Consider the following 244,135-nt stretch of genomic DNA (forward strand, 5'->3'; position numbering starts at 1 on the left):
TGCATGCATATGTGTGTATGTGATTTTTGAGGAGAAAGGGGAGGTGCTGACCTTCGAACTGTTCCTCCCGGGCCTTGGCTGCCAGCTCAGAGGAAGAGATGGTCTCCTGACAGAGAGCACAGTCCTCCAGCATGGCGCTGCGCAGCCCTGGACCTGCTGAACCACACAGAGCACAGCTGTGTCATAACCATGGTCATTCTGTCAGTATACAGTACATTACAGAATAACATGCTGGGAGAAGTACACTAAGATCCTTGGCATTACTGCAAGTCAATATAAAGATTCCCACCTTTCTGCTTGTCATTGTCCCCCTGCTCAGAGGTAGCCATGACTTCAAACAGTGTCTTCAGAATGCTTCGAAGGTCAGCCGCGTAGTTTGTCTGCAGTTGGTCAGCAACACCTGGGGGTCAAGGGGTCAAGAGGAACCAGTGAGATGCAAGGAAACTGTGGTGCAAAAGTGGTACATGTGATAAGAGCAAAGCCCAGTAGGCTAATGTATTGTGGAACACAGTGTAAAACCTTTGGATTTTAGTTTATTAGGATCCCTATTAGCTACCGCACATGCAGCAGCTACTCTTCCCGTGGTCCACATAAAATGTACAAATTCATGACAAAGTACTATATATTGGAAAGACACCAAGGGACAACAAAAATACTATTTACACACTATTCATATTCTTATATACAGTTAAATTAGATCTATAGAGAGAGGAGAGGATGTGATACAAGATGTTTTTTTATCTTTCTTTTTGCCTGAGTAACCTCTGGTGGCAGAGCATAACACGACGACATGGCTCTGTACATAACTGAGCGACGCATTCAATCTGTTTTTGGTTTGGGTACTGTGAAGAAACCCATAGTGGTGTGTCTGGTGGAGTATGGATGTCTGTTTGAAGTGTATGCAAATAGATTATACAAGTGTTTAGGCATTTCCAACACACACATGTTTCCTAGTCAATAGTAGTAGTCAATTTCTCCTCAACCATGAAAAACAATCATGCATGTTGTTGATGTGAGTTCTGTATGTACAGTGAAGGGCAAGATGTGCTGCTTTGTTTTGAGCCCGCTGCAGTTTTGCAAGGTCTTTCTATGCTGCACCTGACCATATTACCGTACAGTAATCAAGATGGGACAAGATCAGAGCCTGAACAATTAGTTGATCTGTGTCAAAAACACAGAACATCTTTTTAGAACAGACCTACTACCTCTCCCCATCATCACAGCAACTCTGTCAATATGACTTGACCATGATAACTGACTATCCAATGTTACTCCTAGGACTTCAACTTGTTCAACTTGTTCAATGGTCACACCCTTTATGTCAAACTCCAGTTGGAGGTTGAGGTCTAAGAGGAAGGTTTTAGATGTATTTAAGACCAGTTATTTGGTCATTACCCATTCTGACACTGACTGTAACTCCTAGCTAAGAGTCTCAGTGAGCTCACCCACCGATGTGTAGTCATCAGCCTACAGAGTCATTTTAGCTTCTTGTAAGACTAGCGGCAAATCATTTGTAATAAATAGAGAAGCACTATGGGGTGGAGTGAAGAGGAGTGCATACTGGTTAAGCAACAAAGGCATGATTTCATTGTCTTTCAGAGTAAAAAGAAAGAAAAACATGAGAAACAGACTGATTTACCCCATCAAACCACAGCTATACCCTTGGAGAGTAATATCCTTGGACAGATAGTCATACCCTCAGAGAGAGAGAGAGAGAGAGAGAGAGACATACCCGATATGCAGACGAAGAGGCGGTGGATGAGGTCACTGCTGCTGTGGAAGCGCGAGCGGATCTTGTTCCTGGCGGCCATCTTAGCAGCCTGCAGGGCCAGCTGGATCTCATGGTGGTCCAGATCCTCTGACGTCCCTGAGCTCGTGGTTAGACTGCTGACAGGGCTGGAGGAGAGAGGGAGAGCGCACGTGCAAGAGAGAGAGTGAGAACGGGAGAGAGAGATCCAGTGAAGGGAGAGGGAGGATGGAGGGAGAGAGGAGGTACTGTCATATTGTCATTCTTATAAACACAGAAACACTGTTCACCAGCATATTGTGTACTGTACTTCAATATGCATCGTACTATAGGGGTTTTGGTTGATTTCAATCTCAAAGTGAGTGAAATAGAGATGAGCAAGGGTTATAGTAATAACATAAGCTGTAACATGGGGATGTACGAAACAGAAACACACACGGCCAGTGGTTACCTGGCTGTGTAAGCACTGCTGGACAGACTACATGTGGTGACAGACACACTCTCACAGTCACTACTGGAGACTGAGCTGAGAGGAGAGTCCTGAAACAAACTGGGAATAAATCATTAAATCAAATAATAAACCGATAACATATGGGCAACATAAAACGGGATCTGTGAACATTATGATAGGCACAAAAGTAGCATAAAGCCAAGTGCAAATAGCAACTAGAACATAAAACAACAAGTGGATGACAAGATCTGGGTTCAATTAGCCAGAGAGACGTGGAGGAAGTTTGCTTTCCACAGATATGTAAATGACTGTTGTTGAGGCCTACCTGCTTTGAAGGGGAGCACTGATAATACATCACCCAAACACACACCTATAGTACATATGCTCATACCTAGTGTTCTTCTTGCTCTCTTCCTTGGACTCCCCGTCTGTCTCTCTGGTTCCTGTCCTGTCCCTTCCCCCGCTGGCCTGAGGCCTCCTCACTGTCCTCCACTGGTGGACACAGGGCTCTGGGGCTCCCCTTACTCCATTGGGGCTGCTGTCCTGGCCCAGGCCCTGCTGAGATCTCGGGGCCACCACCACCAGGCACTTGTCACAGCGCTGGTCCCCTTCCTCCTCCCCTGGAGGAGGCTCTAAGGAGCAGCGGGAGGAGGGGGGCGTCAGCTGGGGGGGAGAGTCCCCCTTCCTATGTAAGTTGTGTCCTGAGGCCAGGCAACAGGCAGAGGACTGGATGACAGAGCTGTGTGGCGGATGGGGCTTGCAGTGTTTGTCCAACCCCAGGTCCATCCCCAGCCCTGTGTTGTCCATGGTGAGGGCGTCATCATGGCCGTCTTCACAGCTGCCGCAGCAGACACAGGAGTTGAGCAGGCAGTGGGTGGCCACCAGGGGGCCGCAGGGCTCTGTAGCTGAGGAGGAGGGGGGGCGGGGCAGGAGCAGCTTGTCCACAGCCAGCTCAGTCAGGCTGGGGGAGCCGGGGTTGAAGATGACCGTGGCCGAGAGCTTCATCCCTCCCATACGGTGTGCAATGACTTCAGCAGTCTCGCCCCCCTCCAGACCCACCTCCCAGCCGTTAGTGTAGGGCAAGGGCTCCAGGCCGGGGGTGGGGCCGGATCGCTTGGTGTTTGGGCACTGTGTGGGTAGGTTTTGGGGCTGCTGGGACGGATCTGACTGAGCATCAGTGGACCAGCCATTCCTGGTTGAGTCTGTCAGGGGGCCAGGTCTGCGTGGCTGAGGCAAGGAGGGCTGAGGAGCTTTGGAAGGTGAGGTCAAACGGCTGCTGGTCACAATGTCCCCTCCTGCATCCAGGTCCTCCATGAAGAAGACTCTGTCCTCCTCCTCATGGTAGAGACCTGTCCTTCCCCGGCCCACCAGGAACCGGAGGGGGGAGGCCTCTGTGCTGGAGCCCCCGCTGGAGCCCCCTCTGTTGGGGCGGTGGGCCGGGGACTGGCCCTGGCTGGGAGGGGACAGCAGCGTGGACATCTCATCCCCCACACGGTACACCATCATGTTGAGCTGTTCGATCTCCTCCTCATCATATTGCATGGAGCAGGCCAGGTCTGCCTCCTCCACCTCCTCACACAGAGAACCCTGCTCCTTCGCCCGCTTCACCTCCTCCCACTCCCTGTCCTCCTCCTCCTGGATGTGGGAGATGCACAGAGACAGCACCTCCTGTTGCTGCTCTCTCTTCTCCTCGCCCCCCTCCTCACCAGTGTCGCTGGTGGGGCTGCTGGATGAAGGGAGGTCTGGGGCGATGGTGGGGGTTGGGGTGGATGTGGGGGGGCACTCAGGGACCAAGGGGAACTCCCCGTCCTGAGAGATACAAAGGCTCCGCTCCAGCGTCAACAACTCCTCCTCTGACAGGGTCTGCAGCAGGTCCCTATGGGAATAACACAACCTTAACAACATGCTTACCAGCCTAAAATGATCACTCAATGAGGATAGTAGTGGCCCATGACCTTTAGATTGTTTGCCCAGGTTCTTGAGATTGATGTTCAAAAGATTGTTGTGAAGAATGACAGAGCTATTTTCTACCTATGATTAAATACAGAGGACAATCTATATGTGTATCCTCTAAACGGTACCTGATCTTCTTCAGTAAAGTGCGAAAAGGCCGGAGGAGCTCAGACATGTCCTCTGGTTTCCTATCCAGGTTGAGTGGACCTTCACCGTACACCACCAGACCACTGAGGGAGAGACAGGGGGATTATAAAATGTTATTAGTATCAGAGAGTTCTAGGAAGAAGAGGAAGATGGAGACAGAGGAGAAAACACTTACCACACAATGGCTAGTCTGGGGATTGTAAACATCAGAGCGGGTTCATAGTCATCGATCATGTCTTGGCTGAGATAGCCCAGCTTGAGCGCCCTGAGACAAACACAACAAAGATGAGAGGATGTGAAATAATATTGGCCAACCATTTAAAAAATGTACTAAACCCTGCATCTCCTGTGACATCACTCATCTCTATTCCTCTGTTGCCCCCCCATACAACTCACCTATCCACAGTCTCACAGAAGAGCACAATCACCTCCTGCTGAACATAGTATTCTTTGGGAGACTTCACAGGCACCATGGCTGACACATAGCTGACAGAAGAGGAGAATTGGGAAAAAAAAAAAACGTAAATACAGTCAAATATGTTGTTGTTGATGATGATGTCCAAAAGCTAAAGATGTTGATGTCCTATAGCTACCTGAGCTCAAACTCAGCAAAGAGGCTGTCGAAGTGGCGCAGTGCATCCCTCATGCGGTCGGTGTAGAAGTTGAGGTCTCTGAGGGCCTGGTCTCTCGTGATGTTTCGGACTTCCTCCAGACTATGGGTCAGGTCCTTGGCTAGAGGCCTCATGGCCATGCTCTCTATCTCCCTGTTCATGATGATGGAGCCTGCAGCCAGACACTACACACAGAGATGGAGAGAGAAGGGAATGACTTGTGTTATTTAACAGTTCTCTTTCAAGTATTCATTTCTGTATTTCACTTATGGGATATGCCCTCAGCGTATTCGTCAGAAGCCTTTATTACACTACGCCAGCCATGATTGGCTGAACGTCGAGACATGTGCGTCGTGGAAGGGTGTCCCTCCTACCCTATAAAAGGTCCAACGCAGCGTCTCTGAGTCATTCAAACACCTCTTCTCGCTTTTCATCAGAAAGCTTACCTCAACACGACTGCATTTTCCAGAACTAGCTAAACTGTACACAGACGTGAGCTTACAACTCGCTCGCCAGGCGCTATTCTCGGGACTGTGCGGTGGTGACAATTTTAATTTTCCTTCACCATTGTTAGAGGAAAATTATTAAAGGGAGGAACGGGTACAGCTAACTCGTTCACGACCAAGTTAGCTGTATCCAAACAGTGACTAGTCGTTAGGAAGCTAGCCACCACGCTAGCTAGCTTTTGTGGTTTTACTTTGAAAATAAAAGTTTTTACTAGCTACACCAAGCTATCTTTTCTAACCTGTGTTTTATCCGGCCATCACACTGAGTGCCACCATCAGAGATAGCTAGCGATTATTAGGTTATCGGATTAGCCTACGACGCTAGTTTTTTTCCTGACAGCTAAAAACAGAGCAATCAAGCTACGGCGACAAAAGCATGTCCCACCCCAAACGAGGAGAAGCTCCCGGAACGAATCTGCTCCTGTGGAAACAAGATATCGGCCAAAGACACCACTCGGTGCGCTCTGCTCGCCTTGGGCTGCAACATGCCCAGGAAGCCTCCTCTGGCTCGTGTCTATACTGTGCCCTCTTCACTGTGAAGAGCCTCCATCGCAGGCTACCACGCCAAGCTAGCCTGAGTCAACAGGACCCTAACATGGGGGCCGGTGTCCACAATGGCTCACCAGTGGTGATGGATATCCCCATGGGGAATTGTGGAGTGACGGCTAGCGCTAGCTGGGGCGACCAGCTCGACGCCATTGCTCCGCTACTGGAGGACTCCAGCAACGACCTAGCGGCCTCCCTGTCGGGTTTCCTGATTGGAGACGATAATGACTCCACAGGGTTTTCCCCAACAGCCTCCTTTCGGAATCATCGGATGGAGACGAAGACTCCTTCATCCTCTCAGGCCAGGCCACCAAGCCTCCTGCCGGGGGAATCTGAAACCGGACATGCAGGACGTGTGCAAACGCGCTGCAGATAAACTGGTAATTCCCTGGCCCAATGCAGTAGCAGAGACAACCATGTCTCGCTACGAGGGTAAGAGGCTACCCAAAGCCAATCTGGCGGCCAGGGAATTAATACTAGTCTTCACAGAATGCCGGGAGTAGGTTACTCGTACCTGGAGTACACCTTTCTCCTCCAAGAACCCTGTCCAATGTGGGTCGGTGTTGGTGGCTTCCCATCTACATCCCAGCCAGAAGTCCTCCATGACCTCAACTGGCCCGACCTTACCAACCAAGTATGAGCGCTTCCAGTCCACTGTGACAGAGAAGGTCTACAGGTCGGTCGCGACAGCGGTGAGGGGTCTCTGCACCGCCTCCATGCTCTCGGCATACCAAGCTGAACTACAGGAGGAGCTAGCAGTCACACTGGACCCAGGACTGTGGGATGAGATCTGTATTGCCAAAGACCTCAACCTGCGTATACTTAAAGCCGCTGTCCAGGCGTCAGGAAGAGTGATGGGGCTCATGATATCCCAGGAGAGGGCTTGATGGCTCAATCTGTCCACGGTGTCTGGCCTAGTGATGTCCCCATCGCCAGAGAGGTGAGAACGGCCTCCCCCAAGCGCAGTTTTATCTCCTCCACCAATCCTGAGTTTGTTCCAGGGTGCAAGTTCCCAGGCACCTCAGTGTTCTTTCAGGCATACCGGGTCCAAGTCGGTGATCACAGAGTACAGCCCAAAGAGGAGAAGAGACGATGTTCAGGTGGATGCTCCTACAAGGCCCCCCTCTTGTCTCACAAACACTCCCCAATGTCAGTTCACATAAAAAAATGGAACACTTGCGCAACCAGGCTACAGGCCAAGGGCGCAGTCAGACATGTTGTTTCTCACAAAATCAAAAACAAACAGGATGCCTCCCTATAACGCCACCAGAGGGAGCTACCGCTCCTTCTGTGGTGATAGGCAACATAAGCGCTCTCCCGCTACGAACCAGCCGGACATACGCAGTGCGTCGCAGGCTGCCGTACACCCTCCCCCTGACAGAGGGTGCTGCTGCACCGTCTATGGGGGGAAGCCCGGTCAGCCCTCTCTTGGAGCGGAGAGAGAACTGGTTGGCATGCACAGTGTCAAACTGGGTACAGGGCACGATAGACAGGGGATACAGACTAGAATTCGCTGTCACCCCGCCTCAATTCAATGGAATGATATACACTCAGGAATCAGCGTGTGTTCTCAGGAATCAGCGTGTGTACTCCAGGAGGAAATCACATCGCTAATAGGGAAAAGGGCAAAAATAATTGTTCCTCCCGAGCAAAGCCACTGTGGTTTTTACTCAAGATATTTACAGGTTCCAAAAAAGGGGGGCGGCATACACCGACCCTAGATCTACGTGTTCTGAACAGGCACATGAGAAAGTACACGGTCAGAATGTTGACACACACTGCTCTGCTACGTTCTGTGCACCCAGGCGACGGGTTCGTATTCGTCGACCTGAAGGACACTTACTTTCACATCTCAATATACCCTCCTCACAAGAAATATCTCAGATTCGCTTTTCAAGGCGTAATCTACGAATTTCTGGGACTCCCTTTCGGAGTCTCACTGTCACCTCGTGTCTTTACAAAGTGTACCGAGGCAGCCATAGACCCACTCAGAGAGAGGGGCATTTGGCTGATGATGTACAGTTGAAGTTGGAAGTTTACATACACCTTAGCCAAATAAATTTCAACTCAGTTTTTCACAATTCCTGACATTTAATCCAAGTAAAAATTCCCTGTTTTAGGTCAGTTAGGATCACCACTTTATTTTAAGAATGTGAAATGTCAGAATAATAGTAGAGAGAATGATTTATTTCAGCTTTTATTTCTTTCATCACATTCCCAGTGGGTCAGAACTTTACTTACACTCAATTAGTATTTGGTAGCATTGCCTTTAAATTGTTTAACTTGGGTCAAACGTTTTGGGTAGCCTTCCACAAGCTTCCCACAATAAATTGGGTGAAATTTGTCCCATTCCTCCTGACAGAGCTAGTGTAACTGAGCCAGTTTTGTAGGCCTCCTTGCTCGCACACACTTTTTCAGTTCTGCCCACAAATTTTCTTTAGGATTGAGGTAAGGGCTTTGTGATGGCCACTCCAATACCTTGACTTTGTTGTCCTTAAGCCATCTTGACTTTGTTGTCCTTAAGTCAACTATGGAAGTATGATTGGGGTCATTGTCCATTTGGAAGACCCATTTGCGACCAAGCTTTATCTTCCTGACTGATGTCTTGAAATGTTGCTTCAATATATAAACATAATTTTCCTTTCTCATGATGTCATCTATTATGTGAAGTGCACCAGTCCCTCATGCAGCAAAGCACCCCATAACATGATGCTGCCACCCTCGTGCTTCACGGTTGGGATGGTGTTCTTCGGCTTGAAACCCTCCCCCTTTTTCCTCCAAACATAACAATGGTCATTATGGCCAAACAGTTCTATTTTTGTTTCATCAGACATTTCTCCAAAAAGTACGATCTTTGTCCCCATGTGCAGTTGCAAACCATAGTCTGGCTTTTTTATGGCGGTTTTGGAGCAGTGGCTTCATCCTTGCTGAGCGGCCTTTCAGGTTATGTCGATATAGGACTTGTTTTACTGTGGATACAGATATTTTTGTACCCGTTTCCTCCAGCATCTTCACAAGGTCCTTTGCTGTTGTTCTGGGATTGATTTGCACTTTTCGCACCAAAGTACGTTAATCTCTAGGAGACAGAACGCGTCTCCTTCCTGAGTCTATCAGAAGCTTCTAAAGCCATGACATCATTTTCTGGAATTTTCCAACCTGTTTAAAGGCACAGTCAACTTAGTGTATGTAAACTTCTGACCCACTGGAATTGTGATACAGTGAATTATAAGTGAAATAATCTGTCTGTAAACAATTGTTGGAAAAATTACTTGTGTCATGCACAAAGTAGATGTCCTAACCGACTTGCCAAAACTATAGTTTGTTAACAAGAAATTTGTGGAGTGGTTGAAAAACGAGTTTTAATGACTCCAATCTAAGTGTATGTAAACTTCCGACTTCAACTGTAGATAGACAATTGTCTGTTGTGCACACAATTGAGAGAAGAGGTCTTAGAACACAGTCAGCTACTATTGGAACACCTGGCATCGCTAGGTTTCAGAATAAACACAGTAAAGAGCGTTTTGATTCCCACGCAATCTCTTTCCTAGGTTTAACCCTAGATTCGGTATCATTCAAAGCTCGCCTTTCAGTGGAACGTATAAGTATATTCCAATTTTGCCTAGCATGGTTTCTCAGAGGGAACCTAGTCTCTTTCAAAACATGCCTGAGGCTGCTAGGTTTGATGGCATCGGCTTTAGTAGTCATCCCATTAAGAATATGAGAGGGTTTCAACGCTGGTTCTCTTCTCTAGGTCTGAGCCTAATATGTCACAAACATCACATGTACAGATCTCCATAGACTGCATGGTAGCACTGCACTTCTGGAAACACCGGACATAAACTGCCTGGAGCTCCTTACAGTGTCCCTAGCATTAAAGTTGTTCCTCCCATTTCTGGTGGGTCGCCATGTTCTAGTCAGAACAGACAATACCACTGTTGTGGCTTACATAAATAAGGGGGACTGCGATCCCCTCACTTACACACACTGATTATGTGGAGCAGTGTGCATCTCCAGTTACCGAGAGCTACTCATGTACCAGGAGTACTGAATCTTGGGGAAGATTTACTTTCCAGGGGGAACCCTCTACACGGAGAGTGGAAGCTCCACCCAGAGGTAACCAATCAGGTTTGGATGCACTTCGGCATGCCAGCAGTGGAACTTTATGCATCAATGGAGAATACTCAGTGTCCACTGTTCTTTTCCGTGAGGGATCGGGATGCAACGATGGGAGTGGACGCATTGGCGCATGAGTGCCCATGCTTCATCCTGTATACATTCCCCCACAGGCCCTGATTTCCCCTACCCTTGCCAGGGACCAGGAGAAGGGTCTATCTCGCATACTAATAGCGCCACATTGGCCAGAGAAACACTGGCTAGCAGAGATCACTCTACTCTGCGGCCATCCGTGGCCACTCCCCCTGAGTCGGGACCTACTATGCCAGGCGCGAGGGGAGATTTTCCATCCTCACCCGGAACGGTTGGCACTCTGGGCCTGGCCCGTGAACGGTTCAACTTGAACACTGCCGGGCTTCCTCCAAAATGTAATTTCAACTATTCAGAGTGCTAGAGCCTCATCCACCAGGTCCCTTGATAATTGTAAATGGCGCATGTTTGATGAATGGTGCACTAAATCACAGACAGTGCCATTCTAGTGCTCTGTCCCTGTAATCCTGTCGTTCCTACAGGAAATATTAGAAAAGGGAAATGCTTTTTCCACTGTTAAGGTATATCTAGCAGCTATTTCGGCTTGTCATGTGGGTTTTGGGAACACGACAGTGGGGTAACACCCCCTTGTCGCCCGTTTTATGAAGGGTGCCCATCGTTTGCGTCCGGTGTCCAAACAGCTTGCCCCATCATGGGATTTATCAATTGTTTTGGATGCTCTATGCCAACAGCCTTTTGAGCCCCTGGATCAGGTGGAAGTGAAGATTCTTTCATTTAAGACTGCGCTATTACTAGCATTGGCCTCCGCCATGCGAGTTAGTGTCATTCACACAATGTCAGTGCACTCGTTATGTGCACCATTTGCACCTGGTAACAATAGGGTATCATTGCGGCCTAACCCAACCTTTACCCCTAAGATTATTAACCCATCTTTGAAATGTGTCTTCTCCTTGAGCTGGTAGCTTTTTATCCCCCACTGTTTTCCTCTCCGGTACATCAACGGTTGCATATGTTGTGCCCAGTACGCGCTCTCGCATCTAGATGGACAGGACGAAGGGATTTAAAAAATGTGATCAGTTGTTTGTTTCATGGACAAAACCTCACACAGGTAAAGCGCTCACTAAACAACGCCTCTCCCACTGGATAGTGGGGGCTATCGCTTTTGCCAACACAAGTAAGGGTCTTCAGTCTCCTGCTGGCCTACGGGCTCATTCTGAAGGGCAAAGACCATGTGTGTGATATATTGCACCAGGCAGTCGGTTGTCAGGATAAGCTTGTCTGGCAATACGGGAGTCAGTATATATATATATATATATATATATATATATATATATATACACTGCTCCAACACTTAAACAACACAATGTAACTCCAAGTCACACACAATCACACTTCTGTGAAATCAAACTGTCCACTTAGGAAGCAACACTGATTGACAATAAATTTCACATGCTGTTGTGCAAATGGAATAGACCACAAGTGGAAATTATAGGTAATAAGCAAGACACCCCCAATAAATGAGTGGTTCTGCAGGTGGAGACCACAGACCACTTCTCAGTTCCTATGCTTCCTGGCTGATGTTTTGGTCACTTTTTGAATGCTGGCGGTGTTTTCACTCTAGTGGTAGCATGAGACGGAGTCTACAACCCACACAAGTGGCTCAGGTAGTGCAGCTCATCCAGGATGGCACATCAATGCGAGCTGTGGCAAGAAGGTTTGCTGTGTCTGTCAGCGTAGTGTCCAGAGCATGGAGGCGCTACCAGGAGACAGGCCAGTACATCAGGAGACGTAGAGGAGGCTGTAGGAGGGCAACAACCCAGCAGCAGGACCGCTACCTCCGCCTTTGTGCAAGGAGGAGCAGGAGGAGCACTGCCAGAGCCCTGCAAAATGACCTCCAGCAGGCCACAAATGTGCATGTGTCTGGTCAAACGGTCAGAAACAGACTCCATGAGGGTGGTATGAGGGCCCGACGTCCACAGGTGGGGGTTGTGCTTACAGCCCAACACCGTGCAGGACATTTGGCATTTGCCAGAGAACACCAAGATTGGCAAATTCGTAACTGGCGCCCTGTGCTCTTCACAGATGAAAGCAGGTTCACACTGAGCACGTGACAGACGTGACAGAGTCTGGAGACGCCGTGGAGAACGTTCTGCTGCCTGCAACATCCTCCAGCATGACCGGTTTGGCGGTGGGTCAGTCATGGTGTGGGGTGGCATTTCTTTGGGGGGCCGCACAGCCCACCATGTGCTCGCCAGAGGTAGCCTGACTGCCATTAGGTGCCGAGATGAGATCCTCAGACCCCTTGTGAGACCATATGCTGGTGCGGTTTGCCCTGGGTTCCTCCTAATGCAAGACAATGCTAGACCTCATGTGGCTGGAGTGTGTCAGCAGTTCCTGCAAGAGGAAGGCATTGATGCTATGGACTGGCCCGCCCATTCCCCAGACCTGAATCCAATTGAGCACATCTGGGACATCATGTCTCGCTCCATCCACCAACGCCACGTTGCACCACAGACTGTCCAGGAGTTGGCGGATGCTTTAGTCCAGGTCTGGGAGGAGATCCCTCAGGAGACCATCCGCCACCTCATCAGGAGCATGCCCAGGCGTTGTAGGGAGGTCATACAGGTACGTGGAGGCCACACACACTACTGAGCCTCATTTTGACTTGTTTTAAGGACATTACATCAAAGTTGGATCAGCCTGTAGTGTGGTTTTCCACTTTAATTTTGAGTGTGACTCCAAATCCAGACCTCCATGGGTTGATAAATTGGATTTCCATTGATTATTTTTGTGTGATTTTGTTGTCAGCACATTCAACTATGTAAAGAAAAAAGTATTTAATAAGATTATTTCTTTCATTCAGATCTAGGATGTGTTGTTTAAGTGTTCCCTTTATTTTTTTGAGCAGTGTATATATATATATTTTTTTTATTTAACCTTTATTTAACTAGGCAAGACAGTTAAGAACAGTGGGTTAACTGGGGAACAGTGGGTTAACTGCCTTGTTCAGAGACAAAACAACCTATTTTTTACCTTGTCAGCTCGGGGATTCAATCCAGCAACCTTTCAGTTACTGGCCCAATGCTCTAACCACTAGGCTACCTGCCGCCCCTTATATCACATAAGTGAACTACCAAAAATAATACTTAAAAGAGAACTTTAAGTTACGACCGTAACCCTGGTTCTCTGATATTATGAGTGAGGTATTTCACCAGACCACCCCCTCCTTGCATGAGCGAGGAAGAGGTGTTGCATATTTTTGAATGACTCAGAGACACTGTGTTGGACCTTTTATAGGGTAGGAGGGACACCCTTCCACGACGCACATGTCTCGACGTTCAGCCAATCATGGCTGGCGTAGTGTAATAAAGGCTTCTGACGAATACGCTGGAGGAGTATCCCATAAGTGAAATACCTCACTCATACTATCAGAGAACCAGGGTTACGGTCGTAACCTAAAGTTATTTATTCAGGTTAGTCTCATTAATACTTGTTGTCTATGTGCAACTGATTAACACAAGGAATAATGAGTTAGGCTATATAACGATACACCTTTACATAGTGAGAACAGATAGGAAAAATGACAGTAAACGGGCATGACTTCTTTAAGAGTGCCTATAGTTATTGTGATGTGAGATGATACTGGAGGACATACAGTACAGTACCTCAGCCCCAAACCACAGCTGTCCTGCCAGGTTGTCATGGCGAATCTCCTCTGGGAACTTGACACAGAAGTCTCTGTTGGCTCGGTCATCAGGGATACATTCATCCATGATCTGGTTGATAATGTTCAACACATTGTCCTGCAGACACATGGAGAGTGACAGGAAAAGTGATTGAATAAATTTGTGAATAAATGTACTGAATGAAAAAGGGCAGTCAATATATATTTTTCTGTTGGGTGAATGACTGGAAACAGAGCAAAAAAAACACACATTTTCTAATAATGTTTCACAAACTACCCCTGTAAATCCACTAACTAAATATCACCCTCTACATGTAGTGTCTTGAAGACATGTTCCGGACATTTGGCGACTAGTAATTATTTTTTAAACTTCCCACTTTGGGCTGGATGTGTCAATGTGTAGTTCATTTGCATAATCTATGAGCAGAACTACTCTTACATCAATTTGCTACGAAATTCCTAGTTTGAAAGCAACTGTTTTTCTGATATCTGTGCTGCGCCATTTTCCCTACATTTTCCCGCACGTGGGCCAGCAACCTAGCAATTCAGTTCAACCAATTAGCTTCAGCCCCTCGCCATATGAGTGACAGCTAGCAATATGCCCCCACAGCAGAGCGAGAAAGAGAGCAATGACGTGGTGCACATACTGTACGTGACGTAGTATGCCATTTTCAGGGACCACTTTTGGCTCATGAGCGCTACTTTCAAAACTACTGGCTAAAAAGGTATACAACTGTGCCGGAGAATCCCTTTAAACAGGGAACAGGCTGAAAACAATTACAGGCCCATGCCCAGAACGGTCCCATTATAGCCCTCAGTCACATCTTAATTCCCCCTCAATAAAAAACACTAAACTAAATCCCATAATTGCAGCGGTGCACACACACTGGCACACACAGTGAGAGCTAATCAACAGCTTGTGTGGCGCTGGCATGTACAACAGTTATAACAATGAGTTACAATGAGCTTTTCACGCCTAGACTCCCTCTCTCTCTCCCTGTGTGCTGCTGTAATCTGGTCAGGAACATTAGTGAGTCTCTGCTGCCCTCAAGGAGAAAGATTAAAAAGCTTAACCACCAACTCCTTTATTGCAGTGCAGTACTACATATGTCTTGGCCTGTTCCCAGTCCCCCCCACCAGCCCTGTGTTGCTCTGGCCATGTGTGGTACACTACAGCTAGGGCTAATCTTGACCACTATCAGCCCTCATCACAGAACATGACATTGGGATGATACCTACAGTAGCTGCAGAATAGAGAGCTTGCTCTCTCTACACTCCTACCCTCTAGGTTTTGCTTTGCTCAGACCACTTGCCTTCCATTCTGGGGGTCTCAGGTATACAGGGTATTATGAAAACATGCTGGTAATATTGTGTTTTGTCTTCACAAGATAGCCTACACCAAAATAATTTTCTAATCATGGGATTTAAAAGTATACCAAATATATATTACACTGCAACTTGAAAAGTGAAAGTCATGTTTCCCATAACTGAGTGTGTAAGCAAAACACTGACTGAGAGAACAGAAGGTAGCGCAGTTTCCCTGAAGCATTGTTATTTTCCTTTAGGGGGAGATATGAAAAGAGCCAAACCAGGAATTATAATTCTCAGTTGCTGAACATGTCCTGCAGTCAGCTAAAAGCCTTTCTTTCAGTTTACGAAGCACATCACAATGCAAAGCTAACATACAGACCACAGCAGAGCGTGGTCAATTTAAAGCCGCAAAATGTAACTATTTGGGTGTGAAATGTGTGTTATAGATCTGTCATTCTCATTGAAACCAAGTCTAAGAAGCGGTAGATCTGTTCTACGTGTGCCATTTCTATGCTTCCCGTTTTTAAAGTTGAGTTTTTGCACATTTTACTTTCAGTTTTGTACAACAGCTTCAAAACAGTTGAAAATACAACATTTTTGGAAATGGAAAAGATATGTCACAGCAGTTTAGATGGTACAATGATTCTCTACACTACACTTGCTTGTTTTGTCACATAAACTGAAATTAGGCGAACTATTGCGAGCGATTGCTAGCGATATCTGCATAGTGCATCTTTAAGGTGACAATGAGCGAGCGAAAAACGAAGAGAGTAGGGACAATGAGAGCATGGAATGGAGAAAGGGAGCGATGGAGAGAGAGAAAAATAGGAGAGAGGGAAAGCAGTTGGGGATCAAGCAGTGACCTTATTAGGAGCTTCCCCCCTCAGGGCCCTGGGTGCACTAGGCTCATTTATGGTGGTGGGCCTGCTAACGATCTCTCAGTCTGCCCCCCTGAACATCACACCAGCAAGCAGCAGCATGGCAGCCTTCAACTCACACAGTCCCGACCCCACACGCCTCACCTAACCCTCACCACATATATGGAGGATGAATGGTATATAAATGTCAAAGTCCCCCGACTCCAAATCGACACAATGGCCTACCATCGGTCATGTGACAGGTCTCAGACAGAGACAAATACAGTACGTTTGTGAGGCAGATAAGCTTCATCTCCTGTCAAGCAGGTTAATATCCTATAGCGGATCTACATAACATTGACATATCACGTCATACAACAGCAGCCTGACATTCAACCCTTCACTCTGACCCCACACTGCCTGAAAACATCACACCAGGTGTGTCATGATAGCCCATCTCTAGATCAAAGCCTTCCAAAGAAGTCACTCATCCAAGCCTTCAGTCCTGACCTAGATAACAGCAACACAACCTACTCACAACCTGATAAAGGCTATCAAAACAACAACAAAATGTGACATGAGAATCAACTGCTTCCACCCCGAGGGACTCCTTATCTCACCTTGTCACTGTGAGCTGGCTTGATTTAAGGGCCCGTCCAATCATACAACCGCTACCATATTAGCCAACCAATATCAGCCATTTTGCAGTTCAAACTCCACTTAAGAGGATCATTATTTTTTACTCCTAACTCAAAAGCATGTCCCTTTAACAGAATCTGCTGGCAAACTCTTGAATTCTTGTAGTAGATTTAAACATTTGAGGTCAATACTTGAACTCTCACTTTGCTTGGCATGGTGGATTATTTAAGTGCTCGCTGTCAAAAAGGGTTATAGCATTACCTCATAAAATGTCTGTGATGGATTTGTATTAATTGATGGAGTTTGAAGTCAAAGAAATTAGAAACACAGCGAAACTAAACTATAAAAGACTTGCTATTGAATTGTGGCCCTAATCCGACGGTATTCAAATCAACCAACGTCAGTCCCTTTAGATTCTTACCTGACAGGACCTGAACTGGTTGACCAGCAGAGTACACCTCTGAGGGTCCTTCCTGCCATCCAGGCTGTCCAGTTCTTTAGATTCTTACCTGACAGGACCTGAACTGGTTGACCAGCAGAGTACACCTCTGAGGGTCCTTCCTCCCATCCAGGCTGTCCAGTTCTTTAGATTCTTACCTGACAGGATCTGAACTGGTTGACCAGCAGAGTACACCTCTGAGGGTCCTTCCTGCCATCCAGGCTGTCCAGTTCTTTAGATTCTTACCTGACAGGATCTGAACTGGTTGACCAGCAGCGTACACCTCTGAGGGTCCTTCCTGCCATCCAGGCTGTCCAGTTCTTTAGATTCTTACCTGACAGGACCTGAACTGGTTGACCAGCAGAGTACACCTCTGAGGGTCCTTCCTCCCATCCAGGCTGTCCAGTTCTTTAGATTCTTACCTGACAGGATCTGAACTGGTTGACCAGCAGAGTACACCTCTGAGGGTCCTTCCTGCCATCCAGGCTGTCCAGTTCTTTAGATTCTTACCTGACAGGATCTGAACTGGTTGACCAGCAGAGTACACCTCTGAGGGTCCTTCCTGCCATCCAGGCTGTCCAGTTCTTTAGATTCTTACCTGACAGGATCTGAACTGGTTGACCAGCAGAGTACACCTCTGAGGGTCCTTCCTCCCATCCAGGCTGTCCAGTTCTTTAGATTCTTACCTGACAGGATCTGAACTGGTTGACCAGCAGAGTACACCTCTGAGGGTCCTTCCTGCCATCCAGGCTGTCCAGTTCTTTAGATTCTTACCTGACAGGATCTGAACTGGTTGACCAGCAGAGTACACCTCTGAGGGTCCTTCCTGCCATCCAGGCTGTCCAGTTCTTTAGATTCTTACCTGACAGGACCTGAACTGGTTGACCAGCAGAGTACACCTCTGAGGGTCCTTCCTCCCATCCAGGCTGTCCAGTTCTTTAGATTCTTACCTGACAGGATCTGAACTGGTTGACCAGCAGAGTACACCTCTGAGGGTCCTTCCTGCCATCCAGGCTGTCCAGTTCTTTAGATTCTTACCTGACAGGACCTGAACTGGTTGACCAGCAGAGTACACCTCTGAGGGTCCTTCCTCCCATCCAGGCTGTCCAGTTCATTAGATTCTTACCTGACAGGATCTGAACTGGTTGACCAGCAGAGTACACCTCTGAGGGTCCTTCCTCCCATCCAGGCTGTCCAGTTCTTTAGATTCTTACCTGACAGGATCTGAACTGGTTGACCAGCAGAGTACACCTCTGAGGGTCCTTCCTGCCATCCAGGCTGTCCAGTTCTTTAGATTCTTACCTGACAGGATCTGAACTGGTTGACCAGCAGAGTACACCTCTGAGGGTCCTTCCTGCCATCCAGGCTGTCCAGTTCTTTAGATTCTTACCTGACAGGATCTGAACTGGTTGACCAGCAGAGTACACCTCTGAGGGTCCTTCCTGCCATCCAGGCTGTCCAGTTCTTTAGATTCTTACCTGACAGGACCTGAACTGGTTGACCAGCAGAGTACACCTCTGAGGGTCCTTCCTCCCATCCAGGCTGTCCAGTTCTTTAGATTCTTACCTGACAGGATCTGAACTGGTTGACCAGCAGAGTACACCTCTGAGGGTCCTTCCTCCCATCCAGGCTGTCCAGTTCTTTAGATTCTTACCTGACAGGACCTGAACTGGTTGACCAGCAGAGTACACCTCTGAGGGTCCTTCCTCCCATCCAGGCTGTCCAGTTCTTTAGATTCTTACCTGACAGGATCTGAACTGGTTGACCAGCAGAGTACACCTCTGAGGGTCCTTCCTGCCATCCAGGCTGTCCAGTTCTTTAGATTCTTACCTGACAGGACCTGAACTGGTTGACCAGCAGAGTACACCTCTGAGGGTCCTTCCTCCCATCCAGGCTGTCCAGTTCTTTAGATTCTTACCTGACAGGATCTGAACTGGTTGACCAGCAGAGTACACCTCTGAGGGTCCTTCCTGCCATCCAGGCTGTCCAGTTCTGTGGCCACTTGGTTGAGTTCCTCATCAGCATAGTAGAACTGGGCCAGGAGCTGAGGGTCTGTCCTCTGCAGAGATGGAGAGGAAAGGTTAAATAAAGGACTTCACATGTAGAGAGCAGACGTAGAGGTTTTAAATAGTAGGAGATCAGCTGAATATTGATGTATCTAAAACAATAGAGCATTGCACATGGGCATTGCCTCATAGCACTCACTTCTGTCATCATGAAGTACTTTCAGAGGCTAGTTAAGGATCATATCACCTCCACCTTTTAAAAAAAATATTTTTTACTCTTTTTATTGGTATTTTCTTTCAGTTACAGTAAACAATCTTTGAAATACAGTACATTGCACATGTGGTTTAATACATTCGATATACCATGGGAACATTTTTTGAATGAGGTAGGAATGTATACGACCATAAGAAGTATTTCATATTTTAAGTAATGCTTTATTAACAAAACATACATTAGAAACAACAAAGTGCACAAAACAAAAAACATGGCTAGTCTTCAAAACTAATAGAAAAATAATAATACAGGCTAATATTAAACACTCATAAAGGTAGATCAATTAAATAAATCTTAGGTAGGCAGTTTACTGTAGAGGGAAATTGCAGTGTCTCTACATAGGTGTCACGACTTCCACCGAAGTCGGTTCCTCTCCTTGTTCGGGCGGCGTTCGGCGTCACCGGTCTTCTAGCCATCGTCGATCCACTTTTCATTTGTTTTGTCTTGTTTTCCTACACATCTGGTTCTCATTTCCCTCATTTAGTGTTGTGTATTTAACCCTCTGTCCCCCCATGTCTTTGTGTGGAATTGTTTGTTTGTAAGTGCTTGTGCACATGTTTACTGGTGTGTGTCGGGTTTTGTACCCATGTTGATTATTTCTTTATGCCGTTGGTTTTGAAATTAAACTGCTCCGGCTATTACCTAGTTCTGCTCTCCTGCGTCTGACTTCACTGCCACCAGTTACGCACCCCTTACAATAGGTAAAGAAAGATTGCCACATTCAGTAGAATTTGTCAGAAGAATCCCGTAGGGTAAATTTTATCTTCTCCAATTTACTAAAGTGTAAGACATCTTTAATCCACACAAAATGAGAGGGAGGAGAGGGCATATCCATAAAAGTAAAATCAACCTTCCTGCCAATAAACTCACAAAAGCTAGGACCAGAGCAGGACCAAAACATGTATTAATGAAGAAGCAGCTTGCCAACACCTGTCGCAAATAAGGTGGACATCCGGATAGACCTTAGAAAGCCTGCATTTAGTCCAGTGAGTGCGGTGTAAAATTTTGCATTGGATCAAACCCTGTTTGGCACAAATAGAAAAGGAGTGGACACGGTACAGAATATCTTCCCATGTGTCATCAGCAAACTCATCACCTAGATCCTGTTCCCATAAAGTTTTAATAGCTGCGAATGAAGGACTGTGAAGAGAGTAAATTTCATCATAGCTATAAGAAATAATACCTTTTACTGTTGGGAATGGTGTGAAAAATGCATCAGTGGGAAGGCCCACAGAATGATTGAGGAATTGAGTGGTCATGTCATGGACAAAGGCGCTCACTTGTAGATATCTAAAAAAAATATTATTCAGAAGGTGGAATTTAGCTGAGATTTGTTGGAACGATGCAAACGTGCCGTCAATATACAAATCATTGAATGATTTGATGCCAAGGCTGAACCACATGGAGAAGGCTCCATCTACTAGCGATGGATGGAAAACGTGATTTCTGAGTAGAGGGGCCCTTAATGAATATATTTGCAAACCAAAGTGACGTCTAAACTGGCTCCAGATCTTGAAAGTGGTTTTTACTAAAATGTTTTTGGTATAACTTGAAGCAATAGAATGAATAGGGGAATGTGCCAAAGCAGCCAGTGAGGATGGCATACATGAGGAAGATTATATCTTCAACCATTGTGGAATGATATGTGGGGTATCTGCACAGATCCAGTACTGAATTACACGTAAGTTGGCAGCCCAATAATAGAACTAGAAATTAGGTAGGGCCATGCCCCCTAAGGGTTAAGTTAGGCCTTTGCAGGAACACCTAGCGGATCCTTGGATTTTTATTATTACACATGAAGTGTGAGATTATCCCATCTAGTTTGCAAAAAAAATATTTTTGGAATACAAATAGGTATGCATTGAAAGAGGTAGGAGGTTTTAGGAAGGGTATTAATTTTAACCGAATTAATTAGACCAGCTAATGATAGGGGGAGTAGTGACCATCGTTCAAAATCTTTCTCTACCAGAGTAAGGAGAGGAGTAAAATTTGCCTTAAAAAGATTATCAGAATTGTTCGTGACATGCACCCCCAAGTATGTATATTTGTTGAGAACTACTCTGAAAGGCAATGTGTGTAATGGGTAGTTACAAGCTGCCGCATTTAAAAGTAAAAGCTCGCTCTAATTCAGATTTAACTTGTAACCAGAGACTAGGCCAAATGCATTAAGAACAGATAGCACAATGGGTAAGGATACATCAGGGTCTGAGATATAGAGAAGCAAGTCATCAGCATAAAGTGAGACCCTTTGTTTGATGTCGCCTCTCAACACTCCTGTTTTATGTGGGTTGGATCTAAATGCAATTGCGAGGGGCTCGATGGTGATGGCAAAAAGCAGGTGAGACTATTTCCCTCTCTCCAGAGACACCCCTGTCTAGTGCCTCTGGAGAGAGGGAAATAGTCTGAGTGGGTGTTATTCGTTCTGACAGATGCAAGTGTATAGTAACTTCTTATAAAAGTCTATTGGGTACCCATCTGGCCCAGGACATTTACCACCTTACATTGCACGTGTCGTCTCTGAAATCTCTTCCATGGTGATAGGTTCCTCCAATTGAAGCATGGAGACTGAATCAATTGTTGGGACAGTTAGAGTATTACATATTTTTTTTAATCAAGAGCAGAGGGGTCAGCAGACTGTTCTGAAGTGTATAAAGAGGCATAGAAGTCCTTAAACTGGATATTTATTAGCTGGGGATCCATTGTTGCACCTATAGGTGTTTGAATTTGAGACATTTGTTGAGCCGTGGAAGACTGGCAAAGTTGATGAGAAAGCAATTTACTTGCCTTTTCAGCATACTCACAGTGAGTATGTCACAACTTAATACACCTAGACGTTCCGCTAGCGGAACACCTGCTCCAATATCCAATGATAGGCGTGGCGCGAATTACAAATTCCTCAAAAATACAAAAACTTCCATTTTTCAAACATATGACTATTTTACACCATTTTAAAGACAAGACTCTCCTTTATCTAACCACACTGTCCGATTTCAAAAAGGCTTTACAGCGAAAGCAAAACATTAGATTATGTCAGCAGAGTACCCAGCCAGAAATAATCAGACACCCATTTTTCAAGCTAGCATATAATGTCACAAAAACCAACACCACAGCTAAATGCAGCACTAACCTTTGATGATCTTCATCAGATGACACGCCTAGGACATTATGTTATACAATACATGCATGTTTTGTTCAATCAAGTTCATATTTATATCAAAAACCAGCTTTTTACATTAGCATGTGACGTTCAGAACTAGCATTCCCACCGAACACTTCCGGTGAATTTACTAAATTACTCACGATAAACGTTCACAAAAAACATAATTATTTTAAGAATTATAGATACAGAACTCATTTATGCAATCGAGGTGTCCGATTTTAAAATAGCTTTTCGGTGAAAGCACATTTTGCAATATTCTGAGTAGATAGCCCAGCCATCACGGCTAGCTATTTTGACACCCACCAAGTTTGACCCTCACCAAACTCCGATTTACTATTAGAAAAGTTTGATTACCTTTCCTGTTCTTCATCAGAATGCACTCCCAGGACTTCTACTTCAATAACAAATGTTGGTTTGGTTCAAAATAATCCATAGTTATATCCAAATAGCGGCGTTTTGTTCGTGCGTTCAAGACACTATCCAAGGGTGACGAACGGTTACGCGCCCGACGCGTTTCGTGACAAATTTCTAAATATTCCATTACCGTACTTCGAAGCATGTCAACCGCTGTTTAAAATCAATTTTTATGCTATTTTTCTCGTAAAAAAACGATAATATTCCGACCGGGAGTCGTTGTTTACGTTCAAAAACGAAAGAATAAAAACATGGGGTCGCCTCGTGCACGCGCCTCCAGTCTCTGTACTCTGATCGACCACTATCAAAATGCGCTAATGTTTTTCAGCCAGGGCCTGCAAAGCCACGATTCAGCTTTTTGCCGCCTTCTGAGAGCCTATGGGAGCCGTAGGAAGTGTCACGTAACAGCAGAGATCCCTTGTTTTGGATAGAGATGATCAAGAACCCCTCTTGGGTTGTGCCATGGCGGAGATCTTTGTGGGCTATACTCGGCCTTGTCTTAGGACGGTAAGTTGGTGGTTGTAGACATCCCTCTAGTGGTGTGGGGGCTGTGCTTTGGCAAAGTGGGTGGGGTTATATCCTGCCTGTTTGGCCCTGTCCGGGGGTATCATCGGATGGGGCCACAGTGTCTTCTGATCCCTCCTGTCTGAGCCTCCAGTATTTATGCTGCAGTAGTTTATGTGTCGGGGGGCTAGGGTCAGTCTGTTACATCTGGAGTATTTCTCTTGTCTTATCCGGTGTCCTGTGTGAATTTAAATATGCTCTCTCTAATTCTCTCTTTCTTTCTTTCTCTCTGAGGACCTGAGCCCTAGGACCATGCCTCAGGACTACCTGGCATGATGACTCCTTGCTGTCCCCAGTCCACCTGGCCATGCTGCTGCTCCAGTTTCAACTGTTCTGCCTGCGGCATGCTGGTCCTTTATGAACATTTTAACATCTTGACCATGTTCTGTTATAATATCCACCCGGCACAGCCAGAAGAGGACTGGCCACCCCTCATAGCCTGGTTCCTCTCTAGGTTTCTTCCTAGGTTTTTGGCCTTTCTAGGGCGTTTTTCCTAGGGAGTTTTTCCTAGCCACCGTGCTTCTTTCACATGCATTGCTTGCTGTTTGGGGTTTTAGGCTGGGTTTCTGTACAGCACTTTGAGATTTCAGCTGATGTACGAAGGGCTATATAAATAAATTTGATTTGATTTGAAGAAGGCCAAGAAATGGTCAGACAGGGTACTTCCTGTACAGAATCTTCTCAGGTTTTGGCCTGCCAAATGAGTTCTGTTATACTCACAGACACCATTCAAACCGTTTTAGAAACTTTGGAGTGTTTTCTATCCAAAGCTAATAATTATATGCATATTCTAGTTTCTGGGCAGGAGTAATAATCAGATTAAATCGGGTACGTTTTTTATCCGGCCGTGAAAATACTGCCCCCTATCCATAACAGGTTAAGCAGCAGTTCCTCAATTTGGCCTGTTGACAAGGTATTGAATTCAGCTTGTAAAGAGAGTCAAAATCCCTGTAAACATTTGGGGATAGTGAGGTAGCGTAAGTACTGTCTAACTGTAAAATACGAGTTTTCAGTTCAGAGAGTCTCTTTTTCTTATTTTTTCTTTCAAAACTAGTGTATGAAATTATTTGACCTCTAATGTAGGCCTTAAGTTTCCCATAGAACAGATGCTAAAACGTCAGGGGTGTCATTAGTAGCTATAAAAACATAAATCTGAGTAGTCAGAAAGTTGACAAAACTTTCATCAGACAGCAATCATGTATTAAACAGCCAAGGTACACAAGGCTCAGTCCCACCACCAATTGATAGGTCTAAAGTCAGAGGGGCGTGATCAGATATGACAATGGAATTGTATGAGCATGAGCGTACAGAGGAAAGAAGTCTGTTGTCCAAGAAGTATTCAATGCGGGTATAAGTGTGATGGACAAGGGAGAAAAATGAATATTCCCTACTAGTTGGATTGAAAAAACATCAGGGGTCTGTAATGGAAAATTCTTAAAGAAAAGTTTGGATAATCTTAGCAAACTTAGAAGGTGTGCTAATTTTGTTGGAGGAATGATCCAAAGTAGGATTAAGCCAGCCTCCCAAGATTAATGTGAGGTAAAATCTGGAAGTGAAGACAAAGGCACATTTTTTTTGTCATCCCAATTTGGTGCAGATATTGGCAAGGATCAATGGTGTATTAAATATATCTGCCATTGGCATCTGAAATAACATTGGAAGAAACAAAGGGCACTGATTTGTGTATCAGAATTGCAGCTCCACTCGATTTATTTTGAAAAGTGGAGTGAAAAAGTTTGCCTACCCACTCTTTTCGCAATCTAAAGTGATGTGAAACTCTCAGATGGGTCTCTTGTAAAAAAGCAATCTGTGTCCCCAGATGTTGAAGATGAAGAAACAATACTGTGCTGCCGTATTCATTGACCTGGCCAAAGCTTTTGACTCTGTTAATCACCACATCCTCATCGGCAGACTCAGTAGCCTTGGTTTCTCAAACGATTGCGTCGCCTGGTTCACCAACTACTTCTCTGACAGAGTTCAGTGTGTCAAATCGGAGGGCCTGCTCTCCGGACCTCTGGCAGTCTCTATGGGGGTACTACAGGGTTCAATTCTTGGGCCAACTATTTTCTCTGTATACATCAATGATGTCGCTCTTGCTGCTGGTGAATCTCTGATCCACCTCCGCAGATGACACCATTCTGTATACTTCTGGCCCTTCTTTGGACACTGTGTTAACAACCCTCCAGACGAGCTTCAATGCCATTCAACTCTCCTTCCGTGGTCTCCAACTGCTCCTAAACACAAGTAAAACTAAATGCATGCTCTTCAACTGATCGCTGCCTGCACCTGCACGCCTGTCCAGCATCACTTCTCTGGACGGTTCTAACTTAGAATTTGTGGACAACTACAAATACCTAGGTGTCTGGTTAGACTGTAAACTCTCCTTCCAGACTCACATCAATCATCTCCAATCCAAAGTTAAATCTAGAATTGGCTTCCTATTTCGCAACAAAGCATCCTTCACTCATGCTGCCAAACATACCCTCGTAAAACTGACCATCCTACCAATCCTCGACTTCGGCGATGTCATTTACAAAATAGCCTCCAATACCCTACTCAACAAGCTGGATGCAGTCTATCACAGTACCATCCGTTTTGTCACCAAAGCCCCATATACTACCCACCACTGCGACCTGTACGCTCTCGTTGGCTGGCCTTCGCTTCATAATCGTCGCCAAACACATTGGCTCCAGGTCATCTACAAGACCCTGCTAGGTAAAGTCCCCCCTTATCTCCGCTCACTGGTCACCATAGCAGCACCCACCTGTAGCATGCGCTCCAGCAGGTATCTCTCTCTGGTCACCCTTAAAGCCAACTCCTCCTTTGGTCGTCTCTCCTTCCAGTTCTCTGCTGCCAATGACTGGAACGAACTACAAAAATCTCTGAAACTGGAAACACTTATCTCCCTCACTAGCTTTAAGCACCAGCTATCAGAGCAGCTCCCAGATCACTGCACCTGTACATAGCCCATCTATAATTTAGCCCAAACTACTACCTCTTCCCCTACTGTATTTATTTATTTTGCTCCTTTGCACCATATTATTTATATTTTAACTTTGAACTTTCTTCAAACTACAAATCTACCATTCCAGTGTTTTACTTGCTATACTTTATTTACTTTGCCACCATGGCCTTTTTTTAGCCTTTACCTCCCTTATCTCACATCATTTGCTCACATTGTATATAGTCTTATTTTTTTCTACTGCATCATTGATTGTATGTTGTTTTACTCCATGTGTAACTCTGTGTTTTTGGATGTTGTCGAACTGCTTTGCTTTATCTTGGCCAGGTCGCAATTGTAAATGAGAACTTGTTCTCAACTTGCCTACCTGGTTAAATAAAGGTGAAATAAATAAATAAATAAAAAAGTACTCTGTTTGACTGGCTGGTTCAAACCATTACAGTTCAAACTAGAAAAAATAAGTATACTCCCAGCAGACTACCCTATTAAATGAGGTTGTTGAGTCATCCTTTGGAAAAAGAGGAAATGAGTGAAGCCTTTTAAATGTAAGTGGTAGACTGAACCTGACATACTGTCACGACTTCCGCCGAAGTCGGTTCCTCTCCTTGTTCGGGCGGTGTTTGGCGGTCGATGTCACCGGTCTTCTAGCCATCGCCGATCCACCTTTCATTTTCCATTTGTTTTGTCTTGTTTTCCCACACACTTGGTTCACATTTCCCTCATTACTTGTCATGTATTTAACCCTCTGTTCCCCCCATGTCTGTGTGTGAAATTGTTTGTTGTAAGTGCTTGTGTTTACCTCGGTTCCTGTGCTGGCCCATCCGGATCCCTCTTTGGCATTCATAGTGGAGGTGGACGCGTCTGAGGCTGGGATAGGAGCCATACTCTCTCAGCGCTCGGGTACACCACCGAAGCTCCGCCCCTGTGCTTTCTTCTCGAGGAAGCTCAGCCCGGCGGAGCAAAACTATGACGTGGGGGACCGGGAGCTGTTGGCTGTCGTCAAGGCTCTGAAGGCGTGGAGGGGGCTAAACACCCTTTTTTCATCTGGACTGACCACCGCAATCTGGAGTACATCCGGGCGGCGAGGAGACTGAACCCTCGCCAGGCAAGGTGGACCATGTTTTTCACCCGTTTTGTTTTCAGCCTTTCTTACAGACCAGGTTCCCAGAACGTGAAGGCAGACGCACTGTCCCGGCTGTATGACACAGAGGAGCGGCCCATGGATCCCACCCCCAGAGCCCGCATCCCTCCAGTGTCCCGCTGGGCGTCTGTACGTTCCGTCTGCTGTCCGTGACCGGCTGATCGATTGGGCCCACACGTCACCCTCCTCTGGTCATCCAGGCATCGGTCGGACGGTGCGCCGTCTGAGTGGGAAGTACTGGTGGCCCACTTTGGCCAAGGACATGAGGGTTTATGTTTCCTCCTGCTCGGTGTGCACCCAGTGTAAGGCTCCTAGGCACCTGCCCAGAGGTAAGCTACACCCCTTACCCGTTCCACAACGGCCATGGTCACACCTGTCGATCGATTTCCTGACCGATCTCCCCCATCACAGGGAAACACCACGATCCTGGTTGTTGTGGATCGTTTCTCTAACTCCTGTCGTCTCCTCCCTCTGCCCGGTCTCCCTACGGCCCTACAGACTGCGGAGGCCTTGTTTACGCACATCTTCCGGCACTACTGGGTGCCCGAGGATATAGTGTCTGATTGGGGTCCCCAGTTCACGTCGAGGGTCTGGAGGGTGTTCATGGAACGTTTGGGGGTCTCGATCAGCCTTACCTCGGGTTTCCACCCCGAGAGTAACATGCAGGTGGAGAGAGTTAACCAGGATGTGGGTAGGTTTCTGAGGTCTTATTGCCAGGACCGGCCGGGGGAGTGGGCGGCATTCGTGCCCTGGGCAGAGATGGCCCAGAACTCGCTCCGCCACTCCACCACTAACCTCTCCCCCTTCCAGTGCATATTGGGGTACCAGCCGGTTCTGGCACCTTAGCATCAGAGTCAGATCGAGGCTCTTGTGGTGGATGACTGGTTCTGGCGCGTGGAGGAGACATGGGACGCTGCTCACGTTCACCTTCAGCGGGCCGTGCTGCACCAGAAAACCAGTGCAGACCGTCACCGCAGTTAGGCCCCGGTGTTCGCACCGGGGGACCAGGTCTGGATCTCGACCCGAAACCTGCCCCTCCGCCTGCCCTGCCGGAAGCTGGAGCCGCGGTTTGTGGGGCCATTTAAAGTCCCAAGGAGACTGAACGAGGTTAGTTACAGGTTACAACTTCCCCCCGATTACCGTATTAACCCCTCGTTCCATGTGTCTCTCCTCAGGCAGGTGGTGGCTGGCCCGCTCCAGGAGTCTGAGGTGCGGGAGGTTCCTCCGCCCCCTCTGGACATCGAGGGGGCCCCGGCGTATTCTGTCCACTCCATACTGGATTAGAGGCGTCGGGCGAGGGGCCTTCAGTACCTCGTGGAGTGGGAGGGGTACGGTCCGGAGGAGAGATGCTGGGTTCCGGTGGAGGCCGTGTTGGACCCTTCAATGCTGCAGGAGTTCCACCGTCTCCGTCCGGATCGCCCTGCACCTCGCCCTCCGGGTCGTCCCCGAGGCCGGTGTCGGCGCACTGCTGGAGCCATGCGTAGGTTCCTCTCCTTGTTCGGTCGGCGGTCGACGTCACCGGTCTTCTAGCCATCGCCGATCCACCTTTCATTTTCCATTTGTTTTGTGTTGGTTTCCCAAACACCTGGTTCACATTTCCCTCATTACTTGTCGTGTATTTAACCCTCTGTTCTCCCCATGTCTGTGTGTGAAATTGTTTGTTGTAAGTGCTTGTGCACATTTATGACTGGTGCGCGACGGGTTTTGTACGCATATTTTGTTATTCTGGATGCCGTTGGTTTTGATAATTAAACTGCTCCGGTTATTACCCAGTTCTGCTCTCCTGCGTCAGACTTCACTGCCATGCACCCCTTACACATACGATAAAAAATAAAACAAAAAACTGTTGAACTTCCTCCCACCCGCTGAAGCATCTTACCAAACAAGACGCACACACCCCCCCTAATATAAACTCAGCAAAAAAAAGAAAACGCCCCTTTTTCAGGACCCTGTCTTTCAAAGATAATTCGTAAAATGTCAAATAACTTCACAGATGTTCATTGTAAAGGGTTTAAACACTGTTTCCCATGCTTGTTCAATGAACCATAAACAATTAATTAACATGCACCTGTGGAACGGTTGTCAACAGCTTACAGACGGTAGGCAATTAAGGGTCACAGTTATGAAAAACACCAAAAGAAAGATGCCCAGGGTCCCTGCTCATCTGCGTGAACGTGCCTTAGGCATGCTGCAAGGAGGCATGAGGACTGCAGATGTGGCCAGGGCAATAAATTGCAATGTCCGTACCGTGAGATGCCTAAGACAGCGCTACTGGAAGACAGGACGGACAGCTGATCGTCCTTGCAGTGGCAGACCACGTGTAACAACACCTGCACAGGATTGATACATCCGAACATCATACCTGCGGGACAGGTATAGGATGGCAACAACAACTGCCTGAGTTACAACCAGGAACGCACAATCCCTCCATCAGTGCTCAGACTGTCCGCAATAGGCTGAGAGAGGCTGGACTGAGGGCTTGTAGGGCCTGTAGTAAGGCAGGTCCTCACCAGACATCACCGGCAACAATGTCACCTATGGGCACAAACCCACCATCGCTGGACCAGACAGAACTGGCAAAAAGTGCTCTTCACTGATGAGTCGCGGTTTTATCTCATCAGGGGTGATGGTCGGATTTGCGTTTATCGTCGAAAGAATGAGCGTTACACCGAGGCCTGTATTCTGGAGCGGGATCGATTTTTGCTCTACTTTCCGGCTACCCGGATAAAGCACTAAACAAACTTCAGTTAGTGCTAAATACGGCTGCTAGAATCCTGACTAGAACCAAAAAATGTGATCATATTACTCCAGTGCTAGCCTCCCTACACTGGCTTCCTGTTAAGGCAAGGGCTGATTTCAAGGTTTTACTGCTAACCTACAAAGCATTACATGGGCTTGCTCCTACCTATCTTTCCGATTTGGTCCTGCCGTACATACCTACACGTACGCTACGGTCACAAGACGCAGGCCTCCCAATTGTCCCTAGAATTTCTAAGCAAACGGCTGGAGGTAGGGCTTTCTCCTATAGAGCTCCATTTTTATGGAATGGTCTGCCTACCCATGTGAGAGACGCAGACTCAGTCTCAACCTTTAAGTCTTTACTGAAGACTTATCTCTTCAGTAGGTCCTATGATTAAGTATAGTCTGGCCCAGGAGTGTGAAGGTGAACGGAAAGGCTGGAGCAACGAACCGCCCTTGCTGTCTCTGCCTTGTCGGTTCCCCTCTTCCCACTGGGATTCTCTGCCTCTAACCCTTTTACAGGGGCTGAGTCACTGACTTACTGGTGTTCTTCCATGCCGTCCATGGGAGGGGTGCGTCACTTGAGTAGGTTGAGCCACTGACGTGGTCTTCCTGTCTGGGTTGGCGCCCCCCCCTTGGGTTGTGCCGTGGCGGAGATCTTTGTGGGCTATACTCGGCCTTGTCTTCGGACGGTAAGTTGGTGGTTGTAGACATCCCTCTAGTGGTGTGGGGGCTGTGCTTTGGCAAAGTGGGTGGGGTTATATCCTGCCTGTTTGGCCCTGTCCGGGGGTATCATCGGATGGGGCCACAGTGTCTTCTGATCCCTCCTGTCTCAGCCTCCAGTATTTATGCTGCAGTAGTTTATGTGTCGGGGGGCTAGGGTCAGTCTGTTACATCTGGAGTATTCTCTTGTCTTATTCGGTGTCCTGTGTGAATGTAAATATGCTCTCTCTAATTCTCTCTTTCTTTCTTTCTTTCTCTCGGAGGACCTGAGCCCTAGGACCATGCCTCAGGACTACCTGGCATGATGACTCCTTGCTGTCCCCAGTCCACCTGGCCATGCTGCTGCTCCAGTTTCAACTGTTCTGCCTGCGGCTACGGAACCCTGACCTGTTCACCGGACGTGCTTGTTGCACCCTCGACAACTACTATGATTATTATTATTTGACCATGCTGGTCATTTACGAACATTTTAACATCTTGACCATGTTCTGTTATAATATCCACCTGGCACAGCCAGAAGAGGACTGGCCACCCCTCATAGCCTGGTTCCTCTCTAGGTTTCTTCCTAGGTTTTTGGCCTTTCTCAGGAGTTTTTCCTAGGGAGTTTTTCCCAGCCACCGTGCTTCTTTCACATGCATTGCTTGCTGTTTGGGGTTTTAGGCTGGGTTTCTGTACAGCACTTTGAGATTTCAGCTGATGTACGAAGGGCTATATAAATAAATTTGATTTGATTTGATTTTGGAGGTGGAGGGTCCGTCATGGTCTGGGGCGGTGTGTCACAGCATCATCGGACTGAGCTTGTTGTCATTGCAGGCTTGTTGTCTCAACACTCTGCGTTACAGGGAAGACATCCTCCTCCCTCATGTGGTACCCTTCCTGCAGGCTCATCCTGACATGACCCTCCAGCATGACAATGCCACCAGCCATACTGCTCGTTCTGTGCGTGATTTCCTGCAAGACAGGAATGTCAGTGTTCTGCCATGGCCAGCGAAGAGCCCGGATCTCAATCCCATTGAGCACGTCTGGGACCTGTTGGATTGGAGGGTGAGGGCTAGGGCCATTCCCCCCAGAAATATCCGGGAACTTGCAGATGCCTTGGTGGAAGAGTGGGGTAACATCTCACAGCAAGAACTGGCAAATCTGGTGCAGTCCATGAGGAGGAGATGCACTGCACTACTTAATGCAGCTGGTGGCCACACCAGATACTGACTGTTACTTTTGATTTTGACCCCCCCCCCCCCCCTTTGTTCAGGGACACACTATTCCATTTCTGTTTGTCACATGTCTGTGGAACTTGTTCAGTTTATGTCTCAGTTGCTGAATCTTGGCTATATAAATAAATTTGATTTGATTTGATTTATGTTCATTCAAATATTTACACATTAAGTTTACTGAAAACTTGAGGACGTTTCTTTTTTGCTGAGTTTATAAGCTCTTAAATACTCTCCAGGAAATATAGTGGTTCCAGCAGCTAGGCTAAACTTTTACCAAGTGGAGCATTGTGACCATTATATTATAAAACAGAAAAACATATATATATATATATATAAACACAAGAAAAAAATGATTGAAAGCACAGTTTACCAACAGTGCCAAGTAAGGTGTTAAATCAACTAACAAAGCCAGCATGACAGCTTATGGCCTCGACAAAATAAAAGGGAACCTGCTCCACAAGCCTACATAGAAAACAATTGAAAAATAACAAAAAAATAATAAATAAATATAAATAATATATATATATATACACATACACATACATACATCACACACACACACACACAACCGTTCAAAAGCTTGGGGTCACTTAGAAATGTCCTTGTTTTGAAAGAAAAGCAATAGAATTTGTCCATTAAAATAACATCAACTTGATCAGAAATACAGTGTAGACATTGTTAATGTTGTAAATGACTATTGTATCTGGAAACGGCAGATTTTTTATGGAATATCTACATAGGCGTACCGAGGCCCATTGTCAGCAACCATCACTCCTGTGTTCCAATGGCATGTTGTGTTAGCTAATCCAAGTTGTTAATTTTAAAAGGCTAATTGATCCTTAGAAAACCCTTTTGCAATTATGTTAGCACAGCTGAAAACTGTTCTGCTTAAAGAAGCAATAAAACTGGTCTTCTTTAGAATAGTTGAGTATCTGGAGCATCAGCATTTGTGGGTTTATTACAGGCTCAAAATGGCCAGAAACAAAGAACTTTCCTCTGAAACTTGTCAGCCTATTATTGTTCTGAGAAATGAAGGCTATTCCATGTGAGAAATTGCCAAGAAACTGAAGATCTTGTACAACGCTGTGAACTACTCCCTTCACAGAACAGCGCAAACTGGCTCTAACCAGCATAGAAAGAGGAGTGGGAGGCCCCGGTGTACAACTGAGGACAAGTACATTAGAGTGTCTAGTTTGAGAAACAGACGCCTCACAAGTCCTCAACTGGCAGCTTCATTAAATAGTACCCGCAAAACACCAGTCTCAATGTCAACAGTGAAGAGGCAACTCCGGGATGGTGGCCGTCTAGGCAGAGTTCTTCTGTTCAGTGTCTGTGTTCTTCTGCCCATCTTAATCTCTTATTTTTATTGGCCCGTCTGAGATACGTCTTTTTCTTTGCAACTCTGCCTAGAAGGCCAGCATCCCGGAGTCGCCTCTTCACTGTTGACGTTGAGACTGTTGTTAAACAAATCAAAATATATTTGACATTTCAGATTCTTCAAAGTAGCCACCCTTTGCCTTGATGACATCATTTCACACTCTTGGCATGTATTTCAGATCCTTTGTTATTAGACTCGAAATTGAGCTCAGGTGCATTCTGTTTCCATTGATCATCCTTGAGATGCTTCTACAACTTGATTCCACCAGTGGTAAATCCAATTGATTGGAAATGATTTGGAAAGGCACACACCTGTCTATATAAGGTCCCACAGTTGACAGTGCATGTCAGAGCAAAAACCAAGCCATGAGGTCGAAGGAATTGTCCGTAGAGCTCCGAGACAGGATTGTGTCGAGGCACAGATCTGGGGAAGGGTACCAAAACTATTCTGCAGCATTGAAGGTCCCCAAGAACACAGTGGCCTCCATCATTCTTAAATGGAAGTTTGGAACCACCAAAACTCTTCCTAGAGCTTTCCGCCTGGCCAAACTGAGCAGTCGGGGGAGAAGGGCCTTGGTCAGGGAGGTGACCAAGAACCTGATGGTCACTCTAACAAAGCTATAGAGTTTCTCTGTGGAGATATAAGAAACTTCCAGAAGGACAACCATCTCTGCAGCACTCCACCAATCAGGCCTTTATGGTATAGTGGCCAGACGGAAGCAACTCCTCAGTAAAAGGCACATGACAGCCCACTTGGAGTTTGCCAAAAGGCACCTGAAGACTCTCAGATCATGAGAAACAAGATTCTCTGGTCTGATGAAACCAAGACTGAACTCTTTGGCCTGAATGCCAAGCGTCACGTATGGAGGAAACCTGGTGCCATCCCTACGTTGAAGCATGGTGGTGGCAGCAGCAGGGACTGGGAGACTAGTCAGGATCAAAGAAAAGATGAACGGAGCAAAGTACAGAGAAATCCTTGATGAAAACCTGCTCCAGAGCGCTCAGGACCTCAGACTGGGGCGAAGTTTCACCTTCCAACAGGACAATGACCCTAAGCACACAGCAAAGACAACGCAGGAGTGGCATTGGGACAAGTCTCAATGTCCTTGAGTGGCCCAGCCAGAACCCGGACTTGAACCCGATCGAACATCTCTGGAGAGACCTGAAAATAGCTGTGCCGCAACACTTCCCATCTAACCTGACAGAGCTTGAGAGGATCTGCAGAGAAGAATGGGAGAAACTCCCCAAATACAGGTGTGTCAAGCTTGTAGCGTCATACCCAAGAAGACTCAACGCTGTAATCGCTGCCAAAGGTGCTTCAACAAAGTACTGAGTAAAGGGTCTGAATACTTATGTAAGTGATATCATTTATTTTATTTTATAAATTAGCAAACATTTCTAAACCTGTTTTTGCTTTGTCATTATGGGGTATTGTGTGTAGATTAATGAGGAAAAAACAGAAGGCTGTAACCTAACAAAATGTGGAAAAAATCAAGGGGTCTGAATACTTTCCGAAGGCACTGTATGTATGTATGTATGTATGTATGTATGTATGTATGTATGTATGTATGTATGTATATATATATATATACACACACACTGCTCAAAAAAATAAAGGGAACACTTAAACAACACACACACATTATATATATATATATATATATACACACACATATATATATATATATACACACATATATATATATACACATATATATATATACACACATATATATATATATATATATATACACACATACATATACACACACACACATACACACATATATATATACATATATATATATATATATATATATACACATACATACATACATACATACATACATACATACTTACATACATACACACACACCGGACTCTGACATTGCTCGTCCTAATATTTCTTCATTTCATTATTTTACATTTGTGTGTATTGTTAGATATTACTACACTGTTGGCGCTAGGAACACAAGCATTTCGCTACACTCACAATAACATCTGTTAAATGTGTATTCGACCAATAAAATTTGATTTGATTTTAAATAAAGCACTTCATCTCCTCTACTCGATATCCCAGTTACAATGATAGATCATCTGTTGGTTTCCACTTAACTGACGACAACCAAGACATAATACCATAAAAACAGGATTACGGACGAGTGAACATGTATGACGTATATGAGCACAAAGACGGTGAAATGGATGAAAACAGGCTGGGTTCTAAGAGGGTAGGATGTTAACAGATGGTTAATATTGTCTGTTCTCTCCCCAGAAGAGCAGGCGTAATTAGAGAGCTTGGCCCTGGTAAAGGATTTGTGTCATTCTCTCACACTGTGTGCGGTTCTGTGGGGAAGAGCACAGCACAGCAGATCATTCCACTGCTGAGCAGAGCACATGCACAGCCACGCCACTCAGAGAGAGGTGTGCTGAAGCATAGGGACAAGGAGGGGGAAGCAGGTGGGGAACTATCTGCGGGAAAGGTGGGGAACATTAAAATGTTAACGGTAATGAAAACATAGGATTGATGCGGCATCACCAGCAGACCAAAATAAATAGTACTGTAGCTCCTCCTCGCTAAGGGAACCTGACACAGACAAAGGAATACTGTTGATATTTTTCCAAATGTCCCTTATATAAGAAATCACCCACATACAGTATGATGTTTTCTGGAGCCTCATAAGCTGTTTTCCCTAGTCAGTCTGATCCCTAATAGTGTGAGGCTCTCCTTGTGGGCTGTCTGGGACCAGGCTGAATATGATGTACTGTTCCTTTACCTCGCTCCAAATGGTGGTATTGAGGTACTGACAAAACACACACACATGCACATGTACCCATGCACACACGTAAGCACCCACGCCCTCATTATACAGTACAGATCATAAAATTGTTGAATAGTAAGCAGGAAACTGAGCTCTGCAATGGAAGGCAAATAAATGTTCGAGTGTTCTCAACAAGGTCAAGAACATCTTCTAGCTCTTTATATAAATAACGGATGAGAATAGAGGCTGCAGCGCCCAGCTGCTAAGATGGGGAGAAAGGCAGTGAGAACAAGGATAAGATTAGAAAGATTCACAAAGTACAAGAAATAGCTAGTCCTACTAATGGGAAAGGATCAATGGCCTGTCACTCGACACAATACGTTAGGGTTGGGTGTTATCCAGATTTCCATACCTTCATACTGTCCCATCCCGGGATACACGGTATTACTGGTGGTGCACACAAGGGGTGCTATTTGTTATTTTTCAAACATAAAAAAAAGCCCCAAAATGTCACTGTCACGACTTCCGCCGATGTCGGTCCCTCTCCTGGTTCGGGCAGCGGTTTTTATGTTTATTAAACGACACCGTTGTAAACCAGTTTTCGCTCTCTTGCGCCTGACTTCTCTGCCACCAGTACGCACCCCGTTACAGTCACTTATCAGAATGCTAACAAAATGCTAACAAGTACTAAGGAATTCTCATAGCAGATGCTAATGAGCGCATGCGAACATTTACTACTAACTCAGAGGGGTTGGCAGACAACCCAGCTCATAAAGTATCTCAAAACGCTGTTTGCAGCACGCACAAAACAAATATTAAGCAGCAGGAATCTTAATCCAGGAGGGAATTGTCTCGGCTGCTATTACCAAGAAGCTTGATCTTGTAAGCTAACGTCAGCCATTTAGCTAAAATTAGCAAGTTAGCAAAACCCAGCTGGAGATAATTTATTTGGCACATCTTCGATAGTTCACTTAATAGTTATAAGATATAGCTGGCAAACAGAAGTGAATTTCATACAAGTGTAACTTGATCACCTCACTTAATCCTTATAGAGAATGCTAACTAAATGCTAACGAGCGCATTGCGAACATTTTGTCCTGTTTCTGACCTAAACAATACAAGTACACAAGTAACAAAAAAATGCTACTCACATTTTGCTGCAAGCACAAAACGAATATTAAACAGCAAGGCTCTTGATCCAGAAGGGGATTCTCTACTGTTACCAAGTGAACGCTTAATTTTGGAAGAAGCTAGCTAACCACTTAACTAGATCGCTAACTAGCTACTAAATTAGCAGACCAAATGCACAACTGCAGAGCATTTAGCTCCTTTTAGACAGTTAACTTAATAGTTATAAGATATCTAGCTGGCAAACATTTAGTTATGAATTCCATACTGTAATTAGATCACCTGGCGCATGCTACCATGTTGTGTTGCTACCATGTTGTTGTCATGTTGTGTTGCTACCATGCTGTGTTGTTGTCTTAGGTCTCTCTATATGTAGTGTTGTGCTGTCTCTCTTGTCGTGATGTGTGTTTTGTCCTATATTTATATGTATTTTTCTTATTTTTTTTTTAAGAAACATTATCCCAGCCCCCGTCCCCCTAGAAGGTCTTTTGCCTTTTGGTAGGCCGTCATTGTAAATAAGAATTTGTTCTTAAATGACTTGCCTAGTTAAATAAAAGTTAAATAAAATACTGCACAACAGTGAGTGACTCAAGGCTCCATTCTCTCGTCGTTTTGTGCTTGTAAACAAACACCACGTGACACGTGACTGGGGACTACCGTAAGCTACATAATAATGTGATAGGAGATAAAGAACATTGCGTTCTTCATTTCACCTAACGTATTGCACAAGTTTACTTAAAAAGTAGCCTGAAATATTCAAATGTATTAAACTTAAATAGAAATAGTTTCAACGGTATTGAAAAACCATCCTGTGGCATTTCCACATACCCCGGTATACAGCATATACCAGGGATCAACAACTAGATTCAGCCTCGGGATGATTTTTTCTTGAGCTGATGGTCGGAACATAATTACAAATAATTTGTAGATTGCAAATTCGCCGCGAGAAGTCCAAACAGATGTAAGGTTTGACTAAAACATAATAATTTCAAACCTTGCTTACATTTGTATATGACCATGTCTCTCTATTATGCGTGAAAAAATTAGGAATAGATTTCTTACATTAAAATAGCTTGGAGCTGTCACATCTGCTCCTCCCCTCTGGCGTACGATGTCGCCAGAGTACTAACCACCGGTCCTGGGATTCATCATTACGTACACCTGGCACTCATCATTACGCGCACCTGTGAATCATTATGATTCACACCTGGACTCCATTACCTTCATAATTTCCTCCCCTTTATATGTCACTCTCCCCTGTTCCCTCACCAGTTGGTATTGTTCTTGTTTATCAGCGTACTGCCTTATATTAGTGTCGTGTTCTTGGTTTTGTTGTTTTATTAAAACGTTTCACCTGCATCTGCTTCCGACTCACCGCCCCATCATTACAGGAGCTGATTTCCTGGGGGGAGGTAAAATAAAACCACCCGCGGGCCGCCAGTTGGGGAATCCTGGTATATACGGTATACCGCCCAAGCCTACAATACATCTCAACAGGCCAAAAATCACTGAACTAACATGACATCCAATATACACATTACTGGAGGGGAGAGGAATGGCTGTACTTTGATAGACATTGGTGTTACAATTCTTGATATAGAAAGAGAGGAACTGGCAGATCGTGAGAGTGCTCCAGACAGAGGTTGATAGACAGGAGAAAAGGCAGAGGCTGATAGAGAGAAGAAAAGACAGAGGCTGATCGTGTGTGTTTGTGTATGGTCCTAAACAAAAAGCATTAGAGCAGATAGACAAACAGCTGAGGAAACAGAGGGCCTATATGGTTTTCTAAGAAATAAGTAGCTCTCAGAGAGGAGACAGTGAAAGCATAAACACACAATTAGTCTTCACACCACAGACCATCCCATCTTCAGTGTGGGTCAGTGAGCACAGATAAGAGAACACAGGTTAATAAGTGCCTGCTGCTGTAAACCACCACCACTGAGCCAGGAGAGTAGCTGAGAAGATGGTGCATCATGGGTGACAAATTCAAAGACAGAAACAACAGAAGGGTTGTGCTCAAACAACTGGGGTGCGTTCAGTTCGATTAAATGTTTGCTACATTGTGTGACGGTTTGTACTGAACGGCACGTTTCCCCAAAATGTTAATGAACAGACTTTGTACTCCCTGACGCAGTTGAAACGCATCAGAGTTTGTCCATCTTTGTTTCCCTTGAAAATGCCATACAAAAAGGCATGTTAATTAATTATATGAAGAGTGCCTTGGTCCGCGTTTCTTTTTGATGACAATTTTACCCCTTTTACCAAAGAGCACCTTCTGTCTACAAAAACCTACTATTGTGTACCATTGCAGCGCTTCCCTTCCGGCTTTTTTCTACAAGACTTTGAGGAACGTTTGGAGGGTATGGGTGGGGTGTGGCTTGAAGCAATGAGTGACGTTTTTAAAAAGGGCAGCGGTGCACAACCCAACCCCTCCCAGTTTTTCAGGACAGCACCGTTTCCGTTTAATTAAACTGCACAGTGCACACCTTTTTTTCTGCACTGAACGCAGCCCTGGAGTAGAATTCAAAGACAGAGGCAGATTCCCTTTAGCCTTTCCTCTGTCATATTCTGCTGTCATGCAAACACATATGGCATGACAACAAACATCATAGGAGTCGGCTGAAGCTTTAAACAGATCTAGATATCGCCTACCGGGCTACATTCATTTGCATGTTAGTCAAATGATTGTCTGCAGGATGACATGTAGGCCATATAAGCGGCTGGATCGGAGGCCGTACCAGGCCAGGGGTTGACCTTTAGGGGCACAACACAGCCCATAGAGAGAGGGATGGCATTCCTCTGGGAGTTACGGTAGGACACAGGCGAGGCCCACAAGACTCAGAGAAAGACAAAAAGCCATTGAGATAGCAGTAGCTCTATGGCCTCCTCCTGCGGCATTCCACACTTAAGAGGGAACATTCCAACAGCGTTTGCGTCATGGGCCGAAGTCTATAGAGGGTGATATGCGGGGCATTTTGACCCATCTTTCTTATGAGGGTAGAAACTAGAAGGGTATTTCTCATCCAACCTCCCTGATCAGTCATATGGAAACAGTCACTTACCACATGGAGGGATTTGGTATGATACTTAGGCCTACAGTGACATGAAATACAGTTACACATTACAGTGCCTGAAAATTCTACAGGTGAGTCTAAAACTTCTCCCTAGCATAAAGCCTGTCAACATTCTTTTCCACTATATCTCAACGGAACGACAGGTATGTCTTAAGTGTCCCTGTCAATTCTGGCACCTGCAAGACAACTAATCCGTTAGTAAAACACATGTCAATGTGACAACGCAACATGTCACAATGTTCAGCTCAGCCAAACATATGTCCAGTTGGTGAATAAATGAAATGTTAGGTCATTCCAGTGATAAAATGAGGGCAACCCTTTCTTCCCGTAGTCCAGGATAACAGAGGATTTATGATTAGTCACAGTGACAGATTTGAAACCTTGTTATAACTGAGTGACAACTAAACGCAAAACAAAAGTAAGAATGTCAAAAGAGAAAAGGCAAACTGTCAGTGGTAAAAGAATGACTAAACTGTAGCTATGATTCAGTGAAACAAAATGTAGTCGATAACAATAGGTGGTGTGATTGAAGGGAGCAGGACTAGCCAGAACACCAATTTCCCAACAACTTGACAGGCTACAATCCATTTTCTATAAGTGTCTGTAACCAATCAACTTTAAATCACATTTTCTTGTTGTGACTAAAATCTGTCTCTTAAGGAGAGGTCGCGAGGTTTTGGGAATCTACTGTAAAAACTGCAACTCATGTCCCCTTGCTTGAGGATTCAGCAGATTCAGCGACCAACCATCCCCTGTGGCAGGACACGGGCCTGTAATTACTACTGCTGTCAGATGTCCTTGATCCTCTCTTTCATATGACTCAAACCTGTTCATTCTCTGTGGTCAAAAACCTGTCATTACAGATGATTAACCACTCATAACCTAACCATGGATGGATTAGTGATACATATTCAAGGCTATTCTCTACACCTGCACCAATATTAGGCTTAGGCTACACTTAAAAACAGACTTAGTGAGTGTTTCCAAATGGTTGGTTTAGCTTTTGATGATATCAGTGTAATTGAAGAAAGTGGGCTGTTGTCATTGGAGGTGCGTTGTCTCGCCTGCTTGTTAAACCTCTGTGTTGTCTCAAGCAGCAGTCTCCTTCAGCCTTGTCCCTGTGGTGGTGCCGACTCCGGACTTCATTTCCATTTAAATGGTGGGGCTGGCTAATACTGCTCCATGAACCTACATCATCATCAGTACCTGCGCATCATAGATAGACTCTACGTCAGGGCGTTCATAACAAGCCTTCCTCTGCCCTTCATTCTCCAGGATCACTCACCTGCCTCCTGGCTGCCTGCCAAACACAGGCTACCTCACACACAGCACAAGCAACTGTTGTGGAGGAGAACCTGTCTCACTCACACTGTCCGCAACAGCCCATTCTGTATCTGCCAGCTACTGGCAAATAAGCAGAGCAGCTGTACACAGCGAAGGTCCTAGTCAGGCCCATTGGTCAGCATTAAACCTCTCTGCTACCCTGCAAAGACAACTTTTAGGTCCTTGGTCAATTATGTCAGTTATGTCTCGACTTTGAAGACTATCATAGTCATGATCATCTTCCCATTTGGATCTGGTTGAGGCTGTCATCATCTGATTGTGTGGGTCTTAACGGCCACTGTCATCATCTGATTGTGTGGGTCTTAACGGCCACTGGCATCATCTGATTGTGTAGGTCTTAACGGCCACTGTCATCATCTGATTGTGTGGGTCTTAATGGCCACTGGCATCATCTGATGTTTGATCTGAGAGATGGAGCTGACGGAGTATGGAACACGTGCCTGGCACAAGAGCTGGCAGGGCAGGATGGGGCAGCCGCAGCACAGAGGGGGGGCTAAGAGGATTAGGGCTGCTGCAAGCGGGTCCCCAGACCCTTGGATGGCAGCGTTGCATGTGGGGACCCTCCCACCCCACACACTTCCTTAGGACCCGTGACCACCAGGATGTTTTTATGCAAGCACTAATCCCGTTATACAATCCAGTACAGGCTGACTGCTGTGGTGGCTACAGATGGATGGGGGATTTCAAATTCCCAAAACAACAGCATAAATTAGGCCGATGGGGTGACAGGGAGGCGGAAGTGAAAGGCCAGGAGAGACAGAATGTAGTTTCTTCTTAGATGCATCATGGCATTGTTTGTCTTCATTCTGTAACATGCTATTATATCAAAAAATATATATAATAAATCAAGGCAAAATACCAAATACTTCTAGTCAATCTACTTCGACAGAGAGCTGAAATAAATAATGTACTATTCTAATGAGTCAGCTCCCTGGGCTCTGGTCAGACCTCCATAAAATAAACTCTGAACTATAACCCTTTCTACTGTTGTGGAACATAACTCAACTCAGTAAGCCTTAGCTCAGTCTGTCCACACAGAGAAACAGCCCATTGTCATGGATGGACAAAGAGTTTGACCATAGAGTTTGACCATATAGGCTAGAGAAAAGAGACATTATGATAGTCGTGGATGAAGACTGACTGCAGGGACTGCACACAAAAACACATCTTGCAGGTTTTCTTCATCCACATACACACTGTCCAGTTTCCATGGAGGAGATTTTGGTCCTTTCTGCCATGGTGCCCGCCATCTGCAGAGAAGATATTTATACACAAACCACATGCCATACTCAACTGTGGGCACATTTACAGAGTGGAAAATCACCCAATTGACGTCTCAATCCAATGGTGAACTAGTTGAAGGTTCTGAGCACGTGTTCCATCTTTAAATTTAGGCTATATCAACTTGCAAAACATGAATTACCAAAAGCCACGACTCAACATATTTTTTACAGCAAGTCTCAACAAATAATATGAAACAAATATTTATCTTTGCTGCAAATTTCAATCACAATGAACAGTAGGACTAGACTAATGTTTGTACAGCATTGGCTGTTCAATCTGCCCTTCTCAGAGACTTTGTTCTCAAAAACTCCCATGGTGTGAGACTGAATAGTCAGGAAAAACAAAAAGGAAGAAATACCAGTGTGTGAAAGCTGTGAGAGGCGCATCCTTTTATTTTATCTCCTGCCAACCGTAACCAATGCCAAGAAAAAACAAATCCCCCAAATATAGGCCTACTGTTCTCCCTCCCTGGCTCACCCCCTCCCCTTTTTTCCCGCTGGAGAGATGGTGGTGAGAGAAGGAGTGTTATTGTGCATTTCATTAGCCTGCTGCTGCAAACACAGACTCATACACTCAATGCAAAGGACACCTCAAGTGCATGGTACTGCGTCTATAAAGTGGAATCAAAGAACCTGTCCCAATCTAATCGAGGGACCACAGATTGTTATCAACATGTCGTAATGTCAAAAGAAATCCATGAAACTCTCATTATCTGCCCTCACTAGAGGCGTCTCCCTGGTGGCGTTCAATCCCAACCTCTCCACAGCTCCTTGCATTCAATCATTTTCTCCCCACACCTAGGACACAGCAGACGGTATACCAATCCTGCAATTCATTTCAAAATGCCTTCAATCGGCTGGCCTGTCTAGATGTGCACCATGGGTCAGCTCTCTAAATCCAGGCAGCTGACACCAAATCAATTATCAACCCGGCTGTTAGGTAAGCAGAATGGAGACATCCATACTGCCCAACCTAGCAAAAAGGCAGTAACTGCTCATAGCGTGGAACTGAGAAAAAAATGCTTTTATTTACCTTGGTTTCACAGTAACTTTATGCAGTTACTGCTAACATGACCCCCATTTTCTCCAAAACACAATAGAGGCAGGATACTTGTCCACATGATTAAGCATGTATTTAATGTAGCAAAAATTACCTTAACTCCTTTTCGACCAAATGAGCAGTTACTGCCTTTTTGCTTGGTAGGGCAGCATAAAGAGCTGGAGAAACCAGGCTAAATATTCAGGCATGTTGGCCGCGGCTCAGCAATTTGCTGCTCCCTCTCACTCCCTCTTGGTGCCAATTGTACAGAACCCACTCTGGACCAGAACCCACTGGTTACTTTAGCTTTTTCTGTATTTTACAGCAATATTTCCCTGACAGCTAAGGGATGCTGAATAACGAAAAGGACATGACTTTGGTTAGGTTCTTAAGAATTTAGGCAAAATGAGGCTATATGGAGTAGTATTAATCTTTCAAAACAGACAACACTTACATTTCAAACACACAATGAACAAAGCAAACAACAATAATTACTTTTATTTTAAGAAATATTCAGTAAATAATGTAAGCCTGTCTGTGGCACCTCCTTCCCATAAGCACTCGTGTTTGTTACACCTTCATGAGAAGGTGCAAGTTGCCCACTACACAGCCTAACCACCAGATAGTAGTGATGGGGTAAAATATCAATACAGGTACATATCATAATATTATTTTGGATGATATTATATCGATATTTTGACTCCAAGTATTGATTCGTAAAAATCTCTCACTCTCTATAGTACCAGTCAAAAGTTTGGATACACCTACTCACCTTGTGTTCCTTGTTCTTGTAAAGAATAAGATTTGTGTTTTCCTGTTAAGATCATCCTTGATTGTTTGAGAAGAAAGAAATACCTCAATAGAGAACTTTGTTCAATGTAAGAAAACCTGCTCCTGACTCGTTTATTCCACCTTTCTGCTTTAGAGCAACCTCAAAGTACTTGGTCCACTCACAATGGTGAGATTGTAGACTCCGAAATTGATAGTGAAGTTTGTTTAGGCGATTTTACAGCTAACTAGTTACTTTACTTACTGATTTTGTCTTTGGTGTTATTGTGTGTAGCTACGTTTGCTAGCTAGCTAGCTAGCTACCTAGCTAGCCAGCCAGCCTGCCCATAATGGGAACATTGCATTGTGGATTTTGTAGTTGACTTGAGCTGCAACAGATTTCCACAATTATTTTCCAGGTTGCTACCAACCTTATTATAACAACAAAATGAAACATTTGTTCACAAAAAATATTGTTCACATATTAGTGTCATTTAACACTGTAAATTAAAGGAATGAGTGGTTTTGGGGGGATTTTTCCTTTAAGCTGCAATCCATGACATTTCTGTCTCAAATGAAGTATATATTATCTTGTAACTAGGTGAATGGATGGGGGAGGGATTTGTTTTTTTAATAAATGCGGGTACTAATATGCTTGGCTAGTGGGTAGAGTGGCAACTGGCAAGCGAGGATTGAAGAGCATCCCAGCTCTGTTCCCATCTGCTCGGGCTATACAGACAGATGGAGGCGAGCTGAGCATGCCCGGCTGGCTCATCGCTGGTTTTGGGCCTGTCACACTGACAGATGAGGTGGTGTGTGGCTGAAGGTCAATGAATTCCTGATAGAATAACGTTAGGAAAGGGGAGGCAAATGCGCAGGTTTAGCCTGCTGACATCTCTCTTCCTATTTCTTATGAATGAGGAGGTGAGAGGCCATATTGGCTCAGTGGAAACCTTCTACTGCCATAAGACTGCTAAATAGTTAACCAAATAGCTACCCAGACTATGTGCATTGACCCTTTTTGCCTCATCATATACTCTGTTATTGTTTATTATCTATCCTGTTGTCTAGTAATTTCATCCCTACTTATATGTACTCAATTACCTCATACCCCTGCACATCGACTCGGTACTGGTACCCTGTGTTTATAGCCAAGTTATAGTTACTAATTGTGGATTTATTCCTTGTGTTATATTTTTTTTTTCTCTGCATGTTTGGGAAGGGCCTGTAAGTAAGCATTTCACCCGTTGTTTTATGAAGCATGTGACAAATCAAATTTGATTTGACCTTAGCCAGGTATTGTCTTTGTCCCTGTCTGCTGCCATGTGCCGTCAACCACGTCTCCATGAACACTGACCCCATCGTCTACATTCCGCTCACTTTATTCTTACTTTACGTATTTCATTTTTGGTATTGAGGATAAAACCGCCATCTATTATTAGTATATTAGTTCATGATTCAATGCATTTCCCCCATAATTGGATAATAGTAGAGCACTTGAACCTGTACTTGTACAGCAAGCAAACATCTGCCAAATAATGTAAAACAGAACAGGCCCAGTTTCTAAACAACCTTTTACAGAAAGAGACGATTCAGACCAAACCAGCAAGACCAGTTCAACAGAGCAAGAAGGAATGACAGCCATCTCATCTTACAACATTGTAAATGTGGGTAAATCATATAATCCTACGTTTGCCCTATAGCCGGAGCCTTTCCTCCAACAGTCCAAGGGTACAGTGTTCTGGGGGGGACAGCAGTGGGTCTTATTTTCAGGTAGTTTGCACTTTGATACCAGAGTTCTTTAAAGCACTGAAAGACGATTGTTTTGCAAGAGAGATAAATAAAAACAACTCCCTATGTGACTTATCTAGGAAGTAGCACAACTCTGAAAATATCAATAGCCTTAGCTTTTCTATCTCCAGGAGAACATAGTTAAAAAATAAACAACTTAAAGTTGATTTGTAAATGACAAAGCTATGTGGTGTTGAACAACACTGTCATAGCGGAATGCTACAGACTTAGTGGCCGGTAAAAGTAATATCACAACATTCTGTCCCTCTGCATACTCAGAAAAGGCAATGCAGAGTACTCCTCCAGGCAAAAGTACTGAGAAGCAATTATGTTAGCTGTCAATGACTGTGTTTATGTTGTTCTGATTGCAAAAATACTTTCCCTAACATCTTGACAAAATCACTGAATTGGAGGACAATCAAGAGGGAGTTAGCCTAACAGTGTTCTCTGAGCTGCAGGAGTACAATTGGACATTAAGAAATGTCTCCATCTATTATGGGGAGATAGTTGCTGAAGGCTCAAATTCAAATTTACTCTGTAGGAAAGAGGGGAACAACCTCGCAACATAACCCATGTGGCAAGGACTGTTCTCTTTCAGTCGACTCAGTTTGACATCTCACTATGGGACACGCCCTCTTTTGTGGGTCATTGGTTGAAGCCTTACTCAATCACGACTAACGGGCCAATCAGAGCTTTGTGGGTGTACGCCCCATGTGTCTATTTAATACCCTGCACTGCTCTGGTTTCCTCATTCTTTGCCTCTTCACAAGTCTATTTGGTCACTATCTGGTTAGTAGCCAGTTAAGAGGCTTTCTTTAGAAAACTCGCTCTCAACTTACTGTTCCTTTCAGTGTGGGTTACCACCACGGAGCTTTGTGTGGCTTATTTTCTATTTCAGGAATTCTGTAAACTTCAGCTTCACTTCAACGAGTGAAGTTACCTCAGCAGAGCTTTTTGTCATCAGCTAGCTACGTACACCTGTTGCCTGGCCTACATACAATAGGCGTTGTTAGCTAGCTAGCTCCAATGCTTTAGCATCCCGCTAATAGCGGGTTACCACAAATTTTAGCTACTTCTACCGGGGTCTCTAGCTCTCCGTCGGTTCCCACCGTTCGGAGTTAGCTAGCTGAACTTAAGTGTCTTGGCTAGTTAGTGGGCTAACTGCAACACTGATGTTTTAGCTAGCAACCTCTGGGCTAAACACTCTTTCAGTTTGTTTGGCTAGCACGAGTGGTGCGGTTTTTTCAGTGTGTTACCCCACCATTGAAGCACCATCTCTTTCACATTCCCCTGTGAAAGATAACCCTGCTGTCCCTTCTACCTCAAGTTACTTGGTTTACACACCGAGTTGGGACTTGGTATCACACGTGATGGCTCGGCTAGCTGGCTATCATCACTCCAGTGATGCATTACTTTTACTTTTGGCTCTACTTTCATTACACTGAAAGTATAAAGACTGCTTTCAGTGTAATGAAAGCAGCACCGTGGTAAATACACCTTGGTAAATAAAGCTTTCGGTTTCTGCTTATCTGGCTTAAGCTCACCTTACCCCGTGTCTCTCCCATCTTTGCGTCATAGTAGCAGTACATGGAGTGGCTAGCTAGCCTCCCGGTAATTCCATTGGCTTTCGTTCATCTGGTCGAAACGAGATGTCGACAGGCTTACTGGCCATGTTGTCAGAGAAGAGGGAGAAAAAGCAGCACAAGCCTAGCAAAGCTTGCCCTGGCAATTGCAGGCATTACATGTCCGGGACTGATTCCCATCCACTCTGTACTACTTGCATCGGCATTGAACACGCTATGAAGGCTCTTGTCGACCCCGCTAGTTGTGTGCATTGCGCTCAGCTGGGCTCCGGTGTCCTTAGACGTAGAGCGAAGTACATGGGAAAGAATTGTCCAGGCCTCGTCCTTGCTCGAGAATGACTCCATTGATCACGAAGTACCAGAGGGAGAAGCTACTCAGGCATCCCCTCCGTCTGCGCTTCAGGCTGATTCGGAGAACCCCCAATTTTCAAAGGGGGCAGACCTTAATTCCAACAAATCCGGAATTGAGGACTAGGGCAGTGGCAGTCACGAAACTTCGTCAGTTGGTGATTGTCAAGCAAATAACTTGGTCTCACGGTAATTGACCGTTAATTAACATAAACATATTTAGCATCTACTGGATTCCACACAGCCTACAAGCTACTGATGCTCACCTTTGGAACATCTACATTTGAAAAAGTCTAATAAATCCATGTAATATAGCCTACACCTTCACAATAAATCCATTATTTATTTTAGACAGGTCTAAAGAAGCATGATATGAAGAAAATGTAGTCTGTATCAGAAGAAAAGAATAGCATACTTTGAGATGTCCTTATATGTTAGGTCCTGATGTGGCTACGCCAAATGGCTGTGGGCTACACTAGTTCATTTAGCAGACAAGATTTGCTTATAATTCCGTGGCATTATTTTATATTATTTTATAGTATGAAGAATACAATTGAACAATGCTGAATAAAATAAATGTTTTCTCAATGATTTGAGGGAGTGCGCACATGCAGCTATTCTGTGTTGAGCGGTTAACAAAGAAATAGGTACTCCTATATGCTTAATTTAGAGTTATTAATGTAACTTTAGTTCTAAAAACGCTAGGCTATATGTTTGGATTTTTAATACATTGTAAGGCTGCATGATGAGACTAATTGTCACGTCCTGGCCAGTAAAAGGGGTTATTTGTCATTGTAGTTGGTCAGGGCGTGGCAGGGGGTGTTTGTTTTGTGTGGTTGGGTATGGTGGGTTTAGGTTCTAGTTTTCTTATTTCTATGTTTATCTAGCTTTTCTAGTTCTATGTGAGTTTTGTCAATGACCTCCAATTAGAGGCAGCTGGTTGTTGTTGTCTCTAATTGGAGGCCATATTTAGTTGTGTTTGTTTTCACTGGGTTTTGTGGGTGGTTGTTTCTAGTATAGTCTATGCACCTTACTGGACTGTTTTCGTCGTTTGTTTTGTGTTGATTAAGTGTTTTCTTTAATAAATAAGAGGATGAGCACTTTACCCGCTGCGTTTTGGTCCCCCTTCAACGACGAGCGTTACACTAATGATGATTTTAAAAAAGTTGCTTGAAAGGCATGAGCTCTGCTTTGTTTTTTGCACAGGCTGTACACACTACATCAGTCACTCATTCACAACTTGACAAGCACTTGATAATGCCTATAATTTCACTCCCTCATCCCCTTTGTGGCCGTAATGCACCCTAAAAAAAAGACATGCTTTTTACGGCCCAGGGTGCTGCGTTGTGCCCTTCTCCCTGAGTGTGCTGCGCAATCCGAAGCATCTCTCACTCACACGGCTCGCCGTCACGGGTCTTTCTCACAGGCTACAAGTTAAGACAGACACAATGGGGATGCAACTGTGCTCATCCTTCCGAGGTGTATATTGAAGATATTGGATGAACTGTCCACATTTACTTTTCGTCAGCCAACAAGATGAGTATGCCTAACGAACAGCAAAAGCACTAGCCTATGTCAATCTACTATCCCCCATAGTACAAAAGTCGACCTATTCTATTCTGTGCGAGAAATAAATATTCCAAACAGTCTGGGACAGTTGTGGGATGCGATAGATCCCAAATTAATACAACAAACCACTAGCATCAAAAACACTTTTTTACACAATGTGGCTGACGCAACAGATCAGAACGTTTAGCTTAATATGTTGATAAACTATTAAGACTATTTCTTCACATTATAAGTACAGCAATGCGCACATGATAGTAGGCTATAAGCGTGAATGTTCCATTAGCGGAAAACGCCATTATCAAAAGTGACCACAAATGGGATTATGCATGTATTGCTTTTATTATAAAGGTGCATTTTTATGATGAAAATTATCTTCCACAAATGTGAAACTCACGAGCTGCTTATCACTTGTGAATGATGCCCAGCATAAGAAACAATGCCTTTTTTTGCAACTTGTTCGAATCACCTCACGCCAGTTAGGCTCTACACCCCTTTTAACGCGGATAAATGTGCTTAATTTTAAGAAGTTATTTGGCCACTTTAGTTGTGATACAAACCTTATTAAAATATACAGGCCGATGGGCTAGGCTACATGAGGTGATTCGAACAAGTTGCAAAAAAAGGCATTGTTTCTTATGCTGGGCATCATTCACAAGTGATAGTCTGATGGATGACAAGATTAGCCTATTCCTGATTTAATCTTGTCTTTACATATACTAAATAATATATGTGACATTTGTTATGATTTACAAATGGACCATTATCATGCATCTATATCGAAACAGGGGCAGCGGGAAAAAATACATGTCATCTATGCACTTAAATAGCAAATGGAGAACACTGGTTTATTTTCATGCCAGCCAGGTAGGCTATACTTCGGTTGTAAATATAAGCAATGTGCTTAATATTAGGAAAGCAGATAAATAAATATAGTAGGCCTAGCCTATAGAAAGCTCATGGGATCCTCCTCTTTTTATAGCGCCCATCAGTATGCAATTTCTCCCGCAACTGCATAGCCTATAGAAATGTTGTGCAACATGAGCTCATGAAGTGTTTGATTAGATTTTTGAATACATTTGCATTGATGTCAGAGTGAATAGAGGGACAATAGAGTGCTGAGTACCAGGCAGTTAACTTCTTATGGGCAGGTGAGACGGTAACCGGCCAACATCCGGTGAAATTACAGAGCGCGAAATTCAAACTACAGAATTATACATATTTAACTTTCATAGAATCACAAGTGTAATACATCAAAATAAAGCTTAACTTCTTGTTAATCCAGCCGCTGTGTCAGATTTCAAAAAGGCTTTATGGCAAAAGCACACCATGCGATTATCTGAGGACAGCGCCCCGCATACAAAACCATGAAAAACATATTTCAACCAGGCAGGTGCGACACGAAAGTCAGAAACAGCGATATAATAAATGCCTTACCTTTGATGATCTTCTTCTGTTGGCACTCCAAAAGGTCCCAGTTACATCACAAATGGTCCTTTTGTTCGATAATGTCCTTCTTTATATCCATAAAAACTCAGTTTAGCTGGCGCACTTCAGTCAATAATCCAGTTTCCCTCCATGAAAATGTACACAAAATTAATTCCAAACGTTACTAATAAACTTTTCCAAACAAGTCAAACAACGTTTATAATCAAACCTTAGGTACCCTAATACGTAAATAAACGATCAAATTTAAGACAGAGAATCGTTATTGTCTTTAGCGGGAAAAAATGCCAAAGAACACGCTCTCATTCACGCGTCACCTAGAAAAACTACAATTTCTGGCTCATTTTTCCAAAAACCAGCCTGAAACTCTTTCTAAAAACTGTTGACATCTAGTGGAAGCCCTAGGAACTGCAATCTGGGAGGACTTCGCCTTATAATAAAAGTGACAGCCATTGGCATGTCACTTGTCGCATTAGACAGCACTCTGATAAGGAAATTGATTATGCCACTGAAGTATCCCACGCCTCCCCCACCTTCCAAGAATATTAGGATGGATGGAATTTCAGAGAAATTCTACATCTGTCCGACAGAGTGTACCAGCCTTCCCAGACTGTCTAGCATTGTTGGAGTCTTCCTGGGCAGAGCCACTCAAGTCACTTTCTCCTGTGACTCGCTACGCCCACTTGGATATGCACAGCATGGAGTCGTCGGGATTGGCTCAGCCTGTCTGAGCACCTCCACCTGAGGGCTTTGAGCTCCTCTTCCTCTACCCCCAAGCTCGCTCAACCTAATGAAATGCTTCACCGTGTCCGTGTAGGAGAGGATCTACCGATTTGCAGCTCAGGCGGAGCGCTCTGTGAACGCAGCTCTCCGTCTACATGGTGGTGCAGGTTAAGGACCTGAGTGATTCCCTGGCGAACGGTGGCACCATCGACCAGGAGAAGCTAATGGTGCCAAGTCGCCTTGCCAACCATACGACTCGAACCCTCAAGTGTACCGCTGAGGCTTCTTGGAGGGTCATGGTGCATGCAACCGTTGGGCAGAGAGCCCTCTGGCTGAACAATGCACGGGTATCAGAGGGAGATGGGAAAAATCCTGAATGGACAGATCGGTCCCACCAGACTGTTTGGTCCAGCCATATTGAAGATACAGGCCAGGTTCGAGTCTAAGAAAAAGGAGACTGAGGCGCTGGGCTCCCTGTTACCATGGAAACAGGACCCAAAGCCCCAGAAGCCCATGTTCGCCCAGGATGTTCCCATGAGGCCTCCCTCCCAGAACTGGAGGATCCCTAAGAAGACTTAGCAGCCTTCTCCGGTAGCTCAGACCCAGGGACAGACAGTTCGTTCACCAGCAATGCAGTGCCTCAGGGCACAGGCATTACTCCAAGCAATGAGCAGAGGAGACCCCCTCGGCTCTATCCGGAGGGAAGGGGAAGAAGCAGCACACCTAGCACAAAGCGCGAGGCTTCAAGGAGCCGGTAGAGCTCCTCTGACCTCGACGACCAGAGTCTCCTCGGGAGTCCGGCGTCAGGTCACACAAGCTTGTTTACACACAGCAGAGGTGTAGCACAGGAGTCCCCCTCCTCAAGAACCATAAGCCCTCATTGGGGCGGGTTAACACCACTGTTCCCCAAGATCAGTTCTCAAATAAAGAGTTCCAATCACATCCAGGCCCACGGGCCGAGGCTGATGTTTCAAAATGTTCACGTGCAAAACAATCAACCTCTCGAGGGCGTCCTTGTCCCGCTTACTCATACCGATACAGCAGAAAATATTGTTGGAATTGTCTCTGGACTGTAGCCTGTCAAGCATCATCATGGAGAGAGCGACGGCTTTTTGTCACTGCCTCTCAAGTGTTTTACCCGGCAACATCAGTCACATACAGGATGTGTCTGAGGCTTCTTGGGATCATGGCCTCCATGATTGTGAGACCTGGCAGTGTGGTGCCAGGAAAACAACCTCTCCCTCAATGTGAGCAAGACAAAGGAGCTGATCGTGGACTACAGGAAAAGGCGGGCCGAACAGGCCCCCATTAACATCGACAGGGTTGTAGTGGAGCGGGTTGAGAGTTAAGTTCCTTGGTGTCCACATCACCAACAAACTATCATGGTCCAAACACACCAAACCAGTCATGAAGAGGGCACGACAACATCTTTTCCCTCTCAAGAGACTGAAAAGATTTGGCATGGGTCCCCAGATCCTCAAAAAGTTCTACAGCTGCACCATCGAGAGCATCCTGACCGGCCTGGTATGGTAACTGCTCGGCATCTGACTGTAAGGCGCTACAGAGGGTAGTGCGTACGGCCTAGTACATCACTGGGGCCAAGCTTCCTGCAATCCAGGACCTATATTCTAGGCCGTGTCAGAGGAAAGCCCAAAAAATTGTCAAAGAAATTGTCAAAGACTCCAATCACCCAAGTCATAAACTGTTTTCTCTGCTACCGCACGGCAAGCGGTACCGGCGCACCAAGTCTAAGACTATAAGGCTCCTTAACAGCTTCTACCACCAAGCCATAAGACTGCTGAATAATTAACCAAATGGCCACCGGATTATTTACATTGTCCCCCCATTTGTTTTTTACACTGCTGCTACTTATTATCTATGCGGTTTATTATCTATGCATAGTCACTTCACCCCTACCTACATGTACAAATGACCTCGACTAATCTTTACCCCGGCACATTGACTCGGTATTGGTACCCCCTGTATATAGCCTCATTATTGTTATTTTATTGTGTTACTTTTTATTATTTTTGACTTTAGTTAATTTGGTAAATATTTTCTTAACTCTTTCTTGAACTGCATTGTTGGTTAAGGGCTTGTAAGTAACCACTTCATGGTAAGGTCTACACATGTTGTATTCAGCACATGTGATAAAGTTTGATTTGATTCGAGTTCCACTTGGTCTCCTCCTCATGAGAGACTTCCGCTTGGACCCGTCTCGCCACCGGCACAGGTGCGCGCTTCTCTCTGCAAAGTGTCTATCAGCACTTCAAAGCCGATAGACACTTTGATGCGGGGCTGCCCTACTGAGAATCTTCATGCGCAAAGTAGTGACAATGGACGCATCACTACATGGGTGGAGGGCAGTCCACGAAGGGCATACGGTGAACTGCATCAGACTATGAATACAGCCCATATCAACGTTCTTGAGCTCCACACTGTGTTACTAGCCCTCAGGCACTTCCGTCCATTCCTACAGGGCCAACATGTCCTGGTCAGGTTGGACAATACGTCTACAGTGGTATATATCAACCGCCAAGGAGGAACACACTCCCGTCAATTTCACTCTCTGGCGAGAGAGATCTTGCTATGGAGCAGGGAACATCTGTTATCTCTCACAGCAAACCATGTGCCAGGCAGACTAAACTCAGGTGTGGATTTACTGTCGCGAGGGAACCACCTACCAGGAGAGTGGCGACTTCATTCCGAGTCGCCGAGGAGGTGTGGGGGCATTACAGCAGGGCTGCCGTCGATTTGTATGCATCGCTGGACAATGAGCACTGTCGCTTGTTCTTGGCGATGAAAGATCACAATGCTCCTCTAGGCGTAGACGCGCTGGCCTACAAGTGGCCTGACATGCTTCTGTCCGCCTTCCCTCCAGGTGGGCCAGATCCCCCCTACTCTGGACAGAGTGAGAACGAATGGTCTATTCCTCATCCTGATAGCCCTGTATTGGCCCGGGAAGCCATGGCTGGCGGAGATTGTACCTCTCCTGTACGTGCAACCATGGTGCCTGCCACAGTGTAGAGATCTGCTATCCCAAGCACAGGGCGAAATATTCCCCCCTCATCCCGAGCTGATGGATCTCTGGGCCTGGCCCGTGAGAGATCCAACTTGGACTCGGTGGGCTTGCCTCCGAACGTGGTTGCCACAATTTAGAGTGCCAGAGCCCCTTCTACAAGAGGTCTTTACGACCTGAAGTAGTGGGCATTCGAGAGGTGGTTTGAGAGACGCGAGTTGGTCTCTTTTCAGGGTTCCATCCCTGCCGTTCTCGCCTTCCTACGGGAATTGCTCGACAAGGGCAAGGCCTTTTCCACCGTTAAGATCTACTTGGCGGCGATCTCAGCCTGCCATTTCCTACTAGGTGAGACGACAATTGAGGCTCACCCCCTGGTTTGTCATTTTATGAAGGGAGTGTGCCATCTCTAAGCCACTTGCCCCATCATGGGACTTGGGGCTGGTTCTGGATGCACTTACAGGCGATCACTTTGAACCGCTAGAGACAGTGGATCTTAAGACTGTCTTATAAGGCTCACCTTGGCTACAGCCAAGCTCGTTAGTGTCCTTCATGCGCTCTTGGTTCATCCTTCATGCAATCAGTTTGCCCCTGACTACTCCAAGGTTATGATACGTCCTAAAGCCACATTCATTGCTAAGATCATTCCCATGACTTACAGTAGTCAAGCAAAAAAATAAATGTCCTCTCACTGTCAACTGCGTTTATTTTCAGCAAACTTAACATGTGTAAATATTTGTAAGAACATAACAAGATTCAACAACTAAGACATAAACTGAACAAGTTCCACAGACATGTGACTAACAGAAATTGAATAATGTGTCCCTGAATAAATGGGGGGTCAAAATCAAAAGTAACAATCAGTATCTGGTGTGGCCACCAGCTGCATTAAGTACTGCAGTGCGGACCTCCCGGGTGGCGCTGTGGTCTAAGGCACTGCATCGCAGTGCTAGCTGTGCCAGAGATTCTGGGTTCGAGCCCAGGCTCTGTTGTAGCCGGCCGCAACCGGGAGGTTCATGGGGTGACGCACAATTGACCCAGCGTCTTCCGGGTTAGGGAGGGTTTGGCCAGCAGGAATATCCTTGTCTCATCGTGCACTAGCAACTCCTGTGGCGGGCTGGGCGCTGTGCACGCTGACCAGGTCGCCAGGTGTACGGTGTTTCCTCCGACACATTGGTGCGGCTGGCTTCTGGGTTGGATGTGCGATGTGCGTTGTGTCAAGAAGCAGTGCGTTGGGTTTCGGAGGACGCATGGCTCTCGACCTTTGCTTCTCCTGAGTCCGTACGGGAGTTGCAGCGATGAGACAAGACTGTAACTACTACCAATTGGATACAACGAAATTGGGGAGAAAAAAGGGGTAAAAAAAGTACTGCAGTGCATCTCCTCCTCATGGACTGCACCAGATTTGCCAGTTCTTGCTGTGAGATGTTACCCCACTCTTCCACCAAGGTGCAAGTTCCCGGACATTTCTGGGGGGAATGGCCCTAGCACTCACCCTCCGATCCAACAGGTCCCAGATGTGCTCAATAGGATTGAGATCGGGCTCTTCGCTGGCCATGGCAGAACACCGACATTCCTGTCTTGCAGGAAATCACGCACAGAACGAGCAGTATGGCTGGTGGCATTGTCATGGTGAAGGGTCATGTCAGGATGAGCCTGCAGGAAGGGTACCACATGAGGGAGGAGGATGTCTTCCCTGTAACACACAGCGTTGAGATTGCCTGCAATGACAACAAGCTCAGTCCGATGATGCTGTGACACACCGCCCCAGACCATGACGGACCCTCCACATCCAAATCGATCCCGCTCCAGAGTACAGGCCTCGGTGTAACGCTCATTCCTTCGACGATAAACGCATATCCGACCATCACCCCTGGTGAGACAAAACTGTGACTCGTCAGTGAAGAGCACTTTTTGCCAGTCCTGTCTGGTCCAGCGACGGTGGGTTTGTGCCCATAGGCGACAATGTTGCCGGTGATGTCTGGTGAGGACCTGCCTTACAACAGGCCTACAAGCCCTCAGTCCAGCCTCTCTCTGCCTATTGCGGACAGTCTGAGCACTGATGGAGGAATTGTGCGTTCCTGGTGTAACTTGGGCAGTTGTTGTTGCCCTCCTGTACCTGTCCCGCAGGTGTGATGTTCGGATGTACCAATCCTGTAGTGTGTCTGCCAATGCGAGGACGATCAGCTGTCCGTCCTGTCTCCTTGTAGCGCTGTCTTAGGCGTCTCACAGTATGGACATTGCAATTTATTGCCCTGGCCACATCTGCAGTCCTCATGCCTCCTTGCAGCATGCCTAAGGCACGTTCATGCAGATGAGCAGGGACCCTGGGCATCTTTCTTTTAGTGTTTTTTGAGTCAGTAGAAAGGACTCTTTAGTGTCCTAAGTTTTCATAACTGTGACCGTAATTGCCTACCGTCTGTAAGCTGTTAGTGTCTTAACAACTGTTCCACTGGTGCATGTTCATCAATTGTTTATGGTTCATTGAACATGCATGGAAAACAGTGTTTTAACCCTTTACAATGAAGATCTGTGAAGTTATTTAGATTTTTATGAATAATCTTTGAAAGACAGGGTCCTGAAAAAGGGGCATTTATTTTTTTGCTGAATTTACATGGACAGGACCAGGCCATTCCAGAGTTGTGACCAACTGTTTGTTTGCTTGCTTTATCAACCCTGCTCGGGGTAGGGCTTTGTCCAAACAACGCCTCTCCTATTGGGTAGTGGAGGCTATCGCAAAGGCGTACAGTTGTCAGGGATTGAGTATGATGGATCAGGTACATTACCATGTACCACAACAGATTGGAAAATCGGGGCGTTTTCCAAGTGTCCCATAGTGAGATGTCGAACCGAGTCGACTGAAAGATAACTTTGGGTTACGATATGTAACCCTGGTTCTCTGAGACATCTCACCAGATTGCCCCTCTTGCACGGTGCATGTTAGAGGTAGTTCTTAGAATAATAGTTTTTTTTAATTTAACCTTTATTTAACTAGGCAAGTTAGTTAATAACAAATTATTTTTTACAATGAGAGCCTACCGGGGAACAGTGGGTTAACTGGCTTGTTCAGGGGCAGAACGACAGATTTTTACCTTGTCAGCTCAGGGATTCGATCTTGCAAACTTCCGGTTACTAGTCCAACACTCTAACCACTAGGCTATAGTGGTACTCCATTGACATTTAAATTGAATTGAAATTTTAACTTCTAATTATTACCACAAAGATGGCTGCCGGTACTACCCACCGTCGAATGTCAACTTAAATGTTCATGTCTATTCTATTATCTATATTTCTATGATTTCAATAGGTTTCCTATGGAGGACAATACAATTTAAAAACAATTGACAATACAATTTAAAAACAACAGCTATTCCCATTCAAGTTAACATTCTCTGATGTGTGGACCTCCAACCATCTTTGCAGTACCATTTGAAAGTTGAAACGTCAATTTTATTCCCCTTTTATTACATTTATTAGCCAAAACATGACACCCACCCTGTATTCAAGAGCATGTTGTGTCTCAACTGATGGCGGGCACAACACAAAAACCTAAGATCTAAAATAAGGTCTGAGCTACAACATATGCGAATTTACACGCTTTTAGAATTGACGTTTAAGGTAAAATTATAATTTTAATAAAAATCATTCTCAACCATTTATCTTTTACAGTGATGAAGACACGGATGTCTCATGGTATGGTGTAATCTGATTAATCAGGCTGTAATACACAAGTAATTGCTATATACAGCCTGAAACTAAAGCCTAAAAAAATAGTGTAAATGTTACTTACAATCCAGAATGTTGAATAAAATTACATTTAAAACCTGTTGAGGACAGATGTTCCGCTAGCGGAACGCCTCGCCAATATCCAATGGAAGTGTGTGGCGCGAAATACAAAACCTCAAAAATGCAACAATTTCAATTTTTCAAACATGCGACTATTTTACACCATTTTAAAGATAAGACTCTCGTTAATCTAACCACATTGTCCGATTTCAAAAAGGCTTTACAGCGAAAGCAAAACATTAGATTATGTTAGGAGAGTACATAGCCAAAAATAATCACACAGCCATTTTCCAAGCAAGCATATATGTCACAAAAACCCAAAACACAGCTAAATGAAGCACTAGCCTTTGATGATCTTCATCAGATGACACTCCTAGGACATTATGTTATACAATACATGCATGTTTTGTTCAATCAAGTTCATATTTATATCAAAAAACAGCTTTTTACATTGGCGTGTGATGTTCAGAAAATGTATTCCCACCGAAAACTTCCGGTGAATTTACTAAATTACTCATCATAAACGTTGACAAAATACATAAATTATTTTAAGAATTATAGATACAGAACTCCTTAATGCAATCGCTATGTCAGGTTTTAAAATAGCTTTTCGGCGAAAGCACATTTTGCAATATTCGGAGTACATAGCTCAGCCATCACGGCTAGCTAATTTGACACCCACCAACTTTGGGGCACACTAAACTCAGAATTAGTATTAGTAAAATGGTATTACCTTTGCTGATCTTCGTCAGAATGCACTCCCAGGACTGCTACTTCCACAAGAAATGTTGTTTTTGATCCAAATAATCCATAGTTATGTCCAAATACCTCCGTTTTGTTTGTGCGTCCAGGTCACTATCCAAAGTGTAACGCGCGAGCGCATTTCGAGACAAAAAAATTCTAAATGTTCCATTACCGTACTTAGAAGCATGTCAAACGCTGTTTAAAATCTATTTTTATGGTATTTTTCTAGTAAAATAACGATAATATTCCAACCGGACAATAGTGTATTCATTCAAAGAGGAAAATAAAAAAATGTGTGGTTGCGTGAACACGCATATCCAATCTCTTTGTCACCAGGCAGACCACTGAGAAACTGAGCTACTATACTCTGCCCAGAGACGCCTCAATCCGCTTTCTGAAGGCTTTAGAGAGGCAATGGAAGCCTTAGAAAGTGCTACGTAACCCCACAGATACTGGAGTTTCGATAGAAAATCAAAAGAAGAACTACAAATTCTCAGACAGGCTACTTTTTTTCAGGTTTTTGCCTGCCATATGAGTTCTGTTATACTCACAGACACCATTCAGTTTTAGAAACTTCGGAGTGTTTTCTATCCAAATCTACTAATAATATGCATATTCTAGTTTCTGGGCAAGAGTAGTAACCAGATTAAATCGGTACGTTTTTTTCATCCGGCCGTGAAAATACTGCCCCCTATCCACAACAGGTTTTAAACTTACTCTACCTGTAGTGTTTGTCCTTTTGAGACAAAATAGCCACAGGAAAGTATTGTTTACCAGCCTTTTTAGAGAGCTGGTAGGTTTGGCACCAAAGTAGAGTTAGTGCTCTCGTCAATAACTATTGAACCAATCATGCCATGATAATGAACATAGTATATTCTGAATCAGAGGATGGAGTATAAATCGCCACCTTTTTTGTGTGATTTGAATAATTGTTTTTATTCAAATTAAATATTTGTAAAATTACAATAAAAGAAAAAAGGTGTGGATTGTTCTCCATCCTCCGCTGATTCAGATTATACCATTTCCACTGGCATGGCATGCTTAGTTCAATAGCTATTGATGAAAGAACTGAATACCCAATATAAAACTACATTTACCTAGGTGGCAAGCCAAACCTTATACTTACAGGCTCTCTAAAAAGTCAGGTAAACAATACATTCCTGTAGATATTATGTCTCAAATGTCGATCCACTGAAGGACCAACCACACAGACAACCGATATAAACTTACTCTATGTAACTTTATTCAACATTTTGGCTTGTGAGGAAACTTTTCAAGTTTTTGCAGTGCTTCGTTTCAAAATTGTGCATTACAGCCTAATTAATCAGACTAGGTATGGTGGGGTATGCAAAATAGGTCAACTTTGAACATCTTTATCTCTTGAATGTTTTGGCATTCAGGTCCAAAATGTCACTTTCTAAGCAAACGTGCATGGAATGTTTCATTCAACTCAAAGGGGGTGCTGTCAAAAAGTGATTGAATGCAAATAGATTTACCCTATAACAAGAATTGGTATCTAGCCTGATTTATTTATTTTGTCAGATGCATTCTCTCAGGCGGCTGAATTGCTACTGTATCAGATTTTTTTTTTTTAACTACAACAACAACAATGAAATTAATTCTGAGTCCGAGTCATATGACCGTTTGTTATAACTAGTTAGTTAACAAAAGCTGTAGGGTACAGTTCGAGATTGCAATGAAAGTTATTTCTGTATTGAGCAATCTCGACAATGCAGTTGATGACAATTTGCTTTGAGAAGCAGCCATTCGTAATGCACAGCTTCAGTTATCTAAATGCCAGACTGAAAGAAACAACTTCATAGACGATAAGATAACACTAGCAGAGACAGCACTAGCATGTGGGCTAGCTAGCTACATACAGCTAGCCAAAGACAAGAAACATGCATTGCATCAACATCATTATTGTACTGTGGGAAAATAGCAAGCTATAGCTAGCTATTTTCTACAATATATATGCTAATAACATCGATTACTGGCAGTAGCAGGATAATAAAATCACTAACTTACCTTAGGCTTGTAGAGCCACTTTCGAAACCGATTCATCGTTACCTCGCCACCTTACCCCTCCTTTGTCACCGACCGTTAACGTTATTCTACCTGTGCGAGACAGACTACTGAGACTAGCAAGCTAGCTACGTGGGAAATGTTGAATCCAATATGATATCCGAAATTGTAATTTAAAGAGTTCAAGTGTCTAACTAATTTCCTGAACATTTACGTTGTGTTTCTATGTCTACAAAATCTACGGTTGGCTAGTGCCTCACTGCCACTTTTCAAGTCCAACGGGATAAAGCACTCATCCACGGATGGCTTCCATAGCTATTCTCTCCCTCTGCTTGATGACAGTCACGTTGACAACATCGCCACCCACCTTCCCAGGGAAATGTTGCGTTCAAGACCACTGGGAACTCGGAAATGTTCGACTCCGAAACTCATTGTAGAAAGATGTGGTCTATGGAGGGAGATCAGTGCCTGTTCGAAAATGCAATGGTTACATAATAAATAGGATTGTAAAAAATATAAATGCGTTTTATTAATCAGTGTGCATGATTAATGCCACAATTCAATTGCTAAATTAAAATGAAACTAGAAAATGGTTAATTGAAAATGGTAAACAGAAAAAGACAAATGGTAAACAGAAAATCGTAAAGGTAATTAAGCTTTTTATTTTTTTTATTTACATTTACAAAGTGTATGCAAATTGCTTCTTGGAAGCACGAACCAGGAGAGTAACGCCACATCCCCATGTACTAGTACATTCTAACCATGTCGGGCTCTCTGTACATAGATTTTAGACTTGACATTGTAAATACCATTTTCTGTTAACCATTTACATTTAGAATTTCCATTTCCAATTAGCCATGGTCGATTCATTTTAACATAGCAATTTTATTGTGGCATGAATAATGGGCACTGATATGAAAATATAAATGCATTTATTTTCACATTTATTTAAGCATTGTAGTTTCGAACTGGCAGTGATAACCCCACATAGCTTCCAAGTAACTCGGACATCTATCAGAATCAACCAATATGAATCCCTAGCAAAGAAACGAAGCAACTTTTTACTTGGAGGGGCCGACTTGCCGTGAACGCGGCATTTTGGCTTGCACTACGTCACTATGGTGTACGTCATCATTGTTGATTCTGTCAAGCGAAAATATATATTTTTTCTAAAATCTTGGTACATTATTTTTATTAAGTAGTTGGAACACATCACAAAAATGAACCTTTAGTTGATGTCATAATGGTGTTTGTCACAATGTGAAAATAATCATGTTGACCGCTGTTTTGTGTTACTTGGCAACGACCAAACATCGGAACTGTTTTGAAGCTACACCTTGAGAGAAAAAAAATGGGTTTCACATTGCTAAAGACCTTCGATTTATGAAGCAACTATTCGGCAACATTTTAGTCCTGCAAGGAATGCGTTGAGTTCTTTCAATATAGCTTTGCAACATCCATGGTAAGGGTCCGAGCACGGACACATTTTGCGTGTCAGAAAATGCCTCCAGCATCACTGATACGTTTATTAATAACCAGTAGATTATCATCTGTCTGTCGTCTGTCATTGTGGTCAGGTAGCTACCTCAATCCAGCTACCCACCACATTCATTGAGACGATTTTAATTTCCCCAATGCCACTCTGTCCCTACTTTGCTTATTTATGGTCAGGTGTAGCAGAAGATGGCACAAGGCTATGCAACACTTATCAAGGAAGCCACTCTGCTCCTGGACAAGTTCAATGCAGAGAAACAGTGTGTGGAGGAATTTACAGAGGATGCTTCAAAGGCCATCGAGGTAACTGTACCTAAATGGAGTAGTGTGTCTGTATGGATGTGATGGATTAATTAATTTCATGCCCTATTATAAGGCATAAAGTTATCACGTTTCAAGGTAAGACCCAGATGCAGACAATGTCAAGTTAACAGTTTAATAAGCCAACAGGGACAGGCAAAAGACAGGTCAAGGACAATAATCCAGATAGGTGGGGCAAAGGTACTGGACGGCAGGCAGGAGTCAGTAATCCAGTTACATGGGGCTAAGGTACTGGACGGCAGGCAGAAAAGGTCAAACAGGAACAATCATGACACAGGAACAGAGGGAAAACCGCTGGTAGGCTTGACGAAACAAAACGAACTGGCAACAGACAGAACACAGGTATAAATACACAGGGGTTAATGGGGAAGATGGGTGACACCTGGAGACAATACCAAAGACAGGTGAAACAGATCAGGGTGACAGTAACCCCCCCTCTCCTACCTGGGGGCATACCTGGTTGACCCGGAAGTCGGCGTTGGAAATCTGCGATGAGGCCTGGTTCCAGGATGTACCTGGCGGGGACCCAGCACCTCTCCTCCAGGCCATAACTCTACCAGTCAACCAGGTACTGGAAATCCCTGCCCCGAGGTCAAACCTTCTGGAGACGCCTCACTGTGTATGCCAGTTGGCCGTCGATGAGACCACGGAGAGGGGTGGGCCTGGAAACAGGAGACAAAGGGCTGTGAGACATGGGTTTAACTCTGGACACATGAAAGGTTGGGTGTATGCGAAGGGTACAGGGCAACAGAAGACGAACAGCAGAGGGGCTAATCATTTTAGAGATGGAAAATGGGCCGGGGGGTGCGTGATTCCACCCGGAGGTTCTGATCCTGGGTGGATAACCATACCATCTGCCCGAGATGATACCGGGAAGCCGGGGTCCGATGGTGATCCACTTGTCGTCAATACCTGGAGGTGGTCTTGAGGAGGGCCGACCGGGCTCTCCTCCAGGTACGACAACAGCAGCGGACAAACATCTGGGCAGAAGGTATGCTGATCTCTTCTTCCTGCTCGGTGAAGAGCTGGGGCTTATACCCCAGGGAACACTCAAATGGCGATAGGCCGTGGCAGAGCAGGGAAGGGTGTTGCGGCGTATTCCACCCACACAAGCTGCTGGCTCCAGGTGGTGGGGTGGTGACCAGGCAGCGCAGAGTAGTCTCAAGGTCTTGGTTGGCTCGCTCCGACTGGCCGTTGGACTGAAACCCAGAGGACAGGCTGGCCGACGACCCAATGAGGGTGCGGAACGCCTTCCAGAACGAGAGCTGAGGCCCCCAGTCGGAGACCATGTCCACGGGCAGTCCATGGATCCGGAAGACGTGCTGCACCATGAGCTGGGCCGTCTCCTGGCCTGAGGGTAGTTTGGGGAGAGGAAGGAAGTGGGCGGCTTTGGAAAACCGGTCGACCACAGTGAGTATGGCAGTGTTGCCTCCAGACAGGGGAAACCTGTGACAAAATTCAGGGATATGTGGGACCAGGAACGGTGAGGGACATGCAGTGGTTGCATAAGACCAGCCGGAGCTTGCCTAGGAGTCTTGTTCTGAGCACAGACCGTGCAGGCAGAGACAAACGCGGCGACACCCGGAACCATAGTAGGCCACCAAAAGCGTTGTCGCACAAAGGCCAGGGTCCGACAGGAGCCCGGGTGGCAGGCAAGCCTGGAGGAATGGGCCCACTCCAAGACTGCAGAGCGGACATCAGGCACAAACATCTGGTTATCTGGGTTTGACTGGGACCGCTGCGCCTCCCGGACCTGTTTCGCTATACCCCAGCTGAGTGCCGTCACCAGGCACGAGGTGGGAAGGATGGTCTCGGACTCCGGGGGTGGTAACCGTGGGGCTATAGTGGTGAGATAGGGCATCCGGCTTGACGTTCTTGGACCCCGGCCGATAGAGGGAAAAGTTGAACCGGGTAAACAGCCCATCTCGCTTGCCTGGAGTTGAGGTGCTTGGCGATGGGGAGATACTCCAGGTTTTTGTGGTCGGTCCACACATTGACGGATGTTCTGCCCCTTCCAGCTAGTGCCTCCATTCCTCCAATGCCATCGTCACTGCAAGAAACTCCCAATTCCCCACATCGTAGTTCCTCTCCATGCTGCTGAGAGAAGAAGGCGCAGGGATGCAGCTTAAGGTCCAGTGCAGAACGTTGGGACAGGACAGCCCCCACTCCGACATCCGAAGCAGTCGCCTCCACCACAAACTGTCGGGAAGGGTCAGGATGAACCAAGATAGGAGCACTGGTAAAGTGGTGTTTGAGGTCCTGGTACGCCCGTTGAGCGGCAGAGGACCACGTGAATGGAACCTTGGTCGAGGTGAGTGCAGACAGGGGGGAAGCCAAGGTGCTGTAACTCCGGCTAAAGCGACGATAAAAGTTGGCAAACCCCAGGAAACGTTGCAGCTGCACCCTAGACGTAGGCTGAGGCCAATCCACCACCACTCTCACCTTCCCGGATCCATCTGGACACTCCCAGCAGAGATGATGTAACCCAGAAAGGGGATGGTGAAGCGATGGAACTCGCAATTTTCGGCCTTTACAAACAGTTGATTCTCCAGAAGGCGTTGAAGCACCTGCCGGACGTGGAGCACGTGTTCTTGGGGGGGAGCGGGAGAAGACGAGGATGTCATCAATGTAGACGAACCGGTTCAACATGTCACGGAGAACATAATTTACCAGAGCCTGGAACACAGCAGGGGCATTGGTGAGGCCAAAAGGCATGACCAGATACTCGTAGTGGCAGCTGGCCGTGTTGAAGGCGGTCTTCCACTCGTCTCACTCTCGTATCCGCACCAGGTGGTAGGCGTTCCATAGATCCAGCTTGGAAAACACAGTGGCCCCCTGGAGCGGCTCGAAGGCCGAGGAAATTAGTGGTAACGGTTCTTAACAATAATGTCATTCAGTCCCCGGTAGTCAAGCCACAGGGTCTTGTCCTTTTTCTCCACGAAGAAGAACCCTGCGTTGGCAGGAGGGGGAACGGATAAATCCTGCAGCTAAGGAGTCCCCAATGTCTCCATAGCCTTGGTCCCGACAGACCTCCCTAGCACCACGCCGCCCCTGGGACAAGGTCAATCCCGCAGTCATAGGGTCAGTGAGGCGGAAGCGTAGTGGCCTGGGCCTTGCTGAACACCTCTCTGTTCAGCAAGGTACTCCGCAGGGATGGCGGAGAGGTCCAGGGCAACTTCCGTGCCCCCAGGAAGACGTCCTGGGGCAGGTTGCGCTGACTTCAGACAATGGGTGTAGCAGAACGGACCCCAGCCCATGATGGCACCCGTAGACCAGTTGATGAGGAGATTGTGTGGCCGGAGCATCCCAAAACCACGGGAATCTGAGGAGAATTGATGAGCAGAAATTGAATAGTCTCGGTGTGATTCCCTGACACCTGTAGGTTGATGGGAGTGGTATGAGTGACCCGACCTATAGAGCGGCCATCTAGTGCTCTAACATCCATGGGAATGGAGAGGGGCTGAGGACAGGGAGAGATTTAGACTGGTTTCCCCACAGCAGAATGGCATGAAAAGGGGTGCGAGCAAGGGAAGCAGAAAAGTTCTCCATATGGCCCACCAGAGTACTCGCTGCTACCGGTGAGCCTGGTCTTTTTAAAGGACACAAGAGTCCCGCAATACAGACAACTCTTTGTGTTGATCCTGTATTGCCATTCCGCTGGCTACAGCCCAGCCTAGTTGACTCGGCCATCTTCTGCGACTCTCGGGGGAGGTCAGGAAGCGTCAGGTTCTCTCGGCAACGGGACCGTCGGAGACTTCCGGGATGACGCGGAGGCCAGGTGGAATCCCTGGACGTGCGAGCGAAGTCAAATTTCCTCCCCCTCCGTTGTTCATCGATGCGGATGGTCAACACGATGAGGGAATCAAGATCCATAGGTAACTCCCGAGCAGCAAGCTCGTCCTTGACCTCCTGAGATGCCGTGCAGGAACATATCGAACAGCGCTTCCTGGTTCCAAGCACTCTCCGCTGCCAACATGCGGAAATCCACTGCATTGTCTGCCACACTGCGGGAGCTCTGCCGAAGCTGGATTAGCTTCCTCGAGCTTCTCTCCCGGAGAACAGGGCATCAAAAACCGTCACCTCTCCTACGAACCCCTCCAAACTAACACATACAGCTGTTGTTCCCATACATCAGTAGCCCAGGTGAGAGCCCTCCCGGACATCAGCGTGATGAGGTAGGCCATCTTGGAGCGATCCGAGGTGAAGGAGGAGGGCTGAAGCTCGAAGACGAGGGCACACTGAGCTAGAAACGCCCGACAGGTGCTCGGCTCTCCATTGAAATGTTCCAAGGGAGGTAAGCGGGGCCCCCGAGAAGGCAGAGTGACCGATGAGATGGCACTGCTGGCAGCTGTGTGGTTACGACCGTGGTAGGCTGCCTCCCAGACAACCCGCGGAATTGCTCCAGAAAAATGTCCGCCATGATCAGGCGTTGTTCAGCCAACGTTTGGACCCCTCCATAAGGCCACGAAGTAATTCCTCGTGCCTAACGATGGTGGCTCCTTGGGAGGAGATGGCGTTGCATAGCTGGCCCGGGTCTGCTGGGTCAGTCATGGCCAGTTCGTACTATCACGTTTCAAGGTAAGACCCAGATGCAGACAACGTCAAACTAACAACAGTTTAAGAATCCAACAGGGGCAGGCAAAAGACAGGTCAAGGAAAGGCATGGGTCAATAATCCAGATAGGTGGGCAAAGGTACAGGACAGCAGGCAGGCTCAGGGCAGGCAGAAAAGGTAAAACCGGGAAAACTAGAGAACAGGAACAATCACGAGACATGACCAGAGGGAATACCGCTGGTAGGCTTGACAAAACAAAACAAACAGACAAACAGAGAACACAGGTATAAATACACAGGGGATAATGGGGAAGATGGATGACACCTGGAGGGGGGTGGAGACAATCACAAAGACAGGTGAAGCAGATCAGGGTGTGACAAAAGCATGATTTTAAAGATAGGGAAAGGAGATCATTGATCCAATTAATGGTCAGACCAGAGCCATTTACTGTATATCCATACCGTACTACCACTTTGGTATTACAAACATTTCAGATAACAGTTTGTCTTTCTTACCACCAGAACCTGGATGCCTTGGATAAGAAGTTTATACTGGATATCATTTCTGGATGCATTGAGCAAAAAAAGTTATTGGATGTTGTCATCAATGTCTTTTATGCTCAGAGTGGGAAATACTTACTGAAGGCTGATCGTAACCAGTTAGCCAGTAAGTTCATCACATCATTTCAAGCATACATTATTTTGAATAACTTCAGAATTCTAGATAATGTTGATTTTGTTGTTTTAAATTTAGGAATGAATAGGGATTCAATTGTAATGCTGGAGGGGTGGGCGGGGGGCATTGCTTTCAAAAGCATGATCTGGCCATTTGTCTCTTCTATGTTTGCTATATTTGTGTTCCACAGTAATATGTTACTTCAGCATGTTCCTCATTGATGACCTTGGACTGGAGTGCTTCAGCAAGATTGTCAACTCTTTGGACATAAAAAAAATGCACAAAGTGAGAAACGTACATTTTCTGTGATCTAATGGCACTTAGGAAGTTAGGATGCAACAACAATGCAATTATTTCATTGTTTGGTTTAATGTTATGGCTCATGAAAGAAATCAACTTTCTCTGCCAATCCAGTCACTCACCCTCATATAGAGGGGGTTATCTGTGTGGTAGTTTTTGGGTGATGAAGTTTGAGTGTCAAAAAATGTCAGCCTATTAAAGGCCCAGTGCAGTCAAAAATGTGATTTTTATATATATTTCCACACTATAAGGTTGGAATAATATTGTGAAAATGATGATAATACCCTTTTAGTGTAAGAGCTGTTTGAAAACACTGCCAGAAATATCAGTCTGTTTTGGTGGGATAAAGTTGTGGCCTGCGTGGTGACATCACCAGGCAGTAAATTAGCTAATAGAACAATAAGAAAGAGTTCCAAACCTCTCTGCCATTAACAGCTAGTTTTCCGTTTCCCCAACCCTACTCACACCACTCCCTGACAAGCCTAGCAAAATTTGGGCTTGAGAAATTGCTGAGAAGCTATTTTTGTTTCTTTTTGACCATTTTAATTTAAAACAATACAGTAAGGTACTTAATTGTTACTCAGAAATGATTTGATATTGAGATAAAAACGGCTGCATTGGACCTTTAATGTAATGAAACCGTACTTGGACTGTGAATGACGGTATAAATTATGGTTTGGCAGTTCCTGAGTTTCTTCTTCAACATCACAAACCTCAGTACCTGGATCCAGGGGGAGTGGAGTCAGATCTATGATGCTGCCTATGTGGAGAGGAACTGGATTGCCCCGCTGCTAAGGTACAGCACTGTAAAGACATTTATGTTATACCAAAATACATTGAATCACCACTTATTCTGCATTGTTTTGTTGTTGTCTTTATGATGTGTTGTTGCTGTCTTGCTCTTTGCCGCTTCTTTTTCTAATAGTTACACTTTTCACCCACTAGGAGGCGCCCTGAGATTGAGATTCTGATGGCTCAGCTTGCATCCAGAATGTCTAGAGGGAGTCAATTTAAAAAAGCCACCAAGAAAAACACTGAGCCCCACGAATTTTCACTAACCAAACCCAAAGCTCGCCCTCTCCCTGCACCTGAGCCCATCCCCCTGCAGGAGAAACACCAGCTGGTCAGTTTCAAGTTTCAGTTTTACCATTGGCTCCCACATGAAAAAATACTACAGTTTACTATAGAATACTACAGTATTTACTATAAATGTATGTATAATGTAGAATACTATACTACACACTAGTATACCTCGATCATGTGCAGTACTTACTATAGAATGCTGTACTATATTGTAGAACACTATAGTAAATACTACAGTATTATCCAGAAGAAAAAAAACTGTAGTAAATACTATAGTAATGTCCACAGAAACACTGCAGTCTGCAAAAGCACTACACTTTATTTAACTATTTATTTATATTTTTATTTAACCTTTATTTAACTAGGCAAGTCAGTTAAGAACACATTTTTATTTACAATGACGGCCTACCAAAAGGCCTCCTGCGGGGATGGGGGGCTAGGATTAAAAATTTATTAAAATATAGGACAAAACACACATCACGGCAAGAGAGACAACACAACACTACATAAAGAGAGACCTAAGACAACAACATAGCATGGCAGCAACACATGACAACACAGCATGGTAGAAACAACATGGCAGCAGCACAACATGGTAGCAGCACAAAACATGGTAGAAACATTTTTTGGCACAGACAACAGCACAAGGGTCAAGAAGGTAGAGACAACAATACATCACGCAAAGCAGCCACAACTGTCAGTAAGAGTGTCCATGATTGAGTCTTTGAATGATGAGATTGAGATAAAACTGTCCAGTTTGAGTGTTTGTTTCAGCTCGTTCCGGTCGCTAGCTGCAGCAAACTGAAAAGTTGAGTGACCCAGGGATGTGTGTGCTTTGGGGACCTTTAACAGAATGTGACTGGCAGAACAGGTGTACTGTAGTAAATACTACAGTATTTAATGTGCATATACCCTGCCCATTCCCTTCCCCCATGTCCCAATTTGTGCCACCCATAAGCGAGAAACCTACATGCCAAGTATAGACCATATATTGTGTTCAATACAGAAAATATAATTTATTTTACATTTATTTAACTAGGCAAGTCAGTTTATTAAGAACAAATTCTTATTTACAATGACGGCCTAGGAACGGTGGGTTAACTGCCTTGTTCAGGGGCGGAACGACAGATTTTTAATGTGTCAGCTCAGGGATTCGATCGAGCAACCTTTCAGTTACTGGGTCAACGCCCACCCACTAGGCTACCTGCTGCCCCAGAAGAGCTGAACTATCTGGAAAATTTGCTCTTTTAGTATTTATCCAGTAGGTTTCCTAAAGGAAAAAGCCCCCACTTCTATATTAAAGATATTAAAACAAAACCCCTATGGTAAATACTACAGTAATGTCTGCAAAAACACTACAGTAAATATTACAGTCTATTAAAGTCTGCAAAAACGCTACAGTAAAAACTACAGTATACTACAATCTGCAAAAAGACTACATTAATTACTATAGTGTACACTACAGTTTTCTTTTACTGCAGTATTTATACTATAGTTAACTGTAAATACTATAGTATACTACAGTAAATACTACAGTATTCACTCTACCACAAAAACACTACAGTGAATACTACAGTAAAGCCTGCAAAACACTACAGTGAAAACTATAGTATTTATGCCATAGTATACTACAGTATTTTTTTGTGTGCGCTACCACTGTGCTTTTTTTATTTGGAAACATTGAACTCTCAGGTCCAAAGTCAGAACCTTATTGACACAATATCATAGTAGATAGGCTATTCTATTTTTATAACCTTCATAGTGACAGTAGCTTTTTGTTTCATAGGTACCAACCAGCACCTACAGAGTTCCAAAAGAGAAGCAGGTCATGGAGGAGGTCAAACAGAGGAACCGTCAGAAGGCAGAGGTATGTTGTGTCTGGTATCTTATTTTGACACCTAGTTTTCTCCTGCACTCATACATGCAATAAACCCCGGTTTTCTTTTCCACCCACAGCAAGTTCTGTATAAGGCCAACACTCAACAGTTCAAGTGTGCAAACCCACAAAAGTCTGAACGCACCAAGGTAGGTCAATTTTCCACGTAAGAGATTTTAAAATACATTTTCTTGCTTCAAGGTTTTTTTTCTTCTATATGGGTATCCTGTTTCCATCCATAAATCAGACAGTACTGTCTGATTTACAGAGAGTCATGTCCCAGATTGTACGAAGCCATGACGCCCAGCTCAAGTTTGATTCACTCCACACCTCTGGAACCCCAGCCACCCATAAGGTAGCTCTCACATGATACAGAAAGCATATACAGTAACTGACAGACACACTTGTCTATGTGCGTGTGTGTACACCCATGTGTATTTGTATATTTCCACCAGCCTAACAACCTGCCCATCAGGCTCAACACCACGGCCATCCTGCGGGAGGGGGCTCTGTATAACCGTCAGGTGGAGGAGGAACTACGCAGGTATGACACAATATAATCCCTGCATCTGTGCCTCCTATATCAGTTGTGCCACTATACTTCAGGAATGAATCACTATGCCGACTGTATAGTTGACATATTTGACTTAGAAAACTAGCTGCGCTAGTGGGACACTAATGACGGCAGCTAGAGTGGAGAGGTTTAATCATGTGTGCTGGGTGTGTTACGGTAACACAGGATGGAGCAACTTGTGGAGGGGGCGGGCGAGCCCTCCTCGTTCCTGCAGTGGCAGAAGGAGATGCGGGAGCGTGATCTCCAGGAAGAGCTGGCCCAGGTGGAGCGTCGCCGTCTGGAGGGTCGCATCAGCTACGAGGAGGCTGCTCTCGCCCGCACCCGCATCATGGAGCGCAACCAGAAGACTGCACTGCTAAAGAAGGAAGAGGTGTGTGTTATTAGAATTAATTATTAATGTGTTCATAGTGTTATCCAGTTTTGGAATCATTGAATCGTTGAGAAAGGGTAATTGGCTATATTAAGTGTTCCTGTCTTTGTGAGTATCTTTGATGGAGCCTGTCCTGTTTATGATTGTTTGCAGACTGCCAAGCTGATGCAAAGATACGCAAACAAGCGGTTGCAGGAGGAGAAAGAGATGAGAGACCTGGTGCAACAGGTGGCAGATGGACACAAAAACTCAAAAGCAGCTAAAGTGAAGTTGCAGGAGTTCAAACAGCAAATAGGTGACTAAACTATAGCATTACATCACCCCCTGTTCCCACATTTTTATTTATTTTATTTGACCTTTATTTAACTTGGGATGAGAAATGTACCCTTTCTCAATTACACCTGCTTTGGTGTTGTGGTGCAGCAGACAGTGCTTGGCGAATTGGGGTCTCATTTCTGTGTGCTTTTGTGTACGTTTGCATTCCAGTAAAGGAAGTGTCGGAGCAGAGTGGGGAACTCCTTCGTCAGGCCCTGGAGGAAGCACAGGCAGAGCTGAGCAGGAAGTTTGAGATTATCCGTCAGATCCGGGCCATTGAGTCTGTCCCCCTCATCAGGCACAAGTTTGTGGATGAAACAGAGGTGAGCAGGGGAATGGATCTTGCCAACATAATAGAGTATAAAGTCATTTTGCTGGGTTCTGTCAGGAGAAGGTTGACTTTTATGATGAACAATATACTGTATTCTGACCTCTCCCTGTCAAAGACAGCAGGACATGACCTGCTTGGGGAGATGTCCCTGGCTGAGCTGCGGGAGCGTCTGGCCATGCTGAGGGATGCAGAGCAGAGAGAGCATCAAGACAGGAGGGGGCACATTCTGGAGGACAAGAAGAGCAGGGAGCAGCTTCTGCTGGAGCAGCTGGACACCATCGCCCTCCACAGGACAGCCCTGGGACAGGCTGCTGCACGCAGGTCAGAGCAACTAAGACACTCGCATGCCTGGCTTGCACACAGAAGGCATGTCTGAGATGTACAGTATCCTAATGTGCATATGGTGTGAGGCAGGCAGGAGGAGAAGAGAGCAAGGGAGCTGCAGCAGGGAGTAGCTGAGGATGAGAGGGTGGTGGCTTTGCAGAGAAGGCTGGAGGAGAGGCAGCAGGAGCGCCAGAGGCTGAAGCAGCGCGAGAAAACCAAAGCCAAGATTAGTGAGCAATCTGCCACTCATGCCCTCAAGAGCTGGAATCACAGGAAGGTAAGCATAAACAGAAATATAAATATTCCAAGCTGTGTTTGGATTTGCTAGAAGATGTTCAATAACCAGTTTATCACGCTCTCATCCCAATCGTGTGTGTGTGTGTGTGTGTGTGTGTGTGTGTGTGTGTGTGTGTGTGTGTGTGCGTAGCAAAAACTGGAGGAACAACACTGGGCAGATTTGGAGCAAAGATTGGAGCGTCAGGTCCAGCAGGAAGCTCCTAACACTCTCGCCCAGAAGAAAAATACTCAAGGCCTAGACATCAACCTCTGAATGTCATTCTCCTAGCATAAGGACCATATTGCATGTTTGCTCCAAGTCTTTGTGAAGCCCTAATTTCATATTACAAGTACAACATGCATTTTGTATTTACTTTTGTTAAGGCTACTACTGCTACTCTTATCAAGAGGATGTCAGCATGTAAAGTTGAAAACAAAAAATATTTTGTGCTCTTATGCCACTGTATAATTTAAAGTGAACCCAAATCTTTGAACTATGTGTTTTATTTCCTTACGTTTGATTTTATTTAGTTACATTGGAATGTAACTTGTATGTTCAAGAATACTCATGCATGGGTGAAAATGGGCGCATTCGAAATAGCAGCGAGTAGAGAGAGACTGACTGATCTACAAGTCACTCTCAATGTTATTTGTCGTCAGTCACAAATTACCCATGATACATCATTCCCGGTTTTGATGCTCTTCTACGCGGTCATGTCTAGGGATGCCGCTAATGTCGACGCAAAACTTACATAGCCATTCGAGTCGCGTTTGGGAGAATTTTTGCATTTTAGTTTACTCTAATTATTTCAACCTGCTAACGTTACGTTAATTATCCTAATCTGATATGAAAAGTCACTGCTGACAGCGAGCTACTCACATATGCACAGCAGCGACACTACTGCAGTTCATCCTGGTTTGAACCTGAAAGTACCTGTCAGAAAAGGTAACCAACCAACATATACATTAGCTTGGTATCTTTCTTTTTATGTACGAATGTTAAAATACTATTTCATACATGGCTGCTTTTTAAACGAATCAAATTAGCTAGTTAACGTTAGCTAATGGTTTGCCTGTTTTTCTTTTACTTAGCCAGCGAGGGAAAAATATAAACACGTCCGTTAGCTAGCTAGCAAACGTAGTTAGTAACAACAATTGATTAGTAAGTTAACTAGCGAGCTTCCTTATCGTACTAATCAATTGTTACTAACTACGTTGATGGAAGATACAGGTAACTGCCAAAATAATGGAAACACCGAGTAAATGAGGGATACCAAAGTATATTGATTTCTGATTTAATTAAGCAATTAACATCCCACCATGCTTAGGGGCATGTATAAAAATAACGTTTTATTGGTCGCATAACGTTACACATATTTAGCAGATGTTATTGCGGCTGTAGCAAAACACTTGCAGTAATATCTAACAATACACAAATCTACAAGTAAAATAATGGAAATAAGAAATATAGAAATATTTGCCCGAGCAATGTCGGTGCGGAGTATAAATATGTATGTGGTTGTGAGTGTATATGTGATGGGATGTAAAATGCTGGGCAAGCCATTATTTTCGCAATTTTTGGCTACCATGCATGACAATGCCCCCATCCACAGGACTAGTGGTCACTGAATGATTTGATGAGCATGAAACGATGTAAACCGTATGCCATGGCCATTTCAGTCACCAGATCTCAACCGATTTGAACTTCAATAGAGTTCCAGACACTTGTAGATATGCCACGGTGCATTGAGGCTGTTCTGGCTCGTGGTGGCCCAACGCACGTTATGTTGGTGTTTATTTTATTTTGTCAGTTACCTGTAGTTTTAGCTACTTTAGTTATGTAGCTTGTAAGTTCAAGTTCCATTATCTGCTATTATTGTTGTAGGGAGTATAGGCTGTCAATGTTGTTACATCCTCAGTGTCATTTATTTATTTTGCAGTGACAACAATACTTTCGTGACAACATGAGTGAGGTGAGTCTGTACTCCTTTCTTATTACTCAAACACCTCTTTCCTCTCCCTTTGTCTACTATTGTGTGTTTACGCTCTTCTGTTGCTTGACTGTACCCTACCCATATGCGTCCAGGCTGAGCAAGATAGAATAGAGATCCCTGATACCAGATGCTCCAACAATACAAATGAAGGCACAGCAGACGGCAGCAACACTTCACTCCTTGAGACCATAGAGGTGCTGGAGAGCAGTGAGTAAAGGCCCATATACACTCCTCTCCATATGTATTTGGACAGTGAATCTACTTTTTTTTAAATACAGTACTAGTTAAAAGTTTGCACACAACTACTCATTCCAGGGTTTTTCTTTATTTTGACTATTTTTTACGTTGTAGAATAATAGTGAAGAAATAAAAACTATGAAATAACATGGAATGGAATCATGTAGTAAGCAAAAAATATTTTAGGTTCATCAAAGTAGCCTTGATGGCAGCTTTGCACACTCTTGGCATTCTCTCAACCAGCTTCATGGGGAATGCTTTTGCAACCATCTTGCAGTTCCCACATATGCTTAGCACTTGTTGGCTGCTTTTCCTTCACTCTGCGGTCCAACTCATCCCAAACCATCTCAATTGGGTTGAGGTCAGGTGATTGTGGAGGCCAGTTCATCTGATGCAGCACCATCACTCAGCCCGGAGGTGTGTTTTGGGTCATTGTTCTATTGAAAAACAAATGATAGTCCCACTAAGCGCAAACCAGATGGGATGGTGTATCGCTGCAGAATGCTGTGGGTTAAGTGTGCCTTGAATTCTAAATAAATCATTGACAGTGTCACCAGCCAAGCACCCCCACACCACCACCTCCTCTTCCATGCTTCCCGGTGGGAACTGCACATGCAGAGATCATCTGTTCACCTACTCTGCGTCTCACAAGGACACGGCGGTTGGAACCAAAAATCTGAAGTTTTCCACTCTAATGTCCATTGCTCATGTTTCTTGGCCCAAACAAGTCTCTTCTTATTGGTGTCCTTTTAGTAGTGGTTTATTTGCAGCAATTCGACCATGAAGGCCTGATTTCACACATTCTCCTCTGAACACTTAATGTTGATGTGTCTCTTACTTGAACTCTGAAGCATTTATTTGGGCTGCAATTTCTGAGGCTGGTAACTCTAATGAACTTATCCTCTGCAGCAGAGTTAACTCTGGTTCTTCCTTTCCTGTGGCAGTCCTCATGAGAGCCAGTTTCATCATAGCGCTTGATGGTTTTTGCAACTGCACTTGAAGAAACTTCAAAAGTTCTTGACATTTTCTGGATTTACTGACCTTCATGTCTTAAAGTAACGATGGACTGTCGTTTCTCTTTGCTTATTTGAGCTGCTCTTGCTATAATATGAACTTGGTCTTTTACCAAATAGGGCTCTCTTCTGTATACCACCCCTACCTTGTTACAACACAAGTGATTGGCTCAAACGCATTAAGAAGGAAAGAAATTCCACAAATTAACTTTTAACAAGGCACACCTGTTAATTGAAATGCATTCCAGGTGACTACCTCATGAAGCTGATTGAGAGAATGCAAAACTATCATCAAGGCAAAGGGTGGCTACTTTGAAGAATCTGCTACATTATTCTATTCCATGTGTTATTTCATAGTTTTGATTTCTTCACTATTATTCTACAATATAAAAAATAAAGAGAAGCCTTGAATGAGTAGGTGTGTCCAGACTTTTGACTGATACTGTATATATTCAAGCATTTTGGATTTTGAGATCAAATGTTTCATATGAGGTGACAGTACATAATGTCACCTTTTATATTTGAGAGTATTTTCTATGGGGTGAATTTAGTGCCAACAGAGATTTGAATTCCATAATTTTGAGTTTCTGTTAGGATATTGAATTTTTGAATTCCATAAATTTTCATTTATGCTCAAATTGAATTAATAAATTAAACTTATATTTCATGATTTGAAATCGAATGAATATTATCCTGTTTTCAAATTGAATATTTATATGGTAGATATTGCATTCATTGTATGTGTCAAGTTTACAAACTGTCATTTAAGTTACTCAAAGTTTCATGTATTCAACTTCTCAGATGCATTTGAAAGTATTTCACATTCTGTTACATTACAGCCTTATTCTAAAATGGATTAAATAAAACCATTTCCTCATCAATCTACACACAATACCCCATAACGACAAAGCGAAAAACAGGTTTTTAGAAAATGTAGCATATTTATTAACTTTTCAAAATCAATACCATATTTACATAAGTTTTCAGACCCTTTGCTGGGAGACTCGAAATTGAGCTCAGGTGCATCTTGTTTCCATTGATCATCCTTGAGATTTCTTCAACTTGATTGGAGTCCACCTGGAAAGGCAAACCCCTGTCTATATAAAGGTCCCACAGTTGACAGTGCATGTCAGAGCAAAAACCAAGCCATGAAGTCGAAGGACTTGTCCGTAGAGCGCCGAGACAGGATTGTGTCGAGGCACAGATCTGGGGAAGGGTACCAAAACATGTCTGCAGCATTGAAGGTCCCCAAGAAACCAGTGGCTTCCATCATTCTGAAATGGAAGAAGTTTGGAACCACCAAGACTCTTCCTAGAGCTGGCTGCCCAGCGAAACTGAGCAATCTGGGAGAAGGGTCTTGGTCAGGCAGGTTACCAAGAACCCAAGGGTCACTCTGACAGTGCTCCGGAGTTCCTCTGTAGACATGGAGAACCTTCCAGAAGGTCAACCATCTCTGGCAGCACTCCACTAATCAGGCATTTATGGTAGAGTGGCCAGACGGAAGCCACTCCTCAGTAAAAGGCACATGACAGCCCGCTTGGAGTTTGCCTAAAGGCACCTGAAGGACTCTGACCATGAGAAACAAGATTCTCTGGTCTGATGAAACCAAGATTGAACTCTTTGGCCTGAATGCCAAGCGTCACGTATGGAGGAAACCTGGCACCATCCCTACGGTGAAGCGTGGTGGCAGCAACATACTGTGGATGTTTTTCAGCGCCAAGGACTGGGAGACTAGTTAGGATTGAGGGTTTGAGCCAGGTCTCCTGCATGTCATGACTGTGCTAGCCCACCTAGCTAAAGCCCATCGAGAGGAGCTCAGGAAGCAAACAAGTCTTCATGTCTCCAGCAAGGCTACTCATTAAAAGAGCCACGTCGGTCACATTTCCCCCCCACCCTTTGACCTTCTCATTGAAGAGACCCATCCAAGTCCCAGGACCCATGCCTAGGCTTTAGCTTAGCAGGCTAACACAGTCTTAACCTATGTAACGCCGTTTGGGTCTTTGCGTTTTCAAAAAAGATACACGTCAAATAACACTGCTTTTAATTTGACACATCAAATAACACAATTATATTATAGAATGCTGTGTGTGCTGAATTTGCACGTGAAAGCCAAGCGCCACAACTACGATCAGTAGCACTGTCAAAGCTGTACAAAAAAAAGTCTGCAAACAAGCATACACCGGCCACGAACGATATGTTTACAATACTGCGTTGGTAATAAGGCATTTTGTTCGACCGAATGGGTAAAATGTCTGAGCATTTTGAAATAAGATCAGCATACAAAAGAAATTGCAAATATCTTTGATACAGATGTTACTAGAAACTTCTGGGTAGCTAGCTAACTTTAGCTTGGTAGCTAGCTAGCACCAATGCAACCAGCCTGAAAACAATGACCAGTAGAAACTGCAGTCATTTTCACTATTCTTAGCAATGATTTCAAATTTCATTTGTCACATGCGCCGAATACAAGTGTAGACTTGTTAGGAATCCTTGTGTGTAACTAACTAAAATAACTAACCAGCTACTTAACCCTGTTGCCCAAAGCTAATGTTATAAGCAGCCAGCTAGCTTCATCTGGAGACTTGACTGGACCGGGTTATTTGTTGTGAAGCTAGCCACAATAGTGGAATTGGCAGTTCGCTGTCAAAATAAAAGTACCTACCGTAATTTCCGGACTATTAAGCGCACCTGAATATAAGCCGCACCCACTGAATAAAAAAAAAAAAATTATTTTGAACATAAATAAGCCGCAGGTGCCTACCGGTACATTGAAACAAATGAACTTTACACAGGCTTTAACGGAACACGGCTTGTAACAAAAATAAATGGGCTTTAACGAAACACGGCTTGTAACAAAAAATACAAAATTAGCAGTAAGCTTTAGTTGTCTTTTTGCACTGAGTCAATTCCTCACGCTGCTGTTTCCAACGTCTTATCGACTCATTAAGACCAAGCTGCCGTGCAGCAGCTCTATTTCCTTTTCCAACAGCCAGATCAATCGCCTTCAACTTGAAAGCTGCATCATATGCATTTCTCCGTGTCTTTGCCATGATGAGGGTGACAAAATGACTACCGTAATAAGTTTGAAAGCGCTCGATTTAATCTAAACAGTAAACAAAAAAGTTGTTTGACCTTAACCCGTTCGGCAATTTCATTGGTCTAATGAAAGCTTCATGCCGCCAAAAAACTGAGCACATCACAGAATGTGTTTTTTTGGAGAAAAAAAAATTGAAAGTGGGGGAAATCCATATATTAGCCGCGTCATTGTTTAAGCCGCGAGGTTCAAAGCGTGAGAAAGTTGCGGCTTATAGTCCGGAATTTACGGTATTTGAAAGTGACGCAGAAGGTTACAATTGGTGGAATCGTGCCATATTTAGACTAGATAATGTTGGAATGTGGAGCAATGAAATGGGGTATCGGTCTACTCGGTGACACCCACAGAACACAACTGAAGAGTTTACGCAAATATTAACATTGTAGCTGTTATCGTGGGATTGTGACTGTGTGATATCACCTCCCCAGTCAGCCTATTGTGCGTATTGACATTCATTTTGCACTGTACAATTTAACCTAAGGATTGGGGATCAGTGAAATGGAGTATCAGTCTACTCAGTACCCAAGTGCTTTTTTTCCCAACTTCCTCCTCAGTTATCAGCAGTGGTGTAAAGTATTTAAGTAAAAAATACTTTAAAGTACTACTTAAATAGTTTGTTGGTGTGTCTGTACTTTACTATTTATATTTGACAACTTTTACTTCACTACATTCCTAAAGAAAATAATGTACTTTTTACTCCATACATTTTCGCTGACACCAAAAAGTACTCGTTACATTTTGAATGCTTAGCAGGACAGGAAAATGGTCCAATTCACACACAAGCGAACATCCCTGGCCATCCCTACTGCCTTCTATCTGGCAGACTCACTAAACACAAGTGCTTCGTTTGTAAATTGTTGGAGTGTGCCCCTGGCTATCCGTAAAGAAAATGGTGCCGTCTGGTTTGCTAAATATAATGAATGAAATTATTTTTACTTTTGATACTTTAGTATATTTTTGCAATTACATTTACTTTTGATAGCTTCACACAGATGGGTCCGACCACCATTAATCAAATAACTTTTTTATAAATTAGGGGTATTTTAGATGACACCTAGCTAACTATAGCTACTGAAATAGATTGTTGTTTTGCTATGTTTTTGGGGAAGAACATTGTCTGCATACATCAGCTAGCTAGCTTTTTTTTTATGACCAGCACTGTCCAGACAGAGCTTGGGGAAGGGCAGGTGCGCGGGACACAACTTTACCAGCATCATAGCATACTTATCAATGAATCGTTGTGACATATGAAATACGAGTGATGGTGTTATCAATGTGTAATAACTACATTTAAAAAATATATGAACGTGTTATATTAAATTGTGACGTGCAGTCATATTCAAGTCATGATTGGTCAACAAGCTTATTTGATTTGTTAAAGTGTTATTTGACGTATCTTTTTTGACACGCAAAGACCCAAACGGCGTTCTATATTAACCCAGTCAGTCACGTTACCCTTATAATTACTAACTTTGCCAAAGACTTGAAACTATGCCTTCAGGTTGCTCATCACATAAGCATGGATCACCAAACCACGCTCTTTTGATGAGTAACCTTGCTGGATCGTGAAGATTTGTATTAGTGTAGCAGATAGATCTGTGAAACTCGCTTTTTAGACAAGTGTTGCCCCTTATGCAATTGAAGAAAGCCTTTTTTAATAGTGAAATAGGCTGGAATGCTTCAGGAGGGCGGTCACGTTTGTTTTCGAGGCATAAATCCTAAGTTTGAGTCTGTCCTTTACAATGGTGCCGCTGGACTCGGCTCTACAGTTGCGCTCAGCTCAACCACTGGAGTTGTTGGGGGGTGAATGTCGCAGATGGGGATCTGTGAAACTCAACCATCAGCCTGAAGTGTTGTTCCTTGCGCAATTGAATAAGGCTTTTTTCAATAGTGCGGTGGGTTAGAGTCCAGGGCATACAATACATTTTTGGTTCACCAGCCACTGTGGCAGGTAGATTTAGAAATCTACCAGCCAAAATATTTCAAAATTACACCAAAACTCAAGTCTGAGCATTTTTGTAATGTTTCTAAAACAGTACATCTATTACTATGGTATATTGAATAATTACATTTTTTGTGACCTGAGTCTTTTAACCTCTATGGGACCGGCGGGACGAATTCGTCCCACCTACGTAACAGCCAGTTGAATCCAGTGGCGCGATTTTTAAAACGTTTGAAATACTATTACTTCAATTTCTCAAACATATGACTATTTTACAGCTATTTAAAGACAAGACTCTCGTTAATCTAACCACACTGTCCGATTTCAAAAAGGCTTTACAACGAAAGCAAAACATTAGATTATGTCAGGAGAGTGCCCAGCCAGAAATAATCAGACACCCATTTTTCAAGCTAGCATATAATGGCACAAAAACCCAAACCACAGCTAAATGCAGCACTAACCTTTTATGATCTTCATCAGATGACACACCTAGGACATTATGTTATACAATACATGCATGTCTGTTCAATCAAGTTCATATTTATATCAAAAACCAGCTTTTAACATTAGCATGTGACGTTCAGAAAAAGCATACCCCCGCAAACTCCAGGTGGAATTTGCTAACAATTTGCTAAATTACTTACGATAAACGTTCACAAAAAGCACAACAATTCTTTTAAGAATTATAGATACATTACTCCTCTATGCACTCGATATGTCCGATTTTAAAATAGCTTTTCGGATGAAGCACATTTTGCAATATTCTAAGTACATAGCCCAGCCATCACGGGCTAGCTATTTAGACACCCGGCAAGTTTAGCCTTCACCAAAATCACATTTCCTATAAGAAAAATGGTCTTACCTTTCCTGTTCTTCGTCAGAATGCACTCCCAGGACTTCTACTTCAATAACAAATGTAGGTTTGGTCCCAAATAATCCATCGTTATATCCAAACAGCGGCGTTTTGTTCGTGCGTTCTAGACACTATCAGAATGCTAAATCACGGTCGTGCGCAAAACGTGACAAAAAATTTCTAAATATTCCATTACCGTACTTCGAAGCATGTCAACCGCTGTTTAAAATCAATTTTTATGCAATTTATCTCGTAGAAAAGCGATAATATTCCGACCGGGAATCTGCAATTAGCTAAACAGCCGAAGGAAAATACTCCACGGGGTCGAATCGCGCACGCGCCTAATTCTATTGTCCTCTGAGGCGACACTTGGAAAGGGGGATTCTGTGTTTCAGCCTGAGGCTGCCTCGTCATCGTTCAGGTTTTTCCCGGGTTCTGAGAGCCTATTGGAGCCCTAGGAATTGTCACGTTACAGCTAAGATCCTGACTCTTCAATAAACAGAAGCAAGAACAACACCTTGTCAGACAGGGTACTTCCTGCATGAAACCTTTTCAGGTTTTTGCCTGCCATAGGAGTTCTGTTATACTCACAGACACCATTCAAACAGTTTTAGAAACTTTAGGGTGTTTTCTATCCAAACCTGAACAATAATATGCATATTCTAGCTTCTGAGTTGGTGTAGGAGGCAGTTAAAAATGGGCACACATTTTTTCCAAAATTCTCAATGCTGCCCCCTAGCCCGTAGAGGTTAACTAAAATATCACAGATGAGACAAATGTTAATCTGCCCCTTATAAGGGCAGGAGGTTACTGTCGTTTTGCGACTCAAGTCATGTTTGTGCCTGTGAGATTGTCTGACTTGTAGAAGCGTGGTCTTCTCTTCCCTAGCTGTTTGCGTAGTTCCTTTGACTTTGCAATTAATTTACCGGCTATGAAGCACAACGGCGGAAGTACTTTGAAAACAGCTATTGCAGCATTTATCTTACTATAAATGTGATCATACTTTTTTTTTTTATTGAGAAATGCCCTGGTTGGAATCCTTAAAAGGGCGGTCACGTGTTTCCAAGGCAGAGATCCTGAATTCAATTCTCGATATGAGCTGAATGAGGAGGAAGCGGTACTCTATAAGCAAGCAGCTTGTCGTCCTTTACATAATCTTCCTGAACTTATCCCTATAGGCTTTAGCTAAGTGGGCTAACAGTCTTGTGACATGCAAGAGACCTGGTTCGAACCCAGTCAGCCACAAGATTTAAATAGGGAGTGGAAAGGTTATCCTAAGAAGGGCTGTGACAAGGCTTTTGAACTATACTGAACAAAAATCAAAATGCAACAGGTTAAGTGTTGGTCCCATGTTTCATGAGCTGAAATAAAAGATCCCAGAAATGTTCCATACGCACAAAATTTCGCTCAAATTTTGTTAACAAATTTGTTTACGTCCCTGTTAGTGAGCATTGATCCTTTGCCAAGATAATCCATCCACCTGACATGTGTGGCAAATCAAAAAGGTGATTTAAACGGCATGAAGATTACACAGGTGCACCTTGTGCTGAGGACAATAAAAGGCCACTCTTAAATGCGCAGTTAACACAATGCCACAGATCTCTTATTTTGAGGGTGTACACAATTGGCATGCTGACTGCAGGAATGTCCACCAGAGCTGTTGCCAGAGAATTGAATGTTAATTTCTCTACCATAAGCCTTCGTTTTAGAGAATTTGTCAGTATGTCCAACCGCAGACTACGTGTAACCACGCCAGTCAAGGACCTCCACACTTCACCTGCGACATCATCTGAGACGGGCCACCCGGACAGCTCATAAATCGGAGGAGTATTTCTGTCTGTAATAAAGCCCTTTTTTGGAGGAAAAACTCATTCTGATTGGCTGGGCCTGGCTCTCCAGTGGGTGGGCCTATGCCCTCCCAGGCCCACCCACGGCTGCGCCCCTGCCCAGTCATGTGAAATCGATTTAGATTAGGGCCTAATTCCTTATTTTTAATTGACTGATTTCCTTAGATTAACTGTAACTCAGTAAAATCTTTAATTGTTGCATTTCTATTTCTGTTCAGTCTATATTCTTGGAGGCCAATTATTTTTTTTGTGACACTCCCTTCTAACGTGTCCTGCACGGCCTGTGATCATCATTGAGGGAAACAGAAGGCCAATGTCCATGTTCGAGTCTTCACTTTCAGGAATGTGGTCATAATAGCTTATTGCCAAAACAGTAAAAACACTAGAGCCAAATTCATAGAAAGAAGATGAATGCAATATGCCACATTGGCTTCAGAAACCGCCAGAAGCTTCTGTTTACCACAGAGAGAGTTTGATCTGTTCTCCGCTAACTTTCCTGGCTGGCAAAGTACCAGGATGTTGTCTATGGTTTTGAATCTGTATTTATAGAACTGAATTTGAAAATCAGAATGCATCTGAGAAGTTGAATGTATTAAACTTTGATAAACTTAAATGATAGTTTGTAAACTTGGTAGACAGTGAATGCAATATCTATCATATTGAAACTTAATATATAAATATTGAATTTTAATATTAAATTCAATGCAAAATTCATTTCTGTTTCAAATCATGAAATACAAGTTCAATTTCTGAATTCAATTATTCAATTAGTGCATTACAAATTCAAACATAAATGAAATATCTTAATACAAATTCTAAACTATGGAATTCAAATACAATTTCTGTTGGCACAATTTTCATACATATGATTTACCGTTTTTAGAAATGAAAGCACTGTCCCTCCATTTGAGGAAGTCGTATATATTTGAGCAAATTCACTTAATGTATTGATGTAGTCAAAAGTTAAGTATTTGAACCCATATTCCTTGTACTCAATGACTGTCAAGCTTGTGACTCTACAAACTCTTTGTATGCATTTGCAGTTTGTTTTGGTTCTGTTTCAGATTATGCTTTGCCCAATTGGAACTGAATGGGGAATAGTTTTGGAGTCACTTTTATTGTAAATAAGACTTGAAGATGTTTCTGAACACTCCTACTTTAATATAGATGCTACTGTGATTACTCATTATTCATGATTATCCGTAATCATGGTGGCATCCACATTAATGTAGAAGTGTTCAGAAACGTATTGTTATTTACAATGCAATTTACTCAAATGACACACTACATTATTCACCATTCAATTCCTATTGAGCACAACATAATCCAAAACACACCCAAAATTAACTGCAAATTCATCCAACAAAGTGCTTTCATTTCTAAACGGTGAACAGATGCGTATGAAAATACCCTCAAATAAAAGGTGGCATTGTACCTCATATGAAATATATTATATAAATATATTGTATCATTTTTTATCTCAAATTCAGAATGCTGGCGTATAGAGACAAATTAAAAGTTTAGGTGTCACTGTTCAGATAAATACAGTGGCGTATACCAATAGGCTTTTTTGTCTGTGTATGCAGGTGTGATTGTCTCTCTGACCCTTTGACAGGTGATCCCTTGGTTGCAGAAGAGGAAATGGTTGATTTGACCTATCAGGTTTTTACATCTTTTGTGGACCTCACCAACAACAATGACTCAATAGTGGTGAGTGCAAATCTGCAAGTAGCCAATTGCATTTAATTGTCACATTTCACATGGAGTATGTGTGATTTTTAATATTCTATTTTGCTGTTTCATATTGACTTAATTTCCCTGGTCTTTGTCGTCCATTGCAGGTTGTAGATGAAGGCGAGTTTTTTTTTTCTCTGAATATCATCATCATTTAGAAATGTGATTTATGTTGAGTTGAGGCTAGTGTTGAATGCCTTTTGTGGGTCCAAAACAAGGTCCAAAGCGAAGACGTGACTGGGAAAGTTACGTGCTGAGCAGTGATGAAGAGGAGGCAGCTGTTATTGTTCCTGACAGTCCAGCGACAGCACCCCTCTCCACTGCCCCTGAGCCCATCAGCAACGCCAGGTGAGACCGATCAGACCACCCTGCTTACCTTACTATAACCTGGACAATTGTGACTGTAGCTCCACTCTAAAGGTGTGGTTAAAATGCATGGATTCTGTTGTTCACAGATCAACCCCAAAAACAATCAGTTGTCCCATCTGTATGGACACGTTTGGAGAGGTAAGTCAGACTTTCACTTTTTCCTTGATGTTAAGGCTCTGGAAATCAAAGTATAACTGGCTGTTGTGTGAAGCATTAATTGTGTGCACCTTGTAAACAAGCTTCTGCCACACCCCTCAGATAATTGATGGTGGGAGAACGCTTGTCTCCTCCCAGTGTGGTCACCTGTTCTGCAACACATGCATACATGACTCACTTGCCAAATCACAGACGTGCCCAACCTGCAGGAAGAAACTGAATCATCAGCAGTATCATCAAATTTACATCTAATCTGTGTTCCTCTTAAACATATTCCGATTGTTGGAGCTTTTTGCACATTGCTTGATGGTTTGGTTCTATGTTCTTTGTTTATTTATGGTTTAATGGTCTTGTCATTTATATCTTAAATTTGCACAAATGGGATTTTTTTTACTGGGCACATGCGGGTTTAACACATTTGAGGGAGGAGAATGTAACCAATCAATCATACACGTCATTGTACGATTGCCTCACTGTATATTGTGTACAACGTTTTCATGTACGTTTTTTTAATAGTTGTTGTAAATGTGTGTTATGCCTGTTTAGACCATCTAGACAACATTTCACTGTTGTGACCCAAAGCATTCTTGAGAGCTCAAAGAAACTCAACTATTGTTTGTTCATATGTATTGTTTATAAATAAATAATTAAAGTATGTTTTTAGCCCTTTCTGTGTGCTACAAAAAACAAACCAATTTTGTTATTATTTATTACAAAAAAAAAATTGTAATAAATATTTATTGGTTCAGATATTGGGGCGGCAGGTAGTCTAGTGGTTAGAGCGTTGGGCCTGTTCCCCGGTAGGCGTCATTATACATTTGTTCTTAACTGACTTGCCTAGTTAAATAAAATAAATGGGGCCCCAGTATAGTATAAGGAGATTTGCAACACACATTGAAGAGAATGGGGTGGGGAAAAGTCGAATTCAGGAAGTACAGTTCCACTGTTTGCCCCTAGGAAAATATTATTTCATTAAAGTATTGTGCGTGTGTGTTCATTGATTTCATTCAGTTTGTCTGGAGACATCAAGGCCAGCTTGATTTTCTGGTAAGTGTTCTGCGGTTGCGCATTCAGTTACCGAAAACTCGTAAGTAAAATCACATGATTTGTGTCTTGTCATATGACATTGATGAGGGCGACAAGCAACCAGCGACTCTGGACTTCACTAAAAGAAATAACCCTAAACTGTCAGGGATGAAGTTCGTAACTTTTTTGTGCCGATAATATGTGGAGTATGGAATGTTGGGGAGTTTTGTCTACGATTGCTGCCGCCTGTCTGTTAGGTAAGGTTTGTTGTCTTAGCTAATCAACATTAACGTTAACTTTAGCAGGCAGCACTGTTGTTAGATATCTAGATATGACTAATGGCAATTTGTCTACATGGGATTATTTGAGGTACCCACTTCTGCCAATGGCACTGTAGATACCTTTTAGTTTGTAAACTTTGTCAAGACAGCCACACCATATCACCATTCTGATTTGATTTGACATATTTTACAAAACGTGAAACTTTAATTGAATGATTCAAAACGTTCATATATGACTGAATGCAAAATTACACACTGCTTTGCAACATTGTTGCATAAATGTAGCTATAAAAGTTTAACATTCCACTTGTCACGTGAAGACATATATTTTATTCATCAAGCCCTGTACATTCAAGTGCACAGTTAACACATTTACCAAAACTGTAAATTACCCAAGCAGTCCCGAACAATGCTCTGGCAATCTAAACTCAATAGAATATAATGTACAGTACACACAGAAGGCCCTGGCCAACTCGGAGCATTTTGGAGTTTAAACCAGGAGAAATCATATGACCTGGTTTTGAATAATTGCAATTCTTGAAGAGGGTGTCTGTCTCTCAGCAAAGCAGCTCAGCTCATGGCTAATGTGATTACTGCGACAATAAGGTCTCTGTTTGCTGCTGCTCTCGCTTCTGTTTCCCCAACTCACTGACAGGTCAGACACCATGATATCTTGTGTTAACGGCATGTGATAATGAGACAAGCTATCATGGTATCTGACCTGTCCACAAATAGCTACATATCCTAAAGAAGACTTAATTTGAAATACTTGTGAAACATTGGCTACCACATTGTGAAATAGATCAGTTGGTTGTGATTCAGAATGACAGCATCATTGTAAGATATCAAAGGAATGAGGAAGTAGACATCTAAAATCTTTCATGTTGGAACTTTGTGCCATTCTTTGATTAGAAACAAGTCTTAAAAAAACATGTGCTTTACAATTTATAAGACCACAAAAACAACAAAAGGGATTTGGAGAATTTTCCTCAAACAGTAAGGGTTAGTCTGTGGATGCCTACTGAAAGATAATCTAATTACAGTGAGGGGAAGGTTAGTGCCGTGAAAAAGATGGATCGACAACCAAAACCTAATAAAAGATAAAGGGAACCTGAGTGAACAAATAACAAATGACATACTTATTTCATAAACAAAGTTATGCAACACCCAATGCTCATTTGTGAAAAACTAATTGCCCCTTTACACTCAATAACTGGTTGTGCCATCTTTAGCTGCAATGACTCCAACCAAACACTTCCTGTAGTTGTTGATCAGTCTCTCACGTCGCTATGGAGGAATTTTGGCCCACTCTTCCATGCAGAACTGCTGTAACTCAGCAACATTTGTGGGTTTCAAGCATGATTTGCTTGTTTCAAGCCCTGGCACAACATCTCAATTGGGATTAGGTCTGGACTTTGACTAGGTCATTCCAAAACTTCAAATGTGTTGCTTTTTAGCCATTTTCAGGTAGACTTGATTGTGTGTTTTGGGTCATTGTCTTGCTGCATTACCCAACTGCGCTTTAGCTTCAACTCACAGACGGATGGCCTGACATTCTTCTGTAGAATTCTCTGATACAGAGCAGAATTCATGGTTCCTTCTATTAAGGCAAGTCATTCAGGTCCTGAGGCAGGAAAGCATCCCCAAACCATCAGGCTACCACCACCATGCTTAACTGTTGGTATGAGGTTCTTAATGTGGAAAGCAGTGTTTGGTTTTTGCCAGGCATAATGGGACCCATGTCACCCAAAAAGTTATACTTTTGATATCTCTGTCCATAGAACATTCTTTCAAGAGTCTTGATGATCTTCCAGGTGCTTTTTGGCAAACTTGATTCAACTTTTGGATGACATGGGTCCTATTGTCATAGAGGAAATCAGAAAGCGGACAAATACTTTTTCATGGCACTGTAGGTGTCACACGACCTCCTGAAATGTGTTAAGCCTGCTCCCCAGCATTACTAACTCTTGCCACCATCAGTACACACACCTGCCTTTCCCCCCGTCACGTGCATCAGCGATTATTGGACTCACCTGGCCTCAATCACCTGTTTATTACCTCCCCTATAATTGTCAGTTCCCCAGCTCCGTTCGTATGTTGTTGTTACCTGTGTGCTGACACTGTTCCTGTCTTGGTACCTGTCTGGTCTGCATTAAATGTTCAACACTCTGTACCTTCTTCTCATCTCTGTCGTCAGTCTTTTCAAAGCCATCAAATACCAATTACCATTTTTCTTCTGAACCATACAAATTAGTCATTGACCCATTATGTTTCCAGAAAATCCAGCTTCCCATGTCATGATCTGCTCTATTTCCAGGCTATGCCTTTGTCTATCAACCACAGTGCTACTTAGAGGCTGGGAATATACATGTTTTCCTGTTTCTAGAACTATTTGCTCTAAAAATCTGGTTATAACAGGTGTGGTGGTGAGCCAGACGACGGCTCCCACGATGGCTCCTGCTGTGATGAGCACCACATTCATTGAGAATGTGACGGCGACCACCAGAGCCAGTGAGAATGTGACCGTGACCACACCCATGCTCCTCAGCACCACATCCCCAGGCTGCTCTGCCCTCAACACCTCCACCTGTGAGACCTGTGTCCCAGGGTCCTACTCTGACAATGGTGAGTCTAGATGTCCTGCTAGCCTTACTTACCCTGGCCTGGCAGGAAGATGCTTAGTTTCAGTGAAGGGAGTAAAGGGGCAGCAGCTAGCCTAGCGGTTAAGAGCATTGTCAGTAACCCAAATAATTACTCAGCACTGTAATGTCGTTTTTACCCATGTAACATCTATTTTTTGTGGACAGTGGACACAGGAGTTGTGTTGTTGGTATGTAGCTTTTTGCTGTATTATTTGACTCCTGAAATTTGTCCGACCTCTACAGACTAACTGAAAGTGAAAACTTCTTTGGTTCAAATGTAAAACGAAGGTGGAAAGTGTTGTAAACAGCACCACCTGTTGAATAACAGCCTTCTGATGTCTCCCCAGACACCCTGCTGTGTTCCTGCTGCCATGAGCCAGGGCTGTGTCTGTTTGCTGGGGCTTGCCTCCCATGCTCCGGAGGCTTCTTTCAGCCTCTGGCTGGACAACAGCGATGTCAGCCCTGCAGCCAGGGTTTTTACACTAAGTACGTCTCTGTCAACTGAGGGCATAGTTGATTCACAAACATTCTGTATACCACTGTTGCATTGACCCTCTTCCTGTTCTCCATCTCACCTTGCAGTTTCACCGGCAGCCGTATGTGTCAGTCCTGCTCCCCAGGCTCCTACAGCAACAACACAGGCTCTGACTCCTGCCGAAGCTGTTCTCCAGGTATTTATATCAATATTTTTCTGTTCTTGTTGTAAAATCATCGCAATAATGACTTACTTGTTACTATTACTGTTATTATATTATACTGTGTTTGTTTGTTCATCCATGCCTATATGCAGAGAAAAAGGAGTGAATAGAAATGTTGTAACAACTGACAAACAATCAGCTCTACTGTATAAGAGCTGGGCTTTAGTCATGCGCATTCAAGTAATCCAACTCGTTAGAAAAATTGAATTGGATGTATGTTTTTTTAAATGGAATGTGTTATTTTCAGGTTTCTATACATCACAACAAAATGCCACATCGTGCAGTCCATGTCAACAGGGAACGTTCTGCAAGTAAGTGGCCCTTTTGTCACCTTAGATGTGTGTTTTCTTAACTAGTGTGGTTTGCACTGCAGCGGGATCTACACAACTGGCCCTGTGGCTTGTCTGCAGATCTAACATGGATCACATGCTCTCATCTCATGCAACTGATATTACTTACCAAAACAGGACACACACACACAATTGGGTTAGTAGTAGGCATTGAAGAAATAATTTCATAGTTCAGTCATCAGACATGGGGTGGTGATAGCCAGCAGTATTAAACAGTATTTTGTAAAGTTCTTCCCTATTCATTGCACCCTTGTGGCCGTCCCTCCCACAGCTCCTCCAGTTGTGCTCTGTGTCAGATCTGTCCTGCTGGTACAGAGTCTCTGCAGCCTGCTGCCAAGGAGTGCACACCTTGTCGTCCAGGTAACTGCCAGTGCCAGCCAACAATATCAATTGTGCTATTTATAATGCATACAGTGTGTTAAAAATGTTTTTTTTAATTATTTAATATTTTTTCTGAGAATGTTCCATTCAATGTAATATAAAGTAAATATTCAACTATGACTGTATATGAAGTAGCTCTATTCACAGATGGGTTATCTGGCACGGCATTAATTACATCTATAAACACACAAAATGAAGGCATGATCTACACTGAACAAAAATATAAATGCAACAAGATACATTATAAAGTAGGTGCCTGGACCAGAAAACCAGTCAGTATCTGGTGTGACCACCATTTGCCTCATGCAGCGCAACACATCTCCTTTGCATAGAGTTGATCAGGCTGTTGATTGTGGCCTGTGGAATGTTGTCCCACTCCTCTTCAATGGCTGTGCGAAGTTGCTGGATATTGGCAGGAACTGGAACACGCTGTCGTACACATCGATCCAGAGCATCCCAAACATGCTCAATGGGTGACATGTCTGGTGAGTATGCAGGCCATTGAAGAACTGGGACATTTTCAGCTTCCAGGAATTGTGTACAGATCCTTGCGACATGGGGCTGTGCATTATCATGCTGAAACACGAGGTGACTGCGGCAGAGGAATGGCACGACAATGGGCATCAGGATCTCGTCATTCAAATTGCCCTCGATGAAATGCAATTGTGTTCGTTGTCCGTAGCTTATGCCTACCCATACCATAACCCCACCGCCACCATGGAGCACACAACGTTGGCATCAGCAAACTGTCGCCCAAAAGACGCCAAAAGTCTGCCATCTGGCCAGTACAGTTGAAACTACGATTCATCCATGAAGAGCACACTTCTCCAGCACGCCAGTTGCCATCGAATGTTAGCATTTTCCCACTGAAGCCGGGTACGATGCCGAACTGCAGTCAGTTCAAGACCCTGGTGAAGACGGCGAGCATGTAAATGAGCTTCCCTGAGACAATTTCTGACAGTTTGTGCAGAAATTCTTCGGTTGTGCAAACCCACAGTTTCATCAGCTGTCCGGCTGGCTGGTCTCAGACAATCCCACAGGCGAAGAAGCATGATGTGGAGGTCCTGGGCTGGCGTGGTTACACGTGGTTGTGAGGCCGCTTTGATGTACTGCCAATTCTCTAAAACAATGTTGGAGGTGGCTTATGGTAGTGAAATTAACATTAAATTCTCTGGCAACAGCTCTGGTGGACATTCCTGCATTCAGCATGTCAATTGCACACTCCCTCAACTTGAGACATCTGTGGCACATTTTTAGTGGCCTTTTATTGTCCCCAGCACAAGGTGCACCTACACTACCGTTCAAAAGTTTAGGCTCACTTACAAATGTCCTTGTTTTTGAAAGAAAAGCAACTTTTTTTGTCCATTTAAATAACATCAAATTAATCAGAAATAGTGTAGACATTGTTAATGTTGTAAATGACTATTGTAGCTGGAAACGGCTGATTAAAAAAAAAAAAAAAAGTATTATAAAAAAACGGAATATCTACATGGGCGTACAGAGGCCCATTATCAGCAACCATCACTCATGTGTTCCAATGGCACGTTGTGTTAGCTAATCCAAGTTTATAACTTTAAAAGTCTAATTGATCATTAGAAAACCCTTTTGCAATTATGTTAGCACAGCTGAAAACTGGTGTTCTGATGAAAGAAGCAATAAAACTGGTATTCTTTAGACTAGTTGAGTAGCTGGAGCATCAGCATTTTGTGGGTTCGATTACACCAGTCTCAAGGCCAGCATCCCGGAGTCGCCTCTTCACTGTTGACGTTGAGATTGGTGTTTTGTGGGTACCATTTAATGAAGCTGCCAGTTGAAGACTTGTGAGGCGTCTGTTTCTCAAACTAGACACTCTAATGTACTTGTCCTCTTGCTCAGTTGTGCACCGGGGCTTCCCACTGCTCTTTCTATTCTGGTTAGAGCCAGTTTGCACTGTTCTGTGAAGGCAGTAGTACACAGCGTTGTACGAGATCTTCGGTTTCTTGGCAATTTCTCACATGGAATAGCCTTAATTTCTCAGAACAAGAATACTGACGAGTTGCAGAAGAAAGGTCTTTGTTTCTGGCCATTGAGCCTGTAATCGAACCCACAAATGCTGATGCTCCAGATACTCAACTAGTTTAAAGAAGACCAGTTTTATTGCTTCTTTAATCAGTACAACAGTTTTCAGCTGTGCTAACATAATTGCAAAAGGGTTTTCTAAGGATCAATTATCCTTTTAAAATGCTAAACTTGGATTAGCTAACACAACGTGCCATTGGAACACAGGAGTGATGGTTGCTGATAATGGGCCTCTGTAGATATTCCATAAAAAAAAACAGCCGTTTCCAGCAACAACAGTCATTTACAACATTAACAATGTCTACACTGTATTTCTGATCAATTTGATGTTTTTTTAAAATGTACAAAAAATGTGCATTTCTTTCAAAAACAAGGACATTTCTAAGTGACCCCAAACTTTTGAACGGTAGTGTATGTAATGATCATGCTGTTTAATCAGCTTCTTGATATGCCACACCTGTCAGGTGGATGGATTTATTTTGACAAAGGAGTAATTTGTGCACAACATTTGAGAGAAGCTTTTTGTGCGTATGGAACATTTCTGGGATCTTTTATTTCAGCTCATGAAACATGGGACCAACACTTTACATGTTGCGTTCATATTTTTGTTCAGTATAATTCAAGGTAGTACACCGTAATAGCAGAGATTCAGTCAGTTTTAAATGGAGGACATTTTAGTGGAGTAATCTGATTTAGGATGTATTGATGAGAGGATGTTTGGTTTTGGACAGGTATGCACAAGGCTCCCCGTCAGAGTATGTGTCAAATCTGCAGCAGCGGCTTCTTCCAGATCCGCTGGGGCCAGGAGACCTGTAACCTCTGCCCTGAAAACCACTACTGCCCAGTCAGTACCACATCCCTGACTCCCAGTAAACACCTCCAATACTGAAGGTATCATTAAGGGATTTCCTGACCAACTTGAATGACCAAGGCTCACGTCATCTGTTCCACAGAGTCCAGATGTGAACCCCATCCTGTGCCCCGGTGATGCCTTCTGTCCTGAAGGCAGCACTGCTCCAGGTTACTGCATGGAGACCTTCTTTCGCAAGGCAGGGGAGGAGTGTGAGCTGGCCCCCGTCACCATTGCTTTACTTGTCATAGGAGGAGGAGGTATGTCTGAAGAAACATGTTGAAAATATTGGTGTAGTGGAAGGAAAGTGGTTTGAACTTTAGGCTACCACTTAGATGTTGAAAACCCTTGTCAAGCTGTCATAGAGGTGAGCAAAATAATTGGCTTCCCATATTTACTTCTTTTTTTGTGACCCTTTGAGAAAAGTTGTTCACTGACATGAACCTTGTTTATTTCTTCTAATTGCACAAATTGTAATGCATTTTCTGGGCACTACTAAGTACAAATATCCAAATATATGATTTAATTATCTTGTTTAGAGGTCATTTGATCAGGAGGCAATATCTTGTAGCAAAAACAAAGTGTAATAGAAATCATGCTGAAGTAATAGAGTAGTAGTAAGTGAACGTTGTAGTCTTGTTGCATACAGTCTGTTTTCTTTATTTCCTCTGGTCCAGTGGCCCTACTCTTCATCATCCTGCTGGTGTTGCGTCGAAGACGAGACACAGACGGAGAGCTTTCCCTCGCACGACAACCTCTGTTACGCAAAGAGCGGCCGCAAGGTCGATACTACGGGATCCCATGTGATGCCGAGCCAGTATACGCTGGTTGGTGAGCATGTCCCCAGCCCCATCTGATGCCTCCAATTATTGGGGTAAAATGTCTGGCTTTCAGAGCAAAATCAACTGAATTCTATGTACCTCAGCTTTGGACTAATGGACCATAAGAGAAAGCAGACTCACACCAAATCCTAGCCATGGTTTACCGAATGTCCATTTGAGTACTTTTGATAACTCACCAGCTCTTTCATGCGGTACATCTCCTAGATGTAATCTTTTATTTATTTAACTAGGCAAGTCAGTTAAGAACAAATTCTTATTTTCAATGACTGAAAACGACAGATTTTTACCTTGTCAGCTCGGGGATTCGATCTTGCAACCTTTCGGTTACTAGTCCAACGCTCTAACCACTAGGCTACCTGCTGCTGTCATTCTTGACAAGCAGAAGTGTTTTTCTTCAGTATTTTGTGCTTTAGTGAAGGCTGACCCTATTACATTTGTTAAAAAGAAGAGAAAATGTCAGCAATTGAATTCCTCTTTAGGTTCATTAGGTCAATGGTTTAAAGAGGCACGCAGGATGGTTGAGGAGGTTTGAAAACTGCTTGTTGAGCCTCTTATAAGGACTTTGTTATATGAAAAGCACTTGTTTTTGTTTGTAAATGTTACTGCATTCATTTATGGTAGATCGAAAGTTATGCTTTAAAGATTGTTTTAAGTAAATGTTCCCCTCTTTCACAGAAATAATCTTTCCTGGTTATACAGATTAATAATATTGATGTGAGGTACTATGTATTATCTTTATGTTTGAAATGCAAATCTATATTCAGCATTAGCAATGTTTTTGACCTGTTCTTTAAAAGAAAATTATATTTGTATGTTTTAAAGAAAAACACTGACTCCACTCCAGGGTATATACTGGAATAAAGCAGAACTTTGCACTACTTTCAAGTGACATTCTGTTGAAAATTACTAGCCTATAAAATAACAAGATGCAGACTGAAGTTATTTCCATGATGCACGTTTATTAACAAAATGTCTGTAAAACACGCAATAAACACAAAGGATGTTTCATGAGGTGTGCGTGTGCGAGCAAGAAAACTAACTTTTTACAGGATCTCGTACTGATTGTCCTAATGTAGTACACCGTAGTAGTTCATTGCATGCGGTGATGCCAATTTAGCAATTTTGTTGCTAGATTTAGCAACTTTATTTTTCAAACAGCACCTAGCAACAAATTTAGCTATTTTTAAAAATGTATTTGGAATTGTTAGCAACTTTTGAAAAGTGACTCAAACGCTAAAATGCACGCATTTTTCCTCTAAATGACACAAAAACGATTTTCTCTGTCACACACTCAGTCACAACACACGGGTCTGGCTGCAAAAGTGCACTGTGAGTGACGTCAGCAGCAGGCGCTCAGCTCGTGCTCAGGCAGCAGAAGGCAAGCAGCAATTTCCGTAAATTGCAAATCATTGTTGGCTGGCTGACAGCAGCAGTAGTATGGGTTCGACGAGCCAAACCCAATGAATATAGTTGGTCACAAATGTGTCTCAATCAAAACATGTCTCAATCAAAATCGTACAGAAAACAGTGGTAGTCTGTACCTGAACAAATGTCAAATCATATTTTTTGCCGAGATGGCCAGTCAATTTGAGTTACGTTATTGAATATTCTACGTAATGACGCAGTTTTACGTTATCACGCAATGACATCACAACGTAATTTAGCAACAAATCAACCTGACCTCTAGCAACTTACCCTGAAAATTAGTTGGCAACACAGATTGCATGACAAAAAAAGATGGGGGCCACCATGGCAAGGAACGTCTCTGGTATGTAAATGCTTTGCCACATTATTCAGATATTAGCTACCTGTGATCAATTCAATGTTTTCTGTAAACTCTATTGCTCTGTTTTACAATCATAATAGCTAATCTCTTGCTAACAAGGTGACTTTCATGGCTATGATTACCACATTCTAAGGTTATCAAATGCCAGCCCATACATACTCTAGTCTGATTAATCGGTAGTTTTACACTGAGTATACAATACAGAATGTTGAGTAAAATTTATTTAAACTTTCGCTACCGGCTGCTTGAAATTTGAAACAAAATATTCACAGGTAAGTATTGTTTACCCGATTTAGAGAGCTGGTAGGTATGGTTCGGTTAGGCACCAATGTAAAAATGTGTTTTTTTAAATTTGATATTCGGATTTTAATCACCCCCCCCCTCCTAAAAAAACTAAGTGTGGATTGTATCTCAGTTTTTATACACCTTTTTGATGTAGTCTGCCAATACAGGCTTCCCTGGGGGTCAGTTGGTATACCATGGTGTTTTCAACTCCAGGGTTGTGGGTTCGATTCCCACGGGGGGCCAGTACAAAAAATATAAAAAAATATAAATGAAATGTATGCATTCACTACTGTAAGTCGCTCTGGATAAGAGCGTCAGCTAAACGACAAATGTAAATACAATCTTAAAAGGGGTTTCCTCCTTGTTTAAAGCTGTGTACAGTTCGTTAAGCGCCAGCTTGTATTTTAATTGTCCTGAGGTGGAATTTATACAGCAGTAACGATAACAGCCTACAACTCCCTCGGGAAGTGGAAGGGTCATCATTTGACCATCGGGTATTCCAAGATGGGTGAACAGTGGGTCGACACTTCTACCGTGCTGGAATAAGCACACCAGTTAGAGTTGATGAAGAGGGAAACTCCCCCCCCCCCCCCCCTCAATTTGCCCCACTGTCCTGTCCCCCAGGTGAATGGCGAATCAATCGAGTTGGATAGCTGTGGGGGGGGGGGGGATCTTGTCTGAGAGCCATGTTTCTGAAAAGCAAAGAATATTTCAGTTCCGAGAGTCCCGTCGGTAGCAAATCCGCGATCGGAGGGGATCTATTTTATTATCAAGTGACTGTTTTTTTCCCTTTGCCTTAATCTCACCAGGATCCCCCCCTCTCTTGCCTCTAACGCCGGCGTTTCCTTTTGGGTAGCCCGAATTTTAGGTTGGAATTAGAGTCCAGGGCAGATGAGTCGAAGTAGAAGGCAGAATTGGGGTAAGTAACTGCCGATCTGTTGTTCAAGAGTTCTTGTCGGTTGTAAGAAATAATAGCGGATACATTTCATGAAAATAGAGTAAAAATAAATAACAAAATAATCACAAACAGCTGGGTCGGAGCTTGCAAAACGGCCATCCAGACCATCCAGTACGGCACCATTGTAGGCTAAACATTTTTTTTTAAATGCATTTACAGATGGCATACAAGTTTGGTATTAAGCCACATGGAAGTTCACATTTTCGAAAAGGCATTTCTGCCCAAAAATGCATTTTGCTAAAATAATTGTTTACATTCAAATGTCTCCTGTGAAGTAATGACGCCCGACATGCCTAGTTTCCTGAAACGAGTCACATATAACTATTGGCTTTCAAAAGTAAACAATACTTTCCTGTGGATATTTTGTCTAAAATTTAGAGCAGCAAGAAGTACAAACCGCACTAGCCCAAAGGCCGGCTGATGGCGACGTTGAGTCGTTTCATTTTACCGTCCAAACGCAATACATTCTTATCCCTTGTGGACCAATAGGTACCTAAAACATTCTCCATTCAGGCTGCATAGGCTTCAATATCATACTTAACATTTTTAAATGGCGAGAAGGCGGGGGAAAAACTGGGGAAATATGCGTGCTTTCCTTATGAAACACCATTTTCCACCACCACGCTAGTGGCTAAATGCTAATCCCGGATGTTGCCTATCATGTTCAGACAATCAGGTTGAAAAGATCAGACCAGGGGTTCTGTTTCTTTTACAACAGCGCATTATGGGAAATCAAGACTGTTCTCAGGGCAGACCTGGTTGTAGCTAGATATGTCCGAGTTGCGTCGGGGACAAATTTAGCATTTTAGTTAACCCTTTTCCTAAACTTAACATAATTCTCCTAACCTGCCAAAGTACACATTTTCCAAATGTTTTTGTTGCCTTTTAGCCATTAAATAACGTTAAGGAGGAAATCGAAACCTATGCGGCCTGAAATGATATTTTTTTGTAGGTACAAACGGGTCCATGAGGGATACAAATGTATTGCCAGCTGCATACAATGCGTTTGGATAGTAAAATTAAACAACTCAATATCGCCATCTGCTGGCCTTTGGGCTAAAACCGCCTTGACAACCGGTACGAGTAAGTTTAAATGTATTTTTATTCAACATTCTGGTTTGTAAGGAACATTTACATGATTTTGCACACAGATGTTTCAGGGTGTAGGCCTATATACCAATTAATTGTGTATTACAGCCTGATTAATCAGACAACCCATACTCATGCTAGCTTGCTAGCTATTTCTATGGTCAATGTGTTGCTAACGTGTAGTGTAATGCTAATCAATATACAAGTTAGTGCCAAAATAATGGAAAAACTTGAATAAATGAGGGATACAAAGTATATTGAAACCAGGTGCTTTCACAAAGGTGTGGTTTCCTGAGTTTAGTAAGCAATTATCATCACATCACGACAGGGCTGTAGTGGAGCAGGTTAAGAACTTCAAGTTCCTTGGCGTCCACATCACCAACAAACTAACATGGTCCAAGCACACCAATACAGTCGTGAAGAGGGCACGACAAAACCTTTTCCCCCTCAGGAGACTGAAAAGATTTCACATGGGTCCTCAGATCCTCAAAAGGTTTTACAGCTGCACCATCAAGAGCATCCTGACGGGTTGCATCACGGCCTGGTATGGCAACTGCAAGGCACTACAGAGGGTAGTGCGTACGGCCCAGTACATCACCGGGGCCAAGTTTCCTGCCATCAGGACCTCTATATCAGGTGGTTTCAAAGAAAAAGGCCCTAAAAATTGTCAAAGACTCCAGCCACCCTAGTCATAGAATGTTCTCTCTGGTACCGCACAGCAAGCGGTACCGGAGCGCCAAGTCTAGGACCAAGAGGCTTCTAAACAGCTTCTACCCCCAAGCCATAAGACTCCTGAACATCTAATCAAATGGCTACCCAAACTATTTGCATTGCCCCCCCCTTCTACGCTGCTGCTACTCTCTGTTATCTATGCATAGTCGCTTTAATAACTCTACATATATAGTCGTGGCCAAAAGTTTTGAGAATGACACATATTAGCCTGCTGCCTCAGTTGTATGATGGCAATTTGCATATACTCCAGAATGTTATGAAGACTGATCAGATGAATTGCAATTAATTGCGAAGTCCCTCTTTGCCATGCAAATGAACTGAATCCACAAAAAACATTTCCACTGCATTTCAGCCCTGCCACAAAAGGACCAGCTGACATCATGTCAGTGATTCTCTCGTTAACACAGGTGTGAGTATTGACAAGGACAAGGCTGGAGATCACTCTGTCATGCTGATTGAGTTCGAATAACAGACTGGAAGCTTCAAAAGGAGGGTGGTGCTTGGAATCATTGTTCTTCCTCTGTCAACCATGGTTACCTGCAAGGAAACACGTGCCGTCATCATGGCTTTGCACAAAAGGGCTTCACAGGTCAATCCTCAAGAGCCGGGTGGACAAAAAAAAACCCCACAAATTCTGACAAACTCCAAGCATTGATTATGCAAGAATGGTCTGCCATCAGTCAGGATGTGGCTCAGAAGTTAATTGACAGCATGCCAGGGACAGCCGGTAATTATACTTCAATATTCCATAGTAACATCTGACAAAAATATCTGAAGACACTGAAGCAGCAAACTTTGGAAATTAATATTTGTGTCATTCTCAAAACTTTTGGCCACGACTGTACATATTACCTCAATTACCTCGACACCGGTACCTCCTGTATATAGACTCGCAATTGTTATTTTACTGCTGCTCTTTATTTAAAATACTTTTTTTAGGTCTTTTCTTAAAACTGCATTGTTGGTTAAGGGCTTGTAAGTAAGGGTTTCACTGTAAGGTCTACACCTGTTGTATTCGGCGCATGTGACAAATAACATTTGATTTGGGCCACCATGGCTATGCCCCCATAGGATGATAATGCCCCCAGCTACAGGCCGAGAGTGGTCACTGAATGGTTTGATGAGAATGAAAATTATATAAACCATATGCCATGGCTGTCTCAGTTACCAGATCGCAGCCCAGTTCACACTTATGGGAGATTCTGGAGCGGCGCCGGAGACGGCGTTTTCCACCACCATCTACAGAGCTCCAATTGATGGAATTTATTTTGGAAGAATGTAAACGCATCCCTTCAGTAGCGTTTCAGACACTTGTAGAATCTATGCCAATGTGCATTGGAGCTGTTCTGTCTTGTGGTGGCCCAATACCCTATTAAGATACTTTGTTGGTGTTTCCTTTAGTTTGGCAGTTAGCTGTATATGCTACTGTTATCAGTTGTGAAAAAGTAGCTAAATGGCTTCCCTAATTTTAGGAATTTCCGTCTCTTGTATTCATAGGCTTGCAGAGGTCATTGACTGTTTGCCAGGGGGCAGCAGATATGTCGCTTCTCCACCATAATCCATCATCAAACCGTGCAGAGTTCTGTGCTTTCTACCCCTGCATGGGCTTGTCTGTCTGCTAAAGCCACCCAGACACCCCAACAGGTCATCCTGTTACGGTGGGGGCTGCAATCACATAGTACTGCTTAGCTTGATCAGATTCACCCTACCAAGTTATATTGTGCAGATTCAATTCACTAAGTGCAATTAGCTTCTTTTTTTTTACTATTCATGTTTTCCAAGCTTTTGTTTCAATTGTTAATTTGAAAGATGAATCCAAATCAATTCATAAGATTGTTGGCAGGCATATCAACTGGCTTTATCTTTGAATGGCATGAAACTGGAAAGGTTTTATTAAATTTATTTTTACTCATTTGGGTGGGGCTTGGTTATTGCGGGGTTGCACCTCTCATTCCCAGCCTGGTCCAGCAGCCAAGCAGAAACCTCACGTACATTAGCCTGAAGAAGGGAAAGAGGAAGTCTGTGAAATCAGTGGTGAAGAGGTTCATGCGGCTGCACTGTGGCCTATGGATTAGACGCAAGGTAATGTACAGTCTCTCATTCAATGTTTTCCTTAGTTTCTGAAACCATAAAGGTTGTGGAAATTACCTTATCCCAGTGTCTCCTCTGTCTTTGAATTGACACTGCTGGTTCACAACAGGCTGGATACAAGAAAAAACTGGAAGAAGTTGCCTGCAAGAAAGAAGCGTTTAAGGGAGCATGTGTTTTGTAACGAAACACCGACCAAGCTTTTGGAAAAAATGACCACAAAATTCTGGAAGAGGAGGAACTTGTTTGTCAATGATCCCTACAAGAAATACCATGAATGTGTCAACCTAAAAGTCTAACAGCCCAGTGGGTTCTTCAGCAACAAAACTGATGTGTGCGCAACTCTTGGGGCAAAACAGACGGGGTTGGCTTTGAACGAAAGGATTGTTGACAACATGTAAACTATATTTCCTCTCTCAAAATTTTTCTTGAAAATAACTGTGCACTTCTCTCAAATACAGTGACTGGCGAAAGTAGTCACTCCCCTTGGCATTTTTCCTATTTTGTTGCCTTACAACCTGGAATTAAAATAGATTTTTGGGGGGTTTGTATCATTTGATTTACATAACATGCCTACCACTTTGAAGATGCAAAATATATTTTTTTTGTGAAAAACAAGAAATAAGACAAACTGAACATGAACGTGCATAACTTCACCCCCGAAGTCAATACTTTGTAGAGCCACCTTTTGCTGCAATTACAGCTGCAAGTCTCTTGGGGTATGTCTCTATAAGCTTGACACATCTAGCTACTGGGAGTTTTGCCCATTCTTCAAGGCAAAACTGCTGCAGCTCCTTGAAGTTGGATGGGTTCCGCTGGTGTACAGCAATCTTTAAGTCATACCACAGATTCTCAATTGGATTGAGGTCTGGGCTTTGACTAGGCCATTCCAAGACATTTAAATGTTTCCCCTTAAACCACTCAAGTGTTGCTTTAGCAGTATGCTTAGGGTCATTGTCCTGCTGGAAGTGAACCTCCGCCCCAGTCTCAAATCTCTGGAAGACTGAAACAGGTTTCCCTCAAGAATTTCCCTGTATTTAGCGCCATCCATCATTCCTTCAATTCTGACCAGTTTCCCAGTCCCTGCCGATGTAAAAACATCCCCAGAGCATGATGCTGCCACCACCATACTTCACTTTGGAGATGGTGTTCTCGGGGTGATGAGAGGTGTTGGGTTTGCGCCAGACATAGTGTTTTCCTTGATGGCCAAAAAGCTTAATTTTAGTCTCATTTGACCAGAGTACCTTCTTCCATATGTTTGGGGAGTCTCCCACATGCCTTTTGGCGAACACCAAACATGTTTGCTTATTTTTTTCTTTAAGTGATGCCTTTTTTTCTGGCCACTCTTCCATAAAGCCCAGCTCTGTGGAGTGTATTGCTCAAAGTGGTCCTATGGACAGATACTCCAATCTCTGCTGTGGAGCTGTGCAGCTCCTTCAGGTTATCTTTGGTCCCTTTGTTGCCTCTCTGATTAATGCCCTCCTTGCCAGGTCCGTGCGTTTGAATGGGCGGCCCTCTCTTGGGAGGTTTGTTGTGGTGCCATATTCTTTCCATTTTTAATAATGGATTTAATGGTGCTCCGTGGGATGTTCAAAGTTTCTGATATTCTTTTATAACCCAACCCTGATCTGTACTTCTCCACAACTTTGTCCCTGACCTGTTTGGAGAGCTCCTTGGTCTTCACAGTGCCGCTTGCTTGGTGGTACCGCTTGCTTAGTGGTGTTGCAGACTCGGAGACCTTTCAGAACAGGTGTGTGTGTGTGTGTGTGTGTGTGTAGTATATATATATATATATATATATATATATATTTATTACACACACACACACACTGAGGTCATGTGACACTTAGATTGCACACAGGTGGACTTTTTTAAAACTAATTATATGACTTCTGAAGGTAATTGGTTGTACCAGATCTTATTTAGGGGCTTCATAGCAAATGGGGTGAATACATATGCGCACGCAGCACCTTTTTTTATTTATTGTTTAATAATTTTTTGAAAAAAGTTTCACTACACCAATTTGGACTATTTTGTGTACTGTCGTGGCCAAAAGTTTTCAGAATGACACACATTAATTTTCACAGTCTGCTGCCTCAGTGTCTTCAGATATATTTGTCAGATGTTACTATGGAATACTGAAGTATAATTACAAGAATTTCATAAGTGTCAAAGGCTTTAATTGACAATTACATGAAGTTGATGCAAAGAGTCAATATTTGCAGTGTTGATCCTTCTTTTTCAAGACCTCTGCAATCCGCCCTGGCATGCTGTCAATTAACTTCTGGGCCACATCCTGACTGATGGCAGCCCATTCTTGCATAATCAATGCTTGGAGTTTGTCCACCCACTTCTTGAGGATTGACCACAAGTTCGCAATGGGATTAAGGTCTGGGGAGTTTCCTGGCCATGGACCCAAAATATCGATGTTTTGTTCCCTGAGCCACTTAGTTATCACTTTTGCCTTATGGCAAGGTGCTCCATCATGCTGGAAAAGGCATTGTTCGTCACCAAACTGTTCCTGGATGGTTGGGAGAAGTTGCTCTCGGAGGATGTGTTGGTACCATTCTTTATTCATGGCTGTGTTCTTAGGCAAAATTGTGAGTGAGCCCACTCCCTTGGCGGAGAAGCAACCCCACACATGAATGGTCTCAGGATGCTTTACTGTTGGCATGACGCAGGACTGATGGTAGCGCTCACCTTGTCTTCTCCGGACAAGCTTTTTTCCGGATGCCCCAAACAATCGGAAAGGGGATTCATCAGACAAAATGACTTTACCCCAGTCCTCAGCAGTCCAATCCCTGTACCTTTTGCAGAATATCAGTCTGTCCCTGATGTTTTCCCTGGAGAGAAGTGGCTTCTTTGCTGCCGTTCTTGACACCAGACCATCCTCCAAAAGTCTTCACTTCTCTGTGCGTGCAGATGCACTCACACCTGTCTGCTGCCATTCCTGAGCAAGCTCTGTACTGGTGGTGCCCCGATCCCGCAGCTGAATCAACTTTAGGAGACGATCCTGGCGCTTGCTGGATTTTCTTGGGCGCCCTGAAGCCTTTATCACAACAATTGAACCGCTGTCCTTGAAGTTCTTGATGATCCGATAAATGGTTGATTTAGATGCAATCTTACTGGCAGCAATATCCTTGCCTGTGAAGCCCTTTTGTGCAAAGCAATGATGACGGCACGTGTTTCCTTGCAGGTAACCATGGTTGACAGAGGAAGAACAATGATTCCAAGCACCACCCTCCTTTTGAAGCTTCCAGTCTGTTATTCGAACTCAATCTGCATGACAGAGTGATCTCCAGCCTTGTCCTCGTCAATACTCACCTGTGTTAACGAGAGAATCACTGACATGTCAGCTGGTCCTTTTGTGGCAGGGCTGAAATGCAGTGGAAATGTTTTTGGGGGATTCAGTTAATTTGCATGGCAAAGATGGACTTTGCAATTACTTGCAATTCATCTGATCACTCTTTATAACATTCTGGAGTATATGCAAATTGCCATCATACAAACTGAGGCAGCAGACTTCATGAAAATTAATATTTGTGTCATTCTCAACTTTTGGCCATGACTGTATGTCCATTTCATGAAATCCAAATAAAAATCCAGTTAAATTACAGGTTGTAATGCAACAAAATAGGAAAAATGCCAAGGGGGATGAATACTTTTGCAAGGCACTGTAGTTGTTGGTTAGCTAGCGAATTTTAGCCATAGACGTGACATGAGTCAAAACACCTAAAAAAATACACTTTATCAATAACATTATACAACAAAATGAAACCAGCCACCTATTATTCGCCACATGGCAGCTCCTTGTCATTGTTGCTATCTCTCTGACTGTCCAGAATCATAACACCACACGGCCTTCTGTCTCCAGAATCATAACACCACACGGCCTTCTGTCTCCAGAATCATAACACCACACGGCCTTCTGTCTCCAGAATCATAACACCACACAGCCTCCACACCCACATAGAGGGATTTAGGTTGTGATGGTATAGCTGGAAATATTGTCTTATCGCAGGCGTTGAATCAATTGTGTAAATAAAATGCTTCTTAAAATGTGTTACCTATTAAAACATAATACAAAAAAATACATAAGCCACAGCAGCACATTGTCTCATTTATTGGCTGTTATCAGTTCACCAACAGAAATACTGATACAGAGCAGTGGAGGCTGCTGAGGGGACGACGGCTCATAATGATGGCTGGAACAGATCGAATGGAATGGCATCAAACCATGTGTTTGACGTATTTGATACATTCTACCTATTCTGCTCCAGACATTACCACGAGCCTGTACTCCCCAATTAAGGTGCCACCAACCTACTGTGATACAGAGAAAGCAATTTTCATATACAGTCATTTTAGACCATCATTCCTGTCTTTTACATCTTTTTTTCTGAAATTCACAATAAGGTTTGAGCATTGTGTGATTATGGCCTGCCAGAAGTTACCTGTTACCCCAAGGCCATCAGAGAGAAGAGAGGAATGTGGGCTTTTTAATCCATAGAGATAAGACATGTTTCTCAAACAATTTATTTGACTCTGTTGTAGAAACATGTATTTGTCCACGAGAAGAGCTTTCCTGACCTTGCCACAAAGCGTTTCAAAATAATAATGAAAAGAACATTCAGACACTTCAGAATCAATGTTATCAGCAAAGCATTCGATGAAGCAAATAACTACACATTAATCCAAACAATGCTCAGTAGTAAATCATTTTCATATTTACTAAATAACAAACATCATGCAATGATGACTTTCCTTTACAAGCTGCAATGACTCACTTTATTTTAATGTTAGTATTTGAAAAGGAGATCACATTCCAACAAACTACACAAATGTCGCAACAAGGATTTAAAATTCTACCACAGGTCAAATCTCTGTCCATAAATAACCTATATCTTAAAAAAAAAATCCCCATTAGAAGGAACCTCTTACTGATATTCCATGTGCAAACAAGTTTATACCAAAATGTTTCTACCAGAAAGTGTTTGAATTTGATGTGTAAACTGAACACGTACCTGAGGAGAAGCTTACATTTCTAATTTAAGCTACTGTATTGAAAACAGTGAACAAAAATGTATGCTACCCAAACACCAAGCATAATATTTAGTGAAGCATTATGTAATAGCCAAGTTAATTCAGATACCTACAGTGCAGAAACATTCATTTTAGACAAACGGTATGTCACTCACTACGTTTGGCAAAAACACTTCACCAAAAACACTTTACAGAAGGTTAGGAACCTGCCTATAGGAATTGCTATGCCCTCACAGAAATAGGCAACAGGCACATTGGCTGGGAAAAGACAGGTCAACAATTGTGGCTACATTGAGAAAAGTAGACTTAAGTAAGAACCATGAGTTGACAATTGCTCAGTGAAAGCAGAGTATTGCACAGTGTTTTTAGACTCTGAGAAGGGCCACTTATATAGCCCTCGCCACTGGCTATATCTTTTGTTATACAATAGCTATACACGTCAAAAGTATGTTTTGTGTGCTAAACCTGAAAATACAAACATTTATGGCGATGCCTATAAGACATGAGTAATACAAACATTTACAAAACAATTGAATGACACACTTCAATGCCAGATAATTCATAACGAGATTGTCAAGATTTCTGCTCCTTAGAGCAATTACTATTCAAATAAATTAACTAATCCCATGTAATAATCATTTTGGTAATGATCTATAACATGGTGATCGGTGAACCAAAAGAGGAAAAACTCATTGTTACGTGTCTGTTTTTTTTGTTGCCATTTCATGGTACTAGAACAGTTGTTGCACTAACTCTAAACACAGTGCATAGGGCCCATAGTCAATGACATTAGTAATCGTTATGGCCACATAGAATTGCTCATGATTTGTCAGAGTACTGATATTACTGTTTCTGTAGTACCAGACCTACTATGTTTTGTTTTTATGATTTAAGGCTTTATAAGCAAACGTAAAGAGTGAAACTTAGAACAACTTACTCATACTTTGACTCTTTTAGTTCCATTTCCAGTAGATTAATAATAATCAGCATTTTTTATTAAGTCCTACAATTGCTATTCTCTCTCATAAATAAATACCACATTTGAGGAGATATACTAACCTGACTGGACAATTAAAAATATTCTGTGTCCTGTTAAATTGTCAGTACAGATTGTATTTGCCAGCTCAAAGATCTCCCTACAAACCAATCTTTCATTACAGAGTATTTCACCCTGCTACTCTCCTGGTGACTGATTCCATCTCATACAGTGACCAAGTAGCCACAAAAAGATTTAGTGACTATACATTCTGTTTTTATGACACACCACCTGACAAATGACCAGAGACACATACATGCATTTGTCTCTAAACATAATATTAAATAAAACTAATCACACACACACACACAGTACATACATACAAAAAGTATTCAATGACCGACAAATCAATCCAAATGTCTGTACACTTTGGAATCCACTCGTGTCTGTGTGTGTGCTACCTCGATGGCACACACCCTCTGTCTCCTTTACACTACAGTATGTGCCAGAGGTCCTACAGTCGCTAGTGAAAGTCTACACACCCCTTGCACAGTAGTCACATTTTGCTGCCTTAAAATGTCATCTAAAAGGGATTAAATGTGATTGTTTTCCTATCTACACAACGTATTCCACATTTTCCAAGTGAAGGAAAAATGATAGAAACATTTCTAAATTACTCAGAAGTACAGAATGAGGATGTACTGATTGTAATGATAGAAACATTTCTAAATTACTCAGAAGTACAGAATGAGGATGTACTGATTGTAATGATAGAAACATTTCTAAATTACTCAGAAGTACAGAATGAGGATGTACTGATTGTAATGATAGAAACATTTCTAAATTACTCAGAAGTACAGAATGAGGATGTACTGATTGCGTATATCTTCACTCCCCAGAGTTAATACTTTCTGTAAGCAACTTTGGCAGCAATTACAGCTCTAAATCATTTTTTATAAGATTTGACAAACTATGCACAACTCTTAGGGCAACATATATCCATTGTTTTTGTAAAAATTGTTCAAGCTTAGTAAATTTGTTTGGGAATCATTGATGGACAGCAATATTGTCTCTGAATATTTAAGTCAGGATGGAGATTGGACTATTCATGACACTCAACACCTCTTGGAAAGCCATTCTTGTGTGTCTTTGTTATTACAATGTGTGTAATTGTCCCATGGAAAAATACAACTCCAGTCAAGGGTTAGGTATTCAGAAGACTGAGGCAGGTTTTCCTCTAACCTTTTACCTGGGCTTTGCTCCTTTCATATTTCTTTTGATCCTGACAAACTCCAGTCCCTGCCGGGGACGAGCATACCCATAACATCATGCTTCCACCACAATACCACAAATGTTTATGGCAAAGACACACCAGAATGGTGTTCCAAGAGACTGTTCCTGAGTGGTCTAGTCTCAGTCCTGAGATACATTTTCTTGAAAATCAGAGACGTTTGAATGTTTCTGTCCATCAATGATTCCTAACCAAATTTACTGAGCTTGAGCAATTCTGATAAACAATGGACATATGTTGCCCTAAGAGTTGTGCAAAGTTGGTAGAATTGTTTTCAAAATAATTCAGCTGTAATAGCTGCCTGTCGTACTTCCAAGTATTAACTCAGGTTTTTATTTTTTATTAATTAGGAAACATTTCTATATTCAAAGACCTGTTGAATTTAAAATTTCAAGCCAGCCTTGGAGAAGGCTAAGCAGGACCGCTATCGCTGGTCGACACTCCCCATATCACTCGCTGTCAGAGTCAACTCGGTCATCATGCCACGATTCCTGTAAATGTTTCAAAATATTCCTATCTTTATAGCAAAATCGTTTATTAAAGAACTGGATAGACATATCTACTTTAATTTTTGGAAAGACAGAAAGTAGAGGGGGGTCTTGCCCTACCCAATTTCCTCCATTACTACTGGGCTCCCAATATTCACAATGATGTTTGACTCATGTCAAACATCATCCCCGGTCTCCTTAGTCTGTGCCACCCTATCATTGAGCAAATAATACCACTCAAACAACACTTATGAAAAGTTACATCTGGATACGCTCTTAGCAGCTTTTTTTTCCCTATCTAGAACCTAAAAGGGTTCTTCAGTTAACCCTTTACACAGAGGGTTCTACATGGAACCCAAAATGGTTCTACCTGGAACCAAAAAGGGTTATCCTATGGGGACAGCCGAATAACCATTTTGGAACCCTTTTTTCTAAGTATATGGTCTCAGTTTAGGATCCACTTTGGATATTGACAAGCTTTCTAACACACTCTTCACAACCTACTTCATAGACACAGCCTTCCAGCTATGCTTTCAGAAAGGATTGAAGAGTGTAACAGACCTTTTCCATGACTGTGTATTTATCCCCTTTGAACATCTAGTTAGAGTGCACAGTATACCCCAGACACATTTCTTCAGGTACCTGCAGATTCGCAACTTTACAAAAAAGATTTTCCCGTCCCTCCCACCCACCAGCTGGCTTGATTATGTTTGAACCTGGATCCCTAAGTAAAGGGACACATTTCTATGCTGTATGACATTATTCAGAATATTGCATGTCCCACTCTTGACCATGTAAAGCATTCATGGGAGGAAGAGTTTGGAAGCGAGATCTCCGATATCACCTGCATTCTGCAATCCTGGGTTACTACAGTTTCAAGTATTTAATTGCCTACACTTTTGCAGGATTAGACTTTCCAGATTGTATCCAGATATAGACCCAACCTGCTCTAGATGTCATCAGCCACCCGCCACTCTGTATCACATGTATTGGTCATGCCCGACACTAGTTCCATTTTGGTCCTCCATCTTTGAGACTCTCATATATATGCAATAAGGAAATTGCCCCAGATCCCTCTGTTGCTATTTTCGGGGTAGCCCCCAAAGGGCTTATTTTCTGTAACACCCAAGCAGAGGCCATGGCCTTCTCGTTCCTTCTGGCCCGCCCACTTATTATTTTTAAGTGGAAGTCAGATACCCCGCCATCGCATGCTCACTGGATTAGGGATGTTATGGCCCATCCTAAACTGGGTAGGAATGTTATGGCCCATCCTAAACTGGGTAGGGGTGTTATGGCCCTTCCTAAACTGGGTAGGAATGTTATGGCCCTTCCTAAACTGGGTAGGAATGTTATGGCCCATCCTAAACTGGGTAGGGGTGTTATGGCCCTTCCTAAACTGGGTAGGAATGTTATGGCCCATCCTAAACTGGGTAGGGATGTTATGTAGTTATATAGTATTTTTTCTTCTTTTATTATTATTTTTTATTATCCAACAGCTGTTGCATAGGATAGTACTAATGTAACTTGTTGCTGTATTTATGTTTTGTTACTGTAGATTATCTACTTTTAAAAACAATTGCAATAATAACTTTCTTTCACTTTGAAAATGTTAAGTAAGTTTTGTAGAGCCCCAGAATTTTTAGATAAAATGTTAAGGCAGCAAAATGTGAATACTGTGCAAGGGGTGTGTAGACTTTCACAAGTCACTTTGGTTTCCTTATTCTAAAACAAGGCTGCTTTATACATTTAGCTTTAGGCCACATTTCCTTATTTACCCTCTTCCCCTCACAGCTAAAGCAGTCTTGGGAGCAGTCACAGAATATCACATGGCTTCTCTGTTTGAAGACAGCTGGGCACTCCTGAATCTTGTGAGAGGCCTTAAGACTCTAGGAGGAGGCTAGAAAGAGAGAGAGAGAGAGAGAGAGAGAGAGAGAAGTAAGAGAAATGGGGCACTGATTGACCATAACTGTTCTGAAAGCAGTAAATGCCACATTATTCCTGGTTTGTGGTCTGACAATGTTTGTCTAGCCTGTCCAATGTGGGCACAAAAATACACTAAGTATATCTCTACATTCAGTTCCTCGGACAAGATAAACACTCATTACATTATGAAAATATGATTTGACATTAAAAGAAAGCAATCCTGGAATGTTGTTTTCAGATGCCTGTTCCAGCTTGTTTTCTAGTTTGGGAAATCAATAAATGCAATCAAATCAATACTTCCATAACCATTGCAATTCACAGCAAAGTCATATCAGCAGTGAAACATTACTGCAAAAGAACACCAATTTACACACATTTGTCAATCCACTAAAACTAAAAATACATATTAGAAACAAATTTGTATCATAACAGTACAACAAATGACAGCAAAAAAAATAAAAATCTGCCGTCCTAATTTTTGCAATGATAACGTTCCACGCAACAAGGACCCAGTTAGAAGTAGCCAAGTAAGAATTAGTGACCCAGTGTGTTAGTCACCACAGACCAGCAGCAGTTAGAACCACACACCTGTAGACCAGTCAGTTTAAAAGAGTACCTCAGGCACCTTCCTCTTAATCAACCTGAGCTGTGGGGAGCTTGTGGATGTTTCTCCCCCTATCCTCTTGTCCTCAGTCTGCTCTGTTGCTGGGGGTGCAGGGGATGGAGGTGGAGAGGGTAGAGAGGGCTGGAGGGTCAGAGGGGGTGTGGGTTCAGTCATGGGTTCGGGGGGCGTAATAGGATGGGACAGTGGCTCCTTGGTGTCACACTGATCGAAGCTCAACACCTCATATTCAGTCATGTCAAAATCTTGCCCTGCACCATGAGAAGGGACCGTGGTAAAACAAATTACAGACACACATCAGAATGTATGCTGAAGGCAGCAGTGAAATGTACTATAATTAGTGAAGTGATGTAGCTCATTTCATTACAGTAAGGTTGTTATGAGTTCAGTTTACTAAGGGGCAGAGTAGGGTTGTTTTTCTCTACACAGACGACAGGAGCAGACATCTGACCATGTGTGCAGGCAGGGGCAGGGGGATACCCTCTCTCACAGGACAAACAAGCATACCTACGCCATTAGGACGAGGACTCCTCTTCAGGGCCCTTAATTTAGTCTCTTCAGAATTATGTTCAGTACACTGGATTTCTATCCTATCATTCAATTTGCCATGCAAGCAGAAAGCAAAAGGCAAACATAGCCTTTCATTATCCTGCTCTTTCAGCATAAAGGATGCTTGAGGACTTATCAGGTAATATCATGTTGTTCTGAAATCAAATAATCACATTGTAATTATTGTAAAATAAGTGTGATAAGTTGACAAAATAAATATAAATGTGTTAATTGTCCACACAGTACAGCCACTTAGTTATCCACAATATTATTGTTTCAAAAAAATGTATGTTAACAGAGCCATGGTGAAAAAGCACTCCTTTTCACCTTTGTGACACTCAATAACCTCTAGGAAAATAGACTAATCAATCCAAAGAAAGTGAATCTCAAAGAAACTTTGGACCGTACAACACATACTGTATAATGAGACATGAAACACTGAATGAGTCTGGCCACCAGAGAGCAGGCTGTGGTCATTCAAGGATAAAAGCTCAAAAAAAGCTCTAAACCCCAACAAGCTCTAAACCCCAATAAAAGCTCTAACCCCAACAATGCAGTAAGCAATAACAATGTAATACTAAAAATAACATAAGGTAGAACAAAAAGACAAATAAAAATAAGAACATGAGAAAGTAAGCATATTATATACAGGGTTAGTCAGTTCCATATTTACAATATGCAGGAATACTGGAGTGATAGAGGTAGATGTGTATAGGGTTAAGGTGACTAGGCATCAGGATATATGATAAATAGAGCAGAAGCAGCGTATATGACAATTGTATGTGAGTGGGTGTGTGTATAGAGTCAGTATAAATGTGCATATTATGTGTGTGTGAACAAATTATGAAGTGAATGTATGTGTTGGAGTGTCAGAGTGTGTGAGTGTGTAGGGCCCTGTGAGTGTGCATAGAGATATTTTGAAATAAAATAGGGTCAACTCAGCTGTTCAGGAGCCTGTTGGTGTCAGACTTAATGCACCGGTACCGGCTTGCTGTGCGGAAGCAGAGAGAACAGTCTATGGCTTGGGTGGTTGGAGTCTAACAATTTTCCGGGTCTTCCTTTCACACCGCCTGATATAGAGGGCCTGGATGCCAGGGAGCTCGGTCCCAGTGATATACTAGGCTGTCCACACCACCCTCTGTAGAGCCATGCGATCGAGGGCGGTGCTATTGCCATACCAAGCAGTGATCTAGCCATTCAAAATGCTCTCTTTTTTAAGATTAGAGGGCGCCCATGCCAAACCTTTTCAACCTCCTGAGGGGGAAGAGGTGCTGTGTGTATGTGGACCATTTTACAGTGCCTTCGGAAAGTATTCAGACCCCTTGACTTTTTCCACATTTTGTTACGTTACAGCCTTATTCTAAAATTGATTAAATTGTTTTTTCCCCTCATAAATCTACACACAATACCACATAATGACAAAGCAAAAATAGGTTTTTAGAAATGTTTGCGAATTTATTAAAAATAAAAAAAACTGATGTCACATTTACATAAGTATTCAGGCCCTTTACTCAGTACTTTGTTGAAGCACCTTTGGCGATTACAGGATCAAGTCTTCTTGGGTATGACGCTACAAGCTTGGCACACCTGTATTTGGGGAGTTTCTCCCATTCTTCTCTGCAGATCCTCTCAAGCTCTGTCAGGTTAGATGATGAGTGTTGCTGCACAACTATTTACAGGTCTCTCCAGAGATGTTTAATCAGGTTCAAGTCCAGGCTCTGGCTGGACCGCTCAAGGACATTTAGAGACTTGTCCTGAAGCCACTCCTGCGTTATCTTTGCTGTGTGCTTAAGGCTGTTGTCCTGTTGAGAGGTGAACCTTCGCCCCAGTCTGAGGTCCTGAGCAGGTTTGCATCAAGGATCTCTCTGTACTTTGCTCTGTTCATCATTCCCTCGATCCTGACTAGTCTCCCAGTCCCTACCACTGAAAAACATCTCCACAGCATAATGCTGCACCACCATGCCTCCCCGTAGGGATGGTGCCAGGTTTCCTCCAGATGTGAGGCGTGGCATTCAGGCCAAAGAGTTCAATCTTGATTTCATCAGACCAGAGAATCTTGTTTCTCAAGGTCTGAGAGTCTTTAGGTTCCTTTTGGCAAACTCCAAGCAGGCGGTCATGTGCTTTATACTGAGGAGTGGCTTCCATCTGGCCACTGTACCATAAAGGCCTGATTGGTGGAGTGCTGCAGAGATGGTTGCCCTTCTGGAAGGTTCTCCCATCTCCACAGAGGAACTCTAGAGCTCTGTCGCCACCAGTGATCAGGTCTACCACTGTTGTGTTTGCATCATCTATGGATTTGTTTGGGCGGTATGCAAATTGCAGTGTGTCTAGGGTGTCATAACCAGCCTCTCAAAGTACTTCATGATTACAGATGTGTGTTACAGGGTGATAGTCATTGTTGCATTAAGCGTTAGAGTTTTTGGGAACAGGAAGGATGGTGGTCATCATGGACTGTAGCCCCTGCCACATGTGGCAGGCAGCCTATGTAATATGATTCCACCTTATTCCTATATTGACCTTTTGCTAATTTGATGACTCTGCGGAGGTCATAGCGGGACTGCTTGTACTTGTTCCGGTCCTCAGCCATAGTCTCCGGGTTGTCTGCAATAGCCCTGTGTGTGGTAGCCCTGTCATTTAGTTTAGCACAAACTTCAGTGTTAATCCAGGCCTTTTGGTATGGGAAGCAGCGAACCTTAACTGTGGGGACAACATCGCAGATGCATTATTAATGAAGCCGGTGATGAAGGTGGTTAGCTTGTCAATGTTATTGGCGGAGTCGCAAAACATATTCCAATCAGTGCTAGCAAAGCAGTCCTGTAGCATAATCTCTGATTTTGGTGACCATTTCTCAATGGAGCATGTCACGGGTACTTCCAGTTTGAGCTTCTGCTTGTAAACAGGAAGCAGGAGTACGGAGTCATGATCTGATTTGCCGAATAGCAGACGAGGGAGGGCTTTGCATGCTTGCTTGTGGGTAGAATAACTGGTCTAGGACTTTATCGCCCCTAGTGGCAAAGGAGACATGTTGATGGAAGTTGGGCATCTTGGGTCTTAATGACGCAGAGTTAAAATCACCGGCAACCAGAAAAGCAGCCTCCGGATGTACGTTTTCCTGCTTGTTTATAGCCTTGTACAGTTCATTAAGTGCCAGCTTGTTATTAGTCTTGTCCTGAGGTGGAAAGTATACAACTGTCACGATAACAGCTGAAAAGTCCCTCAGAAGGTAAAAAGGTCGGAATTTAACCATCAGGTATTCCAAAACGCGTGAACAATTGGTCGACACTTCCACCGCGCTCGAGTCAGCACACCAGTTGTTGATGAAGAGGCAAACCCCTCCCCTTCTCAATTTCCCTGACTTCACTGTCCTGTCCGCACGTGAATGGAGAATCAATTGAGTTGGATAGCCTTGGGGGGTATCTTGTCCGAGAGCCATGTTTCAGAAAAGCAGAGAATATTGCAGTTTCGAGACTACAGTTGGTTGAAGCTGGTAGACCAAAACCGATAGTAAAAGGCTCAAGTTCGAGTCATTCAAAAAATATCTCTGCATTCCATTTCTACGTAACATGGCGGAGACTCGCACATGAGCCTTACTTTCGGTTTTGGTCCACTAGCTTCAAACAGCTGTAAAAATATATTCCACAGTGATTTAGATGGTACAATGAATCCCTACAATATTCAGTGCTTGTTCTCTCTCAAACTGAAATTAAGCGAACAGTGTAGAATTTTTGCAACCAGGAAATGGCAGAGTGATTTCCACTTGATAACACAGCCAAAGTCAGAACAGCTTTCCCATTTTGACAACAGATGCCGCTCCGGTGGGAGAAATCAATAGGTGAATATCACAGCCAATCACAACCCTGATGAGTAAGTAATACTAAGAAACACTATCTTGTCACTATTACTGCAGATATATTATGGGCAATTTCTGAAATTACAATGCAAAAATTCTACAAAAATCACGTGTAACACCTTTAAACTGTGCTCACTGTTTTCACCGGTGCTGTGGTCAACCATTATTTGCCAAATATACCATATTTGCTCTATTAGCCATTCTAGTGCACATGCTAGTGTACAAAAATTGCCAATCCAATGTGCCGTTTTCAGTGTTAACATATTGCTACTTAGCTATTACTTGGTAGTTATCTAAGAGGTCATACAAATGTCTTATAGAAAAAGTTATGACACTCCCTTCCCTGCCCTTGTTGTGGCCAATCGATCTGTCTGTATCTTGGTTAGTTATGTAAGTGTATGTGGCAGTATAATCTCACCCTTGGTGTAGCCAATCTCTGACTTGCTGCGCATCATCGTCCTGGCCCTTTGTTGTCCAGCTGCAGACTGGGTGTGGACAGATCCAGGGTCCATCTCAGTTGGGTCGGACTGGTAGGCGGACAAGTCCTGCATGCTGAAACTTCGCAGTCTATCTGACAGTACTCCTTGGCTCTGGTGTGGGAGACAAAATACATGAACACTAGGAATAATCTATATGAAAAGAGAAAAACATCACTTCACCGCACCCAGGACAAATCAGAAATTCAAAGAGTCAGCATTACCTTTGTCGCAGCCAGTACTGCAGCTGTGGCTGCCACATTCAAACCTCTCCTCCCAAAAGTCACCAGAGTATCATAGCTTTTGTCCTTTGCTTGGCAGAGATAGTCATCAATGTCCTGGACAGACAGAAATACACACACATATTACAGTAACTGTCTTTTTCTTGGCAGGTCATGTGAAAAACACATTCATTAGGTTTGATGTACTGCATGTACAGTACCAGTCAACGTTTGGACACACCTACTCATTCAAGGGTTTATCTTTATTTTTTACTATTTTCTACTGTTGGAATGTGCTAAACTTTGAACATTGAGATATGAAATGAATGATAGGAAATTAAAGAGACTGGGTTATGTTAGAAGTTAATGGTTCTCAGAGGAAAGAAGAAGGATTTGGAATGTGTTTGATGGAGGAGAGGAGAGCAATGTGTCGATACAGGGGAGACAGATGGACATCTGTGTATTAGATGAAAGAGGGGTTGAGGTCAGGAGGTGAGGACAGATTCTCTTAAGAGAGTAATACATGTTTGGAATCCTGTTACCCTCTTTATTAGCTTCCTGTAGAGCCATAAAATGTAAGGATTGGAGAGAAAGGGGAGTGTCTTAAGTAGGATGCATATAAACTGTGATGTCTGAAATGTTTAGCTGTCTGATTTTCAGCTGTACAGAATCTTTGGGAATAATTAAACTTGGTTAAAGCTTCTCTAGTGTCCGTGAGTTATTTACTCTGAAAAATAAGAACCTAACACTACATTGTAGAATAATAGCGAAGACATCAAAACTATGAAATAACACACATGGAATGATGTGGTAACCAAAAATATGAAACAAATCAAAATATATTTTATATTTGAGATTCTTCAAAGTAGCCACCCTTTGCCTTGAGGACAGCTTGCACACTCTTGGCATTATCTCAACCAGCTTCATGAGGTAGTCACCTAGAATTAATTTCAATTAACAGGTGTGCCTTGTTAAAAGTTCATTTGTGGAATTTCTTTCCTTCTTAATGCGTTTGAGCCAATCACTTGTGTTGTGACAAGGTAGGGGTGGTATACAGAAGAGAGCCCTATTTGGTAAAAGACCAAGTCCATATTATGGCAAGAACAGCTCAAATAAGCAAAGAGAAACGACAGTCCATCATTACTTTAAGACATGAAGGTCAGTCAATGCGGAAAATGTCAAGAACTTTTAAAGTTTCTTCAAGTGCAGTCACAAAAACCATCAAGCCCTATGATGAAACTGGCCGCCATAGGAAAGGAAGAACCAGAGTTACCTCTGCTGCAGAGGATAAGTTCATTAGAGTTAACTGCACCTCAGATTGCATCCCAAATAAATGCTTCACAGAGTTCAAGTAACAGACGCATCTCAACATCAACTGTTCAGAGACTGCGTGAATCAGGCCTTCATGGTCGAATAGCTGCAAAGAAACCACTACTAAAGGACACCAATAAGAAGAGACTTTCTTGGGCCAAGAAACATGAGAAATGGACATTAGACCAGTGGAAATCTATCCTTTGGTCTGATGAGTCCAAATTTGAGATTTTTGGTTCCAACCGCCGTGTCTTTGTGAGACGCAAAGTAGGTGAACGGTTGATCTCTGCATGTGTGGTTCCCACCGGGAAGCATGGAGGAGGAGGTGTGATGGTGCTTTGCTGGTGACACTGTCAGTGATTTATTTAGAATTCAAGGCACACTTAACCAGCATGGCTACCACAGCATTCTGCAGCGATACGAAATCCCATCTGGTTTGGGCTTAGTGGGACTATCATTTGTTTTTCACAGGACAATGGCCAAACACCTCCAGGCTGTGTAAGGGCTATTTGACCAAGAAGGAGAGTGATGGAGTTTAACACTTTTTTGGTTACTAAATGATTCCATGTGTGTTATTTCATTGATTTTATGTCTTCACTATTATTCTACAATGTCGAAAATAAAGAAAAACCCTGGAATGAGTAGGTGTGTCCAAACTTTTGACTGGTACTTTAATAAAATGTTTAGCCGAGCATATAAACCATTTTTAACATTGAAGACAGCTTATAGTACATTTCAAGAGGACAATGAAAACTGGACTAATGCACAGGCCTCACCTTTTCTTTTGAAGAAAGTGTTGGATGAACAAACTTCCTGTATAGAACGCTGGACCCCTTTGTGTAGGGAGACAGTAACCATACCACAAAGGCAATCTTCAGCTCATAATAGAAAGGAACCCTACAGTGAAGGGAAGAATAATACAGCGATCATTTAGAGCATTCATAAAATCTACACTTTCAATTACAATAGCATCATCAGTCTTATGACTATCTGTCACACCCTGATGTGTTTCAACTCTTTGTCCTTGTCTCCAACCCCCCACCAGGGTTCTCCCATCTTCCCTATTATCCCCTGTGTATTTATACCTGTGTTTTCTGTTTGTCTGTTGCCAGTTCGTCAAGTTCTACCAGCATGTTCCCGTGTTTTCTGTGCTCTAGTTTTTGTTTTTCCTAGTCTTCCCAGTTCTGACCTTTCTGCCTGCCCTGATCCTGTCTGCTGTCCTGTACCTGCCTGACTCTGATTTGGATTATGGCTCTTTGCCTGCCTTGACTTACCTTTTGCCTGCCACTTGTACTATAATAAACTCTGAGACTCGTACTATCCACCTCCTGTGTTTGTATCTGGGTCTTAGCCTGAGCCATGATACTATCCTGCTGTAGGCCGATGCTATGTGAATGTGTACTATTTCAGAACAATATTTAGGACTTCATAACTATATATTAAAACAAGTGATATAATACTATACATAAACAAAACATCTATTTTATAATACACCATTTACTTACCAACAGATAAATATATCTGTGATGGTTTCCATGGTGGTGAATAGGGCAAATATTATCCAGTACATCATCCATTTTACCTTTAAAAGTAGAATAACTCTCAGTCTCGCACATAATAGTTCAGAAATATTCATCTAAATTCTAATAAATCCTGTTTTAAAACTGAAATATGTCATTTTTGGGGGTACAGAAATGTGAGTTGTAGATCTGTCACTATCATTGAAAGCAAGTTTTTATCCTGTATTTAAATTTTGTTTTTTAATCTTTTACTTTCGGGTTTTGCAACACCTGCTTCAAACACCTGAAAATACAATATTTTCTGTTATGGAAAATATATTTCACTGCGATTTAGAAAATACAATGATTCTCTACACTATACTTGCTTGTTTTGTCACAAACTATTAGAATTTTATCAACCAGGAAATGGTGGAGCGATTTCTGCATAGTGCATCTTTAAGTAATTTAGTCCAATAGTTGTCTGGGTCTGTGAAACTGGCCCATAATGTGTAATCTATACAGACTGACTCAATATGGCACGTTACTGTTTGGTTTAATTTTCACTTTTTTCAGACTGCTGCTCATACTCACATATTCCTTCACATCCTTTGACTTGACAGCTTTGTATGAGTAGTATGCAGGATATAATGTGCCAAATATAAGCCTGGAAAACATCAAACATGTCACAAGTCTATGCAATAAATGTTAGTCCAGCACAGCCACACACATTATGGGGATAAAAGCAAATAAAGCGCAGTAAAGTGGAAACAGTGCAAAGTACAGCAGCTGACAGCAGTTCACAACTGAATAGTCACCTCATCAAAAAAAAAAACATCTCTGTTTTTTAACTGACACCCCAGTTCTGGGTATATTATTCATTTACTTTGTTAAAACTGTTTTAGATTTGATGTAGTGTAATTCATGCTTATATAAAAAACTCTAATAAACCAACTGGGAGTAACTATTTGCGCATTTCCTTTGCGCCATGACCCATTGACATCAATGAGGCCTCCGCGAAACTCCAATTCTGCCCATATTGTTGAATGTAACTGATATGAAAATACTCATATTTTCAACAACAATCAAAAACAAATAACTAAACTGACATCAGAGCTCATCTAAAATCTGACAGATTAAACAGGGACACGAGGACTCTTGGCCTACCCATGTGCGTCTGTATAACTCTCAAACAGGACCCCTTGAAGCAACAATTCAGCAACAGCTGGGGGTGTGACCTGCTAAAATTACTGACCTGTGACCTACATATGCATACACCGGGTTATCCTGTGGAAAACAATTCCAAATACATAAGGTCAATCAAAACTAAAATATATTCAGCGTTTCTCCTCAAGACCTCAGAACAACAAATCGAATGTGGTTGGATAGGCTATAGAGCTTTGAATGCCAAGACATCCAGAAGAAACTTGCGGACCCTCACGTCTTTAAACTGCAATGTAATATGATATTATAATCTAAATTTAATTGACGTGCTATTTTGATAATTGTTTTAGGCCTACTCCAAGCCCATATGTTGTGAAGACGTTTAATAATTTCTCCATATTACAACAATAGGAATGGGCAGTGGAGCCTAGAATTTTGCTTCCATAGTCGAATATGCTTAAATATTCGGATGACTATAATTACCAGAACATGTTGCAATAAAGTCTATAATTATATGCAACACTTGCATTGTAACCTGAAAAGGTTGACCCATTCCTTTGTTTTCCAAATAAAGAATATCAAGGATCCTAAAATAGCTCTGCTCACCCCACCGCACTGTGTTTTGGGCATTTTATTCAGTCAACTTTGCATTTAAGCCTACTGTGTGACATATCAATGGCAAAATAATTTTGGTTTTATTATTTACATACCTCTGAATGAGCAGACATATATCAATAAAAATATACATATTTCATTTGGCCAATCGTCATTCTTTGTCTGGACTGGAAATAAAACGCATGTGAATACATAATAGAGCACATATCGTCGACCCATTGAATGTGATATATGACAACGAACCCATTCTTTCAGTAAGGAATAACATTTCAGTCATAAACAGAGCACAATATTCTGTCTGTCTCGTCTCAAACCCCCGAGACACCGTCTCTGCATAGAAATAAGAGGTGTCCTAAATAGGCTATAAAGCGGCCACTGCTGACATGCACCTTGTCACTGAAAAAAAAAAAAGATTTATCGTAAACGGCATTATCTCGAGGTGGGCTATTTTAGAAATTAGAGAGAATGTGATAAAAAAAAATAACTTACACCACAAGTCTAGAGATTATCCAAGAGACCATTGTGCTGAGGCGGCGACAGAACCTGCTGTCAACAGGGAGGAGTTTCCTTCTTGAGCGTTGGCAGTTGCCATTTCACAGCAACGTCAGCGAGCGCCAACCAAGGCGTCAAACGATGTGCCGCACCCAGACGAACGTTATTCAGAGTGAACAGCTGTGACTACTGAAATGATCATGTCATTGGCCTACCTAATATTATTTATATGTATACTGAACAAAAATATAAACGCAACATGTAAAGTGTTGGTTTCATGAGCTGAAATAAAATATCCCAGAATTGTTCCATATGCACACAAAAAGCTTATTTCTCTAAAATGTTGTGCCACCAATTAGTTTACATCCCTGTTAGTGAGCATTTCTCCTTTGCCAATATAATCCATCCACCTGACAGGTGTGGCATATCAAGAAGCTGATTAAACGGCATGATCATTACACAGGTGCACCTTGTGCTGGGAAAATAAAAGGCCACTAAAATGCAACACCATGCCACAGATGTCTCAAGTTTTGAAGGAGCCTGCAATTGTCATGCTCACTACAGGAATGTCCACCAGAGCTGTTGCCAGAGAATTTAATGTTAATTTCTTGAACATAAGCCGCCTCCAACATCGTTTTAGAGAATTTGGCAGTATGTCCAGACAGCCTCACAACCGCAGACCATGTGTAACCACGCCAGCCCAGGACCTCCACATCAGTCTTTTTCACCTGCGGGATCATTTTAGACCAGCCACCTGGACAGCTGCTTAAACTGTGGGTTTGCACAACCGAAAAATGTCTGCACAAACTGTCAAAAACCGACACAGGGAAGCTCATCTGCGTGCTCATTGTCCTCACCAGGGTCTCGACCTGACTGCAGTTTGGCGTCATAACCGACTTCAGTGGGAAAATACTCACCTTCGATGGCCACTAATACGCTGGAGAAGTGTGCTCTTCATGGGTGAATCCCAGTTTCAACTGTACCGGAGAGATGGCAGACAGCGTGTATGGCGTGGTGTGGGCGAGCGGTTTGCTGATGTCAATGTTGTGAACAGAGTGCCCCGTGGTGGCCATGGGGTTATGGTATGGGCAGGCATAAGTTACGGACAACGAACACAACCGAATTGTCGATGGCAATTTAAATGCAGAGATACCGTGACGAGATCCTGAGGCCCATTGTCGTGCCATTCATCCGCTGCCATCACCTGTTTCAGCATAATGCAAGGATCTGTACACAATTCCTGGAAGCTGAAAATGTCCCAGTTCTTCAATGGCCTGCATACTCACCAGACATGCCACCCAATGAGCATGTTTGGGATGCTCTGGATCATTGTGTACGACAGCGTGTTCCAGTTCCCGCCAATATACAGCAACTTCGCACAGCCATTGAAGAGGAGTGGGACAACATTCCACAGCTTGATCAACTCTATGCGAAGGAGATGTCGTGCTGCATGAGGCAAATGGTGGTACCTTTTTTTTAAGGTATCTGTGACCAACAGATGCATCTGTATTCCTAGTCATGTGAAATCCATAGATTAGGGCCTAATGAATTTTTCAATTTACTTATTTCCTTATATGAACTGTAACTCAGTAAAATATTTGAAGTAGTTACATGTTGCATTTATATTTTTGGTCAGTGTATAATGAATGTTTTAAATGGTGATTAAGTACGAAGATTGTTAGGTTGTAATAATTAAATCACCAATATCACCTCGGTTAATAAGCCTATTGCAGAGAAACTGGAACTAAAAACAACCAGGTGAGCAGGCCAGGTAGTCTGGATTAAACATGTTGTAAGTGTATGACAAACACCTGTAACTGCTCAGTTTCAGAAACAATAAAACACTTATTATAATCATCTGCCATTAGTTGATGCTTGTAATCTTGGGAGTTTTCCCTAAAACATAATTGACAGCTACAGTCCTTTTTTTGACTGGTAACCTACATATCAACAGTCAGAGGACAGAGATAGGGTTTGGTTACATTACACAAAGGCTGCTGAGGGAGGGCTGTGGCTGGTAGAAAAATAATCCCTTTGTCCATATTAGAAACCAAGGGAAAAGCACCCAAGAGAAAACAATCTCACACCTGAATGTTTTCACAGATGTTGCTCTTCCCCATAAAATAAGCAATAAAAGTAGTGACCTACAAAACAGACACACATTACTCCTCTATTGTCCTTATCTTTCAGGTCACATTCAATTATGGAGAGGCCAGACAACAGTAAAATGGACTATGTTCATTTCCATAATTTCCTGCACACAGAAAAAACATCCCATAACACACAGGGTCTGAAACAAAACTAACCAATCATTTTTATTTTTTACTGAATAAGCACAACAAATTATTAGGACTTTGAGGCCAACAATATGCAGTTAAAGAAGCTGGATCTCAATGTAAAAAATATGTTAGTCAATTTCTGTGCATTCTTTACCCCTCCAAACAACTTTATATAAGACAACATAATATAGATACATATGTACTGTACAGAGACAAACTATGGAAATAAGTTTGCTTTTTAGTTCTAGTGTTTCTAATGCTGAAAGTGAATGAAATATCGTATTAAAATGTAATACTGTATTCAATTTGGAACTAGATCAGAGTAGTGATGGATTCAAGTTTCATGAACACTTCAATGTGATGAGTCACTCATTTCATTTCTCAATGTAGAGCAAGACGTTTCCATTACAGATTAGATATGTCAGTGACCGGCTCAGAGTAAGTCTCTAGTTAATCCACCCAATTGGAGAATGAAGCCTCGACTTCCCCAAATACAAGACCAAAAGAGTCAGACCACACTCAGCACTTAAGATACAGATGGGTCCTTCTTACTTTCAGCTATCTTGAGATTCATACATCTTTATTAAATGTTGGGTGTACAGACACACCACACATTGAGTGATTTCTGAGCTTACCCAGTTAACATGTAAAATCATAATATCCCCTTTTCATTAAGAACAGATCTGATGTGTTATTTAGCCCTAAGCATTGAAAAGTTCATAGCCAAAAGGTAATCCAAAATAACTATGTGAAAGAAAGAGACAAAATGTGGTTGAGAAAACCCTGGGTAAACCATACACCGAAATTTACCTTGTACATCCTTAGGCAGGCAAAATAACTTTAAGGGGACAAAAAGAGGTCAAGAGGTCAATCTTAGCTCCTTAAGGCTGCCAGTCTAGAATGCATCTCCTCAATGTCCTCCTCCGACTCATCCTCTGAGGCTGCAGCTGCGGCAGGAGGCTCCATTTCAGGCAGGGCGTCTGTGACTTTGCTGGGCGCTTTGCCAAGGGCACCTGATATGGAACAAACCACCAGGGGTCAGCATGTATAATAGTCTTTTTTATCCTCGCCAGACAGGCGATAATATACAGTCACAAACAACTTTGAGACAAGCTTGATTACCAGAGGGACTATCTTTACCTGCTGTGATCTCAAAGAGGATCTTATCAACTTCCGCCTCTGCTGCCTCCTCCATCTCATCGTCATCCTCCATGCTTTCAAAGGTATCCTCCAGCATCTCCTCTATGATACCAGCCTGTGGGACACTCACAACATAAGTAATCAATACTCAAACAGTATTTACTCATTTAAACATTGTTTTTCTTCAACATATATTCAAACATAGTTTATGTTTGTAGCTTTGGGGCCTCCCGAGTGGTGCAGCGGTCTAAGGCACTGCAGCGCTTGAGGCTTCGCTACAGATCCGGGTTCGGGAGACCCATGAGGCGACGCACAATTGGCCCAGCGTCATCCGGGTTCGGGGAGGTTTAGGCCGGCAGAGATGTCCTTGTCCCATCGCGCTCTAGCGACTCCTGTGGCAGGCCTGGCCCATGCACCCCGACACAGTCGGCAGTTGTACGGTGTTTCCTCCGACACATTGGTGCGGCTGGCTTCCGGGTTAAGTGAGCAGTGTGTCAAGAAGCAGTGCGGCTTGGCTGGGTCGTGTTTCGGAGGACCCATGGCTCTCGATCTTCGCCTCTCCCGAGTCTGTACAGGAGTTGCAGCGATGGGACAAGACTAACTACCAATTGGATACCACAAAATTGGGGAGAAAAAGGGATAAAAAGATTATTTAAAAAAAAATATTTGGCAGTGGTTAAAAAAACTGGACGGCTTCCCTGAGTCAGCTAGACACATAGAGAAACGGACATGAGCAGTGATAGATTTATGCTCCTAACAGACACAAAGTGGCCACAGTGAGTCAGCAGATATGCGACTGACCTTCATCATCTCCTTAGACAGCTCCCTCATGGTGCCCTGGATCTCTGGGATCTTTACTAAGCTCTGCATGGCTTTCATGACCTCTGTGCTCTTCTGAAGGGCCCCAGCTACACGCAATACGGCTGAAAAAATAACAGCAGAGTCACACACAGCCCCTTCCAATTGGGATGTGTACTGTAGCATGACATGTAAAGTACATATTCATATTACGGACATAACTTGGCCTGACCAGGAAAAACTTAGGATCCTACTAGCTTACAGAGTTACGATGCGTTTCTATTAATTTATCATCAACTGAACTTATCCTGAGTATTTTCAAGATACACATGGCCAAAAGTATGTGGACACCTGCTCGGCAAACATCTCATTACAAAATCATGGGCATTAATATGAAGTTGGTCCCCCCTTTGCTGCTATAATCTCCTCCACTCTTCTGGGAAGGATTTACAGTAGATGTTGGAACATTGCTACAGGGACTTGCTTCCAATCAGCCACAAGATAATTAGTGAGGTCGGACACTCATGTTGGCCGATTAGGCCTTGCTCGAAGTCGGCATTCCAATTCATCACAAAGGTGTTCGATGGAGTTGAGGTCAGGGCTCTGTGCAGGCCAGTCAAGTTCTTCCACACCGATCTCGACAAACCACTTCTGTATGGACCTCGCTTTGTGCATGGGGGCATTGTCATGCGGAAACAGGAAAGGGCAGTCCGCAAACTGTTGCCACAAAGTTGGAAGCACAGAATCGTCTAGAATATCATTGTATGCTGTAGCGTTAAGACTTCCCTTTACTGGAACTAAGGAACCTAGCTCAAACCATGAAAAACAGCCCCAGATCATTATTCCTCTTTCACCAAACTTTACAGTTGCACTATGCACTGGGGCAGGTAGCATTCTCCTGGCATCTGCCAAACCGAGATTAGTCCTTTGGACTGCCTGATGGTGATGCGTGACTTATTACTCCAGAGAACACGTTTCCACTGCTCCGGAGTCCAATGGTGGCGAGCTTTACAACACTCCAGCCGACACTTGGCATTGCGCATGGTGATCTTAGGCTAGTGTGCGGCTGCTCGGCCATGGAAACCCATTTCATGAAGCTCCCGACAAATAGTTATTGTGCCGACGTTGATTCCAGAGGCAGTTTGGAACTCAGTAGTGAGTGTTGCAACCAAGGACATTTTTACACCCTATGCGCTTCAGCACTCGCGGGTCCCATTCTGTGAGCTTGTGTGGCCTACCACTTTGCGGCTGAACCGTTGTTGCTCCTAGACGTTTCCACTTCACAATAACAGCACTTACAGTTGACCGGGGCAGCTCTAGCAGGGCAGAAATTTAACAAGCTGACTTGTTGGAAAGGTATAATCCTATGACAGTGCCACATCTAAAGTCACAGAGCTCTTCAGTACGGGCCATTCTACTATCAATGTTTACCTATGGAGATTGCATGTCTGTGTCCTCAATTTTATACACCAGTCAGCAATGGGTGTGGCTGAAATAGCCTAATCCACTAATTTTAAGGGGTGTCCACATACTTTTATATATATAGTGTATATTGTATCTGGTGGCACTACATCAGTTGCTTTAACACTCACAAAGCTGGTTCTTCATGCTGAGTAGTACAGAGTTCATTTGGGCTTTGGAAGCATAAAGTTTGCTGACTGCACGCTTCGACTGGATCATCTCTTTTGCAAGAACCACACACACGTCCCGGTGTCCCTTTTTAGCAGCATCTTTAATGGATCTCTTTACCTTCTCCTCCTCCCTCTGAATGTCTGAGATACAAGAGAGGAACAATGAGAAACTGCTAAATAATGTAATATAACAAACTGTAATGTATAACGTAAGTTTGACAGCAGCTTTCATTTGTGTAGGTTGTCTGCCAAACGCGCATTGGTGATGAAATTTCACTTCCTTATGTTATAAAATACATATTACCAAGACAAATATTATTATTCATGTTCTGAATCGTTCAATGGGGTCTTTGTCTCACATTTCATTAACAGTAGTATACCCAAAAACTGTTGACAGAGCGGTGCAGCTTTCTCGCAGAAACTTTTGAGGATTTTACATTGTGGTGGTCGTCTTCAAAGTCATTTCCGCAGGTGGCAAAAAGAAAAAGTAGCATGACACGAGCTGGATTAAATGTAAAAGGCTTTTCAACTTGTTTGAAAAAAAAAATGGTATGTTCAGTGTTCCATTGATATTTCACAAAAATATGCTTTTTTTGATGATAAATCTTTGAAAAAGAACAGGAAAATATCGCACTGAAAAGTGTATACTAAAATCTGAAAATACTATGTCTCAAAATCGATATCTATCTTATCTCCATATGTTTTATGTCCTGCGGATTTGAGAAGAAAAATGACGAGTTCAACCTGAAAGTGAGCCTTCATTCTTGCACAGCATCCAGCCTATAACTGACACGAAGCTGTGCACTCCGTTGATTTAGTCACCCTAATTTTGGCCATCCTACAAGGGTAAAAACTCCAATAACTTTTGAATGGATTTTGATAGACATGAGGTTTGGCCCATTGGTTTAACAGTATTTTACCCATTAGTGAAAATATGAGATTTTGATTGGACACCCTACTTTCTGTTTATGTTGTTTTAGTGTATTGAAAATGATTTGCTCTCTGACGTTCTTAGAGTAACAAATCAAAGTTGCACTGGACCTCACATAAAATAGCCTTGAAGCTCTTCTTCTCACCTCGAATTTGTCTGTCAATCACTCTCATCTCCTTCCTGATTTTGAGTGACCATTCATTTACCTTAAATGATAGAAAAAGTGAATTAAGCGTAAACAAAAAAAAAGGTAAAATATGACATTAACTGTGCTATTCACTGTAAAGGTTAAAGGAAATGTCGTGTAAACACAGTGCATTTGAGACAGAACCATGAAAACGTGCTTTAGATTGTTGGTTTGTTTACATCCGAAGATGGTGCTGACTGCTACCTGCTGCTAGCATGTACTTTAACGTTATCTGTATGGCTAGCCATAGCATTTTCGGGAATAAAGTTTGTAAAGATACGCTACACATTCTTTCAATCCAAGTAGCAAGCACTTAGCTAGCAAGTTAGCTAGCTAACAATCAAACTGAAATGCTAACGTTAGCTAGCTCAGCAACAGTTGCCTAGCTAACGTTATGGAGCCAGCTCGTTAACGTTATCTAGCTAGCTAACGTTGCATTAGCTACTTTAAAACACAACGTTATTCCATTCAAGTTGAAATACGACTGAGAAGAGTTATTCAATAAACGCAACACCGTCGCCATACCATAAATATCCAGAGCTGGCTAACTTCGAATGCATTGTTTGGCTAGCTGTCCTAAACTAGCTCGCTGATAGCTGGCTAGCTCGCATGCTCGTCGCCCCTCACCAGAAACCTTTACTTACCAGGTCTTTCGGTGGTTTATCGTGTGTTTTCCCGAACAGACCCATGTTGATTACAACGTAAACGTTAACTAATTTAGCTAAACTGATAAAAACACAGAAAAAGTGTCATACACCTTCAACCACTTCCTGATTCCAAGCTACGCCACTTCGCCTCACAGGCCACGTTCCAATACGTGCACGCAACCTTCTTTTCCTGTATTTTTTCCTTGAATCTAAATGACTGAAACTATGCAGTGCTAAATGCAAACTAATGCTAAAATGTATCGAACGCATTCAATATTTCCAAATGATAAGGTTGTCAATATACTTTAACCAATAGACCCAAAGCATGACATCAGAGATAGGCCTAGCAAATGTAATGTGTTTTGGATCCAACACAATGCAGTGGAAGGCTACCTGGCCACTTAAATTGTAGAAACCGCAGGAACACATAGCCTAATAACTAGCCTGTGGGAATGTCTACATGGCTCATAAACGTTCAGCACCATGGACAGCTAGCTACACGATGAACGTCAACCAAAACAAAGGACTGATCACAGATTCAGCACCATGGCCGCTGAACAGCGTTGAATCCAAGTAGGTCATATGAGTGAAGATTCAGCTCACCTGTGTTGTATTGTGGTTAGGTCCCCTGAAACCTAGAATTGTAGGCTATAACTAAAGGAAGACATTGAAGATATTTGGAAATACTGCACTCTGACTCTTTGGTATCAGCTCCATACCTTGAGCTGCACCTGTTCAATTCCAGTACAGTACAGGGTTCTTGAGCGTTGAGCGATTCGTTTACAGCCTCTCAGTAATACTTTTGGCTTTGGTATGTATCAACATTGAGGTATGCCTAGGCTTACATATCTGTATCATGGTGACATGACACTAGGCCTGTGATTCCTTTGTATGTGGAGTGTCAATGGGGGGTGTGCAACTCAATATTAGGAATGTGTTCATAATGTTTTGTACAGTTAGTGTATATCCAGTGGTCTGCAAAAAAGGGTATTACAGAGGTCAATATAACTTGTTGTTTTTATAGCATTTTGCCTGTCAGGATTGCTTCTCGTGGCAAATCCACTTATCCCTACACTAGCAGACCATGCCCTACACTGTCACTCATGACGTAAAGGCAGGTTCCCTTTCAAGGACTTCTAGATTTTTCTCTCATATGGTCTGTCGCACCAATCAAATACACCTTTGGTGACTTTTAACCAATAACAGATAGCAGAGGGCGGGTTTTAAAGGCATTCCAGACTGATCTTTACAATTGCGCATGTTTGCTTGGATTGCCGGATGGTACTGTAGCCATATAGAGGCTGAGAGAATCCTGTGGACATCCTGGCTCACTGGGATTAGGTTGAATGAGTTGACTATAAACAGTTTGTTTTACATAACAGGTAGTAATTCAGTGAGCACTGTGTAAACGAACGCTAAAATAGATGCTGAAAACGAAAGGCATAATTTAAAATAGCCTACAGTCAAGCATAGTGGGGTATTTTATTTTTCTCTTCGGAAAGGTGTCAAGTGGCAGTCGTTACGTAGAATAGCTCAAGCTAACAGCTACGTTCATTATGTCAGTAGTAGGTATTGATGTGGGTTTCCAAAATTGTTACATCGCTGTTGCCAGAAGCGGCGGCATTGAAACCATTGCCAATGAATACAGTGACAGATGTACGCCGTAAGTATATCATTGACACTATATAGAATGTGACTGTGCGCAATGTTTGCGACTGGATGCGCGCTGTAGCCTACCTGATGGCGTAGTGATCAAATGCTTCCACGATGGATGTTTCATGTGTAATTATGAATATCTTACATGACATTACATTGAATGACATTACATTGGATAGTATTTTTTCTTCCATGTACATGCGTATCCTATTGATTGGTATATTTTCAGCTTTGCGTATTACAACGTTATAACGACGTCTCCATGCTCAGAAGTCTTTGTTACATGTTAATTTTACCAAATTACTTAATAATTGCAGTCGTATACGTATGTGGCATTTTTGGTCTTATCTTACACTTTTCTATCCTATCCTGTTCTGAGACATGATTTTTAAGGCTTGGCGATAGCCTACGCCCAAATATGACCAAAATGTTCAGTATTAGAATGTTGTTGGTGATTTCTTTCTATATCTCATGTCATATCGTTTTTTTAATGAATATGTTCACATTACTCTATTTTTGAAATAAGATATGTTGTGGGGGGGTTTTTCAAAGCAGGCCCATGCATTGAGTGTCAACAAAATGTAGGCTATATCGCATTTTATTTCTTGCGGTCATCATTGCATTTGCTGGGACTTGACTGTTGTGGTACATTTTTGCTCTCAGACTTAGAGTACGACAAATTCCCATGTGGACAGAATCATTTGAACAAAGATAAATATAGGCTCTAGATAGGCTTACAAGCAGCCAATGTGAATGTAACTATCATACACACGTTATGACATTGAAAGAGGTGACTGTGAATACATGGGTATTCACATGGAGCCTTACGGCCTAAAGTTTAGTTGACACTAATTCCTCTCAAAACTGCAAGATTACCCCTGCTCCTCCTAACATGCTACGGTGCAAGGTGCACCAATACTCTCAGTGAGAGGGAATGTAATGACCTGGGTTTTATTTCAGCCTGCTCTTGCAAATAACTACAATTTCCAAATAACTAAAATGACATCAGAGCAACTGCAGACATCTTTTTCTATGCATAGAAAAACCTGGATCACTCGTTGTCAGCAACACAATGAGCTGATGCCGGAAGTGTATCAGTTAAATTAGTTAAGAAAGTGATATTATTAACGAGCACGAATTCTTCGGAATCCTCTTCCGAAAAGGTCTGTAGCTTCTGCGCATGTGCGGTATCCTCTACTTTACGCACGGTCTTTGCTCTACTCGTTCGGCTGCCCAGAGAACAGGCTACTATTTTAAATATTTGAAGGTGAACTGTTCTATTTTACTGCCCTAATTCATAATACTTTCACAGACTCCCTTGTGAAATTCCCTAAATAATCTGCAGATTTTCACCCTCCATCGTTCTAAACTGGTATTCTTCTTTCTATGTCAATCTATCTTGTAGCCTACCATCAACCATTAGGCCTATAGCATATTTTGTATGTATTTATTTGTTTTGGTTCCCCAGGGCTTGGGTGTCTCTGGCCTCCAAAAACCGCACCATTGGAAATGCAGCCAAGGGTCAAGTAAGATAATCAAATGAGAATAGATGTTATAGTACTGGTACTGTGCAAATGTAATTGTGCAGATAAATACTTTTGGGGAAATTATCAAATTGGTCAGGATCAAATCAACATGTAAGTAAAAAAAACAACGTTTTATTTCAGATTATAACAAACTTCAAAAACACAGTCCATGGCTTCAAGAAGTTCCATGGCAGAGTGTTCGATGACCCATATGTCCAGGGGGAGAAACCCAAGTTGCCTTACAGCTTACACAAGCTGGCCAGTGGCAACACTGGAATCAAGGTAACACCACTGTACACATTTCCACTCTGTTCCCTTTTCACTGCACTCCATTTATATTGTGTTCGCTTTAGCTCCATCACCCAATGGTCCATTATCACTATGTACAGTACCATTGTTACTTTGCTCAATTGTTTGTATTTTCTACTGTATTTGACCTACAAAGAAGATAATTTAGCAGTTTTAAAGCTACTTTTCTTGCAGTTCTATACATTTTGCCATGTGTAATGTGTATTCATGCGATATTGAGTGACTCAAACATCACCATAAAATCTATGGGCTGGAAAACGTAGCTAAGAAACATAAGCCGACATGGGCTAGTTGATCTGTACATTTCTGAGAAGTTCTAAATAGCACTCTATGGTATGTAATGACTGACATGACAAGAGGAAAACTGATGATGCACTACCCAATTTCGAAATTGCACCTTGTGAATTCTATTATTACATCTTTCAAAAGTAAGTTAAAAGCCAGACTGAGTGAATTATTATTATTATTTGGGGGGGGAGGGGGACCCCCGCACATCCCCTGCCGACCCCACAGTTTGGGAACCACTGGTCTAAATGGCCTAAATTAAAACTGTGTCCCATTCATAGGTGCGTTACCTGGATGAGGACAAAGTATTCACAATTGAGCAGGTAACAGCAATGCTGCTGACCAAGCTGAAGGAAACTTCAGAGAGCGCCCTCAAGAAGCCAGTTGTGGACTGTGTGATCTCTGTGAGTTACAACAATATATTGCAATACACTGAAAATGGAACTAGTCAACATAATAACAATATAGCTACTGCACATGTGAATATACCATGAAACTAACCAGACAAACATTTCCATCCTATTTCTTTTCTAACAAGAGTTTTGTTTCATAGGTCCCAAGTTTTTTCACCGATGCAGAGAGGAGGTCTGTGATGGATGCCACCCAAATTGCAGGGTTGAACTGTCTACGTCTGATCAATGACACCACGGCAGGTCAGTGATTCCCACAGTGTCTTTAGATTTATTGATTCTAGTTGTCTAAAGCATTAATGTGTATTTAATTGTTTCACAACTTTTATTTGATTAGGGAATATCATTATCCCAAAATAGGCTGGGATTCCCTAGAGACTGCAGTTTTGCAAGTCTTCGTTTTGTCCCCTTAATCAGCAGGCACTGATATTCACAGAGGGCATTTGAGAAGCCCCTTGTCGGATGTGTAGGTCTGTGTAGGCCTTTAAGCTACAATGTATAGGCCTTTAAGCTACACAAACATATAATCATATTTTGTGATATTAGGTTGAGGGGACCAGAATGACTTTATAACACATACATTACTTATATTCCTTTCCATCCACTAAGATGCTCTTATTCCTGCAGTGGTGTAGTGTAGTGTTATTCATTAGAGTGTCTCATATTGTTGTTTCTAAATGGCAGTGGCCCTGGCCTATGGGATCTACAAACAGGACCTGCCCACCCCAGAAGAGAAGCCACGCAACGTGGTGTTCGTGGACCTGGGACATTCATCATTCCAGGTCTCCATATCAGCCTTCAACAAAGGCAAACTCAAGGTGGATTTTTCTTCCTAAAGTACTGAAGCCTATCACTATTTTTCACCCTTCTTTTTCATTATTTCTTCCATATTTAACCCCTAACTGTCTGGCCAATTAACCAGGTCCTGGCAACAGCCTTTGACCCCTACCTGGGTGGGCGTAACTTTGATGAGGCACTTGTGGATAACTTCTGCGAGGAATTCAAGGCAAGGTACAAGCTCAACGTGAGGGAGAACCCCAGGGCTATTCTGCGGCTGTCTCAGGAATGTGAGAAACTGAAGAAGTTGATGAGCGCCAACTGCTCTGACCTTCCCATTAACATCGAGTGCTTCATGAATGACATTGATGTGACAGGAAAGATGAACAGGTACACATATCGATTTGTGACCCCTTCGTTTAGCTTCCTATAGTCTTAGAGATTTATATTCATTAATGATAATTCCACTTTTCCCCTTCCTTTTAATTTTCAGAGTCCAATTTGAAGAACTGTGTGCACCCTTTTTGATGAGAGTAGAGGCACCATTGAAAGCAGTTATGGAACAATCAAGTATGTCATTTTTATCAAATGGAATTTGATTTAGTAAACATCAGTGGTGACAGTAAATGATAATTCAACAGTAACCAGAACATGTATTATTTTACCCTCTCTGTGTGTTTGTGTTTTGTGTCAGAGCTGAGCCGGGATGAGATCTATGCCGTGGAGGTGGTAGGAGGAGCCACTAGGATCCCTTCCATTAAAGAGAGGATCTCCAAGTTCTTTGGCAAAGATGTCAGCACCACACTCAATGCAGATGAGGCTGTGGCGCGGGGCTGTGCTCTTCAGGTACTCCTCTATCCTCTTACAGAGATGGAAACTTCAGCCATCAATTGTATATGATTTTCTGTAATATTCAGTGTGTAACAAAGTGATTGTGTGTTTGCGTTTGTGTCCTTGTTTGGGTGTGTGTTTGTTTATGTATGTATGTGTGTAGTGTGCAATTATGTCCCCAGCGTTTAAGGTGCGTGAATTCTCTATCACTGATGTGGTTCCCTTTCCCATCACCCTGCGTTGGAAGTCCCCCACAGAAGATGGAGTTGGGTAAGGGCACCTACTCAGCTGGCTCTATAGAAAGAAACATGCATCTGTAGGTACAGTGTTGTTTATAGTAAGATGAGCAGACATTACAACTCAGTGTTTCCCTCTGTGTTTGTCTTGACCTCATTCAACACCACTGTCTGTTCTACAGAGAATGTGAGGTGTACAGTAAGAACCATGCAGCACCCTTCTCCAAAGTCATTACCTTCCACAAGAAGGAGCCCTTTGACTTGGAAGCATTCTACAGCCTCCCACAGGAGCTGCCTTACCCGGACATCAGGATAGGTACACCTGCTTATTCAACTCAGGCCTCTGAAGTTCTTCCATCTTTAATGTACCTGTTCAAGGAATTGGAAGGTGGTCTCACTGAACATAAAATATTTAGCTGTAACACCCGGATGGCACTTTGCTATTCTGCCTTGAGATCCCCTTACAAGACAGAGCAGTGTGCTCTATGGAATTCAGCTCCTATATGTCTGTAATGGCCATCTGCAAGTGTTCCCTGGTGGCCAGCCTGATGATGAACATTTAAACCCTATAGTGAGGGTCTCCCACCTGGCTGGTAATTAGGACTCAGGCTTAATCTCCCATGGAACACTGCGTCCCTATGAGTCACAGGAGTCATTTACAGAGCCGAGCTGTGTGTGTGAGTGTGCGCATTATAAGGGGGAGTCGCAGATGGGATTTCAGTTTGAAAGAAGTGCAATTACTAGCTAGTCAGACCTCATCCTCTTTCCCCTGTCTCTGATGGGCATGTCAATTCTCCAGTGTGTTTGTTTCATTTCCTGTGACTCCATCAGGTGTGACATTTGAACGTCTCTCTCCCTCCATCCCTTTCTCTCTTGCTTTCTCAGGGCGTTTTTCTGTTCAGAATGTGGTTCCCCAGCCTGATGGAGAGAGCTCCAAAGTGAAGGCCAAAGTGCGCATCAACGTGCATGGCATCTTCAGTGTTTCCAGTGCCTCCTTGATCGAGAAGCAGAAGGGTGAAGGAGAGGATGTTCAGATGGACATGGAACCCACTGTGCAGAATGAAGGAAGGCCAGAGGACCAGGTAAGAGAGATAGGAGTGAGAAGATTCACCTGAATTTCACATTTGTGAAGTTTGTTATTCAGCCACTTCACACTATTTTAAGATTTCAGAGCGACAAAGAAGCTGTTGTTTAATCTTCCCATTTGAATGTCTTAGGTCTAAGACTTAAAGCACTGATATGACTTCATGTCTTTCTCTCTGTGATTATTCTCACTCAAGCCCATTTTCTCTCTATTCCTGGCTCTTGAAGCTGCACCCTTTTCCTCTCATTGAAGATGACACCTTTAACTATATGGAGGAGGTTTGTGGTCACTGTGTGATTAGCCCTCACTCCAATCCCTTTTCATACTCCACTTCAACCTCTGCGAGGTGAAGTCCAATGATGGTCTCATCTGTGGAGCACTGGTCTCACTAAGGTTCATCACATTGAGCCTGAGAGAACGGGTGTGTTTGTATAACCAGGCTTGGCAGTGTGTGACGCCAGAGGATACATGAAGCCAGTGGAATAGCTATTAAGATTAATATACTTTCCACATCTTCATAGCTCTATCCTTCACAGGCTGTGCTGTACCTGTGTCTGCTATAAAAAATCATCCTCCACTCCTTTGATATTATCAATATGTCAGTGTATTTGAATGTGTTACTCATACAGATCATAACATTCTAATTGGCATCTCTGAACAGTAGATATTTTGATTAGATTAAAGCAACTGTCCAGTGAAAATCATATTCTGTTAACTCATACCCAAATAACGTTGTTGACTCGTATTTGTGGCCAAAGCATAAATTGGAGAAAAAAAACACAAACTCCACCTAAAACTTGTATCTCAAACACACCATTCCAACACAGAAAATCAGCTGTTTAACTGACTTAATTACCATATTTTGGAAGGAAAACTATTTCACTCATATTGTAATTAATTATAGGTCATTTTTCATAGAAATCTGGAAACATTGCACAGTTACTTTAACAGGAGGTGTGTGCAGCTTGAAGTAAGCTGGTTTAGATAGACATAGGTGTAACATAGTGAATTCCACTACTAAGGTGGTCCATGAGTCAAACCTACTGTAAGGAGAGCAGCCAAGCGTTGATTGTAAGATTCAGGTGATGTTGCTGTGAGAGTGTCCTACTGTCTCAGACTAAAATGCAGGTGGACCAGGAGAGTCAAGGCCAGGGGGACCAGCAGAATGAGGATGCCAGTTCCTGCAGTAAGGTGAATACATTCATAATAAGAAACTATAATTACACTTAAACTTTTATGTCTTGTGAAACACTGAGAATCAATATAAGTGTTGGAACTGATTTATTTGTTTAATCTCCCAACAAAGGAGAGAGTCACTGGTGAGAAGCAGGACCCAGCAGCAGGGGGAAGCAAGCCCAAAGTCAAAGTGAAAAGCACTGACCTTCCCGTCCTGGCCAACATCATCAGACAGCTGGACAGGGGGGTCCTCAATGACTTTGTGGAGTATGAGGTGAGTCACTCTTAAGGCCTCCCCAGCAGCTGAGTCATATTCTCGTTGTAATGCTGGTCGCTTCGACTGGGGGAAAAACTTTGACCCTAAGGAAAGCTTATTGTAAAGTAAAACTTACCTGCCTTGTTTAGTTCAAGGACATAAAACATGAGTAGGAAGGGTTTCTGTATGAAGGTTAAGAAGCTGAACCACCTTTGGAAATGTAATGGCAAGTTCTGCATTAGTTGTCTCATTCATGAGTGACCTATGTTGTACACTTCTACAAAACTGTGGCAGATGATGTACCTCACTGTGTCATAGATTTTTGTGTGGCTGGATTCCATTGAGCCGCCTGAGAGAGGGTATTAGAGGAGGCGGAAGGCTGATTTTGGCTCTCAGTGCCTCCCTCTGTCGCTCCCTCCTTTTCTCTCTCTGTACTTCAGAGCCAGATGATCATCCAGGACAAGCTGGAGAAAGAGAGGAATGATGCTAAGAATGCTGTGGAGGAATATGTGTACGACCTGCGGGACAAACTGTGTGGCATCTATGAGAAGTACACTACTGAAGAGGTAAGAACCTAGATTAACATATTCCTTTCAACTAATAAATATTGCCACATTGAACAAAGAACAAGTCTTTGCAATACATCATGTGTTTGCTGATACCTGTTTTGGCCTTTCTCACCTTCCAAAAAGGACAGTAATCGTCTGACAATGATGCTCGAAGACACAGAGAACTGGCTTTATGAGGAGGGAGAGGACCAAGACAAACAGGTCTATGTGGACAAGCTGGAAGATCTCAAGGTTAGTGTTCATTTAGCATAAAGGACTTTTATATCCAGCCTCTGCCTGCACCCATCTGCTATTATGGCAGTTCTGAAATCAGGAGCAAGATACGTGAGTAATAAACAAATGTTTTTTGGGGCATTTAGGTGAACAGTGTCATCTCCATTTGAAAACATTAACCTCTGTTTGAAGGTTTGGGTACGTGACTCAGCATTTTTTTTTGTGACTTGACTGATGTGATTTGACTGATGTCATTTTCCAGAGGTTTGGCCAGCCCATTCAGGACAGGCACAGGGAGCAGGAGGACAGGCCGAGAGCATTTGAAGAAATGGGCAAGAAGATCCAACTCTATTTGAAGGCTGTGGAGCTTTACAAACAGAAGGTAAAAACTGGAATACTTTTCAGCATCCTTTCATCCTTGAGCATCTTTGAGATTTTTTGGATTGCACTGATGTCAGAAAAGGCATTATCATGTTATTGCGTGCTTGTTATCTCCTACTTTAGAAACATTGAACCCGTTCTATTTCTATGATTGAACCACCAATCACTAAAGCTCAGTGTGAGATGCAGTGACATGATGCTGAGACCATTTACAATGCCCCTTTTCTCTGTGAACTACTACACCACTGCTCTGTTGGGATTGTGCTAATTACTTTCCCTGTATTACCTTTTCCATATTCAATACACTCCATTTTTCTTGTTTAGTTTCATCAGTCGTCTGTGGCCTGTACTCACTTTTCAAACCTGGTTAGGTCAATGTCATAGTAATTTTATGAGCAATTGTGACACTATCTGTTCTAGGACTTAATATGTAATAAACGATCTGTGAAATTTAGATGAATTCATTATTTTGTGAGGGCATAGATGAGGTAATTTACGTAATGAGATAAAGGTGTTCTAGCTCTAATTGTTTTGTTTCCTGTCTACACTCAGGATGAACGTTACCAGCATCTGAATGCTGAGGAGATGAGCAACGTGGAGAAGTGTGTAAATGAAAGCATGGGCTGGATGAACAGCAAGATGAACGCCCAGAGCCAGCTCACCATCGCCCAGGACCCAGTAGTCAAAGTAGCAGACATCATTTCCAAAATACAGGTGTGTGTGATAAGAGGGTATGATTCAACCATATGACATGCTATTGGCACATCGTCACCAGTTACTTATCGTTTTAATAATACTGCATGTTCCTATCTTCCACATATACCTATACTTTAGGAACTGGATGAAGTATGCAACCCAGTGGTCAACCGGCCGAAGCCCAAAGCAGAGGATGTGTCAGAGGAGAACTACAAGAGCAACGGGGCCCATAACGGCCCAAGGCAAGGAGCTGACGGGAAGGGAGAGGCAAAGGGAAGCAACCAGACAAAGCCTCCCTCAGGAGAGATGGAGATTGACTGAGCCCCTCTCTGCCAAACAAGCTCTGCTGCCATCACTCTAGCTCCCATCAGAGCAGGTCTACCCAAACATACATAGTATATCAAGGGACCATTTTTCCATGTCCACCACCACTCAGCAGGCTGTTTTGTGCATTTGTATTTAGAGTCCCCCTGTTTGTTTTTTACCTTTTTAGACTTTCCCTTGTATGTTACAATGGTGCGCTCCTTCTTGAGTGGTTAGACAATACCATATATAGTCATTAACTGTAAGATTAGATATAGATTAAAACAATGCAGGCTCTCCCAAAAATTGTTTTTCTAAACCATACGTGTTTGCATTTCAAAAGTCCCATAAGCAGATCTCTAAGGTGACTCTTATTGCACATAACCTTGTAGTGGAACATAAGTAGAATTACTGTCTGAACAAACGCTAAGGCTGATTAAACTATTAGTAAACTATGTATGCAATAATACATATTATATATATTTGTATTTAATATATTAATTTGAAAAGATGTCTGTATGTCTAGATTCTGTAAATATTATTTTAGTAATTTAAACTGGCCAGTGCATATAGTTGTGTACAGGATGCATTCCTAGTGTTGAAATGGGTGACACCACAACTGTCAAGTAGCAAGACAAGAGAGCAAGGTGCTGCCTATTCTTTTACTTGTTTTCATCCATTTCCATATTTGAATCATGAGATTTTAAGACGGCAAGTAATAAATGCATTATTTTTGTCTTTAAGACAAACATTGTGTTATTTCATTATTGATCGAAATGTAATTGACTAAAGTGCTAAAGATGTGTATTCAAAGTATCTTCATCTTATTTAAGACTATTATGCTACAAAACTCTAATAAGTCAAGTCTCTAGAGGATGTTACTACATAAAGAGGATGTTATTTTATTCAATGCATCTAGTGCTTTTTGTTCCTGATAGGCTCCCTTAGCTCGAGCAGCCCTCGAAGTGAATGTTTTATTATTATTTTTTGAATATATATTTTTGGGGGGAGAAAAAACAGTATACATACAAGAAGTATACAAACAGACAATGATAACATGTGCTAGGGGGTACAACAAATTACAGATTATACAAAGACCTTAAAAGATGCACACATATTGATTGTTTTAACAGCTTTCTTATTAGAAGAATGTAGAATGGTCTTAATGTACTGCTCGAATTCCTAATAGAAAACACGGAAGAGTGTTTTTTTATTAGTGAATTTACATTTATGAATATGACATTTTGCCATTAGCACAATTAGATTTGAGGTAAAATTGATTTGAGGTAAAAAAGGAAACCGAGCAGCACATTCTCCCATAAAAAAAAAAGTCATCAAGAATATTTACAATGATAAAACTATGAATATCTTTCCATAATTTCTTTACATGTAGACAATGCCAAAATAAATGCAAAACTGTTTCTGGATGCTCAACACAAAAAGTACAGTTAATGTTAATGTCTTTTTTGAGTTTCTTCAGGTAATGATTCGCAGGGTAATACTTATGGATCATTTTGAAAGAGACCTCTTTGACCTTGTTAATTAACAAGCATGTATTTGTGTGATAATAACAGTCTTTTTTCCAACAGATATTATTGACACATGTATTCCAGTAAGTTGTGACATAAGGAATGGATACAATATCCTTTTGAAATAAAGCATGTATAGATGTGTTGTTCTGAGAGAGCAAGGAGAAACAAACGTGTCCTGATGGAGAGTCTGGAGTAATCGAGGGACTTCGAAGTGAATGTGGCTACTTTTGCTTGTTGCAATATGACGTGTATAGTCACGTGACCACGAGTGTAACGGGCGGATATTTTCAAAATGGAAGAAATGCAAAAGTTTTGGAGTGGAATAAAATAGCAACATTCATTTGTTTTTATCAAAGGCCGTTTACGGCCGCGGATAATTTAACCTGGTTGAACATGTATTGAATAATACTTTTTTTATCGATTGGGAAGACATGAGAAGCAAGATGAGTGTTTCAATCGGTAATAAAATCGAGGTGAGTTGTCCTAACGTTACTGTACTACTGTGTACGTTAGCTAGCTAACGCGTGGCTAATTTATTACTGTAGCTAGCTAATTTAGCTAGTCTAGTACAAAGTATTTTAGCTCGCTGAAGTTGCAAGAACTAGCTACTCTGACGCTGTTTAGTTAGCTAAATAGCAAACTAACTTAGCTACTGTAGTTGTCTACAAACGTTACCAACTTTGCACAATTCGTAGTCGGCAATGTAGAAGAGTGACGTTAGCTGATGGCTAAAACTAGCGGTGTTGCAGCCGAGTTGTTGTTGACACTTGAGACATGCCTCCAACACAGGAGGTTGGTGGCACCTTCATTGGGGAGGACAGGCTCGTGGGAATGGCTGGAGTGGAACGCTATCAAAATGATGCCATTCCATTTACTCCGTTCCAGCCATATGAGCCGTCCTCCCTTCAGCAGCCTCGACCGGTGGTGCTTCCTCGCGACTTACGGCACCGGTTTATTGTTGCCAGGTGATTGGGACCACAACGCCTGCTTCATTAGCGGGAAGAGAGCTGGGATAATTCAAGGCCATATGGCAAAGACGGGTGCAACGTTTGTCTGGTGGTTTCACAGTTGGCAATGTTGGGTAGCCAGTCTGTAGCTTCCCTGACGACCAAATGCCTGGTACAGTTGTTGTGGTGGTGTACTACTCACTGGCTGTCTAGCCAGCTACATCATACATGTCAGAGGGAAGATGTTCGACAAAGTCATTCGTTATTTCTTTCAAAACCTGACAACTAAATGCAAAGTCAGTGAAGATGAGGAGAGAATATTATCTACAGCTGGGGAGTTTCAGATTGAGGTATCACGTCAGTCATCATATATATATATATATATATATATATATATATATAAATAAAACAGCTGACAGGCACATCTAGGACATATTTTTAGGACATAGGCCTAGCTATAGGACATATTCTAGTCATATTTGTTGTAATGTAAATATTATGTTATTGACTTTGGAATTCTGTATTTCATTTTGTGAAAACATTTGTTAATTCTCTTTATCAGGACTTCAAAGTTCTCACTCTCCTTGGTAAGGGCTCCTTTGCATGTGTTTACCGGGCGAAGTCAGTTAACACTGGCTTGGAGGTGGCGATCAAAATGGTAAGAACAATTTTTCTAAATTGCTATACAGTCTGCATCCCAGTACTTTTATGGTGTTGCTCCCCAGGGAACCACAAAACACAAACATTAATACCATAAAGTAAGCTCATCACTACAAAGTGTTTATTGTCAAGTCCAAGCAGACAAATCACAAGTGTGGAAATGTTGACAGCCTACACAGTGAAGACTCACCCACTTATCATCATCCTCTCACTACCAGGTGGTGTGCTTAGCAGAGCCTTGTATTGTCACTAAGCCTCCCTCCCACGGGTCCTATGTGGACTGTTGGGAGTCTAGACAGTCTGTTCTGTCTCTGGATAGTTCTCATCGTTTCTTTGTGGAAGTTCGATCGGCTCTTTGCCACAAGACTAAAGCAGTGCATTTTAAGGCTCACATGCACTGTATAATTATCTCTATTACTCCCCTCTCTGTGCAGATTGACAAAAAAGCCATGCACAAATCTGGTATGGTCCAGCGTGTAAGTAACGAAGTGGAGATTCAGTGTCGATTGAAGCATCCGTCAATACTAGAGGTAAGCATGGTTGAACATTTTATGTTGGACATGTTATGGCATGTGATCATTGTAGTGCTGAAATTGGTGATTCTTTAATAAGGTCTTATTTACTCATTTACATGACTGCATTTAACCCCAGGGTTCTCCCAATGATTTTTTTTAAATGTGGTGCTGCTGAGTACAGGTGGGATGTAGTGACCCATTTAGACTCAGACAGTTTTGCTTTTTTGAATACTGCCATTTCCTGCCATCTAGAGCAAAAATGACTAGAATAATAAGGTGTGGTGCCTGGCCTTAAATTATCAAACATTTTACAAAGTGGCACAGCCAGTCCACAAGGTGGTGCTGTGCCATGAACCCCGATATAACATTTTGGCCTGTCATTTTACTCTTTTGCAGCTGTACAACTACTTTGAAGACAGTAATTATGTGTACTTGGTGTTGGAGATGTGCCATAATGGAGAGATGAGTCGATACCTGAAAGATAGGAAGATGCCCTTCTCAGAGGGTGAAGGTGAGTAAAACATTTTTTTTACCAGAGTGAAACAGTGATACATTTCTTAAGATGATATGAAAGCTACATTAACATGTTTTGACACTTTGCCTTGTTTCCTTTTATAACAGTTGTTTAACTTTATTTTTCACGTTACAGCAAGGCACTTCATGCATCAAATAGTGAAAGGTATGCTGTACTTGCATACACATGGCATCATGCATCGGGACCTGACCTTGTCCAACCTGCTGCTGTCAGGCAATATGAACCTTAAAATAGCTGACTTTGGCCTGGCCACCAAGCTGAAGCTCCCCAGCGAGAAGCACTTCACCATGTGTGGCACACCCAACTACATCTCCCCAGAGGTGGCCACCCACAGTGCCCACGGCCTGGAATCTGATGTCTGGTCTCTGGGCTGCATGTTCTATGCCTTCCTGATGGGCCGGCCCCCGTTTGACACAGACACGGTGAAGCACACCCTCAACAAGGTGGTTCTGGGGGAGTATGACATGCCCAGCCATGTGTCCCAGGAGGCCCAGGACCTGATCCATCAGCTGCTGAGGAAGGACCCTGCGCAACGGCCCAGCCTGTCTGCTGTGCTGGAGCACCCCTTCATGACCCAAAGCCTGCTGGCCAGGACCAAGGAGCTGAGCCTGGGGGAGCCAGGCTCCATGGACAGCGGCATCGCCACCATCTCCACAGCCTGCACCTCGTCCATGTCCGGCAGCAGCAGCAGCCGCCATCTCCAGAGGAGAGCCAGGCATGTGATGGGACCTGCCTTGCCCAATATCATGATGCCTATCCCTACACTGCCCCGGCCGCCCAGCAACGCCTGCTTTGAGGGGGTTGAGCAGTGGCAGCAGCAGCACTCAGACAGAGTAGGCAGGAGCAGAGCTGCTCTGGGTGGGGAGAGTGGACGGCCCCACTCCAGGTACCTACGAAGGGCTCACTCCTCAGACCGGTCTAGCTCCTCTGTCACTCCAGCCCAGGGGATGGGGCAGGCAGAGCTGGAGAGGTGCCACTCTGAGGAGATGCTGACTGTGTCAGGGAGACTGGCCTTTCCCATGTCTTCCAGCTACAAGGACACTCCACAACCCTTCACAGAACATGGAAGGCTCCCATCGCCGCCTGTCAAACAGACAGCCAGGTAAGATGTGACACCAGTGTGCTGTAATTAATAGAATGTGATTTATATTAACATGTCTGTGTCTGTCTGACTAACTGATGCATGTATGTTCTCAGCTCAGGATGTTCATATTCCACACAACCACCACGTCCACTAAACCTGCAGTTAGAAGAGTCAGAAGGTGTACAAAATTGGTTCAGTAAAGAAGGTATATTACACCTACTCTTTTCTTTGCTGTATCTTAATCTTACATCCCAATGTAAAGATTTAAAACTTCTAAAATAAGATTTTCATACATGAGCTTGACTGTTTGTTCCCCCTGCCTCCCCAGGCCCGTTTCCGAGGCCCACGGATGTCAGCTCTCACAGCAGCAGTGGCAGTTTCCATAGCAGCAGGGAGCCTCTAGGTGTACACAACTACTGGAGTGACAAACCAGCAGGCAGAGGGACCAGTTCTCACCGCAACCAGAACCATCACCACCCCTCAAACACTGAGTCCTACTGGGAGAATGGGCAACGAGTACATGGGGGAGAGCTGCAGAGTCTATCCAAACCAAGTATAGCAAAGGAGAAGTCCCTGAGAAATGTGCTCCCTCCCCTGTGTGCCTCCAGACTGAAACCCATCAGACAGAAGACTAAAAACGCTGTGGTAAGACAGACAAAGCCCCTAGTTATACCCCTGTCTCTATTCACCTGATCTGCTTTCAATGACAGGGCTATGCCTGCCTGCTCTACAGCTGTGGTTTTTGTCTCTTTCTCCCCAGGTGAGTATTCTTGATACAGGAGAGGTGTGTATGGAGCTTCTCAAGGGCCAGGGCCCCCAGGAGAGGGTCAAAGAGGTCCTTAGGATATCCGGTGATGGTTCAATGGTGAGTTTCAGGAATCACAACACTTCATACCCTTCAGAGAGGATATATATATTGTGCTTCTACACCTGCATTGCTTGCTGTTTGGGGTTTTAGGCTGGGTTTATGTACAGCACTTTGAGATATCAGCTGATGTAAGAAGGGCTATATAAATAAATTTGATTTGATATATCATGGTCTCTGTCAGTAAAATAATGGCAAAACACTCATTTCAACCTTTGACCATGCACCTGTAGGTCACTATTTACCAGCCCAATGAGGGGAAGGGTTTTCCTGTACTAGAGCGCCCCCCTGCTCCTCCTGAGGATATCTTGATCTGCAGCTATGATGACTTACCAGGTACACCTCAATACCAGACAGGGAAGTCTCTGTTACGAGTCAAAATCATTTTATACGTATGTTGGAAGTCTGATTTCAATTAACCTTTGTCCTCTGCTTCTTTTCAATAGAGAAGTACTGGAGGAAATACCAGTATGCCTCCAAGTTTGTGCTCGTGGTGAAATCCAAGACTCCAAAAGTCACCCTCTACACTAAGTCTGCTAAGTGTATGCTGATGGAGAACTCCCCCAATGCAGACCTGGAGGTGTGCTTCTACGATGGTGAGGACCATTTACAAAGCCTCAGTTATATGAAACATCATGAACTTGAAGGATAAGACCTATTGTCCTTCTCTGATATTGAAATGTTATTGTTGCACACTGTTAAACTAAATCATCCTGACCTGTAGTTCCCCTCTGTGCTGTGACAGGAGCAAAGATCCACAAGACGTCGGAGCTGGTCCGGGTGGTGGAGAAGAGTGGGAAGTCATACACAGTGAAAGGGGAGGTGGGTCTGAGTGGCCTCAGCCCAGAGAGCAGGCTGTATGTGGAGCTGTCTGACGAGGGACACAGCATGTGTCTGTCTCTGGAGGCGGCAATCACTGCAGAAGAGCAGCACAGTGTCAAGAGCACTCCCTTCTTCCCCATCACCATCGGCAGGTGAGAGTGAGAGCCATGACTGTGTCTGTTGTCAGTGTTAATGCTGTAAATTGTCATGTTTGGAAGCACTTAAATCAGTGGCGGTCAGTGCCGTTTAAGATGAGGGAGGATGTTTTTCTTTCATGAGCATGGCCTTATTTCTATTACAGAATATTGGATGACTGTTATTCATATTTCATTTACCCAGTTCAATGTAACAGCATAGGTTTGGGCTACTACATGATACTCTTATTTTCCCCATACCCATCATGAGGTTGCTACAACCTAGCCTATGATTGAAAGTTTACAGTGTAGGTGCACAGGTCGAGAGACAAATTTGAGGTGACAGACAGTGACATTCAATACCGCCTTGCACACTCTTGCCTGCATCTAACTGATATAAGGTGTAATCATTAGTCCAACAGTTGCAAACGAGGTATGTTTATCCCTGTTTTGTTATGTTTGCTTCCGTTTAAGAAAAGTTAGCAGAATCGGCAGAATGAATCAAATAAACTTTATTTGTCACATGCGCCGAATACAAGAAGTGTAGACCTTAGCCTGAAATGCTTACTTACAAGCACTTTACCAACAGTGCAGTTCAAGAAGAGTTAAGAAAATATTTACCAAATAAACTAAAGTAACACAAAATAACAATAGAGGCTGTATACAGGGGATACCAGTACGCAGTCAGTGTGTGGGGGTACAGGTTAGTTGAGGTAATTTGTACATGGAGGTAGGGGTGAAGTGACTATGCATAGATAATAAACAGCGAGTAGCAGCAGTGTACAAAACAAATGGGGGGGGGGGGGGGTCGTCAATGTAAATAGTCGCTGATCATGTGTAAACAGTTCACTCTCATAACACACGTTGTATTCCTTCGCTTGTGGACTTCATTTTACATTTACATTTTAGTCATTTAGCAGACGCTCTTATCCAGAGCGACTTACAGTAGTGAATGCATACATTTCATTTCATGCATTTGTTTTTTGTACTGGCCCCCCGTGGGAATCGAACCCACAACCCTGGCGTTGCACACACCATGCTGGCGTTGCAAACACCATGCTCTACCAACTGAGCCACAGGGAAGACTTCAATGCACAATACATCAGCTGTATGTGACCAGGCGAAAAAACCTTTCCAAACCAAACCGATACACACAGCCTACATCGTTGTCACCATTTTAGCTAAAGTAACATCATAGTCAGCATAGCTAATAGAACTAACGCGTTAGTAAACCCGCTACAATCATGCAGTAATGTTATTGTACAGTCAGTAAGCATTTACACTGTCAGGCCCCGGAGGCAATAAATTAGTCAAACCAAAAGCTTACCTTGACTTGTGTCGAGTTGCGTCAATTCAATCTGGTATTGGAATAAAACAGTTAACACAGAGTAACTTCTGATTTCTTTGTACTTTAATTAATGCAAACACATTTATGGTAAATATGAAGTTCGTATATACGGGCTCACTGTGACACCTCGCAGGGCAGACAGAGAACTGAGTGACACATCCTTTGCTTTTCATTAAATACTCTGACAGAGATAGTTCCCGCTCACTGCTGGCCTGTCAGAGGGAGGATGAGCGTGGTTTAAACTTACTCATCCTATCGTTGGCGTGCAGGCTGGTCCCAGCCTCTAGACGCATCTTTGTTGCCAAGCATAGTTGTCTTCTAGCTTATCTTCATGTGTGTACCCGAGAGTCAGACACCCAAGGACAGTGCCTGTTCTTGTGCTACAGTTAGGACAGTTTCTGCTTTTGTGCTACAGCTATCTTCCATTCTACCAGCCCCTCCCGTACACCTGTCCTTGAGCGGCCCCACAACCAGGCATTGTGTGTGTGTGTGTGTGTGTCACGAGTCTACTCAGCCTACACTCCTACTAGCCAGCAACCCTCCAGTTAGTCATGTCTATTATATGTCGCTCAATCTATGTTAATACAATATAAACCTCTTATGTTTAGCATTAGTATTCATAAGTTATGCACCACAACTAATTTTATTATATAGGTTTAAATAGTTGTATTATATTGGTTATGCAAACAAATAGTTGGTTAAACCCTAACAATTGGAAGAGTTGTTGTGTTGGAAAGTCATAGCCAGCTAGCTAACATAGCATCCCTCTGAGCAGGGTGTTCCATTAGCTGCATGTGCTAACTAAGTGGAACAGAAAAAAATGACTATCCCTTGCTTCTCCTTCATTTTGGAAGAAATTCATTTGATAAACTATTGTCTTTCTCTCTCTTTGAGTCAACTACTCACCACATTTTATACACTGCAGTGATAGCTAGCCGGTACCCCCTGTATATAGCCTCGTTGTTTTGTAATTTTCTTGTTACTTTTTAATAAACATTTTAGTTTTTAACTTTAGTTTATTTTAGTAAATATTTTCTTAACTCTTATTTATTGAACTGCATTGTTGGTTAAGGGCTTGTAAGTAAGCATTTCACAGTAAGATCTACACCTCTTGTATTCAGCGCATGCGACAAATAAAAATGTATTTGATATTTGGTGATGTGATTATATTTAGTATAGTTTTATTTAAAAATTATAATTTTTACAATTTACATTTTTATGAAATTCACTGAGGATGGTCCTCCCCTGAGAAGCCTCCACTGTCTTAAATAAAGTACCATCTTGCAGAATGCTGAAAGTTACTATTTCAGTTATTTACACTGAGTGTACAAAACATTAGGAACACCTGCTCTTTCCATGACAGACTGACAGGTAAAGTTATGATCCCTTATTGATATCACCTGTTAAATCCACTTCAATCAGTGTAGATCAGTGGTTCTTAACCTGGGTTCGATCGAACCCCAGGGGTTCGGTGAGTCAGTCTCAGGGGTTCGGCGGAGGTCAAGACACACACCCGACTCATATGATTCGTGATGACACGCCCCGCTTGGCCATCATTGGCTGCAGGTGATCACGCAACATCGCTTGGCCTATCTGTGCTGCAGGGAATTTGGCGCGCTCAGTAGTCGAATTGTGACTGTCGTGATGGTACGTCGTGTGATTTCTTTCTTAATATTTTAATCCCTTCATACTATGTCGAGCAAAAAAGAAAGTGGTCGGACGAATATGTACAATATGGATTCACATGTATAACGGAACGTGATGAGAGTCAGCGTCCTAACTGCATGATTTGCAATGCTAAGTTGAGCAATTCTAGTCTAGCACCGGCAAAACTAAGAGAACACTTCCTTAAGCTGCATGGAGATGGACAATACAAGAACACAACGCTCGCTGAATTCAAGGTGAAGAGAGCCATTTTTCCAATTAAGAAGGGTTCGGTGAATGCGCATATGAAACTGGTGGGGGTCAGTACCTCCAACAAGGTTAAGAACCACTGGTGTAGATAAAGGGGAGGAGACAGGTTAAATGAGGATTTTAAAGCCTTGAGACATGGATTGTGTGCGATTGAGGGTGAATGGGCAAGACAAAAGATTAAAGTGCCTTTGAACAGGGTGGGATAGCGGGGCCAGGGACGCTGGTTTGAGTCTGTCAAGAACTGCAACGCTGCTGGGTTTTTCACAGTCAACAGATTCCTGGGTGTATCAAGAATGGTCCACCACCCAAAAAACATCCAGCCAACTTGACAACTGTGGGAAGCATTGGAGTCAACATGGGCCAACATCCCAGTGGAACGCTTTTGACACCTTGTAGAGTCCATGCCTCGACTAATAGAGCCTATTTTGTACACTTTTATTTGTCGTGTGTGTGTATACATGCATACAGTACCAGTTAAACGTTTGGACACACATACTCATTCAAAGTTTTTTCTTTATTTTTACTATTTTCTACATTGTAGAATAATAGACGACATCAAAACTATGAAGTAACACATGGAATTATGTAGTAACCAAAAAAGTGATAAACAAATCAAAACATATTTGAGATTCTTCAAAGTAGCCACCCTTTGCCTTGACAGCTTTGCACACTCTTTGCATTCTCTCAACCAGCTTCATGAGGTCTCCTGGAATGTATTTTAATTAACAGGTGTGCCTTGTTAAAAGTTAATTTGTAGAATTTCTTTCCTTAGTGCGCTTGAGCCAATCAGTTTTGTTGTGACAAGGCAGGGGTCTTGTATCTTCTATACAGCAGATGGTCTTTTACAAAATAGGACTAAGTCCATATTATGGCAAGAACCGCTCAAATAGGTAAACTGTCATTTCTCTTTATCATTACTTTAAGACATGAAGGTCAGTCAATGCGGAAAATGTCAAGAACTTTCTTGACATTTTCTTCAAGTGCAGTCGCAAAAACCAACAAGCGCTATAATGAAACTGGCTCTCACGAGGACCGCCACAGGAAAGGAAGACCCAGAGTTACATGGCTGCAGAGGATAAGTTCATTAGAGTTACCAGCCTCAGATTGCAGCCCGAATAAATGCTTTGCAGAGTTCAAGTAACAGACACATCTCACCATCAACTGTTCAGAGGAGACTGGATGAATCAGGCCTTCATAGTCAAATTGCTGCAAAGAAACCACTACTAAAGGACCCAATCAGAAATAGATTTGCTTGGGCCAAGAAACACGAGCAATGGACATTAGACAAGTGGAAATCTGTTCTTTGGTCTGATGAGTAATAATTTGAGATTTTTGGTTCCAACCGCTGTGTCTTTGTGAGACGCAGAGTAGGTGAATGGATGATCTCCGCATGTGTGGTTCCCACCGTGAAGCATGGAAGAGGTGGTGTGGGGGTGCTTTGCTGGTGACGCTGTCTGATTTGTTTAGAATTCAAGGCACACTTAACCAGCATGGCTACCACATCATTCTGCAGCGATACGCCACCTCATCTGGTTTGCGCTTAGTGGGACTATCATTTGTTTTTCAACAGGACAATGACCCAAAACACACCTGCAGGCTGTGTAAGGGCTATTTGACCAAGGAGAGTGCTGCATCAGATGACTTAGCTTCCACAATCACCCGACCTCATCCCAATTGGGATGAGTTGGACCGCAGAGTGAAGGAAAAGCATGCAACAAGTGCTCAGCATATGTGGGAACTCCTTCAAGACAGTTGGAAAAGCATTCCTCATGAAGCTGGTTGAGAGAATTCCAAGAGTGTGCAAAGCTGTCATGGCAAAGGGTGGCTACTTTGAAGAATCTCAAATACAAAATATATTTTGATTTGTTTAGCACTTTTTTGGTTACTACATGATTCCATATGTGTTATTTCATAGTTTTGATGTCTTCACTATTGTTCTACAATGTAGAAAATAGTAAAAAAAAAAAAAAAAAAAAACCTTGATTGAGTAGGTGTGTCCAAACTTTGACTGGTACTGTGTATAAACTAACATTCAAAAGTTTGGGGTCACTTAGAAATCTCCTTGTTTTTTGAAAGAAAAGCAAAAATAAAATTCCATTAAAATAACATCAAATTGATCAGAAATACAGTGTAGACATTGTTAATGTTTTAAATGACTATTGTAGCTGGAAACGGCAGATTTTTTTAAATGGAATATCTACGTAGGTGTACAGAGGCCCATTATCAGCAACCAACACTCCTGTGTTCCAATGACACTTTGTGTTAGCTAATCCAAGTTTATCATTTTAAAAAGCTAATTGATCATTAGAAAACCCTTTTGCAATTATGTTAGCACAGCTGAACTTGTCCTGATAGGAAGCAATAAAACTGGCCTCCTTTAGACTAGTTAAGTATCTGGAGCATCAGCATTTGTGGGTTTGATTACAGGCTCAAAATGTCCAGAAACAAAGAACTTTCTTCTGAAACTCATCAGTCTATTCTTGTTCTGAGAAGTGAAGGCTATTCCATGCTAGTTTCAACATCAACAGTGAAGAGGCGACTTCCGGGATGCTGGCCTTCTAGGCAGAGTTCCTCTGTCCAGTGTCTGTTCTTTTGCCCATCTTAATCTTTTATTTTTATTGGCCAGTCTGAGATATGGCTTTTTCTTTTCAACTCTGCCTAGAAGGCCAGCATCCCAGAGTTGCCTGTTGAGACTGGTTCTTTGCGGGTACTATTTAATGAAGCTGCCAGTTGAGGACTTGTGAGGCGTCTGTTTCTCAAACTAGACACTAATGTACTTGTCCTCTTGCTCAGTTGTGCACCGGGGCCTTCCACTCCTCTTTCTACTCTGGTTAGAGTCAGTTTGCTCTGTTCTGTGAAGGCAGTAGTACACAGCGTTGTAGGAGATCTTCAGTTTCTTGGTAATTTCTCACATGGAATAGCCTTCATTTCTCAGAACAAGAATACTAACGAGTTGCAGAAGAAAGGTCTTTGTTTCTGGCCATTGAGCCTGTAATCGAACCCACAAATGCTGATGCTCCAGATACTCAACTAGTCTAAAGAAGACAGTTAGTTTTATTGCTTCTTTAATTAGCACAGCTGAAAACTGTTTTTCTAACATAATTGCAAAAGGGTTTTCTAATGATCAATTATCCTTTTAAAATGCTAAACTTGGATTAGCTAACACAACGTGCCATTGGAACACAGGAGTGATGGTTGCTGATAATGGGCCTCTGTACGCATATGTAGATATTTCATAAAAAAAATCAGCTGTTTCCAGCTACAATAGTAATTTACAACATTAACAATGTCCACACTGTATTTCTGGTCAATGTACAAAAATGTGCTTTTCTTTCAAAAGCAAGGACATTTCTAAGTGACCCTAAACTTTTGAACAGTAGTGTATGTCAGCCAGTCCTTGTGTCACTAATCTTGCTACTCTGTCCCTCCCAGGAGACCTGCCAACCCAGACTCCTCCTGCCCCTCGTCCCAGCCTGCCACTGCTGATGTGGCATCACTGCCCCAGCCCCCATGTTTTACTCCCTCTGTGAGTTTCTCCCACGCAACATGTTACATTGTGTGATCTAAGCTATTTATTCCATCCATTTCTATGGAGGAATCGTAAGATATTTCTGGTGTTATTGTTTTTGAACTTTATTTTATTTATCTTGTCCAATCTTCAGAGGATCTTTTATGAAGAGTCTGACATCACCTCAGCCATTGTGAACAAAAACTGCTCTCCGCTGTCGGTCAAACAAGACCACACGGCCAACGCAGGGAAAGTCCTCAAGTCTGTCTTTGTGCCAAATATTGGTTGGGCCTCACAGCTGACCAGTGGAGAGGTGTGGGTGCAGTTCAACGATGGCTCCCAGCTGGTGGTGCAGGCAGGGGTTTCCTGTATTATTTACACGTCCCCAGTGGGACGGACCACCAGGTACTGAACACTTACACAGCACCTATATAACAAATCCAATAAATGACACACGGCTTTACCACTGTTTGATAGCACTATGTCAAAGTCCGACATTGTCATTTTGATAATTTTCAGATGTAAAAGATGGTTTTGTGTTTTTCTGTATTTGAGGAATGATTGTTGTCAAACCCTTTTTGCTGACATGTTCCTACTTTTGTTGCTCCAGGTACAAGGAGAATGAGAAGTTGCCAGAGCTTGTGAAGGAGAAGCTGCACTGTCTCTCCACCATCCTGGGTCTGTTGGCCAGTCCAGCAGCACGCCGCTGAATCAAACCTCAGCATTGCCCCCTTGCTGTTATATTGACACGTCCCTGTGCAGCAATGATGTTGCAGGGAGGAGAAACTTTCATAGGCTTTATACTGTGACATAGATACCTCTTTCAAGTGTGCTTGTAAATATGTTTATTTTCTATGTACAGATGACAAATTATGAATATATATTTTATGAAGTACCCATGTTGTACAGCATCTTGTTGAAATAGTTTGTATGTGTGTAAACTTGTATTTTCTATATTGTCAGTTGTCGAACCATCATCTCCATGAAATGTCAGATGCATAAAAGCTGAAGCAATAAACATCTGCAGGCTGGGTAGAGTTCAGGGGTCTTTTGTTCTTCATATCACCTTCACAACAGCATAAATGGGTAAAAGTAAATGTTTCCAGCAAAAACTAACATTTAAAGGATGAGGTTGTTTGGATACCTTGTGTATGGTATCAGTATACAGGACAGATATGCTCTCTCTAATTCTCTTTCTTTCTTTCTTTCTTTCTCTCGGAGGACCTGAGCCCTAGGACTACCTGGCATGATGACTCCTTGCTGTCCCCAGTCCACCTGGCCATGCTGCTGCTCCAGTTTCAACTGTTCTGCCTGCGGCTACGGAACCCTGACCTGTTCACCGGACGTGCTTGTTGCACCCTCGACAATTACTATGATTATTATTATTTGACCATGCTGGTCATTTACGAACATTTTAACATCTTGACTATGTTCTGTTATAATATCCACCCGGCACAGCCAGAAGAGGACTGGCCACCCCTCATAGCCTGGTTCCTCTCTAGGTTTCTTCCTAGGTTTTTGGCCTTTCTCAGGAGTTTTTCCTAGGGAGTTTTTCCCAGCCACCGTGCTTCTTTCACATGCATTGCTTGCTGTTTGGGGTTTTAGGCTGGGTTTCTGTACAGCACTTTGAGATTTCAGCTGATGTACGAAGGGCTATATAAATAAATTTGATTTGATTTTTTGATTTAGATGCATGAGGCCTATCGTGAGAAACACAATACACAACTTTGGGGGAATGAATTTAATTACTTTTCCCAAGAATATACATGATCTGTTCTGGACTAAAGCACTAGAACAGTAATAGCAATTTATCTCAAGGTTTTTAGAAATCACTTGACTCAAGTAATTTTTTGCCCTGTTTAGCCATTTAATAAAAAAGTCACATTGTGTATTAATTAGTTTTTTCTTTAGAGAACTTTTACAAAAATGTATGCATATGTGTATTATATATATATATACACACACACACAATGTTACTATATATAACATTTCCAAGTAAACATTCAGGTGGAAGTGGAGAGCACAATGACTGTCAGGGTTGGAGAAATGATCAAGGTAGTAAGTAGGGGTAATATTTATTTCCCATTTAGATGCAGAACACAGTATAGAAATGTAGAGATGGCAGTGTTTCCACAACATACTGGGCATGGCTTGGTTAAGTCATTTTCTCCTTGATCACTTCACCCACACAGGGTTGAGGATGTGTCCTTCAATAAGGAAGGCTTTAGGACCACTGCTACTCAACTGTTGTTCTGGAAGGTAGCAGGTTGAATGGCTACACTAGATGGTCAGTCACTGCCATCTGGCCATTGGGGCTAAGTAACCTCTGATAAGCTTGTCAATTCAGTGTGCCAGCCTACTTATTCTATATGCTGATGCTTGTTCCTCCGGAATTAAGAGCCTGAGATGAAGCAGTACTTAAAACACCCTATTCTTTTTACAATGAGTTGGCAGCCCTGCACTCTTTTCCATGCACTTCAACTGGATGCTAAGGGTGAAGACGGTGACAACTGGAAGCTTGGTCTTGAAGATCATTTAATTTGCCAAACCACCATCTCACTACTCATCTGACAAAAAACGAAATCCCTTTATTGTTCGAATCGTCACTCGCTCTTCTCCACAATATAAAAATCCCCCCCCCCCATGAACAAAATAGAAGTTTCTAAAAAAGGATCTCACCATGAACATTGGGAGCAAAATTGGAATTGTTTTTTTAACATATTGTGACCTCAAAATAACACAGCAGCTGATGCTTACAGGGAGTTAGGAGACTGTTGTTACCGGCTGTATAAGAGTGCACCGGGCTGACTAGATGGTGTTTCACTGTTCAGTAGGTGCCAGCAGTCTGCTTAAAATGATGTATTGTCAATAAGACAAAGTACAAAGAAAATAAAGAATCCTTAGCATTGTAATCAAGACATTCATTTCATGGTCACAAAAATAATTTGTGTTGATTTAGTTGGCTAAATATATATATATTCTATATCATTCAATTAGAAATTAGTGGAGTAAGAGTTCATTTTCTGAACACAATACCAATTGAAAACTTAGATGCCCAGAGGTTGAATTGAGTTTTGAATGAGTAGTAATGGAGGGAGAGGGAATGAGAGTTCAGCATGCCGATTCATTTCAATTCTAGAAAAGTCATTTTTCACTAAAGCATTGGAATGCTGGAATACTTTTTGAAAACACCCACATACAAAAAGGAATGTGATCCTCATCTTTCAGCAGTGCTGGAGCAACGCAACTCAAGTTATGAGAGGCAAGGAAATGGACTGGTTTGTAGTCACATAAAACACCTGTATAAACCTCAAACACTCAACCTTTAGAAACATTATTCCATATTAAACTTGGTCACATGATCAAAGATGTATTTTTCTGCTGACAAACATTTATGAGGTGTGATCAAAGGTTTATGCAGGAATTTTCAGCCTTTCATACTGCATCTTGATATTAATATCTATTTTGTTTCTGCTGTTGTGAAGACTATGAAATTCACATGACAAGAGCCTTGCACTAGAGAGAGCACATTGTCAATTAAATAGCACACAAAGCAACCAGCGTTCAATTTCATCTTATCTAATGTCAAACAAGGCCCCAATGACTTGCTTGTGATTTTGGAAATGATAGAGTGGGTTCTTCTGCTTTAAGTCAGTTGATCTGCGTGTCATTAGCACTGGCAGCTGCTCCAAACCTGTGGATGAGTGTTATAGTACCCAGACAACACATTTCACCGCACCTATCCAGTGTATGTGACAATAAAAAAACTTTTTATCCCTTCTCCACTATATGACAGAGCGGTAAACATCAAAATAAAGACATCACTGGTGAATTTCAATGCTGGAAACGTGTGTGCGTATGGAGCACAGGATGTTAAATTGCCTTTTTCCTTCACTGCTGTAGACTAAAGTTCAGACAAGGTCATTCCCCTAACCAGCTCATGTGGACCACTTGATTACAGAGACTTCACAGAGAGAAACTAAAATCAGCAATTAAGCAGAGATCCCAAAAGTTCACATTACAGTACTGTAAGTCTTATTAAACAAAACATCTAAAGGCAGAGAAAAACATCTACAACCAATCACCATCATCAATATCTACATCGAAAAAAGTTGGTTTTTGATTACAGATATATTATAATTAATGTCATAATTATGACCATTATTAATTATTGTCACCATTATAATCCTCATCTGTTTTTGTTCGAGGTTAGAACAGGGTGGGGGCGAAGGTGGAAGAGGAGGGCAGTCATTGGGAGGAAGCCTTGGTGGCTATCGTGGAAACACAGTGTTGCTGGAAGTTGGGGGACATGGCTGAGTTACAGCCCAGTCTCTGGCGGGGGCTCTTCAGGTTCCCATCCCCCTCCACGATCCAGGAGCTGCTGCTGGCCTCCTTCCCCAGCATGCTGCAGCAGCCTGGCGAGCCCGGGGTTGGGGTTAGGCTGGGGGCTGTGGATACCATAGCGCTGGATTCCAGGCCTTTAGGCTGCCCGCTGGCTGGGGGGCTGTCAGCGGAGTTAGCTTGGAGCACACTGGTGATGTGGGTTAGCAGGTCGTTGAAGAACTCTGGGACACCCTCGTAACCTGGAGACAGACGAGGACGAGCCATGAGACATGGCTGACTGATGCTTATATCCCATCTTCAATACAGTGGGAAACTGATGGTAACAGTCCAGGTAAATGAGTGAAAATACTTATTTCTTGTATTTTGAGTGCCTAGCTTTTGTCGTTGAGGCACTGAGGGTGAATGTTTGTGAGGGATTAGCTCACTACCATTCTCCTCACACTCCAACCGTCAGAGGTGGCAACAGAGTGCAACCCAAGAACAGTGTTACCATAGTGACAACAGCCCTAGTCAAGAGAAAGGCATGCTAGATTCGCCTCAGAACTTGCTCAATTCTCATTTAACACTGCTGATGCCTCGGCTCTGTCTCCAAGCAAGACCATGTCAATCAGCCCATTAGATTATATTGATCCCTAAAAGCAATCTCTCAAAGATTTGAAATTACAAACTGGTAGAGATTGTAAAACTGTCGTACGCCTACACAGGTGGACGGGTAGTATAAATGGCCATCCATCTTAGACTAAAGATAAACACACAAACCCATATCGACTCCTATCCCCTACGACAGAGGAACAAACCCCTCACCAGGGAATGAATTGATGTCGATGACGGCGTGTTGGCCCGTAAGGTTGTTGATGATGACGTCAATGCCAAACAAGGACACGCCCAACTCCTGTCGCAAGGACCTGGACAACTCTCTGATGACATCATCACTGGGTGGCTGGGAGACCCCCTCCACATTGTCCCTCTGTGGTAGGAAAAAAACTACGTCTGAGTATACTGTACTAAGGGCATTCAATAACACACTGAGGTTTGGCTTAACACATAGAAATACATTGCATTCGGAAAGTATTCAGACCCCTGCACTTTTTTCACATTGTTACATTACAGCCTTATTCCAAAATGGATCAAATTATTTTTTCGCCCTCAATGTACACACAATATCCCATAATGACAAAGCGAAAACTGATTTTTATAGATTTATAAAAAACAGAAATATCACATTTACATAAGTATTCAGATCCTTAGCTATGAGACTCAACACTGAGATCAGGTGCATCCTGTTTCCATTGATCATCCTTGAGATGTTTCTACAACTTGGAGTCCACCTGTAGTAAATTCAATTGATTGGCCATGATTTGGAAAGGCACACATCTGTCTATATAAAAGGTCCCACAGTTGACAGTGCATGTCAAAGCAAAGACCAAGCCATGAGGTTGAAGGAAGAGCTTCGAGACATGATTGTGTCGAGGCACAGATGTTGGGAAGGGTACTAAAAAATGTCTGCAGCATTGAAGGTCCCCAAGAACACAGTGGCCTCCATCATTCTTAAATGGAAGAAGTTTGGAACCACCAAGACTCTTCATAGAGCTGGCCGCCCTGAGCAATCAGGGGAGAAAGGCCTTGGTCAGGGAGGTGGCAAAGAACCTGATGGTCACTGACAGTGCTCCAGAGATCCTCTGTGAAGATGGTTGTCCTTCTGGAAGGTTCTCCCATCTCTGCAGCACTCCACCAATCAGGCCTTTATGGTACAGTGGCCAGATGGAAGCCACTCCTTGGTAAAAGGCACATGATCTAGCAACCGAAAGGTTGCTATGATCAAATCCACGAGCTGACAAGGTAAAAATCTGTCTTTCTACAACTGAACAAGGCAGTTAACCCACTGTTCCTAGGCCGTCATTGTAAATAAGAATTTGTTATTAACTGACTTGCCTAGTTAAATAAAGGTTCAATAAAAAATAAAAATGACAGCCTGCTTGGAGTTTGCCAAAAGGCACCTATAGGACTCTCTGACCATGAGAAACAAGATTCTCTGGTCTGATGAAACCAAGATTGAACTCTTTGGCCTGAATGCCAAGCCTAGAGGAAACCTGGCACCATCCCTATGGTTAAGCATGGTGGTGCAGCATTATGCTGTGGGGATGTTTTTCAGTGGCAGGGACTGGGAAACCAGTCAGGATCGAGGGAAAGATGAACAGAGCAAAGTACAGAGAGATCCTTGATGAAAACCTGCTCTAGAGCGCCCAGGACCTCAGACTGAGGTGGAGGTTCACATTCCAACAGGACAACAACCCTAAGCACACATCCAAGACAAGTCTCAGAATATCCTTGAGTGGTCTAGCCAGAGCCCGGACTTGAACCTGGAGACCTGAAATTGCTGCCAAAGGTGCTTCAACAAAGTACTGAGTAAAGGGTCTGAATACTTTTTAAAATACAAAAACAGGTTTTTAGACATTTTTGTAAATGTATGTCATTCTGTGGCGGCAGGGTAGCCTAGTGGTTAGAGCGTTGGGCTAGTAACCGAAAGGTTGCAAGTTCGAATCCCTGAGCTGACAAGGTACAAATCTGTCATTCTGCCCCTGAACAAGGGGCAGAATGTTCCTAGGCTCTCATTGAAAATAAGAATTTGTTTTTACATTACATTTTAGTCATTTAGCAGACGCTCTTATCTAGAGCGACTTACAGTAGTGAATGCATACATTTCATTTCATGCATTTTTTTGGTACTGACCCCCGTGGGAATCGAACCCACAACCCTGGCGTTGCAAACACCATGCTCTACCAACTGAGCCTTAACTGACTTGCCTAGTTAAATAAAGGTAAAATAAAAAATAAAAATTTGGGTATTGTGTGTAGATTTAACCCATTTTAGAATAAGGCTGTAACGTAACAATATGTGGAAAAAGTCAAGGGGACTGAATACTTTCTGAATGCCTTGTAGGTGATATGATTAAAAAGCACATTAGTGAATTGAACTTACAGATGTCAGGTCTGAAGACGACTCTGGCTTTGATACGTTGTGGCTGTTGAAGAAAATTGCTTTTCTGTCTGTAATGGAGAAAACGCAAACTTTAGTCAGTTTCATGGGCGGCAGGTAGCCTAGTGGTTAGAGGCAGGTAGCCTAGTGATTAGAGGCAGGTAGCCTAGTGGTTAGAGGCAGGTAGCCTAGTGGTTAGAGGCAGGTAGCCTGGTGGTTAGAGGCAGGTAGCCTGGTGGTTAGAGGCAGGTAGCCTAGTGGTTAGAGGCAGGTAGCCTAGTGGTTAGAGGCAGGTAGCCTGGTGGTTAGAGGCAGGTAGCCTAGTGGTTAGAGGCAGGTAGCCTGGTGGTTAGAGGCAGGTAGCCTAGTGGTTAGAGGCAGGTAGCCTAGTGGTTAGAGGCAGGTAGCCTAGTGGTTAGAGGCAGGTAGCCTAGTGGTTAGAGGCAGGTAGCCTAGTGGTTAGAGGCAGGTAGCCTAGTGGTTAGAGCGTTGGGCCAGTAACCGAAAGGTTGCTGGATTGAATCCCTGAGCTGACAAGGTAAAAATCTGTCGTTCTGCCCCTGAACAAGGCAGTTAACCCACTGTTCCCCAGGCGCCAAAGAGATAGATGTCGTTTAAGGCAGCCCCCCGCACCTCTCTGATTCAGAGGGGTTGGGTTAAATGCGGAAGACAGATTTCAGTTGAATGCATTCAGTTGTACAATTGACTAGGTATCCCCTTTTCCCTGATGACATTACATTTCTCATCTTCACCCTCAACTATTTGTTATGGATGTGCAGTTCTCATCTCTGGCACCAGGGAGCACAAGAGCACCATAAACATGGAATAATGAGATGCACAAGTATGACATTCAAGTTTTATCAGTCATATGTACGAGTTACGCATCATCTAACGAAATGCTTACTTGCAGGTTCCTTCGACAATTCAACAACAATAAGAAATAATTAATGCTAAGAATACGAACATATAAATGGCAGTAGAATAGAATAATACATTTTAGCATCAGTATAATACAGGAAGGCACAATTTATAGTCCAATATTTACACATATTGGGGAAGGGGGGAAATGGGATGCAAGTGTATAAATTGAGCATTATAATAAGTGTCTTTTAGCAGCAGTTGTGATGTGTATAGCAGGAATGTGTGTGTGTGTGTGTGTGTGTGTGTGTGTGTGTGTGTGTGAGTGAGAGTGAGTGCTAAGGTACAAAGAATCAGAGCAGGTCCAGTTCAAGTGTTCAGCAGTCTGATTGCTTGAAGATAGAAACTGTGTCTGAGCCGGTTGGTATCAGACCTCATGCTCCGATAGCGTCTGCCCCACGGTAACGGACAGCACAACTCGTGACTGTTCTCCTGGCATTCCTCAGGCACCGTTTCAAGTCCTGGATGGGTGGGAGCACGGTCCCAGTGATGTACTGGGCCGTCTTCACCACCCGCTGGAGCAATTCCAGGCCGTGATGCAAGCGGTCAGGATGCTCTTGATGGTGCAGCGGTAGTATCTGGAGAGGACACGGGGCAGCATGCCAAATTTCTTCAGTCGCTTTAGGAAGTAGAGACGCTGTTGCAACCTCTTGACAAGAGTGATGGTGTTGTTGGTCAATGTCATGTCCTCAGTGATGTGGACGCCGAGGAAGTTAAAACTCGTGACTCGCGCTACTGCAGTCCCTTTGATGTGAATCGGGGCGTTCCCTCCTCTACATTCTGAAGTCAACAATCAACTCCTTTGATTTGCTGAAGTTGTTGTCATGTACGCCACAATGCCAGTTCACTTACCTCCTCCCTATAGGCTGACTCGTTGTTGTTGGTTATTAGGCCTACAACTGTGGTGTCGTTAGCAAACTTGATGGAGTTAGTGTCATGCAAAGCCACGCAGTCGTGGGTGAACAGGGAGTACAGCAGAGGGCCGAGGAAACATCCCTAGGGGGCCCTTTAAGAGTCAGTGTGGAGGAGGTGTTGCCAATCCTCACAGCCTGTGCTCTGTTCAGGAAGTCCAGGGTCCAGTTGCAGAGGGTGGTGTCCAGACCCACAGCTTGGTGTTGAGCTTGGAGGGAACAATAGTGTTGAATGCTGTACTGTAGTCAATGAACAGTATTCTCACATAGGTGTTCCTGTTGTCCAGATGTGTATTACGGCTGTGTGAATAGCGATGGAAATGGCATCTTCCGTGGATCTGTTGGAGCGGTAGGTAAATTGGAGTGGGTCCAGTGTGATTGCTGGCCTTGATGTGGGCCATGACCAGCCTCTCGCCTCACTTCATGATCACTGTGGTGAGCGTGACGGGGCAATAGTTATATGGACGTCACCTTGTTCTTCTGGGGCACTGGGACGATGGTGGTCTCCTTAAAGCAAGTGGGGACTACAGCCTGGGACAGGTTGAAGATGTCAGAAGACGCCCACCAGCTGGTCAGCACACACCATTACATTGAAATTCAAGTGCATTAATGGAAAGACACTGTTCAATAAAACATTGGCAGGGATGTAAGCATAAGTTAAATTCTAGGCTTGAGTATATTTGCTGCCGTTGGCCTTGCGTACATATGTCCTTAGAATCCCAAGCAATTACATTTTTATGAGTGTTAAAGGAGCCATCTTTATTCTCTCCAACAAACGTGCAAGAACCATGCTTTCCTCAACTTCTTGCCGGTTGACGTTTGTCACGGGTCCTGGGGGCAGAACTGAGCGATTACTTTCTTAGGCCAGCTGCAAAGTCTAATTGGCTATATTGTAAAAATTCATGAAAACAAAACTGATGTTTTTGGTCTTAATTTCAGGTTAGAGTTAGCAGTGTGGTTCAGGGTGGTATTAAGGTTAGGTTTAAAATCAGATTTATGACAGTGGCTGTGCCAGCTAGTGACCTTGACTTCACAGAGCTGCCTCCAGAACAACATTCATGATGAAAACCTCTAACCTGCCAATTTCTTTCACATTGGTTGATAGACGGGGGCATATGTATCTACGTGCTACTCAATTATCTTAACCATCTGTAATTATTAGAAAAACAAAAACACTGAAGCCACAGCATAACCGAACACAAACTTAAGCTATTCTGTATGAAAATAAGCTCAATGTCTGACAAAAATCTAACCCCAGTTTAAGTTCAATCATCTTACATAGGCAACACACTTCCACTTGTACCATATGACCATACATCACACCATATCAATGGCCTTCATATACAGCCATTCCTAGTCATGTGGCTGAGGGACAAACCGATTCACATGATCTAATCTTTTGTCTGACTCAGCACAGGGATGTCCTTCAAGCAAAAAGAGACAGATTGATTTCCAGCCCTACTCAATGTAAAGGGAGTAATCGATTGTTCTACTTTTACAATTTCGCTACCAGTCACCCATTTTTAATCATTAACACTAAGAGAGGCCATTAAAGAATGAGAGGTGAGGAAGGATTGAAATAAAGAGGGAAAAGGATGACTTTCTATTGGTGAATTCAACCGTTGTCCAAAACGAGCCCAGGGCATTGTACTACTAGGGTGTACTAATACTGGAAGTGCTAGCTACACACAACATTCCCAGGAACGCTGAAGGGAACACTACTAAGCACATATCACCTCTGCTGGGAGCGTGGGCGGTGGGATGGGACATGATCTTCTCTTGACACCAGGCTCTCTTTCACAACACTGAGGTGCTTATAGGGGCCATCTGCAGTAGCTACATCCAGCGTTGGACTAATAAATTAATGTACCCATTGATTCTTAAAGAATATAACTTAGTTCAACTGTCGTACCCCATTAGAACTCAAAATAAGATTGTTTTACTCCAATGTTTGTAAACAAAGTAAATGTAAACAAACACTGTATAGCCTCAAAACATGGTTAAAACTTTCATTTTGATATCATGTTTATAGCTGTCTATGAATTTGAGAGTGGTTGAATTTTTCGAGACTCATCCCTCAGCTTTTTAACGAAACAGTGGTGGGGAGGACACTTATGGTTTCAATTGCCGCTTTAAACATTCAACTAACCCCTTTCTCCCTCTCCCATTCCTCCCTTCCCTACCTCCGTTTGTCTGTCTATAATCTATTTTGTCTGCTCTATACGGAGTGCTGATTTATGTTTATTAAACTCCACAATACCATGGACAAGGCTGGACAGTACTCACTACCTGTGTATATAGTAGTAGAGGTGTGTTGCTGTGGTATGTGTGTGGCAGGTTGGGGCACTTTACAGTATGTTTCACAGTGCTGGATGACACAGGAATGACCCTGGACTCTTTGCATAAGGCAAAGCAGACGATTCCACTGAAGCCCAGACTGGTTTGCATGAGGGCTTTTACTGTAGTGCATGCAAATGGACGCCAGTTCTTCTGTCAGGGCAAAGGGCCATGTTCAGATTACCTGAGCCTAACCAATGTGCTTATTGCCAAATTATGTTTCCCATCCAAAACGACTGTGTATTGTTATTCTGCATCTGACTGTTCACCTTGCTTTGTCAAAAAAAAATAGTTGACCAATATGTATAAACCAAATCCACTGCACTCGGCTCCCTTCTTTTAAAGAGAGAGGGAGTCCAGTCTCAAAGACGTTAAAAAGCCTGAGGTATTTTAGTGGGTCTGTCAGGAGGACAGGAGTGCTGTGGGCCTCCCTCAGCATGGCACGCTGCATGCCCATAAACAGACAGGGCAGGGCTTGACATGAAGGTGGACCGATTTTTTTACTTGTCCGAAAGCTCAAGTCACTTGTCCCTCTCCCAGAAATAGTCTCACACCATGGGCCAAAAAGGTGACAAAAAATGGTGTTGTATGATGCAAATAACTATTTCACAAAATAACCTTTATTATTATAACTGGTATTGACAATTGAAGGTTGCTGGTCACTTATCCCATGTATTATATCTCTTGCTGTTGTGGTCTTGGGAAAGGCACTTAACCCTCCACAAAGTAAAACACTGCATTGGATTGGCTACTGTATAAAACATATGTGGTCCGTCAACCCTCCATATGGAGAGCTACTGGGTGTGCAGGCTTTTGATCCAACCCTGTTCAAACACACCAGACTTATTCTAAGTATACTTTGTCAGAATTACATGGCCAGTATTGAAGAGGAAAAATCCTAGCCAATTTTGAGCGCTTGAGAGACGGTTTTACAATCGGTGTATTCAGCATTGAATTCATCAACTGCGCACCCGCATCAACTGCTTGTCAGCCATTTGCGAGTGCCGGTGGAAAGCTACACTACATGACCAAAAGTATGTGGACACCTGCTCATTGAACATCTCATTCCAAACTTATGGGCATTAATATGGAGTTGGTTCCCCTTTGCTGCTATAACAGCCTCCGCTCTTCTGGGAAGGCTTTCCACTAGATGTTGGAACATTGCTGTGGGGAATTGCGTCCATTCAGCCACAACAGCATTAGTGAGGTCGGGCACTGATGTTGGGCGATTAGGCCTGGCTCATAGCAGGCTTTCCATTTCATCCCAAAGGTGTTCGATGGGGTTGTCAGGGCTCTGTGCAGCCAGTCAAGTTCTTCCACACCGATCTCGACAAACCATTTCTGTATGGACCTCGCTTTGTGAATGGGGGCATTATCATGCTGAAACAGGAAAGGGCATTCCCCAAACTGTTGCCACAAAGTTGGAAGCACAGAATCGTCTAGAATGTCATTGTATGCTGTAGCGTTAAGATTTCCCTTCACCAGAACTAAGGAACCTAGCTCAAACCATGAAAAACAGCCCCAGATCATTATTCCTCCTCCACCAAACTTTACAGTTGGCCCTATGCATTAGGGCAGGTAGCATTCTCCTGGCATCCGCCAAAACCGGATTTGTCCACTGGACTGCCAGATGGTGAAGCGTGATTCATTACTCCAGAGAATGCGTTTCCACTGTACCAGAGTCCAATGGTGGCGGGCTTTATACCACTCCAGGCGACGCTTGGCATTGCGCATGGTGATCTTAGGCTTGTGTGTGGCTGCTCGACCATGGAAACCCATTTCATTAAGCTCTCGACAAACAGTTATTGTGCTGTTTCCAGAGGCAGATTGAAACGCAGTAGTGAGTGCTGGTCAACATAGGAGACGATTTTTACATACTACGCGCTTCAGCACTTGGCGATCCCATTCTATGAGTTTGTGTGGCCTACCACTTCGCGGCTGAGCCTTTGTCGCTTCTAGACGTTTCCACTTCACAAAAACAGCGCTTCCAGTTCTAGCAGGGCAGAAATTTGCCGAACTAGAAAGGTGGCGCACACACACACACAGTGTATTTTAGGACATCAAACAGGACAATGACATTAATGCAAGCTAATAAATAAATAGTTAACTAGGGAGATAGCCAACTCAAAACATTGTGTAGTTTGGCTGTTATCTGTGCAAATCTCTCTCCCCCCATCTCGCAACGGCCCACTGGCACACACACGCAGGTGATGCACACACCATGACTTTTCCAGGATTTCCATTGCTAAAATTAGCTATAACGGAGCAAATAACTCACTAGCAATGAATATCAACAAATGTGCAAACGCGGCTCGCATTGATCTCAAAAACGCATCTCGCGACTGCATGATTGAAAGACCGCTTGTGCCTGTCAATGCAGGCCTACAATAATTACACTCTGGTGCAATCTGCAGCGATTAGGAGAACAGTGACCAAAACACTGTATCCAGAGGACATTGATCCAATTCAGAACGAGTAAGCTAATTTGATAGTGATTTTTTTGTGAATGTATTTATTTGTGCATTTGGACAATTTAAATCTACAATCTGCTTGTACAACAATTGTTTTTACTGCCTAGGGCAAGCCGACAAGCTTTAAAGTCGAGCCCTGCAGGGTCTCCTCACCTGCTGGTCCAGCGGGGAAGTTCTTCAGGGAGGGTCTCTCCACCAGCGTGTAGGACTCCCCCACAACAAACACCTTGTAGAGCACCGCGTTGTGGTTGATGAAGCTCTGGATCACACATGGAGGCTTCACGCCCTTCAGGTCCTCCTCACTGAAAATGATGGCCATCTGTGGAGGGAGAAGAGGTCATCAATACATTTAGAATTTTATTTCAACCAATAACCTGCTCACATACCATGCAATCCATCCAACCAGTTTACGGCCTTGACTTGTTCAATGAGAAAAAGATGGCGCCGACAGATAGGGAAGCCGTGCTTCTAGCTCCTAAGCAAATAACCTCTCACTGACAGGAAAATAATCTCTCACTCAACGTCAACAAAAGAGCTGAACGTGGACTTCAGGAAACAGCAGAGGGAGCCCCCCCATCCACATCAATGGGACTGTAGTGGAGAATGTGGAAAGCTTCAAGTTCCTCTGCATACACATCACTGACAAACTGAAATGGTCCACCCACACAGACAGTGGAGAATGAGGAAATTTGGCTTGGCACCTAAAACCCTCAAACTTTTACAGCTGCACAATTCAGAGCATCCTGTCGGGCTGTATCACCGTCCGGTACAGCAACTTCACCGGCCGCAACCGCAGGGCTCCCCAGAGGGTGGAGCGGTCTGGCCCAACGCATCACCTGGGGCAAACTACCTGCCCCCCAGGACACCTATAGCACCCGATGTACAGGAAGGCCCAAAAAAATCAAGGACAAGAACCACTCGAGTCACTGCCTGTTCACCCCGCTATCATCCAGAAGGTGAGGTCAGTATAGGTGCATCAAAGCTGGGACAGACTGAAAAACAGCTTCTATCTCAAGGCCATCAGACTTAAATAGCCATCACTAGCACCTTAGAGGCTTCTGCCCTATATACATAGACTTGAAATCATTGGCCACTTTAATAATGGAACACTAGTCACTTTAATAATGTTTACATATTTTGCATTACTCATCTCATATGTATATTTGGGGCGGCAGGGTAGCCTAGTGGTTAGAGCATTGGGCTTCTAACCAAAAGGTTGCAAGTTCGAATCCCCGAGCTGACAAGGTACAAATCTGTCGTTCTGCCCCTGAACAAGGCAGTTAACCCACTGGCCGTCATTGAAAATAAGAATTTGTTCTTAACTGACTTGCCTAGTTAAAGGTAAAAAAACAATTTAAAAAAAAACAATACTGTATTCTATTATACTGTATTTTAGTCTATGCCGCTCAGATATTGCTCATCCAAATATTTAGATATTCTTAATTACATTCCTTTACTTTAGATGTGTGTATTATTGTGAAATTGTTAGATATTACTTGTTAGATATTACAGCACTGTTGGAGCTAGAAACACAAGCATTTCACTACAGCCACAATAACATCTGCTAAACATGTGTATGTGACCAATACATTTTGATATATGAATATTGACTAACGGACAAGCAGCTACTGATTTTGGCAGGGCTGCCACAGTCAGAGAACTCTAGTGTGTTTGATGATGTAGTTTGGTGCAGTGTTAAATGATTATCTAGTTAAAGACACTAATGGATTACAGGGATTTAGCGAATGATCGAGGGTGTGACTAATCTGTGACCCTAAGCGCTTCATGACCCTGGTGGCTCTTACCTCGTGGGAGTTGGTTCCATGGGCTACTCGTGTTTTGCAAACTGATAGACGGAGGGAGAGAAAGAAGAACAGGTTGAGAATGTTAGTGAAGAAACCACACTTCCCCAATGACCTGAGTGTTGAGAAAAAACATGACCGTCACAAGATGACAACAGGTTACTTCCACACTGACCGCAACTTTCAAAACCACCTCCATAAATGGATGTCGGCAGACATGAATTGTGTGGAAATTGGCCATACAAGATGGTTTAAAAGTAACTGAGGGTTAGAAAAAAAACAAGTCTAAAAATAAACTTCTTAGATAGCTATTGTTCATCACTGAAGAGTAATCATGATTAGAAATAAACTAATTGCTGTGTAGCTTATAAGTGTGGATACTAAAACCAGGTTTGTTTATAGAGATTTGGGCAGTTTTCTTTCACTGTTGAATTTTTTTTTTATTTAACAAAGCTAGGAAGATGGACCATGTATAATATGGGTTGAGTCAGAGATTTGGATATAATGACGAGATACCCATGTCTCCACCCTAACAATGGGATTCATTGTCCCCAGATCGGAACGGCGGGCTGTCCAGTTCCCGCCTATTCCTCTCTTTGGATTGGTGGATACATCTAATTATTTTAATACTTTTTTGAATATTCGATGAGGGGTGTTGACGTCAACTGCCTGTATTAAATGGAGAGAGATGCTGTGCTACTAGCCTCATGTCATGAATATGCATAGTCAGAGTTAACTCCGATATAAAGTGTTTTTTCTCAGTTGCCGGGATGTCACGTCCTACTTATATCAGTACACTCGTAACAACCAAAGAATTACAGAACTTATATTCGAGCAAATAAATCTTGACATTTTTTGCAAATTCGACACTCATTGACCTCCATACACAAACTCCTCGTTTGGTGAGCGAAAGAAACGAAACAATGTCACCTGCTGGAGAAGACAGATTTTTGTCCCAGTTATGCATCTCGCGCTCTGGTCGAGTGACAATTCCTCTATCAAATAAAAAAAGGGAGGGACTTACTAAAGGGGAATGTGAGTCCATGCTTCTCAATCTGCTCCAGCGTGTCTGGACCACACTCAGTGTTCAGAACCATGAACGGGGGAGAGCAGATCCTCTTATCTGGTGAGAGAAGGATGGAGAGGGAGAGAAAGGAAAGAAGATGAGTACGAGAGTCGGATGGAAAACACCATCTCAATATCAGTGAATCTGTTGAATGAAGAACATCCTTAAGTATGTCATTCAGAAGTTGACTATAGACTTTCTTTGTTACAGCATGACTAACCAAGAAGACTCAAACACAGAAACTTAAAGCACATTGACTGATGTATTCTCTCAGAGATAGCTAGGTTTTTACCTGTGACCCTACTCAGACAGCCAAAACAATAAGAGAGCGACTTGTCATCGGAGCCATATACTACATACAGTTTAAGTCGGAAGTTTACAAATACCAAAGCCAAATACATTTAAACTCAGTTTTTCACAATTCCTGACATTTAATCCTAGTAAAAATTCCCTGTTTTAGGTCAGTTAGGATCACCACTTATTTTAAGAATGTGAAATGTCAGAATAATAGTAGAGAGAATGATTTTTTTCAGCTTTTATTTATTTCATCACATCGCCAGTGGGTCAGAACTTTACATACACTCAATTAGCATTGTCTTTAAAATTGTTCAACTTGGGTCAAACGCTTTAGGTAGCCTTCCACAAGCTTCCCACAATAAGTTGGGTGAATTTTGGCCCATTCCTCCTGACAGAGCTGGTGTAACTGAGTCAGGTTTGTAGGCCTCCTTGCTCGCACACGCTTTTTCAGTTCTGCCCACAAATTTTCCACAGCATTGATGTCAGGGCTTTGTGATGGCCATTCCAATACCTTGACTTTGCTGTCCTTAAGCCATTTTGCCACAACTTTGGAGGTATGCTTGGGGTCATTGTCCATTTGGAAGACCCATTTGCGACCAAGCTTTAACTTCCTGACTGATGTCTTGAGATGTTGCTTCAATATATAAACATACTTTTCCTGCCTCATGATGCCATCTATTTTGTGAAGTGCACCAGTCCCTCCTACAGCAAAGCACCCCCACAACATGATGCTGCCACCCCTGTGCTTCACGGTTGGGATGGTGTTCTTTGGCTCGCAAGCCGCCCCCTTTGTCCTCCAAACATAACGATGGTCATTAAGGCTAAACAGTTCTGGCTTTTTTATGGCGGTTTTGAAGCAGTGGCTTCTTCCTTGCTGAGTGGCCTTTCAGGTTATGTCCATATAGGACTCGTTTTACTGTGGATATAGATACTTTTGTACCTGTTTCCTCCAGCATCTTCACAAGGTCCTTTGCTGTTGTTCTAGGATTGATTCACACTTTTAGCGCCAAAGTACATTCATCTCTAGGAGACAGAACGTGTCTCCTTCCTTAGCGGTATGACGGCTGCGTGGTCCTATGGTGTTTATACTTGCGTACTATTGTTTGTACAGATGAACGTGGTACCTTCAGGCGTTTGGAAATTGCTCCCAAGGATGAACCAGACTCAAATAATGTCAATTAGCCTATCAGAAGCTTCTAAAGCCATGACATAATTTTCTGGAATTTTCCAAGCTGTTTAAAGGCACAGTCAATTTAGTGTATGTAAACTTCTGACCCACTGGAATTGCGATACAGTGAACTATAAGTGAAATAATCTGTCTGTAAACAATTGTTGGAAAAATTACTTGTGTCATGCACAAAGTAGATGTCCTAACCGACTTGCCAAAACTATAATTTGTTAACAAAGAATTTGTGGAGTGGTTGAAAAACGAGTTTTAATGACTCCAACCTAAGTGTATGTAAACTTCCGACTTCAACTGTACGTGGTTTGAGAAGTTAGCAAGGTAAATTTGATCAACTGAGTTCAACTCAGAAATGCCAGTACCACGAAAAAAGCTCACCATTTAGCCAGGCACATTTCTATGGTAATTTAGCAGACGGTCTTATCCAGAGCGACTTACAGGAAGGTACTCCTGCATTAATAAGCACACCAAAGATGGCATCAACAATAAGTAATAAAATAAAGATGGCACTTCTAAGCCCATTTCACACCATAGCTTGTTGAATTTGCAAGGTAACTGTTCTTCCATTTTGGCACAAATTAAATTGTGGAACTGACTCGCCCATAGATTGATGCTTCAGTAATGTCTCAATCGAGAGTTCGGAGTTCGACTAGCCACCTGCGGCATGCATGTGCAGTTACAAGCCTGCTAGAGTTAGTGGCAGGCAGACGAGCAATATCCACCGTCATAGTACGGAAGAAGCCTGAGCTGGAATGTGAAGCTAACTGAAGCTTTAGAAAACCCTGAGTAGATCTAACTTACATCATAGTATACCTCTCTGATGACAGAGACAGAAGGCCATGCTATTTCAGAAAAACACACACCATTGGTGTGCATGTCAGTACACCGACATCACTCCTTTCCTTTCATCCCTACAGCTGGATTAGAGAACAAACACCAAACACACAGCCGCCACCTGAGGGAGGAGCAGAGGAGAGAGAGAGAGAGAGGAGCACAGTCTCTTGTTCAAATAAATAAACCAGGAAGCTGCCAACCCTGCTTGGTCTGGCCTGCTACACCCGGAGAACATACAACACAGAGACACCACTGCACCAGACAGACAGAACAGGAACAGACAGAGAAACAACAAAGACTACTAGACAGACAACATTATACACAAGACAAGTCCACAGTTCTTACAAAAGCAGTCAGGTGTACATGCAGTGCATGTACAGTACAGATACACAGGATGGGTGTGTTTGTCAAACACAGACGCTAGCACTTTGGGATATCAAATAAGAGCATAATTCTCATGTTTACATCATGCCCTGATGCGGTGGCTGTCTCACCATCTCCTGTGATAAGGCTTGATTTAAGAGGTTCTGACACCCCAGGAAACAACAGACAAACATCCTGCAGCTACAACACAGCAAACCTCCCCTAATGTTAAGCCTATATTTAAGTTCTGGCGCTCTGCTGCAATTTTCTGGCTATTGGAGATAAGGTGGCTTGTGAGATATTGCCACAAGAAATGGCAAACCAAACACTGGCATATTGGTGCAGATGACAAAACACAATACAAAACGCTAGTGTTTGTGTTGCGTGGGCAATGTAATATCAGTGCTTCCGGTGAGTTGTGCTGAGGTCCGTTAAATTCCACAGGCCTGTAATACACTGGCTACAGCACCCTGCATGCTGCTGAGCTGTGGTCAGAGAGACTACCCAGACACAGCTCAATGATCCCATCGTGGAAGTGTGATGTGTACACTACACACAAAGACTTGCGCATTTGACACGCCATGGAGTGAAAGTCAAGGCCACGAGCAGCTGACTCAGGAGGGGAGGAGTGACTGGAGGAAGTAGGGGGGTCACCAGGGCAACGTCTTTTGAGTGGCAGAGAGTCAAGGAACGGGTCCGCTTCCCGTTTTGCCGGCTCCGTTGTTCAGCATTTAATAGGCTACATTACATGCGGTGCCAATCACAATCCACTGATACTCCACTGTAGGTTCTTTTCAAACCAAAAACATACACAACCTGTCTTCATTTAAAAGAATCAACAAAAAAACATTATAGAATTATGAACCCAACGAATACAAGTTAAAATAAACACATACGGTTGCTTTCAGACTGATTTTATGGTTGCTAAACATAGAACAAGAAAAAAGGACCCAGTCACAAACAAACACAATTGTTAATACAAGACAATTGATTCTGCTCTGTGCTCCTTAACTTGTACGTCTGTGGTGCTCCTGTTCTGTTCTGTTCTGTTCTGTCAGTGGAGACGTAGCAGCAGCCTAGGAGTGTGATGAAGAGCCGTGAAGGGTTTACCCATCACCCCACTGAGCGGAGCTCCAAATTCACACTCACCGACTGTCACGCCGCTGTTGTTATGGGAGAGGTGGTAAGAACGTCAGACTAACGTCATTCAAAAACAACCCAAAGACCCAACAACACGTATTTGAGTTGTGAGAATAGACTAAAACACATTGTAAATCCAAAAAGGCTTCCCATACTTTGGATATCTCCTGTCCTGACTTGAGCAAACAAAAAGACTAAAAGGCACGGTTAGAAGCTTTGGGCCTAGCGAGAGGAGGGGATATGACGATGGTAGTGATGGTGAGTCTGTTATGTGTTGGTGTCATGCTTGGGCCTGGCCGTTTGCTCCCCTGCACTTCGAGCCAATCTCTTCCTCTGTCTAAACACTGTGTGCTCTCAGCAGACCCGCTGGAGCCACAGGATGTCGGTCCGACTCGGAGTAGCACGGCATACAGCACAGGCTGGCCTGGCGCCCTTGAACCATTCAGGGGGTGGGGATCCAGACTAGGACCGTACCAGACCCAATCCTACCAATTAAAATGGAGAAGTTCTCATTTTAAAGGATGTCATCACTAGGGTTTGATCCATAAGGTACAGAGCAGGACAGACTTAAGGTGGCCTGTGAGTGGACTGTTCATACCAGGCACTGGTGAAGTCTTTCCATACAGGCAAGCAGCCACCAGTGAAACTGAGCCTCACATATTCTTTGCAAAAGTTATTATCAGCATTATCAGAGGATCATGAAGTAGGCCTATACTGATACAATTCCAGTATTGACAATAGATCGAAATGTAATGTTGCTATTCAGGGCTACATTCTAGTAACACAGCATTCTGGAACATACTCCATATTCAGAATCTAGAATGTTCTATATCCTGCTGTGAGGAGCTGCTGTGACTCATTATTCATCTCTAATCACAGACAATAATGCTATTGATCTTTGTGAGAGGACAGCCCCTGACTCGACGTCGTAGAGCATCTCCGCAAACGTTTGATTACCTTCATCAAATCAGACAGACCAGATCCATAACGGAACAGTGAACTGCATTGAAGGCAGTTGTTGTGTAAGCAAGGCAATCAATCATAGTCCTTTTTATTCAGCCCATGCTGACTGTTCTGCGCTGGGTTTGGGGCCTGGATGTGTGCGGTCCTCAGCAGTCACTCCTGGCTGTTTTTCTTTAATATGCTGCGCCTTTGTTTAAATATTGATTCCTCGCATCAGCAGGACAATTGTTATTGTTGGTCGCATTTGAACCACGGCAACTAAGGCGAGGATTTATGTGAACATTAAATACTCCCCACATAACAAAGCACTCTACCATAATCCAGTTAAATACCCCGAGCCTAGTTCAGTTCGATTCCACAAAAACATATCTTAATTTAAGGGTGTCCCAGTTCCTTTCTTTTGAAGTGGAAAAGAAATACCAAGATGAAGAGCCCCAAGAATGAGATCCTTCACATTATACAACCTGACAACTGTTGCCATCTTTACAAACACCAAGTGAAATATCAAGGCAGCAAAGCTGACTTCTAAACAGAAAAGAGTGGATTCCACCACCTAAAGTAAACAACTGCCCTGCTCTGTTTCACAAGAGAAACACAAAACCGACGTAGACAATACTCTGGAATGCTGATGAGCTGAACCATGAGTCATGTGGTGGAGGAAACCAGTGGGACCAGGAGAACTAACCCGTCTAGTTATTTAGACAAACCCCTGCCTGCACAATGCTGCACAGACACTGTACAGAGCTGCCTACTGATCCCCACATTCTCCAAGTACAGTTAGGGAAGTTTCAAGGCCCAGTGCAGTCAAAAACGGGATTTTCCTGCATTTTATATATATTTCTACACTATGAGGTTGGAATAATACTGTGAAATTGTGAAAATTATAATGCAAGAGCTGTTTGAAAAGATCACCTGGAATTTCAGCTTGTTTTGGCAGGATGGAGTTTTGGCCTGCCTGGTGACATCAGGTGGTAAATTAGATAATAGACCAATCAAAAAGAGAGTTCAAAACCTCTATGTCAATAACAGCTAGTTTTTAGTTTCCCCCTCTCCACTCAGACCACTCCCAAAATTCTTGCTTGAGAAATTGCTCTTTGCTAAGAAGCCATTTTTGTTTCTTTTTTACCAATTATCGGGAGAGGCGAAGGTCGAATCATGCGTCCTCCGAAACAAGACCCGCCAAGCCGTGCTTCTTAAGACCCGCTCTTAAGACCTGCTAACCTGTAAGCCAGCTGCACCAATGTGTCGGAGGAAACACTGTTCAACTGGGGACTGAACTCAGCCTGTAGGCGCCCGGCCCGGCCCGCCCCCTCCCCCAACCCCGGACGAGGCTGGGCCAATTGTGCTCCGCCCTATGGGACTCCCGGTCACTGCCGGTAATGACACAGTCTGGGATGGAACCCCATGCTGTAGTGACGCCGTAACACGGCGATGCATAACCTTAGACCGCTGCGCCACTCGGGAGGCACTCTTTTTGACCATTTTAATTTAAAACAAACACAGTAATGTACTTAAATTGTTACCAGCTGCATTGGACCTTTATAATGTATCAGCTTAAAAGCAAACACACACACACACCTCTAGTGCTTCCTCCTATTGAGCAATACTCTCAGCCAGCCCTCTGACCATGGCAGGCTCGCCACAGCCTCTGGGACTGGGGACTGGTTGCCTTGGCAGCCAGCACTGCACTGTGGCTCCATGGTCTCCACTGATAAGGAGGAGGAAGTGGCCGTGGCAGACTGTGCGCTTTGGACTTTCCCCTCTCTACGACACCCCTCCCCCTCCATGTTCCCACCAGCAACTGTTGATGACTACTGAAACTAACCATTTTTTTCTTGTCGTGATGTGATCTAGGACTGACAGTGTCCATTCCAACATCTGAGTTGAACCTTTTTCTGAGAGTAAAAACAGCATCAGGAGTACCAAAAGGTACACCACATCAGCTCAAATAGATCTAGTCACTCAATAACAACAGGCTGCAAACAGATGCATCACATCCTAATAGCAAGCTAATTATCTTACAATGTCTAATGAGTAAGCCCCCCCTCACACGAGAGCCAGTGGGACAGACAGAGGCTCTCCTCAATTCAGGCAACTTACAGCTTACAAGCTCTGTTACATAAACATGTCTGTTTGTATAAAAACTGACATTTTTTACATTTATTTTGTGGCGTTGACACCACGAGCACTGCACAACCACACACCAAAATGTGTACACGTGCCGACACACACACACACACGCACGCACACACACACGCGCACGCTCGGCCCCTCCACCTGTGTGTGGTGCATGCAGTACGGCAGGGTCTGCATGTTGTAACGGCTACAGGTTTATGTCCCATGCCATGTTCTCAGTTAACGAACAGCGGATGAGAAAGGTCTCCTGCTGATAATGTGCTGTCAGTCCACTGCTCTGCTCCAGTCTCTGGACCCTGACCAGCATATGGCTCCTGTGACAGAAAATCTAGGTGCCGCTGGCCTGCCTTCTCTAACTAATGGAGCTTTAGTCCATCCCTGGATACAATACACACTCTGGCAGAGGCAGGAGCCAGGTTCACAGAGGGGAGAGAGGAGGCGGGATGGTGCTGTCATGGTGGGAGGAATACAATTGTGTTACGCTCCTCCACTGCCTGCGTAACACATCTGGTAGGATGCAGAAAATAATATTATTGAACTACGGGGTGACGCACGATCCATCACTGAAATACATAACACCACCTCCTCCTAGACACTTTCTCAGAAACTAAACCAAAAAGGTCTGTCATCACAACCAATCCTTGACCCAACAGATTACTGATTCACACCTCTCTGGCATTTTCTGTCGTCTAGGCCTGGCACTGGGGATGATTTTGGGAGTTAAATCATTCTCAGCCCATTTGTGATACACTGCCAGTGTTGCAGTGTGTGTGTGTGTGAGATGCTACCTTGCATACAGTCCTCTATCCGATGGATGAGCTGGTAGGACTTGCAGCGGTCCAGCAGGGTTCTGATTGCTGGGAGGGGGTCCAGCACGATGGTCTCAGGGTGGGCATCAATGTAGTCCTGAAACACACAGCGGGAAGATGAGGTAGTCTAGACACACAGCGTAATACAGACACTTCACAGTAGGCCATGGATGTGTATTTCCATCATGCCCACTGTGGTGTGTGTGTGTGTGTGTGTGTGTGTGTCATCATGCTCGCAGGCCAGTGGGTTACATCACTGTGCCCTGCATGGCAGGCTGTTAGGTCAGCGTGAGGTTTACTGATTTATATAACTACACGCCAGCCCCCACCCTCCTCTCCCCTCTCCACTATCCACTCCACCCCCCGTCTCCACCCTCCTCTCCACTCCCCTCTCCTCTCCCCACTCCCCTCCCCTCTCGTCTCCACCCTCCGTCTCCACCCTCCTCTCCACTCCCGTCTCCCCACTCCGTCTCCACTCCCCACTCCCGTCTCCACCCTCAGTCTCCACCCTCCTCTCCCCGTCTCCACCCTCCTCTCCCCGTCTCCACCCTCCTCTCCCCGTCTCCACCCCCCCCTCCCCACTCCACCCTCCTCTCTACCCTCCGTCTCCCCGTCTCCACCCTACGTCACCCCGTCTCCCCCCTACGTCTCCCCCCTACGTCTCCACACTCCCCGTCTCCACCCTCCTCTCCACTCCCGTCTCCCCACTCCACCCTCTACTCCCATCTCCACCCTCCTCTCCACACTCCCCGTCTCCACCCTCCTCGTCTCTACACTCCACCCTCCATCCCCGTCTCTACCCTCCTCTCCCCGTCTCTACCCTCCTCTCCCCGTCTCTACCCTCCTCTCCCCGTCTCTACACTCCCCATCTCCGCTCCCCGTCTCTACACTCCACCCTCCTCTCCCCGTCTCTACACTCCACCCTCCGTCTCCCCAGCTCCCCTTCTCCACCCTCCGTCTCCCCCCTCCTCTCCACCCTACACTCCCGTCTCCGTCTCCCCCCTCCACCCCCTCTCCGCCCCCCCGTCTCCGCCCTCCGCTCCCCGCCTCCACCCTCCCTCTCTCTCTCCACCCTCCACTCCCGTCTCCACCCTCCGTCTCCGCTCCCCGTCTCTACCCTCCGCTCCCCGCCTCTACACTCCGCTCCCCGCCTCTACCCTCCGCTCCCCGTCTCTACACGCCACCCTCCGCTCCCCGTGTCTACCCTCCTCTCCCCGTGTCTACCCTCCTCTCCCCGTCTCTACCCTCCTCGTCTCCGCCTCCGCTCCCCGTCTCTACACTCCACCCTCCTCTCCTCCGTCTCCACCCTTTGTCTCCCCCCCTCCGTCTCCGCTCCCCGTCTCTACACTCCACCCACCACTCCCGTCTCCGTCTCCCCCCTCCTCTCGCCGTCTCTACCCTCCTCTCCCCGTCTCTACCCGTCTCTACCCTCCTCTCCGCTCCCCACCCTCCTCTCCGCTCCCCGTCTCCGCTCCCCGTCTCTACACTCCACCCTCCTCTCCAACCTCCGCTCCCCACCCTCCTCTCCGCTCCCCGTCTCCGCTCCCCGTCTCTACACTCCACCCTCCTCTCCCCCGTCTCCACCCTTTGTCTCCCCCTCCGTCTCCGCTCCCCGTCTCTACACTCCACCCTCCTCTCCACCCTCCACTCCCGTCTCCCCCCTCCTCTCCGTCTCCCCGTCTCCGCCCTCCGCTCCTCGTCTCCGCTCCCCGTCTCCGCCTCCACACGCCGCCCTCCGCCTCCACACGCCGCCCTCCACACGCCGCCCTCCGCCTCCACACGCCGCCCTCCGCCTCCACACGCCGCCCTCCGCCTCCACACGCCGCCCTCCGCCTCCACACGCCGCCCTCCGCTCCCCGTCTCTACACTCCACCCTCCTTCCCCCTCTCCCACACTCTCCATTTTCATCTCTGCCCAGTCCTTTCCTTCTGCCAGCCTCTCATCATCTCAGTCTTTTAGTTATTCTCTAACAGATGCTTTGGCCCACACATTATGCAAACTCAACACTCCCCCACCCCACAGTGAAATCTACATTTTTCATACATTAGGCTAAATTGCCTAACATAAAAATGCATCCACACACAGGCACAAAAATGCCCACGTACGTACAGACATTTAGTCAAACCCACACGTACGTACAGACATTTAGTCAAACCCACACGTACGTACAGACATTTAGTCAAACCCACACGTACGTACAGACATTTAGTCAAACCCACACGTACGTACAGACATTTAGTCAAACCCACACGTACGTACAGACATTTAGTCAAACCCACACGTACGTACAGACATTTAGTCAAACCCACACGTACGTACAGACATTTAGTCAAACCCACACGTACGTACAGACATTTAGTCAAACCCACACGTACGTACAGACATTTAGTCAAACCCACACGTACATACAGACATTTAGTCAAACCCACACGTACGTACACACATTTAGTCAAACCCACACGTACATACAGACATTTAGTCAAACACACACGTACGTACAGACATTTAGTCAAACACACACGTACGTACAGACATTTAGTCAAACACACATGTACGTACAGACATTTTTCCTTGGGACTAAACATCCATCTGCAAAGAGACTATGACTCCTGCCAGCGCTGATCAAAACATCCGTGCGGATACATAAGACAAACGTGTTGCGGTCAAAAGCTAAAGCCAAACTTATCTTCCAGTGGTTTAGAAGAACTGACAACTCCTGTGTACTTGGCCATCAATTTGCTGCTTTCTATCTCCTACACGTGTGTGTGAGAAAAGAGGGCGGGACAGAGTTGATTCCTTGATGGGAACTTGAGTTTCGGCAGTGTGTACTAGACATGGTTACCTATATACACAAAGAGAAATGGCAAACATATTTATTACGAATAACCTAATTCATTGGCCTACACTTGCTTTAGAGAAGGCCACTCAAGTCCAAGTGTTTAGTGGTGGTAGTCACAATACACAAGCACTAGCAGTGGTTGCATGTTGTGCAATAGAAGGCTGTTATGGGATTTTCCCCTATAAATCCTCTAAGTAAAAGAAGACTAATTTCACCTTAATCCACAGGAAATTGTTGGGTGCTGTTTACGATGGAAAAACAAAGCCTTACACAGTTAGAAGACCTATAATTAAGTTATGGTCTAAAGAAAGTGTGCAAACTATCGCGCAATGTTTGCACAATGAAGTAAGTCCTCATTCCCCAAACTACAGGATAAAGTGACAGTTCTGATCATTAATGTGGTTTGTTTCCATGCAACTGAAAGCCATGTTGTGTTATATGTGACGTTCAGTGGCAGGGTCAAAGTTCAACTCTAATCTCCCTGAGAGTGGCGTTTCTGATAGCAATACTAGCCCTTCACATGGCAGGACGGGAATAGTCCACAGTCACCTGCGGCAACGACCTAGTAGTATCATTTCAAGAGGTGGGGTCACTGACTGGCTATACTGATGGGTACAATAGCCTTGAGAGAGGAGGGGGATGGAATAGATACTGTATCTAACACTTTTTCAAGCACTGCTAGATCAATTCACACAAGAACACAAAGACAACCATCACCACACACACCTACATGACCCACACCTTTCAAAACACCCATTCATTTCAAACTGTTCCCGCGGCTACGTGAGAGACACAAAATGAGTGTGCAACATTCACAGCACTGGCTCTTCCGGTGATATACGGAAATGCATTACCACTTCCCCTTCTAATGAGCAAAACCACTTTAATGGCCAGACACGTTGTAGTGGTGAAATCGGTCTGTGGTGTTGTGGAATCACAGACAGTTGTGCTTCTCCCTTCCTTTTTACCCCCCCTCTATTCCACGCCCCTCTCCCCGAGGCGCACCTGCACTCTCTGCACCAGCAGGACTGAGTGTGTCTCGTTCTGGTCGGCCTCCAGGATCAGGTCGGTCAGTTTGTGGATGATGACGTCCAGGGGACCCTGCTCCTCCAGGGGCTGGCTCAGGTCCAGCTGAGGACAGACACAGGGGAGACGTCAGGGGTTAGAGGTCAGCAAGGAAACAAACAAGGAAAGCTACTGTACCACCACTGTAGCCATAACCCGTCTTTATTTTGTATATTTGACAGATATTTTTGGTAACACTCTTGGTAACCTATGTAGGCTGATGCAGTAGAGATACAGGACTAGCTTGGCCTCAGACTGAACAGTCAGAGTTATATGATAGGTCTGGCTCCTGTGGTCAGTAGAGTACAGTAGGTCGATACTGGTGTTGTGCATCCACTGGGGGAGTTATGTGGGTCAGCATACATACCCAGAGGATGGGGACACACACAAACCCTCTCACTAGAAGAGGAGACTGAATTGTGCCCCAAAGCCTCTTCTACTAGGGTACATGCTGTGCCCAAATCACAAGGAGCCTCTATTGTGATCTAAGCTGAATGGATCCACTGTAGTGTGAGGGAGGGTTCCAGTGTGTGTGTATGAGAGCGTATTCTGATTCTCTCCATCTCTGGGTTTGTGTGCTGTAGACCGTACCCATTTCTAAGTCCCTTTTATCAGCATGTCTGATTCCGCATTATGTCTGTATGCAACTGGGCACGCGTGTGTGAGGGGCCTTCAGCTGGGTTATCTTCAGCAGAGAGGCCATGCCTGAAGAAAAAGGGCCAATAATAGACCTATTTTGGACACACACACACACACACACACACACACACACACACACACACACACACACAGCAGAAGAAAAAAAATTCAGCCTAAGGCCCGGTTTACCGATAGCAATGGAACTTGGCTTATGAGTATTTTAACAATGGATCATTCCTACAAACTGCCCAAGATGCAACATGCATTTCCCAAAAGACCACAGTGACAACATTTGCAAGTGCATCGTGGGAGCATGTGCCGATACTGATAGGTTCGAAAGAAAGGCAGCGCTGCTCCATTCAAATCTTACATTAACATTATTCCACAATACTGATGACAGATCAGATGACAGCTCCTAGAGATATCACCTATGGCTGCAAATAATGAGGAAGGCTTATTCTAATGCCTTCAATATTACTTTTGTAATACAGTATATAACCTATCTTACAAACTAATAACAGTTTTTATTCAACCGTAAAATAAGTAACAGATCCATGGCCACATTGAGGTTACTATAACTATACATTTGTTCGTATGTAACGTTAATCATATGGAGCGTGCGTGTTCAAGATAGCATGCATACTGTAGGTTGTGGCGGATCTGTGGAGATATTCACAATTGCGGTAGTCTGTGGAATCTCGAACGGCATTGATCACTTGCAGCATGTACTATTGTTGTAATCTCAACTTCAAACCAGGTAATTTGGTTCTGCTATTTGGTTCTGCTATTTCCCTGTGGCTCAGTTGGTAGAGCATGGTGTTTTCAACGCCAGCATGGTGTGTGCAACGCCAGGGTTGTGGGTTCGATTCCCACGGTGTGCCAGTACAAGAACAAAAATGCATGAAATGAAATGTATGCATTCACTACTGTAAGTCGCTCTGGATAAGAGCGTCTGCTAAATGACTGAAATGTAAATGTAAATCATATTTGGCACATCATTGCACACGTTAAACCTCATGAAATATATTGGGGCAAACATTAGACAGTAGCCGACAACTAGCAAATTAGAACTCAATGGATTGAGGTCTATGTATCCTACTGTATTTATCTTTTAATGTAGTTATCGGTTTTCATCTAATTTTATAATTTGCTTGTTTATAACATTTGCAAAGAGATTGGCAACTTTGTTCTGCAGTTATCAGCAGTCACAGAGACAGAAAAACATCTTCATTCTATGTTTAGCGGAAATCTTCTGTGTAGGCTATGAAGTGAGGTGGAAGGGCAAAAAACAACAACAAAAAAGCATCCAACTACGCATTTAGCAGTTCTAAACTCAGCAACAAAAAAAAAGTCCCTTTTTCAGGACCCTGTCTTTCAAAGATAATTCGTAAAAATCACAATAACTTCACAGACCTCCACTGTAAAGGGTTTAACTTGTTATGGATAGGGGGCAGTATTTTCACGGCCGGATAAAAAAACGTACCCGATTTAATCTGGTTATTACTCCTGCTCAGAAACTAGAATATGCATATAATTAGTAGCTTTGGATAGAAAACACTCAAGTTTCTAAAACTGTTTGAATGGTGTCTGAGTATAACAGAACTCAAATGGCAGGCCAAAACCTGAGAAGATTCTGTACAGGAAGTACCCTGTCTGACCATTTCTTGGCCTTCTTTGTCATCTATATCCAAAACAGAGGATCTCTGCTGTAACATGACACTTTCTAAGGCTCCCATAGGCTCTCAGAAGGCGCCAGAACGTTGAATGATGACTCTGCGGTCTCTGGCTGAAAAACAGTAGCGCATTTGGATAGTGGTCGATCTGAGAACAACGTGCACGTGAAGAGGCCATTTTACATTTTCAGTCTTTGAACGAATTCAACGACTCCCGGTCGGAATATTAATCGCTATTTTACGAGAAAAATCGCATAAAAATAGATTTTAACTTCTCTAGGGCCAGTGGGACGATTTCGTCCCACCTACGTAACAGCCAGTGGAATCCCGTGGCGCGTTATTCAAATACCTTAGAAATGCTATTACTTCAATTTCTCAAACATATGACTATTTTACACCATTTTAAAGACAAGACTCTCATTAATCTAACCACACTGTCCGATTTCAAAAAGGCTTTACAACGAAAGCAAAACGTTAGATTATGTCAGCAGAGTACCCAGCCAGAAATAATCAGACACCCATTTTTCAAGCTAGCATATAATGTCACATAAACCCAAAACACAGCTAAATGCAGCACTAACCTTTGATGATCTTCATCAGATGACAACCCTAGGACATTATGTTATACAACACATGCATGTTTTGTTCAATCAAGTTCATATTTATATCAAAAACCAGCTTTTTACATTAGCATGTGACGTTCAGAACTAGCATACCCCCCGCAAACTTCCGGTGAATTTACTAAATTACTCACAATAAACGTTCACAAAAAACATAATTATTTTAAGAATTATAGATACAGAACTCCTCTATGCACTCGCTATGTCCGATTTTAAAATAGCTTTTCGGTGAAAGCACATTTTGCAATATTCTAAGTAGATAGCCCGGCATCACAGGGCTAGCTATTTAGAAACCCACCAAGTTTAGCACTCACCAAAGTCAGATTTACTATAAGAAAAATGTTATTACCTTTGCTGTTCTTCGTCAGAATGCACTCCCAGGACTTCTACTTCAATAACAAATGTTGGTTTGGTTCAAAATAATCCATAGTTATGTTCAAATATCCTCTGTTTTGTTGTGCGTTCAAGACACTATCCGAATGGTAAAGAAGGGTGACGCGCACAACGCATTTCGTGACAAAGAAATTCTAAATATTCCATTACCGTACTTCGAAGCATGTCAACCGCTGTTTAAAAACCAATTTTCATGCCATTTTTCTCGTAAAAAAGCGATTATATTCCGACCGGGAAAGCGTGTTTACGTTCAAAGAGAGAGAAAGTAAAAACATGGGATCCCCTCGTGCACGAGCCTCAGTCTGATGGTCCCCTGATAGAGCACTTACCAAAGGCGCTAAAGTTTTTCAGCCAGCGGCTGGAATTACATCATTCAGCTTTTTCCCGGGTTCTGAGAGCCTATGGGAGCCGTAGGAAGTGTCACGTTACAGCAAAGATCCTAAATGTTCAATAAACAGAGCCAAGAAGCCCAAGGAATGGTCAGAGAGGGTACTTCCTGTTTGGAATCTTCTCAGGTTTTTGCCTGCCATATGAGTTCTGTTATACTCACAGACACCAACAGTTTTAGAAACTTTAGGGTGTTTTCTATCCAAAGCCAATAATTATATGCATATTCTAGTTTCTGGGCAGTAGTAATAACCAGATTAAAATTGGGTACGTTTTTTATCCGGCCGTGTAAATACTGCCCCCTAGCCCTAACAGGTTAAACAGCTTTTGACATGATTCGAAGTACGGTAATGGAATATTTTGAAATTTGTCACGATACGCGTCCGCGCGTCACCCTTCGGATAGTGCCTTGAACGCACAAACAAAACGCCGCTATTTGGATATAACTATGGATTATTTGGAACCAAACCAACATTTGTTGTTGAAGTAGAAGTCCTTGGAGTGCATTCTGACGAAGAACAGCAAAGGTAATCCAATTTTTCTTATAGTAAATCTGAGTTTGGTGAGTACCAAACTTGGTGGGTGTCAAAATAGCTAGCCTGTGATGGCCGGGCTATCTACTCAGAATATTGCAAAATGTGCTTTCACCGAAAAGCTATTTTAAAATCGGACACCGCGATTGCATTAAGGAGTTCTGTATCTATAATTCTTAAAATAATTGTTATGCTTTTTGTGAACGTTTATCGTGAGTAATTTAGTAAATGCACCGGAAGTGTTCGGTGGGAATGCTAGTTCTGAACGTCACATGCTAATGTAAAAAGCTGGTTTTTGATATAAATATGTACTTGATTGAACAAAACATGCATGTGTTGTATAACATAATGTCCTAGGAGTGTCATCTGATGAAGATCATCAAAGGTTAGTGCTGCATTTAGCTGTGGTTTTGGTTTTTGTGACATTATATGCTAGCTTGAAAAATGGGTGTCTGATTATTTCTGGCTGGGTACTCTGCTGACATAATCTAACGTTTTGCTTTCGTTGTAAAGCCTTTTTGAAATCGGACAGTGTGGTTAGATAAAGGAGAGTTGTCTTTAAAATGGTGTAAAATAGTCATATGTTTGAAAAATTGAAGTTTTCGGATTTTCGAGGAGTTTGTATTTCGCGCCACGCCCTATCATTGGATATTGGAGCGGTGTTCCGCTAGCGGAACGTCTAGATTTAAACAGTGTTTCCCATGCTTGTTCAATGAACCATAAACAATTAATGAACATGCACCTGTGGAACGGTCGTTAAGACACTAACAACTTACAGACGGTAGGCAATTAAGGTCACAGTTATGAAAACTTAGGACACTAAAGAGGTCTTTCTACTAACTCTGAAAAACACCAAAAGAAAGATGCCCAGGGTCCCTGCTCATCTGCGTGAACGTGCCTTAGGCATTCTGCAAGGAGGCATGAGGACTGTAGATGTGGCAAGGGCAATAAATTGCAATGTCCGTACTGTGAGATTCCTAAGACAGCGCTACAGGGAGACAGGACGGACAGCTGATCGTGCTCGCAGTGGCAGACCACGTGTAACAACACCTGCACAGGACGGGTACATCTGAACATCACACCTGCGGGACAGGTACAGGAGGGCAACAACTGCCCGAGTTACACCAGGAACGCACAATCCCTCCATCAGTAATCAGACTGTTCGCAATAGGCTGAGAGGCGCTGGCCTGAGGGCTTGTAGGCCTGTTGTAAGGCAGGTCCTCACCAGATATCACTGGCAATAACGTTGCCTATGGGCACAAACCCACCATCGCTGGACAAGACAGGACTGGCAAAAAGTGGTCTTCACTGACAAGTCGCGGTTTTGTCTCATCAGGGGTGATGGTCGGATTCGCGTTTATCGTCGAAGAAATGAGCGTTACACCGAGGCCTGTACTCTGGAGCGGGATTGATTTGGAGGTGGAGGGTCCGTCATGGTCTGGGGCGGTGTGTCACAGCGTCATTGGAGTGAGCTTGTTATCATTGCAGGCAATCTCAACGCTGTGCGTTACAGGGAAGACATCCTCCTCCCTCATGTGGTACCCTTCCTGCAGGCTCATCCTGACATGACCCTCCAGCATGACAATGCCACCAGGCATAATGCTCGTTCTGTGTGTGATTTCCTGCAAGACAGGAATGTCAGTGTTCTGCCATGGCCAGCGAAGAGCCCGGATCTCAATCCCATTGAGCACATCTGGGACCTGTTAGATCGGAGGGTGAGGGCTAAGGCCATTCTTCCCAGAAATGTCCGGGAACTTGCAGGTGCCTTGGTGGAAGAGTGGGGCCAAATCTCACAGCAAGAACTGGCAAATCTGGTGCAGTCCATGAGGAGGAGATGCACTGCAGTACTTAATGCAGCTGGTGGCCACACCAGATACTGACTGTTACTTTTGACCTTCTCTTTGTTCAGGGACACATTATTCCATTTGTTAGTCACATGTCTGTGGAACTTGTTCAGTTTATGTCTCAGTTGTTGAATCTTATGTTCATACAAATATTTACACGTTAAGTTTGCTGAAAATAAAACGCCGTTGACAGTGAGAGGACGTTTCTTTTTTTTGCTGAGTTTATGTGGTCTTAGGCAGTCAGTAGGTAACAGTTTAAGTGCAACTTTAGTAATGATGGTTTTTGGAAACAGCTCAGCGATTTAATGACGCTCCAATAAAAAAGGTTAAAATGATGAACTTAAGCCTTACGGTGCTTTTGGGAAACCGGCCCAAAACGGTCTAATAGCAAGGAAGGATACAGCGAGGCTGAGCATGCTCTTTCTTTCCTATCATTAACGATAGGGATTTCGCAGACTCCAACATAAGTACTTGCTAAATGCAAAATATGCAAATAAAATAGGCTTACATGGTATGGAATGACCTTTTTTGTTACACGTTATGAAACCTATTGGTACAGTAAAATGTGCGCTTTAGCCATTGGCCTTATACACACACCCAGAGGATATTTTCCCAGGTACCAGACTGCTTGATTCTGTACTAGACAAAAACATTGTCTGTCTTATGTTAAATATAAGAGCACTTAGAAAGCATTGTGTGCATTGACAGCGTTATGAGCGTTAGGCCGTTAGCCATTGCTAGCACCAGAGTTCCATGTCCCAGAGGGGCTTCAAAAGCCATCAATCGCCATTTCTGTTATTGACTCTGATCTTCTTCAGTAACTGGAGATCAGAGTCAATAAAAGACATTTAGCTTGCAGCGCTAGTCCACGCAGCTTCGAGAGGCCCCATTAGTTCACCGGAGTCCTTGGTATTCAGTTTGGGAGCCAAATAGAGACAACTTAACAGCACACAGTGGGTCAAAAACTAAACATTCAGCCCAGAGAGAGAGATGAAAAGCTACGGAACATGGTCTGGCAGTGTAGGCCAGGCTGGTTAATCATTCTAGGAGAGGTGATGGATACATTACTTATTAGCCTTTGTCCTGCTTTGGTAAAAATGGTCAAAAAATAAAATAAAAAAAGAATACAAAAATAAACTGTCATACCTAGTTTACAGGGCAGTCTGGGGCGGAAAGACTCAAAACACACAAGGACATAGGGGGATACAGGCACTGTATATACTGTACTGTGGAGACAACAAACATCACAGAGACAGGGCACACAATACTAAAGGCGTAGTAGTCAGCAGAGGTGACGAGGACACACTGGTCTCAGGGCCTGCCCTCCAACGCACGTACGGGTTGGAGAGCAGCCAGAGAGGATTTGGCTATGCGCCACAGCTCCTAATCTCCTACTTCCACAAAAGAGGTCCTGTCTACAGCGTGGCCCCTCACACACACCAGCAGTGACATGGAAGTCGGTCCCATCCCGCTACTCACGTCATGGATGGCGCACGACCTTGCTCTAGCACTCCCACATAACTCTTTGCGAAGCCGCTGATGTTATGCTAAACAACACTAAAAACAGAAAATGGCAATTGACGTCTTTTGAAGCCCCCCTGGGACATGCAGCACTGGTGCTAGGCCATGCCTGTGACAGACATCACAGAAAATACCCACAGTCCTGCAGGGAGAACAGGTCAAGGGCAGAATGTTTCCAGCTTGTTCTACTGAGGGGCTTTGTGTTGTCACATTCCCCAGAGAAATGTTTTCTGATCTACAGAACAGTGAGGATCTACAGCAGTCGTTTCTCTTCCAACCATATACACTGAACAAGTGGTAAAGTGTTCGTCCCATATTTCATGAGCTGAAATAAAAAAAATCTCATTAAAATGTTCCATACGCCTAAAAAGCTTCTCTAAAATTGGGCACAAATTTGTTTACATCCTTGTAAGTGAGCATTTCCCCCTTGCCAAGATAATCCATCCATGTGACAGGTGTGGTATAATCAAGAAGCTGATTAAAAAGCTTGATCATTACACAGGTGCACCTTGTTCTGGGGACAATAAAAGGCCACTTTAAAATGTGCAGTTGTCACACACACACACAAACACAATGCCACAAATGTCTCAAGTTGAGAGAGCGTGCAAGTGGCATGCTGACTGCAGGAACGTCCACCAGAGCTGTTGCCGGATGTCCACCAGAGAAGAAGCCGGATGTGGAGGTCCTGGTCTGTGGTTACGAGGCTGGTTGGACGTACTGCCAAATTCTCAAAAACAACGGAGGCGGCTTATGGTAGAGAAATGAACATTAGATTCTCTGGCAACAGCTCTGGTGGACATTCCTGCAGTCAGCATGCCAACTGCACGCTCCCTCAAAACTTGAGACATCTATGGAATTGTGTGACAAAACAGCACATTTTAGATTGGCCTTTTATTGTCCCCAGCACATGGTGCACCTGTGTAATTGTAATGGTTTTGACTTCAGGTAATTGTTTGTTAGGTGTGCCAGGTAGGTCGTGCCTACCAGAGAAAATATTGAGGTCTCCTTTTTTTGGAGGGAATTAGTCCTGTCTGGTCCGTCAAGTCTACACCAATACCAAGGACTCATGTAAAAGTCAGTATAGAAATAGTTTTAATGGTTTATGAAAAGTGTATGGAAATAACTTCAAAACCACTGTTCTTTTGCGTTTGCTGTATTAAGAAAATAAATGATCACACAATCAATATCAGTCACGAAATAACAACCTTAATTCACTTGTAAAATGTCCAGTACCTCGGGCATCCAAACTTGGGAGACATCTGTGGCATTGTGTTCTGACAAAACTGCATATTTTAGAGTGTCCTTTTACTGTCCCCAGCACAAGGTGCACCTGTGTAATGACCATGCTGTTTAATCAGCTTCTTGATATGCCACACCTGTCAGGTGGATGGATTATCTTGGCAAAGGAGAAATGTTCACCAACGGAGGTAAACAAATGTGTACACAAAACCTGAGAGAAATAAACCTTTTGTGCATAATGGAAAAATCTGGGATCTTTTATTTCAGCTTATGAAACATGGGACCAACATTTTACATGTTGCGTTTATATTTTTGTTCAGTATAGTGCCAGGTTCTTGCACCTCCCTGGAGCCATAGGGTAATTGGACTCATGTCTCAGCAGTGTCTCCCTCGCTCTCTCCTACCTCACAGAGTGTGGCGGCACTCAAACAAGCCATCTTCATGACGCACCAAGTTCTGGTCGCCACTGCTTTTTGACTGTCCTAACGACTGGAGTCCCGTACTCATTTCTCACTGTAGGTTTGAGATCACTGAGAAGCTGAGCTGAACTCCAGGGCGGAGTGAAAACGACAGCTGCTGAGCCTGTGCTCCAGTGACTCTCCTAAAGCCTGAGAGAGACGGAGGAAGGACGCTACTGCTGTGCTGCCCTCTCATCTAAGGCTTCATTACTGAAGGCCTGCTGCTCCCAGACCCCTCTCATGCCAACGCGTCTCACCCTCACCCAAGTCCACAGGAGAGGGCAGATGGCTGGGGTGATACAGTGCTAGAGGTCAAAACAGGTCAGAGATGAGCATCTCTGGCAGAGATCTAGATAAAGAGCAGTTTTTTTCCCTCACCATGAATGAAAAAACATAGGCCTCCTAAGATCATGCTACAGAGGAATGGGACTGGAGGGAGGAGAGGAACAGTAACATTTCTTCCCTGAAGGGATGGAATCCTGTTAATGTTTTGTGCTCATAAAATAGACAAGAGCTGCATCCTTACTAATTACACATTCAAACCACACCCAATGGGTGGGGTGAAGACACTAAAATCCCTCAGTCAGTCAGTATTCCCCATAGACCCCACAGGTATTGTTCAATCACAGCAATAGGCATCCAACTGGTTACCTCAAGTATGCAGTCGATTAAACTCCTGAGTCCCTGAACTAAGATGTAAAATGAAATCCAAAAGATCTCTCATTAAACGTTGGATTCTTCTGACTAGTAGCTACTCCCAATAGACTAGAGGAATATCAGCTACATAATGCTTTATGGAGTGAGTCTTATCAATCTCGGTGGGCTTCAATTAAAATGATATACAATTATTATTTTTGATCAGTGGGAGAGATACAGTAACAACCAGGAAATTAACTTGAAATTCCCTAGCACTCAACACATGATAAACATTTTACAACATTTTTCCTGGGCAGCAACACAAACGTTGGCCATTTCCTTGCCCGGTTCCACTTGCTAGCAGAGAACTAAGTCTGGTGGGTTAATATGATCAGCTCCGAAACATACAGACTAATGTACGGGCCTTGGGAGAAGGCTGCTTCTCATGAGCTCAGGGCAAACAGGTCAATATTGATGAGGTTGTGGAAATCACTTAGAGAATGATTAGCATGAATGGAGGGCAGAGGAGGACAAGAGGGAGAGAGTAAGAAAAGGACAGATTGTGGATATATGAATGAAAAGGATGAAGATAGAGGAACCTTACTCTTCCTTCTCAGACTTTTTCCCCCTCACAGAGAAATCCTGAAGTTTTTCCCACACTAGAAATGGAAATATGAAATGAGCTCCCTAAGGGCCGACCGATTTAGGTTTGTTCACAGAGCATGATGTCACATCGCTGCCATGCCCTCCAGATGTCCTAAATCTCTGCCATTGACATTACTGACTGACTTTCAAAACAGGGACATACATTTTGCTTTATTGCAAGCTCTGCTCCAATAAATGAGTGATATTACAATTAGTGGGCCTATGGAGGAAACTGGCCATCATGGCCCCAGAAAGGTTCTCAGCAGGAAAGGTTCAAACTCCTTAGCTTAAAATAGGGCAATATTCTCTAGCCATTTTTCGTCAGCCTTTAAATCAGTGAGTCCCATGAATAAGGTATTATTCCCAGAAAAACTGAAAATGTAAAAGTTACCCAAACACTGCATCAAAAGGGAACGATAAAGCCCTGTTCACAGGAAAATGAACTGTACAGATGTTTATGCAAGGCAAAATGGAGTATAGCATATGATTATTTTGGTTGCCATTATTGACATTGTTTACCACCAGTCTACTAGAAAAGACTTGGCTGTTATAAACAGGGTCAGCAATAGGGTCAGCTTGAAAACTACAAGGACACAAGTGAGGGCTGGAACAGGTGGTGTGTGTGTGTGTGTGTGTGTGTGTGTGTGTGTGTGTGTGTGTGTGTAGTGGAGTGGGTTTAACCTTGATCAGACCACCTCTTCCTCAGATTCACCACACAGCCAGACAGGAGCAACACAGATAAGAGCTGTCCTTGTACAGTAACTCTATCAAAAAGGAGTATTGAAGACAACATCCCAATTCAAAACAAACAGGCCTATCAGGACCAGACTGGCTCACTATATTGTGACTGATTCCACCCATTACCATCTAGAGCTTTTACAGACTTCTCTGGAAAGCACACAGACCTGCAAGAGGACATTGTCATGTTTCTCTAGCTGTGTAACACTCCCTCCCAATACAGCATCTCTCCCTCGTTATAATAAGGGATGACAGCTTTATACATGGACTAGCATAACAACGCCAGAGCATGACAATGGCTGCCATTGTCTCCCGTGAGGCGGCCGTGCCACATGAGCCACTGACTGGCACAGGGCTCATCTTCCTGGCAGCTCGCACCCTCACCAACTCAAAAACAAAACCTGCAGGTGTCGGTCTGCACTGTGCCCTCTCAATTGGCAGTGACAGCAAGAGCTGGGCCATATGGACAAAAATACATTGTGATAAACTGCCTGAACTGATGCAATACCGATAAATAAAACAATACATTTATAAAAATTAATGTTAACCATGTTTTAAAATATATATATTATCCTTTAACCCATAAGAGTCTAAGCCATGTCTAAGATGGAGGGGGATTCTAAGGAAGTTGTTTTAAGAAGGTAATACCAAGGATTATTTTGCTATTTGATTTTGAATTCTAACATGCTGACTACACTGGGCACGGGATCAGGACAAGCAGGTTGAAATATCAAAACACAAAACTCTGAACCAAATATAAATATAGCATGAAACATTCAGCTAGCTTGCTGTTGCTAGCTAATTTGTCCTGGGATATAAAACATTGGGTTGTTATTTTACCTTAAAACGCACAAGGTTCTTTTTTTCAGGGATCTTTGTAGAATTCTGACCCATTTTGGGTCACACAAAATCGTGTGTTCTCTACTTCGACAATTAATCCACAGATAAAAGGGGAAATTTGGAGCATTTCTAGTAATCTCTCCTTCAGTAGACATTAGATGGCAGTTGGCAACTAACTAAGATGCATTAACCAACACCTGGACTGGAGTGTGGACTTCAGCTCAGTTTTCAGAATCACCCACGTGAGGTATATGCTCCTAAAAGCCAATGAAGAGATGGGAGAGGCGGAACTTACAGCGCATCAAGCGACAAAAATAGAACCAAGTCCTATTTTAAGGCCTTGCTACGCAGACGCTCATTGATACACACAAGCAGTTTGGATGAAATTATTGAATAACATGTTTGTGTAAATTAATTTTGTAACGCGAGCGGTGTGGCCAGCATGTTAGACCCCTTGAAGTATAAAAAAAAAATACATTTTTTTGTATGAAAAATTATTTTGGGGCTTTACTGCCATTATCCCATACAGAGACTGCAGAGCTCTCATTCCACTTTCTGAGAGCCAATGGAAGCCTTAGAAAATGTCACGTTACAGCAGAGATGCTGTATTTTGGATAGAGATAACCTAGAAGGACAACAAATTGTCAGACAGGGCACTTCCTGCATGGAATCTTCTCAGGTTTTGGCCTGCCATATGAGTTCTGTTATACTCACAGACACCATTCAAACAGTTTTAGAAACTTCAGTGTTTTCTATCCAAATCTACTAATTATATGCATATTCTAGTTTCTGGGCAGGAGTAGTAACCAGATTAAATCGGATGTGTTTTTTTTATCCGGCCGTGCAAATACAGCCCCCCAGCCCCAACAGGTTAACCTGTTGGGGGTAGGGGGCAGTATTTGCACGGCCGGATAAAAAAAAACGTACCCGAGGGGCTGGTTTTTCTTTTGTAGTCCGCGATTGACTGTAGACCCTGCCACATACCTCTCGTGTCTGAGCCGTTGAATTGCGACTCTACTTTGTCTCTATACTGACGCTTAGCTTGTTTGATTGCCTTGCGGAGGGAATAGCTACACTGTTTGTATTCGGTCATGTTTCCGGTCACCTTGCCCTAATTAAAAGCAGTGGTTCGCACTTTCAGTTTTGTGCGAATGCTGCCATCAATCCACGGTTTCTGGTTGGAGAATGTTTTAATAGTGTGGGTACAACATCACTGATGCACTTGCTAATAAACTCGCTCACCGAATCAGCGTATTCATCAATGTTGTTGTTCAACGCTATGCGGAACACATCCCAGTCCACGTGATCGAAGCAATCTTGAAGCGTGGAATCCGATTGGTCGGACCAGTGTGGAACAGACCCGAGCGCGGGTGCTTCCTGTTTTAGTTTCTGTCTATAGGCTGGGAGCAACAAAATGGAGTTGTGGTCAGCTTTTCCGAAAGGAGGGCGGGGTAGGGCCTTATATGCTCACGGAAGTTAGAACAACAATGATCCAGGGTTTTGCCAGCATTTGATTGTGAGGAATTCTAAGTCAGGTGAACAAAAAGGACTGGAGTTCCTGTATGTTGTTATGATCACACCATGTCTCGTTAATCATAAGGCCTACACCCCCACCCTTCTTCTTACCAGAGAGATGCTCGTTTCTGTCGGCGCGATGCGTGAAGAAACTAGGTGGCTGTACCGACTCTGATAGCGTGTCTCAAGTGAGCCATGTTTCCGTGAAACAAAGAACGTTATAGTCTCTGATGTCTCGCTGGAAGGCAACCCTTGCTCGGATTTCATCTACCTTGTCAAGAGACTGGACATTGTCGAGTAGTATGCTCGACAGTGGTGCGCGATGTGCCCGTCTACGGAGCCTGACCAGAAGACCGCTCCGTCTGCCCCTGCTGCGGCGCTGTTGTTTTTGGTCCCCGGCTGAGATCCGATCCTTTGTCCTGGGTGGTGGGCCAAACAGAGGATCCGCTTTGGGAAAGACGTATTCCTGGTCGTAATGTTGGTGAGTTGTCGTTGCTCTTATATCCAATAGTTCCTCCCGACTGTATGTAATAAAACCTAAGATTTCCTGGGGTAACAATGTAAAAAATAAAAAAATAAAATAAAACACTGCATAGTTTCCTAGGAACGCGAAGTGAGGCGGCCATCTCTGTCGGCGCCGGAAGTCACACAATCTACCAACAGAAGTTGGTAGATTGGCTGAACCGACTTCAGACGAGTCCCAAGATGCTTGTGGGGGTCGTAAAGCAAAATGGAGAACACGATCGTGTTAGTCTCATCTTTCCATAGAGTTCATAATAGTTTGTAGGCCAAACCATTTGGATGCTACAGACGATTTTGTGAGAAGACAAATACCGCTCTAGCTCTGTCACCTTTTACCGCAGAAGCACAACATAGGTGGATGCGGTGGATTGAGAAGCATTCAATGCGAAAAAACAGATCTCTAGCTTAAACGGACAGATTTTTAATGGGGAGTTTTGTATTATGCTAATTCGATTTTCATGTGGGCACGGAACAACTAGTTTGATGGTTGTGGTCATCAATTGTCCCATTAACAGTCAACCATATCATCAAACGTATTCTATTTCAAACTTCACATTGCTCGAGCATAGGTTACTTACCATAATGAACGATATTAGCAAAATGCCTGTGACAAGTGATCGCTATGGTCAGTGTCAATAATTTTCTGTTTATTGTCCCAGCTCTAGTGACAGCACAGCTAAAATTATGAGAAACAGCTGAGTCTGAGCATGGGAGAGGACAAAGATAGCCCTGGTGGTTGTAGAGACCCGTGTGTGTGTGTGTGTGTGTGTGGTCAGTGTATTAAGAGGCGAGGGGTGTGGGCGCCACAGGCTCTGGGCTGTAACGATCTGCTGGCCTCCCATGAGGGTTGAGAGCGCTCAGAAACAAAGCGCTGCTTACTTTGGGACAATTCCCAGGACATCTTTCCGTCTGGGTGTGCTGAAGATATCTTCAGAAAAAAAAAGACAAAAAAAAGAAAGAAAAAGAACATAAGAACACAAAAGACGGCATAGAAAAACAGCACAAAAGGAGCGGCAGAGAGGAGGCAGGGAGATAAATAGCTCTCCATTTCCTCTTCAAGCTACAGCAGCCCAATAAATAGAAAAATCTTGGAATTTGTTTGAACGACTTAGTATCCCGTTTGAAAGGCTTAGTAAATATAACGATTGTTTATTTTTACTAAATCGTTCAGACACTTAGTCGTTCACACGATATAATTGTTATTTTGTCTAATTAAGCCTCATTTGTTATGCAGTTTGTCAGACAATGTAATGGTTGCTGCAACCATTCATTCACTGATTCCATCCATTGATATGATTGACACTTCTTTGATAGCCTAAAGCAGGGCTGCTTTTGAATACCAGAGCATGTAAGTGGGCGAGTGTGGAGAGAGGTGCAGGGCGTAATTTAGCAGATTTAAAAAATGCCCTCACTCCGGCTACAATTTCACTCTGATACTGCTTAGCCACAAGCGTTGGGCATGCTCTGCCCAGAATATTTTGTTTCCATTATCATTATTAGTTTAATTAGGGCTATTTGGTTGTAATTATTTAGCCTACTCAACCCACAATAGCCTATATCTAGTTTATATTCTACATTCTAACATTAGGATAAAATCCAGAGAGCTGATGTTCTGAAAGAACTGTAAAATCTGGATTCCTACAAATCAGGTGGGCTAGACAATCTGGACCCTCTCCTTCTAAAATGATCTGCCGAAATTGTTGCAACCCCTATTACTAGCCTATTCAACCTCTCTTTCGTATCGTCTGAGAACCCCAAAGATTGGAAAGCTGCCGCGGTCATCACCCTCTTCAAAGGGGGTGACACGCTAGACCCAAACTGTTCTAGACCTATATCCAACCTGCCCTGCCTTTCTAAAATATTCGAAAGCCAAGTTAACAAACAGATAAGACCATTTCGAATCCCATCGTACCTTCTCCACTATGCAATCTGGTTTCCGAACTGGTCATGGGTGCACCTCAGCCATACTCAAGGTCCTAAACGATATCATAACCGCTATCGATAAAAGACAGTATTGTGTACCTCAGGGTTTAGCGCTTGAGGTAGTCACCTCATACAAGTACTTGGGAGTATGGGAGACGGTACACTGTCCTTCTCTCAGCACATCACTGCACTCTTCTGTAAACTGGTCATCTCTGTATACCCGTCGCAAGACCCACTGGTTGATGCTTATTTATAAAACCCTCTTAGGGGGAGGGAGGCCTATCTGAGATATCGCCTCCCTCCCCCTATCTGAGATATCTACTGCAGCCCTCATCCTCCACATACAACACCCGTTCTGCTAGTCACATTCTGTTAAAGGTTCCCAAAGCACACAATAAGAATGTGTTCTTAACTGACTTGCCTAGTTAAATAAAATAAACGTGTGCACATTACAAAAAGGTTTGTCACTAGTGTTTCCCCTCAATGAAAGACAAAAAGGTAATGTCCTCCCGAATGTGAATACAGAAGTTTGGTTTTTGAAATGTCCTGAGATGTGATGATTCTCACCACAATACACTGAACACAGAGTCCCCAGGCAGGAAGCCCATGATTGGTGGTGCGCATGTTGCTCCTGCATCCTCAGACATACAGAAAACAGCATTGGGGAGCTTAGAGAAGAGGCATCCATGAGGGGACGGAGGAAATATGTACAGTTTCCTCCACCGGCCATTTACAGTAGAATATCTGGGAGTAGGGTGTGTAAACTACCCCCCTGAACCCTCTCTCTAGATAGGTCCTCTCCTGGTGCTGAATAGAATTGATTGAGGGAGATTTGGGAAGGTTGGACATCAACGGCTGTGTCATATCATAAAGAAGTGGAAACGTCCACGCCGTCTGAGAATGGGCTAGCTGCATCCCAATATGCAACCGGAGTATGGGCGAGTGGGTGTGTTGAAAGGAAATTAGTTGGTGTCGAAAGCGCTCCACTGTAGGTTAGACTGTTTTAATTGAGCTGTTCTTTTTATCCTTCCGTTTCTTACCATGCAACTACCGTACATCGGGCTACCAATCGCAACAGTTCTGTTAAGCCAGAGGATGAATCTGAGTCGAATTTTACCATTAGTTTAACACAAATAGTACATTTTTTGTTATAAAACTGACAATTGTTTATTTTTATTCAAAGTATTAGATGATGGGTGTACTGTTGCTTCATGCGTTGTAAGTGTGTGCTTACTGTGACCGTCACCCTAATATTAGCTACTAGGTAGTTACTCCCCACGCCTGACAGACAGGAGTGCTTGTCAAAGGGGAGCGAAAGGCAGTGTCCCAGTGTTGTTGCCATTCACCCCCTGCCCATAGAGTTGTAGACCGCATGTACAGTTGAAGTCGGAAGTTTTACATACACCTTAGCCAAATATATAATTATTTTTTTTTAAACTCAGTAACACAATTCCTGACATATAATCCTAGTAAAAACTCCTTGATTGAGGTCAGTCAGGGGTCAGAAGTTTACATAGTATTTGGTAGCGTTGCCTTTAAAATTGTTTAACTTGGGTCAAAAGTTTCAGGTAGCCTTCCTCAAGCTTCCCACAATAAGTTGGGTGAATTTTGGCCACTTCCTCCTGACAGAGCTCGTGTAACTGAGTCAGGTTTGTAGGCCTCCTTGCTCACACACGCCTTTTCAGTTCTGCCCACAAATTTTCTATAGGATTGAGGTCAGGGCTTTGTGATGGCCACTCCAATACCTTGACTTTGTTGTCCTTAAGCCATTTTGCCACAACTTTGGAAGTATGCTTGGGGTCATTGTCCATTTGGAAGACCCATTTGCGACCAAGCTTTAACCTGTCTGGGCTAGGGGGCAGTATTTTCATGGCCGGATGAAAAAGGTACCCAATTTAAACAGGTTACTACTCTGGCCCAGAAAATAGAATATGCATATTATTAGTAGATTTGGATAGAAACACTAAAGTTTCTAAAACTGTTTGAATTGTGTCTGAGTATAACAGAACTCATATGGCAGGCAAAAACCTGAGAAAAATCCAAGCAGGAAGTGAAAAGTCTGAGAATTGTAGTTCTTCTTTTGATTCTCTATCGAAGCTCCAGTGTCTGTGGGGTGACATTGCACTTCCTAAGGCTTCCATTGGCTGTCTAAAGCCTTCAGAAAGTGGTTTGAGCATTTTCCTGTCACTGGGCAGATAATAGGAGCTCAGTTACTGAGTGGTCTGCCTGGCAACAAAGGGATTAGATATGCTCGGTCCCGCAAGCGCCCCTCCTTTTTCTTCTTAAATGAATATGCTATTGTCCGGTTGGAATATTATCGCAATTTTACGTTAAAAATACTATAAAGATTGATTTTAAACAGCGTTTGACATGCTTCTAAGTACAGTAATGGAACATTTTGACTTTGTCTCTCGTTCCGCTCTCGCGAGTTACTCTTTGGATAGTCACCTGAATGCACGAACAAAACGGAGGTATTTGGACATAAATATGGATTATTTCGAACAAAAACAAAATTTCTTGTGAAAGTAGCAGTCCTGGGAGTGCATTCTGACGAAGATCAGCAAAGGTAATACAATATTTCTAATACTAATTCTGAGTTCAGGTTGCCCCGAACTTGGCGGGTGTCTGAATAGCTCACCGTGATGGCTGAGCTATGTACTCAAAATATTGAAAAATGTGCTTTCTCCATAAAGCTATTTTAAAATCTGACACAGCGGTTGCATAAAGGAGTAGTCTATCTATAATTCTTAAAATAATTATGTATTTTGTCAACGTTTATGAGTATTTTTGTAAATTGATGTGCACAGTCACCGGCCGTTTTGGTGGGAATACATTTTCTGAATATCACGCGCCAATGTAAAATGCTGTTTTTGGATATAGATATGAACTTTATCGAACAAAACATACATGTATTGTGTAACATAATGTCCTAGGAGTGTCATCTGACGAAGATCGTCAAAGGTTAGTGCTTCATTTCACTGTGTTTTGGGTTTTATTGACACATGTCCTTGCTTGGAAAATGGCTGTGTGATTATTTTTGTCTATGTACTCTCCTAACATAATCTAATGTTTTGCTTTCGCTGTAAAGCCTTTTTGAAATCGGACAGTGTGGTTAGATTAACAAGAAGTGTGTAAAATGGTGTAAAATAGTCGTATGTTTGAGAAAGTTGAATTATGACTTTGTTGTTTTTTAAATTTTCCACTGGCTGTGTCCCATAGAAGTCAACTTCCTGACTGATGTCTTGAGATGTTGCTTCAATATATCCACATAATTTCCCTTTCTCATGATGCCATCTATTTTGTGAAGTGCACCAGTCCCTCCTGCAGCAAAGCACCCCCACAACATGATGCTGCCACCCCTGTCCTTCACGGTTGGGATGGTGTTCTTTGGCTCGCAAGCCGCCCCCTTTGTCCTCCAAACATAACAATGGTCATTAAGGCTAAACAGTTCTATTTTTGTTTCTTCAGACCAGATGACATTTCTCCAAAAAGTATGATCTTTGTCCCCATGTGCAGTTAGTCTGGCTTTTTATTAATGGCGGTTTTGGAGCAGTGGCTTCTTCCTTGCTGAGCGGCCTTTCAGGTTATGTCGATATAGGACTTGTTTTACTGTGGATATAGATACTTTTGTACCCGTTTCCTCCAGCATCTTCACAAGGTCCTTTGCTGTTGTTCTGGGATTGATTTGCAATTTTTGCACCAAAGTACGTTAACCTCTTGACGGTCGCCTAGGATAGGGGGCGCCACAGCGCATTTTGAAAAAAATTCGTGCCCATTTTAAAAACGGCCTACTACTCAAGCTCAGAAGCTAGGATATGCATATAATTAATACTTGTGGATAGAAAACACCCTAAAGTTTCTAAAACTGTTTGAATGGTGTCTGTGAGTATAACAGAACTCATATGGCAGTCAAAACCCCGAGACAGATCGAAACAGGAAGTGGAATTCTGAATTGCGGACTCAACTTCATCACGTTGCCTATTAATCACACCGTGAGCTATGGTTCATTGAGCACTTCCTATTGCTTCCACTAGATGTCCCCAGTCTTTACAAAGTGATTTGAGCCTTCTACTGTGAGAACGACACGCTGTGGAACGTGGTCACACGGAGAGGGCCATCACCATTATGATGCCGGCGCCCCTAGCTACCCTCCCCTTTCGAAACGTTTTGAAACACAATGCAATCGTCCCCCTCCAATCTTATTGGAGCTCTAGTTGAACAAGCCCCTAAAGATTTATGTTATACAACGTTTGACATGTTTGAACGAACCTAAATAAGAAAAAAATGCATTTTGTTGAAAGAGTAGTCCCGCGCACGTCGGAACTTTTGGTGCAGCCTTCAGAACGCGCTAACAACAACAAGCTAATGGAACATAAAGGATGAACTTTTTCGAACGAAAATACATTTGTTGTGGACCTGGGATTCCTGGAAGTGCCTAAGGATGAAGATAATCAAAGGTAAGGGATTATTGACAATAGTATACAAGACTAGATTTGATATGCGATTGTTCCAAGATGGCTAGCCTATTGCTAGCCTATTGTTCTGAGTATCGCATCCCCTTTTATCGCAAAGTGTGATTACCCAGTAAAGTTATTTTTAAATCTAGCACTACAGGTGCTTTCAAGAGATATTCATCTATAAATCTTAGAATGACAATATTACATTTTAAAAATGTTTTCGAATAGTAATTTAGTAAATTGTAGCGCTGTTTCATCGGATGCATTTGAGGGAAAATAGTTAGTCAACGTTACGCACCGATGTAAAATGCTGTTTTTATATATAAATATGAACTTTATCGAACAAAAGAATGCATGTATTGTGTAACATGATGTCCTAGGTGTGTCATCTGATGAAGATTGTCAAAGGTTAGTGCTGCATTTAGCTGATTTTTGGTTATTTGTGATGCATGTGGTTGGTCGGAAAATGGCTATGTGGCTACTTTTACGATATACTCCTCTAACGTAATCTAATGTTTTGCTTTTGCTGTAAAGCCTTTTTGAAATCGGACAACGTGGTTCGATTCAGGAGAGGTGCATCTATAAAACGATATCATTTGAAAAAATAAAATAAAAATGGAAAAAAAAAATTATTACATTTTGTTATGCTAATGGCGATAGGATTTTTCGCTGGATGTCCGTCCCGTAGGCCGCACAGGGGTTAATCTCTAGGGGACAGAACGCGTCTCCTTCCTGAGCGGTATGACGGCTGCGTGGTCCCATGGTGTTTATACTTGCGTACTATTGTTTGTACAGATGAACGTGGTACCTTCAGGGGTTTGGAAATTGCTCCCAAGGATAAATCAGAATTGTGGAGGTCTAAAATGTTTGTTTTTTTCCCTGAGGTATTGGCTGATTTCTTTTGATTTTCCCATGATGTCAAGCAAAGAGGCACTGAGTTTGAAGGTAGGCCTTGAAATACATCCACAGGTACACCTACTATTGACTCAAATGATGTCAATTAGCATATCAGAAGCTTCTAAAGCCATGACATCGTTTTCTGGAATTTTCCAACCTGTTTAAAGGCACAGTCAACTTAGTGCATGTAAACTTCTGACCCACTGGAATTGTGGAACAGTGAAATAATCTGTCTGTCAACAATTGTTGGAAAAATTACTTGTGTCATGCACAAAGTAGATGTCCTAACCGACTTGCCAAAACTATAGTTTGTTAACAAGAACACTTGTTAACACTCCAATTTGTGGAGTGGTTGAAAAACGAGTTTTAATGACTCCAACCTAAGTGTATGTAAACTTACGAACTGTATGTATCAAGGTGACAGCTAGATGGTTATCAATATTAGTTATTTGTGTAGGCTGCTATCCTAATTTAAATAAAAATGTGATCCTTTTTTTTTGCCACGTTAGCTACCGCCATGGTCACAACCGTGATACCCAGTAAGAAGCACTTCAAGTCGGCAGGCACGTTAATACAACACCGGTACGTCGCTGGCTTATCGACACGTTGTGCAGCCCAATCAGCCACGCAAAACAATCTTGAGAGGCAATACATCTGCCCAATTAGCTGACTCATTTTCATACACCCACTCAGCAGCTACCTAGAGTGCCTTCGGAAAGTATTCAGACCCCTTGACTTTTCCACATTGTTATGTTACAGCCTTATTCGAAAATGTTATAATCTACACACAATACCCCATAATGACAAAGCGAAAACAGGTTTAGAAATTTTTGCAAATGTATTAAAAATCAAAAAATGTAAATACCTTATTTACATAATTATTCAGACCATTTGCTATGAGACTTTAAAATTGAGCTCGTGTGCATGCTGTTTCCATTGATCATCCTTGAGATGTTTCTACAACTTGGAGTCAACCTGTGGTAAATTCAATTGATTGGACTTAATTTGGAAAGGCACACACCCGTCTACATAAAGTCCCACAGTTGACAGTGCACGTCAGAGCAAAAACCAAGCCATGAGGTCAAAGGAATTGTCCGTAGAGCTCCGAGACAGGATTGTGTCGAGGCACAGATCTGGGGAAGGGTAAAAAAAATACTGCAGCAATTAAGGCCCCCCAAGAACAGTGGCCTCCATCATTAAATGGAAAAGTTTGGAACCAACAAGACTTCCTAGAGCTGGCCACCCAGCCAAACTGAGCAATCGGGGGAGAAGGGCCTTGGGTAAGGGAGGTGGCCAAGAACCCGATGGTCCCTCTGACAGAGCTCCAGAGTTCTTCTGTGGATATGGGAGAATCTTCTAGAAGGACAACCATCTCTGCAGCACTCCATCAATCAGGCCTTTACCAATTTGTAAGTCGCTCTGGATAAGAGCGTCTGCTAAATGACTTAAATGTAAATGTAGCGTGGCCAAAGGAAGCCACTCCTCAGTAAAAGGCACATGACAGCCCGCTTGGAGTTTTCCCAAAAGGCACCTATAGGACTCTCTGACCGAGAAACAAGATTCTCTGGTCTGATGAAACCAAGATTGAACTCTTTGGCCTGAATGCCAAGCGTCACGTATTGAGTTAAACTGGCACCATCCCTACGGTGAAGCATGGTGGCATCATCATGCTGCGGTATGTTTTTCACTGGTAGGGACTGGGAGACTAGTCAGGATCGAGGTAAAGATGAACAGAGCGCTCAGGACCCAAGACTGGGGCGAAGGTTCAACTTCCAACAGGACAACAACCCTGAGCACACAGCCAAGACAACGAAGGAGTGGCTTCAGGACAAGTCTTTGAATGTCCTTGAGTGGCCCGGCCAGAGCCCGGACTTGAACCTGATCGAACATCTCTGGGGAGACCTGAAAATAGCTTTGCGACAACGCTCTCCATCCAACCTGAGAGTTTGAGAGGATCTGCAGAGGTATGTGAGAAACTCCCCAAATACAGGTGTGCCAAGCTTGTAGCGTCATACCCAAGACACAAGGCTGTAATCGCTGCCAAAGGTGCTCCAACAAAGTTTTGAGTAAAGGGTCTGAATACTTATGTAAATGTGATATTTCAGTTTTTTATAAATTAGCAAAAATGTCTAAAAACCTGTTTTTGCTTTGTCATTATGGGCTATTGTGTGTCGATTGAGAAAAAAACCTATTTAATACATTTTAGAATAAGGCTGTAACGTAATGTAAAATGTGGAAAAGGTCACGGGGTCCGAACACTTTCCGAATGCACTGTATACTTGCACTGTCTGATATCCATCCAGAAGCCTGGCCTAAGTGGAGGAGGGTGGCTTACTGTGCTCATCAGTCTTGTTCTTCCCCCAGTGCTTCCTTTCTCCCCAAGGGTCACGTTAGAGTTAAGAAATCTGCATTTTGAACAACGCAAACCATTAAAATTGTGTCTTAAACCATTTATATTGTATTATATTCAAAGTATTTTTTTTATTCAATGGAGTGATCAGGCTCCTGCAACTATAGTTTTCGTTCACAGAAAATACATGACTGCGACACATTTGGCAGAAAACAGCTATTTGGCTAGAAGCCACAAGTAAATGAGCTTAGCCTACAATGAAAAAGCCAGTCATTTCTTTGCAAAAACTCAGCACCGCCATTATATTTCTAATGTTTATCATAGAAAGAATGTAGCCAGCTACATTCCCTAAATGTTTTGCTTTAAGTTAATCGTAGATTTTACCAGAGAAAAGTAGGTTACATTGAGAAAAGTACCGGAGAAAAAAGTAGAGCGTTGTCTGAATTCTCACTCAAGTGGAGATGTAACTGAAGCACAATGAGTCTGATGCAGAGCAGAAAACAAAAACGCAGCTAAATATTTATGCATCTTTTATCCTGTGTGAAAGACGTAGAATTCTGCATTAATGTCCCCTCCCCACCCCTGCGATATGAACCATGCCCTCTCTGCCTCATACAGTACAAACCAGCATAACACAACATTCTCTGGGCACAAACACCAGATCTCTGTCAGGCAACAGGAACAAATTATATGGTGTGTAAAAAAAAATATATATATATATATATATCTAGGGATAGGCTATTCCATCAGCATTCTATTAACGATAAACCCTTAACTTTCCAAGCGTGTTGAAACCACGTGTTCCAGAAGCTTTTAATCTCCATTAAAAAAAGAAAAAAAAAAGAAGGTACAAATGTGTGAAAAAAAGCGTACCCAATAATTTAGTTTAAGTCTTATTGAACTTACCTGGACTACTTCTATTCCTCTTTTCCTGAAAGACAGATGAGAAGAAAAAAAGAAATCAAAATACATTCATTCATTATTTAAACATCAAAACGTGGAGGTGGTAAAGAGCGAGCACTGTCGCAACTCCAACAGATTAACCGGACACATCGGCATTAAAACAAATTCACTTTCTCCTGCAGTGTTACATATTACAACAGAATGAAAAGACACCATTGTGTCACCACACACCAAAGTATGTTCTAGTGTTCTGTAGTGGCTCCCAATCACATGGGGAATCTCACACCATCAAAGGTTATGGACATCAAGGGCAGAGATGGCCAGCAAGGAAACCAAAATAGAAAGTGCATGCACCCCCCACCACTTTAAGAGTCCTGAGTCTGTCTCACAAAACATACTGACAATGGCATAGGGCTACTCAACTGTTCCACTTATGCATGTAGTGGATAATATTAAATGTAACAGACTTTGGCATTATTGTTTCAATTTAGCACACACGGTAAATCTTAATTCTGGGACATTGAAGAATAGAATATGAATTTGTTACAGGAATTCATAAATATATCGCTGTTAAGGCTAAATAAGCTCCATCTGCTTTAGTCAGAGTCCAGGGACAGGGAATGTCTTTACTTTTGAAAGATTTTTTTTTTACCCAAAGCGCAATCTAAAAAAAAAATGGGTTGCCTGGCAACGTGCAGACAGCCTACAAGAGAGAAATCCTCAGTGGCGTTTGTGCAAGAGACTTCCAGCGGTTCTAACGTAATAAACCACAATGCTCCTCTAAAAGACTTGACAGTCTTTCAAATCCACCTCAGTCTGCCCAAACAAGCAGAAGTAGTATAAAAGTGGATGTTTTCCGTACTTATCAAAAACAATAGTGATCCAAAGATCTTAGGAGTCGTCAAGTAGTGAACATGCAAGTCCAACTAATCTGAACATACAAACATCGGTGAGAGCATGAACACTAGGCTACGCACAGTGTTTCCTATACATATATATTCTTATGTGTTTTGGGTGTCCGTGGTGCCTCCCGCAGAATTTTTATGTAGCCTCCCGAGTGGCGCAATGGTCTAAGGCACTGCATCGCAGTGCTAGCTGTGCCACTAGAGATTCTGGGTTCAAGTCCAGGCTCTGTCGCAACCAGACGCGACCGGGAGACCCATGGGGCGGCACACAATTGGCCCAGCATCATCCGGGTTAGGGGAGGGTTTGACTGGCAGGGATGTCCTTGTCCCATCGCGCACTAGCGACTCCTGTGGCTGGCCGGGCGCAGTGCAAGCTGACACGGGTCGCCAGGTTTACAGTGTTTCCTCTGACACATTGGTGCGGCTGGCTTCCAGGTTAAGTGGGCATTGTGTCAAGAAGCAATGCGGCTTGGTTGGGTTGTGTTTTAGAGGAAGCACGGCTCTCGACCTTTGCCTCTCCCGAGTCAGTACGGGAGTTGCAGCGATGAGACAAGACTAACTACCAATTGGATACCACGAAACTGGGGAGAAAAACAGAAGAAAAAAAAATACATATACGTTTATGAAAAAGGAATGAGAAGCCCAGTTCTGGTGACTTTTTTTAAAAAGGACATTCTGACAGCATCTAAAATATAATTTCCACCTCCAGAAATGAGCCCAATAACATATTGGTAAAAATTATTTTAACATATTGGACCATGCATATAGCCCAGCGGTAGGCAACCGCTGCAGGCACTTCATGTTTTTGATTGAACCGACCTGGAAGACCAGGTGTGTTGAATTTAGGCAATCACTGAACTGATCAATTAGCTCAGTTGGCCAGGTGTTGTGCCTAGTTGGAACAAAATCCTGCAATACCTGTGGCAGTCCAGGAACAACAGGGTTGCCTTACCCTGATATAGCCTATGCATGGTCTCAATTTAAGCAATAAAAAAGGTACAAGTGTTGTGGTATATGGCCAATATACCACAGCTAAGTGCTGTTCTTAGGCACGCTTCTATTGTTTCAATAAAAGTGGTTCAATCTGTCAAGGCAGAGAGGTTAATGGGACATGTAGAAACCCACTGGGTTGATGGGAGCTATTGTCTAGATCAAATATTTCTCTATAACGAAAGCACGAGGTCCAAACGCAAACAGGAAGAGACATGGCATCTTACACAGAGCTGGTGATATTAAAGTGCTGATGGGCCTCAGACTGGGTTCTCCGAGTGTGGGTTCCTCTCTCTATGAAGTTGAAATGGAGCATTGAATGAGACTACTAAAAGCATCGGAGGTTCATGTCACTCAATAGTAGGTAAAAATGGCCAACAAAAATAACCTAAAATAATAATTCCAAAACATAGGCCAATAGCCTAGGAGTAAAAGAACAAACCCTACTACACCAATGACTTGCCAAATCTTTACAAGAACAAAAACACAGTTGCGCCCAGGTCACAGCCCCATGGTAACAGTAGAGCAGCCATTCACTGATTTACAACAATGTGGATATTTAATACTGCAGCTGGCACGTTTCATGGGGTGTGAATGGGGTCATTGGTTTCAGCCTAGCTCAGAGATAGGCAGCACTCTCATATTGTTGCCTGGTCCATGCGACGAAAGGAAAGGAGGGAAGATTAATAAGGCAAGCAGAGTTGCCAAGGCCAAGCTTTTTGTTTGGGCTTGACACACGAGGAAGTAGTTGATAGTGCAGGGTGATGTCAACTTTTAAATCGCTCTCCTACAAATCACACATTTAAACAAAGTCATACAAAAGCTCACGCGCCCACACACACACAGTTAATGTTCACAACAACAAATTCTCCATCAAGCCAATAGGATGGCAGGATGGTGAGAGGTCAGGGGAATACTAGTCCAAAAATAACAGATCTTTATTCCGTTCGCCTGTGTGTGCATCCAGAGTGAGAGATCCCCCTAACCCTGTCCTGACAGGAGGAAGTGACAGAGCTTCCCTTGTGTCCAGAGGCAGGTGGTCCAGACAGTCATTTCATTTCCCTAATAAAAGGTTAACAGTTCTGCCAGCTTATGGGCATTATTAAAGCAGAAGTCCTTTACGGCAACAGCGTCACCACACCTCATCTCTGACCAGCGGGGATCTCCCAACAACCAGCTGGCCCAGACAGCTCTCCAGGACCACCTCCATTTTGGAACACTCAGTGTCCCAAATGCACTCTTGTGAGGAGGGCTGAATAGAGTCTAGGCAGATGTTGGGGACAGACATACTCTACTGGCTGAAACAGACATTGATCTAACACTAATTACTGTGTGTCATAAACCTTTTAGGTGCATATGAAAATAAACGTGGTTAGTATACAACTTCAATTAAATACAGCAATTAGTGACTAGGAGACTGAGCCAATCTTGTTAATGTCTAAAACTACCACAACTTGATTTCCCCTCATGTGGGTGAGCGTGGAGCTTACACCTAATGTGTAACACACCCAATGGTAATGTCAACACTGGAGAGCTAACTTTATAATTCCAATGTCACAGAAATACTGCAGTACAGTTGCATAGTGTCCTGCACTGTGTGCACGCAAATGAAAACACATTGTTTTTTACAATACAGGAACAGAAATGGATAACAAGGATGTTTCACCTTTCTTCTTCAAATAAGAAATTCATATTTTCCCAAGAAGCACATTGCAGGGAAAACCCACTACAAAAGAAGAACTAGGAGAGACAGAGCAGAATAGCTCACCTGTCATCAGATATGAGGTAAAAGTGTTTGCGTGACCGGATAATGAAACCAAACAGGAATTCCTAGACACATCTTCACTTTGTCAAACTGAAATTATACTCCAGGCCATTGACCGCAACATGAACTACAGCTAGAAGCAACCATGAAGGTTGAGTATGTTAGGCCAACGCCACCATGCACATTCCAAACCAACATTTCGTGGAGTAGACAGTACAGTGGACAGTACAGCAAGGAGGTAACCCGCGACCTAGTACTACATGAAACAAATTGTTCCTGTCACGTTCCTGAACTATATTTTCCATGAGAGTAGGCAAGACGCGTAACATTTGATTGTTCCTACAAGTAATCCAAGCCCATCCTTGGCCTACACACACCATACATAACAGCACCTCCCCACCCTATAGCCTACATATTACACCTGAGCAATCCTCCAGAGGAAATATTTTGGTTGGAGTGTTAGGAAGAGATTAAAAATGTTTGGTGGATTACATCGTCGTAATCTGTGCTGGCTCAATCAGGTTGCTTATCAGCCCCCTTGTGAGGTGAAAATCCATTCAGAGTTCGTACACAGTGTCAAGACAAATTCAAGGACTTTAATTACTTTTTCAAGCATTAATATGCAAGCATCCATTTGTAATAGTTCCTATTATGAAATTGTTTCTAGTTCCCAACAGATGGCAGTATATCACCACAACCACAAAAAATAAAATAAACATACTATTCATCACTACCTTGCATGTTCTACTCAATAATACGTGTTTCACTACTTATTTACCCCAAGTTTGGGAACCACTGTACTACTAACCTCTCTCCCTGGTTGCTTCAACACTTCCTCTCTCTGTGTATCTCCTTTATCTCCTCTTTCATTGCAGCCTGACTCACCACTGTCTGTCTCACTACTCTCTATAAAAAAAAAGGTATTTGTGTTATGAGAACTTATAGTACCCCATCTTTTGATTATAGCTAGCTTAAATTTCAGTTAAATGGTCCTGCTGAGGTCAGGCTCCGTTCAACGTTAGCTTCTAACTTCCTCCTTCTAATCAGCGAAAGGTATTTTATTTAACTAGGCAAGTCAGTGAAGAACACATTCTTATTTACAATGACGGCCTAGGAACAGTGGGTTAACTGCCTTGTTCAGGGGCAGAATGACAGATTTTTACCTTGTCAGCTCGGGGATTCGATACAGCAACCTTTTGGTTACTGGCCCAACGCTCTAACCACTAGGCTACCTGCCGCCTTGTCTCTAACCAGTAATGACATCATTCACAAGGCAGGCTGAGGCGATAACTTTGAGTGAGAGAGAGACCGAATAAGTGAATGAATAAAGTTGTTGGCAATCAGCTTTGAAATCAGCTTATTTTGAGTTATGGAGTTATCACAAAGTGCTAGGGTAGTTAATTGATGTTAGCGTTAGCTGTCAGCTAGAAAATAAAGTTAGCCTACAAAGCTGGGAGCTAAAGGCATCTTCTTCCATTGTAAAGGTTGTAGCTAGTATGGACATTGTTTTGCGAACAGTAATGAACAGTTTTAATCTTTTGCATGCCATGTCACATTATTCAAGTGTGTTAGCTCCCAACTCATGCTGCACATAAGTTAACATGATGCAGCCCAGACTCCCAGTGCAGGCTAGCAATGAGTAAATGGAGAAGAAACGGTGCGCACTACATTAAGTCGGCTGCACTGATAGACTGATTTGGTCCTTGAAACACATTTGACAGAACTACCGAAAGTAACAAATTCTAGTACTGAAACGTTTTTAATTTTCTAGTATCAAAAAAAAGTTTCAGTATAGCGTGCAACACTAAACACAGGAGAGTAAAAGGCAGGTGGATGGATACCACATCTAACATGATACTGAGTCAACCATGAAGGACTAATTTAAATATGCCTCTTAAAAGGATACAGGTCAAAGAGAGCATGGGATTAATGAGATGACAGTTAAAACCCATCATATCTAAAACATACCCGACAGCCACTTATTTACTCCACCAATCAATCACTAAATCCGAATGATTTTGGTTGCCCGAAGATTATGATCACTTAGCCAAAAATTCTAAGTAGCTTTTTTCACAAAACCAGAAAGAAAACTGACTAATGAAATTATTTTCAAATGTTTTTATTTATTGTTCATAACCTGCCCAACGGGCAACCTCACAGCAGGCTCGAGTTGCTCAAGTCACTACAATCCCTGTGATTGTTTCCTACAAAAAAATGCAGTCTCTTCAGAGACACTGAGAAATGCACTTGGCCTATCACTTGTCCCCAACAGTGCTCCAAAACGGCCAGCAGACACTGTTACATGATAGATGCAAATTGAGCTCGAGCTCACACTGAATTTATGTAATATCCTCTTCAATTAATGTTCAAAATGTGTACTCCTCCAAAATATAATCAGTTAAAACAAGAAAAGATGGATGCAACACTTGGTTCTTGAGGTCATAATATAAATAGTAGCGCCATTTGGGCACATTTAAAGTGATTCCCTATGTTTTTAAGACTGGATATTTGTAACAAATAGCTACAGCACTACTAGTACTAGCTACTACAATGTATCTCGCACCAGATTGCTGGCTGCATCCCTCCAGGACTGTAACTACTGTACAGTAGACTGAAATGTAACCACCAGTAGCTACAGTGTTGTCAGCACATACAGTAGCCTACCTGCACAAATCAGCAAAGGCCTGAAAATTCAGCTTCTTCATCTTCTTCTCGCTGAGCCAGTAACCCACTCTTCTGCCTTTCAAAAAAGTCTGCATCTCCACCTCGCGTGTTCACAATCCAGAAGTTACGGTCGAATCAACCTGGACACTGGCGAAAACAGGAAACTGTCGTCCCACACGAACCTAGAGGGGAGGGAGAAATGACTTTGTATTTCGTATTAGCCTGGCCATGTGAGGAAACGGGACGTACTAACTTAGCTAGTTAGCCATAACCAATAAGATGACTCGCAAGCTGCAACGTCTCTAGCTAGGAGTAGCAAACTAGTAGTTATAGCCATAACAATAATGTCTAACTAGCTAAACTTATCTGAATTTTAAATGACTGTTAGCTACCTAAACGAACATTTACCAAAAGCTCCCCATAGTCTCTTCGGAAATGCAGCTAGCCTAACGTTAATTTCTAGAGATGCGCCACATAAAGCAAGGCATTACTTAGCTTGTGGTTTCTAAATACATTCACTAGGATGATGACAAAGCTCGAGGAGAAGCAAATACACAGCAAATTTTCGGAATAAATCCATAAAAAGTTAAATAAAATGTATAGCTACCAGCTAGCACGTGTCCTCTGAATTTCACCTAGCTAGCTAGCTAGCCTGATAGTTAGCTGTCCATTCTCCGTTCGGCTGGTTGTTCAAGCTGAAGTGGTGACCAAGCACTGCACGGAGATCTTCTCTCCGATTTCACCTGACTGCGTACTCGCACTCTCGAATAGAGCTCCTTTATGTAGCCCTAAACAACTATGCATACCGTTAGCTAGCTTGCTGGGGAGATTATAAGGACACAGTTGACGCTTAAACCGACAGCCAAACTTTACCCTAATTTTAATGAATTCTGACATAAAATATCGGTTGTCAAGCGTGTCCTTATAGCCTTGATGAGCATGAAAACGATGTAAACCATATGTCATGGCCGTCTCAGTCACCAGACCCATTTTAACACGTATGGGAGTTTCTGGAGAAGCGCCCGGGACAGCGTTTTCCACAACACACTATGATGATGGAATTTCTAGTGGAAGAATGGCGTTTCATCTCTCCAATAGAGTTCCAGACACGTGTATAATCTATGCTAAGGTGCATTGAAGCTGTTCTGGCTCGTGGTGGCCCAACGCCCTAAGACACTTTATGTTGATGTTTCTTTTATTTAGGCAGATACCTGTATATCATTAATATACAAAAATAAAATACAAGTAAAAAAAAAATGGACGTAGCAACTGAGGATTCTAGCTTTAAAGGCAGGTGTTGGGGGAAGTTGAGACATGCCGTCCAGATAGAATGGGCTTCATTATAACATTTGACTTGTTTTTCAGTGGTAGTAAGAATATTACCAACGGAATGGGTGGAGTAAAAGGCCAGCAACAATCGGTATTATTGAGAGACCCATGAAATGACACCATATATACATTCTACAGACCCTTGTGAGTATTCCCTGTAATACCTTTACTGCGGCACCCAGAACTGTTTTTGTTCTATAAGCCAATATGTATTCCAAATACAATGATTCGCATTGTGGCAAATGGAATGGGTGTTGTAAAAGGCCTGCAACATTTTATTCAAAGCCCCATGAAATGACACCATACAGTATATACATTCTACAGACCCTACTGAGTACTCCCCAACCCACTTTTACATCGGCACAAATAATCGTTTTTCCTGTAGTGCTATTTGTACAGTTGAGTGTCCAGGCACCCCATTTTAACACAGTAAAAGGCCATCAACATTTAGTATTATTCAAAGTCCCATGAAAAAACACCATATATAGATTCTACTGACCCTACTGAGTCTCAACCCCACTTTTACATCAAATCAAATGTTATTAGTCACATGCGTTTAATACAACAGGTGTAGACCTTACAGTGAAATGCTTACTTACGAGCTCCTAACCAACAATGCAGTTAAAAAGAAATATGGATAAGAATAAGAAATAAAAGTAACAAGTAATTCAAAAGCAGCAGTAAAATAACAATAGCCAGACTATATACAGGGGGGTACCAGTACAGAGTCAATGTGCGGGGGCACCGGTTAGTTGAGGTAACATGTACATGTAGGTAGAGTTATTAAAGTGACTATGCATAGATGATAACAACAGAGTAGCAGTGGTGTAAAAGGGGGGGGGGGCAATGCAAATAGTCTGTGTAGCCATTTGATTAGATGTTCAGGAGTCTTATGGCTTGGGGGTAGAAGCTGTTTAGAAACCTCTTGGACCTAGACTTGGCGCTCCGGTACCGCTTGCAGTGCGGTAGCAGAGAGAACAGTCTATGACTAGGGTGGCTGGAGTCTTTGACAATTTTTTGGGCCTTCCTCTGACACCGAGAGGTCCTGGATGGCAGGAAGCTTAGCCCCAGTGATGTACTGGGCCGTTCGTACTACCCTCTGTAGTGCCTTGCTGTCGGAGGCCAAGCAGTTGCCATACTAGGCAGTGATGCAACCAGTCAGGATGCTCTCGATGGTGTAGCTGTAGTACCTTTTGAGGATCTGAGGACCCATGCCAAATCTTTTCAGTATCCTGAGGGGGAATAGGTGTTGTCGTGCCCTCTTCACGGTGTGCTTGGACCATGTTAGTTTGTTGGTAATGTGGACACCAAGGAAGCTCTCAACCTGCTCCACTGCAGCCCTGTCGATGAGAATGTGGGCATGCTCAGTCTTCTTTTTCCTGTAGTCCACAATAATCTCCTTTATCTTGATCACGTTGAGGGAGAGGTTGTTGTCCTGCCACCACACTGCCAGGTCTCTGACCTCCTCCCTATAGGCTGTCTCGTCGTTGTCGGTGATCAGGCAGGCCTACCACTGTTGTGTCATCGGCAAACTTAATGATGGTGTTGTGCTTGGCCGTGCAGTCATGAGTGAACAGGGAGTACAGGAGGGGACTGAGCATGCACCCCTGAGGGGCCCCTGTGTTGAGGATCAGCATGGCGGATGTGTTGTTACCTACCCTTACTACCTGGGGGCAGCTCGTCAGGAAGTCCAGGATCCAGTTGCAGAGGGAGGGAGGCATTTAATCCCAGGGTCCTTAGCTTACTGATGAGCTTTGAGGGCACTATAGTGTTGAACGCTGAGCTGTAGTCAATGAATAGCATTCTCACGTAGGTGTTCCTTTTGTCCAGATGGGAAAGGGCAGTGTGGAGTGCAATAGAGATTGCATCATCTGTGGATCTGTTGGAGCGGTATGCAAATTGGAGTGGGTCTAGGGTTTCGGCACATAGAATAGTTTTTTCTCTATAAGCCTATATGTAATTTATAGGGCTGGTGGGTATTTACACAACAGTCATTTACACCACAGTCATCCAATAAATAACTGCATATATAGACTCTTACCCTACATCAATAGGTTCTGTAGAATGTGCTGTTTTTTACATTAATTAACTTAAGCTCCAAACATTTATCAATGTGTGCCACCTTATATTATGCATCTTATATAAAGTAGTAATTGTCTTTAGTTTAGATTTTTTGTAACATTATTTGAAGATTATGCACTATGCAAAAATTTGTGATTTCGTATCATACACATTTTTTCAAGGCAAAATTGGAAGACCGCAAGTGTCAATGTTCCTGCAATGACGCTAATCTTTTCCAGTGTGCGGTCAAACACTTAAAAGACACCCTCGTCCACTTACCCTCGCCTTATGCCCTTGGGGGAATCTCCCGTAGCCATCTGGGTGGGTGGTCCAAATGATTAGCCAAGCAAGGGAAGTTTGCAATGTAAGCCCCTCAGCCCTCGTTTTTAGTCGGCTTTGCGAGTATACAATTATGGTCACTCCGGGCAGTGTTGCCAACTCCTCAGTAAGGAAAGTAGCTATTGGCTGTCCTAAAAGTTGCTAAATGACGTCATCAACTAATTTGCCATGTGCATGTAATTGTGATGGACGCTGTAGGAGAGAGGAATAACGTCGTGGGAGAGACGAAAAGTGAGTAAAAAACACCCTAAATATGTTTAGAACTACAAATGAACTGTCGATTATTGTTTTTTTTAATGTCACAATTCCAACCTTCCTCCTTTATCCGGGCTTGGGACCGGCAAAAGTGACCCAAAAGAGACACTCTGGCGGAGTTATTTCGTTTTTTATTTTATTGTGCTTTTTTTTTTTTAGTTTTTACATTTACATCCTGCCCTGAATGTAAGCCAGTGCGGGATCAGCCAGCGGCGGCTTCCCGCATGCGCGATTCATTTGCAGTCTGGACGCGGAGGGGTGAACATCTCCTGCTCTGACTGCAGCTGGGAGGGACTGCTGCGCAAGGACTGGGCTGCCTGTGAGTGCTTTGGGACGGGGGTGTGGCCCACGGCAGCACACGCTGCTCGTTGAGAAGAGTAAGAACGAAGAGTAAGAACGATACGTGCTTTCACATTAGACTCTCCAAAAGTCTCCAATAACACCAGAAAAAGTCGCTAGATTTGTCGCTAGTCGCTTTTTTGAAAATGTGTCGCTAGAGGGGTCTAAATACTTGCTAAATATAGCGACAAAGTCGCTAAGTTGGCAACACTGACTCCGGGGGCTGAAACTTCCCATAATTCAATTTGCGACGATTGTACATCCGCTAAGAAAAGTCCTCGAAAACTTAAATGCAAATAAGTTAGACATTTTGATACAATGTAAAAACTAAATTTGTTTTTGTTTGGTTATCTTTTGGAAATTGTAGAAATAAAACATTTTCCTTCCTCAGACGTTCCAGCTAGGCAGGCTAACGTTAGTTAGCTAATTAATTTGCTAGCGCTCATACAGTAGGCGTATATTAAATGATATATTTAATATAAGTAGACATGCACTCATAATTGACTGTAGCAAAGCACCCACAAGTTATCGGTGGCTTATTAAAACACGATCATCGCGGGATGAACGAGTGACGAATTTCCAGCCAAGGGTGGTCCATTTAAAAATCATTCCTTTTTTTATTTTGTGTCGATGATTTGTATTTATTTAAAAAAAAATATATTAACAACAAATCAATACAGGAAGTACATGAGGGAACACAAGTATATATGGATAATATACAATGGACAATTGAGCTAGGGGGTACAATAAATATCACATTACACAAGGACCATAAGGGACATACATACACTTATAATTCTAACAGCTTTTTTGTTAGTAGAGTATTTCATTGTTTTAAAATACAGTTCAATTTCTTTTTGTAGGGTGAGAAAAATAGTTTTTTTGTTTGTAAATTTACATTTGTGAATATGAAATTTGGCCAAAAGAATAATTAAATGAATTACATAAAAATGTTTCAGCTTATTCCTATCGTAGGTAAAGAATCCAAGCAGTACATCTCTCCACAATAGTGTAAAACCTTCATAAATGTGTTCAATTATAAATCTACTGATGTCTTGCCACAGTTTTCTTACATGAATACAATGCCAAAAAAGATGCAACACTGTTTCTGGGTGGTCATTACAAAAGGAGCAATTTGAGTTGATGTTTTCCTTCAACTTCTTCATATAGTGGTTGGCAGGATAATATTTATGAATAATTTTAAAGGAAACATCCTTAATTTTGTTAACAAGTATTTATGTGTGTGGCAACATCCAAACTTTAAAAAAAAAAAGAAAAGATCCTTCCTCCCACGCCCTGCAAGTATATACTCGTCAGACGTCATGAAACGTCATCAGAAGTGTCTACTTAATTTGAGGGCTGAGGAGATATGGTGTGTGTTTGGGTCGCAAACATGGAGTACACTCGCAAACTCGACTAAATACGAGGGCTGAGGGCCTTACGTTGCTAACTTCCCTTGCTTGGCTAATTATGTGGACCGCCCGCCAAGATGGCGACGGGGATTCCCCAATGATATAAGGCGAGGGTAAGTGGACGAGGGTGTCTTTTGAGTTTGAACCGGAGCCTAGGATTCTGGCACTACCATTGCGCCATCTGCTGGTAAAACATTTTTCAAACGTGAAGCTGATTGTCTGTCAAGCACTAGAGGGCAGTGCATCTACAGGTCAGGTTAGATACAATTTCCTTTGTCCAAAGGTTTTAAAAGGTTCCTGGATATGGCTTTCAACTCAAGAAAGTGTACATTGTATGCAAATAAAGAAATCATGATCACAGACTTTGGCATTATCAATTGTTGGCCCAAGTTAATGGATGCATGAAATAGTCAAAGTTGTCAGCAATAGGTTTGAGTGTTTACAAATGTAAGAATGAATTTCATTCACAACATTCAAGAGACAGACTGTGTTGCAAAGTCTGTATATGAGGAATATGCATATTAAACCTGTGATTCAATTATTTCTAAGTCTGACCACTCATAACATGGTTCATGCTTTTCAGAGCCCTCCTTTTGTCAACAGACATCTCAGGTGAGCATGTGGACATTAATTACCTTACCCACCTCTAGACTTCTTATTCGGCGAGGGTTAACGGCGATACTCATCCAATTTATGTTGCATTACCGCCATCAACTAGACTGGGCTATAAATCCATTATACTGTAAACAACAAAATTAAAAATATGCACTCATTAAAACTCACCACCCTATTCCACTATTTAACCCTATTGGTCCCTACCCTAGGCCAATGGCACACCTTCCACTTCACATAACTCTCCCTCACTCACTTCCATTTCACCTCCAGCACTCAACCTGGCTTACTGCTCACTCTGTTTGTACTTGCCAGCAGTCTTCTTCACACCCCCATCTCCCTTTCTATCGCCATCTTCATCAAATTCAACCTCTGTTTTCCTCATTCTCTTCGAAGCATTCTTCCTCACAGCTGAATCTCCTGCAGCTTAGGTAAAGGCAGTAAGTCCCCACACTCATAAGAGGTTCCTGTGGTTCCCACTTGTCTCTGTAGCCTTTTTCCACTCGACCGTCCCCACAAAATCCATGTTCCTGGATCCAGCCCTACCTCTAGGAGTCTGATTTATAAGGCAGATCTACCTCCTGACTTAACACTGGAAGATTCTCAGTTGGTTGTGCTGGACTCTCCTTTCCTCCTTTTGAACAAGGTCAAAGGTAAATTAGATGATTCTCCTTATCCACTAGCACATCAGGCAAATTATGTTTACAGAGGAATCCCAAAATACATGTGTAAAGTGGTAAACATTAATTTAGCTAGTTGTGCAAGATATTTTATAGATACAAGAATCTTAAATGTGTGCATGTTTTTTTGTTGTTGACAAAACAACATCTGATTCAAAGGGAGTGTGCCAGATTTTAAAACACTGAGAGCACCTGTGTATCCTCTGCTGAAGGCAGCAATCGAGGAGAGCAGAAAGTTCCTCCTTTTAACGAATTTACACTTATCGGTTTCCCGGGTCACGGACAGAGTAGAGGAGGACAAAAGAGTCGAGGAGAGGACAGACATGATCCAATTGAGAATCTCCCACTGTCACGGATGGATTAGCATCATAGGCCTACTGTACTTGCTTGCCAGCATTTCTTTTTATTACATGGTGACCACTTCTATGAAGTCAACCAGACATGCAACAAGAATCTGGGTTAGGTACTGTCCTGTTTAAAATAATAATGAAGCCGCTTGTATATAATCATGAAACAAACACAGGGGAGTGTCATTGCAATTAAGTGCAGTACAAAGGAATTAAGTTACTAGACGTTACAATTGTATGACTTCACATGGCCAACGTTGCAGTCACAAGTTGGCTGCAGTGCAAATAGCCTGCAAAATCTTTGTTCTATCGGCTGTTGCAGACTCGCAGTGTCTTGCAAACCATTTCTCTCGACACGTAAGTAGTTACTACTACTAGCAAGTAAGTAGATGTCGTTTCAAATAGCTAGTTATCTCCAAATACTACTATAAAGATTACATCGGAACCTGCTTCCAGGCTAAACCTTGAATGATATCTAGCTAACTAGAATCATTAGTTTTAATTTGTCTGATGGGATGTTTTGAATAATCCCAGCATAGTTGACAGTTATTTTGTTTCAATCACTCAAGGTGAGATGGCTAACTAGCAAATCGAGAAGGGGTGCAATTAGGTCTTTCTATAAACTAGGGTAGGCCAACCAGTGAGGATTTCCTACACTGGACAATTTGTTACAGCTGTTAAGTCATTGACAATAATCAGCATTTTTTCCCACATGTCATTACATTAAGGAGGCTCATAGCTACTGTATATTCAATAAAATTCACGAGTTTGTCCAAAATCATGTGACATAAAACATTACTTTTCTGTTCTTGCATTTATGGCAGTGTACATTATCATATATGAATCAGTTAAACTTGACATTGAACCCTATAAGAATCCTTGATCTAGCTGTTGGACATTTCGTGTCTGACCCTGTCTGCCAGCCTGTACCTGCCTGACTCTGACCTGATTATGACCCTCTGCCTGCCCTGACCCCGATTATAACTAATTATTGATAACTGTACTATCCGCCTCCTGTGTCTGCATCTAGGTCATGTCCTGATGACAAAACATTTAGTTTTACTGCTCTAATTACGTTGTTAACCAGTTTGTAATTAGTAATAAGGCTCCTCTGGGGTTTGTGATATATGGCCAATATACCACGACAAAGGGCTATGTCCAGGCACTCCGCATTGCGCCAAAGAACAGCCCCTAGCCGTGGTATATTGGCCATATACCACACCTCCGCGGGCCTTATTGCTTAATTTTGTAATTTATACAACTGTATAACAGAGGTCCTTGAAAAATGTAAATTTAAGTGCTTGAAAAAGTCCCTGAAAGACCTTGAATTTGACTTGCCATCTCTGTGCATTCAAATTTCCATCGCTAAAATGCAATTGTGTTTGTTGTCAGTTTATGCCTGCAAATACCATAACCCCACTGGCACCTGTTGAATTCAGAGCATGTAACAAATAAAATGTTATTTGATTTGATCATGGGACACTGTTCACATCAGCAAAACCCTCGTCCACACGATGCCATACACACTGTCAGCCATCTCCCCGGTACAGTTGAAACTGGGATTCATCCGTGAAGAGCACACTTCTCCAGCGTGCCTTTGAAGGCGAGCATTTGCCCACTGAAGTGCAGTCAGGTCAAAGTCCTGATGAGGATGAGCACGCAGATGAGCTTCCCTGAGACGGTTTCTGACAGTTTGTACAGAAATTATTCAGTTGTGCACAGTGGCTGTAACGTGTACGCTAAGAATTCGGTAGCAAGTACAGGGAGTGAATTTAATAAATAACGGAACATCAAACAAGAGTAGCGTACAGACATAAAACGCCTAGGGAAAGAACCAAAGGGAGTGACAGATATAGGGGAGGTAATCAGGAAGGTGATGGAGTCCAGGTGAGTCTCATGGAGCTCAGGTACGTGTAATGAAGGTGGCAGGTGTGCGAAATAATGAGTAAACTGGCGACTAGCGCCGGAGAGGGGGAGCGGGACGGTCAATCCACAGTCCAGCTGTACACTGGCTCAAATCAGCTGATGTTAGGACTTAGACAAGTTGTAAATTCAACAAGTACTGATATTGTATCATATAATAGCACTCACAGCCTACCAAGAAAACAAAATCTTAGACATTTATGGTCTGTTTACATATATTTTAGAGGCTATTTATACAGAACCCGTATAAACTGTATTTTTAATTATTACATTATTTTAGGTTGACTATAATTCCATTTGTTCTGATACCCCATGCCTTTTATTTCCTGCATAAGTAATTGTGACTATGGCTCGTGAAGCTGCTCATCACTCTTCTAGTGTTGATTTCCTTACTTCCACCACATGGTCTCTGCCAGAAGAATTGATCTATTTGTGTAGTAGGTATTTGAGTGGATTTTTATTTTGTTCCAAGCATGTCCGTGGACGAGGAGCACACTGTTACCATGAAATACTTTATTTCTGGAAGACGAGGCGTATGCAGTGTTAGCTGGAAGTGATCCAGATAATTGTACCTATCCTCAGGTGAAGATGCTGCCTGTAGTGTATTCCACGCAGAGTCGCATTAGTAGATACCAAGACTGTTCTCAGGGCAGGCCTGGTTGCAGCTAGATATTTTCGAGTCGCATCGGGACAATTTTAGCTAACCATTATCCATTTCATAACCTTAACCTAATTCTCCTAACTTGCTATGTAAGATCTCCCTGTTATGAAAAGCCACTCCCGCTAGTCAAACCCGGCTGACCTGCCCTGAGAGCAGTGTGAGAATCGACTAATGCAATAAAGAGTGTAAAAAAGGCCGTCCTACTCCTCTCCTCTCTACCTAACTTCCCATCACAGTCCCTTCAGTTTCCTTTAAGTCCCGTTAGTTTGGCTGCTCAGCCTACCTTACTTATCCCTCACTCATCATAGTCCTGCAATTCCCAACCCATCAGAGCGTTTGGAAATGCGCATCTGGACACTGCACCCTCCCACTCAGGTTGGAGTGTTATTGTCGTCGAAGGGAGAAGACGCATCTTCCTGGGGACTTTTTATTGTTGACAGTAACACTGTCACGGTTGTCGTCGGTGAAGGAGGACCAAAACGCAGCAGGTATGTGCAGGCTCATCTTGACTTTTATTTAACTATCAAAATGAACACCAAAATAACAAACAGAAATACGATCGACAAAAAACAGTCTGGTAAGGCACAAGGCTAAACACAGAACAATCTCCCACAAAATACAAGACAAACACACCCAACTAATATAGGACTTCCAATCAAAGGCAACACCAAACAGCTGCCTTCAATTGGAAGTCCAACCCCAATTGGAAGTCCAACCCCCAACATAGAACCACACACACTAGACTAAACATAGAAATCCATGAAAACCAAACAGTGCCCAAAAACCCCGGAATACTTATTCAAACACCCTTTTAACAAACACACCACCCTGAACCACATAAAACAAATACCCTCTGCCACGTCCTGACCAAACTACAATACTAATTAACCCTTATACTGGCCAGGACGTGACAAACACGAATGTCGGAATGTTGTGCGTGCATAGACATTTAAGTTGCAGGGGGGTTTATTGGGGTTTTTACATGCTGTGTAATAATAGGTAATTACCACTAATTATTTACTGTACTTTGATAGCTTTCAGACATATGTTCTACTGTATGGCTGTTACTATTCTTTAATGTTAGAGTTGCCAATACTGCTTTGCCTATTGTTTATGGTATGTAGTATTATTCCGTACTGCCATAAGTGTTATTGCATTAGTTGCTTTTGTAGAAGTGGTTTAATTGTTGTATTGGTATGCAGTCTTTTGCATGCACACGCTACCACATTGTTTTCCATAGTGACCTTTATTAAGGTGTTTTATTAAGCTGCCATGGGTGAGCTTAGAGTCATCACAGACAAATCTTGGAGCTTGCTCATGCACAGAGTAATTTACGACCTTGTGGCGCCAGGGAAGATCTGAGGTCTTAGCATGGCAGATTCTCACCCCAGGCTGGAGAGAGAGGGTGCCATAAATCTTGACCCTTTGTCAATCCAAGTAATGAATTTCTCTCTCTATCTCCAAATGGTGAATGTTTAAGTTTATGATGCTGTGTTTATATCCCTTTATAGACATGCCCTAAGTGTAATGCCATTAGCCATTTATTAATTTACTTATATGTATATTGCATAGTTATAACCCTTAACTAATGCTATTTACATGTGTGCATATCTTTGTCTTATAGAACCACAACAATAAGTTTCCAAATCATTCGGATTACCACAATCATATAAACATCTTCAAAGGAAACAGCTGTGTCTGTGTGTGGTCGTGACTATCAAGGGTGCAGTGATGGACTTCAACAACATGTTCCAACCGGACAGCACTATAGAGGACAGAACCAAACCAATCAGTTATAAGTATATAGCGGGTGAGGGTATTCACAGCCGACCGCTCAGACGGGTGAGGGCATACCAGCCAATCGTTTTTACTTGGTCCTTCTAGTCGGATTTAGTGACCAACAGTTTTTTACATGGTCCATAATTTCTCTGGATTTAGGGACCAATAGTTCTTACAAAGAGTAATCCACAACCAGATAACCACCTTGCCTCTAACTCCAAATATAGTGTGTCCTTATAGATGTCATATTGTGTTACAGGGATATGCGAAGAGACAGGCATCTTTGAGCTCTACACAAAAAGGTATGAACCTGATGCAAAGGGACATTATTCACAAATGCCAGTTATGCAAACAATAATAGCGGTCTGGTAGCTAGCTGTTATTTACATTTCCATACTCATTGTAGGACAAGGTATTTTTTTGTGCGGGGCATATTGATTTTTGCATTTTTTGTTTGTCATGTAGGAATTTCCACTGTGACTGGCAAGTTTAAGTGCCAGCTGAAGTCTCCTATTTTCCCATCTAACCCTCAGACCTCAGTCATGTCTTCCTGACAGCTGAACATTGATTACTGATTTCCTCTGTCCTTTTCCTTTTGCAGGGCAAAGACCAACAAAACATTAAAAACCAATACAATCACAACTTCCATGGCTGTTTCTGTACGTGTGACAGACCTTACCCAGACACTGATGATCAGGTGTGGGTTTCATTCCAGCGTTACGCACCATTCACTTTCTCCATCACTATTGATGAATGAATGTTTTATTTCTGGCTGAATCATACGCTTTGTTGATATGCTAGATCTCTAGGATTCAGTTAGTGTGTTGTTGAAAGAATGATGGCTATGTCATTCTAAATCACAAAACACTGTGTCATGGTCTTTATATTTCCCATAAGGTTAATGAGGATATGATTCAGTGTATCATCTCTGAGGACTGGTATCATCCCAGGGTATGTATCGGGCTAACATCATGATTGTTGTCAGTTCTCTTTCATGATCTAAACTATGTTAGCCGAGATAATTGTTTTGGTACAAAGACAGGAATGATTACTCCTCCTTGACCATGTGGGCCTCTCTGTGACAGCACTTGGGTTGTATGGTGGAAAAGACTGAGGAGATGGAGTGTGAGACCTGTATGAGCAAAGCCCCCTTCCTTTGGACCTACTTCGCCCACTTAGCAGGTGTGTTATTATTCCTCCCACTGACAGAGAGTGCTAGGGATCCAGAGCTCTGGGCTTGGGTTACAAAAAACACCAACCATAAATGAGTACTGCTTTTTAAATCTCTTGCCCCTAGCTAACTAAAGATTGGAGATAACGGTACTGTTCATTCATTCATTCAGTTGAGAGAATGCCAAAAGTGTGCAAAGCTATCATCAAGGCAAAGGGTGGCTACTTTGTTTAACACTTTTTTTGGTTGCTACATGATTACATATTTGTTATTTCATAGTTTTGATGTCTTCACTATTACTCTACAATGTAGAAAATAGTACAAATAAAGAAAAACCCTTGAATGAGTAGGTGCGTCCAAACGTTTGACTGGTACTGTACATATATAAATAAGAAATGAGAGGAAGCTATATACATGATCAGTGCCAATACCAATCTTACAATGTGCAGGGATATTGGAGTATTTGAGGTAGATACAGTGCATTCGGAAAGTATTCAGACCCCTTGACTTTTTCCTCATCAATCTACACACAATACCCCCGTTTGTTGAAGCACCTTTGGCAGCGATTTCAGCCTCGAGTCTTCTCGGGTATGACACCACAAGCTTGGCACAAGCCTGTATTTGGGGAGTTTCTCCCATTCCTCTCTGCAGATCCTCTCAAGCTCTGTCATGTTGGATGGGGAGCGTTGCTCCACAGCTATTTTCAGGTCTCTTCAGAGATGTTCAATCGAGTTCAAGTCTGGGCTCTGACTAGGCCACTTAAGGACATTCAGAGACTTGTACCGAAGCCACTGCTGTGATGTCTTGGCTGTGTGCTTAGGGTCATTGTCCTGTTGGAAGGTGAACCTAAGCCCCAGTCCTGAGCGCTCACAAGCAGGTTTTCATCAAGGATCTCTTTGCTCCGATCATCTTTGCCTCGATCCTGACTAGTCTCCCAGTCCCTGCAGCTGAAAAACCACCCCACAGCATGATGCTGATACCACCATGCTTCACTGTAGGGATTTCCTCCAGATGTGATGCTTGGCATTCAGGCCAAAGAATTTAATCTTGGTTTCATCAGACCAGATAATCTTGTTTCACATGTTCTGAAGGTCTTTAGGTGCCTTTTGGCAAACTCCAAGCGGGCTGTGATGTGCCTTTTACTGAGGAGTGGCTTCTGCCTGGCTGCTTTACCACAAAGGCCTGATTGGTGGAGTGCTGCAGAGATGGTAGAGCATTCCAGAAGAACAACCATCTCCCTTGAGGAACTCTAGGGCTCTGTCAGAGTGATCATCAGGTTCTCGGTCACCTCCCTGACCAAGGCCATTCTCTCCCGATTGCTCAGTTTGGCCGGGCGGCCAGCTCTAGGAAGAGTCTTGGTGGTTCCAAACTTCTTCCATTTAAGAATGATGGAGGCCACTGTGTTCTTGGGGACCTTCAATGCTGCAGAAATGTTTTGGTACCCTTCCCCAGATCTGTGCCTCGACACAATCCTGTCTCAGCGCTCTACAAACAATTATTTCGATAGCTTGGTTTTTTCTCTGACATGCACTGTCAACTGTGGGACCTTATATAGACAGGTGTGTGCCTTTCCAAATCATGTTTAATCAATTGAATTTACTACAGGTGGACTCCAAGTTGTAGAAACATCTCAAGGATGATCAATGGAGCTCAATTTTGAGTCTCATAGCAAAGGGTCTGAATAATTATGTAAATAAGGATTTCTGTTTTTTATCTTTAATACATTTGCAAACATTTCTAAAAACCTGTTTTCGCTTTGTCATTATGGGGTATTGTGTGTAGATTGCGTAGGGGAAAAAGTATTTAATCCATTTTAGAATAAGGCTGTAACAAAATGTGGAAAAAGTCAAGTGGTCTGAATATTTTCCGAAGGCACTGTATGAACATACAGTATGTGTGTATGTACGTGGGTCAGTGTGTTTGCAAGAGAGTGACAATGTAGGCGGAGATACATACATGTAAACCGGACTGGAAAGTGACTGGTAGCAGGACTATATAAATACTTTGTATTTGTCACATGCGCCAAATACAACAGGTGAAGAAGACCTTACAGGGAAATGCTTACTTACAAGCCCTTAACCAACAATGCCGTTTTAAGAAAAACAAGTGTTATGAAAAGATTTACTAAATTAAACTGTAAAAAAATAAGGAATAATTAAAGAGTAACAGTAACTAGGCTACAGTTGAAGTCGGAAGTTTACATACACTAAGGTTGGAGTCATTAAAACTTGTTTTTGAACCACTCCACAAATGTCTTGTTAACAAACTATAGTTTGTGCCCTCTGCCCTTCTCCATGGAGGAGATGTTTGGGTTCATTAGCTGCAGGTTCTCAGGCTACCCAGCCTCTGTGCAGGAGCAGGCTCTGCTCTGGCTGCATGTGAGAATAAGGCCTGTGGCTTTTTATGAGGATCCATTTCATATTGTGTGGTTGAAATGAAATGAAATGAACAGGTTGTCATGATGTGTGAGTGCATGTGCAGGGGCTGTACTGAATATGGAACTGGGTCACAAGGCTAGCATGAGACTGGAGTTCTGAGAGTGAGAGAGGAGGGATTTTGCTATTGATTCCATATGCACTCACAGCCTACTGTCCTATATACATGGAAGGGTTTCTTTCACGACTGTGATAACAGACACCAAAGTAATTCAATCTGAATATATACAGTTGAAGTCAGAAGTTTACATACACTTAGGTTGGAGTCATTAAAACTCGTTTTTCAACCACTCCACTAATTTAACCAACTATAGTTTTGGCAAGTCGGTTAAAACATCTACTTTGTGCATGACACAAGTAATTTTTCCAACAATTGTTGACAGACAGGTTATTTCACTTATAATTCACTGTATCACAATTCCAGTGGGTCAGAAGTTTACATACACTACGTTGACTGTGCCTTTAAACAGCTTGGAAAATTCCTGAAAATTTTGTCATGGCTTTTAGAAGCTTCTGATAGGCTAATTGACATCATTTGAGTCAATTGGAGGTGTACCTGTGAGTGTATTTCAAGGCCTACCTTCAAACTCAGTGCCTCTTTACTTGACATCATGGGGAAATCAAAAGAAATCAGCCAAGACCTCAGAAAAAAAATTGTAGACCTCCACAAGTTTGGGTCATCCTTGGGAGCAATTTCCAAACGCCTGAAGATACCACGTTCATCTGTGCAAACAATAGTACGCAAGCATAAACACAATGGAACCACGCAGCCGCCATACCGCTAAGGAAGGAGATGCGTTCTGTCTCCTAGAGATGAACGTACTTTGGTGTGAAAGGTGCAAATCAATCCCAGAACAACAGCAAAGGACCTTGTGAAGATGCTGGAGGAAACAGGTACAAAAGTATCTATCCACAGTTAAACGAGTCCTATATCGACATAACCTGAAAGGCCACTCAGCAAGGAAGAAGCCACTGCTCCAAAACTGCCATAAAAAATCCAGACTACGGTTTGCAACTGCACATGGGGACAAAGATCGTACTTTTTGGTCTGATGAAACAGAAATAGAACTGTTTGACCATAATGACAAGTCGTTATGTTTGGAGGAAAAAGGGGGAGGCTTGCAAGCCGAAGAACACCATCCCAACCGTGAAGCACAGGGGTGGCAGCGTCATGTTGTGGGGGTGCTTTGCTGCAGGAGAGACTGGTGCACTTCACAAAATAGATGGCATCATGAGAAAGGAAAATTATGTTAATATATTGAAACAACATCTCAAGACATCAGTCAGGAAGTTAAAGCTTGGTTGCAAATGGGTCCTCCAAATGGACAATGACCCCAAGCATACTTACAAAGTTGTGGCAAACGGCTTAAGGACAACAAAGTCAAGGTATTGGAGTGGCCATCACAAAGCCCTGACCTCAATCCTATTGAAAATTTGTGGGCAGAACTGAAAAAGTTTGTGCGAGCAAGGAGGCCTACAAACCTGACTCAGTTACACCAGCTCTGTCAGGAGGAATGGGCCAAAATTCACCCAACTTATTGTGGGAAGCTTGTGGAAGGCTACGCAAAACGTTTGACCCAAGTTAAACAATTTAAAGGCAATGCTACCAAATACTAATTGAGTGTATGTAAAGTTCTGACCCAGTGGGAATGTGATGAAAGAAATAAAAGCTGAAATAAATAATTCTCTCTACTATTATTCTGACATTTCACATTCTTAAAATAAACTGGTGATCCTAACTGGGAATTTTTACTCTGATTAAATGTCAGGAATTGTGAAAAACTGAGTTTAAATGTATTTGGCTAAGGTGTATGTTAACTTCTGGCTTCAACTGTATATACAGGGTGTACCGGTGCAGAGTCAATGTGTGGGGGCACAAGTTAGTCAAGGTGATTGAGGTAATATGTACATGTAGGTAGAGGTAAAGTGACTATGCATTGATAATAAACAAAGAGTAGCAGCAGCGTAAAGAATGGGTGGGGTGGTTGGGGGGGGTCAATGCAAATAATCCAGCTAGCAAAGCTGTTAAGAAGCCTTTTGGACCTAGACTTGGCGCTCCGGTACCGTGCGGTAGCATAGAGAAGAGTCTATGACTAGGGTGGCTGGAGTCTTTGGCAATTTTTAGGGCCTTCCTCTGACACTGCCTGGTGTAGAGGTTATGGATGGCAGGAAGCTTGACCCCAGTGATGTACTGGGCTGTACGCACTACCATCTGTAGAGCCTTGCGGTCAGAGGCCGAGCAGTTTCCATGCCAGGCGGTGATGCAACCAGTCAAGATGCTCTCACTGGTGCAGCTGTAGAACTTTTTGAGGATCTGAGGACCCATGCCAAATCTTTTCAGTCTCCTGAGGGGGAATAGATGTTGTCGTGCCCTCTTCATGACTGTCTTGGTGTGTTTGGACCATGATAGTTCATTGGTGATGTGGACACCAATAAACTTGAAGCTCTCAACCTGTCGATGAGAATGAGGACATGCTCGGCCCTCCTTTTCCTGTAGTCCACGATCGTCTCCTTTGTCTTGATCACGTTAAGGGAGAGGTTGTTATCCTGGCACCACACTGCCAGGTTTCTGACCTCCTCCCTATAGGCTGTCTCATCATTGTTGGTGATCAGGCATACCACTGTTGTGTCATCTGCAAACTTAATGATGGTGTTGTGCTTGGCCATGCAATCATGAGTGAACAGGGAGTACAGGAGGGGACTGAGCACGCACCCCTGAGGGGCCCCCGTGTTGAGGATCAGCATGGCAGATGTGTTGTTACCTACCCTTACCACCTGGGCGCCGCCTGTCAGGAAGTCCAGGATCCAGTTGCAGAGGGAGTTGTTTAGTCCCAGGGTTCTAAGCTTAGTAATGAGCTTTGAGGGCACTATGAGGTTGAACGTTGAGCTGTAGTAAATGAGTAGCATTCTCACGTAGATGTTCATTTTTTCCAGTTGGGAAAGGGCAGTTTGGAGTGCAAAAGAGATTGTGGATCTGTTGGGGCGGTATGCAAATGGTAGTGGGTCTAGGGTTTCTGGGATAATGGTGTTGATGTGAGCCATGACCAGCCTTTCAAAGCACTTTATAGCTACAGACATGAGTGCTACGGGTTGGTTGTCATTTAAGCAGGTTACCTTGGTGTTCTTGAGCACAGGGACTATGGTGGTCTGATTTGAAACATGTTGGTATTACAGACTGTTGTGAGGAACAGGTTGAAAATGTCAGCGAAGACATTTGCCAGTTGGTCAGCGCATGCTCGGAGTACCTGTCCTGGTAATCCGTCTGGCCCTGCAGCCTTGTGAATGTTGACCTGTTTAAAGGTCTTACTCACATCGGCTACGGAGAGCGTGATCACAGTCATCCGGAGCAGCTGGTGCTCTCATACATGCTTCTGTGCTGCTTGCCTTGAAGCGCACATAGAAGTCATTTAGCTCGTCTGGTAGGCTCGTATCACTGGGCAGCTTGCGGCTGTGCTTCCCTTTGTAGTCCGTAATAGTTTGCAAGCCCTGCCACATCTGACGAGTGTCGAAGCCAGTGTAGTAGGATTCAATCTTAGTCCTGTATTGACACTTTGCCTGTTTGATGGTTCATCGGAGGGCATAGCAGGATTTCTTAGCGTCCGGGTTAAAGTCCCGCTCCTTGAAAGTGACAGCTCTACCCTTTAGCTCAGGGCGGATGTTGCCTGTAATCCGTGGCTTCTTATTGGGGTATGTACGTACAGTTACTGTGGGGATGACGTCATCGATGCACTGATTGATGAAGCCTGTGACTGATGTGGTATACCCCTCAATGCCATTGGAAGAATCCCAGAGCATGCTGGTAAAATGGATTTAAGTTTCCCTGTATTAAAGTCCCCGGCCACTAGGAGCGCTGCTTCTGGATGAGCATTTTCTTGTTTGCTTATGGCCTTATACAGCTCGAGTGCCGTCTTAGTGCCAGTATCGGTTTGTGGTGGTAAATAGACAGCTATGAAAAATATAGATGAAAACTTTCTTGGTAAATATTGTGGTCTACAGCTCATCATGAGATACTCTACCTCAGGCGAGCAAAACCTCAAGACTTCCTTAATATTCAATTTTGTTCACCAGCTGTTATTGACAAATAGACACAGACCGCCACCTCTTGTCTTACCAGAGGCAGCTGTTCTATCTTGCAGATGGACCGAAAACCCAGCCAGCTGAATGTTATCCATGTCGTCGTTCAGCCACAACTCGGTGAAGCATAAGATATTACAGTTTTTAATGTCCCGTTGGTAGGATAGTCTTGATCGGAGCTCATCCAGTTTATTATCTAATGATTGCACGTTGGCTAATAGGACGGATGGTAGAGGCGGATTACCCACTTGCCGTCGGATCCTTACAAGGCACCCCGACCTATGTCCCCTATATCTCTGTCTTTTCTTCATGCGAATGACAGGGATTTGGGCCTTGTCCGGTGTCTGAAGTAAATCCTTCGCATTTGACTTGTTAATGAAAAAAATCTTTCTCTGTGGAGAACAATCCACGTCCCGGGTGGCTGACATCTTTGGAAAATGTTCATCCCTTTCTCAGACACCGCCTGGCATGTACATCCTGGATAGCTGGGAGCTCACCCCCAGTGATGCGCTGGGCCATCCGCACCACCCAATTAGCAAGGAACTGCTAGTCTCAACAGTCTGCTCATGTCAGGCCTGAGTACTGTGTACCGCGTGCAGCAACTGGAGATTGTTTACCGAAGGATGGGGACCATATTATACATTTTTTGGAGCAGTGAAGAGAGGAATTTTGAGATTCTCTGTATTGTACTGCTGCCTTCCATTGAAGGCCGAAATAAACACATCTATACATTAGCAGACATTTGGTTAACACTGCCTGCTAAACAAATTCATGCATTATTCAAGAGTTCATCGGAGGGCAGCTATTTGCTAAGTGATTTGCAGTGCAGGTCACCTGACTCCAAGCAGATGGCGCTGGAGAGTAATGTATTGGGCGGATGCAGACAGTGGACTCCTGTTCCTCTGCTCTGGGGACTAGCTTGAACAGGCTTCACAGCTCCGCTTACTGTAAACGGGACTGATTTCATCAGCCCACCCTCTCATCGTGTCAACTCCTATTAGAGTGTCGAAATAAACACAATCCTAAAAAGCCTAAGATGTAATGCATGTTATCCAGTGAGTGGTGTACTTTTACTTTAGTAAAAGTACTTCTAAGTACTACTGAAGTTGTTTTTTTTGGGGTATCTGTACTTTACTTTACTATTTATATTTATGACTACTTTTACTTTTACTTCACTACATTCCTAAAGAAAATTATGTACTGTTTACTCCATACATTTTTACCCTGACACCCAAAAGTACTCGTTACATTTTGAATGCTTAGCAGGACAGGAAAATGGTATAATTCACACACTTATCAAGAGAACATCCCTGGTCATCCCTACTGCCATCCCTACTCACTAAACACTTGCCTCATTTGTAAATTATGTCTGAGTGTTGGAGCGTGCCCCTGGCTATCTGTAAAATTAAAAAACAAGAAAATGGTGCCGTATGGTTTGATTAATACAAGGAATTTGAAATAATGTATACTTTTACTTTTGATACGTAAGTATATTTTAGCAATTACATTTAGTTTTGGTACTTAAGTACATTTAAAACCAAATACTTTTGGACTTTTACTCAAGTAGAAGCGTACTGGGCGACTTTCACTTTTACTTGAGTCATTTTCTACTAAGTTATCTTTACTTTTACTCAAGTATGACAATTGGGTACTTTTTCCACCACTAATGTTATTTCCCTTGCTGTCTTCTGTCCAGAAACAGGCTATGAATGGGAGGGCTGCCTGTAAATGGACTCACCAGGAGATGACATGTGTTGGTAAAGTAGGGGTATAGCTTTAAAACACTGAAGTGCATTATGGGTAACGTAGTAAGTTTACTTTCGGTTTTGGATGCAATTGTGTGTGTATGGGATGTAACCGAACTATGAGCCATGCTCTTTTTGCTCCGTTAGCCCACTATATTATTTTGTCATACGGACAACCTCAAATGATGTACAAGTTTTAATAAAAGTTAACTACTTCAGTGGAATTCCAGACTAACTTGTCATTAGCAGCGGATAAGATCCCCAAATGTGGGAATTACCCCAGAACATCTGTAAATTGCTCTGGCCCTGGAGCTAGCAAGTGAAGGCTCCCCTGAGCCGTCCCGACTATGGTCTGGAGGCGAGGCAGGAAAGGTAAAATTGGGGTCTTGTCCGGGATTTATTCGCAGAGTACGACTCTGCCTCACACAGTAAGCGGCGCAGGTCCTAATCCAGGCACTTGTCATCTCCCGTCTGGATTACTGCAACTCGCTGTTGGCGGGGCTCCCTGCCTGTGCCATTAAACCCCTACAACTCATCCAGAACGCCGCAGCCCGTCTGGTGTTCAACCTTCCCAAGTTCTCTCACGTCACCCCGCTCCTCCGCACACTCCACTGGCTTCCAGTTGAAGCTCGCATCTACAAGACCATGGTGCTTGCCTACGGAGCTGTGAGGGGAACGGCACCTCCGTACTTTCAGGCTCTGATCAGTCCCTACACCAAAGAAGGGCACTGCGTTCATCCACCTCTGGCCTGCTCGCCTCCCTACCTCTGCGGAAGCACAGTTCCCGCTCAGCCCAGTCAAAACTGTTCGCTGCTCTGGCACCCCAATGGTGGAACAAGCTCCCTCATGACGCCAGGACAGCGGAGTCAATCACCACCTTCCGGAGACACCTGAAACCCCACCTCTTTAAGGAATACCTGGGATAGGATTAAGTAATCCTTCTAACCCTCCCCCCCAAAAAGATATAGATGTACTATTGTAAAGTGGCTGTTCCACTGGATATCATAAGGTGAATGCACCAATTTGTAAGTCGCTCTGGATAAGAGCGTCTGCTAAATGATGTAAATGTAAATGTAAAATGTATCCAGCCTGCATCGGTGAGTTATTCACATGGAATATCAAAAGAGAAATCAAATAAACATTTTGAATTGGACTTTCGCGAGCTAACGGCAAACAAAGTTAATCATTATTGTCTAAGTAGTGGCTGCTGAGCTAAAGTTGTGAAATGGCGGTTACACACAGGAAATATGTTATATTGAGAAATAATTAGCCTGAGGATTCGATGTGCTACTCAAACCCATTCATGTCGCTAAATACAGTGAATGAAGAAAGCCAATCACAAATCTCATTTGCAGACTGGATGAACGAATTTGATGTTGCAAATGCTAACAGTAACTGCAATCCATTAATGCCAAGTTCAGATGTAGCTAGTATGGCTGACTCATGCCGTGAGTCAAAGACGTCTCCTCAACGGCCAAGGAGAGAAACGAATTCATTCAAGTCTCATGTGAAAAACGGAAATGTGGGTGACAGTGGAATCGAATCACAGCTAAGTCACAACCAAAACTATGCCAGCTGGCATGATAGATGCTCACCTAAAAATGCTATCTCTGTAAATGTGTTTCAGCCAACTGCTGAAATGCTGTATACTCCATGCACTAACCCTTTCAACTCTGCCAACCACATACTCTATGCAGCGAGTACCCCTGTAGATGATGTTTACTCCCATTGCCCACACAGGATTACATCAGTGTGGAGGTCTTCACTAACGCCATGGGAGACGCCGGCATTGTGCAGAAGCTACTGGAGAAGCGTCAAACGCTCATTTGCACGAGCATATGAAGTCGCCCACAGGTACGAAACCACCAAGGGAGCAGCTAACAGTGTTACTCAACTAATGCAGTCTGGTGTGCAGACTACAGAGCGGAGAGCCAGAGCAGCTACCTTACGGGAATGCATCGACCACAGCCAAAATTAAGGCGAGAGTTGGACGACACCACCTGTAGAGTGGAGTCAGAAACCTCCAAAGTCCAGCTTCAAGCCACACAAACCAAAGACTGGTGAGTGCAGAAATACAAATTGGAACGAAATCAGATGCCACAACTGCCAAGGCATTGGACACATGGGGCACAGAGAAATGTGCTGCCTTGGTGCTGTTATGACACCATTCACCCAGACATTAAACCTCCACTCCAGCTACCGACTGTGCAGTCTCTGCAGGGCATTGGTCCTGTAAATGTCAAAGTCTTTGGAGAAGTTAATCTTCCAATTCAGGTTGGTACCCGCACAGTGAGTGTCAACTTCATTGTTGTAGATGTGGCGGAGAACACGGAAGCCATCCTCGGTCATCCATTCCTGGAGCAGTCACGGGCACACCTTGATTTCGGCAGCCAGAGGATTGTGCTGTTTGGTAAACAGGTGCCCTACTTCAACATGAAGAACAGACCGAAGGTGCATGTTGTAAGAATAGCACGCACAGCCATTCTCGAATTGGCGTGTGAGTACATTGTGCCGGGGAACGCACACTTCCATGAACCTGTCAAAGGCGACGTGGTGCTAAGCCCAACTAAAGGATTCATTGAGAAGCATTGTCTACTGGTGGCACTGGTTGTGGTTGACGCACAGACCAATAATCAAATCCCCATCAGGCTCTACAACCCAGGAACAGATTCAGTGAAAGTAAAGAAGGGCGCTATCGCCGGATTCCTCCAGGCAGCAGATGTTGTTCAGCACTGATACTTCTTCCATGTCACCCCAAACTAGTCTTGTCTCCCCAGCGGTTCCTGATCACTTACAGTTGGTGTATACTGAAAGCTATACTGTGCAAAGTGCAGACGAACGTTGTGGGCTGGCTCCTTAGTGCCTACGGGGATGTCTTCTCTACTGGACCCACTGATCTTGGTTGCACTAGTCTTGTTCAGCATGACATTCAGATGTTGCCTGGGCTCCCTGTGAAGCAGCACCTGCGGCGAATGGCATTCGAAAAGCAGCTCAATGCAGACCAGCAGATCCAGCAAAGTCTTGAAACTGGAGTAGCCTCTCCAAGCCACAGCAGCTAGGCTTCACCAATAGTCATGGTACGCAAAAAGGACCAGACATACCGTCTATGTGTGGACTACAGGGCTCTAAATGAGCGTAGTGTTAAGGATGCATATCCTCTTCCTCGTATCCAAGACACTCTAGATACCCTGTCGACGGCCAAATGGATTAGCACTTTGGACTTAGCGTCAGGCTACTGGCAGGTAGAGCTTACTCCTAGGGCCCGTAAGGCGGCCGCTTTCTGCAGCAGGAAGGGCCTCTTTGAGTGGAATGTGACGTATTTTGGGCTCTGCAACGCACCGGCGACGTTTCAACGTCTAATGGACCGCGTCCTAGCTGGAATGCAATGGGAGACCTGCCTAGTATATGTAGATGACATCATCATCCTGGGAAGGGATGTCACGGAGATGCTCCAACGCCTCGCACAAGTGTTCGATCGGCTACGCCAAGCCAACCTGAAATTGAAACCCTCCAAGTGCTGTCTCTTCTGCCGACAGGTAACCTACCTTGGACACATCGTTTCCGAACACGGCATTGCCACAGATCACCAGAAAATTCTGAAAGTCCAAGAATGGCCCCAGCTTACCTGCGTTTCAGAAGTCCGTCAGTTCGTCGGCCTGGCCTCGTACTACCGACGATTTGTCAACGATTTTGCTGCTGTTGCCAAGCGCCTTCATGAGCTTACAAAGAAGCATGCTCGTTTCCGGTGGACACCAGAGTGCCAAGAGGCGTTCAAAGAATGAAAGAAGCTACTCACCACCGCGCCCGTCTTGGGCTATCCACTCGACAGCGGCAACCTCATCCTCGATACAGATGCCAGCAACTTCAGCATTGGAGGCGTCTTGTCCCAAATGCAGGATGGTGATGAACGCGTAATAGCGTAGCGGAAGTGCAGTGTGACTTAGCTGATTATGCTGTGGAAGCTACTTCTCTGGAGCTCTGTTCAATGGAGGTAGGGGAAGACCCCAGCCATAGCCTGTACTCCCTGGAGCTTCTGGAGCTGCCGTCAACGTGGAGTCGGGTCATCGGGAGAGTGAAGGTAACACATCGGACGTGGAAAAGATTTGCCTCACCAACGCAAGTGACACTGTTCTGTTCCATTGATGGACTACTGAGGAATTATGTCAAGCTCAGATGGCTGACTCTGATATAGGCCCCGTCAAGAGATGGCTCGAGGAAGGACAGGAACGCCCATTGTGGGGAGATGTCGCCTTTCGGGCCAGCGACTAAGGCCTATTAGAGCCAGTGGAAGAGACTGTATGTCAAGGACGGCATTCTCTTACAGCGTTTCTACTGTACCGAAGGCGCAGTGTTTTACCCACAGATACTCCTACCGCGTGTGTTCCGGACGGACATCATGAAGCAGATGCATGACAGCCCAGTAGGCAGTCACTTTGGCGTACAACACACACTTGCCCGGCTGCAGACAAGATACTACTGGTACCGAATGAGAGAGGTTGTCACACTATGGTGACATACATGTACCAGCTGTGCCGCTAATGCCAGACCTCCGAGGAAGCCCCAAGCCCCTATGGGCACTGACCGCGGGAGTAACCATGGAGAGGATCGCCATTGATCTCATGGGCCCCATGAACGAGACAGAACGCTACAATTGCTACATATTGGTGGTTCAAGACTATTTCACAAAGTGGGTGGAAGCCTACCCTCTGCCAAACGATCAAGCCGTGACAGTGGCTGAAGTTCTGACAGCTGAATGGGACACTCCACAGCGATCAAGGCTCTAAATTCGAGTCTGAAGTCTTCCAAAGAATGTGTGAACTGTTAGGAATCTAACAGATGGTCTCACAACCCCTTTCAGACCGCAATCAGATGGGCAAGTCGGAAGATTTAATGCCACTCTGCAGAAGATCTAAGCCATCACCACAGAACATTGTCATTGGGACTGGGACCTCATGATTCCATTCGCCGTGATGGCCTATACTTGTTTACTTCAAATCAAAGTTTATTTGACACGTGCGCTGAATATAACAACCTTACAGTGAAATGCTTACTTACAGGCTCTAACCAATAGTGCAAAAAAAAGGTATTAGGTGAACAATAGGTGGGTAAAGAAATAAAACAACAGTAAAAAGACAGGCTATACACAGTAGCGAGGCTATAAAAGTAGCGAGGCTACATACAGACACCGGTTAGTCAGGCTGATTGAGGTAGTATGTACATGTAGATATGGTTAAAGTGACTATGCACTTATGATGAACAGAGAGTAGCAGTAGCATAAAAGAGAGCGCCGACAGAGATGGCCGCCTCGCTTTGCGTTCTTAGGAAACTATGCAGTAATTTGTTTTTTTATGTATTATTTCTTACACTGTTACCCCAGGAAATCTTAAGTCTTATTCCATTCAGCCGGGAGGAACTATTGGATATAAGAGCAACGTGAACTTACCAACATTATGACCAGGAATACGACTTTCTCGAAGCGGATCCTCTGTTTGGTCCACCATCCAGAACAATGGATCGGATCCCAGCAGGCCCAAAACAGCGGCGCCGCAGAAGGGGCAGACGGAGCGATCTTCTGGCCAGGCTCCGTAGACGGGCACATCGCGCACCGCTCCCGAGTATACTACTTGCCAATGTCCAGTCTCTTGACAACAAGGTAGACAAAATCCGAGCAAGGGTTGCCTTCCAGAGAGACATCAGAGATTGTAACATTCTCTGTTTCACGGAAACATGGCTCACTCGGGATACGTTATCTGAATCGGTACAGCCACCTGGTTTCTTCACGCATCGCGCCGACAGAAACAAACATCTCTCTGGTAAGAAGAAGGGCGGGGGTGTATGCCTTATGATTAACGAGTCATGTGTGATCATAACAACATACAAGAACTCAATTCCTTTTGTTCACCTGACCTAGAATTCCTTACAATCAAATGCCGACCGCATTATCTACCAAGAGAATTCTCTTCGATTATAATCACAGTCGTGTATATCCCCCCCAAGTAGACACATCGAAGGCCCTGAAAGAACTTCATTGGACTCTCTGTAAACTGGAAACCACATATCCTGAGGCTGCATTTATTGTAGCTGGAGATTTTAACAAGGTTAATCTGATAACAAGGCTCCCTAAATTTTATCAGCATATCGATTGCGCGACCCGGGCCGGCAAAATCCTGGATCATTGTTACTCTAACTTCCGCGACGCATACAAAGCCCTCCCTCGCCCTCCTTTCGGCAAATCTGACCACAACTATTTTGTTTCTCCCAGCCTATAGACAGAAACTAAAACAGGAAACGCTCAGGTCTGTTCAACGCTGGTCCGACCAATCTAATTCCACGGTTCAAGATTGCTTCGATCACGTGGACTGGGATATGTTCCGGATAGCGTCGAACAACAACATTGATGTATACGCTGATTCAGTGAGGGAGTTTATTAGCAAGTGCATCGGTGATGTTGTACCCACGGCGAATATTAAAACCTGCCCCAACCAGAAACCGTGGATTGATGGCAGCATTCGCGCAAAACTGAAAGCGCGAACCACTGCTTTTAATCAAGGCAAGGCGCCCGGAAACATGACCGAATACAAACAGTGTAGCTATTCCCTCCGCAAGGCAATCAAACAAGCTAAGCGTCAGTATAGAGACAAGGTAGAGTTGCAATTCAACAGCTCAGACATGAGAGGTATGTGGCAGGGTCTACAGTCAATCACGGACTACAAAAAGAAAACCAGCCCTGTCACGGACCCCGATGTCTTGCTCCCAGACAAACTAAACAACTTCTTTGCCCGCTTTGAGGACAGTACAGTGCCATCGAGACGGCCCGCTACCAAAACCTGCGGGCTCTCCTTAACCGCAGCCAACGTGAGTAAAACGTTTAAACGTGTTAACCCTCGCAAGGCTGCCGGACCAGAC

At 43.4% G+C, this 244,135-nt stretch overlaps 9 protein-coding genes, 1 long non-coding RNA gene and 1 other non-coding gene across 21 annotated transcripts in view; 7 read left to right on the forward strand and 4 right to left on the reverse strand.

The window, feature by feature from the left end:
- LOC115162257 (lateral signaling target protein 2 homolog) overlaps positions 1-18,144 on the reverse strand; it is a 19,522-nt gene extending 1,378 nt beyond the window's left edge. The window contains exons 1-11 of one of the 4 annotated variants that reach the window (XM_029713401.1): positions 17,215-18,144; positions 13,791-13,928; positions 4,892-5,094; positions 4,695-4,784; positions 4,474-4,563; positions 4,280-4,381; positions 2,590-4,074; positions 2,199-2,297; positions 1,733-1,896; positions 290-400; positions 52-153 (exon numbers count right to left, since the gene is read on the reverse strand). In XM_029713401.1, coding sequence (XP_029569261.1) covers positions 52-153; positions 290-400; positions 1,733-1,896; positions 2,199-2,297; positions 2,590-4,074; positions 4,280-4,381; positions 4,474-4,563; positions 4,695-4,784; positions 4,892-5,094; positions 13,791-13,898 — 2,554 coding nt within the window. In that variant the 5' untranslated portion in view covers positions 13,899-13,928; positions 17,215-18,144. The other 3 variants (XM_029713399.1, XM_029713400.1, XM_029713402.1) reach the window with 3 other exon arrangements.
- Positions 18,145-63,376: 45,232 nt separating this feature from the next.
- Positions 63,377-75,039, forward strand: LOC115162258 (cilia- and flagella-associated protein 99). Its single transcript, XM_029713403.1, has 16 exons — positions 63,377-63,518; positions 63,728-63,853; positions 68,947-69,091; positions 69,291-69,385; positions 70,084-70,196; positions 70,346-70,523; positions 72,270-72,350; positions 72,440-72,508; positions 72,628-72,714; positions 72,815-72,903; positions 73,099-73,303; positions 73,457-73,598; positions 73,790-73,941; positions 74,065-74,270; positions 74,364-74,550; positions 74,701-75,039. The coding sequence occupies exons 2-16, from the start codon at positions 63,740-63,742 to the stop codon at positions 74,821-74,823; spliced, it is 1,986 nt and encodes a 661-aa protein (XP_029569263.1). The 5' UTR covers positions 63,377-63,518; positions 63,728-63,739; the 3' UTR covers positions 74,824-75,039.
- On the forward strand, positions 71,717-71,771 carry LOC115162750 (U7 small nuclear RNA). The gene has a single exon (XR_003869639.1). It is a non-coding gene; the product is annotated as a U7 small nuclear RNA (small nuclear RNA).
- Positions 75,040-75,159: 120 nt separating the features above from the next.
- On the forward strand, positions 75,160-88,479 carry LOC115162261 (E3 ubiquitin-protein ligase RNF4). The gene is made up of 8 exons (XM_029713406.1): positions 75,160-75,495; positions 76,490-76,522; positions 76,636-76,750; positions 87,145-87,239; positions 87,371-87,383; positions 87,482-87,611; positions 87,719-87,770; positions 87,891-88,479. The coding sequence occupies exons 2-8, from the start codon at positions 76,514-76,516 to the stop codon at positions 88,038-88,040; spliced, it is 564 nt and encodes a 187-aa protein (XP_029569266.1). The 5' UTR covers positions 75,160-75,495; positions 76,490-76,513; the 3' UTR covers positions 88,041-88,479.
- Positions 88,480-88,819: 340 nt separating this feature from the next.
- si:dkey-21a6.5 (major surface trophozoite antigen 11) lies at positions 88,820-97,927 on the forward strand. 2 transcript variants are annotated; one of them, XM_029713405.1, is made up of 9 exons: positions 88,820-88,835; positions 91,514-91,720; positions 92,085-92,223; positions 92,320-92,408; positions 92,683-92,746; positions 93,057-93,145; positions 95,956-96,068; positions 96,178-96,334; positions 96,752-97,927. In XM_029713405.1, exons 2-9 carry the CDS (start codon positions 91,546-91,548, stop codon positions 96,907-96,909), a joined length of 984 nt encoding a protein of 327 aa, XP_029569265.1. In that variant the 5' UTR covers positions 88,820-88,835; positions 91,514-91,545; the 3' UTR covers positions 96,910-97,927. The 2 variants fall into 2 exon arrangements, with proteins under 2 accessions (XP_029569265.1, XP_029569264.1); XM_029713404.1 differs by lacking the exon at positions 88,820-88,835 and adding an exon at positions 88,889-89,071.
- Positions 97,928-98,625: 698 nt separating this feature from the next.
- Positions 98,626-143,441, forward strand: LOC115162263 (heat shock 70 kDa protein 4L). Of its 4 annotated transcripts, none has more exons than XM_029713413.1 (20): positions 98,626-98,684; positions 135,109-135,166; positions 135,308-135,448; positions 136,042-136,164; positions 136,314-136,413; positions 136,855-136,988; positions 137,093-137,337; positions 137,441-137,517; positions 137,642-137,793; positions 137,942-138,048; positions 138,197-138,330; positions 138,900-139,096; positions 139,326-139,376; positions 140,215-140,289; positions 140,405-140,548; positions 140,971-141,096; positions 141,223-141,330; positions 141,575-141,694; positions 142,246-142,407; positions 142,528-143,441. In XM_029713413.1, exons 1-20 carry the CDS (start codon positions 98,641-98,643, stop codon positions 142,708-142,710), a joined length of 2,481 nt encoding a protein of 826 aa, XP_029569273.1. In that variant the 5' UTR covers positions 98,626-98,640; the 3' UTR covers positions 142,711-143,441. The 4 variants fall into 4 exon arrangements, with proteins under 4 accessions (XP_029569273.1, XP_029569271.1, XP_029569269.1 ...); XM_029713411.1 differs by lacking the exon at positions 98,626-98,684 and adding an exon at positions 132,482-132,557; XM_029713409.1 differs by lacking the exon at positions 98,626-98,684 and adding an exon at positions 133,238-133,647.
- On the forward strand, positions 99,648-104,067 carry LOC115162268 (uncharacterized). Its single transcript, XR_003869505.1, has 4 exons — positions 99,648-99,906; positions 103,264-103,424; positions 103,725-103,848; positions 103,967-104,067. It is a non-coding gene; the product is annotated as an uncharacterized LOC115162268 (long non-coding RNA).
- LOC115162265 (receptor expression-enhancing protein 1) lies at positions 107,955-124,635 on the reverse strand. Its single transcript, XM_029713415.1, has 8 exons — positions 124,369-124,635; positions 122,695-122,767; positions 122,110-122,186; positions 121,381-121,501; positions 119,297-119,410; positions 119,015-119,186; positions 114,192-114,448; positions 107,955-113,549 (listed from the first exon to the last, which is right to left on the reverse strand). The coding sequence occupies exons 1-8, from the start codon at positions 124,398-124,400 to the stop codon at positions 113,475-113,477; spliced, it is 921 nt and encodes a 306-aa protein (XP_029569275.1). The 5' UTR covers positions 124,401-124,635; the 3' UTR covers positions 107,955-113,474.
- LOC115162266 (charged multivesicular body protein 3) lies at positions 126,660-132,408 on the reverse strand. Of its 3 annotated transcripts, none has more exons than XM_029713416.1 (6): positions 131,982-132,408; positions 131,266-131,356; positions 130,181-130,360; positions 128,592-128,713; positions 127,791-127,905; positions 126,660-127,663 (listed from the first exon to the last, which is right to left on the reverse strand). In XM_029713416.1, the coding sequence occupies exons 1-6, from the start codon at positions 132,024-132,026 to the stop codon at positions 127,524-127,526; spliced, it is 693 nt and encodes a 230-aa protein (XP_029569276.1). In that variant the 5' UTR covers positions 132,027-132,408; the 3' UTR covers positions 126,660-127,523. The 3 variants fall into 3 exon arrangements, with proteins under 3 accessions (XP_029569276.1, XP_029569277.1, XP_029569278.1); XM_029713417.1 differs by having other exon boundaries at positions 127,395-127,663; positions 131,296-131,356; positions 131,982-132,404; XM_029713418.1 differs by lacking the exon at positions 131,982-132,408 and adding an exon at positions 131,863-131,882 and having other exon boundaries at positions 127,395-127,663; positions 131,296-131,356.
- A 964-nt stretch (positions 143,442-144,405) lies between the features above and the next one.
- On the forward strand, positions 144,406-157,593 carry LOC115162262 (serine/threonine-protein kinase PLK4). Of its 2 annotated transcripts, none has more exons than XM_029713408.1 (14): positions 144,406-144,697; positions 145,734-145,829; positions 146,266-146,361; positions 146,743-146,857; positions 146,996-147,983; positions 148,079-148,170; positions 148,294-148,610; positions 148,726-148,830; positions 149,064-149,166; positions 149,277-149,426; positions 149,576-149,804; positions 156,481-156,574; positions 156,711-156,961; positions 157,167-157,593. In XM_029713408.1, the coding sequence occupies exons 1-14, from the start codon at positions 144,656-144,658 to the stop codon at positions 157,264-157,266; spliced, it is 2,778 nt and encodes a 925-aa protein (XP_029569268.1). In that variant the 5' UTR covers positions 144,406-144,655; the 3' UTR covers positions 157,267-157,593. The 2 variants fall into 2 exon arrangements, with proteins under 2 accessions (XP_029569268.1, XP_029569267.1); XM_029713407.1 differs by lacking the exon at positions 144,406-144,697 and adding an exon at positions 144,804-145,521.
- Positions 157,594-158,282: 689 nt separating this feature from the next.
- Positions 158,283-217,029, reverse strand: LOC115162264 (inositol-tetrakisphosphate 1-kinase). Its single transcript, XM_029713414.1, has 11 exons — positions 216,675-217,029; positions 216,068-216,249; positions 209,747-209,771; positions 184,951-185,076; positions 181,086-181,203; positions 173,340-173,438; positions 172,319-172,359; positions 170,667-170,832; positions 163,880-163,947; positions 161,705-161,867; positions 158,283-161,139 (listed from the first exon to the last, which is right to left on the reverse strand). Exons 2-11 carry the CDS (start codon positions 216,160-216,162, stop codon positions 160,805-160,807), a joined length of 1,236 nt encoding a protein of 411 aa, XP_029569274.1. The 5' UTR covers positions 216,163-216,249; positions 216,675-217,029; the 3' UTR covers positions 158,283-160,804.
- Between the last annotated feature and the right edge of the window lie 27,106 nt (positions 217,030-244,135).

This window comes from Salmo trutta, chromosome 25, assembly GCF_901001165.1.
Source record: "Salmo trutta chromosome 25, fSalTru1.1, whole genome shotgun sequence".
Classification (NCBI taxonomy): domain Eukaryota; kingdom Metazoa; phylum Chordata; class Actinopteri; order Salmoniformes; family Salmonidae; genus Salmo; species Salmo trutta.

Bases quoted from the DNA above. Each gene is read 5' to 3' on its own strand.
- LOC115162263 (XM_029713409.1), top strand. From the start codon at position 133,541: ATGTCAGTAGTAGGTATTGATGTGGGTTTCCAAAATTGTTACATCGCT. The intron at 141,695-142,245 runs GTAAAAACTGGA...GTCTACACTCAG, and splicing joins TGGAGCTTTACAAACAGAAG to GATGAACGTTACCAGCATCT. The intron at 142,408-142,527 runs GTGTGTGTGATA...CCTATACTTTAG, and splicing joins ACATCATTTCCAAAATACAG to GAACTGGATGAAGTATGCAA.
- LOC115162258 (XM_029713403.1), top strand. From the start codon at position 63,740: ATGGCACAAGGCTATGCAACACTTATCAAGGAAGCCACTCTGCTCCTG. The intron at 72,509-72,627 runs GTAGGTCAATTT...TCTGATTTACAG, and splicing joins AAAAGTCTGAACGCACCAAG to AGAGTCATGTCCCAGATTGT. The intron at 72,715-72,814 runs GTAGCTCTCACA...TATTTCCACCAG, and splicing joins GAACCCCAGCCACCCATAAG to CCTAACAACCTGCCCATCAG.
- LOC115162266 (XM_029713416.1), bottom strand. From the start codon at position 132,026: ATGGGTCTGTTCGGGAAAACACACGATAAACCACCGAAAGACCTG. The intron at 128,714-130,180 runs GTGAGTGTTAAA...TTATTTTTTCAG, and splicing joins CAGCATGAAGAACCAGCTTT to CCGTATTGCGTGTAGCTGGG. The intron at 127,664-127,790 runs GTAAAGATAGTC...GTTCCATATCAG, and splicing joins CCTCTTTGAGATCACAGCAG to GTGCCCTTGGCAAAGCGCCC.
- si:dkey-21a6.5 (XM_029713404.1), top strand. From the start codon at position 89,014: ATGTGGAGTATGGAATGTTGGGGAGTTTTGTCTACGATTGCTGCCGCC. The intron at 91,721-92,084 runs GTGAGTCTAGAT...ATGTCTCCCCAG, and splicing joins AGGGTCCTACTCTGACAATG to ACACCCTGCTGTGTTCCTGC. The intron at 92,224-92,319 runs GTACGTCTCTGT...CTCACCTTGCAG, and splicing joins AGCCAGGGTTTTTACACTAA to TTTCACCGGCAGCCGTATGT.
- LOC115162261 (XM_029713406.1), top strand. The intron at 87,612-87,718 runs GTGAGACCGATC...TGTTGTTCACAG, and splicing joins GAGCCCATCAGCAACGCCAG to ATCAACCCCAAAAACAATCA. The intron at 87,771-87,890 runs GTAAGTCAGACT...CACACCCCTCAG, and splicing joins GTATGGACACGTTTGGAGAG to ATAATTGATGGTGGGAGAAC.
- LOC115162264 (XM_029713414.1), bottom strand. From the start codon at position 216,162: ATGCAGACTTTTTTGAAAGGCAGAAGAGTGGGTTACTGGCTCAGCGAG. The intron at 173,439-181,085 runs GTAGCATCTCAC...TTCTCTCACCAG, and splicing joins GATAGAGGACTGTATGCAAG to ATAAGAGGATCTGCTCTCCC. The intron at 170,833-172,318 runs GTAAGAGCCACC...CTCCCTCCACAG, and splicing joins ATGGAACCAACTCCCACGAG to ATGGCCATCATTTTCAGTGA.
- LOC115162265 (XM_029713415.1), bottom strand. From the start codon at position 124,400: ATGGTCTCTTGGATAATCTCTAGACTTGTGGT. The intron at 122,768-124,368 runs GTAAGTTATTTT...GATGTTTTCCAG, and splicing joins ATAATCTCTAGACTTGTGGT to GCTTATATTTGGCACATTAT. The intron at 122,187-122,694 runs GTGAGTATGAGC...CTACTTTTAAAG, and splicing joins CAAAGGATGTGAAGGAATAT to GTAAAATGGATGATGTACTG.
- LOC115162262 (XM_029713407.1), top strand. From the start codon at position 145,414: ATGTTCGACAAAGTCATTCGTTATTTCTTTCAAAACCTGACAACTAAA. The intron at 148,611-148,725 runs GTAAGACAGACA...CTTTCTCCCCAG, and splicing joins AGAAGACTAAAAACGCTGTG to GTGAGTATTCTTGATACAGG. The intron at 156,962-157,166 runs GTACTGAACACT...TTGTTGCTCCAG, and splicing joins CCAGTGGGACGGACCACCAG to GTACAAGGAGAATGAGAAGT.